Genomic DNA, 288358 nt, shown 5'->3' on the forward strand with positions numbered 1-288358 from the left:
CTCGGATCCTTTCCCAGCTTAGGCAAGACTACAATTAGAGCCTCTGACATAGATTGTGGGAGAGCAGTGCCCTCATATAACTGATTAAACAGGTCAAGGAGGCGTGGGTGCTTGTAGAAAGATTTTAATTCAGACACTCGTCTAATCAGGGTACCCCTTAAGAAGGATTTAAAGGTATCCCAAATGACCATAATGGTGGTGAGCAATGATTATTAGTGAAAAATTCACCCCAGGTAGCTTCTAGTTCTGACCCTGCTCCCATACGAGTTAACCAGAAGGGGCTGAGCTTCCAAAAGGAATGTCCACATTGGCCAGCCAGGTCCAATCCAAGTATAAGTGGGGAATGATCTGAAATCCCTCTGGGTTCGTATATAACTGATTGAAGTTTAAGCAACAAATTGGGAGAGATCAGAGCAAGGTCAATCCTGGAGAATGAGTGATAGGTGTGTGAAAAACAAGAGTATTGTTTCTCTGTGGGATGCCTCATCCTCCAGGCATCCACCAAACCCAGCTCTGCCACAAGGGCCCCGAAACAACCACTACTGGAATACGAGGCAGCGGAAGCATTGCTCCGCCTATCAAGAATAGGGTCCATTACATTGTTAAAGTCCCCCACGCAAACTACAGGTGTATCCGGAAATTGAACCATAAATTCTGCTGCTTTTTTCATAACCTCGGCGGAATATATATAGCCAGTAAAAGAATGGGGGCAGCATTTATTCGACATTGTATGAAAATATACCTTCCGCAGGGGTCACTTTGCAGGGAAACAAGCTGAAAACCAAGTGATCTACGTATAAGGATCGAGACATCCCTGGATGATGAAGTATGTGAGGTATGATAGGCCCAGCCAACCCACGACTTTTTCAGCAACATTAATCCACCCCCCAATAAATGTGTTTCAGTGAGGCATGCAATGTCAGAGCCATATTGCCGAAGCTGCCAGAGGACTAAGGATCTTTTCATTTTATTGTTAAGCCCTCGAACATTCCATGACACAATTTTTCATGGAACAGCCATCATCACAGACTAAAAAAAAACCAAAACAAAACACGGATATCTGTAACACTAAACACCAGAGAGTCCGCAGGGGGGCGTTAGAATGTGCGAGGCAGCCAGATAAACAAAATAAAATACCATTGTATATGTATAAGAAAAAGAAGTGTCGCTAAGCAAAAATAAAAAATAAACATGACATCACTATAGAAAAAAACCATTAAAAAAATATAGGAAAGAAAATTCCTGTGCCTCATGAGGAGGTGCAACTGAAGGCGGCAATTGTTCGGGCGGCGGTGTATAAGACACAGAATTCCGAACAAAGCGCTCCAATTTAGCAGCAGCAGTTGCATGGTGTGTTTTCCCCATAGCTGGAGGGCAGCACCAGCTAATAATATATAAGGAGAGTTACTGCAGTTAGGGAGATGAGGGGTTAACTTTTTTTTTAAATTAGATAAAATGGCCACCACCAGATAATCAGGATGCAATTCCACAGCCCCAGAGACAGTGCAGATCAGTATGCAGCCTCACAGACCCTGATATTCAGAGAAATGAGCGCTAAGCAGGGTACAGATACACAGCCCCAAAGTTACCAGTGCCAACCAGCATGCAGCTTCCCAGCCCCAGTGAGGTCAGCGCCGAACAGCAGGGGTAAGGGCAGACCAGCAGTGTGATCTGGAGGTCCGGAGGCAGCAAGGAGGGTGTCAGACACTCGATTTCAATTGCTGTGGGTCCCACAGCTAACTCCGGCGCCTGCGGGCTCCCTCAGCGGCATGCGACACGCACCAGCCACAGGTTCACTCCCTACAGCAGCCGGGCAGGAGATTGCAGCAGGAGACAGAGCCACGTGGAGGGACAGGAAGCGGGAGAGGACGGAGCCGCATGGGTGGAGAGGAGGAAGCGGGAAACGACTGACTGCTTCCACAGTGGCTGTACACTTTCCCACAGCAGCCAGGTATAGTGGGCACCGCAGGGCAGAAAGCAGGATGGTGTAATCGGATAGCTCAGCAAGGTACCAGCTACTCCATGTCTGCCATGGCCATGCCCCCCGCTTTTAAATTAATTTATTATCAATTTTACAGCTAGGGGATGCACCAATGAATTTCTTTTTATTAATTAATCAGCCAGGGGCTGCACCCAATGAATTGTTTTTTACTTTTTAAATTATTATTAATTATTCAGCCCGGGGCTGCACCAATTACTTGTTTTTTAATTAATTTATTATCAATTTGACAGCCAGGGGCTGCACCAACTATCAATCATCAATTCTACAATCCTCAAGGGTATCCCAACCATCATCTTTACACAGTCCTCAACTCTATTAATAATTATATCAATCAGTTTTGAGCCTGCAAGCTAGATGCAACCTTTTGGCCCTTTAACTAGATGAAAAAAATCAATATTGTGAGCTGTGAGGTGGTCAAAATTGACTGGAAACAAGTGGAAATAAATGTTATTGAGGTTATTAATACTGTAGGAACAAAAAAAGGCCATTTTATGTGATTTTAGCTGTTTTTTTTATTTTTTAAGAAAAAATCCATATCCAAAACCAAAACCCGAAAAACAAAACACGGAGGTGAGATTTTGGCAAAACCAATCCAGATTTAAGACCAGGGGAGATCCAGATTAAAAACCAAAACCAAAACACAGGGGTCGGCGCACATCCCTAGTTTTCATAGACACAACATGCAAAAAAAATATTATTTACTGTATATAGGTGTGTGTCTTGAGGAAGGAGAAACATCTGAAACGTCACAAATAAACATCTTGCAGCCTCTGGAGTGCCACCTTCTACCACTTACATATATATATATATGTATATATATATATATATGTATATATATATATATATATATATATGTGTATATATATATATATATGTATATATATATATACAAAGTGAAGTGTAAGTTAAGCGCCTAAACGTGCCCAATAAATGTGATAAAATAACTCAGATAAAGGAATCGACACTACTCATCTGGTGGTATATACTTCGGTCACATGACCACCATTGGAATTATGGCATATGAAAAAAAGGAAGATAAATGCAACATAGTGTGTACCGTTTTCAATAATTAATATGTATGGCTATAATCAGCCTTATTAGGAACACATCAGTCCCAGAATAAACCCTAGGTGTACGCTCATCCACCCAAGGCGTGCGTATATCAGAGAGCGACCGCACAACCAAGAGTGGTTAATATACCTTATCATATAGCCCCTGTGGTGACTAAATAGTTCTACGTGGAGATGATGTAGAGAGAAACTTACATAATGGGCAGGATGTACTATGGGCAAAAATGCGGTTTGACTGCATTTCTCATATGCACCAAGCTCCGGAATGGCTTGAACCTGTGGGTAACACCATCCAATAGGATCCTATGGGCTTCCTATCGGGTTTATTCTGAAAAGGGATCCAATCGTATACCTTCCAGTGTCCACTGTCCTATCGAAAAGGACAGCTCCTATCGGGTGAGCTGTGCTTTGCGATTATAATCGCATTTCTAAGTACATACCGACGTAATTAATGCTGGTATGTACCCGATAAGAGTCGGGATGTTTCGCATCACTGATGCGATGCTTAGTACATCCTGCCCAATAGGAGGTAAAAATAGTTAAAAATAGGCTGTTTATTCATTAAAATAATTAAAATTAAACATTTAACTAGATAACAGTGTAAGTGAATAAAACAGCTGAACATCCAGAATGGGCTGTTTAAACAGTTGAACATTAATGAGTACTGTCACTTTTAGTGGGAGGTAGTTCAGTCATGTGGTCACAATATTCGGTTGTTGGGAAATAATGCATGGTCATATGATAAAGGGCCATATTCATTATGTTATTATCGGGGTCCGGGTGGACCCCGATAATTAACATTCTAACTTGCACCGAGTGCCGGAGCAATTCATCATTGTTACGGCGCGCAGACAGCTAATCCGAAAATTATATCTCTCTCCCCAAATGTCTTCACTGCTAGTTTTGTATTTTCGGAGTTTGATGAATTTAGGTCTCCATATTAGTGTATGGGGACAGCGGGCCACATCGGGAATGAAAGGTAAGCAGAAGATACCCACCCGCGCACGCAGGTGGGGGTTTCTACGTACTCAGAAACCCCCCCTAACGATCCAATTTTTTTTTTTCAGAGACAGAGACAGCGCTCCGTCTCCGACCTCTGCTGTACAATGCAGCTCCCTGCACTGTGAACACTGGCCACTGAAGCAATGGCTTCAGAGGCCAGCGTTCCCAGTGATGCACTGCGCGGGTGACGTCATGACGTCACCCGCGTTGTGAGGAGCCTGCTGGATCTAGACAGATCCAGTTAGAGGCAGTGGCGCAGCGGGAGCCAGCCGAAGTAGGAGCCAGCGCGGTGAGGTAAGTACTTGGCGTGCATTGCGGCACAGCATAACGGGTGCTACTTTAGGGGGCCTTGCATATGGGGCACTGCATAATGGGCTCTACTTTAGGGGGCCTTGCATATAGGTGACTGCATTATGGGAACTACTTTAGGGGGCCCTGCATATGGGTGACTGCATTATGGGAACTACTTTAGGGGGCCCTGCATATGGGGACTGCATAAGGGGCACTACTTTAGGGGGCCCTGCATATGGGGACTGCATAAGGGTGCACTAGTTTAGGGGGCACTGCATAAGGGGCACTACTTTAGAGGGACCTGCATATGGGGAATGCATAAGGGGCACTACTTTAGGGGCCCCTGGATATGGGGACTGCATAAGGGGCACTACTACTTTAAGGGGCCCTGCATATGGGAACTGCATAAGGGGCACTACTTTAGGGGGACCTGCATATGGGGCAAAACTACAGGGGGCACTGCATAAGGGACACTACTTTAGGGGGCCCTGCATATGGGGCAAAACTACAGGGGGCATGGCATAAGGTGCACTGCATGTGGGGCAAAACTACTGGGGGAACTGCATATGGGCACAAATGCAGGGGGCACTGCATAAGGGTCACAATACAGATACATATAACTAGGGGTGAGCGGGTTCGGATTTCTGAAATCCGAACCCCCCCGAGCCCCCCCGATCCGAGTCCGATCCGAGTCAGGCTCGACTTTTCCCGCCTGACTCGGATCTGAAATCGAGGCAAAACGTCATCATCCCGCCTTCCGAGTCTCGCGGGTTTTGGATCCTATATAAGGTACCCGCGTCGGCGCCATTTTCTCACTCGGCTGTGGACAGTGAAGAGGGAGGGTGGGAGTTAGGGCTGTGTAGTGTAGTGTAGTGTAGTGTAGTGTAGTGCTGCTGTTGTCCACTACTTCAAAGTCCATAGGGGCTGGCTGTGTTGTGCTGTGCTGCTGTTGTTAATAGGGGCTGTGTCCACTACTTCAAAGTCCATAGGGGCTGGCTGGACTGTGTTGTGCAGTCAGTTCTCCATAGGGGCTGTGTCCACTCCAAAGTCCTGTGCAGTGTCCCAGTCCTAAAGGGGTGCTGTAGTGTTGTCCAGGGGGTGCACTGTCCATCAGGGGTGCTCCCCCCAAGTGCTAAAAAAATAATATATTTTCTGTGTTTGTGAATTGTGTGCGCAGTAGCCGCACGTGCATCAACCAAGTAGTGCCAAGCGTGCGCCTGTGTCATAAGTAAAGGGCCGGCTGGCTTGACCGTTAAAGGGTGCTGTAACCCCCGAAAGTACACTCCAGTCCAAACCAAAAAAAAATAATTTTCTGTGTTTGTGAATTGTGTGCGCAGTAGCCGCACGTGCATCAACAAAGTAGTGCCAAGCGTGCGCCTGTGTCATAAGTAAAGGGCCGGCTGGCTTGACCGTTAAGGGTGCTGTAACCCCCGAAAGTACACTCCAGTCCAAACCAAAAAAAAAATTATTTTCTGTGTTTGTGAATTGTGTGCGCAGTAGCCGCACGTGCATCAACAAAGTAGTGCCAAGCGTGCGCCTGTGTCATAAGTAAAGGGCCAGCTGGCTTGACCGTTAAGGGTGCTGTAACCCCCGAAAGTACACTCCAGTCCAAACCAAAAAAAAAATTATTTTCTGTGTTTGTGAATTGTGTGCGCAGTAGCCGCACGTGCATCAACAAAGTAGTGCCAAGCGTGCACCTGTGTCATAAGTAAAGGGCCGGCTGGCTTGACCGTTAAGGGTGCTGTAACCCCCGAAAGTACACTCCAGTCCAAACCAAAAAAAAAATAATTTTCTGTGTTTGTGAATTGTGTGCGCAGTAGCCGCACGTGCATCAACAAAGTAGTGCCAAGCGTGCGCCTGTGTCATAAGTAAAGGGCCGGCTGGCTTGACCGTTAAAGGGTGCTGTAACCCCCAAAGTACACTCCAGTCCAAACCAAAAAAAAAATTATTTTCTGTGTTTGTGAATTGTGTGCGCAGTAGCCGCACGTGCATCAACAAAGTAGTGCCAAGCGTGCGCCTGTGTCATAAGTAAAGGGCCGGCTGGCTTAACCGTTAAAGGGTGCTGTAACCCCCGAAAGTACACTCCAGTCCAAACCAAAAAAAAATTATTTTCTGTTTGTGAATTGTGTGCGCAGTAGCCGCACGTGCATCAACAAAGTAGTGCCAAGCGTGCGCCTGTGTCATAAGTAAAGGGCCGGCTGGCTTGACCGTTAAGGGTGCTGTAACCCCCGAGAGTACACTCCAGTCCAAACCCAAAAAAAAATTATTTTCTGTGTTTGTGAATTGTGTGCGCAGTAGCCGCACGTGCATCAACAAAGTAGTGCCAAGCGTGCGCCTGTGTCATAAGTAAAGGGCCGGCTGGCTTGACCGTTAAGGGTGCTGTAACCCCCGAAAGTACACTCCAGTCCAAACCAAAAAAAAAATTATTTTCTGTGTTTGTGAATTGTGTGCGCAGTAGCCGCACGTGCATCAACAAAGTAGTGCCAAGCGTGCGCCTGTGTCATAAGTAAAGGGCCGGCTGGCTTGACCGTTAAGGGTGCTGTAACCCCCGAAAGTACACTCCAGTCCAAACCAAAAAAAAAATTATTTTCTGTGTTTGTGAATTGTGTGCGCAGTAGCCGCACGTGCATCAACAAAGTAGTGCCAAGCGTGCGCCTGTGTCATAAGTAAAGGGCCGGCTGGCTTGACCGTTAAAGGGTGCTGTAACCCCCAAAGTACACTCCAGTCCAAACCAAAAAAAAAATTATTTTCTGTGTTTGTGAATTGTGTGCGCAGTAGCCGCACGTGCATCAACAAAGTAGTGCCAAGCGTGCGCCTGTGTCATAAGTAAAGGGCCGGCTGGCTTGACCGTTAAAGGGTGCTGTAACCCCCGAAAGTACACTCCAGTCCAAACCAAAAAAAAATTATTTTCTGTGTTTGTGAATTGTGTGCGCAGTAGCCGCACGTGCATCAACAAAGTAGTGCCAAGCGTGCGCCTGTGTCATAAGTAAAGGGCCGGCTGGCTTGACCGTTAAGGGTGCTGTAACCCCCGAGAGTACACTCCAGTCCAAACCAAAAAAAAAATTATTTTCTGTGTTTGTGAATTGTGTGCGCAGTAGCCGCACGTGCATCAACAAAGTAGTGCCAAGCGTGCGCCTGTGTCATAAGTAAAGGGCCGGCTGGCTTGACCGTTAAGGGTGCTGTAACCCCCGAAAGTACACTCCAGTCCAAACCAAAAAAAAAATTATTTTCTGTGTTTGTGAATTGTGTGCGCAGTAGCCGCACGTGCATCAACAAAGTAGTGCCAAGCGTGCGCCTGTGTCATAAGTAAAGGGCCGGCTGGCTTGACCGTTAAGGGTGCTGTAACCCCCGAAAGTACACTCCAGTCCAAACCAAAAAAAAAATTATTTTCTGTGTTTGTGAATTGTGTGCGCAGTAGCCGCACGTGCATCAACAAAGTAGTGCCAAGCGTGCGCCTGTGTCATAAGTAAAGGGCCGGCTGGCTTGACCGTTAAGGGTGCTGTAACCCCCGAAAGTACACTCCAGTCCAAACCAAAAAAAAAATTATTTTCTGTGTTTGTGAATTGTGTGCGCAGTAGCCGCACGTGCATCAACAAAGTAGTGCCAAGCGTGCGCCTGTGTCATAAGTAAAGGGCCGGCTGGCTTGACAATTAAAGGGTGCTGTAACCCCCAAAGTACACTCCAGTCCAAACCAAAAAAAAAATTATTTTCTGTGTTTAGCCGCACGTATATATCAAATCGATATAACATAAATGGAGGACCAAACTTTCTCCGATAAAAATAAAATAGAGAAAGATCAAGAACCACTTCCTCCTAGTGCTGAAGCTGCTGCCACTAGTCATGACATAGACGATAACATGCCATCAACGTCGTCTGCCAAGGCCGATGCCCAATGTCATAGTAGAGGGCACATACAATCCCAAATGGCAAAGTTCAGGAAAATGACCTTGAAAAAGACATTTAAATCAGCTGAAGAGAAACGTAAACTTGCCAATATGCCATTTACGACACGGAGTGGCAAGGAACGGCTAAGGTCGATCCCTAGTATGTTCATGACTAGTGGTTCAGCTTCACATGACGATGGAAGCCCTCCTCCCACTAAAAAAATCAAAAGAGTTAAGCTGGCAAAAGCACAGCGAAGAACTGTGCTTTCTAAGAAGATATCACAAATCCCCAAGGAGAGTCCAAGTGTGGTGGTGGTTGCGATGCCTGACCTTCCCAGCACTGGACGGGAAGAGGTGGCTCTTTCCACCATTTGCACGCCCCCTGCAAGTGCTGAAAGGAGCACCCACAGTCCACTTGCTGATATGCAAATTGAAGATGTCACTGTTGAAGTACAACAGGATGAGGATACTGGTGTAGCTGGCGCTGAGGAGGAAGTTGGCGAGGAGGATTCTGATGGTGATGTGGTTTGTTTCAATCAGGCTCCGGGGGAGACAGTTGTTGTCCGTGGGATGAAAAAGCCCATCACGGTCATGCCTGGGCAGAAGACCAAACATTCCACCTCTTTGGTCTGGCAATATTTCTATCCAAATCCGGACAACAACTGTCTTGCCATATGTACCATATGTAAAGGTGAAATAAGTAGGGGTAGGGACGTCAACCACCTAGGAACATCCTCCCTTATACGGCACCTGCAGCGCGTTCATAAAAAGTTACTGTCAAGTTCAGAAACTTTGGCTAAGACCGTAAGCAGTCCAGGGACACCTAAATCCCGTTGTCCTGTTGTATCCAAGCGCCTGCAAACCACACCGTCAACTCCCTCCTCGTCAATTTCCTCCTTAGTCAGGATCGGAAGTAGTCCTGCAGGCCATGTCACTGGCATGACTGACACTCCTATCCGGGATTCCTCTGGAGGATCCTGCATTGCTACGCCTACTGCTGCCGCTGCTGCTGTTGCTGCTGCTGGGAGTCGTTCATCATCCCAGAGAGGAAGTAGGAACACCACTACTTTTACTAAACAATTGACCCTCCAACAGTCCTTAGCGAGGAGGATGAAGTACGACAGCAGTCATCCTGAAGCAAAACGTATAACTGAGGCCTTGACTGCTATGTTGGTGTTAGACGTGCGTCCGGTATCCGCCATTAGTGCAGTGGGATTTAGACAATTGATGGAGGTAGTGTGTCCCCGGTTCCAAATCCCATCTAGATTCCACTTCACTAGGCAGGCGATACCGAGACTGTACAGAAACGTCAGAAAAAGTGTCCTCAGTGTCCTGAAAAATGCCGTTGTACACAATGTCCACTTAACCACGGACATGTGGACAAGTGGAACAGGGCAGACTAAGGACTATATGACTGTGACAGCCCACTGGGTAGATGTATCACCTTACGCAGCAACAGCAGCAGCGTCACCAGTAGCAGCATCTCAGAAATGCCAGCTCGTTACAAGGCAGGCTACGCTGTGTATCACCGGTTTCAGTAAGAGGCACACCGCCGACAACCTCTTAGAGAAACTGAGGGAAATCATCGCCCAGTGGCTTACCCCACTTAGACTCTCCTGGGGATTTGTGATATCTGACAACGCCACCAATATTGTGCGGGCATTACATCTGGGCAAATTCCAGCACGTCCCATGTTTTGCTCACACAATAAACTTGGTGGTGCAGAATTTTCTGAAAAGCGACAGGGGCGTGCAGGAGACGCTTTGGGTGGCCCGAAAAATTTCTGGCCACTTTCGCCATTCAGCGACTGCGTGCCGAAGACTGGAGCGCCAGCAAACACTCTTGAACCTGCCCCGCCATCACCTGAAGCAAGAGGTTGTGACGCGGTGGAACTCAACCCTCTATATGCTTCAGAGGATGGAGGAGCAGCAAAAGGCCATACAAGCCTATACATCCACCTATGACATAGGCAAAGGAGGGGGTATGCACCTGACTCAAGCGCAGTGGAGAATGATTTCCGTGTTGTGCAAGGTTCTCCAGCCCTTCGAACTTGCCACACGTGAAGTCAGTTCAGACACAGCCAGCTTGAGTCAGGTCATTCCCCTCATCAGGCTTTTGCAGAAGCAGCTGGAGAAAGTGAAGGAGGAGCTAAGACGGAGCGATTCCGCTCGGCATGTGGGACTTGTGGATGAAGCCCTTCATTCGCTTTGCCAGGATTCCAGGGTGGTCAATCTGTTGAAATCAGACCACTACATTTTGGCCACCGTGCTTGATCCTAGGTTTAAAGCCTATGTGGTGTCTCTCTTTCCGGCCGACACAAGCCTGCAGAGGTGCAAAGACCTGCTGGTGAACACACTGTCAGCTGAAGCGGAACGTGACACGTCAACGGCTCCTTCTTCATTTTCTCCCGCAACTGGGGCTGCCAGGAAAAAACTTAGGTATCCTAAGCAACCCGCTGGCGGTGATGCAGGGCAGGCAGGACCAAGTTTGGACATCTGGTCCGGACTGAAGGACCTGGCAACAATTTCTGACATGTCTACTGTCACTGCATATGATACTGTCACCATTGACAGAATGGTGGAGGATTACATCGGTGACAGCATCCAAGTAGGCATGTCAGACAGTCCATACCTGTACTGGCAGGAAAAAGAGGCAATTTGGAGGCCCCTGTACAAGCTGGCTCTATTTTACCTGAGTTGCCCCCCCTCCAGTGTGTACTCCGAAAGAGTGTTTAGTGCAGCCGGGAACCTTGTCAGCGAAAGGCGTAGGAGGTTGCTTCCACAGAATGTGGAGAAGATGATGTTCATCAAAATGAATTATCAGCTCTTCCAGGGAGACCAGCCTCCAGAAGGTACAGAGGGACCTGTGGTGGTGGATTCAAGTGGGGACGAGTTAATACTTTGTGAGGATGAGGATGTACACACTGAAGAGGGTGAGGAATCGGTGGATGAGGAGGATGAGGATGACATCTTGCCTCCGTAGAGCCAGTTTGTGCAGGGACACATTAATTGCCAGCTTGTTTTGTGGGGGCCCAAACGAACCAATCATTTCAGCCACAGTTGTGTGGCAGACCCTGGCGCTGAAATGATTGATTTGTTAAAGTGTGCATGTCCTGTTTATACAACATAAGGGTGGGTGGGAGGGCCCAAGGACAATTCCATCTTGCATTTCTTTTTTTTCTTTGCATTATGTACAGTTTGGGGCCTAGTTTTTCTAACTGCCATCCTGTCTGCCACTGCAGTGTCACTCCTAGATGGGTCACGTGTTTGTGCCGCCCACTCGTGTCGCTTAGCATAGTCATCCAGCTACCTCGGTGCAACCTTTTGGACATGAAAACACTATTGTGAGGTGTGAGGTGTTCAGAATAGACTGGAAATGAGTGGAAATTAAGGTTATTGAGGTTAATAATAGCATAGGAGCAGAGAAACCAACAAACTCTGTGATTTTAGCTGTTTTTATGCTTTTTAAAAAAAAAATACAGATCCAAAACACAAAACCCAGAACCCAAAACATGGAAGGGTGGTTTTGGCAAAACCAATCCAGATCCAAAACACGAAGAAAGATCCAGATCCAAAACCAAAACACAAAACACGAAAAGTGGCCGGTGCACACCCCTACATATAACTAAAATTGGGGGTGCATATCACATATACATATACGTATATATGTATTATCGATTCCTGCCTGTCTATACCTTCTAAAATTTTCGCTATTTAGCGTTATGAGTCGCACAAGAAATAAGAGACTATGGATACCCCTTATCGATTCCTACCTGCCTATACACTCTAAAAATTGTTGCTATGTAGTGTTATGAGTCGCACAAGAAATAATTGCTTTCAGACTTTGAGTGTGGTTCCAAAGCACGAAAAGTTATTATTCAATATAAAAACAGATAGTTACACGCTGTGATCTAAATACAATTAGCGCAAATAAATTATACAGACCCAAGGTACAGTTTTATTTTCACCTGCTTTTGTAGAAATTAAGGCCCTCATTCAGAGCCGTACGCTCTGAGCAGAGCGCACGCTCTGAATGAGGGCCGTCCTCCATAACTATGGAGCGTCCTCCTGGACGCTCGTATAGCTGTGGGTCACCACCCACAGCCTATACGAGCGTGCAGTTTGATGGCCGCGATGGTCACGACCATCGAAACTGCGTACAAAAGCCTGTGGTTGAGTTTTTCAACCACAAGGCTCGGAGTGATTTTGGCTCTATCAGAGCCAAAATCACTCCCACTGACATCACTAGTTCCCGTGGGAACGCCCCCGTCAGGGAGGCACGCCCCCGGCACGCCCACCAAAGGGGGCGTGCTGTCAGTCAACATCGACAGCACGCCCCCTTTGAAGAGACACTACGAGCGAAGGGAAATCCTTCGCTCGTCGCGTCTGGCGCATGCGCACGACGGAGCTCCCTCTGTCGTGCGCATGCTCAGTGCAGAACATCAACCCACTTGCGAGCGGACAGCCGCTCGTGAGTGGGTCTGAATCAGGCCCTAAGTGATGATAAATATACCCCTTAGTGTTTCTGATCATGTTAGTGGGATTTCCAAAATGCCGGGGATATAACTCGCAGGGACAGCGGTTACCGCAACCTCTGTCATTGCGAGTCCCTTGGTACATAGGGAGATATTTTAATTAAAAATTAAAATATCTACAGCTATACAAAGCCTTAATAATCACAGCAATTCCCTGTGAAATAAAAGAAAAGTTGCAGAAAATAAGTGCTTTTAAATCTCCCAACTTTTAATGAATGCTTAATCACTATAGGGGGTAAATTTACTAAAGTAAGAGTTTTTAGAAGTGTTAGAAAGATGTAGCAACCAATCAGATTCTACTTAACATTTAACTAGTACCTTCTAGAAGATAATAGCTAGAATCTGATTAGTTGCTATGGGCAACGTCTAAATCTTGATGCCTATCTTTAGCACAACGCCGATATCCCGACTGATGGCTTCCCGAATGAAGGTAAGTCGGCTACTGTTAGCCGCGTGGGGGGGTGGGGGGGTTAGGTTTAGGCACCTCCGGGGAGGATTAGGCTGTGGAGAGGGGGGGTTAGGGTTAGGTATCACTGGGGGGAGGTTATGGTTAGGCGCCCCCCCGGGATGGTTAGGTTTAGGGTGCGGGAAGGGAAGGTTAGGATTAGGCACCCCGGGGGAATTTAGGGTTAGGCACCACAAAGGGAGTTTTACAGTTAGGCACCACAAAGGGAGGGTTAGGGTTGGGGGTGGGGGGAGAAGGGTAGGTTAGCATACTTACCTTAGCCATTGGGATTCTTCATGTTCAGGCTTCCTGCGTCGGTAATTCACCCGGCGGCTATTCAGCCGCTGGGATTTCATACCCAACCCCTAACAGTGTGTAGTTTGTATATTCTCCTTTTGCTTGCGTGGGTTTCCTCCGGATGCTCCAGTTTCCTCCCATACTGGTAGGTTAATTGGCTCCCAGCAAAGCTGAACCCTATTGAATATACAGTGCCTTGGCTTTACCTTTTTGTTACATTACAACCTGTAATTTTTTTTTTTATCTGAATTTTATGTGATGGATCTGCACAAAATAGTCTAATTTGGTGAATTGAAATGAGAAAAAAATATATAAAAAAGAATCTTTATAAATAAAGTTCTGAAAACTGGCATGTGCATATGTAGTCACCCCCTTTGCTATGAAGCCCCTCAAAAGTTCTGGCGCAACCAATTACCTTCAGAAGTCACATAATTAGTGAAATTAAGTCCACCTGTGTGAAATCTAAGTGTCACATGATCTGTCAGTATAAACACACCTTTTCTGAAAGGCCCCAGAGGCTGCAACACCACTAAGCAAGAGGCATCACACCAAGGAGCTCTCCAAACAAGTCGGGGACAAAGATGTTGAGAAGTACAATTCTGGGTTGGGTTATAAAAAAATATCTAAATCTTTGATGATCCCCGGAAACACCATCAAATCCATCATCATCAAATGGAAAGAACATGGTACCACAACAAACCTGCCAAGAGAGGGCCGCCCACCAAAACTCACAGACCGGGCAAGTAGGGCATTAATCAGAGAGTCAGCACAGAGACCAAAGGTAACCCTGAAGGAGCTGCAGAGTTCCACAGCAAAGACTGGTGTATCTGTGCATGTGACCACAATAAGCCGTACACTCAATAGAGTGGCCAGAAAAAAGTCATTACTTAGTGATAAAAATAAGAAGACACGATTTGAGTTTGCCAAAAAGCATGTGGGCGACTCCCCAAATGTATGGAGGAAGGTGCTCTGGTCAGATGAGACTAAAATTTAACTTTTCAGCCGCCAATGAAAACACTATGTCTGGTGCAAACCCAACACATCCCATCACCCCAAGAACACCATCCCCACAGTGAAACATGGTGGTGGCAGCATCATGCTGTGGGGATGTTTTTCAGCAGCAGGGACTGGGAAACTGATTCGAGGCGAGGGAAAGATGGATGGTGCTAAATACAGGGATATTCTTGAGCAAATCCTGTTTCAGTCTGTATGTGATTTGAGACTGGGACGGAGGTTCACCTTCCAGCAGGACAATGACCTGAAGCATACTGCTAAAGCAACACTCGAGTGGTTTAAGGGGAAACAATTAAATGTGTTGGAATGGCTTAGTCAAAGCCCAGATCTCAATCACCCACTAAGTCACCCACAGCTGTGGGAGCGGCCTGGAGGCCAGTCACAAAAAAAATAGGGACGCCCTGATTCAGAGCGAGAGCGCGCAAATAGCGTGCGCCTCTGAATCAGGCCCATAGCACTAACTTTAGGGGGGTGAATAGTTATGCACGCTGACGTGTTCTGTTATGTTGTCCTAAATGTTGTTTGATTCACAATATAAAAAAAAACACAACTTCACAGTTGTAGGCATGTTCTGTGAATGAAATGATGCACACCTTCAAACAATCCATTTTAATTCCAGATTGTGAGGCAACAAAACATGAAAAATGCAAAGGGGGGAGAATACTTTTGCAAGGCATTGTATGTGTGTGCGTGTAAATGTGGTAGGGGATATAGATTGTAAGCTCCACTGGGGCAGGGACTGATGTGAATGGCCAAATATTCTCTGTAAAGGTGTGTCTCTCAAAACCACGCCCCCTAATTGTGTGACCACGTCCCTTATTTGGGGAACATGCGCCATAGGCATGCGCAAAACTTCCCTTTTCTCTAACATGCACCCTGCCCCCTGAAATTGTAGATTATATATACATAATACACTGTGAGCACCTCAGTCTCACGCAAATCCAGGGAGGGGGCGTAATCAGTGTGATAGCTCCCCCCCACAGACAGAGGAGACTGCTGCTGCTCTGCCTCCCCTCCCTTTTACCTGTCAGCAGTCCAGCACACACTGCTGTGAGAGGCGGACCCAGGACCCCAACAGAACCCTCCAACAAGCCCAGGAAATTAGTACCCGCTTTCCCCCTCCCTGCGCCCCTGGGTATAACTAGAACGTTGTGGGCCATATAGCAAGATCTTAAAAGCCCCCCCAGAGGTAAAAAAACACATACATTTGCCCCCACACAGAGCCAATTCATGTTATGCCAAACAGTTTCCATTCAGATTATCCACACAAAGCCCATCCAAGTTATGCCACACAGTAGTACCCCTTATACACATTATGCCATGCAATGGTAGTGCCCCTTCTACATTATGCCACACAGTAATGCGCCTTACACATTATACCACACAAATTACTCCAATGGAAGGGAGAGAGACCCAAGCACTGGCATTAACACTGAAATAAGTTGGGAATGATATATATAGGATATTTCCACTATAACATAAATAAATAGCCCACAGGACTGAAATACAATTCTGACTATGGAGGTGCTCCCCTGAGAGTAAAAATAATACTAGAAAAAATAATGCTGTTACATACCACACAGTAATGCCCTTTACAGAGATTATGCCACATACAGGTAGTAGTAGTGCTCCATATAAAACCTTATTCCACACAATAGTAGTGCCGCTTACACATTATGCCCCAGGGCTGGCTCCAGGGGTAGCCGCGCCCTGTGCCAGAGGGAAGTCAATTGCTCTCTAGTCATGGGGTCTAATTACCATAGTCCACTCCCCCATGTCATGCGAGCCCAGCACTTTGTCACTAGCTGGGCTACCCCCAGCCCTCTCCCGGCACTGAATGGATGCTGCGCGCATGCGCCCCTGTTCGACTGCACTAGTCAAACACCCCAAAAGCCGACCCTGTTATGCCCCCCCAGCAACTCTCATCCCCGTGTCCCTCCAGCAGTCTCTCGCCTCCCAGCAGCCAGCAGGTGTGGATTGCTGGCCGGGCTACCAGCTAATTACAGCTGGCGCACCGATGGTCAGACAGCATCGGTGCAATTTGAATCTGGCGACGGTTGTGAGCCAATCGGGGCTCGTGGACCAGCAGCCAATCAGGAGCCGCCACTGCTGGTAATCCACAAGCTGATTGCCTCGCGAGCTGCGGCGCTGTCTCTCCATGACTTCCTGCCAGTGCGCTAGCTGTAATCAGCTGGCGGGCCGCACCAAATCAACATTGCTGACACCAATCTACGGCCCTGACTGGACTGGAGCACCTTGTGTGCATGACTGGCTGCAGGGGGAGCGGTGGGCCACAGAGGCAGCTCTGGCACCATAGCAGCCGCAACCCTTGCACCTGCGGTAGTCACGCCACTGTTTGCAAGCATGTTAGTAAACAGTGGGGTCCTTTTCAGGATCAGTGGAATGGGGTATTAGGTGAGGACAATGTAAACAAATAAAGCATACTTGCCTACTTTTAATTTTTCCTTCTCGGGAGAAGCTTGGGGAGAAGAAGCAGGTGGGCGGTGATGGGGGATGGGGCCTGACATTTTGCGTCATTAAGCCCCGCCCCCTCATGATAAATTGTCCTGAATAGCGCATATTTAAGTAAAAGGCTAGGCCAAATGACACAATTCTTGTAGAATTGCAACATTAAGCACAGGGAAACCCGATCTCCATGAAAATTCTCCCTATTCTGCCCAGGATGTGGGCGGGAGAAGTGCCTACTCTACCGATGGTGCAGGAGGTTACCCAAAAAATCGGGAGCCTCCTGCAACATCTGGGAGAGTAGGCATGTATGAAATATAGGCTGCAGGTGTACTTCAGTCTTTAACCCAGGCAACGCCGGGTACCCCAGCTAGTATACAACAAATGAGCCAAGTTACACACTGGGGAGACTGGGTCTAGTATATGCTATGTGTGATTTGTGTCCAGCATCAGAGGATGCCTGGAAACCATGCTCAGCCCCATACGTAGATAAGTAGGCCAGGCTGCAGCAGCCACTACAGGACCCGAGGGGAGATTGGCAAGCAATTACAGGAGAGGACTGTAATAAGTAAAGGTTGTGCAATTTAGCATGTATACAAAGCAATGTACCAACATGCCCATGACACAGTTGCGCTGTAGCAACTGCACCATATGGTAATGCTTGCTGCAGATGCTACAACTAGGGATGGCCATCGGCCATCGATGATTCATAGTCTTCAAAGGTTTGTGGCTGATGTCGAATGCTTTTGCTATTGATGGGGGAGAACCAGATGGTTTCCCTGATGTGTTAGAGGCCCATTTATCATTGAATATTTGATGTATAATCCCCAAAATTATACCTGAAATATCTCCGATACCTGCAACGATCCCTCCATTCCCGCTGGAAGCGCATCCCCCTTTCGTAGCCTGTCTTCCTGCATGTCCTGGATTATACATCCAGCTGCAATGCGATCATGGGTGGTACTGACGGAATCGGTATGATTTACCGCCGGACCCATGCCCGGCGGTTCAAATCCCGACAGCGGCAGCCCGACAAGGATGAAAATCCCGATTGTCCCCAGGTAAGTATTCACTAACCTATTCTACCCCCTAACCCTCCCTTAGGGGTGCCTAACCCTAATCTCACCCCTAAGTGCCTAACCCTAATCCCCCCTCTAAGTGCCTAATCCTAACCCCCACTTCCCCGCCGCCTAAACCTAAGTCCCTCGGGGGGTGCCTAACCCTAACCTCCCCCCGGGGGTGCCTAACCCTAACCCCCCTTCCCCTAGCCTAAACCTAACCTCCCAGGGGGGTGCCTAACCCTAAGTACGCCCCAGGAACCCTAAACCTAACCCTCCCCCCCGCAGCTATCCGCGCTCGGCGCCCGGCGTCCCTTCGATCGGGATACCGGGCTCCGGTCTGCCGGCGTTGGTAAAATGACAGGCGTCTACATTTAGACGCCTGTCATTTAACCCTCGCCGTGATTAAGCAGTCGGGATGCCGGCTGTTGGGATAAGGTCCGCCGGCTTCCCGACTGCATACCGTACTGATATTCCCTGATTGCATTGCAAACGCGATCATTAATAAATGGGGGCCTAAAGGTGCATACACACTGGAGCGACATCAGCTGCGACGGGAGGTGCTGGCATCGGTAAGTGCATACACACTTGCCGATGCTGGCAACGACGAACTAAGGTGGGGGGGGGGATTTGGGGGTGGGGTGGGGCAGCATGGCATTGCTAAAGGTATCCCCGGATTGAGCTGCATGTTCACGCGACTGGGGATATCGTTAACGTCCGGTGATAGCGCGCATCGTCCGTCGTTTACTGCATACACACTGAACTATATGAACGATATTCAACGATATCCTTATCATATTCTGGCCCGTACACATGGGACGATCAGACAACGATCAGATATCGTTTTCTGCTCGTCCTGCATGTGCTGGATGTTCGATATCGAACATCCAGCACATGCACCAACCACCCAATTACTAGAACGAGCGGGTCCCTATAGTAAACAGGCTAACCTGGTTGATATAGATATCGTCCATCCGTGCCTGAGCATCGATGGTCATTTGGTCTTTGGAGGGAGCTAAAAAAAAGGACGATATAAACTATCAACGATATCGTTATCGTTTTATTGTCCTTTTTATCTGACCGTGTGTATGCACCAATATCGTCCACAATTGTCATGCAGTGTGTATGTGGCTGAAGCATAACCAAATGTTTGTTTTGTTTTTTGTTTTACAAAGTGCTGGGACTCAGAGCACAACCCTGCCCCTGGTTTTGATTGGACCACGGGCCAGTCAGTCACAAAACAGGGATGACCATTGGTTGGTGAAACCATCGATGGTCATCCATTGAATGGATTGTAGCCATAGATGGCTACTTGCTATTTTGCCATCAATGATAACAATCGATGGTAACACCACCGATGGCCATCCCTACTTGTATTAGCGATGCAGATAGACACGGCTCTGTGAGGGCGGGCCTACAGCCCACCACAATATAAAGAGAGCGATCTAGGGCCACACCCATAAGAAGGAAGCGCCGGAGCCGTGCTGCTTAGTGTTACAGTAGTAGCCATATAAACGCCAGGGTGGGGCACCAACTACGAAGTATAAGCTATAGAAGCGGTGGACCGTGGCCGCGCTGACGCAGCTGTTTAATGATGTGTGACAGCCCCGGAGAAAGCAGTGCGGAGGTAGGAGCAGGATAATAGTATATGACAGGATAGGTTTGGGGCGGTGGCAGTATCATGGTCACGCTGCCTTGGTATTCAGCCCGGTGACACTGCTGCAGACCAGCCATAAGTAGATCACCGGCGCTCAGTCAGTAAGTGACGCTGTGTGTGAGAGGGATACTGTGCATTCCCCCGGGAGCAAATAATAGAGACATTATTTTTTTTATATACATCTATAAAATGACATATTTGCACAAGTCATTGTCGAGTACAAGCATCCCCCATGCCTGCAGTGTGCTGGTCTGTGGTATATACATTTCCGACAGCTTTTCAGACCGCTGTGTAAATTATCTTATCATGGGTTGGTTTTTAAAATAGTTCCTCACAGTTAAAGAGGGTAATATGGGCCTGATTCAGCAAGAATTGCAAAGCTGCATGCAGCAGCTTTGCATTGCGATCCTTGCAATTATGGTAATGCAGTAGGAGGCATCACGCCTCCTGCTGCATTACGTATCCGAGCTGCAGCATCGGATACTCTGGATCCCGCAGCCGGCCGCCGCAAATTAGAGTAAGAGGCCAGGAAATCTCCGTCAGCCGACGGAGATCCAGGTCTCAACCCTCCACCCCAACGGCAGTGACACGCCTCAGTTTCAGGAAACAGAGGCCATCGTCGCCCACTCCCCACCCACAAACGCCAGCAGACTGTCATTCACTGGCAGTCTGCGTGCGGGATCGCAGCCCCGTTCTGCACATGCGCAGGACGGGTCATGTGCCTGCGCAGATTCCCGATCATCGGGAATCTGCGTTCAGCGGTATACTTGCGTGCACTGCTGAATTAGGCTCTATGTCTACTGAACCAATATTTCCTTCATCAATCTACGAGGAACTAGTACAATTGCTAACAAAGGCTTCATAAGGGACCACACAAATGGGTGATTAAAAAAATAAAGCTAATTACTAGCGCAGCCAAAATTTGTACTTTACCTTCGCTGGTATATTTACTAAAGTGAGAGTTTTGAGAAGTGTAGATGTTGCCCATTGCAACCAATCAGATTTTACTTACCATTTAACTAGCAACTTCTAGAAGATAACAGCTAGAATCTGATTGGTTGCTATGGGCAACACAGGGCCGTAAGGAGGCCGATGCCTCAGCACAGGGCGGAATCCGCCAAGTTCACTGGCCGCAAACTGCCCAACTCCGGAGGTATGCATAAAGAGTCGGTGACTTGGACTGCTGCTGCTCGCAGGGCAACTCCGATGAAGATCCCCGCCCTTCACCTACCCCCTGGCGGTAATGGTATGCGCTCAGGGGGAGGGGGAGAGGCGGCAGTGCAGCACAGGGCGCACTGCCGTCCTTATACGGCACTGAGGCAACATCTCCACTTTGAAAAATTCTCACTTTAGTAAATATACTATGATTATTAATGTGTCTCCAAGCTTCCCACCAGCTTATTGTTATATGTACTGTATAATGATTGTTTCCATAGAAATTATTGTTTTTTTTCCCCACCAAATGCTAATACTGAATACTAAATGCTGCAGACATCTAACTGACACAAAGTGCCACTTGTACAAAAATGTATGCGTATAGGTCCATCCATTTACACTATCACTATCAGTGCTAAAATTCAGGTAAAGGCTTTATCAATGCGCGTCAGATGCTTTAAATGAATGGCATGTACATGAGGTCTAATGCTACGTGAGATTACCTCTGGAAAAGGGCAGGTATTAGGAAGGGGGTAAATCTAAAGGACATTTGTAATGTAGTTTAGAAAAATATGACCTTTCTAATGAATAATTACACTTATTTAAGCTACAGGAAATCCTTGGATGCGAAGATGCAGTCATACACAAATTTAGGTATAAAGAACATACAGTGAGATCTATCAAGCCTCTTATTGGGTGGAAAAGTGGAGATGTTGCCTATGGCAACGAATGAGCTATATGGCATTTATAAAGTACATGGTATTAAATGATAGGTAGAAGCTGATTGGTTACTATTGGAAACTTCTCTTCTTGTCGTCTACTTTTGGTACATCTCTCTAATATATATGTACGGAACCATATGCCAAGCTGTGTTTTTGCGACCGCTTCAGACACATCTGCTGGTGGCTGCTGAAAGCTAATCTTCCAGCAGCCAGGCCACCTGGTTTGGCCCATGGCTGGCGTGGGAATATCCACTCAGTTTCCTTTTGCCGGCTGGGCTACAGGAAGACAGGCTTCCTGTAGCACAAGCTCAGAGAGCTCAGGGCAGCCACGAACGCTCTCCAGATCCACCTAGACTGTGATTCTCGATCCTACGCTCAGTCTTCTGCAGCGATTTCTCCCCAGGCAGTGCCGCAGCAGCAGAGATGGGCGATTCTAAATATCAGCCATAACATTGGAACCACTGTCAGATGAAGTGAATAATATCTTCTTACAGTGGCACCTGTCAAGGGGTGGCATATATTAGGATAATATGCCCTGCCAAACTGCAAAAATTGTTCGGGAATGGTTTGAGGAACATAACAAAGAGTTCAAGGTGTTGACTTTGCCACCAATTCCCCAGATCTCAATCTGATCGAGCATCTGTGGGATGTGCTGGAAAAAGTCTGATCCATGGAGGTCCCACCTGCCAAGTGGCTTTAATGTTATGGCTGATTGGTGTGTGTGTGTATATATAAATGGGCAAAAGTATTCAGAGCTTTGCGCACATTATCTGAGCTACGGACAACACCTCCGGGTGTCCGCAGTTGAACAGGAGCTTTCTGCCTGTGGATGGGCATTGGAAAGCTGCATCCGATGGCTGTCAACCATTGCATACCCGCAGTTCCATGGGAAAAGTACTTCCATCGAATTGGAAACATCAATAGTTGATAGCCATCAGCCTCCAATGTCCTTCCCTAGCCCATAATACTTGATTATTTTTTCCTTTTAATTCAAATGGTAGTTTAAACTAAATTTAGTATCATTTTATTAACATATCTGCATATTTGTAAGAGAGGGCTTACTGCATACGTAGGGCATGGCATTTGTGCTCCATCCACGTTTTAAGTGGTTCTCATATAATTTACAAGTACCCATATTTGTACTGCCTTGCATGCATATATTATGTCCAGTAATGTGGTTTAAAATAATTATAATCAAACTTATTTTTACATTTAGACAAAGTGAAACTGAATTTTATGATTTTGTTTTGTTATGCTGTTCATACTTATATCTGTGTTGATAGTATTTTGTATATTTGCAGATGTCACTGTTGTTTTTAATGTTAATAAAGGTTCTCAGTTAATACATCACAGTAATTGTAGCAGTTGATCGCAATCCACAAGAATGTACCACATGCTTACATATTGTGCCCCAGTTTTAATCACAAGGAATAGCTGACAGTGTTGGCTAACCTTGACACTCCAGCTGTTGTGGAACTATATATCCCAGCATGCCCTCCCACAGTTTTAGCATGCCCTAATAGCAAAACTGTAGCAGTGCATGCTAGGTTATGTAGTTCCATAACAGCTGGAGTGTCAAGGTTAGCCAACACTGGAATAGCATATACATGATACCTGTACAAGAAAAAATGATTATATGGTATTAGATTAGTTGTAGTGAAATCTTGTATTCATGATTAGACCACTTAAGACATGATCAGGGACATGTAAGAGTGCGATTGTGGTGGCGAGTTCAAACTAATTAACATGGCACACCTAACATTAACATTTGTTAAATACTACTCTATCTGCGTAATGAAAATGGAAAATGTTGAATTTTATAGATTTTTATATTGATCCTAATAATAAATTCATTAAATAACTGTTCCTCTTAAATATATTAATTGTGTGGGCCCCATATTTAGGTGTTAATTAGTGACAATTAAACAGGTATGCTTAATGTACCTCTTTATTATGTTCTGTCCAGATCAGTAGCTGGCAGTCTCGCCTGTCAGAGGTACCATGATTGTTGGGCAGTTTTTATGTTTTTTCGCTGGTGATTTGTGAACACGCATCTTATAACCTCTGACCATTTGTATTCATTACACTGAAAAAAAACGGGGTGGCAAGTCGTGTCTCAAAATCAATGTTTTCTGACGATTTTCAGGTTATCTAGCTATTAATATACCTCCCAGCTAGGAAATGAACTCAAAATATTGGTGATTTGAGCAAATTTCACTCTATTACACTCCACCTTGTGTGTTCTACAAGTACAGTCCTGTACAAAGATTCTATGACAGTGAATTGTAACGTTTATTTTAGGTAAATCAAGAAAGCGAGAAAATGGAGAAACCAGTTTATGTGGATCCCGCTAACCCTGCTGTGTCACCACAGAACCGTGAATGTTATAGCCCATTGGGATTATTTGAGAAGTTCGTGGTGGAAACTCCATTTAACACCTTGTCTGATTCTAATCCTGATGTACAGTTTATCTCCGTGCTGAAATCTCCTCATGTGAAATGGCAGACAGAGCATTCTCTGGATAACCATATTTCTAAAAACGTGAATGCGCTTACTCTGAACAACACTTCAGTGATGGAGAAGATACGCTGGATGATGAATAGAGTCTCTGCTGTTAAAACTGTGAGTCCTACTTCTATTCCATGAGATTTATTTGTATTCTTTGCTCATTTTCATTAAGTTTACATGAAATGCAGATAATTGTTTTCAGTAAAAAGATTATACATAAGCTTTATTTGTCAAAAAATATTAAAAAAGGTCCAGGTCAGCAAAATAATAACTATGGGCCTGATTTAGAGATGGCAATGTTTATGTAGTTGAGTGATTATCGGTAACCTGTGCATGCGTTGGAGCCTCACTCCCCAGGATTTATGTGCAAAGTGATTGACAGGCAGGGACAGTTTGTTGGAGGCAAGACTCCAGCGTCTCAGATCTCGTGGCCATTCAGCGGGACCATAGAGTTACTCATAAGGTTAATAACTGACTGATCTGCGTCCTTGTATGCAATCACTTGGATTTGCAAAGCCACCGCTGGGTGCCTCCATTCAAATACCAGCGGCTGCAACATTTGCATATTTTCAGAAAGCCGCTGCGTGCAAATTTGCATGCGGTGGGATTAGCATACATCTCTGAATTAGGAACTGTGGGGGTCATTCAGACCCGCTCGCGAGCAGCAGTACGCTCGCAAGTGGGTCGATGTTCCCCACTGCGCATGCGCACGACGGAGGGAGCTCCGTCGTGCGCATGCGCGAGACCCGGGGAGCGAAGGGCTTTCCATCGCTCCGGGTCTCGCACCAAAGGGGGCGTGCTGTCGATGTTGTTTGACAGCACGCCCCCTTTGGTGGGCGTGCCGGGGGCGTGCCTGCCAGACGGAGGCGTTCCCATGGGAACGCCTACCGTTTGAAGCCGGCCCCACTGACATCTCTAGTGATGTCAGTGGGAGTGATTTTGGCTCTGATAGAGCCAAAATCACTCCAGGGCTTGTGGCAGGGAGACCCTACCGCAGGGTCTCCGTCGCAAGTCCAATGGTCGCGATGGTCAAGACCATCGCGACCATCTTTTTGGCCGCTCGCATATGCTGTGGGTGGTCACCCACAGCTATACGAGCGGCCAGGAGGCCGCTCCATTTTCATGGAGGAGGGCCCTGATTCAGAGCGAGCGCTCTTGTCAGAGCGTCCGGCTCTGAATCAGGCCCTCTGTTTGTCTTACAGGTACAAATTGAACTTTACTACTTAGGGGGGAATTCAATTAGCCCCGATAATTTATTGGGGGTGAAAAAAGGTGGTAGCCAAGGGCTTTAACGCCCGGGGATATTCAGTCACAGCCCTTTTTTCTCGCCCGATAAATTATCTGTTATCAGGTGTTAACACATAGGTTCGGGAACTTTCTTCAGATTCTATGTGTTAACCCGCTGTTTACGCCCGATAACAGGTTAATTATCGTGTATAAGTAAAGTGCAGTGCTGCGCGCTGACTATGGGGCTAATTGCATAGTCCTGGGGGGGATCAATTAGCCCGTGGTAAATTACTGCGACTATTTAATTTCCCCCCATAACCTCTTCATGCACTGAGGTTATTTATACCTTTACCAGCAATAACTTTTTTCTTCTAAAGATAGTTTTATGTTTTTTTATTTCAATAGAGATTCATAGTGTAGTCACTTAAGATTCCATCAGGTCTCCTATTTATAGCACAAATAAAATGAAATGCAAATTGTATCTTTTAGTAATTATAACAGCAAGTACTATTAAATAAATTTTCATGACGCTATTACCAGGGCTATACGTATTAGGGAGATATGAGTCAACAGGGTCTTTCTATCATGAAAAGGAATCCTTCTTAAATCACGTGATTTCCTGTTATAAATATGGATGCGTTTAGGGGGGAGAAGCGGAGACGTGCCGGGGCAACGTACCAGGATGTGCCACAGTTTTCCGGGGTTGCCAAGGCCAGGGTCCACGCGGGCTGATGCAGATTTCCTGGCCTTGCAGGCTGCCAGCCTGAGTAAGCTGAACTTTACTTAGAATGGCAGGTGCTGACACTATCACAACCCATGGTCGCAAAGGTGAACAGGCAGTGTCTACTGATGGTGCACGTGGATTGTTATTGCTGTCAGGAGGCGTCTGCTTCCTATAGACTCCTCGTGCTGTATTTGATATAAGATGGACGGTTTTGCACAACCGCTTCCTTGCAGCTGTACAATACCGCCCAGACCTGTATCAGGCACATTGTCAGTACTTTATATGTGAAAGATTATTAAAGGATCAGCAGTTTTGTGCACAAAATCTTCAAGCTACCTGCAGGTATATTATATATTAGACTTCATTCATGAGCAATTCAAGTGCTATTCTAGAATTAATCTACAGTAGATATAAAAAGTGTACTCTCCCTTTTTGAAATTTCAGGTTACTGTAAAATAAAGCCTGAAATCAAGATAAATCACGAGTTACTGTTGAGATTATTGTTAGGGACAGAATTACAGGAAATAGAGTATATTGACATTCAACTATTAGTGTTCACTGTAGCTCCGGCGGCAGGCAGGGCGCCGGAGCTAGAGAGGGCAACCTTGTGCGCGCGAGCCCGAAAAGGGGGCGTGGTCATGAAAAGGGGGCGTGTCTATAAGACGTGTCCCCTTTTCGTCATCCTTGGGGGCGTGCCCGGCACTTACGGACACGCCGGGCGGCCCCCAAGCGCTGCAGATAGGGAGAATAGATGCCGGGCGCATGAGCCTGGCGTCTATTCTCCGGCGGTGACCGGGTCACCGCACATTTCTTCACCCGCGGGACACTGCGTCCCGTTGGTGAGGACGGCACCCGTAGGCTGTGAGGGCAGGGTGCTTTTTGCCCTCCAGAAGGAGGGCAGGGCGCCACGCCCCGCTAAAACAGCCTAGCGGGAACGCTAACTATGTCGACATTAATATAACTGTCAACATGCTTAATGTTTACATTATGAGCATATCGACATGTTCAATATTAGGGTTCACTTTAGCTCCGGCGGAAAGGGGGCGCGGCCACTGAAAAGGGAGCATGTCGATAAGAGGCGTCACCCTTTTCGTCACTTTGGGGCGTGCCCGGCACTTACGGACAAGCGCTGCTGACAGGGAGAATAGATGCCGGGCGCATGCACCGGCGTCTATTTACCGGTGGTGACCGGGTCCCCGCACATTTCCCCACCCGTGGGACACTGCGAACTGCCGGTGGAGACGGCACCCGCAGGCTGTGAGGACAGGGCACTTTTAGCCCTCCTGAAGGAGGGCAGGGCGCTGCACCCCGCTAAAACAGCATAGCGGGAATGCTACAATATCGACAATCATGTCGACATTGTGACGATCAAACATATATACCACACCGCATAGATGATCACAGGTCATGGGCAAAACTTATCAGGGAACCGAACAAGATGCCTACGGCAACATTAAATGACAGAAATCTCCTGTATTCTGCATGCCTGGGCTATATGATTTGGGTGGTAAATCGGAAACCATTTCTCACAAAAATAAGCTATGACCTTGTAAATTTTGGAAACAAAAGCTTTCAACTATAACCAAACTATTTGGAGAAATGTCTTACCCTTTTTCTAAACAAATATGTTTGGTACGTAGACAACAAAGCCTGTCACCCAATATCATGCTTTGGGGCTACTTCTCTTCAGCTAGGACCCAAGCTCTTGTCAGGATAGAGGGCAAATTGAGTAAATATTTTGGCACAAAATCTGTTGGCCTCTGATTCCAACATTACAATCCAAAGGTACACATCTAAAGTCAGCCAGGCAATGACTTCTGAAAATAAATAATAATATTAAATATTTAAAGAAATACAATTCTGGCACAACACAATATATATAATCTTTAAATAATCAAATAAACTGCTCCTAAGAGAGTCAAACCCAATTAGCCGGCGATAAAGTACCACAAATAATTGAATTCCCCCCCATAGTGTTAATATAAGGTATTATTTATCACCATAAAACACATTAATCCAAAAGGAGTGCTATTCAAGCATGTAAAATGTAATAATTGCAAAGACCTACAATACACATTAAATCATGAATTAGCACACAACATACACAGTTAATTTGCTGAAATTAATACCCACATTAAAGCATAGCCTCAGGATTACCGCTGCAGTAGATATCCTTAATGTACATACCTTCTTATATGTAAAGGTAATATGTCCAGAAATGGAGTTTCACTTATAGAGCGTGATACTTAGTGGCTCTCAAAAGAAGAAATGGTTTGTTTTTCCTGTTTGTTGTCATTAAGTCTCCATATCATAATAGTTTTCATCTGGGGAGCAAGTTGTTCTAATAATCATTGATATAGAGAACTCGCAATTAGAAAGTAGCTAGAACCGAATAGTGGAGATACTGTAGATGGACTCCATATAATAAGCACAGTTATGCGCTGGGACTTCTTATATTAATGAACTACGATGTATAATGCAGTCTGGCAGGTGGCTGAATTATGACAGATCCAGCTCGTTTGGTTTTGGCTTTTAAAATAAAACATCCAGCTGCTGATAGAGCTTTGTAGCAGCCTCACATGTAACAATGTCCCGTACAACTGACAGACTCTCAGGCTTTGAGAAGGAACCAATAACCGATAGACTTGTAATAGACTTGCGCGGCAGCTATGTTCCACTCCAGTTGACAGTTACACACGGAGCCAGACATACAGTGGCTTACCACCGGTGAATCTGCTCAGTTTCCAGTGTTATTTTGTGACAAAAAGATCCCAGTAAATTATCGGTCAGCATAACCTCCAGGTGTCTAACCAAGTAGCAGCTTGACCGCGCTGACAGTCCTTATGCTTTTCTCCGCTCAGGTAAGTGGTGGTTTTGTCAGGAAAATCTGAAAAGGAAAATCAATTCTTAGAATAGCCCAGTCAGAGCCCAGACCACAATACCATTGAAAACCTGTAGCATGCCCTAAAGAGGGCTGTGCACTTAACATCATCTCTCAATTTGAACTTTGATAAACTTTTTTGGGCAGTGAAGCACGAGATAGAATTGCAGTCCAGATGTGCAAAGTTTATAGAGATTTATTGAAAAAGACACATCAATAATAGTGAAAGGTGGGTGAATAGTCTCCTATCTGTCTTGGGTGGCTGGAATATACAGAAACCGATAATTATGCAAATATGGGAATTAATGACTTTGGGCCTGATTCAGACCCACTCGCGAGCGGCTGTCCGCTCGCAAGTGGGTCGATGTTATGCACTGAGCATGCGCACGACGGAGGGAGCTCCGTCGTGCGCATGCGCCAGACGCGACGAGCAAAGGAAAGTCCTTCGCTCGTTGTGTCCGATCAAAGGGGGCGTGCTGTCAATGTTGATTGACAGCACGCCCCCTTTGGTGGGCGTGCCGGGGGCGTGCCTCCCTGACGGGGGCGTTCCCACGGGAACGCCTCCCGTCAGAAGCCGGCCCACTGACATCACTAGTGATGTCAGTGGGAGTGATTTTGGCTCTCAACCGCAGGCTCCGGCTCGCAATTTCGATGGTCGCGATGGTCTCGACCATCGCGGCCATCAAAAAGCACGCTCGTATAGCCTGTGGGTGGTGACCCACAGCTATACGAGCGTCCAGGAGGACGCTCCATGAAAATGGAGCCCGGCCCTCATTCAGAGCGTACGCTCTGCTCAGAGCGTACGGCTCTGAATGAGGGCCTTTGTTTTCCTTATAGCTTATTTTAGATCACTGGTACACCATTATATCTTTCTACTCCCCTTTGGATGCCATCTCTAATAATCAGATCTAGGCAGGTTGTAGTTACACTAGTTCCCACACTCTACCTGTTTTCTCTATTTTCCTTTCATACACTGTCCCTCTCCCCATTTTCTGTTGGTTTTGTTCAGTTTTTAGCACTTCCTCACATATACAGAGGGAATAAGTTAATTCATTGAGTGCCCTCCATTTACATGCTTAAACACAGATATATATACTTGTGTAAACGATACAATTTATTTTAATATTTCTGCACTCATATACTTTTTACCTTCCCAGTATGTACAGTTATACTTCCATTTTCAAAGTAAATAATAGATTGCAAAAAAAAATAAAAAATCCCCAAATGTTCCACAACTTTAGGGTTGTGCACAGTCAGGGTATTGTAGTTTTTTTTTTATAATTTATTTAACATTTCAGTAAGGGGGTGTAGCCTTCTTGTATGCACTATAACAAATTGGAGAAAAGCAACATATAACCAGTAAATAAAATATGTGTATATTATAACCAAATTAGATATATAATTATATTTCTCTATTTTCCTTTTGTATCTGGCCAATGTCCCACTCTGAGCCCAGCATACTCAAAAAAAATCTGTAATCCAAGCTGTATTGAAATGGCCCACTCTTTCACTACTTATGTGAGGCTTTGATATTACTATTCTACATTTCTTCAATTTAGTGGAGTGATATTCTTAACAACAAATTACATAGCTTCAGTGTGCAATCTCTAGAAACTGCCATTTATTCAATCTCTGGATTCTTGTTACTTGATACAAAGCTTCTTTGTGCATGAAATTGTGGCAGCACAACTTGCAAAAGAAAATGTTGATTTTTCAAGGTAATTGGTCAACTAAAATAGATTTAATCATCCTGTTTTAGCTTCTCTAAACAGCTTTTTATTCATTGCACTGGATACCAGGTAATTTACTGTAATCTACTTTCTTATCAGTCTGATTAAGCATATTGTCCTCGGTCTACAAGCCTTTGCACAATGCTGGGCAAATAATCATGTGGAATGTGTTGAGATAGAGATGTACTCTACAATGCACAAGATGGATAAGAAGGAGTTCTAGTTAAAATGACAAGTTACCTGCATGATCTTTTAGGGATCATTCAGATGGACATGTTGGAGCCTTTTCTAAAGCTGGGTACACACTAGATGATTTTTTAAACGATTTGTCAATTTCCGACGGATCGGAACGACATATCATTCAAATCGTCCAGCGTGTACATACTATGCTCGCTCCCGCGGGGGTCGTCCGTCGCTCATTCTGAAGTTCTGACTGACAACCCCATGCCTTTGGATGCGGTGGGAGAACATCATATCATATGAGCGTTCACCAGATCGTATGGTGTGTATGGACCGCACGATATGTCTCTCTCCCCCATCTGCCGTCTGCTGGGTACACAGGTCATCTAGTGTGTACCCAGCTTAACTTTTGCTAATGTTGTATTCTGACAGATGCGCTGACATGAGGGAAATGTTTGCACATTTTTGCAGACACTGGGATCATTTATACCTATGCCAAAATAAGAATACTGTTATGATGAATAGTAAAGCTAAAAGTGGGTGATAAATGCAAGAGAATTGATTGGCTCCTTCTATCACCCAAGGCTGCAAAGACACGATGCTTGAAACCCGTCCCTGTACTAAAGATAGGCGTCTAAATTCCGACGCCTATCTTTAGCCAACGCCCGGCATCCAAATGAAGGTAAGCGGGGACCGTTAGCTGTTAGCCACGTTAGGGGGGGAGGTTAGTTTAGGCACCCCCGGGGGGATTTGGGTTTAGGCACCCCCCTGGTGAGGGTTAGGTACAGGGCTGGGGGAAGGGGGAGTTAGGGTTAGGCACCACTGGGGGGATTTTAGGGTTAGGCACCCCCCTGGGAGGTTTAGGGTACGAGGAGGGCAGGTTACGGTTAGGCACCACCGGGTGAGTTTAGGGTTTAGCACCACTAAGGGAGGGTTAGGGTTGAGGGTGGGGGAGGGAAGGGTTAGGGTACTTACCAGCCTTAGTCGGGATCCTGATGGTTCTGGCTTCCAGGGTCGGTATTTAGTCTGCCTGCAATACATCCGGCGGCATTGCATACCAATTCTCAGCTAAGTACCAATGTTAATGCATCCTGACCACATAATCAAAGTTACATTTGCTGGTCATATAAATTATCCTAAACTAAAAATTTTGGGGCTAAGGGTCCCATTTATCACTAAATATTTGTGGCTTATTTCCCAAATTTTTCGAAGGGTAACCACAAATATTTAGTATCACCCACATGTATGAAGAAACGACAGCAGCAGATATCTCTGATACCAGCTGCGATCCCTCCATTCCCGCCAGCAGTCGCAGCCCCCATAGGTTTCTAACTTTGAGGAATTGCTGATGACATTCTAGGATTTATTTGTAGGGTTGCAAAAACTGAGTGAAAATAAAAATAAACATTATTATTATGTTATTTAAAATTGTTACCAAAGCAACGAGAACCATTGGAACACAAAACAAAGTTGGATATACTGATATATACAATGTACCCGGAAATAGGATTACATCTGGAAGTAATCTGGGCTTTGTAGCTCACCTGCTGAAATTGGGAGGCGGTCGAGGCGGGGCCTATGACTTTCTAGCTGCATCAAGGGTTCTGGGGGGTAGGGGGGGGCAGTTGTGCAGAAGAGATGAGAAAGGGGTGGGCCTCCCCTCTTCTCTAGTGTACAGCCAGACTGACAATATAAGTATTGTATTATATTTGTATTTATTTTTACTGAAAGCGGAACTGGAAGCGTTGGTTCTTGCATGGACATTTGCACCCAGACTGGTGAAGTGACAAATTTAGCCTTACCGTTGCAGCTATATCTGATTTTATACAACATGCAACACAAAATAAAGTTTTTGAAGGGCGCTAATAACTTACTACCATCAATTAGACAATTAAAACAAAGAGGGTCAACTGAAACATTTTCTAGGAAACCAAAATGCAGCTTCTCAATTTAAGGCCTTGGCACCTCACTAAACCAGTAGTCAAATGAAAGATCAAACATATAAGAAGGACAGGATGTATCCCCAATAAGTGTATTTGTGCAATAAACAAAATTACTTAGATCTCCAAAATTGTTAGTCCGACATAGAGACACCTATATACATTTCAAAATATCAATTTAATAATAAATTAAAAAAACACAGGTATATATTCAATAACATATAATAATTAGAGTTATAATCCAGAGCATACTATGTGTATAATAAAACACTATTAGAAATTCAGCATTAATGCAGAGAGAGATCGTAGCAATTCTTAATAATATCTGTTCAATCTGAATTACTGTAGCCGTAGTTGTTTAACTTGTATCCGTATTAAGGTTATATTATAACATATCTATAATACTTCTCAGGCATGGATGGCAAGATGGAGAAATCCTAGATCGATTTAATGTTACGTGGAAGTCGCATTAAATCTTTTGTAAAATCTCCCATTAGATGAATGTAATGTCCTGGTAATTGTATGGTAAGCACACGGTAATAATATTTACTCCTGGTTCTCAGAGCAGCACATAGCAGCCATAACAAGGCCTCTTAAAAGCCACCGCTTATTTTTGTGCTGCCAACATAGATGTATGAAGTACCGATAAATCATATATATGTTAGTGTCTATCTAAAACATGGGGCCTGATTCAGACCCACTCGCGAGCGGCTGTCCGCTCGCAAGTGGGTCGATGTTATGGACTGAGCATGCGCACGACGGAGGGAGCTCCGTCGTGCGCATGCGCCAGACGCGACGAGCAAAGGAAAGTCCTTCGCTCGTTGTGTCCGATCAAAGGGGGCGTGCTGTAAATGTTGATTGACAGCACGCCCCCTTTGGTGGGCGTGCCGGGGGCGTGCCTCCCTGACGGGGGCGTTCCCACGGGAACGCCTCCCGTCAGAAGCCGGCCCACTGACATCACTAGTGATGTCAGTGGGAGTGATTTTGGCTCTGATAGAGCCAAAATCACTCCGGAGCTTGCGGTTGAAAACCTCAACCGCAGGCTCCGGCTCGCAATTTCGATGGTCGCGATGGTCTCGACCATCGCGGCCATCACAAAGCACGCTCGTATAGCCTGTGGGTGGTGATCCACAGCTATACGAGCGTCCAGGAGGGCGCTCCATGAAAATGGAGCCCGGCCCTCATTCAGAGCGTGCGCTCTGCTCAGAGCGTACGGCTCTGAATGAGGGCCATAGTACAGAGAGATCCAAAGTTTCTGTTATTGACATGTAAGGTACAATGGGAAACTCAATATTAGCGCACAAATCATCTCTCTCGCAACGAAACAAGCAGCCTAACGTTTCTTCACTGTGTATAATAATTTAACCAGAGGTATAACTGATTTTTATCACAGGTGTAGAAAATCTTCATAAATAGACAGCACATCTTCAGAAATCTGCCCCAAAAGTAGGATAAAGTAGTATTGCTGCAACAGGTTAGTTAATTTTCAGCCAAATTAGTGACTTTGGATGTGGGAAGGTCTTTTCACAGATATATGGCAGTGCTCATTAAGCAGCTTAATGCTTTTTATATTAAACAGAATTTTTGTGATATTCAAGGGAACGTAAATTTTAGGTGAAAATCAGCTTTAAGTATGTAGAAAATAGATGGGAGTTTACTGTATGTAGGGATTGCACACATTACGTACTACAATGGCCTGCCTAGTACACATCAAGGTGCATGCCTACTCTCACTATAGAGAAACCAATGCATATCAGAACTGCATGTTGGAGTGCAGAAAGGTGGTCAAGTAAGAGTCTAACCTCCTCCCCCTTTAATACAATACATTTCGTTACTGAAATCTGTTATATTTTTACTCCTTAAATGTTGCTCAATTTTTGCCTTATCTATAGTTTATATTAATTGGAGACACACAGATGCAGTGGAAGTCATCACCCCTTGCTCAGCACTGGATCTGATTTCACAAGGCTGGTACTATTTAAGGTAAAAATAAAATAATAAAAAATGAGCAGTATGCCCTCTTCCAAATCGTCAACAGCCTGGGCTGATATCTGCTATATCAGGGAGGCCATGGGTAAATTTGCTAAAGTGACGGTTTTTCGAAGTGGGGATGTTGCCCATAGCAACCAATCAGATTCTAGCTATTATCTTCTAGAAGGTGCTAGATAAATGTTAAGTAGAATCTGATTTGTTGCTATGGGCAACATCTCCACTTTTAAAAACCCGCAGTTTAGTATGGTGTATGGTCCCTCTCCTTCAATGAAAGCAGCCCAGACTGTTCACTGCAGCGCTGATGCCTCCTCAGGGAAGATTGGGGGGTTGATAAAGAGTGTGGCACTGCTGGCTGCTTCTGATTAGCTTGTCGAGGGAAGGGCGACTTGATCATCTAGTACTGTTGTTACTAATTTCTAGGAGTAAATTTTTAAATAGGGATTTTTCATATCTGTATTTAAATTGTCCTACGCATGAGCAAGAAAGAAGAAAAGACGATACTGTTTTATCCATAATAAACAAACCTCTGCCCACTGTCACTGTCTCAGTCTTGTTCATCACCTCTGCCCTCACAGCCGGAGTCAAGATTTGGGAAGAACCCCACTGCTTTTCAGCTGGTAGCATTTGGGAGGGGTTGTGTGTTATTTTTGTGCTATAGGGGGACCTCCTGTTCTTAGTCTCCCTGTTATAGTGTTAAACAGCTCAGTGAACTGCTATGAATGTTGAAGTGTGAATTGGTTTTTTTTGCCTGTTAATTACTATTATTTTTTTAACTTTAAATGTTGCAGTGTGCAAATATAATTTCTTTCTATATTAAAGGTTGTATAACTGTCTGACTGTAATGTATCTTGTGAAGAAATTAAACGTCACGACCAGTCCAGAATGCATCTTGTATCTCTGCATTGTACTGTGTTATATCCTGCCAGGGAGTGACCTTGGGACGTTTGTCATATTAAAATATACATGTTCTGTTTGTGATTCAGGAGGAAGACTTTGTCCAGCCAAATGGTGTCAAAGTTGTATTTTATGTATGTATTTTATTTACATTTTTGTCTTACTTTACTTTTCTGCTCATCACAGAACAATATCAAGGTCATTTTGGCAATTGCAGTTATAGACAAAGATTTGCTATTCTTTGACCCACATCTATATCTGTGAACCAACAGTTTGACATTGATGTTTAACAGCATATTATGGAAACATTAATTCAATCTCTGTAATGTAGAATTTCAGTAATAACCTTTACTATATTATGATGCACAATTTGCTTTTCACAATTTATTTACTTATATATGCCATGAGTAAATAGTAGAACATTGATTACTGAAAATCTATGCTAGTTATTTAGCAATTAATATTGCTGTCTGTCCATATTGGCTCTTGTGTTTATAACACTTGAATGCCACTTACAAGGACGCTTTACTGTTGAGCATTTACATCGGTTCATCAAATGCTCTGAGGGGGTCATTCAGACCCGCTCGCGAGCGCAGGACGCTCGCAAGTGGGTCGATGTTCCCCCACTGCGCATGCGCACGACGGAGGGAGCTCCGTCGTGCACATGCGCGAGACCCGGCGAGCGACGGGCTCTCCATCGCTCCGGGTCTCGCACCAAAGGGGGCGTGCTGTCGATGTTGATTGACAGCACGCCCCCTTTGGTGGGCGTGCCTGCCAGAGGGAGGCGTTCCCATGGGAACGCCTACCGTCTGAAGCCGGCCACACTGACATCACTAGTGATGTCAGAGGGAGTGATTTTGGCTCTGATAGAGCCAAAATCACTCCAGGGCTTGCGGCAGCAAGACCCTACCGCAGGGTCTTCGTCGCAAGCCCGATGGTCGCGATGGTCTTGACCATCGCGACCATCATCATGGACGCTCGCATATGCTGTGGGTGGTCACCCAGAGCTATGCGAGCGGCCAGGAGGCCGCTCCATTTTCATGGAGGAGGGCCCTGATTCAGAGCGAGCGCTCTGGTCAGAGCGTTCGGCTCTGAATCAGGCCCTAAGTCGTCAGACATGTTCAATGGCCATGATCAAAATACACTTATATTGTATTTCTTATTTTTGTGTTCAATAAATGTTGACCAAAGGGGCGTATCCACTAGACTATTAAAATAAGCGATTGAACGATCACAACATCGTTATCGTTCAATTGTTCATTAATCGTTTTTAAATCGTGCATTAAAATGTTGAAAACGACGAGCAATGCGTGCTCCCGCTGGTCGTTTTTTACATCAATCATCGCCTGAACATGCAGGTCAACCTGCCGATAACCAGAAAGAATTTTATTTTAAAACGTTTCCCTTGAATATGAGCGCTTCCTATTGTGACCATGAACTGTTGAATAGCTGCTGCCAAAAACAGAAGACTGTGCAAGCACTTCAAAAGCTAAAAAATAAAATGAAAATTTGGCTGCGCTAACACAACACCAATGTCAATTCTTAAGCTGCATACACACACAACGATTTAGTAAATGAACGATTTTAGTAAAGGATTTTCGTTCATTTTTTCAAGGGAAAAATGAACGAAAATAGTTTACTAAAATCGTTCATTTACTAAATGTAATGAACGATTTTTTTGAACTACAACTCAACGATTTTCAGTAAGGGAATATGCAAAAATCGTTTGGTCAGTCTGACTACAAACCTAAACGCGCATGAACGATAATCGTTTTAACTCAGAAAGTGAACTATTTTTTCAACGATATTGTTATCGATAATCGTTCAAAAAATTGTTGTGTGTGTATGCACCTTTAGAGTTTAAAGAAAAAAGTTCATTTATTTCAAATAAGCATCATGTACATGTATAAATATATATGCGCAATGCATATCAGAACAATCACAATAAATTAGAAGAATAAAATTTTAATATAAATATGAAAAATTAAAAAATGAATACAACAAGACGAAGGTGTGGGAACACACGGAAACGCGTTGAAAAAAATTCACAAACTTTCAGAGTCAATTGACTAGAACACGCTGTGTATGTTGCTGAGTTGCAGGACTCCAGGAGAGCCGACCAAGGCATTCACACTTCTGAAACCTGACCGGCTGCCTATTCATATACTACAGGTTGAGTCTCCCATATGCAAATATTCTGAAATTATGGAATATTCCGAAATACAGATTTTTTTTGGCATGACTGAGATAATGAAACCTTTGATTTTTGATGGTTCAAAGTACACAAATTTTGTCTAAGGCACAAATTATTAAAAATATTGTATAAAATTACTTTCACGATGTGTGTATAAGGTGTATACGAAACATAAATGAATTTAATTTCTGTACACAAACTTTGAACCACAATATTATTGAATATATTGTATAAAATAATAATTACCTGCAGGCGGTGTGTATAAGGTGTATATAACACATATATGCATACTGTGTGTATATTTGGGTCCTATTCCCAAGATATTTCATTATGGTATGCAATTTTTCCAAAATACGGAATATTCCGTTATCCAAAAAACCCCTGGTCCCAAGCATTTTGGATATGAGAGACTCAACCGGTACACCATCAGAGGTCCCATGGTGAGATCACGGCGTTCTGGGACGCGACAGCTGGGCAGACTGTTTAACCATCGTACCTACAAAGGAACAACTAATACACAGTTCCTATTTACAAACGGACTTGTCTGCAGCCTTTTTGCCTGGAATCCAACTGAAAGGAGGGACACTCCGCTGATGCCACACTGTTTTTACGAAGCTCCCCCTTTTTTCGTATACATAAACAGGGTTCGCAAAATACGCGCTATAGCCAGCGGGTCCCGCAGGACGCGCTGGCTGAGTTTGCTGCCTGTAGCGCTGCAGCAGCCAATCACCTCAGGCGGCCTCAGCAGCCAATCACCTCAGGCGGCCTCAGCAGCCAATCACCTCAGGCGGCCTCAGCAGCCAGTCACCGCCGGCGGCCTCAGCAGCCAGTCACCCCAGGCGGCCGCAGCAGCCAATCACCCCAGGCGGCCTTAGCAGCCAGTCACCGCCGGTGGCCGCAGCAGCCAGCCACCGGCGGCGGCCGCTGCAGCAGCCAGTCACCACCGGCGGCATCTCCTGCACCATTCACCGCCAGTGGATTATCCTGAACCCATAGCTGCCGGCAGCATCTCCTCAACCAATGACTGCCGGCAGCATCTGATTTAATTGCTGCCTGACACCATGCTCTGTGCCCACACGTTTTTCAGAAAAAAGCTTTTCTAAAAAAGCATATGATTATATTCTAAAGTTTTATTTGCATTTCGTCTCTTTTTATATCTTAATTTTCCAAGTTTTATTTTTTGTATTCATTTTTTCATTTTTCATTTTTCATATTTATATAGAAATTGTCTTTTTCTAATTTATTGTGATTGTTCTGATGTGCATTGCGCATATATATTTATACATGCACATCATGCTTATTTGAAATAGATTAACTTTTATTTAAACTCTGGAATTGACAGTGGTGTTGTATTAGCGCAGCCAAATTTTCATTTTACTTTTCAACCTGCCGATAACGACAGGTTGTGCATGTTCGGGGTTGAGGGAGGGTGCCTGCACTGAATGACATATCGTTCAGTGTAGGCACATTATCCACTGCACAGGATGGAGAACGATTGCACGATTACAATGTTTTAATCGTACAGTCATTCCACTTTCGTGTAGTGGATATGCCCCTTTACAAGCCGATTTTAAATAAATTATCTGTGTTCTAAGAATAAATACAAAAAATTCTCCTTCATCCACGAGGGGACACTGGAGCATAGACAGTGGGGTAGAGAAGGTGGTAGAGTAGAGCCTGGCACTTTAAATTATTTAGAAGTCTGACTGGCTCCTCCCCTCTATGCCCCATCAGCCCCAGTTAAGAAAATGTGCCCGAGAGAGCCGGTAGCACATTAGGCTGTCTCCTGCCTATTCATATTTTTTATCTTTTTTATAAACAAGCTTTGCAGTTAGGCAGACTGCTTGCTGTGGCAAGTGTCCGGTAACCCTAAGGAGGGGGCACACAGATGGTGTCATCGGACCCTGCGAGGATCCACCACAGCTGACACCGGCTTGTGTCCGGGTTTCCTCGCCGCCCCCTCAGCCCAGCATCCCGGCCGCAGCAGCCTGTAAATATATATATATTATATAAAATATCTATTGTGCTCACTTTGGCAGCACATATACTAAATTGTATACCTTATATATGCAAATGTGCATGTGATATATATATTATCTTATGTGCTCGTGTTGCAGCACATACAGTGCCTTGCAAAAATATTCACCCCCTTTGTATTATTCATGTTTTGTTGCCTCACAACCTGGAATTAAAATGGATTGTTTGAAGGTGTGCATGATTTCATTCACAGAACATGCCTACACTGTGAAGTTGTGTTTTTTTTAATATTGTGAATCAAACAACATTTAGGACAACATAACAGAAAACTTCAGTGTGTATAACTATTCACCCCCCTAAAGTCAGTACTTTGTCGACCACCTTTTGCGGCAATTACAGCTGCAAGTCACTTTGGATAAGTCTCTATGAGCTTGCCACATCTTGCCCCTGGGATTTTTGCCCATTCCTCAAGGAAAAACTGCTGCAGCTCCTTCATGTTGGATGGTTTCCGCTTGTGAACAGCAACCTTCAAGTCTGACCACAGATTCTCAATTGGATTGTGATCTGGGCTTTGACTAGGCCATTCGAACACGTTTAAATGTTTCCCCTTAAACCACTCGAGTTTTGCTTTAGCAGTATGCTTCGGGTCATTGTCCTGCTGGAAGGTGAACCAGTCTCAAATCACAGGCAGACTGAAACAGGTTTTACTCAAGAATATCCCTGTATATAGCACCATCCATCTTTCCCTCGACTAGAAATAGTTTCCCAGTCCCTGCTGCTTGTGTTCTTGGGGTGATGGGATGTGTTGGGTTTGCGCCAGACATAGCGTTTTTCTTGGTGGCCGAAAAGTTCGATTTTAGTCTCATCTGACTAGAGCACCTTCCTCCATACATTTGAGGAGTCGCCCACATGCCTTTTGGCAAACTCAAATCGTGTCTTCTTATTTTTATCACATGGCTTTTTTCTGGCCACTCTTCCATAAAGCCCAGCTCTATGGAGTGTACGACTTATTGTGGTCACATGCACAGATACACCAGTCTCTGGTGTGGAACTCTGCAGCTCCTTCAGGGTTTCCTTTGGTCTCTGTGCTGCCTCTCTGATTAATGCCCTCCTTGCCCGGTCTGTGAGTTTCTCGGCAGGTTTGTTGTGGTACCATGTTCTTTCCATTTGATGATGATGGATTTGATGGTGCTCCGGGGGATCATCAAAGATTTGGATATTTTTTGTTATAACCCAACCCAGAATTGTACTTCTCAACAACTTTGTCCCTGACTTGTTTGGAGAGCTCCTTGGTCTTCATGGTGTGATGCCTCTTGCTTAGTGGTGTTGCAGCCTCTGGGGCCTTTCAGAAAAGGTGTGTTTATACTGACAGATCATGTGACACTTAGATTTCACACAGGTGGACTTCATTTCACTAATTATGTGACTTCTGCAGCTGAATGGTTGCACCAGAACTTTTGAGGAGCTTCATAGCAAAGGGGGTGATATATATACTTTTCTCATTTCACTTCACCAAATTAGACTATTTTGTGCAGATCCATCACATAAAATTCAGATTTAAAAAATACACTACAACCTGTAATTTATTTAACAAAAAAGGTAAAAAGCCAAGGGGGGTAAATACTTTTGCAAGGCACTGTGTGTGTATGTATGTATATGTGTATATATATATATATATATATATATATATATATATATACACAGGTCCATAAATATTGGGACATTGACAGAATTTTCAGATTTTGGCCTCTATTCACCACCTCAATGGTTTTTAAATGAAACAAACAAGATGTGTTTTAACTGCAGACTTTCAGATTTAGTTTGAGGGTAATTACATCCAAATCGGGTGAACGGTGTAGGAATTACAACGGTTTCAATATGTGCCTCCCACTTTTTAAGGGGCCAAAAGTTATGGGACTATCAACTCAAAAGCTATTTCATGGGCAGGTATGGGCTATTCCCTCGTTATTTCATTATCAATTAAGCAGGTAAAAGGTCTGGAGTTGATTCTAGGTGTGACATTTGCATTTGGAAACAGTTGCTGTCGACTCTCAATATGAGATCCAAAGAGCTGTCACTATCAGTGAAGCAAGCCATCATTAGGCTGAAAAACCAAAACAAACCCATCCGAGAGATAGCAAAAACATTAGGTGTGGCCAAATCAACTGTTTGGAACATTCTTAAAAAGAAAGAACGCATCGGAGAGCTCAGCAACACCAAAAGACCCGGAAGACCACGGAAAACAGATGTGGTGGATGACAGAAGAATTATTTCCCTGGTGAAGAAAAACCCCTTCACAACAGTTGGCCAAATCAAGAACACTCTCCAGGAGGTAGATGTATATGTGTCAAAGTCAACAATCAACAGAAGACTTCACAAGAGTGAATATAGAGGGTTCACCACAAGATGTAAATCATTGGTGAGCCTCAAAAACAGGAAGACCAGATTAGAGTTTGCCAAACAACATCTAAAAAAGCCATTACAGTTCTGGATCAACACCTATGGACAGATGAGACAAAGATCAACTTGTGATCAGAGTGATGGGAAGAGAAGAGTACGGAGAAGGAAAGGAACTGCTCATGATCCAAAACATACCACCTCATCAGTGAAGCATGGTGGTGGTAGTGTCATGGCGTGGGCATGTATGGCTGCCAATGGAACTGGTTCCCTTGTATTTATTGATGATGTGACTGCTGACAAAAGCAGCAGAATTCTGAAGTGTTTCGGGCAATATTATATACTCATATTCAGTAAAATGCTTCAGAACTCATTGGACGCGCTTCACAGTGCAGATGGACAATGACCCGAAGCATACTGCAAAAGCAACCAATGAGTTTTTTAAGGCTAAAAAGTGGAATGTTATGCAATGGCCAAGTCAATCCCCTGACCTGAATCCGATTGAGTATGCATTTCACTTGATGAAGACAAAACTGAAGGGAAAACACCCCAAGAACAAGCAGGAACTGAAGACATTTGCAGTAGAGGCCTGGCAGAGCAGCATCTGGTGATGTCTATGCGTTCCAGACTTCAGGCTGTAATTGCCTGCAAAGGATTTGCAACAAAGTATTAAAAAGTGGAAGTTAGATTTAGGATTGTTTAGTTTGTCCCATTACTTTTGGCCCCTTAAAAAGAGGGAGGCACATATAGAAACCGTTGTAATTCCTACACCGTTCACCTGATTTGGATGTAATTACCCTCAAATTAAATCTGAAAGTCTGCAGTTAAAGCACATCTTGTTTGTTTCATTTCAAAGCCATTGTGGTGGTGAATAGAGGCCAAAATATGAAAATTCTGTCAGTGTCCCAATATTTATGGACCTGACTGTATACATATACACACACGCACACACACATATATATATATGTATGTGTGTGTGTGTGTATATATATATATATATATATATATATATATATATATATACACACACACACACATACATATATATATGTGTGTGTGTATATATATATATATATAATTTCCAAACAATAGGGGTGCACTCACCAGCCTTCATAAGTATTTCATGAAAGTATTATTTATTTATTTTTTTAAATCATCATAGTAGTAAAAGTACAACCATCGACGTTTCGGTCCAGTCCAAAGACCTTTGTCAATTACTTATGAAGTCTGGTGAAATTGTTTGTAGCAAGGTGGCACCTTGCTTGGGTCAGCTACCCATATATATATACATATATATATATATATCTATATATATATATATATATATATGCGTCTGTATGTGCATATATGTATATATATTTACATCCCTAAGGGAACACTCTTGGGCTTGTGTTAATTACTTTTCCTGATTAATTTCTTACGCTGGACTAGAGGATAGCGATGCTATTATGCTAGAATCTGTTGAGGTCCTACTTCAGTCTGGATGACACGCAGGAGGGCTTGTTATGGTTTACTGTTCGGTGCTGTTTTTCATGACAACGATGCCACCCCTTGGTTCCCTCTTAGGACAGGCACCGTTATTCACCATTTTATCTTAGGGTATCCCAGCTAGTGTGCTCATATCAGTCCACGGCCGTCTAGAACCGGACTTCCGTTTTATCTGAGGCACCTTCATAAAAGCCCTCTTATGTTCTAGCATCTCTGGTTGGGTGCTTCCCTTTTATTGGGAATGGCCCGTGTCTCTTGCCGCTAGTTCTTCTGAAGAGATCCTTTGTGTTTTTGAACTCTCAATGGCTGTTGCTTACGTGATTTTCAGGAGCTAGGTTTTCCCGGTAGTTTTTCCTACTAGGTTTCGTACCAGGAAGCTGTTTCTGACTGCACACTTCCATCACTTTTGGAAGTTGTCTGTCATTTGGCTGATACCGGGGGGTTTGGTTGTTTCTTCCAGGCGAGGAGAACGCTGTTTTCTCTTGGGCTCGCTGAGGGTTCAGGTTGCCGTTTTATCTGCTTTAAGAATGGGTTATCCTGCTAGCTGAGCCTCTGCAAGCTGTTGTAGTCTCCGATCCCACTTGGGCAGCCTCCCCTTCTGCCCTGTGGAATCTCAACTTGTTGGGGGACTTACCCTTCCGCTGGTTGGAACCCCCTCCTTATATGGACAGTATGATTGATGGCCGACTGTTTTGTAGTTGGCTCTGACTTTTATGTATACTCTGTTGCTAGAGTATTTTGTGGACCGGTACAACTCTGAATATACTGTGTGTATGTGTGTGTGTGTATATGTGTATATGTATATATATATATATATATATATATATATTAGTGTTAACGCTAGCTCCGGCGGCAGGCAGGGCGCCAAAGCTAGAGAGGGCAACCTTATATGCGCGCCCGAAAAGGGGCGTGTTCATGAAAAGGGGGCGTGTCTATAAGACGCTTCCCCTTTTCGTCATACTTTGGGGCTTGCCCGGCGCTTACGGACATGCCGGGCAGCCCCCAAGCGCTGCAGAAAGGGAGCATAGATGCCGGGCGCATGCGCCCGGCGTCTATTCTCCGGCGGTGACCGGAACGTCACCGCGACACCGCATGTTTCTCCACCCGCGGGACACTGCGTCCCGCGGGTGAGAACGGCACCCGCAGGCTGCGAGGGCAGGGCGCTTTTTGCCCTCCTCCTGGAGGGCAGGGTGCTTTTTGCCAGAAGGAGGGCAGGGCGCCGCACCCCGCTAAAACAGCCTAGCGGGAACGATATATATATATATATATATATAGTCCAATATGGACCGGCACTCGCTGATCCTCCATGTAACAATAAGACCTGGGTGCTCGCTTGAGGCAGTAGTATACAGGTACACAGTGGAAGTCACAGATTGTGTCCAAACACACAGCGTCACTCCAGGATTTTCACAAATAGCAGCTTTAATGTGGTTTCAACGTTTCAAGGCCCCCTGGCCCCGTCGTCAGGAAAACAATTCACAAACAGACACAAACATACACTTACCTATATACCCCACCGAGTGCACAGAAAGATTGAAGCAGCCGCTAACCCGCGATCACGTGACCGGAGGGCGCGAGTCGCCTTCAATGTGACGTCACTCGTCTCACCTCCGGAGGTTGCTAAGACAACCCAACACGCTACTGCAGTTGTTGGCTGAAAGGAAGAAACATAGTAATAAAAAACACTTAGTGAAAAATACTGTGCTTAAGAATAATGTTTACATTCACAGTAAGAGTAAAATACAGTTATTAGTTGTAATATGTAAAAGGAACACTAACTACCAAAAGGCTATCAATGCTGAAAAAAATATGCAAAACAAGAAGTCATAAGAATTAAAGAAAAAAGTTCCAGGCAATACGCTCATTCAGCCCATACGGCTGTACTGTATTCAATCTTAGGATCCACTTCGCTTCAAGTATACTGAGCGCTGCCACTCTGTCACCACCTCTGGGAAGTTCCGGTATGTGATCAATGATTCTGTAGCGTAAAGTAGACAGCTGATGTCCCAGTCGTTTGAAATGCTTGGCAACCGGCTGTTCTATATCCCTTCCTGTGAGAGCTAGTCTAATTGAAGACCTATGTAAGGCCATACGTTCCTTAAAGGAGCGTGATGTCATGCCCACATAACACAAGGAACATGGGCATGTGATTAAGTACACCACAAATTTGGTGTTACATGACAGCACATGCCTGATTTTATATTTTTTGCCTGTGTGTGGATGATGGAAAGTATTGCCTGTTTGTAAAAAGCCGCATGTTACACAAGACGGACATTTGTAACAACCTGGCTTTTTATACAATGTCATAAGTTCCATAGGTTTATAGTCCGTAATGTCAGCATGAACAAGAAGATCCTTCAAGTTTTTCCCACGTCTATAGCAAACCATAGGCTGGGTCTTATTGAAAACGGGAAGATCCTTATCACTGGAGACAATTGGCCATAATGCTTTAGAGGCACGGGGTGGCACTGCGCTAGATGAAGAGAAAGTAGTGACCCAAGGGAAACGATCTTGTTCGTTGTTTTTAGGTTTAGACAATAAAAGGTCATCACGGTTAAGGGTCAACACTCGTTGTTTGATAGCTGTTAGTTGTTTCATTGGGTATCCCCTTGATCGAAATTTGTATATAACTTCATCTAAGCGGTCCGATAATTCATTCCTATTGCTGGTAATTCGTGCTATTCTAATCATCTGTGAAAACGGAAGGCCTTTTTTAAGTGATGGAGGATGATGACTTCCTTTGACCAATAAGGTGTTCCTGTCTGTATCCTTGTGGAATACCGATGTACTGATAACTCCATCATGGATGCTGATCTCTACATCCAAAAAGTCTATTTTCGCCTTATCCCATCTATAGGTGAACTTAATAGGGCCATTAGATTGATTTATGTTCATCATCAAAGCTTCAAACAAATCGCTGCCTCCAGACCATAACATAAAAAGGTCATCTATATATCGCGTGAACAATTTGATATAGGAAATGTTGTTAGAAGACCCAAAAAATAATTGTTGTTCCTGCTGCAACATATAAACGTTGGCGTACGATGGGGCCACATTGGACCCCATCACACAGCCAGATTGTTGGAGGTAGTACTCCCCGTCAAATAAAAAGTAATTGCGTGTGATGGTTAATTCCAAGAGGGTCATAAAGAGATCTTTATCAATCCCTAATGGGGATGATAGATTATCCAAGAATATTCTTATGGCTGTCAGTCCTGCTACATGAGGTATTGAAGTGTACAGGCTCTGTACATCCATCACACACATAATTAAATCATTCTCAATTGTCGAAAAGTTCTTTAATAAATTCAAAAAGGACGTAGTGTCCTTCAGACATGTCGGTTGTTGAGTGACATGGGGTTGTATCAACGAATCCAATAGCAGAGAGACCGGTTGGTACATGGAACCTCTGGCAGAAATGATGGGACGTCCTGGCGGAGGAAACATTTTTTTGTGGATCTTTGGAACAGTGTAAATGACAGGAGTGATCGGATCCTTTTGTTGTATTGCTTCATAGGTTTTTTGATTGATCATCTTATCATCCAAGGCCTTTTTTAGGATAGTGTTGAGTTCTCTGTGGAATTCTTTAGTGGGATTAGTTGGTAACTTGACATGTATGCTGATCCGCTAGTTGCCTCATGATTTCATCCTTATAGGGTTGTAGGTCTTGTATTACGATGCCCCCACCTTTGTCGGCAGGGCGTATAACAATTGAGCGATCTTGACTCAGACTACGTAAAGAGTCCTGTTCAGCCCTGGTGAGATTAGAATGCTTCTTTATAGGAACTTGGGAGTATCTTTGTACAGCATCATTCATCAGACGTGAATAGGTCTTAATGGAAGGATTGGTGGAAGGTGGATCAAACTTAGACCGGGATCGGGCTGATAGAAATGGAGTAAGAGGAGTTGCAGTATCTAAAAGAGGCTGGTGTTGAAAATATTCCTTACGGCGAAGATATATGAATCTATGTCATTTTTACTGCCCGGCAGTGTTGGGATTCTGATGCCAGAGTAGGTTTTCTTAAGCTTCTTTTCGAGTTGTCTGTTTTCTGTTAAAATACGGTATTTTGAGGAAACTCATCCTCAGATGGCCCCTAGGGACGCCATTTCTTCTCTTCCTACAGCTTCTGCTGGAAGTTTGTGGAATTAACTGCAGTTGTCCTGCTCGGAGTTCTGATTCTCTATTGCGCTCCACGGCACTTGCTCCTCAGCTCTTGTTTTTCAAATACCTACAGTCAGTGTGTGGCGGTACCTGTTTCGCTTGGCCACTATGGGCCATATTCAATATGGGGCGAAAAGTTCAAGGTCAGACTTTCGTCCTCATCGCCGTTTTTTACTGGGATAAAGTATTGGGCGCGTACCCGCTTATCCCAGTATTCAATTAGGATCCGGCGAAAACGGTACTCGCTGGAAAGGTAAGTATCGAAAAGTCCTGGGAATTTTAAGAAAATCATCCTGGTCCCCCCTAAAGATGGTCTGACATGGGGTATCACTATGGGTACCCACGATTTTGCCTGCTGAAGGTAGTCAGGGCTTTTAAATAGCCGTGGCAGGTGCATAAATGCGGCTTTGCTAAAGTGTTGAAGAATACCACTTTAGTCCCATCAAATTTGGGGTACATGAAAATGGGTGCAAGCATATTTTTAAGTCCCTAAAGTGATTTTTGAAAAATCTTCAAAAATGCACCTGCCGCATTCTAGAAAACATCTGCCGCATACTTGGGAAGCCCCCCTGGATCGATTTTGCTAGTTTAGAAGCTAGTCCCCCAAATATTTTTTTTTTTCCCCAAAATTAAAGTACATTTTTTGGGGTGTCAATAACTTTTGACACATTACTTTAAGGGGACATTACAAAGGCTGCAGGCTATTTTTTTTTAAGCCTGCACCCCTCAACCCCATTTCTGCACTTTTTTTCGCCATGTATTAAATGGTGAAAACTTATCCCCGTTTTTTAGCAAAGACTTTTCGCACCTGTTATTGAATATGGGGATAAGTCAAACAGGTATCGCTGTGATAAATTATCGCTGATAACCCGTTTTCGCAGGCTAATTGAATATGGCCCTAAGTTGGCAAGTTTCTCAGCGCTTCCCACCCGGGAGGTTAGCTTTGGGACGGGACGTCCCATAGACATTGTCTATGCTCCAGTGTCCCCTAGTGGATGAAGGAGAAAATAGAATATTGGTACTTACCGATAAATCCTTTTCTCCGATTCCACAGGGGACACTGGACGCCCACCAGCGCTGCTTACCTGCCTTCTTGTTTTTGGTTTGTTATTTTCTAGTTGGATGCGGTTCCTCTGCATTCTATTGTTGTGTGATTACGTGTTCCCTGCAGTGGGTCACTCTGTTCTCCTTCAGTCTGTCTTTTTCCGTTCTGTGGACTTCATCTTCTTCTCGTCTTCCTATTGTCCTTCATCTGCTCTTGGGCTCAGTTTCTTAACTAGGGCTGATGGGGCATAGAGGGGGAGGAGCCAGTCACACTTCTAAATTATTTAAAGTGCCAGGCTCTACACTACCACCATTGTCTATGCTCCAGTGTCCCCTGTGGAATCGGAGAAAAGGTTTTATCGGTAAGTACCAAAATCCTATTTTTCTTTTGCTTGCTCATTTTATTTGACCTTTTTTTTTTTTTTGTTAGCATAAATGCTTTGGCATTTATAGTTGTATAAATACACAATATAAACCATTTTCCTGACACATGGCAGGTGTGACTTTTCTCTGTGCTTCCTGCCCATAACAGTTTTGTCTTTTAGGGCTCTATTCATAAAGCCGTCAAAAAAAACTTTATTACTACTCCCCTTTGCTAACAGGGCTTTTCACTGCCTTCTTTAATTCACAGAAGTGGTCACCATGACAAAATATCAGATTTCTCCAGCAGTGCCCTAATTAGTGCACTTTCCATTTCTCCTCTCCAGAATCGATCGACATTTCAGGATGCATAATGAGCATTGCTAGGGGAGACTAGCCTCCAATGGACAAATATTCTCTATAACGTGCTGCGGAATATGTGTGCGCTATATTTATAACTGGTAATAAAATAAATAATAGCCCAATAGCAGAGCTCCAATTTCTCACCCCTTCCCCTCATTTACCATCTCCTGGTACTTACTGGACTAATCATCACTGATCAGAGTGCCTGCAGTGGCAGGGCTGGCTCCTCAAAGGGGAGGCCAGTGATAAGCAGACAGGATTTGCCAAACCACAATGTGAGCACTTCTGCCTTCTGTCCCAGCCACTTAACCCTAGAGCTACAAGCCCATGGTACGTCCGCAAGTATTTGAATTTGGACCATAGTATCAGATGGAAGGGCCAGGTAGTGTGGCTCACCTACTGTAATAGGTTTTGAATAGAATGGAAGACTGATACATGCAGGATGCACAGAGCAGTGTGAGGAGTGAATATGCTGTGCAGAAGGAAAATGGTAAATATTTTTTTCATTCATGAGGGACACTGGGACTATGGGTGTAGGGTGAGAAGCAGGAGCCTGGGCACCAAGGAGTAAACTTCTTTTGCCACAGCAGCACAGGCTCCTCCTCCCATACACCCTGCCTGAAGCCAGTTTTTCTTAGTGCCTTCAGGAAGAGGGCACGGATAACGTCTTATTTTTCACTTCTCTGGGCTGTCAGTGGTGAACGTTACACACACTGCCACTGACTGCTCCATCACCCCCTCTGGCGGCCGGCACGCTGGGGTTGGTCAGCAGGGGGTGGATCCTTCCCCTATTCTCTCCACCCCTCATCCTTTGGCGCATTCTTGCTTGTTGGCTCACTGCCAAGGACTCCTCTCTCCTCCCACTCCACATTGAGCAGCCATCTTGCAGCACAGAGCAGCCTGCCTGCCCAAAGAGAGGAACTCCTGCCCCCCTATACCTCACTCTTTTGTGGTGTCAGGTTTTTTCCTTATCCCATTCCTTACCTATTGGTGTTGGTGGCTGGGACTATTGTGCCTGTTTTATCTATCTATGAGCACTTGAACTGTATGTTTGTGTGGCTGTTAGTTCAGCTACTTATTTTACTATCTGCATGGTTAATTTCAAATTGTAAAGCGCAACGGAATATGCTGCACTATTTAAGAAACTGTTAATAAATAAATAATAAATAAATAGTTAGGCTACATTACCACTGATAGTTTAGGTGTGATTATTATTTTCTTTATTAGATTGCTATAAATACAAAACTTTTATAATCTGTATTTACCTAGTTGCACATTGTGATAATATTCTGTCTACATCAGGTTACTGTTAACCTAGAGTGCACATTACAGTCTGCCTTGTTAATCAGTTTAGCTGTTTGTTATTATTCTCACTGTGCCTACTTATTGGTCTATTTGCAGTCACTATACTGTACTTGAGGATTACAGTAGCTTCCTTCCACTAGACCACTTATTCCTATATTCGTTGTCTCTCAGTTCAGTGCTATTGCCCTCTCCTGCGCGCGCACACACACACACACACACACACACACACCATTTGGAAGTATACTGTGTTTCTTACAGAGACTATCGGCTCGATTCAATTGAACGCAAATTAAATACCTATTCAGTTCAGCTCGCTGTTAGGTCGGAAAATGCTTGTTCTCGCGCCTTAAACAGGGTGTTTAGTCGTGAGAACGGGCATTCTCTGACTAAACATTCTCTGACTATCCCTCCGGCGATATTTAATTTGCGTTCAATTGAATCGAGCCCTCTGTCTTCCAAGGAAATCTCCGCAAAGGTTTCCCGGGAGAGGGGTGCTCCTGTGCTGTGCAGCTATACCTGCAAAGCCTGCAAAGAGAGTTATTCATGCTCGGCTCAGGATCACACTGGCATTTGTGACGGGTGTTCTGCGGAGGCACAGGACGAGCCTGTCTCGGAGGTGGTTTCCCCACAAGAACCTGAATGGTCAGCCTCCTTGTCACTTGCCATGAGGGAGCTATCGACATGGCTAGGATTTTCCCAGCTTCTCCGCCTTCAACTGCCTCTTCCGGTGGACCCCTGCTACCATCGTCTCACCCTGACATTGGGGACCAGCAACCGACCCTTTCGGATCCAGCGTGAGCTCAAGGTGTGTCCCAATCGGTCCAGGGTTTGGTGCAGGTCTGCAGCACATGCTGGAGCCTTCTGCTAAACATAAGTTACCCCAAAGAGAGAGTTTTATGCCTCTCATTTCAGGTTATGATTCCCAGTCTGACAACTCTTTGGAAAAGGGTGAGTTATCCCAGACGTCGGAGGTGAATTCTGCTTCAGCTCACGACGAGCACATAGCTCAACATGTCGTTGATGCTTTGGTTAAGGCGGTAAGTTTGCCTTACTTATTAAGGATTCAGATGCTTCTCCGACTTTGGAAGTGCCCCTCTTCAAACGAAGAAAGAGCCGACTGTTTTTGCCCCCTCTGCTCTCTCTCTCCTCTTAGAGGGAAGGACAGCAAGTCCAAAAAGGCTCTAGTGCTCTCCCCTTCTCCGGTGAGGTTATCCAAGACGCTTGTCTTCTCTCCGCTGCTCCGAGGTCCATAAGATTCTCTTTCTACTTCAGGGTCCATAGGGTATCCACAGGATACCTTGGGGTATAGGCGATGGCGGCAGACATCCAGGCACCACAGAGTTACATTTTCAGCCTCCCAGGATGCACTGGGGTCCCTCTCCTATACCCCGCCCCCGAGCCTCAGGCCACCCAGTTTTCGTAGGTGCCTGGCCGGACCAGTCGCACCGTACAGAGGGGGGTCTTTTTAAGGCCCCTGAATATTTCTTCGCAGCTGTGGCTGCACAACTAGAGTGCTCCAGCATAGGACAGTCAGTATTGACGTCCATGCTGTCACTCCTACACCCCGCCGGTACCAGAACGCCGGTACCGATCCGGGGATGCTGGTAGGTAGCTGGGGTCACAGCTAGCGGTGATCCCCGGCTACCTGGACTGTGGCCGGATGCACGGGGAACAAGGTAAGCGGCGGAGTCCCGCGGTGGGCACCCGCCGGTAACACAGTCCTGTTTGGTCCCCAGGCAGGGGGCTCCCTGGGGACCGGCTGCGCGTGGGGCCAGGTACTGATCCTGCGCCTTCCACTAGACCACCAGGGACAGCGGGCCGTAGCATGTGCGGTACAGCGCGGCGTCCCAGGGGTTGATAGCACGCCAGGGGAGAACGCCTTCCCTGTCTCACAGCCGGCGTCTCCCCCGCTGCACAGTGCCATTCCACAGCGGTCTGAGCGGGCTGTGTCAGCGCTCCTCCCCCGGGCCCTGCCTTCTCTCTGCATCTCGGTGGCCATTTTCTCAGTACATGTGCTGGGGATGGCAAACGCTGCTGGAAGCTGATACAGATGCCATTGCGGTCCGGGTCCCCCGCATACCTCTCCTTCAATTAAGGTCAGTGTATGCAGCACTGTTTCCTACCAGGCTCTGGTCTGTGTAGTTGATTTCAGTGCCTGTAATGCAGGATGTTATCTGTGCATTGTATGTGACTTAAATGCTAGCGCTGTTTGCCTGTACTTTCATTTCTGACTGTCAGCTTTTTCCTATCCCTGTTCTTCTGCTACAGCCCTTGCGGTGCGGTGTCGCAGGGTGTTTATTACCTCACAGTAAACGTGGTTTTTCTGTGTGGGAGGTCACATACGCTCCGTTCACACTCCTCATGTCGGAAAGTGAACGAGGATATCCTCTTCCAGCTATAATGTACTGATATCATGTGCAATTAGCGGAGGGATATGTAGACACTGAGGGTTTATGGAGGGCATGTTGTATTATATATCACGCCCCATTTCTGTCACTGTGCCTGCACAAAAAAGGGGACTGCCCTCGGCTGGCTAAGATGCTTACAGCCTTTGTGGGCACCACATGCAGGGGTCCCTGGACAGTTGATGGTACCCCAGTGTATCCTGTTTTTCGCCCCCCCAGGTCTCGCAGGAGCCTGTGTGGGTGAATTTATTGTCCAAATGGTATAGCACCTGAATGACGTTTTACAGGGGGAGTCACCATTTCGGCCTTCTAAACGGCCTTTCGGGTCTCAGATGGACATGACGTCTGATGACGGTGACATTATTGACTTTTTCAGACACGAGCCCCTTAGTGCAAAGGAGGCGTAGTCTGGGTCTAAAGTCTATATACCTGGCCGCCTACGGGCAGTCCGTGCGGCTTTGGTTATTACATATCCCCCGTGGCTAAATCCAAATATGCCTTCTTTAAGGATAAGGGTGTGGCCACTGTAATTCCTCTATCTGGTCAGGTGGATCATTTTAGAGGAGGCGTGGAAAATCCGGGTAAGCGGTTCCAGCCTCAAAAACGGTTGACCTTTTGCATACCCCTTTTGCGGATAATTACATTTCCGAATGGGAGTTACCTTACGGGTAGATTCTCATGTTACACGCCTAGTGAGGAGTGCTACGTTGCCCATGCCCTCCAGGTCCTCTTTGAAGGAGGTTCCAGATTGCAAGGTGCAAATATATCTAAAATCCAATATTCCCTTGCTGGAGGGGCTTCCAGGCCGGCTATGGCCATGTGCTGGGGGGCCAGAGCCATGGAACACTGAGTAGGTAACTGGATCTCTGCACACTGACTCTCCAGCAGAGCAGGTGGATAGTGGCAAATTCTCAGAGACTTTGCCACGTTCATAATGAGACGGTCTTACATATAGCCTACTCCTTTCCAGAATCTCCTCGGCAGCAGTAGCGGCTTGCCGCTTCCTGTGGTTGCGCTCTTGGAAAGCGGACGCAGATTCCATTTGGAATGCTTTGTCTTTGACGGGACAAGTCCTGTTTGGCCCTCGTCTGGACGCAATTGTGGCTACGTCTGCGTGTCTGCCATCGGCTACAGTCCCATCAGGGTCTGGGACTTTGTCTTTTCGGCCCTGTGAGGCCAGGGTAAGTCTAAAATACAGCTTTCCAAGACAGTCAGTAGCCAGGAAATCTGCTCAGCCATAAGAACAGGCTTGGAGTACAAGACGTCCTACTCCCAAGTTGGACTATAAGCCTTCAGCCTCACGGGACGGGCCTCCTCTCGGGAGCCCCCAGAGTTGGAGTCCGGCTTCTCCAGTTCGCCCAGTGCTGGTGTCTGACCACCACGGACACTGGGGTAAGGGAAGTATTTTCTTGAAGGTATGTCTTTTCCTCCCGGTAAAAGCCTCCCAGAAGGTTTTTCGTTACAGGTCTTCTGTCAATTCAGGACTAGGCCCTGTAATTTTTGAGGGTGTTACACTCTATGCTCCAGGCAGGAGTTATAGTACCTATTCCGTTGCCCCAAAGGGGAACAAGGTATTACTCCATCCTCTTTCTGGTACAGACACCCAATGGGTCTTACCAGGACATTCTCAACCTCGAATCCTTCAACAAATTCTTAAGGGTTCCTCGGTTCGGGAGGGGGACCCTGCATTCCTTCATTCAATGGAGCCTGGGAATTTTGTGTTGTCGTTGGATATATTCAGGGTGACTACCTGAATATCCCTCTTTTCTTAGCACACCAGTGTTTTCCTCAGGTTTGCAGTGGTCGATAAGCATTTCCAGTTTCTGGCATTGCCCCTTGGTCTGGCCTCCGCGCCTCACGGTTTACCAGGGTCATGGTAGTTATGGCAGCCCACCTGCGGAGACAGGGGGTCCGCTTGTTACCCTATCCAAGTGACCTCCTGTTGTTACACGGTCTCCAGAGATACTTCAGTGCCATATGCAACGGACAATATCTGTGTTGCTACGTTAGGGCTGACTGATAAACTGGAAATGGTCCTCTCTGATTCTTCACAGAGGATGCTCCATATCCCAACATCTGAGGATCTTTGTGATTGAGGAAAAGATCTCTGCATTACAGGCAAAGGTACGCAGTTGCCTGAGAGTCGCCGAGTGTCTATTCACTTGGCAATGTGGTTCCTGGGTTCCAGGATGTCGCTGTTCGACATGGTGGAGAGTACCCAGCTTCACTCTAAAGAACTTGATCCTCTCCGGATGGGATGGGTTGCCCCATAGGATAAAGTCAATAGGCTTTCCCCGGAGGTTTGTCTCTCTCTGGCCTGGTGGCTGCAGAAAGCTCACCTAAACAAGGGGCACCCCCTTTGGGATTGCGGACAGGGTCCTTCTGACGACGGACGCCAGTATCCGTGGCTGGGAAGCATGACGGGTCCACACTTGTTCCAGGGCAGGTGGACACCAGTAGTTTTTGCGCTTCCCATAAACATCTGAGAACTCTGAGCAGTATTCAGGGTTCTCCAGCATGCAGGACAGGTCCTCCACGGAAATACCGTGCAGGTACAGCCTGACAACGCCATCATGATGGCTTATGTAAACCACCTAGGAGGTTCCCGAAGTCAGGCGACACTAACAGTGGTGTCCCGAATTCTGGCTTGGGTGGAAGGCTATATCCCTGCCGTCATCGGCAGTGTTCATTCAGGAATCCTCAGATGGAAAGCAGGCTTTCTCAGCCGTCAAGACGTGCATTCAGGGAAACGTCCTCTTTATCAGGAGGTGTTCAATCTTCTGGTGAACAAGTGGAGCCTTTCAGAGATGAGACTCTTCTGATAGACGTAGGCAGGTCCAGTGGACCTTCCAAGTTGTGTACCTCGTCCCTCCGTTATCCCTTCTTCCTCCAGTAATAGCAAGAAGGAGGCACGCTCCTGCTGATAGCTCCAGCGTAGGCCAGATGGCACTATTACTCAGATCTTCGGAGCCTCTCAGTTAACACTCCGAAGCTGTTGCCTCTACGCCCGGAACCTGTTGTCTCAGGATCCTGGCTGATCCCCAGACCTGGTTTGTCTGTGGTGGAGACTGCCCTCTTAAGGTCTAGGAGTTTTTCCAGCTCTATAGTTAACAGGGGCTCTGTCCATGCTAAGAGCTCGGAAGTTTTTATCTGCAAGAATTTACCATTAGTATGGTATACTTTCTTTCAGGTGTCGCCCTAGAGGCTAGGCTCCTCGGGTATTCCGGATATCCAGAGGTTGGCTTTCCTACAGGTGGGCTTAGATAACGGTCTTCGCCTTGCTTACCTCAAGGTGCAGGTTTCTGCCCTGTTAGTATGGTTTCAGTGTAGGATTGCTACTCTTCCTGATGTCCGCACCTTTGTGCAGGGTGTACTTTATATTCAGCATCCCTTTGTTCCACCTGTGGCTACTTGGGATTTGGCTGTGGTCCTTAGGGCTCTCTGAGGACTGCCATTTGATCCACTGGGCTCAGTGGATTTCAAATGGCTTACGGCTAGGACTGTATTCCTTCTGGCTCTTAATTTGGCCAGTAGGATCTCAGAATGGGAGGCTGTCATGTAGACCTCCCTTTTTCTCATCTTTCCTAGAAACAGGGCAGTGCTTGCCTTTACTTCCCCAGTCCTGTCTGCTGGTGAGGCCTATTTGGCTGTGGTACGGACGCTAAGAATTTAAGTTGACCGTACCAGTCCATTTAGGAAATCATACTCTCGGTTTTGTCCTTTCTGGTTTCCATAAAAAGGGTTGGCCTGCCACTACGCTAACTTTGGCAGGATGGATTCACAGGTCTTCCTGTTCCATCCTCTATTAAAGCTCTTCCACTAGGTCTGTGGGTCCTTCGTGGACAGCTCGACGTGGCGCTTCAGCGGTGATTGGCAGCCACGTGGTCATCTGTCCATATTTTTGGTAAGGTATTATGCTTTTGATACCTTCGCCTCTCAGGATGCTTCCTTTCGGCAGCCGATTCTCCTTACAGCACAGGAGCGTCCCCACCCTTAAAGGATACTGCTTTGGGACATCCCCAAGGTATCCTGTGGATACCCTATGGACCCTGAAGTAGAAAATATGAGATATGGTAAGAACTTACCCTTGTTATCTCTATTTCTACGAAGTCCATAGGGTTCCACAGGACTCCCGCCCTGTCGCACCTGTACTGCAGATGGGCTTTGATCTGGTCACCGGTTTCTCCGTCTCCTTCTGGTGAGAATGTGATTCTTGTGTGTTCCAGACTGTCTTCTCTCTCTTTTTTGCTCCTGCTCCGGCCTATGGCTTGTTACGAAACTGAGTGGCCTGAGGCTCGGGGGCGGGGTATAGGAGAGGGACCCCAGTGCATCCTGGGAGGCTGAAAATGTAACTCTGTGGTGCCTGGATGTCTGCCGCCATCGCCTATACCCCAAGGTATCCTGTGGAACCCTATGGACTTCGTAGAAATAGAGATAACAAGGGTAAGTTCTTACCATATCTCATATTTTTCGCCCACAGGGAAAGGTGAGAGGTCATCTTTTTTCTAGAGTTCATGGAACTTCCTCCAAAAGCCTCAAATCCAGATGCCATTAGGCCTGGTCAGGCTGCCGACAAGCAACTAAACCAGCTGATATGCCTGCAGCATGACTGGGTGAGTGCCCACCTGGGATTTCCCAGTGTCTCATATATTTCACAGACGCCTGGCTAGAAACAACCTCGGACACCTGGGTAAGGGGCATCATGTCTCAAGGTTATTCTTTGACCCTTCAGGAATGCCCTCCAGTTCAGTTCATTTCCACTGGGTTACCAGTCGACTTCGGCAAGGTGACCGCCCTTCGGACTTCCATCAGGACTTTGACTTGACTTGACCTCCAATGTGATAGGTCCATTTTCTATTAGAATCTGTTGCTTGTTCCAAAGCCAGACTGTTCCTTCAGGTCCATCCTCAAACTGAAAACACTCACTCACCGTATTTCCCAAAGTTGCCAGGTTCAGAATGGAGTCGCTTCGCTCTATCATGCAGGCCATGGAGCCGGGCGATTACATGGCCTCCTTTGGCATTCAGGACACATACTCACATGTACCCATCCATAAGGATCATCAGAGCTTTCTATGGTTCACCATTCTGAGGGACCACTTCCAATTTCAGGCTTTGCATTTAGCCTATCAACGGCGCCTTGCTGGGCATTCTTCAGGAGCACCTGCTGCTCACCCTGGACTTGTTACAGTTACACAGCTGGCTGATCAATTGGCTGAAGTCCAGCCTGATTTAGTCTCAGAAAATGGTCCATCTGGGCGCTCTTCTGGATTCCAGAGTTCAGAGAGTTTTCCTGCCCAGGGACAAACTTACATCCTTTCAGTCCCTAATCAGACTTTTCCTTCTTTAGCGCAGAGTCTCAATACATTTCTGCATGCAGTTTCTGGGAAAACTGGTCTCCACTTTCGACTTGGTGGAGTATGTACAATTCCATTCCCGGCCGCTTCAACTGGAACTTCTAGAGCGGTGGAACTGATCCCACTAGCATTTCAAATCCCAGACACTCATTCTGTCCAGAGAGGTCAGTCATTATCTCCGGTGGTGGCTCTAGTCGTCACATCTCGACAAGGGTCGCCCATTTCTGATCCAGGATTGGGTCCTTCTAAGCAAAGATGCCAGCCTTCGTGGCTGGGGAGCTGGTAGTCATACTTTCAGGGCAGGTGGACGGTTCAGGAGACCAGCCTACCAATACATATCCTGGAGCTTCGAGCGGTATACCGCGTCAAGCGAAATCCTTCCTTCAATAGAAAGTAGTGAAGGTGAAGTCAGACAACGCAATGCCAGTCACCTACATAAACCATCTAGGCGGTACCAAGAGTCGCGGTGCCATGAAAGAAGTCAGTTACATCCTCCGTTAGGCGGAACACTTCCTTTCAGCCCTCTCGGTGGTCTACTTTCTGGGAGTCCAAAATTGTGAAGCGGACTTCTTCAGCAGACAGGATGTTCACTCCGGCAAGTGGTCTCTGCATCCAGCCGTTTTCTAGACCGGAAAAGTTTTTCGGCAAGGATCTATTCTCGTGTATGGCAGACATACTTTGATTGATGTTCTGCCCTTGGTCGGGATCCTCTGATTTTTCGTCTTTCTAGACTTTTGTCTTTCTTGCAGACCGGTTTGGATCTGTCCCTTTGCCTTGCTTCCTTGAAGGTACAGGTTTCAGCTCTTTCAGTATTATTTCAGAGCAGGATAGCTCATTTGCCTGCTATTTAGACTTTCCTGCAAGGGGTCCTCCACATTCAGTCACTATTCGTTCCCCCGGTAAATCCATGGGACCTGTCCTTGGTGTTGAGAGTTCCCCCTTTGAACCATTGGATTCCATTGATTTGCGTTGGCTGACATGGAAAACAATATTCCTTCTGGCTATTGCTTCAGCAAGCAGAGTTTCAGACCTGGGTGCATTGTCTCATCGGGCACCTTTTCTTGTGTTCCATCCTGACCGTGCTGTTCTCCGCACATGATTAGGCTATCTCCCAAAGGTAGTATCATGCTTCAATATCTTCCAGGAGATCGTAGTTCCTTCCCTTTCAACCTCGGATTCTTCTGACTCGATGCTGGACGCTGTCTGGGTTCTTCACGCTTTATGTTGATCGAACCAATGATAATCGAAACTTGGACTCTCTGTTCACTCTTTATGACTTCAACAAGCTTGCCAGCCCAAAGCAAACTTTGTTTGTCACACCTATCTTTGGGCATAAAAGCTGGTCCCGCTTTCGGTGAAGGCTCATTCCACTAGATCTGTGGGGGCCTCTTGGGCGTCTCTTTGCGGTGCCTTTGCCGAGCAGCTTTGTACGGCGTCCATGTGGTCCTTCACCTTGGCCTCTGCTGAAGAGCTTTTGAACGTACTGTTTCCTCCCTTGAAGGGACAGCTTTGGGACATTCCCAGTGTCCCCTATTGGATGAATGAAAAAAAGGGATTTTTGTTTTTACCTTTAAAATCCTGTTCCCTGGGCTTGTTAAGAATAAGTAGCTTTAGGCAGGGTGTAGAGAAGGAGGTGCCTGTGCTGCTGCTGCTGTTGCAAAAGAAGTTTGCTCTTAGGTGCCTAGGCTCCTGCATCTCGCCCTACAATCAGTCTCAATGTTCCCCATGGACTTAGAAAAAAGGATTTTACAGGTAAGACTAAAAATCCCCTTTTACATTTAATGAAAAAACTGGACAACTGCTTTACGTTTCTCTGTAGACTAATTGCCAATATATGTTACTGCGCATTAAAAAATAAAGTGAAAGTAAGCACTACTCATTCAGTTTTCTTATGTTGTCTAACATGTGTTAGCAGTTACCATCTCATGCAAGTCATCCTATTTCCAATATCACTGTACGAAGACCATACTAACAATATAAGCAGTTTAGTAATAATAGTCACTATGCATGAAGTTGGATCAGTTTGTAAATGGGTGTCCGGATAGAAGATCAACAGTGGAAAGGTCGACAGTCAATAGGTTGACACCAGATGGTTAACATGCAATATGTCGACAGGGACAAAAGGTCGACATGTTCAAATATTTGATGCACAAATGGTTGACACTATATATATATATATATATATATATATATATATATACACACCCTGCAACAGGCGGCACTCGGAGACTTAAAGATTAATGAAAAAGACTGTGCTTCAATCTACGTTTCGGGGAACGTATCCCCGTCCTCAGGATACTCGGAGACTTAAAGATTAATGAAAAAGACTGTGCTTTAATCTACGTTTCGGGGAATGTATGCCCGAAACGTAGATTAAAGCACAGTCTTTTTCATTAATCTTTAAGTCTCCGAGTGCCGCCTGTTGCAGGGTGTATATTGTTGGAGGTGCTGTCCTCCTGGGGAGGCACTGGAGCAAGGTACCCCGAGGCGGGCTGTGAGTGCCGGGTCATAGAGTGGCATATATATATATATATATATATATATGTTTCAACATTGTTAGGGTTAGGCACTTGGGGGAGAGTTAGGCTGCTGAAGGGGACTGTTAGGTACTAGGGGTATGGTTAGGGTTCGGCTAGGATTAAGTTTAGGTACTAGGAAGAGGGTTAGAGTTAGGCACCAGGAGCAGGGTAAGGGTTAGGCACTAGAGGGGGGTTAGGATTAGAGTTAAATTACAAAAGAAAAACAAATGTTGACCATTTTTGTGTCAACTTTTTAACCCTGTCAACCTTCTGCACTGTCGACCATTTGTACTTGACAACCTTTGTCCCTGTCGATATATAGCATGTCAACCATCTTGTGTTGACCTATTGCCTGTTGATCCATATACCACCCATGTAAACGTGTAAACTTTTGTGCGGCTGTTACACAATAATAAAGTCTATTGTGTATTGTTCTTTTAATACTGTTTTATCAATAGACTTCCTTCATGAAATAAAGATTTGTCCGTTAAAGGAAAATTTATTAGAGAGCCAAATCACTGATTTAGGATACTTGTAGTACTTGGTTGCCATTTCAATAGCATTACATAATTTCTATAGAACTGGATGGTCCCTGGATGCTGTAGGAATTAAATCTGGGGTTTGAAAGCAGTGGCCTCTGGAGGTCCTCCGCTAAAGGTTACCTAACACAAGGCTATACCTAAAAAGTGAGACTTACGAATGATCTGTAAGTATCAGAAATTAATCTGTGGAGATCTTTCTTGTAAGGAAGCTGTTGCAGTGACTTAAAAATAATTGAACCTTTAAAGCAGTTAGTTATGAACCTAATGGTGATAATCCAGCATATATTTATTTTGTGAGTAACTAAATTGTACAGTTGATGAAGACCAAATATGTATTTATGCATTGCAGTTATCATGTCTATTTATAGTTAATCACCTTATTTAACAGTTCCTTTAAAAAACCTATGTTATGAGGGGGGACACAATAATGTGTGGCAAGGTAGTGGAAAGTTGATGCAGAACAACGTGTTTTCTGATGGCTTGAAAGTAAGCAATTATTTGGAGAAGGCATCAGAATACTGCATTACAGGTTAAGCGAGTACAGGATTTGTGTAGACCACTGGTAAGTATTTACCTTGAGCTCTGTGGGCCTGATTCAGACCCGCTCGCTGCCGGAGGCAGCTCGCAGGTCTGATTTTTTTTTTAAAATTTACTCCAGTCCGCTCGCAAAGCTGTGTTTGTGCAGCAACCTGCGTTTGTGCAGCCACCCCCCCTCCCCGCCTACAAAACGGGGCGAGCTGTCAATCACCATCAACAGCCGCCCTGTCTTGTAGCGAGACCCGTAGCGACAGAGCTGCCGTTACTGGACGGGTCTCACGCATGCGCACCCCGGAGGCGGCGCATGCGCAGTGGGGGACTATCGACCTGCTTGCGAGCGCTGTGCGCTTGTGAGCAGGTCTAAATCAGGCCCTGTGTTCAGTTATGCAAAGAGATTAGTATGATTAGTGCATTTTAGAAAAAAACATCATGATGTCTGAACATATGAAATATATTACCAGTATAAGAGCAGCCAGCTCATTTAATCTGGAATGGTCGTTGTAATTTTGTAACAATGTGTGAGCTAAACAAAGTAGATTTTGGTGATAAGATTTTTAATAGAACATCTGACTAATGTGAGATTTCCATGTTTCTGTGTGTAGTCATTTATGAATTAGAGGAGCAGTGCAGGTATCCCATAATTGCCATTGTGATATCACAAAGTCTATCTGCGCCTACAAAATTGTGCATATATGTGCACAGAGTAATGTGGAGCAAGTAAATTTTGCATTTGACAAGATATAGAACTAGGTGAATTGTTGATGTTTCTCACTGCTGAAGGACAGATGCAGTAACACATACTCTAAATATAATTCAACATAACAAGATTTTGCTTAGTGGATATTCAATGGAGTTGCCAAGATTGGTGGTTGTCAGAAAACTTCTCAAGGCTCCCCAACAGTTCAGGTTTTAGAGATATCCATGGTTGAGCACAGGTGACTTAATTAGTAGGTAAGTCAATTTGATTTAACCACCTCTGCTCAACCATGGATATCTCTAAAACCTGAACTATTGGGGAGCCTTGAGAACCACGTTTGGGAACCTCTGCTCTAGCTCATAGGTTCTCAAACTCGATCTTCAGGATCCAAACAGTTTATGTTTTCAGGTCTCCTCACAGTATCACAAGTGAAATAACTAACATCACCTGTGTTCTTTTAAAATGTGTCAGTGAGTAATGAATACATCTGTGCACCTGCTGGGTGGCCTGAAAAACGTGACCTGTATGGGGTCCTGAGGACCCAGTTTGAGAACCACTGCTATAGCTGAAATAACCTTGCATTTGGAGTTCTCCTTAAATCCTACTTGATTACTGTTATGAATTCCAGTGACCTAGTAAGCCATCTAGAACTCAGGCTACGAGGTCTTCTGCCACTAACAACTGCCCGTTGTGCCCTTAGAGCTAAATTGCTCACCGGTACTTAGGCGGCCGCCTGGACTTACTGCTCGGAGTAGTAGCAACTTACAGGGGTGTCGGCTGGAATCCTGTGATGTGGGAAAGAGTTTACAAAAGGTGTCGTTTCAGAGAGGTGCAGCATGTGTGCCGATGATGCAGCAAATGTGGTATTGGTGGGGCTTATGCGCCGATGATGCGGCTATAGCCGATGATAGACAGTTAATAGAAGATGCGGCTTTGGTAGCTGATAGTGCGGTTTGTGTGCCGATGGTACAGCAAATGTGCCGATGGTGCGGCAAATGTGCCGATGGTGCGGTTTTGGTGCGGCTAAGGTGTCAAAGGTGCTGCAAAAGCTGAAGCTAGAGAGTAGGAAGTTGGTGCTGCGGCTTGGAGAGCCGGTGGCAGCACGGTTGTAATAGGTGCGGCTAGGAAGCCGTAGGGAGGCTGGAGAGCCGGGGACAGCACGGGAGCTGCTGGTGTGGCTAAGGTGCCACTGGTACGGCGAAAATCGACGATAAAGAGTAGGAAGTAAGAGCTGCGGCTTTGAGAGCCGATGGCAGCACGGTGGTATAGGTGCGGCTAGGAAGCCGTAGAGAAGCTGGAGAGCCGGAGACAGCACGGAAGTCACCACAAGAAAACCATAATCTTCACCATGAGGAGGAACAGAATGCTGACCATGCAGCCGAGCCGAGGGAATCCACAGATGCGCTATAGTCGGCGAGGCGGCAAAAGTCCAGTGTGTACAAATAGGAGGAACCACCAATCACGCTGCACTGAGGATGAAATGACACTTCCTGAGGCGTACGATTGCCTAGCAACAGGAGAAATTGGAGTAACCCCGTCCTGACTGGGTAAACTGCTCGAGGGAGACAAGTCATTACTGTGACTTGTAACACTTACAAGGATCTAATTTCCTTAGTAATAAATGTTGAACTATCAACGCATTTGTTTCAAAAACAAGCATCAAAGGACAATCAATGTTTTTTAGAAAATGTCAGTCTCTTAAGGTGCCCACACACATAGCGACATTTTACACGATTTGGCCGATTTCGATGAATTGTGACGACGAATTGGTTAAAAAGAGTACAAATCATGAGTTTATACTCACGAGCACGATGCCGATGCGCATCCCCGCTCGTCGTATATCGAATCTTCTGATCTGCCGTGCTGTAGGGCAGATTAGCCAACCATGAACAAGATGGAAGCCGATCGTGAGGTTTTTTTTCCTCACAATGAATCGTACGATTCATCACACAATGCGGAATTTGACTGACAGAAGCCTGGACACGCCTCATCGCCATCTTGTGCAGCATTGTGTATGGAGCAAGACAGTCGCACTTTGGGAGCCTGCACACTGAAGTCTTGTTTTGTTGTATATTTGGTGAGTATTTGTACAGTTTGCAACCACACTGACCACCAATGTGTGCTCCCTGGTAATAAATGCATGACCCAGCCACCGCCCGCCGTATTGAGGCGGGCGGTGGCTGGGTCATGCATTAAGCTCCCCCACTGCCCACCAATGTGTGCCCCCAGGTAATAATGCATGACCCAGCCACCGCCCGCCGTATTGAGGCGGGCGGTAGCTGGGTCATGCATTTAAGCTCCCACTGCCCACCAATGTGTGCTCCCAGGTAATAAATGCATGACCCAGCCACCGCCCGCCGTATTGAGGTGGGCGGTGGCTGGGTCATGCATTAAGCTCCCCCACTGCCCACCAATGTGTGCCCCCAGGTAATAAATGCATGATCCAGCCACCGCCCGCCGTATTGAGGCGGGCGGTGGCTGGGCCATGCATTTAAGCTCCCACTGCCCACCAATGTGTGCTCCCAGGTAATAAATGCATGACCCAGCCACCGCCCGCCGTATTGAGGCGGGCGGTGGCTGGGTCATGCATTAAGCTCCCCCACTGTCCACCAATGTGTGCCCCCAGGTAATAAATGCATGACCCAGCCACCGCCCGCCGTATAGAGGCGGGCTGTGGCTGGGTCATGCATTAAGCTCCCCCACTGCCCACCAATGTGTGCTCCCAGGTAATAAATGCATGACCCAGCCACTGCCCGCCGTATTGAGGCGGGCGGTGGCTAGGTCATGCATTTAAGCTCCCACTGCTCACCAATGTGTGCTCCCAGGTAATAAATGCATGACCCAGCCACCGCCCACCGTATTGAGGCGGGCGGTGGCTGGGTCATGCATTAAGCTCCCCCACTGCCCACCAATGTGTGCCCCCAGGTAATAAATGCATGACCCAGCCACCGGCCACCGTATTGAGGCGGGCGGTAGCTGGGTCATGCATTAAGCTCCCACTGCCCACCAATGTGTGTCATACATCAAAAAAATAAATAAACACGTATTTTACAAAAAAATCACCATACATTACATTTAAAAACACACATTATTTAAAGCTGGGGGTCTTCTACCTTTCGGTCTCCAGCTGTTGTGGAACTACAGATCCCAGGATGACCTGCCACCCACCTTTGAAACTGTTTTTAGGGCATCCTGGGATCTGTAGTTCTACCACAACGACAGGCCCAAAGGTGGAAAACCCATACTGTCAAACAAAGAAAAACATTATATTACCAAGCAATAAACACATAACATTCCTGTAAAAGAAAACATGATTAGAATACCATAACAAACCTTTAAAAACCTGTAAAAAAGAAAATATTAAAACATTAAAAATGTGAACTATAACAACATTACATTTAACAAAACTATGGGCCTGATTCAGAGCCGGTCGCTATTTGCGCTCGCTCGTCCAGAAAATAGGGGTGGCTATTCAAATGAACCGTTCGCTGTTTGCGGTTTGTTCACGCCTCTAGGTCTGAACGAGCGAACAAAACTTGCGGTCGTTTTTTGGGAAACTACGCCCCCTGGCCGCTCGCATCCTGCGTCATGTCCGCTATTTATTAGATTAATCGAGTACATCGAACAGGGTATGAACTGCTCGCTATTCTTGTGGTTGGTTTTTGCTACCACAATTTTGCGAGCAGTTCTGAGTTAAAAAAAACCTAGTGACGTGGTCAATGACGCTGCTGTATTAATTATGCACTCCCTTAAAACGCCCGTTTTGACCTTTAAGCACGCCTGCGATCGGATCTCCACTCCCCGTTTTCAAGCACCTTCCCCTGTTACCACCCACATACGCCTCATCCTGTCACTCAAATTAGCAGGCATTCGCTATTTTGCGAGCACATGAATTTCTGCCGCACTGACTGGTTCGCGCATGCGTATAACGATCCGTACGCATGCGCAGTTGGGCAAACATCGCTCGGAGCGAACGAGCTGCCACTTACGAGTGGCTCTGAATCAGGCCCTATATACACAAATATTTAAATGTCCTTTTTTTTCTTATTCATAGATAATGTTCATGGATTCAGAACGTGAATTCGTTACAGGATTCATTGAAATCCTGCACTCGAAAGACTGTCTGTGGAAGATCAGTTCTCGGAAGTACCACAATAAGTCACACAAGTTGGCCGCACTCGAGGAACTGTTGGTGTATACGAAAAAATACATATCTGATGCAGACCTGAAAACTGTACGGCAAAAGATTCAAAATCTCAGGACAGTGTACATCAAAGAAAAAAAGAAGGTGGATGACTCCAAAAAATCAGGAGCGGCTACAGATGAAATATATACTCCTGCGCTGTGGTACTACCAAATGATGTCATTCATCAGTGAACAAGAGCCTCAAAGGGATTCAATCATCTTGATGTCTGAGCGTGAGGGAGATGAGGAGGTTGCAGAAGTCTTGGTAAGTAGTGACACAGTTTAAACCAAAATCCTTAATGTTTTTGTTGTTAAATACCAAATGTCCAATTTAGTCAGTAGTTCACAGACAGTCCTCCTGCCATGGTACAGCACCTGGTCCATTGAAATAGGTCATGTACTCCTCCCTCACTTCTTTGGCACGTGCGGTGGATGTTGTTGTAGTTGGTGGTGCAGACACAGATGTCAAATGTTCAATGTCCTCCAGGGGTCCTACATCTTCTGGTCTAGCTGGGACTGTTCCTTGTTGAGTAGATTTTCTTCGCAGAAAGTTGTGCAGCACGCCATCACGACCCAGTCTATCTTCTCCACATGTAGATTGATGGTGGTGTGGAAAATGCGGAAGCGGTTGCTCATTATTCCAAACGCATTTCCCCAATGCGCCGTGCCCGGGATAGACGGTAGTTGTAGATCCTTTTCTCTCTGGTCAGGCCCCTGTGTGCAAATGGCTTCATCACATGTTCATGTAATGCAAAAGCCTCGTCTGCAGCGCAAAACCTAATTTAGGCCGTGCTTTGTCTGGTCCAGTGAGGGCAAGTTGAAGGTTTTGTTGGCGAGTCTCTGGTACAAAGCCGTCTTTTTGAAGGACCCACCATCCGAAGCACGGCCATTCTTGCCGACATCCACAAACAGAAATTCGTAGTTGGCATTCACCACTGCCATGAGAACGATGCTGAAGGATCCTTTGTAGTTGTAGTAATATGATCCGGTGTTGGCAGGTGGGTTGATGCGGATGTGTTTCCCATCGATGGCTCCTCCGCAGTTAGGGAAATTCCAACGTTGTTCAAAATCTTCTGCGATGCTGGTCCACTCCTCCACGGTGTTAGGAAACTGTAAAAATAGTAAAAAAGATGTTAAAACTTGACTATAATATTTTTTATATCTTTTTTCCTATATAGACTCCCACCCAAGACCCTGATTTAACATCCACACCGGACCTCAGTCTGCTCGGTGGCGACAGTGATCCGGAGAATAGCACACAAGTGGAAACTGAAGTTCTACCTGGACCCTCATCTTCTCAACAACCCCAAAAAAAGAAAAAAAAAGGCAGAAAGGAGAATTTTACAGAACGAGAGGACCATTTTTTACAAAACGCAGAACGGCTGCTGCAGAAACCCCCAGATGCAATAGATGATTTCACAGCTCATGTGAACAGCACATTGAGAAATCTGGATGCAGATATCCAAAGAAATATTTTAAGGTTAAACTACGACCTCTTGAGTCGCTGTATGAGCAAAAATATCTCAAATTCTACATACATTGCAGATCAATGCTATTTTCCCCTGCCCCAAATAGGTATGTCCGCGCCCCCCCTGCCCAGTTAGATATTACTCCCGCACCAAGCACCAGCACCACCTTGTATAATGCTCTGCGGATGCAGCAGATGAGTCGCCCCAATATACAGAGATGTAAATTTTTTCTTGATTTTAATATCACCAAATGTTATGAATTCTAATAGGTGCTTGCTGCATGGGATAGGGTGGTGATGACGCCATTTGGACAAGGTCACTACGCACATGGCACAAGTACACATTGCTGGAAGCCGGGGCCACAATGTGTACTTGTGCCATGTGTGTATTGGCCTGTTCAAACTGGCGTCTGACCCACCCTATCACATACAGCCGGCTACCTATTGGGATTCATAAAATTTGGTGATAATGTTCTTTTGTAAAATTGTTATAAAAAAAGGATATTGCACAGTTTAGTGCACAATTTCAGTTGCCTGCAGGTCAGTGCACATTGTACTAAAAGAAGGCAATTTTTTGCTTTATGTTGAATAAAAAGTAAAAATAAAATTTTTTCTTTGCACAAGCAACCAATGTGTGGTGTTTTTTTTAACTTACCTTGCAATAGTGGTACTGTAGCACTTTTACGATGGCTTTGCAGGTCTCCGGAATGATGACGCCCAAGGACTGAGGTGAGATGAGTGTCCCAAACTTCAGGTCTTCCAGTGACCTTCCTGTAGCCAGGTACCTCAGGATAGCAACCAGTCTCTCTTCAGCAGGGATTGCCCTCCGCCACCTTGTGTCCTGTCTCTTGATGTGGGGGGTCACCAGATGCAGCAATTCTTGGAAGCTGGCGTCATCCATGCGCAGGTAGTTCCGATAGTCGTCCGGGTTGTTCTCCTTGATCTCCATCAGCAGGGACATGTGAGAGCGGGTATCCCTTTGTAGCAGCCACTCCTTGGTCCAGCATGCTCTCGTCCTTCTTCGCTGGGCCCTCTTCCCAATCTCCCGGACCCCAGCTTCAGCGACCAACACTCTATACTGATAGGGACGCATCAGTACAGAATTCAGGAACAGGATAGAATGCAGGTGGGTAGCACACACTTGCAGGTAAACTTTGTATAAGGCAAGCCAAATACAAAGAGCACAGTAGCAATGTACAGGATTCAGCGGGAATACACCTAGCCTCATCTAGTAGTAGAGCTGAATGTACACAGAGTTTAAAGGACGCCTGCTATTTATACTCCCTAGCTAGCCCCTCCCATTGTTATGGCTATTTAAATTTCCCACCAATAGTCAAGAGCCTGTTTTATTTTTTTTTTCAACTCACGATTTGTTATGGCCAATCTCACGATACATACGATCCGATAGATCGTGAGATCGTAAGACAGATTGGGTGTCTTTTTTCCAAAATCGTGATCACGACGGCAAGGGAGCTCCCATGAAAGTTCATGAGGAAATTGGCCATAAAATCGTATCGTGAGCACATCGGTATATGTGTGGGCACCTTTAGTTAGGTCTGCCCTGTTAATCAAGAAGGTAGAGATTGTACATATATAAGCAAAGCTAATTTTTTTATGGCTGCTAATATGCACCCATCAGCCATAACATTAAACCCACCTGCCTAATATTTTGTAGGTCCCACTCATGCCACCAATACAGCTCTAACCCGTATAGGCATGGACTTCTCAGGACATCTGATGGTGTCCTGTAGTATCTGGCACCAAGACACTAGCTGCAGATCCTTTAAGTCCTGTAAGTTGCAAGGTGGGGCCTCCACGGCTTGGACGTTTTTACAGCACATCCCACAGATGATCGATCGGATTGAGACTTGGGGAATTTGGAGTCCAAGTCAACACTTTGAACTCTTTGTCATGTTCCTTAAACCATTCCTGAACAGTGTTTGCAGTGTGGCATGGTGCTGAAAGAGGCAACTGCCATCAAGGAACACCGTTGCCATGTAGGGATGTACTTGGTCTGCAACAATGTTTAGGTAGGGGGTACATGTCAAAGGTTTCAGAAGGTAGCAGAACATTGCCCAGAGCCTTACACTGCCTCCACCTTACCCTGCCTCCACATTACCCTGCATTCTTCCCTTAGTTCGTCCTGGTGCCATCTCTTCCCCAGGTAAACAATGCACACTCACCCAGCTCTCCACGTGATGTTCATATCCATTGCTCCATGGTCCAGTTCTTATGTTCAATAGTCCATTGTAGGTTCTTTTGGAGGTGGACAGGTGTCAGCATGGGCACTCTGACTAGTCTGCAGCTATAAAGCACCATATGCAGCAAGCTTCAATGCCTTTTGTGTTCTAAAACATTTCTATCATAGCCAGCATTAACTTTTTCAGCAAATTGTGCTACAGAAGCTCACCTGTGGGATAGGACCAGACGGGCTAGCCTTCACTCCCCACATGCATCAATGAGCCAGTTTACCGATTGTCCTTCCTTAAACAACTTTTGGTAGGCACTAACCACTGCATTCAGGGAACACCCCACAAGAACTGCCATTTTGGAGGCACTTGTCAAAGTCGCTCAGATACTTATACCCCTTTCCCACTGCCAGCATTAACCAGGGTTTTTGCACGTGAGCGCACAGCAACCAGGCTTACTTTGCTGTGTGAAAGGGCAGAGTTGAAATAAGCCAGGTTCAGTGACCCGGGATTTCGGCTTGTGAAGCAGTGTGAATGGGTAATCCTGTTCCCTGCATAGGAAGAGCCGGCGCTTGGAGATGAGATCATCTCCAATCGCCGGCTCATCACGTGATGCCGATGGCGTCATAAACCTGGCATTAGTGCTGGTTCGGGCCGCCTATCTGACGGGTCTCAGCCAGGTCGCTCCCGGGATGGGCGCGTGAACATCATCCTGGGTGCGACTCGGCAAACTAGTGGAAAACGGGTATTACTTTTGCCCATTTTTCGTGCTTCGTACACATCAACTTCAAGAACTGACTGCTCACTTACTGCTTAATATATCTCACCCCTTGCCAGGTGCCATTGTAACAAGATAATCAATGTTATTCACTTCACCTGTTAGTGGTTAATGTTATGCCTGATGGGTGTATATAAAAAATTACCTGGAAGGTTGTGGATTGTTGGCTGACATTCTTTGGGCCATGCTGGAAAAAGTAAGCCAGAAGATACAAGTATATTATAGATGTGTGAATGTAAATCAATGCAATATTTATTTTCAAGGGCAATTCAAATATGTATCAGCCAAGGCAGCCAAGATGTTCCCTTACATATAGTAAGTTTTATGAACCACTAGCTGAAGTACCCAGCGTTGACTGGGTTTAAATCATCAAGTTATTAAGTTTTATTATGTGATTTTGTCCAGAGCCATCCAGTGGAAGGCTCAGAACAAGCTCCCTGGGTCAAAGTTGTGCCCGGCGCACTCTGCCGTGAGGTCCGACCAGGACCCCAACCACTCCTTTATGCATCCCAGACCAATTGCCACCCCTCTGTGAAGTGTTCATGCAAATCCATGCAGTGGAAGGCCCAGAACAGGCTCCCCGGGTCAAAGTTCTGCCCAACGTCCCCAGATCAAAGTTCTGCCCACGGGGGGTCTGACTGGGACCTCAACCCTCTAGTATGTCTTCTGGGATCCAATGTTACCACACTGTGAAGTTTTTGTCCAAATCCATCCAGTGGAAGGCTCAGAACAGGCTCCCCGGGTCAAAGTTCTGCCCAGCGTACACCAAGGGTAGGTCCGACCGGGACCCTAACTACCCTAAAATCTGTCCAGTATCCAACTGGCCCACCTCGCGTTGGTTTTATCCCAATAGGTGCAGGGGTGTCTGAATGCATAACCAGACAGACAAACAAACAGACCAATTAATTTTATATATAAGATAAATGAAGGCCAAGTAGTTATTACTTGCAACGAATATTGTATAGTGCAAATTATTTAGGGAGGCTCAAAAATTAAAGTAAATCATGCACATGGGGGACTTACTCACACATCAGGTATAAAGATACCATGCTCAAAATGAAACATATGCTAGCTCTGACCAGTATAAGTAGGCACAGTTATCCATATATACTGTAGATGAACTTCACCATGTACAGCTTGCTCTTTATAAATGGCCCTATTTGCTATTGCTTGTTTTTCATTCTCATTGTGTGTCTACCTGTGTATCTCTTAGGGTGGGTAAACACTAGAGTGATATTGGCACCAGTGTTCCCCCCAGAAAATTTTTCCAGCCGGGTGGCATCAAGAAGTACCCGGGTGGGGGCCTTCGCAATAATAAAATGTTTTAAACCTTGACCTTATAATGATTTGAAATAACATTTTATATATTAATTCTCCTCTTCTTATTAGAGGCCCAGTCATCTGATTATGAAAAAACTGCAAAGTCTGTAGGATTTGGTCCTTTTTATACAGCTCCCAGATACTGTCTAAACTCGCAGGCTTCCAAAGTGCCGGGTGGTAGGCTGTTTCTTGCCGGGTAGTGCATCGGCAAAAAAAAAGCCTGGGGAGAATACTGGGCACGTTATGTAATTTCCAGGCAATTTGGAACAACATGTTGTGTGGATCGCACAGTGTGTACGCCTAATTGCATGATCACACGGGTCGTACATGACATCTTATCTACCGTGCTGCACGAAAGATCAGAAAATTTTGTGTACGAGGTGGTACAGTTTAATGAAGGATGGAACGAGACATCGTTCCGCCATTCATTAAATTGCAGAGTGTGTATGGCCAATCATGGATGGTCTGGGACAAAGGTAATTTGTCCCGACCATTGTTCCGATTTCCCAGCATTCTGAGGTGTACCCACCATAAATACTTAAAACAAGACTGGGTGTCCAATGACTTTTGTTATATGAATCTTTAGAGGGTGCTATTATACTAGGTTCATTGCAAGCATGTTTCTAGAGTACTGATTGCCGAATTTGTAATAAATTGTAATAATAAAATTAGTCTCTCAGCACTCAAGTGAGTGTGGCATCTTAAGGTGCATACACACGTAAAGATTTTCTGTCCAACCATCCAACTAGTTGATTGGTTGGAATGAAAATCTGGTAAGTTATGAAAGCAAATGCCAATCAGCAATTTGCTCCCAAATGCTGGAAAATGGGCAAAAACTGTTGTTTGAACAAATTGTTTGGATCAAACATTTAACAAACTTGTCTGACGACCATTTTCATCTGTTTTCTGGCATTTAGGAGCAAATTGCTGATCATCAGTTACTCCCATACATTACCGGATTTTCATTCCAACAAATCCACTAGTTGGATGGTTGGACAGAAAATCTTTAGGTGCGTACCCAGCCTTTGACTTCAAAATTTACAGTTTATTGGATAAGACTACTGGCCTGTCTTTTTTTTGTCTGAAACAGTGATACAGAAGGAGAATATCAGGTCATTTTACTATACCTGCAGGTGGATGGTCAGTTATAGTTTACACACTATAACAGGTTTACTGTTATTAAAAGATTCAAATTCACCTTTTTGTAATGACAAAGAAGGAGGACTTAAATTTGTCATGTGGAGATGTTGTGACTCAGAAGCCATGCCTCTTGTCTAGTCCTACAAAACCTGCAAGTTTTGACTATGATGCCAAGCTCACCTCAGTGTTAATCCTCACCTATTCCTGTGACTTGTAACTAAATTTCATCACACCCATGCTTGCTAATTAAGGATTATGTGAGTTCTGCATCTCGTTTTAAGACTATGCTGGTAAATGCATTTTTTTTTATGTTCTTGCAATCAACACCTTTGATTCTCTTAAATGAGTATAGACCTACAACTTTCTACATTTTTCTTTTCCGGTCCATTCTAAAGAAGAGAGAAAACCAAACTTGCCAGCTGCTAGGATACTGGAATGCAGATTCCAAAGAAGTACAGATACTGGACGAGCTGGAGAATTGTTCTGACCAGATAGGTCGGGAAGAGCACATTCTCATCCAGGTAAATGTAGTCCAAGCTAAGGATATTTCCATCCAATTCCAGATTGTAATAAACCTACTTCAAAACTGATAAATATCTTGCTTTCTCTGTTTTGCTGCCACTTTTTTGAATCCACAGGTGGCCATGCCATCATAGTGTTGGTAATGATCGCTGATTAAATGGTCACCATACAACTTGCACTTTCATAATCCTCATAATTTTGTGCATACTCACTATTACTATAAAATAGTGAGGACTGAGGAGCTTGAGTCCACTTTTGCCTCTGAGATATCCTAATTTAAATAAGCTTTGCAATGAAGTGTTATAGGCATAGATAAGTGACAGGTCAACTTTAGGTTTTGAATGATTAAAATCTCCTTGAAAAACTACATCTTCAAAGCACACTTTTTCTTCAGGGTCCATAGGCTCCACAGGGAGACCTTGGGGTGTAGGTGATAGAACTGAATCCGGGCACCACGTAGTTAAAAACTTTCAGCTCCCAGGTTGCACTGGTCCACTTATCCCTATACCCTGAGCCAGAGGCACCCCAGTTTCGTTGGTGCCGGCCGAGTGTTGGGTCACCATTACTGCTTAGGCAGCCTTTAAGCTTGTTATTTTTATGATTTATTTAGTTAGTTTGACTTCTACTAGAGGACGCAGCAGCAGACTGTCCGTGGGACATCTGCGCTGCCGCTCCGTCACCGCTCCGGAGCCGCGACTCCAAAACTAATCTGGGGATCTCGGGCATTCCGGGGGTCAGCGCTAGCCAAGGCCCCCGCGGAGGACCCAGACTGCAGCCGGACATAAGGGGACAGGTGAGACGGTGACCCACGCGTTAAGGTAAGTTGATACTTCCGGTCTCGGGATAGATCGGAGGTTGCTGGGTGTGGACGCAGACTCTAGCCACCGCGATCAACTAGACCACCAAGGACATTAGGTGCGGGAACCAGCGTCCCGGAGGTTAGCAACCAGCCAGGGGAGACAGCTTCCCCATTTTAGCGGCTCCTCCCCTCAGCTCAGGGCCCCTTTCCTCTGAGGTCTGGCTTCTCTGAGCTGCTTTCCTCTGACCACGCCCCATCTGAGGTCCATTTTCTTCAGTGGTGCATACCTCTCCCTTGGGTTAGTAGTATGTGTAGTTGCAGTGTGAATTCTGCATTGTATGTGAATTATGCTAGCGCTGCCTGTCTGTGTCTTTTTTCCTAACTGTCAGCATATACCTAACCTTTCCTCTAATTCTGCCCTAATACAGGTGTTCTTAGGGTGGTCCTTTTACCTCACATATATAAAAGGTAATATTTGTGAGGTCGGTCACATACTGTTGTGCGCTACACTGTGTCATATTTAGGCACAGGCTCCTGTAGCTCACCCAAGCGTCAGACAGGACCGTGGTGTCGCATACTTAGGCAGTGGGCCCCTGCAGCTTATCAAAGCATCAGTCAGGACCGGTGATGTGCATATATATGTATATATATATATATATTAGGGGTGAGCGGATTCGGTTCTACTCGGTTCCGTTCGGTTTTAAAAACCGAATCTTATTGGCTATCCTAAACTCGTGACAGCTGATACCCAATAAGATTCGATTTTTAAATCCGAACGGAACCGAGTAGAACCGAATCCGCTCACCCCTTATATATATACATATACAGTCATATATATATATATATATATATATATATATATATATATATATAGTGTGTGTCAGACATGTCTGATAAGGGTAACGAGCACAATGCGCCCATTCTGCTATCTTTCAGGTTATGTGCTGCAAGTTTAAGTGAGGAGGATTTGGTTTGGGATGGGTTATGTGTGAGGTGTTATAATCCTTCCTGCACCTCAACCCCTCCTACAACGGTACAGGAACCCCCTTGGGCTGCCTTTTCTCAGATCCTGGCATCCATTGCGGGCTGCATGGCGGTACCAGCTGTTTCTTCTTCAGGGTCCATAGGGATCCACAGGGATACCATGCGGTGTAGGTGGTGGATAAGGATCTGACACCAAACAGTTAAGCTTTCAACTGCCAGGATACAATGGTCCCTCCCCCCTAAACCCCGCCCCTGAGCCTGAGGCAAATCAGTTTGCTTGGTGTCCGGCAAGAGCTCGGTTCACCTTTATAACAGTGGCTGCCTTATGCAGCCCAAAGCTTTATTTTTATGATTTCTAATTTTATTTACCTTTTTATCTTCGGACCTGATTCAGACCCGCTCGCTAGGATGCTTTTGTTCGTAGCTAGATGATTTTCGCATTCTGTGCGAACCACTGCGAGAGATCGTAAAGCGTTCGCTCTCTGCGCATAGACAGCCCAGCAGAGTGACTGACAGGAGAAGCCGTTTGTGGGTGGTGACAAGGCTATCAACAACGGGGGAGTGGAGGTGCGAACGCAGGCATGCCTGAGCGTCTTAACGACATTTCAGAGGCGTGCATAATTAACAGGCAGCATCATTGTACACGTCACCTGGTTGTATTTCACACTGAAGTGATCGCAGTCCTTGCGGCAGGGTATATTCAACGTCAAGCGCTGCGATTGTACCCGATGTACCGATGGTTTCATACACTTCCTGGAGATGACGTGCGCAAGTGGGCATCTTAAGATAGGCTGTTGGGTGTCTGCATACACAATGTGATCGCACGCCAAGGCATAGTGGGCGTGCTTATGCCTTGCCGTGCGATCGCCCGCCTTCCTGGGTGAGTGCCGGATTTGCATACGCATCTAGCGAGTGGGTCTGAATGAGCTCCTGAGTGCGTAGCATCAGACTGTCCTTAGGACGTCTGTGCTGCTACTCCATCAACCCTCCGGGCGCCGCAACTCCATAGCATCGCTTGGTACTTTCGGCGAGGCTCCCTGAAGAAGAAAATGAGAGTTATGGCAAAATTTACCTTTGTTAACTCCATAGGGTACATAGGTCGCCCGCCCTGACGCCCTTGGCTTCTCTTGGTTGGGTTTCCTGGTCACCAGCTTCCGGTCTCTTTGATGAGAGAGTGTGAGTGTACCAGTGAGTGTTCTCTCCTCTCCTCCTCCTGCCGTGGGCTTGTTAACAAACTGATTTGCCTCAGGCTCAGGGGCGGGGTTTAGGGGGGCGGGGGGGACCATTGTATCATGGCATTTGAAAGCTTAACTGTTCGGTGTCCGGTCCTTATCCACCACCTACACCCCATTGTAACCCTATGGACTTCGAAGAGAGTTAACAAAGGTAAGTTACACCATAACTCTCATTTTTTCCCCATATGAGGTTACCTCAGCAAACCATCATTCCCTCTCAAGGTATACCACAGATAATGCAGACTCCTCCTGTATCTCAGCAGACTGTCATTCCCTCACAGGGACTACCACAGTTGTCATCCCAGTCCACACAACATTCGGAGTCAAAGATGTCATCTGACGACGGGGAGATTGTGGATGCATCTAACCCTGATTCCCCTCTGCAAGAGGCGGAGACTAGGTCAAATATTTATATTCCTTTTGCATGCGGCCAGATCCATATTGGCAATAGAGGATGACGAGCCTGCACCTCAATCCAAACACCCTCAGTTTAAACGGGTAAAGGTGACTTCGGCAGTAATCCTTCTATCAGACAGCTGGTAGAACACATGGCTGCTGCCTGGCAATCGCCTGGTAATAGGTATCAGCCTCAGAAGCGTTTGGCCTCATGTTATCCATTTCCTGAGGCTCATTGTAAAAAATGGGAATCACCTCCTGCGATGGATACTCATGTTACACGTTTAATAAAAAGTGCTTCACTACCTATGCCTTCCATTTCTTCCTTAAAGGATCCTACAGATAGGAAGGTGGAAACTTGTCTGAAATCGATATACTCCCTTTTTAGGAGCTATTGCCCGCCCGTCCATGGTTATCTTATGGGTAGCTAAAGCTATAGAGAGCTGGGCTGATGCACTTGAGGACTCCCCAGGGAAGCTCCTGAGAATCAGGTGTCATTGGTTGGCCACATTAGGGATGCGGCTGCATATATTGGTGAGGCTGCTCTGGATGCCAGTCTACTGACCTCCAGAGTCTTGGCCGCGGCCGTGTCTGCTCGCCGTTCCTTGTAGCTGCGCTCTTGGAGGGTGGATGCTTATTCTAAGAAAGGCCTGGAAGCCTTACCATACAATGGGGAGATCTTGTTTGGTCCAGACCTGGACAAGATTGTTCACACATAGGCAGCATCTAAATCTGCATTTTTGCCTTCAGCATCTGCCCCTTCAAAGGCTCAAACTTCTTCCTTTCGGTCCTTTCGTCCTCAAGGAAAACCCAAAGGGCAGTCCTTTCCTAGACAGCCGCAAAGAGGACTGCCAAGCCTAAGAAACAGGCCTGGAGCACAAGACGCCCTGCTTCCAAACAAGAGGATAAACCCTCAGCCTGACGGGGCGGGACTTCCTCTGGGGGATCCCAGAGTGGGAGGCCGACTTCTTTAGTTCGCACAGTGCTGGTGTCAAACCATCAAGGACGTTTGGGTAAGAGAAGTGGTCTCTCACGGGTACGCCCTCCAATTTCTTCAAAGACTTCCTCACCAGTTTTTCTGCACAGGCCCTTCTTCGGACAAGAACAAGGCCTTACAGATCCAGAAAGCCATACAGTCCTTGCTGCAAGCAGGGGTAATTGCGCCAGTCCCACTGTCCCAGCGAGGGACTGGTTATTATTCTACTCTCTTTCTGGTGCAGAAGCCGAATGGGTCTCATCGGCCTATCCTCAACCTCAAATCCCTGAACAAATTTCTCAGGGTGCCCAGGTTCAGGATGGAAACCCTACGCTCCATCATACTAGCTATGGAACCTGGGGTTTTTATGGTATCGCTGGATATTCAGGACGCATACCTACATGTCTCTATAACGTCTTCTCACCAGCGTTATCTCTGTTTTGCTATACTACAGCAACACTTCCAGTTCCGGGTGCTACCCTTTGGCCTGTCCACAGCCCCAAGGGTGTTTACCAAAGTTATGGCTATCATGGCGGCACATCTGCGGAGTCAGGGGATCCAGCTGCTTCCATACCTGGACGACCTCCTCCTGTTGGCGGGTTCTCCAGAAGTGCTTCGCCACCACCTGCAACTGACAATTGTCTTTCTACAGGCGTACGGGTGGTTAATCAATTGGAAAAAGTCCTCACTGAATCCCTCGCAGAGGATGATTCATCTGTGGTCCCTACTGGATTCTCAACTACAGAGAATCTTTCTGACTTCAGACAAGATCTCCACATTACAACTACGAGTATGCAGATGCCTCCACAGTCGCCGGGTGTCAATACACTCAGCGATGCAGGTTCTGAAATCCATGGTTTCCACATTCGACAAGGTGGAATATGCCCAATTTCATTCCAGGCCTCTGCCTGGGCTGATCCTCTCCACATGGAACGGATTGCCCCACCAGATCAAAGCTCAGACAATAGTGCTCTCTCCGGATGAGCGTCTGTCTCTGTCTTGGTGGCAACTGACATCTCATCTAACTAAGGGTCGCCCCTTTTGGATCCCGGACTGGGTATTTCTAACAACGGACGCCAGTCTCTGGGGATGAGGCGCAGTGACCAGTCCGCACTCTTTTCAGGGTCGTTGGACACAGTTGAAGCAACCCTTCCAATCAACATATTGGAACTTTGAGCTGTGTACAGGGCCCTCAAGCTGGCCAAACACATACTTCACAGAAAACCCGTGCAGGTTCAGTCCAACAACACCACCACGGTGGCTTACATCAACCATCAAGGAGGCACGTGAAATTGGGCAGCAATGACAGAAGTGTCACGCATTCTGACATGGGCAGAGTGTCACCTCCCGGCCATTTCGGCAGTGTTCATTCCAGGAGTTCTCAATTGGGAAGCGGACTTCCTCAGCCGTCACGACGTGCATCCAGGTGAATGGTCCCTTCACCAAGAGGTGTTTCAACTTCTTGTTGACAAATGGGGCCTCCCAGAGGTGGACCTCATGGCCTCCCGACACAATCACAAATTACCAGTGTACGGGTCCAGAACAAGAGATGCCGAGGCAACCTTGGTGGATGCTCTGTCAGTGAAGTGGACCATCTAGTTTGCGTACCTGTTTCCTCCATTCTCCCTTCTTCCTCGAGTTCTTCAGAAGTTCAAACAAGACGGAGGTGGCCTGCTGGTGGCTCCAGCTTGGCCCAGACGTCATTGGTACTCAGATCTTCGGAGTCTCTCCATCGACACTCCGTTCCTGCTGCCTCAACATCTGGACCTGTTGTCTCTGGGTCCTTGCCTTTACACGGACCTGGATCGTCTGTCTTTGACGGCGTGGCTCTTGAGACATCCCTCCTAAGGTCCAAAGGATTCTCTAGCTCTGTCATCAACATGATGCTTAGAGCGCGCAAGCCAGCTTCTGCTAGAATCTACAACAGAATGTGGCATACACTTTTCCAGTGGTGTGGTCCCCGGATTTACGACCCCCAAGTGTTTCGGATCTCCAGAGTCCTGGCCTTCATTCAAGCTGGATAGGACCTCGGACTCCACCTGGCCTCGCTGACAGTGCATGTCTCTGCACTGTCAGTACGGTTCCAACATAGAATTGCTCCTCTTCCAGATATCCACACCTTCTTCCAGTGCGTCCTCCGGATTCAACCTCCCTTTGTCACCCCAAGTGGCTCCCTGGGATTTGGCAGTAGTTCTTCAGGCCCTCCAGGGTCCTCCATTTGAACCACTAGATTCGAAAGAAGTTAAGTGGTTAATAGCTAAGACTCTCTTTCTTCTGGCGATTGCATTTGTCTGGAGAGTGTCAGAATTGGGGGCGCTCTCCTGTTGCTCCCCCTTCCTAATATTTCACCAGGATAGGGCTGTGCTTTGCACTCGCCCTGAGTTCTTTCATAAAGTTGTTTCTAGTTTCCACATTAATGCGGAATTATAGTTCCGACCTTTCAATCACCAGACTTCTCGGCAAATGAGGCCTCTGGTCCGCGCCCTCAAAATTTATGTGGACCGTACCAGTTCCCTCCGGAAATTGGACTCCTTATTTGTGCTCTATGGCTTCCACAAGAAAGGATGGCCAGCCAATAAACAAACATTGGCTAGATGGCTTCGTATGACTATTTCAGGCTGGCCTGCCTGTTCCGGCTTCTGTTAAAGGTCATTCTACTCGGTCTGTGGGTCACTCGTGGGCAGCTCGCTGTGGCGCCTCGGCTGTTCAGCTGATAAGGTGGCCACGTGGTCTTCTGTCCAGACCTTTCTAAGGTTCTATGCTTTTGATACCTTCGACTCTCAGGATGCTTCCTTTGGGTGCCGGATTCTTCTCTCAGCGCAGGAGCATCCCCACCCTTAAAAGGACTGCCCTGGGACTTCCAAAAGGTCTCCCTGTGGAGTCTATGGACCCTGAAGAAGAAAATGAGTTATGCTAAGAACTTACTTTTATCTCTCTTTCTTTGTAGTCCTTAGGGTCCACAGGGCACCCGCTCTGACGCACCTGGCTTCAGATGGGCTATCTTGCTGGTCACCTGTTTCCCGTCTTCTACTCTATGAGAGTGTGATTCTTGAGTGTACCAGTCTTCCTTCTGCAATAACTCCCTCACTACCTTCTGCCCGTGCCCTTTAGTTATAAGCTCATTTGGGTCAATCACCACTACCTATTATTTTAAAGCAAGTTACACGTAGTGTGTTTATAACAGTGCTGTAGCATGTCTTTTATGTGTAGGGACTTTCACAAGCTGACCTACCGGATGTGCACCAGCCAGTAGGATCTGGCTATCTCTCCCCTATGCAATCACTGTCAGCACGACGCACAGCTCATCTAATCATAGGAGGAGCAGACTGAAATCTCTGGTGCCCTGACTTCTGGTGCAGCTTATTGAATCTTTGGAGAAAGAGACTCAAGCCCCAGTTGCACTTCTGTTCCAGTTCAGTGATTACATTACCTCCGCCCTGGCTGTCTTTATATAGCCAGTCACCATGTTATGATGTGATTGGCTGAATGGTTCACCGGTCAGTACACTATCGATATGCGAGTGGAATAGAGGGTGTGGTATAACTGAGAGTTCCGCCCCATCCAAGCTCTTCTTTGGGTCGCAACTGACGCACTATTCAGTACACTTTTTCAGTGCTCAGGACGGGCAGACACGGTGGCCTGGTGGGGAGGAGGTTAATGCTGTGGGGATTCCCAGCTCCCCTCCACAGCAAGACCCCACCTATGGGGAGTTCTCCTCCACCTCACTTAGCACACTTGATAATGGAAATTATTGTATGAAGAGTCAGGGAGAAAATAATTGAAGTAGGAAATATTAAAGATAAAATATACAAAATAATAAGCAGAGTGTCAGACATCAGCACTCTGTCAATTCATTAATGGGGCAATGCAGGAAATTACAGGATACATTCAAAAGCAAACAAAAACCCCTTTAAGAGAAATTTTTCAATGGATTATGCCCAAAAGTGTTGTCCGTGAGACTGGAACGAGAACTGCAGTGAACAGCGTGAAATCATAATTGCAGGCAGACTGGAGGAGGGGGAAGAGGATTGAAACTACCCCCCCCCCCCCCCAGTGACAACAGGCTGCTGTGGGAGGGGACTTGCTGTTAGATGGGAGCTGGCTGTCCATGCTGCTGTGGCCAGGACATATCAAGCCGCAGACACAGGTAAACCAGCACCAGCTGGGCATTTCATGGGCATGTCAGAAGGATTTTAAGGGGTATGTGGGGAGGTCTGAGGCTCATTTTATAGGATGCAGGGAGGACTGCAGGGCATCTAACAGGCATTGGGCATTGTCGGAGGTCTGAGGAGCAAGAGGCCTATGGGAGATCTGATAGTGATGTGCGGGAGGCCTGATGGGCGTTTAGGAGGCATGGGGGAAACAATGAGGTAGGACCTATTTTATTTTAAATGATGGGTCCCACTATTCATGAACTTGGTGCAATCACTGCTAGAGCATGATCACCGTATAGAGAAACACTGCATAATATGTTGCTGCTTTAGAAACTAGGGATAATAACAACCACTAAAAACTCAAGTTATAACAGAATCAGCAGATAGGAGAGTTTAATGGTTCATGTGGAGTTTAACCACAGGCTCTCTTTCTGCTTATTCTTAATCACTAAAGCGGAGCGGGTACACACTGGTGCAATGTTGGGCTGATTTGCGGTTTTGTAACAACAAATTGCATACATCACTCATTGTATATGCTCAATATGCAAGTGCTCACAGTCGCTTGCGACATCATCAGGTTTGACGTGCTGCATATCAAACCTGACAATTTCTGCTTCAGGGTCCATAGAGGGTCCACAGGGTTGACCTTGGGGTATAGCTGGATCTGGATCCACGGGCACCATGCATTTAAAGCTTTGCTGCTCCCAGGATGCACTTGGGTCCATCCTCTTCTATACACCGAGCCCAGGCACCTCAGTTTTAGTTGGTGCCCGGCCGGAGTCGGGTCACCCTGGGCAGCCCCTAAGCTTTATTTTTATTTTTAAAAAGAAAAAGAAGACTTTATTTATTTTTACTTCAGAGCGGCAGCATCAGACTGTCCATCTGGATTTCCACGCTGCCGCTCCAACAACCCCGCTGGCGCTGCAACGCCAGTACTGATCTGGGGATCGCAGCGGGACCCCGGAGTCAGTACTAGCGTGGCTCTGGGACCTCCCACTGACTGCTGCCGGACGTACGGGGCCAGGTAAGCCGCATGCAGCGCTTCGCGCTGCACGCGGGGGATAACAAATGCAGTCTTCAGCCACCGGCCTCTGGGGACAGACCGGCGGCGCTGGTAGCGGCGGCGGGCTCCCCATGCAATGGAATACCCCCGTCTGACCGCTGGACCACCAGGGTGTAATTGCTGGAGGGGAACCAGCGTCCATGGGGTTAATTGCTAGCCAGGGAGGCAGCCTTCCCTGGCTTAACGGCTCCTCCCCTCAGCCCAGCGCGCCTTCTCTCATGCGTGCTGGCGTCGCTGGGCTGTTCCTCTTGCGGCCACTCCTCAGAGCTCTCCGGCGGCCATCTTCTCAGTGGCAGCGCAGATCTCCCAGGCGGTGCGTGGACCGGTCCCACTGCGTACCTCTCCCCTGCAAAAGGACTGTGTTCACAGCGCTATAGCGCTCCCAGACACTGAATCTGGGAGGTTGATTATAGCGAAAGGTGCAGTGAGTATTACTTCCTGCATTGTATGTGACTTTTTGCTAGTGCTGCTGTCTGTGCTGATTTTCTGCTGACTGTCATCTTATACCTATTCCTTTCCTTCTCCTACAGGAAAACAGGTGTGTGGGGGAGGGGTGTTTTTCTGTGTACCACACTTACATAAATCTACGTATTTGTGAGGTCCGTCACATACAGTGGTGTGCTACGCAGTACCATATTGTGGGCTGTTTGGTGTTGCATACATGGTAGTGCGCAGGTGTTATTGTGTCATGTCTGATGAGGAGAATGAGCGCTCCGTGGCCCCTGTGTTGTTTTCCTGCCGGCGCTGTTCGCAAGGGGTTGATGGGGTGGATTTGTCTTAGGACGGTCTGTGCCAGTTGGTACCTGGTCCCTCTAAACCCCCGGTGGCGTAGGATCCTCCTTGGGCTATGTTTTCACAAGTGCTTGCGTCGATCGCGGACCGGTTTGCGGTCCCGACTGCGGTCCCTTCTAGGGCGTTGCCCCAGCCTCCCATCCCCGTTCCCCTGTTACGCATTTGGTGCAGTGTCCTCCCGGGTCTCAGACTGTGGGTCCTTATGAGGGATTGCCTGTGTACGTGCAGTCTCCCACTGTGACGCAGCAGTCAATGGTACCCTTCCAGGGTATCCTCAGGCGGTACCCCCTCCCTGGGTGGATGTCCTCTCCAGCTCTGTTCAGAGCCTGGTGGCCTCATCATCGGCTTTTCAGTCGATGTTACACAGTGATTTGCCCCCAAAGGCGTCCAAGCGACCCGTTCCGGCTTCACTGGCGGCGCAGTTCTTCGGATGACGGAGAGATCCATGAGGACTCTGACTCGGATGCCGGGGCCCAGGAGGTGGAGACTAAGTCCTCCATTAATGTGCCGGCATTGGTTAGGGCGGTGCGGGCCATCCTTCATATAGAGGAGGATGCGCCGGCTCCCAGGTCGAAGTATCCTAATTTTAAAAAGGCCATCCAACTATCCTTTTCCTGAGGCTCATTGCAGGAAATGGGAAACTCCGCCTTCCCATGTCACCCGCTTAATTAAAAGCGCTACTTTGCCTTTACCGTCTATCTCCTCCCTGAAGGATCCCACAGACAGGAAAGTGGAGCCTTGTTTAAAGTCTATCTACTCTCTCTCTGGGGCAGTGGCCCGTCCGTCCATGGCCATCTCTTGGGTGGCTAAGGCCATCGAGAGCTGGGCCAACGCTTTGGAGGATACCTTTCCGGATGATGCTCCGGATATCCAGAGAGCGTTGATAGGACAAATGAGAGATGCGGCTTCCTATATTGGGGAAGCATCGTTGGATGCAAGCCTGCTGACCTCTAGGGTGTCGGCTGCAGCTGTGTCGGCGCGTCGGTCTTTGTGGCTGCGGTCTTGGACGCAGACTCCAAAAAGGGCCTGGAGGCTTTACCCTTTAATGGAGAGTTGCTATTTGGTCCAGACTTGGACAAAATAGTGGATACTCTGGCTAAGTCTAAATCAGCCTTCCTCCCTTCGGCTTCAGCACCTACCAAGGTGCGGAGCTCCGCCTTTCGGTCCTTTCGGGTTCAGGGCAAGGCCAAAGGTCAGTCCTTCCCGAGGCAGTCGGCGACAAAGACCGCCTCTAAGCCCAAGAAGCAGGCCTAGAGTGCCAGGCGCCCTTCTTCCAAGCAGGAGGATAAACCTTCTGCCTGATGGGACGGGCCTCCCTCTGGGGGACCCCAGAGTGGGAGGCCGACTTCTTCAATTTGCCCAGTGCTGGCACAATACCACCACGGATGCCTGGGTTCGAGAAGTGGTCTCCCAGGGGTACGCCCTGTCTTTTCAGCACAGACCGCCCCACCAGCTTTTCTGCACGAGTCCTTCTCAGGACAAAACCAAGGCTTTGCAGAATCAGGAGGCTATAGAGTCCTTGCTGAAAGCAGGGGTCATTGTTCCTGTTCCTCAATCCGAGGGACGGGGTCCTACTCCACTCTGATTCTGGTGCAGAAACCCAATGGTTCTCAGAAGTCTCTGAACAAATTCCTCAGAGTTCCCAAATTCAGGATGGAAACGTTACGTTCCATCATTCTGGCGATGGAACCTGGGGATTACATGGTCTCCCTGGATATCCAGGATGCCTACCTCCATGTTCCAATATCACCTTCGCACCAGCGGTATCTGAGGTTCGCTATACTTCAGCATCATTATCAGTTCCGGGCGCTACCCTTTGGCCTCTCCACGGCACCGAGGGTATTCACCAAAGTAATGGCAGTCATGGCCGCACATCTTCGGAGCCAGAATGTACGGCTGCTGCCGTATCTGGACGACCTCCTTTTGCTGGCGAGCACCCCGGAGGTACTGCTTCAACATCTCCACCTGACGATCGCTTGCCTGCAAGCGCACGGGTGGTTGATAAATTGGACAAAGTCCTCCCTGATTCCATCACAGCGGATGGTTCATTTGGGAGCCCTGCTGGATTCTCGTCAGCAAAGGATCTTCCTGACTCCGGAGAAGGTCTCCTCCCTACAGCTGCGGATTCACAGTTGCCTGAGCAGTTGCCGCCTGTCGGTCCATTTGGCTATGAGAGTTCTGGGGTCCATGGTGTCGGCATTCGACATGGTGGAATTTGTCCAGTTCCATTCACGGCCCCTGCAGGGGCTGATTCTATCGGAATGGAACGGGTTACCTCACCAGATCCGCTGGTGTTGTCCCCGGAGGATCGGCAGTCTTTGGCTTGGTGGCTTCAGACAGCTCATCTGGTCGAGGGGCGCCCCTTTTGGATCCCGGACTGGGTCCTGATCACAACGGATGCCAGTCTCCAGGGTTGGGGGGCGGTGACCGGCTCGTTGTCACTTCAGGGTCGTTGGTCTTCGGAGGAAGCACTTCTTCCCATCAACACCCTGGAACTGTGGGCGGTATACAGGGCCCTGCAGTCGTCGGCCCCGCTCTTCACGGAAGGGCGGTTCAGGTGCAGTCCGACAACGCCACCATGGTGGCTTATATCAACCACCAGGGAGGAACTCGCAGTCGGGCTGCGATGTCGGAGGTGTCTCGCATCCCTGCTTGGGTGGAGTGCCACATTCCAGCGATCTCGGCGGTCTTCATCCCCGGAGTCCTCAAATGGGAGGCGGACTTCCTCAGCCGTCATGACGTGCATCCCGTTGAATGGTCGCTTCACCCAGAGGTGTTTCAGCTACTCGTGGACAGATGGGGGCTGCCGGAGCTGCACTTGATGGCCCCCGTCACAATCACAAGTTGCCCGTTTACGGGTCAAGGACAAGAGACGCAGGCGCATGTCTGGTGGACGCGCTGTCGGTGAAATGGACGTTTCACCTGGCGTATCTGTTTCCTCCGATATCCATGCTACCTCGGGTCCTGCGGAAATTCAAGCAGGACGGCGGCACGCTCGTGCTGGTGGCTCCGGCGTGGCCCAGACGTCCTTGGTACTCCGATCTGAGGAGCTTATCCATCGATGCTCCGTACCTTCTTCCTCAGCGTCAGGACCTATTGTCTCAAGGGCCCTGCCTTTACCCAGATCTGGGTCGGCTGTCTTTGACGGCGTGGCTCTTGAGACAGCCGTCTTAAGGTCTTGGGGCTTCTCGGGTTCGGTTATTAGTACCATGCTCAGGGCACGCAAGCCTGCTTCCGCACGGATTTACCACAGGGTGTGGCGCACTTACTTTCTGTGTGGTGTGAGTCCAGAAACTATGATCCTCAGGTGTTCCAAGTTTCTAGGATCTTGGAATTTCTTCAATCAGGTTTGGACCTCGGCTTACGCCTTGCCTCTCTGAAGGTTCATGTGTCCGCATTGTCCATGTGGTTCCAACGTCGGATTGCTCACGGCCAGATGTTCACACCTTTTTCCAAGGTGTTCTCCGAATCCAGCCTCCCTTCGTGCCTCCTGTGGCTCCTTGGGACTTGGCGGTGGTTCTTCGGGTCCTGCAGGGTCCTCTTTTTGAGCCTCTTGAGTCGGTGCAGCTCAAGTGGTTGACGTTTAAGACCGTTTTTCTCCTGGCAATTGCTTCTGCCAGGAGGGTGTCAGAGTTGGGGGTGCTTTCCTGTCGCCCCCCTTTTCTGATTTTTCACCAGGACAGAGCGGTGCTCCGCACTCGTCCTGAGTTTTTACCTAAAGTGGTTTTGAAGTTCCACATCAATCAGGAACTTGTGCCAGCATTTCAGCCTCCTGATCTTTCAGCTGGTGAGGCTTCCTTAGATGTAGTCCGTGCACTTAGAATCGATGTGGACCGGACTGCTTCTGTTAGGGAGTCTGATTCGTTGTTTGTCCTCTTTGGTTTTCACAGGAGGGGTTAGCCTGCCAACAAACCAACGTTAGCCCGTTGGCTTTGTTCCGTTATTTGTGAGGCTTATGCACAGGAGGGTTTACCTGTGCCAGCCTCGGTTAAGGCTCATTCCACTCGTTCTGTGGGTCCCTCTTGGGCTGCTAGACGTGGCGCCTCTGCTGTTCAGCTATGTAAGGCGGCCACCTGGTCTTCCATTCAGACATTTTTGAGGTTCTATGCGTTTGACACCTTCGTCTCTCAGGATGCATCGTTCGGGGCGCCGTGTTCTCCTTTTCCGCCCTTAGTTGAACTGCTTTGGGACATCCCCAAGGTCAATCCTGTGGACCCCCTATGGACCCTGAAGTAGAAAACAAGAGATATGGTAAGAACTTACCTTTGTTATCTGTTTCTACGAAGTCCATAGGGTCCACAGGGCACCCGCCCTGACGCACCTGGCTTCATATGGGCTGTGTGGCTGGTCACCGGTTTTCCGTCTCCCATTTCTGAGAGTATGGTTTCTTGTGTGTTCCAGTCTTCTTTCTCTCTGTTTAGTCTCCTCCTCCGGCCTTGGCTGCTTACCAACTGAGGTGCCTGTGGCTCAGGGGCGGGGTATAGAGGAGAATGGACCCAAGAGCATCCTGGGAGCAGCAAAGATTTAACTGCGTGGTGCCCGTGGATCCAGATCCAGCTATACCCCTAGGTCAACCCTGTGGACCCTATGGACTTCGTAGAAACAGAGATAACAAAGGTAAGTTCTTACCATATCTCTTGTTATTGTATGCAACCTAATGTATGTTAATGAAGGACGGAGCTATATATCGTTCCATCCTTCTAGTGTGTATGCTCAATCCCTGCTCAAGGGAAATTGATGGGAAAATCGTGAACGATTGTCGGTTGCTTCAGTGTGTTGATTGCTTTTTGGCTGTGTGGTTGTTACAGTTGAATATAGGGCCAAAAATGTGTAAGCTTATTGTAAAAATATGTAATGAATTGTATTTTCTCTTATCAGGATGATGATGATGATAGTGACATAATACGTGAAGAGGTTGGAGAACAATCTCAGACACACTTAACCACTATGCTTGATACAAAAAGGACAAGAGACCTGTTGGCGAGTCCAGCATGTGAGTTACTTTATCTCAGACTTGTTTTTGACAAACTAGGCAATTCAATCTATATTTACAGTACCGTATGTGTTTCTTTCATATTTCGGTACAATGTATATATGTTCATAACAAGCACCATAGACTTATCTTTACCAAATAAATGTAAAAATGGAATACTTAATAAGCATAAGCTTTTAAGTTGTGGAACGTATTTGTATTTTCTCTCTTTCTCACTATGGGGCCCATTTATCATTGTATATTTGAAGTATAATCCTCAAATATACAAGTTTACCCCGATACCTGCTGTGTTCCCTCCATTCCCGCAGGCAGCTGCAACCCCCATAGGTTTTTATGGGGGATACGATGCTGCCAAATTTACCAACATGACCCCTGCTGCTAACGACATTAGAAGATGGCGTTAGCCACTGTAACCTATTATTATTACCAGTTATTATTACCTATGTAGCCTAACATTTGTATAAAAATGATAATTATAATTAATTATGTAAATAATAAAAAATACACCTAGTGTTTGTCGAGAACCTCCCTGGAGGAGTGTCTGGCAGACTCCTTTAGCATTTTCCCCACCCCTGTAGCATTATCTCATCAACCTTTATAGTTTGATCCTTGTTTGCAGCAGATAGCAATGACGTACGGACAGGCCATACAATGTAATGAGTGGCGTACTGTTTGTAGAGAGACCATCTGAATCGGTCCCTGATTCAGATCATCCGTAATTTGATGCCTGTCTGTGGGACTTAACAAGTCTGCCAACTCTCCGTTACGCTCCAGCATCCAGTAGCCGTTTATGACCACAGGCCTTGCACTCAGACCCAGTTTTTTGTCTGATGGTCCACTCTGTGTACACTTTAATAACTGCAATTAATCAAGGCAACCGTTTTGCTAATTCTTGCAACAATCATTCCACGTTCAAAGTCTATCAGATCACGTTGTTCCTCTGGTGGTCATAACAATTTCACCACTCTAGTGATTCCGTATAGATAAACAATAATAATCACCTGGTCCTTTATAATTCTCACTCTAACAATGGGCTGGGCTGCCCGTTCCTAAAAGTCTCAAGGCACATTGTACTAGGTCTGTGAGTACCTCCTGGGCAGCGCGACACAGCTCAGTTAAAAAGCTGTTTAGGGCCATCTCCTGGTCGTCTGTTTATAAACTCAAAACATTCCGCAGCTTTCACGTGTTTGCATCCAGAGATGCCTGTTTTGGAACCAGCACACTGCTTTCACTGAGTTTCCCCACACTTAAGCTGTATACACACTAGGATGACCTATCAGCCTTCCAGAAGATCTGCCATACTATCGGCCTTCCGGACGATCTGCTGTCCTATCTAACAATTGGTAAGTGCATACACACTTACCAATTGTCGTGCCGATGTGTCGTGACTGAAGTCACAACTGGGCGGGCATTTACATGGTCCCGTCCAGTTGAGCCGTCAGTCATCGGCTGACTGCCCATATACACAGCACAATGCGATATATTGGGCATCGGGTGTGCTGCACAGCCGACGCGATATGTCAGTGAATTACTTCACCTCTACACACTGGCTGACGCACATGATATATCGGCCATTCAATTGAACGGCCGATATATCGGTCAGTGTGTACCCAACATTAGAGGCAGCTTTGGGATGTCATAACTGACATGCTCTCGGTAAGCATGTTGTATTTATGGGTAGTGTTCTCATTTTTAAATTGACTGTAATTCTCCTGCACCCAGTGTAGCCAAGTGTGTTCTCGGTGTCATCCAAAGGACTTAAAGAAAATTATTTAACATCTCCCAATGAACCATAAATGAATTGTGGCTCCTCATGTTCTGATTGGTCAGATAGCGTTAGTAGCATGCTTTTCTTCTTCAGGGTCCATAGGGCTCCACAGGGAGACATTGGAGTGTAGGTGGGTCATGGGGGACCGGACACCAACAGCAAAGCTTTTCAATCCCCATATACCCCGCCCACAGCCTGAGGGCACTCCAGTTTCGTTTGTGTCCAGCAAAGAGCTGGACCACTGTTATAACAGAGCTCTGCTTTATGCAGCTCAAGCTTTTATTTTCATTTATTTCATTTTTATTTCTACCAGAAGGGTGACCACCAGACTGTCCTCCGGACGTCTGTGCTGCCACCCCATCACTCCACGGCACCATGACTCCAAGCCTGTGCTAGGTACTCACGGTGGGGCTCCGAGGGGGACTAGCTAGCAAAGTCCACGGACCCCCAGATTGCAGCCCGGAATCCAGGGGACAGGTAAGGTGGAACCTCGTTTGCGGGGACCCGCATAATAGTGCAGTCTTGCTTCCGGTCTCCGTAGACAGACTGGAGGCGCTGATGTGGACACTGGGGAGGCAGCCCACCACTCCACTAGACCACCGGAGCTTTAATATACTGGCGCAGAGGCATAATTAAGGCCAGGGGACCCGGTGGTTAACGTCAGCCAGGGGAAAAAGGTCCTCTCCTTGCAGCCCCTCCACCAGTTCAGGGCACGGTTCCACTGCGGTCCTCGTGTTCCCTGGGCTGCTCCTCCTCCACCATCCGCTCCCTCAGAGACACTTGTAAGCCATTTTAGGCAAGCAGATCTCTGGTAATCGCCGGGTCTAGTCTCCCTGTATACCACTCCCAAGGGCCAGGTCATACAGCGCTATTTCCTACTAGTCACTATGGTCTGTGTAGTTGATATTAGTGCCCATTGCAGAAAATGTGATTTTTCTTTCTGATTTGTATATGACTTGAGCTAGTGCTAACTTCTCCTTTTCTATACTGTCAGTTATAACTATACCTTTCTTCTACTGTACCCTGTCATACATTTGTGAGGACTATCACATACTTGACACCGCGTTGCACACTACATGGTGCCATATCTAAGGCAGTTGCACGATCCCTGGTATCAGATGTAGCGCTTTTGCAACTAACTTGTGCCTTATAAAGTGCTGTCACTCCAGGGGGGCTACCAGCAGTGCAGTTGCACACTATATTGTGCTACCTTTATATACATATATTGCGCTGTTGCACATTACCTTGTGCCATATATAGCGTTGTTGCATATTACATGCTGTAATTTTTAACGCTGCTGCATACTACATCGTGCCATATGTAGCTGTGTTTCATATGATGGGGGTAGGGGGGGTAAGGTGCGCTCTTCCTGCTAGTAGTGGTGATGGTGATGACTTGTGGGTGTTTGTGAGTGGTGTTAATTAGAATGTTTCTTCTGGTGGTGGTGGTGTTTTGGGAGTGAGGAGGGTGTGATTGGGTATGGAGTGTAGTTTGGAGTAATGTGGAAAGGGGAATGGAATAGGATCAAAATGAGGCCGGCGAGACACAGTAATTTGGGGCAAAATCTTTTATTGAGTAGTCACAATACTGCTCTGTTAAAATCCTGGGCAGGTGGGTGGGGCTCAGTGATGGGTTGTGATGAGCTTGGGGAGGTAGGTGGACCCTTTTAGGGGGCTCCTTCCCGTGCGGTTCAGCATCAAACACCATCTCAATCATGACGACCCACTGGAATCAGAACAGATCACATTCATCCTCCAGGGCATTGAATACATTCTCACACACAATTACTTTTGGTTCAATGGGGACTTCCACCTGCAGAGGACTGGCACCGCTATGGGGACCAAGTTCGCGCCCAGTTATGCTAACCTGTTCATGAGCAGTTGGGAGGACTCCCACATATGGACGGGTCATGACTGGGATGCGAATTTGGTCCTATGGACCAGATACATAGACGACGTCCTCTGCATCTGGAAGGGTCCCCTACACACACTCCTTGACTTCATTCAATACATCAACAACAATGACAGGAACCTCCAATTCACGACCAACTACAGCCAATCCTCCGTCAACTTCTTAGACCTAGAAATATACATTGATAATCACCAGATACAGACGAAGACTTTTCAAAAACCCGTAGACGTCAACAGTTACATCCTCTCCAGTAGTGGTCATCACCCCTCCTGGCTCAGCAATATCCCCACAGAACAGTTCAAGCGGATCAGACGCAACTGCACAAAACTCACAGACTATCACGAACAAGCCACAACACTTAAACAACAATTCACGGACAAAGCATACAAACCGGACACATTAGAAGCCACACTCACCCGAATAGGACTAGAAGATAGGAAACCACTTCTGGAATACAAACAACAACCACAAAACACAGACAACCACGTTCCCTTCATCACACAATTCAACACCCAGGCGACACAAATAAAAAGAATCATCAACAAACACTGGCACTTACTTAAGGAAGATGCACAACTCACAAGTATCCTACCCAACAGACCCAAAGTCATCTACCGCAAGGCCCCCAACATCCATAACAAACTTGTATCCAACCACATTCCTCCCCCCATCCGAACACAAAGCACTCTAGACAACTCCAAACTCACAGGGGTTTTTTTCCACTGCGGCTCATGTACCAGCTGCGTCACACTAAAATATAGAAGCACCACACCCACTACAACATTCTCATCCACACAGAGAAACACCACGTATAAAATTAAAGAACACATTTCATGCAACACTAACAATGTAATCTACCTCATACAATGCCCATGCAATCAACAATATATAGGCAGGACCACCAGACCACTAAAGACCAGAATTGCCGAACATCTGAGAAACATCACCAAACAGAGAACCATAACATACCCGTACACTACAAAGAATACCACCATAGCTGCACACAAGGCACCACTTTCATAGGAATCAAACACATGCAAAAAAACTGGAGAGGCGGAGACCATAACAAAATCCTCAACAAGGAGGAACTTAGATGGGTATTCACGCTCTCAGCCCACCCACCTGCTGGTCCGCACCGCTCACACCTCCAGTGACCGGCTCCACCCTGGACCAGCCTCTCTCCCCCCCTGCTCCCAGGCGTGCTCAGCAACTCACTCCTGGCCAGGGGTGTCTCCACCGTCGATCCCCATTTCCGCGAGGGACTGTCAGTGATAAGAGCATCCCGCACATCCGGCCGCAAGTCCGCCCAGCCAACATCGCCAGTGACCAGCTCCATCCCGGTCACACTTTCCACATCCCCCTCCTCACTGGCTTTTTTTGAATCAGTATCCCGGGCAGACCACCCCCAGGGGTGGTCCCAGCACACACGCTGCAACCCAGCCTCCCAGCGGCTCACCCATCCACACCTCTGGCTCCGCACCACCAGCGGCACGACCAAGAGCCAACTTCAGCTGCATACTCCGGTCGCTGACCTCCGCAGACCAATCAGAACAGCCGCGCACCTGCAGCACACCAGCAACACGCTGATCCAGCTCACCAACAAACCTGCAGCTTCCAACCTATCTGCAACGGCCGCAACGTTCATCTACATCACCATAACAAAAAACCTACCGGTAGGTAAGTGCTGCCAAGACTCACACCAACACGCGGGACGCCGCACAGGTGTTCCAGCCCACTCTGCATATCCCCCCACCCCCCGAGACTTCCTAGACTGTCGACCATAAGTCCAGCAGGGGTGACGTGCAAGGTCACTGAACCGCACGGGAAGGAGCCCCCTAAAAGGGTCCACCTACCTCCCCAGTCTCATCACCACCCATCACTGAACCCCACCCACCTGCCCGGGATTTTAACAGAGCTGCATTGTGACTACTCAATAAAAGATTTTGCCCCAAATTACTGTGTCTCGCTGGCCTCATTTTGATCCTATTCCATTCCCCTTTTCACATTACTCCAAACTACACTCCATACCCAATCACACCCTCCTCACTCCCAAAACACCACCACCACCAGAAGAAACATTCTAATTAACACCACTCACAAACACACACAAGTAATCACCATCACCACTACTAGCAGGAAGAGCGCACCTTACCCCCCTTACCCCCATACATTTTCAGTGCGGGAAAGGTACTCCCACACAAAGGTGCAGCACCCCGAAACCACAACACACCACCCCCTGGTCAACGAGAGCGCAGTTCTACCGCCCATCTTCATGTGTTTCATATGATATTGGGTCATATATAGTGCGTTTGCACACTACATTGTGCCATATTCCACATACTGCAACGTGTTTACTGCATTTTGTCATTACTATAGGCAGAGGAAAGAGTAATAAATAGCCTCAGGATCCTGCCCCTATTCTGTTGTCCTATAAAGTCTGTTCAGCGTATTTGGACCCAGGGGACTTTATGCAGGATGGGCTTTGCACTAATTGCTACACAGCCCCTGGTCCCTCAGCCCCGGTGTCTCTCCCTCAGGACACTCCCCGGGCTGCCTTTTCACAAAGGCTGGTAAAAATTTTGGAACAGAGAGCGGTCCCCGTAGTAGCTCCCCCTGTGGTATGGCCACAGCAGGTACTCCCTGCAAATCCTTTGCCTCCCCATGGGTAGACATGCTGTCTACCTCAGTACAGCATTTGGCTACTACTTCTACAGCCTTGCAGCAACTGCTACACAAGGAAAAGCCTTTAACTACCAAACCCTCTAAACAGGCTCTGATTTCCTCCCAGTCCACTCAGTTATCTGATTCTGACATATCATCTGGGGAGGCAGAAGATGCAGACCTCTCTTACTCGACTCCGTCTCCGGAGAAGAGGAGCCACCCCCTAAGCTAGATATACCTACTCTTGTTAGAGCTGTAAAAACCATTGTACAAATTGAAGCGGATGAACTCGCTCCTAAGAAAAAGAATGCGCTTTTTAAGCGACAAAAGGTAGTTTTAACGGAGTTCCCTCAATCAGACCAGTTATCCGATCACATGAGTGAAGCATGGATCAATCCTGGTAAAAGGTTTCAAATTCCAAAACGATTCAGTTCCTTTTACCCTCTTCCAGCTATTGGTTCCACTAAATGGGAAGTTCCCCCAGCAGTGTATTCTTGTCACGACTAGAGTTGTTGTACCTGGCGGGTCGCGGCCTTTGCGGTTGCTTTGGCGCGGTCCTACCGGTGGGGGTGCTGGTGAGGTGCTGGTGAGGTGCGCGCGGATGTCCGAAGGGTACAGGCCATGTGGTTACAGGTGAGACTGGCAGCGCTGGGGATTGCTGGGCACCCCCATCTTGGTTTTGGGCATGTGACCTGAATGGGCCAATAAGGTTGGAGCATCCTGTATTTACTCTCAGCAGCCTATCATGCACCTGCCCATGGTACTTAAGGGTGTTTAGCACGCCCTCTAGTTGCCAGTGCAACATTTCCACAGCTCCTTAGCTCGGTGGGATAATTGCAGTCCCAGCAGTGCTCCATTACCTGCTCTGTCTCCATCACAGGCTGTTCCCGGATACCCGCATCTACCCTGCTATACTGCATTACTCACCCCACGGTTTGTGAACCCTCCAGCTATCCGGACTCAGAAACCACTCCAGTACTTTAGACCTCTGTTCCTCAGTCACACCTCCATTGGACTTTGTTTTCTCTGCCTGACCCCTGTTCCCAGCCTCATTGATTGGACTTTGTTTTCCTGCCAGACATTTGTTTTCAGCCACACATCACTTAGACTTGTGTCTTTCTGCCAGTTTATATATCTATCACTACTTCATGAATTATAATACTCCTATTAAACCTGCTGCATTTCAATACTGCAAACCCGTTCCAGTTTCTTCTCCTGCTTCCACCCCGGGTTAAAAAAATAATCCAATCCTGACAATTCTCATGTAACGTGAATTGGTTAAAAATGCCATGTTACCCATTCTCACTGCTACCTCCTTGAAGGAAACTACAGAGAGATATATAGAAGCTTGTCATTAATCTATTTACTTTATTACAGGAGCTATTACTCATCCTGCTAGGGCTACGGCCAGGGTGGCGAAAGTCATTGAGAGTTGGGCAAAAGCCCTAGAAGAAACACTACCATCTGATACTTCACGGGAACAACTCTCCTATGTATCTCACAAATTAGGGATGCAGCCTCCTACTTAGGTGAGGCAGCTATGGATACGGCTCTCCTGGCCTCCAGGATATCTGCCACTTCGGTAGTGGGCCGTCGTATCATTTGGCTCCGTTCCTGGAAAGCAGATTCAGATTCAAAACGGGCTCTGGAGTCTATTCCCTATTCGAGGGACATCCTATTTGGTCCAGAGCTAGAGAAAATTGTGACTACCTCGGCAGCTAATAAGACGGCGTTCCAGCTTTCTACATATAATACAAAGCCTCGGACGTCATCCTTTCTGGCCTTTTGCCCTCAAGGAAAATCCAATAATCAGTCTTTTCCATGGCACCACATGTCAGCCAAGGCCTCCAAGTCTAGGGCCAAACAGGCCTGGGCTACTAGACGTCCACCTGCCAAGTCTATGGAAGAGCCTGCATCCTCACGAGGCGGGCCTTTCCCTGGGGGCTTCCAGGGTGGGAGGCCGACTTCTTCAATTCGCCCAGGTTTGGCATCAGACAACGTCAGATGCCTGGGTAAGAGAAGTGATCTCACTTGCGCAGGACCTCAATCGTACTGAACCAAAGCCCTGCTGCTCCACAAAGCCATTCAGTCCTTACTGAATTCAGGAGTTATAATTCGGGTCCCCTCCTCACAATGGGGCAAGGGCTATTATTCTACCCTTTTCTTAGTTCAGAAGCCCAATGGGTCTCATCGATCTATTCTGAATCTCAGATCTCTGAACAAGTTTATCAGGGTGCCCAAATTTCGTATGGAAATTCTTCGTTCTATTATCCTAGCTATGGAGCCTGGAGATTTTATGGTTTCCCTGGACATTCAGGATGCTTACCTACGTGTGCCTAACAATATCTCCGGTTTCCTATACTACAGCAACATTACCAATTTCGGGCTCTACCATTTGGCCTCTCAATGGCCCCTCTGATTTTTACCAAGATCATGGCAGTCATGGCTGCCTCACTTTGTCGTCAAGGGATCAGACTGCTTCCATACTTGGACGATCTTTTTCTGTTGGCACTCTCCCCAGAGACTCTTCACAGCTATCTGCAGGTACCCATTGCCTTTCTACAAATGCACGGTTGGCTGATCAACTGAAAGAAGTCTTCCCTGACACCCTTTCAAAGGATGGTACATTTGGGAGCCCTTCTGGACTCTCGAGTTCAGAGAATCTTCCTGACGGCAAACAAGATTTCAGTGATACAGTACAGACTATGCAGACTGCTTCACAGACGCAGAATGTCGATTCACTCTGCAATGCAGGCTTTGGCATCAATGGTATCCACCTTCGACATGGTGGAGTTTGCCCAGTTTACTCCAGGCCTACCTCATCTGCTCAGATCCCAGACGATGAGCCTTCCCCCCAAGGTTTGCCTGTCCCTAGCCTGATGGCTACAGACTCTCCATTTGAACCAGGGTCGTGCCTTTAGGATCCCGGATTGGGCTCTCCTCACCACGGACACAAGCCTCCGAGGGTGGGGCGCAGTAACTGGCCAACACTCCTTCCAGGGCCGATGGTCCTCAATCGAGACAATGCTGTCTATCAACATCCTGGTACTTCGAGCCATATACAGAGCTCTAACTCTGGCTCGGAATATTCTGAAATACAGGCCAGTACAAGTACAATTCGACAACGCCATGGCTGTGGCCTACCTCTATCATTAAGGGGGCACTTGAAGTCAATAAGCAATGACAAAGGTGTCCCACATTCTCACATGGGCCGAACGCAATCTCCCAGCCATCTCCGCAGCGTTCATCCATTCTTAATTGGGAAGCAGATTTCCTCAGCCGTCACTACGTGCATGCAGGAGAATAGTCTCTACATCCAGAAGTCTTTCAGCTTCTGGTGGACAAATGGGGTCTTCCAGAAATGGATCTCATGGCCTCAAGGCACAACAACAAACTTCCAGTTTACGGAGCAAGAACAAAGGACCCCGACGCGGTCTTCATAGATGTCTTGTCGGTGACATGGACTTTCCAGTTGGCATATCTCTTCCCTCCAATATCCCTACTTCCTCGAGTGCTTCGGAAATTCAGACAGGAAGGAGGCACAGTCCTTTTAATAGCTCCGGCTTGACCCAGACGTCATTGGTACTCAGATCTTCTAAGACCCTACATAGACGTTCCTCTTCAACTTCCTCTACTATTGGACTTGTCTCAGGGTAATCACAAAATAACCTTGGCGCCTGATGGGGACCTGTGGTGAATAAACTCAGAAGGTACAGCTGCCAATTTGCAGAATTGTAGATTGCCTGTCTCCAATACAAAAAGAGAGCTAAACAGGGCAATACGGCAAAGGCGCTTATACCATCATAAAAAACACCAAATTAGTGCAAAATGTATAAAATTTAATGTAATATTAATACATACAAAAGAAAACAAAACTAGTTGCTCCCGGGAGTAAATAAATAATAACACATAATCAATAATAAAAGCAGTCGTATGAGAGTTTGATAAATGGTAATAGCTAATAGCAAAAAACTTGTATTGAACCCTCAGTAATGCTGATGGTAAAACTAGATGGTAAATGATAGTCTCAAATAGAAACAAAGTGGGTCATTCAGACCCGCTCGTGAGCATCAGGACGCTCGCAAGCGGGTCGATGTTCCCCACTGCTCCGTCGTGCGCATGCGTGAGACCCGTGGAGCGACGGGCTTTCCATTGCTCCAGGTCTCGCACCAAAGGGGGCGTGCTGTCGATGTTGATTGACAGCACGCCCCCTTTGGTGGGCGTGCCTGCCAGACGGAGGCGTTCCCATGGGAATGTCTACCGTCTGAAGCCGGCCCCACTGACATCACTAGTGATGTCAGTGGGAGTGATTTTGGCTCTGATAGAGCCAAAATCACTCCAGGACTTGTGGCAGGGAGACCCTACCGCAGGGTCTCCGTCGCAAGTCCGATGGTCGAGATGGTCAACACCATCGCGACCATCTTTTTGGCCGCTCGCATATGCTGTGGGTGGTCACCCACAGCTATACGAGCGGCCAGGAGGCCGCTCCATTTTCATGGAGGAGGGCCCTGATTCAGAGCGAGCGCTCTGGTCAGAGCGTTCAGCTCTGAATCAGGCCCAAAGTCTCCAGTGTTAATGGTAACAGAAGAGATATACTATGAGTTCCACAGCTGTTTAAATAGAATGCAAATGCACTGAGATGGTAATCCTTTTTGGGATTAAAATTGATGTAATGATGTATAGGAGAAATACTCACTCCAGTATAGTCCTCTTTAACAGACTCCAGTCTGAGGGGTCTAGTTGCTAAGCAGTGTTTGGAGACAGAGTGAAAAGTGATAAGTAAGTGATAAGGTGTCAGCCAACTGCCATCTCACAGGCTGTGTTTGATAAATGACAGTTGGGAGCTGATTGGCTGGCACCTTATCACTGTCTTATCACTTTTCACTCTGTCTCCTAACACTGCTTAGTAAATAGACCCCTTAGTGTTTAAATGTGGTGGTTCCAACGGCTAAAGGATTCAATGTAACTGCCAAGCCATAAGTGGAGGGTCCTGGAAGTCAGCGCCAGACGGTCATGGTCAGCTGACCGCCAATCTCCCAATTGAGTCCTGGGCCACGCTGGGCCTCTATAAGCAGGGTCTCTGTTCGGCTGTTTCTGCTTGCTCCGGCAAGCCAGTGAAACAAAGCGCTCTGGTGTGGAACAAGTGGTAGATGAGTGCTCCAAATGAAATGGCACCTGTGACTTCAACGTGCGTTTCCCCGTGGTACACGGCTTTTTCAAGAAGCATGTGTCTGAGTGAACAGTAGTAAAGGTGATGCTTTATAAGTTGTTTTTTTTAATTGGCTCAGGTGTCTGGTTCTAATTAGTACTCCCATTTTTACAAGCTCTTACTCATTAGGACACATTGCTTAAATGCTATATACTGAAAATCCTTAGACATTCCAATCTGCAAAATGGATAAAACCAATTGCATTTGCATAAACAGATATGTATATAATAATAAAGCATATAGAATATACACATATATATATATAGATTATTACCAAAAAATAACATATATAATTATAATAAAATTAATAATACAAATAAATGAAATAAAGAATTTCATTAATTCTATCCAAAGGATCCGACATGCTTCAGAATTAATAATAAATACACACTTTAATTAATTAAAAAAATAAACATACATATATACATACATACATATAGATATATATGTGTGCATGCATGCAGTGCGCACGCATATATACATACACACAAGGCATGCATAGACGCATGCACACACATACACACAAAAACACATACATACATGTGCACAACATCACACATAAATGCAATTATAGGACTGTGGATGCTTCCAGGACCCTCCACATACGGCGTGGCAGTTACATCGCATCCTTTAGCCGTTGGAACCACCACATTTAAGCACTCAGACTGGAGTCTGTTAAAGAGGACTATACTGGAGTGAGTATTTCTCCTATGCATCATTACATCAATTTTACTCCCCAAAAGGATTACCATCTCAGTGATTTGCACTCTATTTAGACAGCTGTGGAACTCATAGTATATCTCTTCTGTTACCATTACCATCTAGTTTTGCCATCAGCATTACTGAGGTTTCAATACAAGTTGTTTTGCTATTAGCTATTACCATTTATCAAACTCTCATACAACTGCTTTTATTATTGATTGTTATATGTTATTATTTATTTACTCACGGGAGCAACTAGTTTTGTTTTTGTTTATATGTATTAATATTACATAAAATTTTATACATTTTGCACTAATTTGGTGTTTTTTATGATGGTATAAGTGCCTTTGCAGTATTCCCCTGTATAGCTCTCTTGTTGTCTCAGGGTCCCTGTCTACATCCGGACCTAGCCCGTCTGTCTTGAACGGCTTGGCTATTGAGACTTTCCACTTACCGGCTAAGGGATTTTCTAGCTCTGTGGTCCAGACCATGCTTAGAGCATATATGGTCGGAGTTGAGTTCTGCACAGGACACAGCTAAACGATGGGAGGGCAATTATTGTGTAAGTTATAAATTTACACTGCCCTGACAGGTTCAAATTATTAATAAAATTATTTAATAAGGAATATAATTAAAGAACCAACTAATTAGATTATAAAGCCGTAATCTGGATACTGACGTTTATAGTTGGTGGTGCTCCCCAGAGTCAGAGTAACAGGAAAAGTGGAGAAAGAGAAAAAAGAAGACTCTTTGTTGGAGGCACTCAACGTATAAATGAAAAAATTGAAAAATGCTAAACATAAAATTTAACTTTTAATATTTGTATTTCTAAAATATTGGTTTGACATACAACATATAATATTGAACACACAACATATATATGTAATCTGTGATAATTAACAGATGTATAATATAAGGAGAAACTTATTAGATATTTGTACTCATAAATGTGAGATTGAAAATTCCGGATGATGGCGAATATTAAGTAGAAATCAACCTGTCCATGGAAAGGTGCTTTAAATAAGCATAGATAAATATAATCATATATTGATTTAGATCAAACAAATATTTCAAAGCAGCGGTTGATAAGTATAACAAGTACTGATGTAGAATGCCCTCCTGCACGGAGGATCCCTAGATGCACCCCCTTACAGTGTAATATATATAAATGACCACATCATATCTCCATGCCTGTTGGAAAAAATAATAATTGTGTAATACAATAACATGCATATATACACAATTTGAACAACCTCCAAATAAGGGTGTTAGAGATAGATCAGACCCATTTATCCGGGTGAAATAGTAGCAATAAACTCCTTACCAAAAGGACATGAATATAGATTTTATCACGGCGATGTCAGGCTTAAATATTGGAAATATCCACACCCTCTAGTACTGGGGTATGTGTGGATAACCACATTCATTGATATTCAGGTTAAACACTATTCATGCTTAGAGCATGTAAACCGGCCTCAGCTAGGATTTACCACAGAATTTGGCATTCATTTTTCCAATGGTGTGCTACTCGAAACTATGACCCTCAGGTCTTTCGAGTTTCTCAAATTCTTGTCTTTCTTCAGGCTTGACTGGATCTAGGCCTACGCCTAGCATCTTTCAAAGTGCAATTGTCTGCTGTGTCTATCTGGTTTCAACGCACGATTGCCTCTATGCCGGATGTCCACATCTTCATGCAAGGTGTTCTATGGATACAACCTCCATTTGTCCCTCCTGTGTCTACATGGTATTTGTCAGTGGTGCTCAAAGCACTTCAGAAACCTCCATTTGAACCTCTGGAATCGGTGGATATCAAATGGCTCACTACAAAGACTCTGTTTCTTCTGGCTATAGCATCTGCCCGTAGGGTATCAGATTTAGGGGCGCTTTCATGCCGCTCCCCTTTTTTGCTATTTTATCATGATAGGGCTGTTCTTCGGACTCTCCCAGGCTTCCTTCCTATGGTAGTCTCTCATTTCCACATGAATACAGAAATTGTGGGTTTCGGCCTTTAATTCACCAGACCTCTCGGCAGGTGAGACCTATTTGGATGTGGTCCGTGCTCTAAAGATCTACGTGGACCGTACTACTTCCATCAAGAAATCAGACTCTCTCTTTGTCCTATATAGATTCCACAAGAAGGGATGACCAGCTAACATACATACTCTGGCCAGATGGATTTGCATGACTAGCTCACAGGCTTACACGCAAATGGGCCTTCCTGTGCCGGCTACAGTATCTGCTCATTCTACTCGCTCTGTGGGTCCCTCGTGGGCAGCCCGACGTGAACAGCTATGCAAGGCGGCCACCTGGTCTTCTGTCCACACCTTTCTTAGGTTTTATGCCTTTGATTAATTTGCCTCTCAGGATGCTTCCTTCGGGCGTAGGGTTCGCTTATCAGCGCAGTAGCGTTCCCGTCCTTGAACAACTGCTTTGGGACATCCCCAATGTCTCCCTGTGGGGCCCTTCAGTGCTCAGGCTATTCCTACAGGTACAAGGTTTTTGGTATTCAGTTGGGCACAAATTTTCTTTTTTTGTCTGTGGCGCAAGTTTTTTTTCTGCAACTTCAGAGTAGGTGCAGAGTTTTTAAAAAATCCCTATTTTCAGTTAAAAATTGACTATCTACAGAACTGAGATGTAGTCAGCATCCTGGAGGTCGAGATGCCGGCGGTCAGAATACCTGCATTGGAATCTTGACAGCAGTCTGAATCCTGGCTAAAGTATCCCGACCGCTGGCATCCTGACGGTAAGTATTAGGGTTAAGATTAGAGTTAGGTTTACGGTTAGGGGGTAAGGTTAGGCACTAGGGGGAGGGTTAGGCTGCAGGGGTGGGCTTGTTTTGGGTTAGGATGTGGTTGGGGAAGGTTAGAGTTTAGGCTGCGGGAAAGGTGGGTTAGGATACTTACCTAATCCTGTTGGGATTCTGACTGTTGGGATGCCGTTATTGGTATTCTGACCGCCGGCATCCCAACCACCGGGATGCCATACCCAACCCTCAGAACCCCTTTGACAACCTCATTAATGACAAATTAGGCAAATTAGCTTAATTAGTACAATAATTACATATTGAAAATCAGAAAAAAAATTTGCTTAGGTGCTAAAGCTGATAGAAACATGCATAAGAAACCAAATGGTGGATCTGAGGGTTTAATTTGATGGAGTGATGTTCCAAGTTAAAAGTTTTATTTCTTACCCAGATAAAAAATATCCCAAATAATTCCACATAGATTAGGGTAGATAAGATATCCTTTTCATCTCCCAAACAGATGTAGCTTTTCAGAAGGTCAACATCTTTTAATGGAGCAATTCTAAAACACGCAAACAAAAAGAAAAGACCATAGAGCAGAAACCTTCAAGTAATATGAAAAGGTTTAATTATGCCATTGCGCTCACATTTAATACAAATATAAAAGCATATCACCACATAATGGATTCCCTGGCAATTGGATGGGTAAGCTGGAGCATCCTTTGCTCCTCTGGTGGTAAAGACGAGTTGTCACAGGTACAATATGTTTCTGGTTACCAGATGTCCTATAACATGTCCCCTGCCACCTGGCACGTGCACTCACCCAGCTGACCCTCACCAAAGCGTCCATGCTGCCAGAGGTCAGCTATTGCCGGCGCACACTGTATGGACGCCGGATGGAGGGGATGGAAGATGGCACTGTGATGTTGACGTAACTCGACTTTCAGCCGCATCAGAGTGCAGTGCAAAATTTATTTGTTTCCATGAAAAGCACCTCTGGTGACATAAGATGCTATTCCTCTCTTACGGTGCCTACACACTAGGTGATATTTTACACAATTTGCCCGATTGTGACGCATCGGAATGACAAATCGTGATTGTCCACTCATGATGCTGATGCGTGTACCCGCTGGTTGTACATCACATCTTCAGATCTTGCCTGCTGCAGGCAAGCTCTGCCAATCTCGGACACAATGCACTGGAAAAAGTTAAGGATGCACGATAGATCGTTTGTCACATTGGACACTTTTGAACACCAAATCGTGTCCATGACTGCCTGGGAGCTGCAGGGGTGAGTTGAAAGGAAATCGTACACGAGATGACATCGTGACAACATCGCATAGTGTGTAGGCACCTTTAGGAAACACACACCACTAATTCACTTAAGTTCTTAGAAACAAAATAACCACCGCTGCCTTCAATATGTCATGGACCCAGTTCCAAGATTCTCCAAACTCTAACTGCTGACCCTAAGTTTGTCAAGGCAAAGGGTGGTCACACCAGGGGCTTATTTATAATGAGTGCAAGGTGTCCAGTGCAGTTGGGCCCAAGGGGGGGCCTGCACCGCACACCTTGCACCCATATTATACTTATATTTATATTATACTTACCTCTCTGGAGTCCCACGTCGACGCTGGTGTCAGCGCTGTAAAAAAGGCCTGGAATATGGCCACGGCGGCCATTTTCCTGTAATTTGCAAATGCGAAGTACAGGAAATATGCCCGACGTGACCTGCGCATGCGCCATAGACTCTGGGCACACTCTAGCACCCAGTGCAGCGCAGCGCTCAGTGCGCTCCCAGCCGCCGGACTGAGAGGAGGGGGCCCGTGACTGAGACGGCAACCGGACCCCTCCTCTCATGAAACGCCCCTGGGTAACACCAAATATTGATTTGATTTAGATTTCTCCTTTGTTCATTCACTTTGCATTTTGTTAATTAATAATAATAAACTGTTAACACGTCATACTCACACCAGCCTAAAACTTTTTTCACAGTATTGTATATTTAAAAACAGTTAATAAGAATGACATACAAAGACAGCCTTAATTAAGTAATGTTTTTATAAACAAAAAGGAAAAATTAACACAACAGTAACTTATGTACATCTGTTTGTGGGGAGACACAGAAGACGGAGCAATTCTCAATGTCAGATTGGCTACCAATAATTGTACAAAGTTTCAGAGTTTTACATGAGATTTTATGCCTGCCTGGGCTGTCACACAGCCCCCTTCTCCTGGCTCACTGGCTTGTGTAGTTGCTACTTAGGTTTTATGGCCCTTAGTCCAGAGCATGCTGTCACTCAGGTATGGAGTGGTGACACTCCCAAGGCCAACCTCATGTTGGTGAGAAGGGCAAGCACGGAATGTGTAAGACCCCATCATTTTACAATTATTTGTCTGTTGGATCATTTGCTGGCAGTCCTAACGGGTTATAAATCTGCCAGGCTCCCCTGCACATGGCATCTTCTGGACATTACACATCAAGGGTTATTTGCAGGTCTTCATCACTAATTCATTGGTGACAGTGTATTTCTTTTAATTACGTACGTAATTTAAAGAAATACACTAATTAAGCATAAATGGTTACTTGTTGCCTAATATCTCATGATCCATAACATAATCACGATGTGTGTGTTTGTAATACAATAAGTCACCTAAGAGTCATATCTCCCATTTCTGTAAATGTTTTTATAGTTGCCAATGGGACATTTTGTATTATACAATACTTGCTAACCTCTCCTCTTTGTCCTTAAGAAAACTTACATAAATTTTGGAGTCTGAATCTCATAACATTTCTTTCTTTTATCATTTCATTTCTTGTTATGAAGAATGTAAACAAGTATAGCGCTGATAAATCTAAAGACACTATGAGCAATAAATCTAGGAACAATAAAATAAAAAACAGAACTGTAGAGATAACATCAAATAACATATTGACCCATTCCACTGCTGAAGGTCCAATAATAGGATTATAAACAGGAATCATCTTTTTATGAAAAATACCTTCGCCAAGCAAAGTACTGTATTTCATTTTTTGAAAGAGTTGGTGATCACTTGTACAGTGGATGCAATGTTTTGATTTTGTAACTTGCAAAGCATTACTGTAAAAATAAGAAGTATAACTAAATGTTTTTGCAAGAGTTCATTTATGAGAAACATTTCTATATTCAGTGACACTTAGATAAACATACAAAATGTCAATAGTATTTTCTGTTGCTTCAGAGATGCTCTGAATTTACTGTCATCTTTTTTATTATTTATGTTCTTTTTTTATATGTTTGGTGTTTTATTTATAGTGCAGCCTTAAAATTTTTGTTTTTGTTGTACCTCCACATGCTTTTTTCTTTATAGAGAGAAGACTTTTTAAATTTATGGCAGTTTAGTCAAATGAAGTAAGAGGTGATCGCTATGCTATTATTGTCATCTGTAAGAAATTGATAAATTGAAAGCAGCTTTGCTAATATTTTACATCCCTCTTTGCATTGCTTCCTGTTGCTTTACAGAAAGGTGTAGCTATTGGCAAAGATGCTTTATTTAAAAAAAAAGTAGCTGAAACTGCTTTGCTATTCTATTGGAAATCTGTTATATTTTAGCTGGTCTCTATAGTAGTTAACACTGATTTTATTTTGTAAGTAGGTAAAAACTAGGGAAAAATCTTTATATTAGAGAGAAAATATCAACACTTAGGGCCTTATTCAGCAGTGCACGTATATGCACTGCTGAACGCAGATTCCTGATGGTCAGGAATCTGCGGAGGAGCAGGACCCGTACTGCTCGTGTGCAGTACTGGTCTTTCGTGTTTGCACGCAGAGCAGCAGCAGACTGTCAGTGTTTGACACACTTCTGCAATTTGTGGGCGGGAGGGGGCTCCGATTCCTGAAATGGAGGTGTGTCGCCACCGTTGGGGGGTGAGGGAATAGGCCAGGATCTCCGTTGGTTGACTGCGATTTCCTGGCCTCTTTCTTGTACCTGTGGCGGCCGGCTAAGTGACCCCACGGGTCACTTAGCTGGCCGATGTTACCACAGATTATCAGATGCTGCGTCCTTGGATGCAGCTCGGATTAGTAATGCATGCAGGAGGCATGACGCCTCCTTCTGCATTGCCATAATTGCTTACGTGCAGCTTTGCAATTCCACCCTGTGCTGAATCAGGCCCTTAGTGCAGAACCTTTGGTACACCCCTTCCAATAAATAATCATGCATTTGGAGGCATTTAAATTGGCCACTAATAACGTAATTTTTCAGGTGATTTTCTTTAAAACATATTTTTTTACTATAATTTTTCTACTGCTAATAACATAGGTAAAAAAACGCCATTTGATGCCTTTTAAGAACCCTAAATATTATTTTATAACCAGTTATTTATATAGCTCACACATTTTCCGCAGCACTTTACCGGGAATTTTTTAAACCCATATGCATTACTGTTCTTTTTTTTTTGGGGGGGGGGGAAGCAGCCAATTAACATACCAGTATATTTTTGGATTGTGGGAGGAAACCTGAGCACCCGGAGGATACTATGCAAGACCTCAGTTCTGTGAGACAGTAATGCTAACTGTTAGACCAAATCCTTTGATTATGGCAACTAGTGGCTATCTATACTGTTATCAAATGTTAGTTGCCACTTTTCTGGAGTTCAGGGTGATTTCTCCAGTTTTTCATATACTTCCCCATGCACATTAGAATTACCAAGCAGGTGCTCCAAAGAGCATTTTCTAATTGAATAGCAAGGGTCACGGGAAAGCATATGCTAAAAATAGCCCTCTATGGCCCTCATTCAGAGCCGTACGCTCTGAGCAGAGCGCACGCTCTGAATGAGGGCCGGGCTCCATTTTCATGGAGCATCCTCCTGGACGCTCGTATAGCTGTGGGTCACCACCCACAGGCTATACGAGCGTGCATTGTGATGGTCGCGATGGTCGAGATGGTCGAGATGCTCCCTCCGTCGTGCGCATGCTCAGTCCATAACATCGACCCACTTGCGAGCGGACAGCCGCTCGCGAGTGGGTCTGAATCAGGCCCTATATGTGCATTAAGTTGAGCAGTGGTAAATTCTTCATATAAGGCGATTAATTGAATGCAGTTTGCCAGTGACAAAGCCAAATAATAACATAGGACATTATTTACTAATAATTGCAGTTGTACATCAGCCAACCAGCAGTGAGCTGTGATCAATCTAAAAAATGTGTAGTTTGTATCGTTAATGGCACTGGCCCAATCTTTCTGATCTGGCCCAATCCTGGTGCATCACAAACATTGTGTTTGAACTGTTTAGTGGATAATGCTTCTTGTGTCAATGTGATCTTTTTCTGTAAGGCTGTATATATGTAGTTATTAGGGAAAATATACCTTAGGGTGCTGGTGAAGTCTAGTGGCTTGTTGACTGTTCGTTTGTTTGCTAAATGTTGTAAATTCATTGGTTTCAGTTTATGTGGAAAGGTTTAGCAATAGATCTAATTCTCACTGAAGCTTTTACCCTGTCATCTTTTCTTTTTATATTTAAAAATGCTTTATAATGTACCCAGGCTTCTGTACAAGAAAGCCTTAGAAAAAGCAAATCATTTTGTACGAATACCGGTATCAGTCCTTTTATTGTTAGCTTGTAATTCAATGCATTTAGGCCCACCAAAGAGGGTTGCATTATAGAGGAGCATTCACTTTTCCTTTCCCATTTCCTATGTTTTACTTAAATGTGTTTTGTTTTGCACTTGTTGTACTGTACAGTAACTGCTGGAGGTAAAGAGAGTGTTTATCACTTCCTGGGATGACAAGCAACAGCACAGACTAGATGAGAAAATAGTTTTAAAGTATATTTGGGTACACTTTTTGAAATATCAGGTTATAATAACGTGGCCATTTATTTTTAGCTAATCATCATTTTGCCCAGCAACAGGAGCAGAGGTAAGCTACTGTAGTAAGGAATATATATAGAAATATACATGTGGATTTCTATTTTAACTTGATGCAGAAATACACAAGAGGTTGCTTTAACACTAGAACCACGGATCATCTGACATTCCTAGAACAGCAGGAAGGGGTCATTTTGACCCCCATAAGAAATGCAACAATTACAATTTTAACTTAAATTTAAGAACTTTATTTTAGTTTACATAATTTTCTTGAATATATACATTATATTCAAAGATTTGACTTGATAGTATAATACTTTTATATTGCCGATTTAAATACAAAAATTATGCCTCTCAGTGTAGCACTGTGGTGCTTTTTTTTCAGAACTTATTTTCATGTTATCTGAACCTTTTAAACACATTTTGTTCACGTGATTTATACTTTTTGCGCGCATATTCTGCACACGACTTTGGGGCACTTCTCTGAGAAATCAATGCCTTTGCAACAAGATTTTACACTTCCACCTTTGACACTTCTTCCGTCTTTTAGATGACCTTGGTCCTGCAATCTCTTCTTCTTGCTGCTGTTCGTCTTGTTCTTTAGTTCGTTCACAAGTTAAAGAATGAAGTCCATCTTTGTGTTCGTTGTTTGACTGTAGATGACCCAGGCATAGATTTCCTGCATGTCCAAGATATTGTAGTAGACATGCATCGGCCATCTCCTACATGCAGCCTTAGTGGTGTAATTACGAATCATTTAGTCAATCACGTCCACCCCATACTTCATGTCGTTATACAAGGTTACAGTTTCTAGTTTCTTCATTTCTTTGCTGAAGCTTACGTCAGTATGCAGTGTACTGAGGAAAACTAGCTTCTTATTTTTCTTTCCTTGATACACAGTCATGGTGCAGTCTATGTTGCCAGTCTGTTGCTAGATGTTAGTGGAGAGTATTTCTGCATTGGGCTTCTTCACCTCATCAGGGATTTCACAATAAATTAGTTTTTTGTTCCCACCAACAACTTTTTCTTTTCTTGGAGTTTCTTGGGAAGTTGAAATGTGAAGAAGTTGTCGTCACGTTTTTTCCTTGGTTTAGAAATGACTCCATGAGGTGGACAACAACTTAGACTCCTAGTAGCTGCTTGTCTGGACAGGTGTCCTCTTTACCATGGTACAGGAAGGCATTGCAGACATACATTGTTGCAGTGATCCAGAATTTGGGTCCATATTTGTTGGCCTTTATTTGCATACATTGGGTAAACCTGCACCATGTTTTGCTTGGAAGTAATTGCTCATCATTAGTTATATTCTCACCTGGGTGGTAACCACTAAGATAGTTTCCCACAAACTTCTGTCAAATTTCAGAGACAATAGCAAACTTGTCATTGGAAGGCATTCAGTTTGGGTTGATTTCTTATTGAAACTGAGGAATCTAAGAAGCTCCTGAAATATGTCCCTTGGGATTGTGTCTTTGATAAATTTTGACCACCAAGAAAGTTACCAAAGATTATCCACAGAGATACCTTTTCGTACAAACACCCAGGGTGTACATGATGGCGGTAATAGTCTCCAGCTCCTCGAGTGGCACAGTCCAACCGTTGTTCTTTAGTTCCCTCTGAGCATTTGATTCTGTGTGCCTATTCATAAGACGAAGCATTGATTCATCAAAAAGCAGATGGAAAGCTCTGATGATGGAGTCTTGCACTCGGTAGGAGGCATACATTGTAGGACCTCCTTGCTCCTTCAGGACGTTCATAGCAGCCCTACTTCCAGACGATGAAGAGTTGGCGACCCCCACTCTGTTCCGTCACTGACTAACATTTTCGCTGTTGAGGCATTTGACTGAGTCTGCTAAGACAGTTGAGGACTGAAGTAGATCAGCACTTGCATTTTCTACTGCTGACAACTCGCTCGTATTACGATCTTCATCCTCACTTGTCTCTGGCACAACATCACTATCTGAGTCAGATAGGTTACTTTCTGATGCAACATCCGAAATCTCTAGAATATGGAAGATGACGACACTGCTGGGCAGCTGGTGCCATCTTTATTGTGTATAGTGGTACACTACTTTGTGGATACACAGTACTTAGCTCCTGAGGTGAGACGCTTAAATGTCATTGTTAAGTCCTGCAATACCACTATTCTACTTAACGCTGATACTTCTGTTAGCTGTTACCTTGTTGATATCAATAAACCCAGCGTCCTGGTTAAGGACTGTCTGCGTGGCCTAACAGTCGCTTTCACATTCCATCTGACCTATTGTGACCTCCACCCAAATAGGCTATCAATAGGTTATGGGCCCAGCTACCCCAAGTGTGAAGTAAACAGAAAGTGAAGAATAGGCAAGATCTCGTCATTAAAAGGGCCAAACTGACACAACATGATTGAAGATGACCGTCATGGGCAAAGAACAAATGATGAGGTGATTACAATGAGAGCAGACTCAGACAAGTTTGAACCTGTACATGACACCACCCAACATGCACTGCTTTTTGTTTTCAAATCTGCAATCTAAAAGCATCACACAATTAAGTCAAATCTTTGAATATAGTATATTATTTCCAGAAAATAATGTAACCTAAGATAAAGTTCTTATCTAAGTTGAATTGGAAAGTTTTTAATGCATTTCTTCTGGGGGAAGGATGTCAAAATGATGAATGAAATGTCCATGACATTTGGAGGAAAAAAGTAAAAAACTGTATAAATTATTGAAGAAACAATGAAGGTAGGGGTCATTTTGACCCCTTCCGCCATTCTAGTGTTAAATAAGGCTCAATGATGTGCAAATATTAAATCTGACAGCATTCATTTTAGTTTGTGTTTATAATTAACCATATTTCTAGTATTTCATTTTAAAAAATGATTTGATATGAGGCTTATCTGATCTTATTGGCTTCTGCAATTATTCCTGTCTGCATTTTAGTAACTGTGGTGCTAACTATCAAACCACCACTAAATTTCTACCTTCCGCACTGCTTATCGTTCTGCAGAACGGCGTGCACTGCTCCAGGAAGTTGTACATATTTACTGCTTTGCTCATGCCAGACAACGTTGGCTGCAGGTAGTAAGAGCAGTGTTTGCCAGATCAGCACAGTGCGCAGGTTGGATGGCAGCATGGATTCTGTGCAAGTACAGATCGGGCAAACACTTTTAACAGAAGGGCCCATACTTAACTCACACAAATCTTAATTTGACCTGCTTACTTAGAATTTTTATGTTCAATACCCAAACGACTATGTCTTCTCCATACCCCAAATTTAGGACTCAAATCCACATGCCTCTCTTTTCTTTCTCATTGCCCCTATTTTTGATCCTTCACATACTGTCTTTAAATTGCCTATGTGGATCCTAACTTCTATTAAAATATTGTAGTATTCACCAAATAAAGAAGTTCTAGACATTCTGGTTCTCTACTATATGTAGTATAAACTATACACCTACAATTTGTAAATGTCAAATATGTTAAAGAGCAGTGTGCTCCAACACTGTCTCCTCTGTTTACTAAACATGCTGAGTACTAGGACCTAGAGTCAGAGTGCGGCACAACCTCCAACCTGATGACATCACCGCTGGACAGCTGGCGCTATTTTTACTGCACATGCATAGTGTTACAGTAACACGGATGCATATTACTTAATTCCTGATGTGAGACACCCAAATACCGTTATTAACCCCTGCAATACCGCTATTCTGTTTATCTTTGATACAGCTGTTGCTTAGTTGATATCTATAAGCCTAGTATCCTAGTTAAGGACTCTCTGTGTTGCCTAACAGTGACTTTCACATTGCGCTAGATACATGTTAAGTAGAATCTGATTGGTTGCTATGGGCAAAATCTCCACTTCTAAAAAACCCGCACTTTTGTAAATATACCCCCAAGTGTCAGTATTATCAAATGTAAAATAAATTATATGTTGAAGGGCTTCTACATTTTTGGGGAACCTCTTTCTAATTTGCCATGCCCCTGTGTATAATTTATATGGGACAACAAGCACACTATAAGCAAGCTATCCATAGCAATCTCTTTTGAAGTGTTATGAACAGACGGAATCGGTATGTAATGCTTCCGAATGTAATGCCGGCAGACTAAATACCGACGCTGGAAGCTCGAACCGTCAGGATCCTGAATGGGGCTGGTAAGTACCCTAACCCTCCCTTAGTGGTGCCTAACTCTAACCTTCCCCCGGTGGTTCCTAACCCTAACCTCCACCCCGGTGATGCCTAAATCTCCCCCTCCCCACACCCTAAACCTAACCTTCCCAGGGTGTTGCCTAACCCTAAGTCCCCCCGGGGGTTCCCTAACCTAACCTTACCCCCGCCGCGGCTAAGCGCTAACCCTGCCCAGCTTACCTTCGTTCAGGAAACCACCTGTCTAGAGTCCAGCGTCGGGATCTAGACGGGCGTCGGGATTTCAACACCTGTCTTTAGACCCGCGTCGGGATTTAGACGCCGGGATTTAGTCAGATAGATTCCAGGCCGCCATTTTGACCGCATTCCGAACAGACAATGGGGGAGATGCATCAAGCCTCCTAAAGACAAGAGAAGCTGAGAAGTTGCCAATAGCAACCAATCAGCTTTAAGGTAGCATTTATCCAGTTAATTCTATAAAATGATAGGTTGAAGCTGATTGGTTGCTATGGGCAACTGGTCCACTTCTCCACTATTTAGAAATCTTAAAACATCTTCCCCTAAGTCCTGCAGCTCTTCGAGCCATGATGAGAGCCTTTATGTTCAGGTATTTTTGTTATAAGTGGAAGGCAATATTTATAATGTATGGTTTGTCCAAAGTGCACAAATCATTAAAATATCAAGTACGGTAATAAAAATATCAATAGCAAGAGACACATATGATTACAGAAATGCAGGCCCATATTTACATTAACTATTGTGGTTCTGTACCTGGAGTTACTTAATTTGAAATGTGGACTTTTCTCTGCAGAAGTTGTTTATCAACTCTTTTATTATCAGGCAAGAAAAATATACTCAGGCACTGAGAAAAATCAATTGACTTGTTAAGCTGATGTGTGGGAGTGGATGAAACGTGCAATACATTCTGTTCTTGACAGGACCACAAGTACTACATGTAAAGTAGTAGCTATTGGATGGAGTTCAGGTAGCCAAAATTTCTTGTGTCTAGTGGTTTCAATAAGATGAATCTGTCCTTCAAAGCAGACTAAAGGCCCCCACACACGGTGCAATTTTTTACATGATTTGGCCGTTTTCGGTCGATTGGAATGACCAATCATGTAAAAAGTGCTGTGTGTTGGGATAATTATGACGCCGATGTCGCTGATCTTGGTCGCTGATCATTTGAACCTGCAGGAAGAAATCGACATGTCTTTCACGATTTGGCATCTTTTCGTGTGTGTGCACGATGGACGATATGCCATCAATGATCCTGGCCACTCCACTCCTTCATTTTGTGCCAGACGACGAGGACGACGGAGAGAGCTGCAGCGCGGATCATCTGGGGAGATCTGCTTCTTGTTTCTAGTGAGTACAGTATGCATAGCGTCTATGTATTCCACTGTACCACCAATGTATAACACTGGACCACCAATGCGATTCACCCCCTGCCCCACCAATGTTATTAACCCCTGTGCAACCAATGTTTATTAACCCCTGCACCACCAATGTTTATTAACCCCTGTACCACTAAAGTACCCCCTGCACCACCAATGTACCCCCTGCACCACCAATGGTTATTGACCCCCTGCACCCACCAATGTTATTAATCCAGTGTTTTATCATTGTGATTATTACGCCCCCGGGAGTCCAATGTTATGACATTGTCCCACCAATGGTATGTCAGTTTATCTCCTTTATTTTTTTTTATATTTTTATCGGCACAAATTTTTATGTTCAATATAGTATTACAATCCAAAGGAAAATTTTCAACACAGTGAAATTATTTTAAAAATTAACCAATAAACGGACAAACATTTTCAAAAATATAAACAGTAAAAACATTAAAAATGTAAAAACATTACAACAGTATAACATTAAAAACATTGGTTATAAAATTTGGTATATATATAATATGTTTTTATTTCCTTCTTTACACAGACAAGACTAGTGCCAGAGAAAAGAAATTTGTGATTGGCTTCCTTGAATTATATTGCTTCCTTGAATTATATCAAAGCCATGGGTGCAGGGGCGGATTGGGCCGCCGGGAGACCGGGACAGTTCCCGCTGGGCCGGCACATGGCTCCCCTCAGTGGATTACACAGTCGTCACCCACCCCCCCCTTCTGAGCTGGTCCACGCCGCACACGACACAGGCAGCCCGCCCCTCTCCCTCTTCCGCGCCGCGCACTACGCAGCCTCCCCCCGACCGTGCTGAGCATTCCCCTCATGGACTTACACAGTCAGCCAGCAAGCCAGCCGGCCCCTACACCTTCCGGGCTGGTAACAGCCGCGCACTACACAGACAACCTTCCCCCGACCGGGCTGTGCACTTAGCTCAGTGTGGCTACAGACAGCCTCGATCAGAGCTCAGCTAAGCTCCGATCAGGCAGCATTGACCATGTCTGCGCATGTGCAGAAGCTTTGTGTACTCTGTAGGGGCACAGAGAGTACTGGGATAGAGACAAGGAGCCTGTGTGAGAAGAGAACGGCGTGGGCTGCACGGACAGAAGTTCCAAGTGCAGTTACAGTAATGTGCAGAGGTAAGGAGCTGGGGGACTGGCTGCAGTGTTACGAGGGTTGAGCATTAAACTCACAGAGCAATACTGTATACAGCTCAGTATCAAACCTTTGTCAGCTATTCCTGAGCAAAAAGTATTATCCCCTAAATACTTAAAATGTTCCTGCATTACCCAAATTGGCACTGTCCCTCCCTCCATAACCCTGAGACAGAACTAACTTGTCAGCTTTAGCAGTGTGTGCCAGTCATGGTTCGGTCCCAGGACTCGACAGATGCTCTGCGGGGAAGTGGCCTTCTAGGGATGATGGGGAAAAAAGTGGTGAGGGGTCTAGCTGCACAGATGGAGGGCAGTAGCTCTGGACTAAAAGGGAAATACAATCCCCCTAGATACCCCCAAGTGAGAAGCTACTCAAACTGTGTGTCACGATTTGTGTAATGGTTAGATTTACTGCCTAACAGCACTGAAGTCATGGGTGTAATTCCTGCCACAGCCATATCTGTGTGGAGTTTGTATATTCTTCCTCTATGTGCTTGGTTGTCCTTCACACACTCTAGTATAATCCCACTATCCAAACATATACTGGTAGGTGAACTGGCTCCTGACAAAATTAACCCTAGTGTGTATGTGGTTGGGAACATAGGGCCTCATTCAGACCCGCTCGATGTTAAGGTACTGTGCACGCACCAAGCACAAGCCCCGTAGCGAGTGAGAACTTCACTCGCTCCGGGGCTCGCTACAAACGGCGCGGCTGTCGATGTTGATCAACAGCTCGCCCCGTTTTGAAGGCGGGGGGGGGGGGTGGCTGGGCAAACGGAGGCGTTCCTGAAGGAATGCCTGCCGTTTGTGGGCGGCCCTACTGACAGTGTGATGTCAATAGTGAGCTTCCTGCTCTATTAGAGCTGGAAGCTCACTGGGGCTAGCGGCAGACGAGACCCTACCGCAAGGGTCTCGTCGCAAGCCCGATGATTGCGACCATCACCTGGCCACTCGCTAAATCTGTGGGTGGTAACCCACAGCTTAGCGAGCGGCCAGTAGGCCGGCTTTTAAAAAAAAGTTTTCATGTAGTTGTGATGTGATAATATCATCCCCAAAATTGCAAAGCAAAAATTAATATTTTTCAATATTTAGGTGCAAGGACAGAGCTTGCGAGAACTCTTATCCCGGAAAAGAGTTAAAAGTAAATTATTAAGGTGATATAGTACGAATATTAATGTAATGTGTAAGTGAAGGGGGATAATATATAATACAGGGCTAGTTGGAGTAAGGTGGAAAATGTTTAAATCAAGTTGCAGAATAATGTTGGGGCTAGTCAGGAGAGAAAGTCGTAAAGTGTTAATCTTTGTAGATTTTAGACCCCCCCCTCCATAGACTCCTCCCCCCTCCTTGGCTTCCCCACCACCCATTTAGGGCTGCTTCCAAAAATTTCCCGGGCTGGTTTTCCATCCCAATCCGCCCCTGCATGGGTGTCTATGGAAAATAAAACTCAAAGATTACAGCAAAATGAAACAAAAAGCTGCAGCCATCACTGAGCTTGTGACATACAGCAAGCCCTATGACAGTGAGGCCTGTTCAAAATAGGTGAATGCCAAAATTCAAAACCTTTTGCACAGTGTACTTCAAAGAGTACAAGAAACAACAGGAGTCACGGGCTTCAAGAGCAGGAGCTAGTGATGTCCACAAGAGCAGTTTATGGTACTTTGACCTGCTCTGGTTCATTCACGACCAAGAACCACAAAGAGCTTCTCAGTGTCTAATGGTTGAGAATGTGCCAGGAGAGCCAGAAGAGGACACAGAGGAAGCGGGAGGAGCGTTTTCTCTAGATGTGTTAAGTACAGACACAGTGTATATGCACCATGCAAAATATTTGTTAGTAAAGTCTATTTCACAGTCCCAAATTGTCCACCTTTGTTCATTGGAGACCGTCCTCCTGCCATGGCCCTGCCCCCACTCCATTCAAATAGGCCAGGTATTGATCCCTGACCTCTTTAGCCCGCACAGTCCCCTTTGTCTCCAGATAGGCAGGTTGTACCACAAAGGACATTTTTACTGTCTCCTCTGGCTGGTCCGGGTCATCTGGCATAGCTGAGCCTGATGTCCTCTGTTGGCTGTTTTTTTTTTTTATTTCTCAGAAAATTGTGTAGAACACAGCATGCCTAAACAACCAGATCAATTTTGTCCACACGCTGATTTATTGCCGTATGGAATATTCTCTATACAAACACAAAGTTAAGGCTGTGCTTCGTTTCCGCTGTAGATGGTAAATTCAGGCGTTTGGAGGCAACTCTAAAAGACCCTCCATCCGAAGCACAGCCATTTTTCCCTACATCAACAAATATAAACTCATAGTTGGCGTTCACCACCGCCATGAGTACTATACTGAACAACCCCTTCTAATTGTAATAATACGATCCACTGTGGGCAGTTGGGGTAATGCGGATATGTTTTCCATCAATCGCTCCGCCACAGTTGGGAAAGTTCCACCTCCGATCGAATTCCTCAGCAATGGATTGCCACTCCTCCACCGTTGAGGAAACTAAAATAAAATTAGAAAAAAAACATTATAGCATGTTATTTATGCACATTTTTTCTCCCCTCCAATAGTCTGGTACACCTGACCTGGACATGAGCCCTACCCCCCAAATGGCTACCATCACTGAGAGCGAGGGATAATTCAGTCAGCCTCCTACTAAACGATAAAATAAGCGCAAGGCCCTAACCTGTCAGTCTTCATCTGGAATAATGAAGCAAATGGAGGAGGCCCTCCAAAAACCGCCCGATCTGTTTGATAATATGGGCACCCATATCGCCAGTTCGATTCGTACTATGGATCCGGAAAAGCAGATCCACACATCATATATGAAACAGTGATTAAGGGTAAAACAAAACAATTGGCCGGTACGATAAGGCTTACTGATGAGCCTCTGCCCCAGCCAACTGTACAACCAGTTCAGAGGATTGGGCCTTCCACATTACTTTCAAACCGGCCACCACCTACCAGCCCGCTACACTCATGGGTCCAACCATATTCCAGCCTACTCCCCAACCCACTTACCCCTCCACATCTTCAGAGGCTTTGTACAGAGCCATGCTGGAAGTGGAAGAGGAGCCACCTCAATTTTTGCATTTTTGAAATGTTTATTTCAAAAATGCAAAAATTATATTTGTGCTTAAAAATTTCAACAAGTTGTATCTCTCCCAATAGCTACTCTGGTATATGGTGGTGACGACGCAGATAAGGACAGATTGTTGGAAGCCGAGGGCCACAATCTGTATTTGCGCCGTGTGTTTCTTGGCCTATTCAAGACCCACCGTATACCATAGAGCAGCATAGCTATTGGGACAGATAAAACTTGTTGATAATGCAGTTTTATTTGTGTTTATTAGCACATTTTATTCCTGGAAAGGATAATTTATTGAAATAAAGTTTTATTGATGTTGTTGCATGCAGTATCAACTAGATTTATTTTCCCAATAGCTACTCTATGGTATACGGTGGTGACGATGCAGATTGAACGCGGTCACTAAACACTTGGCGTAAGGACAGATTGTTTGAAGCCGGGGCCACAATCTGCACTTGCGCTGTAGGTTTCTTGGCCTATTCAATCTGTCGTCCGACCCACCGTATACCATAGAGCAGCATAGCTATTGGGACAGATAAAACTTGTTGATAATGCAGTTTTTATATTAACAATTTAAGCTATGTTGGTTAACACTTTAGGAAAATGCAGCCATGTTGGTAGTCAAATTTCAAATATGCAGCCATAAAGGTTGCTATGTTGCAAATATACAGCCATGGCCCGTATTCAATTAGCCGTGAAAAGTCTTAAATCTGCGAAAAAGTATAGCTGATTTGCGACTTTTCACTAGGGGGAAACTTATCGCCGTATCCAATTGAAAACAATTTTCGTGTACGCGAAAACGCAATGCAGTGCTATGAATAGGTGGAGAAAAAAGGGCAAAATCGCTATTTTGGTGTGAAAAGGTGGGGAAACCACTCAGCACCCTTGGGACAGTCCCCCAAAGGATAACTGCGTCAAAAAAAAACCTAAAAAAATTGAGGAACACCCCAAAAAAGCACTTTGAAACTGGGGGCGAAAAAGTGCAAAGTGGGGGTACAAACTTTAAAACTAGCGAAATAGACTTTTGGGGAGTCTGCAAGTATGGGTGAGGTGTTTTTTTGATTGCAGGTGTTTGCTTAAGGTGCGTTTTTTACGTTTCTTATAACTTCACCATAGCGACTTTTAAATATGCTTACACCCATTTTCAAGTACCCCAAATTTGACAGGACTACTTATTTTCTCCAAAAAATACTGCTTAATGCTATTCTTCACCACTTGTGTAAAGACGCTAATTAGAAGATATTGACACACCTTAAGTACCCCAAATAGCTTTACTAGGGCTATTCGGGAGCATGTACGTTGATCCCCAATGTTAGTGCATCTTTTAAGGGGTGTCAGGCTGATTTCCCCAATTCTGTCAGCACTTTTCGCCTTGTTTGCATTAGCCGGGTTGCATTTTCATGTCTTTTGGAATTGAATAGGGCGAAACGCGGGTACGCGCACGCCACCGCTAAAATACACGATTTAGGCGAAAAGTGCGGCAGGCGAAACAGTATCACGGGTGCGAAGCAAATTGAATACAGGCCCATGTTGGTTGTTTTTTTCTACATTTTGTAAGATAATAAAAAAAACATTTTATTTCACAAGAAAAACATGTAGTGTTTTTACTCACCTTAAAGTAGTGGTACTTCAGGACATTCACAATGGCTTTGTAGGTGTCCGGAATGATGACGCCCAAAGCCTGGGGGGAAATGAGGGTCCCAAACTTCAGATCTTCAAAGGACCTTCCTGTAGCCAGGTACCTCAGGGTAGCAATGAGCCTCTCCTCAGCAGGAATGGCCCTCCGCATATTAGTGTTCTGCCTCTGGATATTTTATTTTTATTTATTTATTAAAAGTTTCTTATATAGCGCAGCATATTCCGTTGTGCTTTACAATTGTAAGCATTAATAGAACAAAACTGGGTAATAACAGACAGATATATAGGTAGGAAGGCCCTGCTCGCAAGCTTACAATCTATAGGATATAGGGGGTTACCAGATGCAGCAACTCCTGGAAGGTGGCGTCATCCATGCGCTAGTAGTTGTGGTAGTGGTCCGTATTGTTCTCCCTAATTTCCATCAGCAGTGGCATGTGGGAGCGAGTGTCCCTCCTCATAAGCCACTCCTTCGTCCAGCAGGACCTCATCCCCTCCTTTCTTCAGCTCCATCACCTTTCAGCTTCATATAGCCATAGGCTAGCAGAAGCTTATAGTGATAGGAATCCATCACCACAGAATTGAATGCAGGAAAAACACACTTTGTTTAAGGCAAGCCAAAAACAAAGCAGAGCACAAATAGCAATGTACATCATTCAGCAGGTATACACCAAGCATCACTAGTCACAGAGCAGAAGTGCGCAGACCTAAAATGGCGCATGCTTTATATACCCTCTAGTTAAACCCACCCTTTACTTAAATTCCAACAGATGCATCGTGAGGTTGTTTGCTGCAAACGATATATCGTTAACAATTTGCAATCGTTAACGAGCCATGTGTAGGCACAATATCGTTTGTTCAGGATTTCAAGGGAAATCGCAAACGACATTGGATTGTTTGCAAATCGCACCATGTGTGGGGGCCTTAAAATGCATCTCTTCAATTAGCATTTGGAGAATAAGGGCCCCATTTTTCAGTGGATATTCGTACATTTAAAAACCAAACAAATAAAAATATATTTACGTGCATCTTAAAGTAGCATTTGATACAGTATATGGCTTCTTCTTCTACTCTGGTGGCCTCCACACTATGGGCTCTAGCCAATTAGGAGCGAGTTCCTTGCGGTGTGAGCAAGTGCAGCTGTATGCAGCACTTACGGCTACAAGCTAAAATGTGCGAGTAATGGGGGAGATTGGGCTCAATTGTATGCTGATACAACAGCAACTGGCCCCCTTCGCTCTTAATTGGATCAGCAATACAGAAAAGATTATGGATCAGTAACAGGAGAGTGGGGGTAGATAGAGGAAGGAGTATAAATAAGGGAAGTTAATGTTAGTATTAGTTAGGTAATCTGGCTGCGCCAACCAGGATCTGATAATAGCAATGGCATTTCTAAAACTACATAATTCTCAGTTTCAGTTTTAACTATAAAAAAATAATGTATTGTTACATATAGGACCTTATTCAGAGGCGGCCGTACGGTCTACGGCCGCCTCGATGTTTGGCCAGTGCGCATGCGTGAGACCTGCTACAATCGACAGCGCCGGTCGTAGCGGGTCTCTTTCCAAAGGGGGCGAGCTGTCGATGTTGAGTGACAGCTCGCCCCGTTTGGAAGGCGGGCCGGGGGGGTGGCAGCCCAAACGGAGGCATTCCCATGGGAACGCCTACCGTTTGGGGGAGGCCCCACTGACATCACAAGTGATGTCAGTGGAGAGCTTCCGGCTCTGACAGAGCCAGAAGCTCTCCGGGGCTTACGACAAGTGAGACCCTACCCTAGGGTCTCGTCGAAAGCCCCGATGGTCGCGATGGTCTCTGACCATCGTGACCGTCACCCAAGCGGTCGTTAGAGCTGTGGGTGTAAACCCACAGCCTAACGACCGAAACAGAGGCGGGCGTTCAGGATGCAAGCGGCCGCTTGCATCCTCCGACCGCCTCTGAATGAGGGCCATAGTCCCAAATGAGTGTTATTTTTATTTGTTTTGCCAATTCTACATGTATCTGTATTTTAATAAGGTAAGCACCAAAAACATGAACATAGTCACAGATTGCTACAGTAACCTTCAGTGGTATAGACAAAAAATGTATCAAATAAAATACAATAATTAATACTGCATATTGACATACACACAGAATATATCTGCCAATAGCTGTATACAGATGTGTCCTCATGCATCTAGCCTCCTTGTGTGTTAAATAGCCCTTCTAGTCGCGGCGTGCCGTGGTGTGACTTGGTAGCGCTGAGCGTCTTTTCGTGCAACGTTTATTCCTTCAAATGCGTCTTATTTGCACAGCAATGCGAATTGGTAGCACAATCAGCTGATTAAAATGATATGCGGCATGCCTATATTCTGTGAGCGACTGCACCTGCATGCAAAATGCTACGTTACAGTATCAGCAGCTGTAACACTGTAGCGTAGCGTTTCGCATGCAGATACACCTGTTGTGTTGGATTGTGATGGTATGTATGAATGTATTTCAACCATACCTGCTTTTATGTTGGTACTACCTACAATTGATTTGGAGCCGCCTATATAAGGCCACTGTCATGTCTTTTTCCAAGATGACTTTAAATTCTCAATCTGCCCTTGAATATAGTGCTTTGTTGTGTTTTTAATTATGTATAACTTGCTGCTTATCATTTTATTAGTATCTAGAATATGGCCCAGTTTTGGGCTTTTGCCTATAACCAGTCTAAGATAAGTTTTCTGGAATGTTATGTGTTTGTGCTTAAAAAAAAAAAAAAAAAAGAATTTATATTTCACTGCAAGCAGCTGTAATTTGTCGATGTTTACATTCCCTCCATTTGAAAGTCTTATATTTTCTTTCAATTTTGTAGCCCTAAACGTATCACAGCCCATAGGAAAGTCAAAAAAGAAAACATGTAAAAGAATAAAGACTCTCTCCTCCATTATGCTGGCTTCAGGCAAGTCATCTAAAGAGATTCGGTCCACCACAGTACAAACGCTATACGAAGTTCTGCTGAAGAGGTAACTTCACTTACATTATCATTTCCTACAGTTATGTACACAGAAATATATAATCTTAACCCCATCTAAAATATAATATTTAAAGGTATATCATATTTTTATGTATTATAATTTAAAGATCATGCGATGAGATTGTATTGAGTGGAAGACTGATGTGCATAGAACCATTATTATTTCACCATCTTTTTGTGAAATGTATTCAGGTCCATTGAGCTCCATTAGTTCATTTTGCTTTTTTATACATAGCTAATTTTATTCCATGTGTCGATTTTCTCTTAGTTGGGAGAATTTAATTTGAATGTGATGTTGAATAGTGCGTGGGAATGAGGTCCCGGAGATATATAATTGGACCTGCCGTAAATCCCTGATTAGAGGTTTTCTGCTCGCATCCTCCTGAGGTGCAAGCAGAAACCCGACTGAAATAGTGGCACAATGCTAGGTGCAGGCTTACCGTGATCGCGTTGCGCCCGGCACTTAAGTCGGAAAATGCAGTTTACTGTTTTTTAATTTGTGCTTATTGCCTAAACAGCTATTAGCACCCTTTGCATTAGGTGTGGTAAACTGCATCTCCCGACTTAAGTGCCGGGCTCAATGCGGACATTGCATTTAATTGAATTCCCCCTAGTGTTTTTTAACACAAAATATCACTTCAGCTTAATCTATGCTTCAAAAAGTTATAACATTAATAATTTAACTGTTTAGGTGCTCATCTTGACATGCTCCATTGATTTATATTGTTTTCAACTGAACAGCTTTTTCTCACTCTGGTCAAATAGTATACTCAGCTACAAAATCACCTATAAACCATTTTTTCTATGGTACAGTACTTGGTGTAGTTTAAATCCCAGCAGTCGGGATACTGGCGCTCAGAATGCTGGCGCCGGAATTGCAGACACCAGTCAGAATCCTGGTGCCAGCATACCGACGGTAAGTAGTGGGGTTAGGGGGACGGTTATGGGTTAGGCACTATGGGGAGGGTTAGGGTTAGGCTTTGGGGGGGGGGGTTTAGGTTTAGGCACTAGGGCCGGAGGTAAGGTTCAGGATGCGAGGGGGTGTTAGGTTTAGGGGTAGGGTTAGGATACTTACCGACAAATGTTGGTATTCTTACCCTGTCAGGTTGCCAGCATTGGGATTCTGACCACCAGGATCCCGAGCGACGGCATCCTATACCCAACAAAAGTTCTCCAGGTTGGCATATGCTCCAGAAAATACATATTACATTGCACAATGCTGCTGGGCGCCTGCGTCGTACTCTACGCATTCAACTCATTATGCAGATTGGACTCCTTCACTTCTAGAGATACTAGTATTGGTGACAGGTCCCCTTCACAGCACAGCAACTTTCCCTGCCTTAAGGGGGCAGCTTTTGGACGTCCCAAAGTCTCCGGTTTCCCCCATGGCCTTGAAAGAGAAACGGGATTTTTGTTCTTGCCTGTAAAATCCTTTTCTCTGAATCCATGGGGGACACTGGACGTCCACCTTTACGCTCCTGGCTGGCTAGTGGTTGGTTTCTGGCACACATTTCGGTCACAGAGTTCTACCCCTTTTTGTGACTGGTTCTGTGCTCCTGGTCCTTTCCTACTCCCTGTCCTTGGGCTTTGTTAGTATTAACACGTTGCATGAGGCAGGGGGTGGGGTATAGGGGAGGAGGAGGAGCCTGTGCTGCAGGTGCCCAGGCTCCTCCAGATCCACCTATACCAAGGTCTCCAGGTAAGAACAAAAATCCAGTTTTTGACTTCTGGAGAGAGCCATCTTAGTTTAACTTGCATGCCTATTGCTTGGATAGACATGATGGTGTTCTGTAGTATTTTGCTCCAATGTTTGCAGTGCAGTGCATTAGATCTCTATCCGCAATCATTGAATGAATTTTCAGAGTGACAAAATACACAGTAGTGACAGAAACAAATAGCAAAATGCATTTAAGCTCACGAACAGTTTCATTTTTGTGTTTCATACTTGATTCTGTACTGCACGTGTGTAACAAAAATATGTATGTATACAGCCCTAACTAGATTTCTGTGCATAATACACTTTTGATTCCTTATCCTTGAAGAGAAGGACCATTGGAAGGAAAGGGTCATAAACGGGTAGGTCAAGTACAGTAAAGATGAGTGTTCATTTAATTGTGACTCGCGTAGGTGGGGATGTAAAACATGCTGTAAGGTTTTGGAGGGCTCGTTCAAAGATACGTAATGATGATGATTAGCAGCACTAACTATCCACTCGCTTCTGATTACAGATGTGTCCACATACAGCTATCCTCAAATAGCCTCTTTTGGCGTGCCAAGGACTTTGCGACTTAGCAGTGCCAAGTGCATTTTTCTTAAAATGTGCGTCTTAATCTGCCACTTTATACCAATTCCTTTGCTACAAAAAGTACTAACCCTAAATACGTAGAACACTATGGGGTACATTTACTAGAATGTGGGTTTTAAGAAAGTGGAGATGTTGCCCATAGCAACCAATCAGATTCTACTTAACAATTATCTAGCACCTTCTAGAAGATAATAGCTAGAATCTGATTGGTTGCTATGGGCAACATCTCCACTCCTAAAAACCTGCATTATAGTGAATATATCCCTATGGGCGGAATTCAATTGTTTTCGCGGCCCGCATCTCCCGTCTAAAGTGACAGGAGATCGCGGGCCGCTATGCAATTATCCAAGATTTTCGTGCTAATCGCGCCCATAGAGGTCAGTTTTAGCCGCGTAAAGCAGCTAAAACTGACCAAAGTGCTGGGAAAAGTGATGTTTGGGCGCCCAAACATGTCACTTTTCGCACATTTCAGCTCTCATCCCCCAGGGGCTGCGAGCTGAAATGTAGCGCTGGCAGCTCATCGTGCCCGACAGGAGCAAGAATTGAATAGCTCCGTCGGGCGCGATAGGGGCTGGAAAGAATTGAATTCCGCCCAATGAGTGAATTGAGATGCAAAATTTCAGGAAAAGGTACATTAAGCTGGGTAAAAAGGCAAAAGACAGAGGTTCTTTCTATACAAGTGACCTGCTCCATGCATCATTATGCTTCATGCGCTTCTTTATACCAATTCCTTTGTGGAAAAAAAAAAACACTAATCCTAAATACGATACTTAAGGCCTGATTCACTATTTTGCTAATGCGCACGCCACGCAGTTGCTAATATCAGCGGTGATATGCAAACAATTGCATTTGCATTGTGATCGCAGCCTAACATAAGGACACCCACTTTCCCTTACACACATCCGTATCAATCGAGTACCATGCAATCGAGTACCATCGCAGCCACATGCACACTTGCACAAACCCTGACCTTACTCAGAAATTGCTAACAGCCACGCACGCTATGAGTCCTCACACTGCGTATGGCTACGCAGTGGATAATTTGTGCTTATTGCCTAAACAGCTATTAGCACTTAAATCAATAGCATTACTGCTACAGTATATTATATGAAGTCATGGGCATCTATTTGCATTACTTAACATATCTCCTTTTTGACCACTGCAGGACAAAATAATCCCAATGAGAAAAATTACATTCATTTTTATTTAGTTTGTCTTTCTATTTTCTATTTGTGGGTGTATTTATTTAAAAAAAAAAAAATCCCCAGTATTTTTATTGAAACACTGCTACATATGTTCCAAACATCACATGACGTGCAAATTAAAAAAAAAAAAACATATGGGGGAATTCAGTTAGCCACAATAATTCTCGTGCAAATTCCACTTATCGCGTCTATGCGTGCACCCTTTTTCACGCAAATTCAATCCCAAAAGTCGCAAAGTGACATTCATGCGAAAATTCTTCCTAAAGAAGAGTGTAGGCGATAAGTATAGGTGAAAATGGGGAAATCTGCCTGTACCTCCCCCTAAAAAAGGCAAATTGATTTAGAATAACAATATAGTAGTGTATTAGCGGCCTTAATAAAAGTATATGGGGTTCTTAATTTGTGCCAAATGGCTGTTTTATGCATATTTCTAAATGAGCCAAATAATTATAGAAAGCAAGTGTTTTTTTGGCAAAATAAATGTTCTACCTATATAGGGGGTGTATAAAAATGGCTAGAAGTATATATTTGTGTCATTTAAAGACACTTTTTATAAAATCTATAAAAATATACACTTCTAACACTCACCTGCAATCTTAAAAACACCAGTCCCATGCACCCCCATATACCTGTCCACATCAATTAACCAATTTTCCCTTTATTTTGCATTTTTTCTACCAAAAACTTGCATGTCATTATTGGCACAATTAAGCTAATTAAAAATATTTTTTGCCTAATTAGTAATTTAGGAGGGTGTCTTAGTGGTTCTGCACCAAGTCCCTAGTCAAAAATAGGGGTTTTCACAACTTTTCACCTTCTCAGGAGGTGGTGAAAACATTTCTTGGCAAACGATATGGAAAATTTGCACCCGTGAAAAGTCTTGGCTAATAGGACAGCATGAAAAGTACAAATTTGCGCGATAAGTCGTTTTTCAAGGCTTATTGCGGCTAATTGAATTCCAACCATAGAGTCATTCAAATGCAAAAATAAAGCCAGTAATCGTACACAGAACTGTGCACGGTATGAAGTTCAAAGCAGGTAGACACAAAAACTATACATAGACAGCTGTAGTGAGGGACCCATAAGGGGAGCAGAACCAATAGAATGACAAAGCATATTAAGAGTAAGAGCCACAATGTGGTACCATATGTCCGAGGACCTGAAGGAGAGCTAATAAGATTATCTATGGATCCAGATGAATCAGGATTAATGGAGAATTGGCGGAGGCCATTCCACTGTTATGTTTGAGAGAGTCATTTATCCTCTGTTTAAAGTCTGGGAGCAGTGTAGTCAATTAACTCTGCCAGGTATCGAAAAACTTTGAGGTGCGAGTCTCTTTATACTTATTATAATTTTTATTGATAATGCAACTTTCACATTTATTAGTAATGGGAAGACAATATTCTCTCTTTTGTATGTGACACTTCATTGCATTATTATATCGTATACAAAAAGGGTTATACGACTAAAGCATTTACTACTAATACTGTGTCAAGCCAGTAAGTATACACATTTGTAAATAAGTGCATATGCTATAGCTCTTCATCTAGATGCATATTTACTTGTGAGCCTATATACATTATTGTACTATTTCTTGTGTGTGTCTTTCCTGTACAGTGCTTCCGGAAAGTATTCACAGCGCTTCACTTTTTCCACATTTTGTTATGTTACAGCCTTATTAAAAAATGGAATAAATTCATGTTTGTCCTCAAAATTCTACACATAATTCCCCATAATGACAACGTGTAAAAAGTTTTTTTAGATTTTTGCAAATGTAATAAAAAAAAAATAAAAACTAAGAAATCACATGTATATAAGTATTCACAGCCTTTGCCATGAAGCTCAAAATTGAGCTCGGGTTCGTCCTGTTTCCACTGATCATCCTTGAGATGTTCCTACAGCTTAATTGGAGTCCACCTGTGGTAAATTTAAGTTGATTGGACATGATTTTGAAAGGCATACACCTGTCTATATAAGGTTCCACACTTGACAGTGCATGTCAGAGCACAAACCAAGCATGAAGTCCAAAGAATTGTCTGTAGACCTCCGAGATAGGATTGTCTCGAGGCACAAATCTGGGGAAGGGTACAGAAAAATATCTGCTGCTTTGAAGGTCCCAATGAGCACAGTGGCCTCCAACATCCATAAAGGAAGAAGTTCGGAACCACCAAGACTCTTCCTAGCATTGGCCGGCAGTCTAAACAGAGCGATCGGGGGAGAAGGGCCCTAGTCAGGAAGGTGACCAAGAACCCAATGGTCACTCTGTCAGAGCTACAGCATTCCTCTGTGGACAGAGGAGAGCCTTCCAGAAGGACAACCATCTCTGCAGCAATACACCAATCAGCCCTGTATGGTAGAGTGACCAGACGGAAGTCACTCCTTAGTAAAAAGCACATGGCAGCCCGCCTGGAGTTTGCCAAAATGCACCTTAAGGACTCAGCCCATGAGAAATAAAATTCTCTGGTCTGATGAGACAAAGATTGAACTCTTTGGCTTGAATGCCAGGCGTTGTGTTTGGAGGAAACCAAGCACCGCTTATCACCAGTCTATTACCATCCCTACAGTGAAGCATGGTGGTGGCAGCATCATGCTGTGGGGATGTTTTTCAGCGGCAGGAACTGGGAGACTAGTCAGGATAGAGGGAAAGATGAATGCAGCAATGTACAGAGACATCCTAGATGAAAACCTGCTCCAGAGCACTCTTGACCTCAGACTGGGGCGACAGTTTATCTTTCAGCAGAACAACGACCCTAAGCACACAGCCAAGATATCAAAGGAGTGGCTTCAGGACAACTCTGTGAATGTCCTTGGGTTGCCCTGCCAGAACCCAGACTTGAATCCGATTGAACATCTCTGGAAAGATCTGAAAACGGCTGTGTGTGAGGTTCTGGTTTTGTTGTGGACCCGCGGTGGTGATAGGAGCAGACACAGAAGCAGATTTTAATGAAAATTTGGAACTTTTCATGAGTGGTTTAGTAGACATGAATATGGCAAAAGTAACTGTAGTGAAGCAAATGGGAGAATGTCCAGATAGTGACAGGCAGGAAACAGTCCAGTATGCAGGTATGGTGAGCTGAAATGATATGCAGGCAGAGGAGATATAATCCAGCAGAGTGTAAGTGGAGGCAAGCTGCAGGGTGAGAGCAGACTAGGGTACTCAGGCAGGAGGAAGGTAAATGGAGGGTGCAGGGAAGTCCAGCGGTTGGAGCAGGCAAGGTAAACGGGCTAGGTAGCGTTTCCAAGGAGGCAGGTAATGAACACAGGAACTCTCTCTCAGCTGTCGCTGAGAAACACGTTGCACTGGCAATGAAGGGAGGCTCTGGACCTCCCTAAATACCAAGTGCCACACCGTGACTGGCTGGAGAGACCACGTGACCCACCAGGATTGGACAACTGAATCACATGGCCGGAGGCAAGATGGCGGCACCCATGCCGGGCGGAACGGAGGCACCGCCAGGCCTCACCAGCCCAGATTGACAACATGCCCGCACAGAAGCACGCACAGCCAATGCCCCACGCCAAACACCAGCGCCGCGCCAAACACCCCCCGCCACAGCGACCTCACAGGTATTACCCGTCGATCACCATGCCGAGAAACCCTGCTCGTAACAGTACCCCCCCCCTTATGGGTGGCCTCAGGACACTCATCAGGCTTCTCAGGATGGGCAGCATGGAACTTCTTGATGAGTGCGGGAACATGGATGTCTTGGGCATTGGTCCAACAGTGTTTCTCCGGGCTGTAACCCCTCCAGTCCAACAGGTATTGCAATCGCCCTCTGCGTACATGAGAATACAGGACCTGGGAGACCTCAAACTCCACGCCTCTTTCAGTCTGGATACGAGGGGGAACAGGGAGAACTGTGCAGAATTTGTTCAGAACCAGGGGTTTAAGTAGGGAAATATGAAAAGAATTGGGGGCTTTCAGATAAGAGGCTAATTGAAGGCGATAAGCCACAGGGTTGATTATTTCTATGATGGAGATGGGTCCTTTGAAACGTGGAGCAAACTTCATCGATGGTACTCTGAGCCGTAAGTTCCGGGTGGACAACCAGACTTGGTCTCCAACTTCCATGCGTGGCACCTTCCTACGCTTTTTATCTGACTGAAGTTTGTAGCGAGAGGACGCCTTCTCCAAGTCAGTACGTACTTGAGTCGAAATAGATGCAAATCTCCGTACAGTATCCTCCACGGCTGGTACATCAAAGACAGGCAGGCTATGAAATTCAGGAACCCGAGGATGAAGGCCGTAGAAAAATTTGGAACGGAGTTTGGTTTGTAGAAGAATGATAGGAGGCATTATGTGCAAATTCAGCCCATGGTAGCAATACAGGCCAATTGTCTTGAGAAGATGACATAAAAATCCTCAGGAAGTTCTCAAGGTCTTGATTAACCCTCTCTGGGGATCCATTGCTTTGAGGATGATAAGCCGTGGAGAACTTTAGTTTTACTTGTAGAATAGAACAGAACGAGAGATAGTCGTGGGGTCCAAGAGTATAGGTAAGACTTCTGTTTTATCCTAATTTATTTAAAAATTTGACAGCCGACCGTAGGATTGGATTTCTTCAAAGACCGCAGGGAGAGAAGAGATGGGGTGGGTCAAGGTGAGAAGGACATCGTCTGCGTAGAGAGCCACTTTATGGTGAGACTGATCAACTGAAATGCCCGTGATTGTCGGATTGTTGCGAATGCTTGCTTCTAGGGGCTCCTTGATCAGGGCAAAGAGGAGCGGCGACAGAGGACAACCCTGACGGGTGCCATTTAAAATACTGAAAGGAGAAGAAGCAAAACCGTTGGCCAGGACCAAAGCTGAAGGGTTAAAATATAGAGAGGCGACACCATTTATAAAATTCCCTCTGAAACCAAAAGCATGAAGAGGGGATTTCAAGAAGGTCCAATCAACCCTGTCAAAGGCCTTCTCAGCATCCAAGGCCACCACCAGGGCAGAGAGTGACCTCGTGTTAGCAAAATGAATTAGGTCAATGACCTTCCGGGTGTTGTCAAAGGCAGGAATAACACGGGCGAGGCGAGAAACCAGGAGCTTAGCAAAGATTTTCAGATCAACATTAAGAAGGGATATTGGTCTGTAGCTAGCGCACGAGTCGGGGTCTCTACCTTCCTTATGAATACCACTATCTCAGCCCTGGTGGTGGCCTCATCAAACTTCTGACCCGACAGAACAGAGTTATAAACTTTCAACAGCAGAGGAGGGAAGGAATCTCTTGTACAAAGCCGCAGTAAACCCATCGGGCCACGGGCAGAGGAGGTCTTCATGGACCTCACTACCAGCTCCAGTTCTTCATATGTGAAGTCTTCATTGAGGGCAGATACCTGTAACGCAGATAAGCGAGGCAATCTACATGATGTAAGATATGTAGAAGTGGCTGCAGAAAGAGAAGAGGGGGAGAGCTCACGATTTTGAAGAGAATAAAGCGAAGAGTAAAAGTTCCTAAAGATATTAGCAATGGATTTGGGATCATATTGAGGGGAACCAGTAGGGTCTAGAATTTTTAGGATACTTTTTTGGTGCGCTTAGTTTGGAGCTTACGCGCTAAGATTGTATCCGTCTTATCTCCACGCTCATAGAATCTTTGTTGTAGCCATTTGAGAGTACGGGACGCCTTTGATGAGAGAAGTTGGTTCAGTTGGGCTCTACTTGAGCGAAGTTGGCGAAAGAATTTATCTTTAGGAAACCTCTGGCACTTCTCAGTTAAGATTTTAGCTTCTAGTTTGTAGATTTCCTTTCTCTCTATTTTTCTACGGGTGGAAGAGATTTGAAGGAAATGGCCCCGGAGCGCAGCTTTTAGAGCTTCCCAATTAATCGCATGTGAAGTATGGTCATGGTCATTATGTTGATTAAAATCAGTGATTGCCTGAAGGATTTGAGTACGAACATCTGGGCGTAAGAGAAGGAAGTCGTCCAATCTCCACTTAAACCTATGGGGGCAAATGGAAGGGAACTCTAGGTCCAACAACACTGCTGAGTGATCAGACCAGGAAACCGGGGAGATCTCTGAACTATGTAGAATGGGAGTTGTGGTATGATCCACCAGAAAGAGATCTATTCGCGAGAAAACCTTATGCGAGTGGGAGTAATGCGAATATTCGCGAGCTGACGGATACAGGACCCTCCAAGAGTCATACAGGTTGTATAATTTAAGGAGCGAGGTTAATTTATTGGATTCCCTAAGTTGAGTAGAAGAGGAGCCAGAGGGACCTGTTCGATCCATATTTGAGGAGAGGATCACGTTAAAATCTCCACCAATTATTACTCTGCCTCTCGCTATTTTAAAGAGCCTAGAGAAGACCATGGAGAGAAAGGCACCCTGGGAGGCATTGGGAGCATAAATATTTGCAATCGTCACTGGGACGCTACCAATAGAACCAACAAGGAAAAGATAACGACCCTGAGGGTCTATGTGTGAGGTTTCAACAATGAACGGGGAGGACTGATGAATGAGGATGGCAACCCCTTTAGATTTATGGTCAGTAGACGCATAATAGGCATGCGGAAAAGTTTTATTTGTTAACTGTGGATGGGTTTTCAAAAAATGAGTCTCTTGAAGCAATGCTATGTGAATGCGTTGACACTTCAGGTACTGAAGGGCCATAGTGCGCTAATGGGGAGAATTTAGGCCGTTAACATTAAGGGAAATTAGTTTCAGGGACATCGGGATAATATCAGATGAGGCTCATAACACATGATAGCAAACATGGGAGACATCCAAAGCCAACTGGGGGGTAACAGCAGAGTGAAAAGGGTAGAGGGGAGGTTGTTAGTAACGGATAGAGGGTAGAGAAGGAACTGCGTCTGATCAACAGGCCGCAGAAGGTGCACAATAGAAACAGCACATCCTGTGCACTTGGGGCTCGGGGGGTAGCCCAGAGAGCATGGACAGACATAAAACAACAATGCAAACAAAACTTATCAGTACAATATTTCAAATATGATATAGAAATGAGGAGACAAAATGAGTAAGTAGAAAAGAAAGAAAGAAGTTGAGGAGAACCAATATAAACAAATATATTAGATGTCATGAAAGGAAAAGTCTCCCTTGCGACCATTCACACCAGTGAGAAAAGAAAACGGAGGAATAGCAGAGAAAAAACAAACAACAACAACAAAAAAAAGAGGTAAAAAATAGACAATGAGGAAGGAAAACATGGACCAGATGACAATGCATTAGTAGAAAAGAACATTTAAATAAAAATATAATAGTAACTTGACTACCCTAGATCAGATAAAAAAAACAAGAATTGGCTCTTGGAGAGAGCGAGGGCGGTCCCATCATAAGCGTAAACATCAGAGAATCCTATCTAAGGAACGTGACATGGACCCACTACCCGGAAACCCCAGGGATAAGTCTCACAATTTAAAGAACAAAATTTCAGTGTAAAAAAAAACAAAAAACAAAAGGTAGACATTGGTAAAATAAAACAGAATCAGTCAATAAAATAATAAAACAGGATCAGTAATAACATTAATAGAGGTAGAATAACACCTGGAGTCCACAAGAAATACCAGTTTCAGGCGGTGGACCATTCCAGAGTCGGAGCAGAGCGTAGAGGGGATTCATTATCAGACGGCTGCGCAGACGGAGAGAGGGCATTGCCCAGCTTAGGAAGCAGAGCAAAACCCTCTTCTGGGGTCTTGATTCTGTATGAGCGACCCTCATGAGACACGTTGAGATGGAATGGAAATCCCCATCTATATTTAATTTTGTGATTACGAAGAGCTTTTGTAACATTTATGAGGTCTCTGCGTTTCCTCAAAGTCAAAGGAGCCAAGTCCTGATCAACTAGGAGATTATGTCCTCGGAATGAAACAGTAGGGGAAAAACGAACTGAAGAAAGGAACTGTTCTTTGGTTTTGTAATAATGAAACCGGACCACTACATCACGGGGGGGTTGATCAGACGATGGCTTGGCATGAAGCGCTCTATGAGCTCTATCAAGTTGCAAGGACTCTGGAGAAGCATCTGGTAGGCACTGGTGAAATAGGGCCACTAGGTATTCAGACAGGGCTTCTGAGTCAATAGATTCAGGAATGTTTCTAAAACGGATGTTGTTCCATCTGGATGTATTCTCGGCATCCTCCATCTGCTCCTTGAGAAGATCAATCTCCGAGTGCATATCGGTGAGTTCTTGGTTTGTGATGTCTTGATATAGGCAAATCTCATCCACTGCACACTCGAGGGTATCTGTTCTCGTACCAAGGGAGTCGAGCTCTGTTTTGAGGGAGGAAATAAGAGAGCGAAGCTCCGTTTGAATCGTAGTCTGAATAATTTTTGTGATTTCAGAGGAGAGAGAAATCGCAAGGGAACCTTCCGTGAGGTTCGAGGTCACCTCCGTAGATGGCGTGGAGGGAACAGGTGTAGCGTTTGGTCTGGTTTTGTCCTTGGGTTTAAAGAAGTCAGCCGACTCTCCCGTCGCTGATTTTTTATGTCTTTGAGACATAGCGGATTTCTCAGAGCAAAATAGTAAAAACGTAGAAAAATAAAGAAGTTGGAGGAAAAAGACACTGGTGGTGGACACAAGTATAAATAGAGAGAATGGATCAAATTATCTCATTAGGCAAAGGTTCTCCTCCTAAGTGACAGACTAAGTATAAATCAGCATCTTAATAGAGCAGAGGAACCATAGAGATCTTCAGCTATAGGAAGTACTGCTTTCTTTAGGGATATGACAGGTAATATTAGAGTCAAGTACTGCACTGTGAGAAGTAAGTCTGACTGTCCAAGTAAAGGAGGCAGAGAGTCCTTTTGTTTGACTTCAGTTGCTCCAGTCAGCTGGATAAGACAGCTAGGATGCAGCGCTGACAGTCCCAACTTCTTACAACAGCATGGGTTAACAGCGTTTTTGTGTTTGTTTAAATAATTATTTAATTAGGTCTTCCCCTTAAGGGACTTCGCCTAGTACAGGTGCCGCTGCACCAGCCGGCAGGTGAGTCAGCAGAGGGAGAGGAGCCACGCCGCAGCAGCGCTCACACCGGCAAGAGCCACTGATCCCCGGCAGATAGCTGTGAGTACCAGAGGGCACACAGGCTATCCTTGGGGCCGAGGGGCTAGCGGGGGTTGTGGGGCTAATCAAAGGGCTTACCCCAGGGCTCCGCGATGCTGCGCTGGTCCCGGCGGGTAGCGGCTGTAAATCCAGGCCGCGGCTTCTGGTGCGAAGTAGGCCTCAGAGCTCCGGACGCCAGGAACAGGTTTCTAATGGCTCAAAGCCCCCGCAAATGGGTCTGTGGGGTCCAGTAAGCAGCAACCTGCGGGCCAAGATGTTTCAGAGCCCCTCTCACGTGGTGAAAGGGGTAGTTTGAAGGGCTGTTTAGCTGGAGCTCTCCCAGATCACTACCATTCTGCTCTGCAGACAGGCTACACCCCCCACACACTGGATATTCTTGAGATAGAGGAGGTTCCTATTGTCAGTGAAGGGAAATTTAGCCCCTTCCAGCAGGTATCTCCACTCTTTTAATGCCAACTTCACTGCCAAGAGTTCACCTATAGCATAATTTCTTTCGGCAGGAGAACATTTTTTGGTGAAAAATCCACAGGGATGAACTCGATTGTCTTCATAACGCTGGGATAGGACTGCTCCCACAGTTTCTGATGACGCATCCACTTCCAATAAAAAAGGCCTATCCAGATCTGGTTGTTGTAGAACTGGAGCAGAAATAAAGGCTTGTTTTAAAAGCTGGAAGGCTGTTTCTGCCTCATGTGACCATAGGGCAGGATTAGCGCCTTTACGGGTCAGGGCTGTAATGGGAGCCATCAATGATGAAAATCCCTTGATAAAACGTCTATAGTAGTTGGCGAACCCATGCAGTTTCTGGATGGCTTTCAAGGTTTGAGGTCGGAACCAATCCAAAATCGCCTGCACCTTCTTGGTATCCATTTCTAGACTGGAGCCAGAGATGACATAACCAAGGGATGGCACACTGGGTACACTAAAGACACATTTCTCCAATTTGCAATAGAGGTGGTTCTTCCTCAGACAAGATAATACTTCCTTTACATGTTTATGATGTTCCACTAAAGAAGACGAAAAAATCAGTATATTGTCCAGGTAGACAACAACTGAGACATATAACAAGTCCCGGAAAATGTCATTAACAAACCCCTGAAAGACAGCAGGGGCATTGCACAACTCAAAGGGCATCACAAGGTATTCAAAATGTCCATCTCTGGTATTAAAGGCGGTCTTCCATTCATCACCTGCGTGAATACGGATGAGATTATAGGCCCCTCTCAGATCTAACTTTGAGAATATGATAGACCCCTTAACCCTGTCGAACAACTCTGTGATCAATGGAAGCGGATATCGATTCTTGACCGTTATATCGTTAAGGCCCCGGTAGTCTATACAAGGTCTTAAGGCACCGTCCTTCTTGCCGACGAAAAAGAACCCAGCTTCGGCAGGAGAGGTAGAGGGACAAATAAATCCTTTTGCTAGGTTCTCCTGGATGTATTCGGACATAGCTTTGGCCTCAGGCAAGTATAGAGGATAGGTGCGACCACGAGGTGGCATCTTGTCAGGCAACAGATCGATTGGACAATCCCATTCTCTGTGAGGAGGTAAGACATTCGCCTGTTGTTCGGAAAAAACATCAGTGAACATTTGGTACTCCTTAGGAATTGCTGGAGATATTAATGAAACTTTCCCTTACAGGTCTTATCTTGGGAAGACAGGATTTCTGACAGTCAGCCCCCCATGAAAGAATTTGCATTGAACACCAGTCTATCCTGGGATTATGCTGGCGTAACCAGGGTAGTCCTAAAATGAATTCTTGGGAAGCCTCAGGTATCACAAAGAACTTAAAGGACTCAGAGTGGAATGCTCCAATACGGACTAGTATTGGTTGAGTTTCTTTGGTGACCACTCCATTAGCTAGAGGCCGTCCATCTACAGCGGTCAGGGAAATCGCATGATTGAGAGATGTACAAGGAATCTGTAGTTTGTCAACTAAGCTGGAAGTCATGAAGTTTCCGGCTGCTCCAAAATCTAGTAGAGCAGTAACGAAGACAGGTTTAGGCTTCTGATCTATAGCTAAGATAATTATGAAATCTTTAGTATTTGGGGACGGGCTCATAACTCCTAACTTGATGTCCCCAGGGTCAGTTAGGAATGGGCATTTCCCGATTTACGAGAGCAGGAGGCCACCAGGTGACCCGAATCTCCACAGTATAGGCAGAGGTTTTTTAATATCCTTCTCTGACGTTCCTCTTTGGAGAGATGGGTATGGTTCACCTGCATAGGCTCTTCATCCATAGGAGAAGGGGATGAACGGGTAGGCAAGGGAGGAGTAGATGACCTTTGCCAGTCAGTTGTATGCTTTTCAGCCTGACGTTCTCTGAAGCATAGGTCAATCTTTTTACAGAGTGAAATCATGTCGTTTAAGTTAGTGGGAAGCTCACGGGTGACCAGATCATCCTTTAGTCGGTCCGAAAGTCCATGCCAAAAGGCTGAGATCAGGGCTTCCTCATTCCACTTGAGTTCTGATGCCAAAATTTTAAACTGTACGGCATATTGACTGATAGGACGGATTCCTTGTCTCAGGGTCATGATACTGGACGATGCTGATACGGTGCGTCCAGGTTCGTCGAAAATCCTTCTGAATGATGATACAAAGTCTGCATAGTTATCCAGCAACGAAGCTGAACGCTCCCAGAGTGAGGAAGCCTAATCCAGGGCCAGGCCAGACAACAGAGACACGATGCATGCCACTTTAGTTCTTGCAGTGGGAAAGTTATCAGGCTGTAAGGTGAAGTGTATATCACGCTGATTCAGGAACCCACGACAGAGCTTCGGGTTGCCGTCATATTTGCTTGGCATAGGAAGGTGTAAACCGGGGGATACCCTGTTCCCTGTATTTCCAGGCACAGAAACAGGTGTAGTTGCTGATACCCCAGGAGTGGATAACGAGGTTTGCAGATTATCTTGTCGTTTAGACATCTCTTGTAGAAACTGAGCCATTTGGTGCTGCATAGCTTCCAGGTTTTCCAAACGGCCTGCAATACACCGGAATAAATCCACTCCAGACTCCTGTTCCGTGGCCAGATACATGGGGCCAGTGTAAACTGTGAGGTTCTGATTTTGTTGTGGACCCGGGGTGGTGATAGGAGCAGACACAGAAGCAAATTTAAATGAAAATGTGGAACTTTTAATGAGTGGTTTAGTAGACATGAATATGGTGAAAGTAAAAGTCCAGGCAAAGCACTGAAGTGCACTTGGGAACTGTAGTGAAGCAAATGGGAGAATGTCCAGATAGTGACAGGCAGGAAACAGTCCAGTATGCAGGTATGGTGAGCTGAAATATGCAGGCAGAGGAGATATAATCCAGCAGAGTGTAAGTGGAGGCAAGGTGCAGGGTGACAGCAGACTCAGGTACTCAGGCAGGAGGAAGGTAAATGGAGGGTGCACGGAAGTCCAGCGGTTGGAGCAGGCAAGGTAAACGGGCTAGGTAGCGTTTCCAAGGAGACAGGTAATGAGCACAGGAACTCTCAGCTGTCGCTGAGAAACACGTTGCACTGGCAATGAAGGAAGGCTCTGGACCTCCCTAAATACCAAGTGCTGCACCGTGACTGGCTGGAGAGAGCACTTGACCCAACAGGATTGGACAACTGAATCACATGGCCGGAGACAAGATGGCGGTGCCCATGCCGGGCGGAACGGAGGTACCGCCAGGCTCAACCAGCCCAGAGTGACAGTGTTCCTACACAGAACCACGCACAGCCAATGCCCCACGCCAAACACCACCGCCAGACGCCCCCCGCCACAGCGACCTCACAGGTATTACCCGTCGATCACCATGCCGAGAAACCCTGGTCGTGACACTGTGCACCGATGCTTCCCATTAAACCTGATGGAGCTTGAGAGGTGCTGCAAAGAGGAATGGGCAAAACTGCCCAAAGATAGGTGTGCCAAGCTTGTGGCATCATATGCAAAAAGACTTGAGGCTGTAATTGCTGCCAAAGGTGCATCAACAAAGTATTGAGCAAAGGCTGTGAATACTTATGTACATGTGATTTCTTAGTGTTTTTTGTTAATTAAATTTGCAATAATCTCAAAAAACTTTTTACACGTTGTCATTATGGGGTATTGTGTGTAGAATTTTGAGGACAAAAATGAATTTATTCCATTTTGGAATAAGGCTGTAACATAACAAAATGTGGAAAAAGTGAAGCGCTGTAAATACTTTCCGGATGCACTGTATATGTTCTAGGTGCAAATGTGTCATACTTTAAGTAAGCTCTGTTATTAGTTGGGATTTTTAAAGTGTCAACATTTGTAGTTTAACATTTTTTTTACAGTGGTAACCTATTTTTCTTATTTATATTTCAGAGTTCAGGAGACACAAAATCTTGATGTGCATCTGGAAATATTGGAAAAATTGTCAAAGAATATAGAGAATGAAATTTACAACTTGTATAAAAATACTGGAGTGAGGTACAAAAATAAGTACAGAAGTCTCCTCTTCAATCTGAAAGACCCCAAAAATAAGGTACATTATGATATGTAAGTTAGCGTTCCCGCTAGGCTAAAACAACATGCTGGGTGCCGTCCCCACCCGCGGGCCACAGTGTCTCGCGGGCGGGAAAAATAGCGGTGCAGCGATCACCGACGTTGAATAGATGCCGTGCGCATGTACACGGCATCTATTCGGCTAGAGTGCCCTATCTATTGTCCGGGCCATGCTCCGCGCTAGAAATAGAATGAAGACTATAAGTGCAGTCTGATTTGTTTTAGCTGTAAGGCGTCCCACATCTGCTGTGCATATATAAAGAAATTGAAGTACGATGCCATTGTAAAATTGATAGCAGTGATAGTGTATATATATATATATATATATATATATATATACACACACACACATGTTTATCTTAATCACTTTATCCGTTATTCACCAAGAAACTTTATAGTTTCCTGTCCACCCACCCTGTATTAAGAGCATATACATTTTCAGTGACACTTGAGCTGCCATTTGTAAATGCAGTCTAAACATGGGACAGATATGGGACTTCTCTTTTCCTAGTGTTAGTGTTGCTGTGAAAGATGTGTGACATCATTTTGAACTCACTGTGATTTCCTCCAGCCATGAGGGGCCATGTCAAAGCAGGGATTAGCTTATTCATCTCTTACCTGCATCTTATACTTAATAGATCCATTGAAATAGATCTACGTATTGATGGCATATAAGTGAATCATTCCTGCATAGAGACATGGATCGTGCCTCCCCTGGGCAATTTGTTTAAAAAAAAAAAAAAGAATTCCATTAAGAACGAATATCAAATTGTTTCACTTTCTCTATACCAACTTCCAGACCTATAGCTACTGACACACACTAAGGATCTGTGTACATGGATGCTTTGCAGTCACGTTGTACATTCAAATTAAATCTTCTAAAGCTAAAGTCGGTACTTTTGTTACTTCTTAACTGCATCAGACATTGTAAATAGGGAACTTATATTCGTTTACCCAAACATTTTCTCAAACATTTCTTTTATAATGCCCATTAAATAAACATATTTATTCCAATTTGCTACCAAAAGATAGCCCTATCTTGTCCTGAGCAAAATAATAGAAAATGCGCTTGGTTAGCCTAAAAAGATGTAAATAATTATGATTTAACAAACACATCTCCTAAACAAAAAGTTGGTCTGGTAATGTAGGTACAAAAACCCTGCAGTCATTAGGTATTTATTTGAAAGTCTCCATAAAGCAGAAGTCTCCACTGCCTAGTTTGCTTAAACTGGAGGGTGTTTGCAGGGACTGTTTGTATTGTGTGATGCTGTAATTGGTGGGCTGCTTGGTCTTCCTATTAACAGGACTAGTAAATGGGAATAGCGAGCCCAATCTGCAGTACATTGGAGCGATTATTATTTCAAGACTTCTTTGTGTCACCTGGGAGTATAGATACTGTTATACTTTTTTAATTGTATTGCCAACAGTAAAGAGAACAGTGATGATAGACATAGATGGGGAAATTTATTTAACTGATATTTTTCTAAACCAACGATTTTCTTGATTTTTGCAGTACGATTTAAAGCAATGCTTTTTTTAAGCATACACCAGTCTGGTGTCTGTTTTTTCCTTTAAAAAAAGTATAGCTTTAAATTCCATGGCAAAAATAGAAGAAATTCTTTGATTTAGAGTACATATCTCCGACCATGTATGTCAGGGATGCTCAACAGCTATTGTGGAACTACACATCCTTGCATGCCCTGCCACAGTTTCAGCATTCCCTAATAGCAAAACTGTGGCAGGGCATGCTGGGATGTGGAGTTCCCCAACTGCTGGTGGGCGGCATGTTGAGCACCCCTGATGTATGTCATCACTGATTTACATGGCCAAAAGTTTTGAGAATGACACAAGTATTGGTTTTCACAAGGTTTGCAGCTTCAGTGTTTTTAGACCTTTTTGTCAGATGTTACTATGGTATACTGAAGTACAATTACAAGCATTTCATAAGTGTCAAAGGCTTTTATTGACAATTACATTAATTTTATGCAAAGAGTCGATATTTACAGTGTTGACCCTTCTTTTTCAAGACCTCTGCAATTCGCCCTGGCATGCTGTCAATCAACTTCTGAGCCACATACTAACTGATGGCCACCCATTATTGCCTAATCAATGCTTGGAGTTTGTCAGAATTTGTGGGTTTTTGTTTGCCCACCCGCCTCTTGAGGATTGACCACAAGTTCTCAATGGGATTAAGGTCCATAGATTCCAAATTTCGATGTTTTGTTCCCCGAGCCACTCAGTTATCACTTTTGCCTTATGGCAAGGTGCTCCATCATGCTAGAAAAGGCATTGTTCATCACCAAACTGTTCTTGGATGGTTAGGAGAAGTTGCTCTTGGAGGATGATTGCTACCATTCTTTATTCATGGCTGTGTGTCACGACCCTGTCTAGTTGTCACCTTTTTGCCTTGGGACTTACCCCTGTCAGCTCCCCCATGGATCTGTGTGTGTAATTTGCCTGGAGGATTTGCTCTGATTATTGCACCTGGCCTCTCCTCTGTCTGTGAGCACTGCTAGCCCTGATTGGAATCACAGGTGTGGTTCTGATTCTCAGAGCTGCAGAGATGAGTACTCCCTCTGCATGTTGTGCCTTCCACCACTCAGAATGCTACTACCAGACCACCTGTCCGTATCCACCAATTGCTGCCAGACCCATGGTATATATATTCTCTCCTGATACCATTCTGGGCTTGAACATCTCGTCTTCCCGTGGTGTATGGTTCATGCTGTTTCTGTGTTCTAGTATATCCCTGAAACCTGCTACAGCAATCCCTGGCGCTATCCAGAAAACCTGTTTCAGCTGTACCTGGCAATCCAGTAAATCTGCTGGCAGCAACCCCCGGTGCTTCCAGAAAACCTGTTACAGCCAAACCTGGCAATCCAGTAAGCCTGCTGATAGCAACCCCTGGTGCATCCTGAAAACCTGCTACAGTAATACCTGGCATCCAGACGTCCTGTTACAGCAATACCTGGCCTATGCTCTGCTGCTAGTCCTACTCCTGGTTGGTCCCTGGCACTCTGTAAACCTGCATCGTGTCACCCTGCCTTGCTTCCTGCTGTGGATCAACTCCTTCCCCTTTTACCTACCTACTCCCTCCCTGAACCTAAAATTCCCAAACCTACCCATTCCTTCCTGAAACCTGTTATTCCCAATTATCCTATCCAGCCTGCACCTGAATTCCAACCTTGTCACAGCATTTCCAGATTACCCTGTTTAGCCCTCATCTCAGCATTACCTGACTTCCCTTCAGCCATTGTCACATTCCAGTCCAGAGTCAAGTTCCAAGCTCATCAGTTCAGTCCACGTTGTTCCAGTCCAGAGTCAAGTTCCAAGCTCATCAGTTCAGTCCACGTTGTTCCAGTCCAGAGTCAAGTTCTTAGTTCATCAGTTCAATTCAACAAGTCTTCCTGCCGGTCCCAGTCCGGTCCCTCCAGTTCCTGTCATTTATCATCAAAGGCAGTTTTCACTGATACACAAGTCTTATAAATAGAGCTATCTACATTATCTGTGATTCCAGTCATGCCGGCCTCCGTTGAAACCCGATCACCACCTGAGACAGGTAGCTCGCAGACACCAATCATGACACTGTGTTCTTAGACAAAATTGTGAGTGATTTCCACTCCCTTGGCTGAGAAGCAACCCCACACATGAATGGGGTCTAAAAACACTGAAGCCGCAAGCTTTGTGAAAACCAATACTTGTGTCATTCTCAGAACTTTTGGCCATGGCTGTACAAAGCTCCTGCTCATGTGTTTACTTTGTATCCACAAAATAATAAATTGTTCCTATATAGAATCAGAAAGCCTTTCTCTTTTCTCTATCAGATTTTCTTTCACCGTGTGGTACTTGGGGAGATCACCCCACAATGTCTTGTTCAGTTGAGCCCAACAGAAATGGCTGGACTGGAGCTGACAAATTGGAGAAACCAAGAGAGACAGCATGTGAGTGTCATTACTAAAGTGACTAGTGGATTTAAAACCGCAACATAAATGCTAAACCAACCTGGTTTAGCATTTATTTCTGTTGCCGCTTTAAAACTATTAGTTAAAGTCGCTAATGATTGGCGGCTTTGACCAACCACTTATTAGTACAGTAAATATACACCTAATGGTCATTTTTGAATTGCAATATCTGCACACCATGGTTACTTTATTATGTGTACAGTAGCATGTATTTTCTCGCTGATCTTAGAGTGAGAACTATAAAAATGTCACATGAAATTCTAGACTACTACAACTTTTGGATCACCCTCCTTTTTCACTTTTACTTTTCTCCTAAAATAATGCTCTATTTAACCTAGTTTATTGCTTAAGTGACAATGGTGAGGTGTCATTTGGGATGGTTTATGACATACATATTTTTAACTATGAAAATATTTATTACATGAATCTTCTCTCCCACAGAAGCACAAATATATAGGTATTAAAATCCAGTCTTGTGCACATTCTGATTGATGCGTACTCTGCTGCAATCCTGTAAAATTGAATAGAAGAAAAAGGAGAATACTCGGTCTTGGTATCTGAGGTGGCAAAAAATTCAAGGCGAGGAGAGATAGGCTGCCAGCTGTGTATGTGCGCCCTCATTAATTAATCCCATCCCAGAAAATGAAATCTTGTTTTTGCACTTCCATAGGACATGACAGAGTGACTTTCCTTTCATTAATGGAACACACTACAGTGTGTTCCAACTCAGGAGTATGGCATTTCAAAATTTTAGAGAAGGCGTGAGTTGCCAGTGTGTGCTTGTGGAAGCTACACATCTTAGATGGTGGAGAACATAAAATAGTAAATAGCAATGCTGGGATTAGAACAACTGCGCAACCACAGTACTATTTGGTCTTATGTCTACAACAGTCCCAAGACTCTTCAATCCAGCTTCCCTTTCATAAGGGATTGGGCCATGAAAGTACTAACACTTCCTCCATCTCAAGGATATGTTTTGTCTTTCTACTCTTGCTTTCTGGCTAACCTCGCTTTTGAGAGTTTGGAATCTGATATCCTACCCTGCAACTGATTCTGTTGTCAGTCTTGTTAGGGTGGTAGATTTGGCCTTGACCATTCTGAACTCACAACACCCAGGTGAACCCCTGCACTACCTTTTTAGAAAACTATTCTAGTTCTCCCCCAAAGATCTTCATTTAGAACATGGGGTTAGATGTTAGAAGAGGTGGTAAGTGCCAAATGCGATATAACCAGTGCTTTTGACACTTACTTTGAACCTCAGTTTGAGTGAAAGCAGATAACTTAGAGAAAAATCACTTTTCTCTATGTTATCTGCAAAAATCAAACAATTTAATCATCGCCATACTTTTGTATGGCGACAGAAAATCATTCACATTGCATTAAAAAACGTTAAGTGCACTTTTGTGGCTTATAATTTTTCACATATCGGCAGAATTACCTGCCGATATGTGTACTAACCTGTGATGGCCAGGCAGCTTCTGTGTGGGTCTCAGGCTGCGCACAAGATCTCACGAAATTTGCGAGATCTCGTGCATATGCCGTGGGGCCGGCCAGGAGATAAGACACATTGCATCAGCATAGTGAGTCTTGCACGGATTGCCGGAGGGGGGTGTTTTTACTCCCTCAACCCAGCGGACAAAATGTTAATACATCTCAGTGTTATCGCTTCCTGCTTCTTCCTGATAAGAGGTAAGCAGAAAGAGTTGGGTACGGGATGCCGGTGCTCGGGAACCCGGCAATCAGAATCCCAACGCTGGCATATGGACAGGGTTAGGATACTGACACCTGTCAGTAAATATTCTAATCCTAACCCTCCCTCCCTGCACCATAAACCTAACCTCCCCTCGTAGTGTCTAACCTAACCCTCCCCCCTAGTGCCTAGCCATAACCAACCCCCCATAGTGCCTAACCTTATGCCTAGTGCCTAACCCTCCCCCTAACCCCACTACTTACAATCGGGATGCCGGCGCCGGAATTCTGACTGGTGTCGGGATTCCGGCGCTGGCAATCTGAGCTCTAGCATCTCATCCACTGGGATTTAACTACATCCCAGCAGGAAGTGCTATAGAGGCACAGTAATGCCGCTATAGTGCATGTCTTTGATGGTTTCTATGGCACCACTTAAGTATCATGAGTGGGTCATGATTGTTACATACCTATAGAAATTAAATAAGCAGGCCAATATTGTCACTTACCAATAAACCTCCATGGTCTCAGTAGGCCTTTGTTTGTACATTAAAAAATGTTTTCCCTCCGGATTAGATTTGCTTTCTCTAGAAGTTAATATCCAACTCCTGACCAACCTGCCCTGCTCCCTACAGTCTGATACAGTAGTAATGTGTTGGGAGCTATGATCTTGACGCAGGAAGCTATGCCATATGTAAATTTCCCATGCATTTTGAAATGCACTTTTGTGCTCATGGACCCATCTGTCTCTTAAGAGGGTAATTGCCTCACTGACGTAATGCGTGACATATAGCCATGAAAGGTTTAGTAGCACAAAAGTATCTAGTCTGTCTAAAAGCTAATCCCCCTCAGTGGAAGATATGTGCTGGTATGCAAATCTTGTTTACAGCCATTTTATTGTATTGTCCAAAAACAGCAATGGAGCCAAGCCTATTTTGGAACTTTTTGGGCTGTCACATTAAGACATCAATATCTGTAACTAGCTTAGGTCAACTCCAGCCATGTTAAGTGTCTATCCCTGTGCTTTATGTATTGTCATGCCAAAGCAGACTCTTACCAGGGATTGGACTCGTTTGGAATTAAAGAATAGTTTTTCACATAAATGAAATAGGAAAGGTAAAAAATGGCAAAAACTGAAATTTTGTATAAGTAAACTGGGCTTACATGAATTATTCTGGAAAAAACAGATAATACGTATCAATCTGTACATGGTATAAAATAAAGTCCATCATTGTGATATACAGTATCTTTAACTGTTTAGGCAGCATAAGCAAAGAAAGCGCTCGAGAATAGCCCAAACAAACAGACCCCTTCCAGGGACTTTTTTTTTTACACTATGTATGCAGTACCCACACAAATTAATTCTTATTTTGTTTGTTTGTTTTAAGACCTTCAATTCCCAGGAAATAGCATTGTTTTCTTATTTCTCCTCACATGGCAAAGAAAGTCTACCCAAAGTGGTCAAAAATATGAAATGAAAGTAAATATGTGTGTTGTTTATTTATTTATTAATTTTACCACAAAAAAATACTATGTGGATCTTGATTCAGCAAAAATATGGATTTTGCATGTAGGCTTTGAAATTAAAATCTGCACTATAAAATTACAGTATAATCCTTTTTTTTCCAAGTTTGAATGAAACAAGTAAAATGTGTTGAATATATATAGCTCAACAAGGCATATCATTTTTAAAAGTAAATAGCTTACTACATCAAATGATTCTTTCCCATCCCTGCACTTCATGATGACTCCTGCAGTGCACTAAAGAAAAACTTCCCAGATGGTCTGTCCCCTTTTTCAAATGATGGTACTCCTGAGTCTGTGCGTGCAGAAAACTTTTAATGGTCTTTTTAATGAAATGCTTAGGATAGTTCCTACCTTGCGCCGTTGGTCTGTCTTTGTATGGTGCACTAGAGTCCTTTCTGGAACTGAATGATGAATGAAATGCCACGCTGGACAGGAAATAATAAGAGTTATGGTAAAACTTACCTTTGTCAACTCTCTTTCTTCGAAGTCCATAGGGTCCACAGGGAGACATTGGGGTGTAGGTGGGACCTGGAGGACCGGACACCAACTGCAAAGCTTTTCAATCCCAGGATGCTCTGGTCCTTCCCCCTATACACTTCAGTTTTGTTAACAAGCTCAAGGCAGGAGCAGGACAGGAGAGAAGGAAGATTGGTACACAGAAGAATCACACTCTCACACAGAGAAGAAAACAAGTGATCAATAGAAGAAACCCATAGAAGCCAGGTGCGTCAGGGCAAGTGCCCTGTGGACCCTATAGACTTCGAAAAAAGAGAGTTAACAAAGGTAAGTTTTACCATAACTCTCATTTTCTTCTTCAGGGTCCATAGGGCCCACAAGGAGACATTGGGAATGTCCCAAAGCAGTTGTTCAAGGGCGGGAACGCTCCTGCGCCCAAAAGAAGCATCCTGAGAGGCAAATGAATCAAAGGCATAAAAAAAAGGTGTAGACAGAAGACCAGATGGCCGCCTTGCATGGCTGTTCAGCTGAGGCGCCACATCGGGCTGCCCTCGAGGGACCCAAAGAGCGAGTAGAATGAACAGAGACTGTAGTCTGTACAGGAAGGCCTGTCTTCGTGTAAGCCTGTGAGATAGTCATGCGAATCCATCTGGCCAGAGTCTGTTTGTTAGCTGGCCATCCCTTCTTGTGAAATCCATATAGGACAAAGAGTGAGTCCAATTTCCTGATGAAAGTAGTATGGTCCACGTACTGTAGATCTTTAGAGCACGGACCACATCCAAAGAGGCTTCACCTGCCGAGGTCTGATGAATTAAAGGCTGGAACCACAATTTCTGTATTCAGGTGGAAGTGAGAAACTACCTTAGGTAGGAAGCCTGGGCGAGTTCGAAAAGCAGCCCTATCCCGATGAAATATCAAAAAGGGGGAGCGGCATGAAAACGCCACTAAATCTGATAACCTACGGGCAGATGCTATAGCCAGAAGAAACAGAGTCTTCATAGTGAGCCATTTGATATCCACCGATTCCAGAGGTTCAATTGGAGGTTCCTGAAGTGCTTTGAGCACCACTGACAAATCCCATGGAGCCATAGGAGGTACCAAGGGAGGGTGTATGCGTAGAACACCTTGCATGAAGGTGTGGACATCTAGCATAAAGGCAATCTTGCGTTGAAACCAGATAGACACAGCAGAAACTTGCAATTTAAGAGATGCTAGGTGGAGGCCTAAATCCACTCCAGCCTAAAGAAAGGCAAGAATTCAAGAAACTTGAAAGACCTAAGGATCATAGTTTCGAGTAGCACACCATTGAAAAAATAAATGCCAAATTCTGTGGTAAATCCTAGCTGAGGCCGGTTTACGTGCTCTAAGCATGGTCAGGACCACAGAGCTAGAAAAGCCGTTAGGAGGGAAGTCTCAAGAGCCAAGCCGTTCAAGACAGACGCCCTAGGTCCGGATGTAGACAGGAACCCTGAAACAACAGGTCTACTCATAGAGGAAGTTGAAGAGGAATGTCTATGGAGAGTCTTAGAATATCCGAGTACCAATGACGTCAGGGCCAAGCCGGAGCTATGAACATGACTGATCCTCCTTCCTGTCTGACTTTCCGAAGCACTCGAGGAAGTAGGGAAGAGATATGCCAACTGGAAAGTCCATGTCACCGACAAGGCATCTATGAAAACCGCGTCAGGGTCCTTTGTTCTTGCTCCATAAACTGGAAGTTTGTTGTTGTGTCTTGAGGCCATGAGATCCACTTCTGGAAGACCCAATTTGTGCACCAGAAGCTGAAAGACTTCTGGGTGTAGAGACCATTCTCCTGCATGCATGTCGTGACGGCTGAGGACATCTGCTTCCCGATTGAGAATCCCCGGGATGCACACTGCGGAGATGGCTGGGAGATTGCAGTTGGCCCATGTGAGAATACGGGACACCTCCATAATTGCTGATTGACTATGAGTGTCCCCTTGATGATTGAGGGAGACCACACTCGTGGCGTTGTCGGACTGTACTTGTACTGGCTTGTTTTTCAGAATATTCTCCAGAGTGAGAGCTATGTATATGGCTCGAAGTTCCAGGATGTTGATTGCCAACATTGCCTCAATTGGGGTCCATCGGCCCTGGAAGGAGAGTTGGCCGTTTACTGCGCCCTACTTTCGGAGGCTTGCGTACGTGGTGAGGAGAGCCCAATCCGGGATCCAAAAAGGACGACTGTGGTTCAAATGGCGAGTCTGTAGCCACCAGGCTAGGGACAAGCGAACCTCTGGGGGGAGGCTCATCGTATGGGATCTGGGCAGATGAGGTAGTCTGTTCCACCTGGAGAGTATCAGGTGTTGCTGGGGCCTGGAGTAAAACTGGGCGAATGCCACCATGTCGAAGGTGGATACCATTGATCCCAAGGCCTGCATTGCAGAGTGAATCGACACTTTGCGACTGTGAAGCAGTCTGCGTAGTCTGTACTGTATCACTGAAATCTTGTCTGCTGTCAGGAAGATTCTCTGAACTCAAGAATCCAGGAGGGTTCTCACATGTAACATCCTTTGAGAGGGTGTCAGGGAAGACTTCTTCCAGTTGATCAGCCAACCGTGAATGTTTAGAAAGGTAATGTTTACCTGCAGATGGCGTTAAAAAGTCTCTGGGGAGCTTGCCAATGGCAAAGTATCATCCAAGTATTGGAGCAGTGTGATCCCTTGACGATGAAGTGAGGACATCATGACTGCCATGATCTTGGTAAAACCCTGAGGGGCCGTTGAGAGGCCAAACGGTAGAGCCTGATATTGGTACTGTTGCTGTAGTATAGCAGACCGGAGATATTGTTGATGAGAAGGCGCTATAGGTACATGTAGGTAAGCGTCCTGAATGTCCAGGCAAACCATAAAATCTCCAGGCTCCATAGCTAGGATAATAGAACGGAGAGTTTCTATACGAAACTTGGGCACCCTGATAAACTTGTTCAGAGATCTGAGATTGAGGATAGGCCGATGAGACCCATTGGGCTTCTGAACTAAGAAAAGATTAGAATAATAGCCCTTACCCTGTTGTGAGGAGAGGACCCAAATTATTACTCCTGAATTCAGTAAGGACTGAATGGCTTTGTGGAGCAGCAGGGCCTTGGTTGAGTCCGATGGAGGTTCTGTGCAAAAGAACTGTTGGGTGGGTTGCCTCAGGAAGGAGAGGGCGTATCTGTGGGAGCCCCCCGGGGAGAGGCCCGCCCCGTCAGGCTGCAGGCTTGTCCGTAGATTTGGCAGGTGGACGTCTAGTAGCCCAGGCCTGTTTGGCCCTAGGCTTGGAGGCCTTGGCTGACGTCTGGTGCCATGAAAAAGACTGACCTTTGGTTATTCCTTGAGGGCAAAAGGACCGAAAGGATGACGTCCGAGGCTTTGTATTATATGCAAAGGGCAGCAACGCCGTCTTGTTAGCTGCCAAGGTAGTTACAATTTTATCTAGCTCTGGACCAAATAGGATGTCCCCCAAATAGGGTAGAGACTCCAGAGCCCGTTTGAATCTGCTTTTCAGGAATGGAGCCAAACGATACTACTGGCCACTACCGAAGTGGCAGATATCCTGAAGGCCAGAAGAGCCGTATCCATAACTGCTTCACCTAAGTAGGAGACTGCATGCCTAATGTGAGATACATAGGAGAGTTGTTCCCATGAAGCATCAGAGGAAAGTGTTTCTTCTAGAGCTTCTGCCCAACTCTCAATGGCTTTTGCCAACAAGGCCATAGTCCTAGCAGGACGATTAATAGCTCCTGTAAGAGAGTAAATAAATTTATGACAAGCCTCTATACATCTATATGTAGTCTCCTTCAAGGAGGTAGTAGTGTGAATGGGTAACATGGCATTTTTATTTTAACCAAACGAGTTACATGAGAATCCACCGCTGGGGGAACTTCCCATTTAGCGCAATCAATAGCTGGAAGAGGGTAAAAGGAACTAAATCGTTTTGGGATTTGAAACCTTTTACCAGGCATGATCCATGCTTCACTCATGTGATCATTTAGCTGGTCTGATTGAGAGAACTCTGGTAAAACTACCTTTTGTCGTTTAAAAAGTGCATTCTTTTTCTTAGGAGCAGGTTCATCCTCTTCAATTTGTAAAATGTTTTTTACAGCTCTATCAAAAGCAGGTATATCTAGCTTAGAGGATGGCCCCTCTTCTCTTGAGATGGAGTCAGTGTGAGAGAGGTCTGCATCTTCTGCCTCCCCAGATGATGGGCCAAATGTAATAGGTAGTCTGTTTTGGTAAATGGCGAGTTTGGTGCTAAACTCGCAATTTTTCACAACTCTCCAATGTAATAGGGTGTCTGTTCACTAAAACTCGCATTTTTCAGAGTTACTAAAACTCTCCATTCTCAAACTCGCATCCAGATGTTTTCACATTGAAAACAATCAACTCGCCCAATGTAATAGAGTGTCTGTTTCAGACTCGCAAAAAAAAGATTACCAAAAGTCCCCAAATAATAGACCTGCTTCAGGCTAGCGAGTACATCCTGAGCAGGTCAGATTAACACAGAAACATGCACATATCCATGAGATATGTACATGTTTCTGTGTGTACTTATGTAAAATGTGTTTAAATAAAAAAAAAATGACGTGCACCCCCTCCCCAAAAGCATAACCAGCCCCGGGCTTTATAAAGCCTGTTCTGGTTCTAAAAATACAGGGGCCAAAATGCGTAGGGGGCCCCTGTATATTAAGAACCAGCACAGGGCTTTGTTGAGCTGGTCCTGGTTCTGGAAAATCAGGGGACAAAACGAGTAGGGGTCCCCTGAAAATTTCTGAACCAGCAATAATAATAATGCCACAGCCAGGGAAAACCTTTCACCGGTTTCCCCGGCCAAAGCATTATCCCTGACCGCTAGTCAGTCCAGGCCGGGGATCCCTGGGGAGTTGGGTACCCCCCCAATAAAGGGGTACCCCTCTCCAGGGCACCCCAGGCCTAGACTGATAGCCCGGGGCTATCCCCGGCACCCTAGGGCGGTGGGTGCCGGGTTGATAGTGTAAAGTGAAAGTGTAAAATAAAATTTACCATATTGTCTTTATTTGTAGAACCACAAGTACCAGCAAGCCTCCCCTGCATGCTGGTATTTGGAGAACCACAAATACCAGCATGCGGGGCATTACGGGCCCGCTGGCACTTGTAGTTCCACAACTAAAGAAATACGTAAATAAACAAACTTACACCGTGAAAGTATAATTTTAAAAGTATAATGCAGGGGAGGCTTGCTGGTACTTGTGGTTCTACAAATAAAGACAATATGGTAAATTTTATTTTACACTTTCACTTTACACTATCAACCCGGCACCCACCTCCCTAGGGTGCCGGGGATAGCCCCGGGCTATCAGTCTAGGCCTGGGGTGCCCTGGAGTGCCCCAGCCTGGACTGACTAGCGGTCAGGGATAATGCTTTGGCCGGGGAAACCGGTGAAAGGTTTTCCCTGGCTGTGGCATTATCCCCCTGCTAGAAAGAGTTCGGTGCTGGTTCAGGAATTTTCAGGGGACCCCTACTCGTTTTGTCCCCTGATTTTCCAGAACCAGGACCAGCTCAACAAAGCCCTGTGCTGGTTCTTAATATACAGGGGCCCCCTACGCATTTTGGCCCCTGCATTTTTAGAACCAGAACAGGCTTTATAAAGCCCGGGGCTGGTTATGCTTTTGGGGAGGGGGTGCACATTTTTTTTTTTTTAACACACACAGAAGCCATCACGGATCTCACTGATCTGTGATGGCTTCTCTAAAAGCCTTGGGAGTAGAAGAAAGGGATAGTTATAACTGACAGTATAGAAAAGGATAAGTTAGCGCTAGCACAAGTCACATACAAATCAGAAAGAAAAATCTAATTTTCTGCAATGGACACTAATATCAACTACACAGACCACAGTGACTGTTAGGAAATAGCGCTGTATGACCTGGCCCTTGGGAGAGGTATACGGGGAGACTGGACCCGGCGATTCCTGGAGACCTGCTTACCTTAAATGGCTGCCGGCAGAGGGTGAAGGAGCAGCCAAGGGAACACGAGGACCGCAGTGGAACGGCGCCCAGAGCTGGGGGAGGGGCTGCAGGGATAGCGCCTTTTTCCCCTGGCTGACGTTAACCACCAGGTCCCCTGGCCTTAATTATGCCTCTGCGCCAGTATGTAAATGTCCCGGTGGTCTAGTGGAGTGGTGGGCTGCCTCTCCAAAGTCCACATCAGCGACTCCGGTCTGTCTCCAGAGACCGGAGGCAAGATTGCACTATTATGCGGCTCCCCGTGAACGTGGTTCCGCCTTACTTGTCCCCTGGATTCCGGGCGCCACGGAGGGGTGATGGGGTGGCATAACAGACATCCGGAGGACAGTCTGGTGCTGCTCACTTTTGGTAGAAATAAAAATTAAATAAATGAAAATAAATGCTTGGTATGCATAAGGCAGCTCCTTGTTATAATGGTGGTCCAGCTCCTTGCCGGACACCAACGAAACTGAAGTGCCCTCAGGCTGTGGGCGGGGTATAGGGGGAAGTACCGGGGCATCCTGTGATTGAAAAGCTTTACTGTTGGTGTCTGGACCTCCAGGTCTCACCTACACCCCAATGTCTCCCTGTGGAGCCCTATGGACCCTGAAGAAGAACTAGGGGTTTTGCTGTTATATGTGCCCCCACCATGGAAACTTTATAAAGTAGCTACAGATATGAACAGTCCATATCACTGTTGAAGAGAATACAGATTTGTCCTCATACCCTATTTCTGCAGTTGCGCCAAACAGCCCCAAACGACTCTACAGGAAACAATTTGAATATTAATTGTGACAAAGGTGGTGAGCACAGATTACCGGCTCTTTTGCAATGCAAGTATCACACAATTGTATCTCTGCCTAATATCCTGTGCTAGCCAATTGTTCACTTGGTACCTGGGGTAGTGAAACATTGGAAATGTTCATCTGCCTTTACTTTTGATGTGGAGTACAGTATGACATTTGCTGGGCTAGCTACCCACAGCTGCCTGTTGACATTGCATCCACATCCAAAGCTGGCAAAAACTAGAGCATTTTGTAGGCATACAGGGCACTTATTCTACGGTAACATCTGCTGTTATAGTTTAACAGTTTGGTGATAATGGTGCATGTTGATTACAAGAGAACATCCGGATGAGATCACTTCCCAGATTTTGAGCCAGACAGAATTACAGGAAAGACAACTACACATCCCTACCCCACAGATCCCTCCGGGATTCCCACAAGGTGTAGATGCTGCACCTGAACCAATTTTGCGGTTATTCAGATGTTACACTTTAGCAATCTCGTACTATATCACCTTAAAATATGCGCTCAAACTGGGTTCTATGATTTTAGAGCTCTGTTTCCTTTTTCTGTATGTCCTGGTAGTCTTCTCTCAATGTTTACAAAAAGCCGCCAGGACGTTCTTCTCAGCACTGATCCCCAAATCCTCTGCAGGCTTGTTGCAGTTTAAGACTCAGCTGAGGAGCCTTTAGTTGGAATGTCACTTTGAGGTGGAACTGTTTAAACATGTCAGAAAAACTAGTCCGATGCTAGGTACACACTAGACAATGTGTGTAACCAGCAACTGCAGATTCGACGGCACAATATATCTGGTGTATGACCACCCAATATGTAGCTCCCCCACGCATCCAGTATGGTGTCAGCTGTCAGATCTTCTGATCTGCCGTGCATGCAAGCAGATCAGAAGATGCGACCAACGATGCTCGTAAACGCACGATAGTGTGTACACACTGAGCAATGTTGCAGATACATCGCTCTGGTTTGCGCCAGAACGATATATTGGCATGTATATTGCTTAGTGTGTTCTCAACTTTAGTGTTGAGTTTTCTGGCTCCCATCCCAGATTGACAGAAATTTAAAATGCAGCAAAGTAGTTAAAGAGTAGCTGTGTCACCATGTTTCCTAAAAGGATGGTGTCAGTGGGTGCTCCCCTCAAATGTGTCTACTCAGCAATCAAACCACCACCAATCCTCTGTTTCGTTTTGTTTATTTGGCGTGGCACTATATGCACATTCTTAGCTATCTATATGCACATTCTTAGCTATCTTTTTTTTTTATCTAGACTCTGGAGATCATTGAGAGAGCAGAAAAAGATTTCCACCACAAGCGGCAGATGACTAAACTCACACACAAAGGTTTAATAGAAATAGATACAACACCAGATCAGATGTTTACCCTGGAGGATCTGTCTGTGAGTAAACATTTGAAATATAAATCTTGCAAGATGCACTCAGTATTTTGGCAGTAAGTGCAATGTGAAACTTAAAAATGCACAGTTTATAATACTATATATATATATATATATATATATATATATATAAGGGGTGAGCGGGTTTGGTTCTACTCGGTTCTGTTCAGATTTACAAACCGAATCTTATTGGCTATCAGCTGTCACGAGTTTTGGATAGCCAATAAGATTCGGTTTTTAAAACCGAACGGAACCGAGTAGAACCGAACCCGCTCACCCCTAATATATATATATATATATATAATCAGTAATGCCAACTTTACATTGTGTGTACAGCTAAAGTTAAAAATGACATTTTCAACAGCTTGGAAACTTGCATGTGTTATAGGAGAGCTCTAGTTACAGAATGAACCATGCTACTCAGTAACACTGCAGAGAGCCATTTGTAACCCTTTATGGAAAGATACAGAAAGTTGTTTATGATCTGAAATACCGCTTAGAGGCAGAGGAAACCCCTCCTGGTTATGCTTTGGGTGGGATGAGGGCCTTAGTATCCAGGTAGTGAGGATCGTACTAGTACTGTTTTATGAAGTAGCTCATAAATGAGACTCTTAAAATAAAATTAAGGGATGGAGAGGGCACATTTTTAGAGACATACATTGTTCTGCAAAAGACACAGAGCCATTTTAACTCCATAAACATACTTAATGTTTGTATGTGATTTGAGCTGGTGGACATCGGTTCTAGGGGCACTCCAGCCAATATAATGAAAAGTTTAAAAACATTCAAATTGATATATGTAATGAGGACAAGTCCGATGTCCCCAGCCTTTTATGATTGTCTTAAGCCCAGCAGTATATTTGGAGAAAGGCTAAAAAGTTTAATTTAATGAAAGGAATGGCTCTAAAGCAGGGGTGGGCAATAAGCGGCCCCCCAGCTGTTGTAGAACTACACCTTCCAGCATGCCGTGCCACAGTTTTGCTATTTGGCCATGATAAAACTCTTGCAGGGCCTGCTTTGCTTAGATGTGTAGTTCATCAGTAGCTGGAGGGATGCTTATTTGCCCGCCCGTTCTCTAAAGTGACTGGAGGATGAAGCATACACACTTTTGGACAGTCATTGAGCTGTATTTTTCACACACAAATTACCAACGAATAGGTGTATTTTTACCAATGAATAGGTGTATTCTGTGCTTTTAGATGGTTGTGAATAAAGTATAAATGAATCCCCTGAATGTCTTCTTAGGATTCATCATGGTGCCCCCAAGATTGTGTAAATTCTGCCAAAAGAGAGACTGACACCACGGCTAAACATAAGAGTCACCTTCTGGATGTGAATTGTCTCATTTGCATGGGTAAGATGTGAATTTTAGGGTTGCATCAATTTCTACACATATTTAGGGCCTGATTCTGAGTCGGAAGTACGGAACTCAGTTGGATCTGTCTTTCTGTGAAATTGGCGTTTCGGGACAGCAACATTACGAGCACATAGGACCACCCTGTCTTGTAGGAATGTTGTGGGCCTGTGTCTAAATCTCAGTGCATACAGGGAAGGGAAGCTTATTTCTGATGGTTCTCTACATGAGACTCAGATTCAGACCCTTAGATGAAGGTTGGATTTGGTTCTAAACCAAAACCGACAATAACTGACGGACATCGCCGTCAATTTGCTGTAAAAAAAAATACGACTATCAAGTTTCAGCTTCAATTGAAACCCGACGTCAATGTAGTTGTGTTTTGCAGCTCTAAATACTGTCAGTTTTGATGTTTCAGTTCAAAACTGATGGCAAATAGAAGTTAAAAAGCAGACGCACTGGTCTGTGCAGGCTTTGTTAGGTTGCAAAGATTAGAAAAAAATAGGGGGGGGAACAGCATGGCGTTTTCTATATTTTCGAATAACCAGCCGGGGAGATTATGCCATAGCAGGGAGCTACACAGCGTGGGGTCTTCTTGCCATAACAATAACCAGCCCCAAACTGGTCAGCCCAAGGCTGGAATTCCTTTGAAAGTCGGGACCCCACAGGGTTAATGTGTAAAGAATAATAATATATAATTATTATATAATATTATTATTATTTATAATAATATTGCTCTCTACAGGCAGACTACAGGTTCTAGCAAACCTGCCACGACATGCCGGCACTTGTGGAACATCAAGTTCCAGTGTGCCCGGGCATTAAGGGCCCGCTGACACCTGTAGTCTGCCTATAAAGAAAATATTAGAATAAACACAGTACTTGCATACTGTATGTTGTAGTATTTTATTTAAAAAAAAAAAAAACGTGCATGCCAAATCCATTAATTTGGTAGATGCCAAATCGATGGATGGCCTCCTCTTCGTACCAAGTTGGAATCCAGTGATCTTCCAAAATAACTAACCGAAAACACAAGCCCCACAGACTCACACTGTACAGTATACATTGCAAAAGCTAACTAACAAGTCACTAGCGGACATAGGAACAAATGGAGAAGCACTGATTGACTGAAAGTGGTGCTCTCACTCTCTTGCCAATCAGCGCTTTCCCATTTAAAGCTATAACAGTGCCTCCGAGTTTAATTTAACTATTAAAGCTTTATTGGATGTGTTTTCCGTTGGTGCATGGTTTGGTTTTGGTCAGTTTTAAAACCGACCATTAGTAAATCTGCGGGGTCTATAGTGACCTATGTAAAAACATCAACTATTGATGTTTTAAAGTGAGATTTTTGGTCATTTTGTCGTTGGTCTTGCCTTTAGTAAATAGTCGGTTTGCCACAGAGGCAGTCTCATTACTTTTCAACCAGCCTTCGTAATTTATGAACGATTCTGCGTCTCAGTTCGCATTCATTGTCAGTGACATGTCCATAAGATGGACCATCTCTGTAAGTCTTAGCGACCTCCCTGTCACCGCCCAGGAATGCTCAATACATTTTCAAAACATTTCTGAGGTCATGCGTCTTCCATGTTTCCGAATGACTACTCTGACTTCTGTCCGTACGGAATCTGGACACAGGCACAGGAGGGCGACTTACACATACTGCAGAAGAAAGAAAAATAATCAGTCCACTGCATCTGAAATCTCTACTGTGTCAGAATCAGGCCCCATGAATTTTCTAGTAAATGAAAAGTGGCAGGCAACTGGATAGTTCAGTTGAGCTTATGCCAAGCTTATGTTAAATCTGATTATAATGTATGGGCTCAGCTGAACAGGGTGGCATCTGTATTAATAACAAGTACTAAAAATGTCTCCCCCACCTGTTACCCAGGAGTTGGGCTACATAGCAGCAGACCCGATAGCATAAACAGATTGTATGAACACAGCTATCATAAATCAAGGAGGCTGATATACAAACATATATATATATAACTCTGCTTGTAGTCTGTGTCTCTGCAGTACCAGTAAGATTAACAAAAGATAGGACAAAGGGCCTGATTCAGCATGGATCACAATTGCAATAACAGCTGCGTAATCGCATGCAATGCTGCTGCGAAAATATGCTAATGCCTGCCACCACTCAGCCAGCATAGAGACACCCACTGCTGCTTTCTCACATCCGTAATACCTCGCAGTCCTACTTATACATCGGTAACATCGAAGCATGTCGTCTCATCACGCACAATTACAGCAGCTCTGACCCATTGCTGAAATTGAAAGTTTCGTTGCACACAGTGAGTACTCAAGCTGTGTAGACAATCGCAGTGGTTAATTTATAAACACCTATGCAACGGCGTTCAAACAGACAGGCACGCCATAATTAAGGTTGATAAAATCCAAATTTTACAACATGTCATTCACTTTGTGCAAGAGGAGATTCTAATATGTTCTTAACACTCTGTTACTCTGTTTCATAGGGAAAGCCCAACCCTCAGATGAGAAGGATCTCAGCCAGTGGACAACATTGAAACCACCATTAAAAACCACAATGGAAGACTACAGTGTGGAGAATCTTTCTTCACAGTCAGACGTGACCTCCGAGAACATGAAAAAGTATGGTATACATGTAAATTAGGTCTTTTTTATGTTTGATTGCTAAGATATGTAGACCTATGTAAGCATTACACTAACATTTATGGGCCTCATTTTGAGTTACATCCATATCTAGATTTGTGTGCATCAGACACTTGTGTTGCTTTAAGTCTGGAGAGGCGAAACAGAAGGGAGAAATTATAAGTTGAGCGCTTAACCCCTTATCTGGCTGATGCGACCACGCCAAGCTAGGATTTCCCTGACACAGTCGCATCTGATGTGTCCGTGTCAGAAACACCCACCAGCTGCCGCTGGAAGGTGATCTTCTAGAAGCTTTTCGGCTCAGGAGGCAGTGCCGCCCCCTCGGCTCCCTCCGAATCTCCAGCACTCCCCTCCTCCATCCCCAAGCACAATGAATGGCGATCCAGCCGCGGCTGCAGGAAGTTAGTCTTCCCACAGTCCAACGTCCCAGGACAGCAGCAGCCCTGTGATCAGTCTCTGAATTTTTAAATAAATGTTACATTATGTAAATAATATCTTCATAACTTTGATTTAGTATAATTTTATTGCAAAATCTGCATATTCGTTAAAAAAAATTATACTGAATCAGGTCAGCTCTTATTTACATAAGTTGATGATAAAAAATATTGTCAATTTTGGATACTAATTTTATTAGTCAGTTAAGGGGTTAAAGGGCTTGCGTAGTGATAATGATGAGCAACATCACTAGCCACTGATTGGTTGATTGCATATTGATATCTGTAGTTAACAGTACTTCATTCACTAGCATTCAAACTGTCTTATACAGATGGACCCAGCTAGTTTGTTGCTCATAGCGCGCCATTCAGGCCTCTGTGTCGCGCCATGGAACGTTACGTGATGGTTGGACTTTGGCGTACTGTGGTATTCTTCAACGAAAGATACGTTACGGCATGTAATACACTGTTTAACCACTGGGTGGCGAGTGCTACACTGATGTAATTTGTACTGAATACCATGCTGTTAAATTGGATGGATATCACATTCACGCAGTGTATTTGTATATTGCATGTTCGCACAACCAATCTTTTTAATATCACATAAGCTCTTAGAACGGGACGCAAATCAGTACACATACTGTACATAAGTGTACAGTAGTGTAATTGCCGTGTTCTTATGACGGTATAACCGACACTCTACATTAATGAAACGCACGCAATTAATTATTCTCTAATGGTGGGGTACTGTGTATATATGTACTAGTATAATATTTTGAAAGTAAGACACATTTTTTTATTATTAAAAACAGCAACGGGTGGGTGGACTGCACACGGATGAGCCCGCTAATGACATTGCACACATTGCCTGCTGTAATTTGCAAACGTCACATTACATACACGACAGGTGCGGCTCTTAATATGGCTGGCGTGTCGGCTAGAGGTTAGGTGATCGCCATGCTACAGTGCTTGTCCCGGGTTCAAGACCTGGAAAAGAAATGTATTTTTTTTTTTTTTTTTTTTTAAATCTTCACTACAGGATTAAAAAGGAATCTCTGGCGCATGCCCAGTGGAGCCGCTCTATACGCCGGTTGTGGTGTGCTGTGGCTTAGTAGAGGTTCATAGTACTGCGCATGCCCAGTGGGTTGGGAGTCACACACAGTGCATCCCAGATTTAGACACTATAGTGATTTCATGACTTTAGAAACTAGTAGATGGCTGTTTGAAAGAGGGGTCTCTGTATTACAAACTGTGCGTTTTAATCCGCACATTAGCGGCACTGTCGGCACGTCGGTGCTACTAGTTCCTAAAGTCATGACAATCCCGTGTGCAGCTTCAAATGCACAGTCAGTGTGTAATACAGAGCTGTACGTGCATGTTAAATATTTTTATAATAAAGTACATTACACACTTAATGTAATGATTTAAAACATTATTAGACATTCTTCTACAGCTCTGATTCCATGAGGAAAACGCTGTACTATAGTGTACTGAATCACTGCTTCTGTCGGTCAATCAGGCGGTGATACAGAAAATGCATTGGAATGTGACGCATGCGCTGTGTAGTTTAGGAAAAGTGACACCTAGTAGACAAAAAGTTGTATTACACTTTATGGGCGGAATTCAATTGATTTCGCGGCCCGCATCTCCCGTCTAAAGTGACAGGAGATCGCGGGCCGCTATGCAATTGTGCCAGCGTTTCACGCTGATCGCACCCAAAGTGGTCGGGTTTAGCCGCGTAAAACGGCTAACTCCGACCAAAGTGCTGGGCGCGATCGCGAAAAGTGCCGTTTGGGCGCCCAAACAGGACACTTTTCGCCGATTTCAGCCCGCACCCCTCTGGGGCTGCGAGCTGAAATTGAGCGCTAGCAGCTGATCGCACCCGACAGGAGCAACAATAGAATAGCTCCGTCGGGTACGAAGGGGGGAATAATCAATTGAATTCCGCCCTATGACTCTCTTCCAGTGCTACGCTACATTCCGTTGCGAAACATTCTGTGAGGCGTGACTCAAGGCGTAATGTGTGGCATCTCGCGCCACACATGGCAACAAACTAGCTGGGCACATCTGTATAAAGTTGTATCATTTTGACTTCAGGAAGATGCCTAACAAATATAATTTACACAGCACTATTGCAGCTAGACTAGACATAATTTGCTAGTAAGTCACATAAAAAAAATACATCTGTATATAAAATAAAGTCCCTGGTTTGGGGGCCTGGCTGCTCGTTTGTGCTAATTGAAGCACTGGACAGATTTGGTGGCTTTTTCACTTTTCTATACAGTATTGGTCAAAGAAGGTTTATGTGTATGAACCATTCATCTATGACAAAAGGAGGCCGAACAGTGACAATTTTAGTGAAGCAAGGTCACAGAAAAAATCTTGCTAAGTGACGGCATGGCAGGCGATCGCACGGCAAGGCATAAGCACGCCCATTATGTCCTGGCGTGCGATCGCTTTGTGTATGTAGACGCCCACCAGCCTGTCTAAAGACGCCCACTTGCGCACGTCATCTCCAGGAAGTGTATGCAGCCATTGGTATATCAGGTACCATCGGATGTGCTCGCAGTGCTTGAGGTTGACTATTCCCTACCTCAAGCACTACGAGCACTTTAGTGTGCAAAACAAAAACAGTTGACGTGTAGTATGACGCTGCCTGGTAATTATGCATGCCTCTAAAACGGCAGTAAGACGCTCAGGCACGCCTGCATTCACACCTCCACTCCCCCGTTTCTAGTGGCCAGCCCATGTTATCACCCACAAACGGCTTCTCCTGTCACTCACTCTGCTGGGCAGTCTATGCGCACTGGTTCGTGCACTTCAATGCATGCGCAAAATGCTAAAATCGGCCAGCTACGAGCAAACTCTACTTAGCGACCGGGTCTGAATCAGCTCCAGTGAGAGCCAATCAGAGATAGCAATGTGCCCTGTTGCTTAGCAGCAGCCTATAGAGGGGAGGGAGTCTTGGAGTGAGCACGGTCATGTCTGAGGAGTAGGAGACGAGACATTCTCCTACAAACCCATGAAGATACCCTGATGCAGACACAGTAGCCAGGAAGAAGCCAGAATAGCTATCAGAAATGAAAAGAAAAGAAAGTCATCAACTATTGGAACACCATTGAATGATTTCCATTTGATGGTGACAAACATCGGACTGCCACCGTCAAATGGTAAAAACACTACAATCGGAACAAAAAGATTGATGGTTAGTAACCATCGGATTCTGATGTCCATCCCTACAAAGAACCTGCAGACAGACTTCGCCCACCACTCATCCACCGTAACGTGCTTCCGCTATAGTGTGATATTCCCGCTCATCCAGGAGGCACCTCCCATGGAAGTCAGCGCTGTTCTCGGACATAGGTACCATGGCGAGGAACCTCAACAGGAAGCCCAGGATATATAGGGTACATTGTTCAATGAGGACATTGCTCATCACCATGTTTAGCAGCTGGGAATGGGTGCGCATGGAGGCTGCGGAAGTATGCACCGGTGCCCCAGCCCTGTGGTCATGCTGCTGATAATGCTCACAGTAGCTGCAGTACAAATCTCTCATCCATGATCCTCCTGCAGAGGGCAGGAGTTAGAAGCAGGGGGTTGTGGTGAGATGCAGGGGACTGTGGTGAAATGGCATAGGTTGTTATAAGATGCAGGGGGCTTTGGCGAGATGAAATTGCTCTCGTGCGAATCACATATAAGATATTATAGTATTGTGGTATATGTTAAATTAGAAACCAGCAACGTGTGTTATATTGCTAGTGTCTTAAGTAGTAGGAAGATAGTCTGTATTATTGCTTGTGCCATACAATACTCAGCATCTTTTCCTCCTTTATTTCTAAAAAATGTATGTGGAGCTGTTTGTATTTCACACACTTCATATGGAAAATGTGTCTTATTAATAACTGTCAAGTTGCTTTTTTCTCTATGTATATGACACTTGATTAATACTGTGATTTTCTACAATAATGTTCAAGCCAAATATTGTTAGATGTCCTGTTAAAGTGGGTAGACACTAGGACGATGGATTGCCTAGCGGACAATTGGTGTGCATAAACACTTACCATTCGTCGGCCCCATGTGTCATGCCTGACATCACAACTGGACATGCATTTACATGTGCCCACCCAGTTGTCATGTCAGTCACCCTCAGCCTCTGCAGCAAGCATACGGGTGATCAGCTATCTGCAAATATATTGTCCATCGGTCGTGCTGCACAGCCGACACGATATGTCTATGAACTACGTCGTTCACAGACATATCATCTGTACAAACTGGTCGACGCACACACGATATATATCGGCCGTTCAGTTGAACAGCCAATATGTCGGACAGTGCGTACCCAACTTAAGTATACACACTTTTATGCTTGAAGTATACCTGCCATAATTACTACTGATTTTGAGCTGGACGTACACACGTAAGTAATTACATATATGTGTAAAGCTCCCATCACACTGTTTGCTTTTTTCTTCCAGAGATGCTCTAGGTGCTGAACTTCAAAGGATTCCTCCATCATGTTCTGCAGTGTGGAAAGGATTCATTCACATGTTTTCTATAAAGCAGTTCAAAGTTACAGCCTTCAAAGTGTCTGGCTATAACACCCACCTTTGCCAGGTCAGTAGTGTCACTTTTAGCAAAGAATCAACACAAAAGCTGGAATATTTTAGTATGTATGTACATTATATTATGGGATGACATAAAATAATTTTGAGCTCAACACATATTTCTCTATCATCCTGTTGGGGATACTAAATGGCTTCATGCACAGTTGAATGTATGGCTGTTTGCAGACCTTAACTTGCTTGTTTTTGCACTGAGCTAACACAAATACAGGCATTTCAGTGTTATTAGCATTTCAATCGCATCTCCACATACGTCTGAAGAGGTGTAACGAGGCGTTCTCATGTAGCTAAAGTTCAGTAAGTATACAGCCATGGCCAAAAGTTTTGAGACTGGCATAAGTATTGGTCTTCACAAAGTAAAGCATCCTGAGACCATTCATGTGTGGGGTTGCTTCTCAGCCAAGGGAGTGGGCTCCCTCACAATTTTGCCTAAGAACACAGCCATGAATAAAGAATGGTACCAAACATCCTCCAAGAGCAACTTCTCCCAACCGTCCAAGCACAGTTTGGTGACAAACAATGCCTTTTCCAGCATGATTGAGCACCTTGCCATAAAGCAAAAGTGATAACTAAGGCCCTCATTCAGAGCCGTACACTCTGAGCAGAGCGCACGCTCTGAATGAGGGCCGTCCTCCATAATTATGGAGCGTCCTCCTGGACGCTCGTATAGCTGTGGGTCACCACCCACAGCCTATACGAGCGTGCAGTTTGATGGCCGCGATGGTCTTGACCATCGCGACCATCGCCACTGCATGCCAGAGCCTGCGGTTGAGTTTTTCAACCGCAAGGCCCGGAGTGATTTTGGCTCTATCAGAGCCAAAATCACTCCCACTGACATCACTAGTGATGTTAGTGGGCCGGCTTCTGACGGTAGGCGTTCCCTTGGGAATGCTCCCGTCTGGGAGGCACGCCCACCAAAGGGGGCGTGCTGTCAATCAACATCGACAGCACACCCCCTTTGATCAGACACAACGAGCGAAGGAAAGTCCTTCGCTCGTCGCGTCTGGCGCATGCGCACGACGGAGCTCCAGCCGTCGTGCGCATGCGCAGTGCACAACATCGACCCACTTGCGAGCGGACAGCCGCTTGCGAGTGGGTCTGAATCAGGGCCTAAGTGGCTCGGGGAACAAAACATCGAAATTTTGGGTCCATGGCCAGGAAACTGCCCAGACGTTAATCCCATTGAGAACTTGTGTCTATCCTCAAAAAGCGTGTGGACAAACAAAAACCCACAAATTCTGACAAACTCCAAGCATTAGGCAACAATGGGCGGCCATCAGTCGGTATGTGGCCCAGCATTTGATTGACAGCATGCCAGGGCGAATTGCAGAGGTCTTGAAAAAGAAGGGTCAACACTGCAAATATTGACTCTTTGCATAAACGTAATGTAATTGCCAATAAAAGCCTTTGACACTTATGAAATGCTTGTAATTTTACTTCAGTATACCACAGTAACATCTGACAAAAAGGTCTAAAAACACTGAAGCAGCAAAGCCAATACTTGTGTTATTCTCAAAACTTTTGGCCATGGCTGTATATCACATGCAAGTACAACTCCTATTTGCAGTCCACTTAGTTAAATGGCAATAAGTAAGCAACCTTATACTTGTATCTGTATTTTTAAATGTTGCCCACCTGTCTTCCATACCTGGATCACCATGGATAGTAGTAATAGTCCAGGCTTAGTAGATCACTTAGCAGAGATAAGTTAATAGCAAGCATGATCTAGAAAAACAGAAACTTAAATGTTGTGAAGTACATAAATAACAAGCAGGGGTCAGACAGAAGTGTTATCCAGTATCCAATTGCAGTATTCGGTATACAGCGTTAGCACTGAGGTAGACAAAAACGGCTAAGCTGACCAGGGTAAGAAAACAAGCCAGGTCGGTACATGGTAATCACATGGAGGGAGCAGGCAGAATAGTCAAAGTTATTGCTAAGGTCAGAAGTGCATGAAAAAGTGGGCAAACCATCCCGGGTCCCAAAAAAGTGACAACTGAGGGTCTGATTCAGCAAGGAACGAAGTTGCGTTTGCGCACACAATAGGTCGATTAACTGTGTATGCATTGCAGTGCGCTTGTGCAAGCCAGACGATGCAGTCCGAACTGCGTATGCAGAAGCTACGCAGACCCATGGCAGAATGATTGACAGGAGACAGGAAGTGCTGTTTGTAGGTGGTGACGGGGGGAGGGGGGGTGTCAGTGCAAACGCAGGCGTGCCAGTGCATCTCAATGCCATTGCATTCTCGTGCATAAATTATCCACTGCGACGCCAGACTCCTCCTGAGTACACATAGTGTGCGCAGAAGTTAGCAATTTCTGAGTGAGCTCTGGACTTCCTTAACTGTGCGTATGGGTCCAATGTTACTCGATGTTACCTATTAATTTGCCATGTTGCCCTAGTATACGGATGTGAGTAAGGGGAAGTGGGCTTCGTTATATCAGGTGCGTGCATATAAGCAGAATTTTGTTCCTTGCTGAATCAGGCCCTGATATAGCAGGACTGTATAGAAGGCTGTTAGTGGCCATAAGGTAAGTACTGGAAAGATGTAAAATGCGTGATTATTTAGATTTGTATTAACGGTGAAAAAATTATAGCAAGCGATTTTCAGCAAATTAGTAAAAATGGACATTGGAAACCCTTCGTTGAATGATGGGACGGACTTCTGCCATCAAATGCTGCGATGCGATGGTAGCTAGCAATCGCATCAAAATCCATCGCAATCGTTAGCGCATACGCAGATTCCCAAATTCACACATTTGCAGTATTCCGCAGCACGGCTGGTCTGCGTGAACGGAGTCGGACTGTCTGTCACTGGAAGAGGCGGTGCAAGACAGTACAATGCCGCCAGTGCTCCTCCATGACTGCTGGCTTGTGGTCACTCACATATCACTGTGTGTGCAGCCACGTTACCTACACAAATGGAGCACTGACAGAGGCCGCTCATCATACCCTTCAGACACTGCGCCGTCACCACCAGGGTCAGGTGCAGGAGATCTCTATGCTGCTGCCTGTGCATTGTGTTACTATTATTGTACTAGTTCTCCTGTGCTGTATGCTGTGGGGAGTTCCGCGCTCCTGGGAGTTGTAGTCCTAAAGGTATACATGTACATGTGTAAGCCACTCTGAGGGAATATGCTTGCCAGCATGCCCCTGGCCGCATGTGCATGTGATGTCTTTCCCTGCCTCTAATTGGCTATGGGAGGACGGCCTCTGGCTATGTTTATACACAATGGCTTCCGCACTCTTTTACCTGTTATGGTGGGGAGCAACGTTTGTGGCTGGGTAGCACATGATTGCCCATGTTTCCAAGGGCTACACACACAGGTAACCAATGGAACACCATCAAATCATGACCATTCAATGGCAGCGAATGGTAAAAGTACTGCCATCGGAACAAAAACATTGATGGTCTGTAACGATCGACCATAGATCCATTCCTATACCAGAGGTTCTGCACTTAGGGCCTGATTCAGACCCGGTCGCTAGGATACATTCGCATGCAGCCGTCAGCAGCCAAAGTGTGCAATTCCCGTGATCGCATTAGCACGCCCACTATGTCTTGCCGTGCAATCATGATATGTATTTAGATGCCCACCAGCCTGTGACAAGACGCCCACTTTCTACTTCAGGGTCCATAGGGGGTCCACAGGGTTGACCTTGGGGTATAGCTGGATCTGGATCCATGGGCACCACGCAGTTAAAGCTTTAGCTGCTCCCAGGATGCACTTGGGTCCGTCCTCCTCTATACCCCGCCCCCGGCCACAGCACCTCAGTTTGAGTTGGTGCCCGGCCGGAGTCGGGTCACCTGCGCAGGGGGGCTGCAGGAGCAGCCCCCAAAAGCTTTCTATTTTTATTTAAAAAAAAAAAAAAAAAGAGCCTGTTAGATTTTTATTTTAAAACAGAGGCTCTAGTGTGGCAGCGACGGGCTGTCTATGCAGACGCCCACGCTGCCGCTCTCCTTCCCCGCTGGCACCGCGACGCCAGTACTGCACTGGGGATCGCGGCGGGAGGCCAGAGTCCGTACTAGCCGGACTCTGGGTCCCTCCCTGGACTGCTGCCGGAGTCGCCGGGGACAAGGTAAGCCGCGAGTCGCCGATTAGCGGCGGCTCGCGGGTTTTGCCTGCAGATGCAGTCCTTTGCCCCCGGTCCTAGGGGACAGACCGGGGGCCGCTAGCGGTGGTGGCGGGCTCCCCCTCTGAGGAGGAATAACCCGTGGGACCACTAGACCACCAGGGATATATGGCAAGCGGGATGCCGGCAAGCCCTGGGGTTAATATGCTAGCCAGGGGAGGAAGCCTTCCCTGTCAGCGGCTCCTCCCCTCAGCTCAGCGCGCCTTTCAACACGGAGTCTGGCGTCGCTGAGCTGCAGATTCCTCGGCCACTCCTCCTCTGAGGTCTCCAGCGGCCATTTTCTCACAGTGGCAGCGCAGATCTTCAGGGAGCACGCGGACCGGTCCCCCTGTGTACCTCTCCCCTGATTAAGGACAGCGTACACAGCACTATAGCCCTCCCAGACACTGAATCTGGGCAGGTTGATTGTAGTGGAAAGGTGCAGTGAGTATATCTTCCTGCATGGTATGTGACTTTTGCTAGTGCTGCCTGTCTGTGCTTATTTTCTACTTACTGTCAGCTTATACCTATCCCTTTACTTCTCCTACAAGCCCTACAGGTGTGTGGGGGAGGGGCGTTTCTACTGACCTCACTTATATAGATCACGTATTTGTGAGGTCCGTCACATACAGTTGTGTGCTACTCAGTGCCATATTGTGGGCTGTTGTTCAGCACACCGGTGAGTGCGTTTTACTTCTACCCTGGTGCCAGATATATAATATATTCTGTCATGTCAGACGAGGAGGTTGAGCGCTCAGTGGCTCCGGTGTTGGCCTCCTGCGGACGCTGTTCTGCAGGAGTAGATAGGGAGGATTTGTCACAGGATGGCCTGTGTAGTCGATGCCAGGTGGCTCCTGGCCCATCCAGACCTTCTCTGGCGCAGGAACCACCGTGGGCGATGTTTTCTCAAGTGCTGGTGTCTATTGCGGACCGTCTGTCGGTCCCGACTGCTCTCCCTACTAGGGCGTTGCCCCAGCCGACCATCCCCCATTCCCCGGGTGTCCCGCAGTTATTGCGGAGTCCTCCTGGGTCTCAGTCGGTGGGTCCCTATGCGGGGTTGCCTATGTATATACAGGCTTCCCCTGTGCCGCAGCAGCCTGTGGTACCTTTTCAGGCCCCTATGGTGACTCCTCCACCCTGGGTGGATGTGCTCTCCAACTCCGTGCAAAATTTGGCGGCCGCTTCCTCGGCTTTTCAGTCAATGTTGCAGACTGACATGCCTTCTAGGATTTCAAAACGCCCACTCATGACACGGGCTGCTCAGGTATCGGACTCAGAGGGTTCCTCAGATGATGGGGAGGTTCCTGATGACACTGACTCGGACGCCTCGGTCCAGGAAATGGATACCAAGTCGTCCATTAATGTGCGAGCACTAGTTAGGGCGGTGCGACCTATTCTTCTTATAGAGGATGAGGCACCGGTTCCTAAGTCGAAGTTTCCTAGTTTCAAAAAAACTAAGGTGGCTTCTGCGGTGTTTCCCCTGTCGGATCAGTTGACGGATCATATGGCGGTAGCTTTGCAGGCGCCCAGTAAGAGATTCCTTCCTCAGAAGCGGTTGGCTTCTAATTACCCCTTCCCTGAGGCACATTGTAAAAAATGGGAAACTCCACCGGCGGTGGATTCCCATGTCACCCGTTTAACTCGGGGCGCCACCTTACCATTACCGTCGATATCCTCGCTGAAGGATCCCACGGACAGGAAAGTTGAGACTTGCTTAAAGTCTATTTACTCCCTCTCCGGGGCGGTGGCCCGACTGTCCATGGCCATCTCCTGGGTGGCCAAGGCCATTGAGGGGTTTGCCAATGCATTGGAAGATACCTTCCCGGACGACGCTCCGGATGTCCAGCGGGCGTTGTTGGGACAAATGAGGGACGCTGCTTCTTACATTGGAGAAGCTTCTTTAGATGCTAGTCTGCTGACCTCGCGGGTATCGGCTGCAGCGGTGTCTGCCCGCCGATCCTTATGGTTGCGGTCCTGGAGAGCGGACTCTGATTCAAAGAAAGGTCTGGAGCCCTTACCTTTCAATGGGGAATTACTATTTGGTCCGGACTTGGACAAAATAGTGGACACCCTGGCTAAATCCAAGTCGGCCTTCCTCCCTTCGGCGGCACTGCCTGCTAAGGTTCGGAGTTCGGCTTTTTGTTCCTTTCGGGTTCAGGGTAAGGCGAAAGGTCAGTCCTTCCCGAGACAGTCTGCGAGTAAGACGGCCTCTAAACCCAAGAAGCAAGCCTGGAGTGCTCGGCGCCCTTCTTCCAAGCAGGAAGATAAACCTGCGGCCTGATGGGACGGGCCTCCCTCTGGGGGACCTCAGAGTGGGAGGCCGACTTCTTCTATTTGCCCAGTGCTGGCACAATACCACCACGGATGCCTGGGTTCGAGAAGTGGTCTCCCAGGGGTACGCCCTGTCTTTTCGGCACAGACCACCCCACCAGTTTTTCTGCACAAGTCCTTCTCAGGACAAGACCAAGGCGTTACAGGTTCAGGAGGCTATAGAGTCCTTGCTGAAAGCAGGGGTCATTGTTCCCGTTCCTCTATCACAACGAGGGACGGGGTATTATTCGTCTCTGTTTCTGGTGCAGAAACCCAATGGTTCTCATCGCCCTATCCTCAACTTGAAGTCTCTGAACAAATTCCTCAGAGTTCCCAAGTTCAGGATGGAAACGTTACGTTCCATCATTCTGGCGATGGAACCGGGGGATTACATGGTGTCCCTGGACATCCAGGACGCCTACCTCCATGTTCCGATAGCATCTTCACACCAGCGGTATCTGAGGTTCGCTATCCTTCAACACCACTATCAGTTCCGGGCGCTACCCTTTGGTCTCTCCACGGCACCGAGGGTGTTCACGAAGATTATGGCGGTCATGGCCGCACATCTTCGGAACCAGAATGTACGGCTGCTGCCGTACCTGGACGACCTCCTGTTGCTGGCGAGCTCCCCGGAGGTACTGCTTCAACATCTCCACCTGACGATCGCTTGCCTGCAAGCACACGGGTGGTTGATAAATTGGAAAAAGTCCTCCCTGATTCCATCACAGCGGATGGTTCATTTGGGAGCCCTGCTGGATTCGCGTCAGCAAAGGATCTTCCTGACTCCGGAGAAGGTCGCCTCCCTACAGCTGCGGATACGCAGTTGCCTGAGCCGTTGCCGCCTGTCGGTCCATTCGGCTATGAGAGTTCTGGGCTCCATGGTGTCGACATTCGACATGGTGGAATTTGCCCAGTTCCATTCCCGGCCCCTGCAGGGGCTGATTCTATCAGAATGGAACGGGTTACCTCACCGGATCCGCTCTCAGGTGCTGGTGTTGTCTCCGGACGTTCGGCTATCTTTGGCTTGGTGGCTTCAGACAGCTCATCTGGTCGAGGGGCGCCCATTTTGGATCCCGGACTGGGTCCTGCTCACGACGGATGCCAGTCTCCGGGGTTGGGGGGCAGTGACCGGCTCTTTGTCGCTTCAGGGTCGTTGGTCAGCGGAAGAAGCACTTCTCCCCATCAACATCCTGGAACTGCGGGCAGTATACAGGGCCCTGCAGTCGTCCGGCCCCGCTCTTCACGGAAGGGCGGTACAGGTGCAGTCCGACAACGCCACCACGGTGGCGTATATCAATCACCAAGGCGGAACTCGCAGTCAGGCAGCGATGTTGGAGGTGTCTCGTATCCTGACTTGGGCGGAGGGTCACATTCCAGCGATCTCGGCGGTCTTCATCCCCGGAGTCCTCAATTGGGAGGCGGACTTCCTCAGCCGTCACGACGTGCATCCCGGGGAATGGTCGCTTCACCCAGAGGTGTTTCAGCTACTCGTGGACAGGTGGGGACTGCCGGAACTGGACTTGATGGCCTCCCGTCACAATCACAAGTTGCCCGTTTACGGGTCAAGGACAAGAGACGCAGGTGCAAGTCTGGTGGACGCGCTGTCGGTGAAATGGACGTTTCACCTGGCGTATCTGTTTCCTCCGATATCCCTGCTTCCTCGGGTTCTGCGGAAATTCAAGCAGGACGGCGGCATGCTCGTGCTGGTAGCTCCGGCGTGGCCCAGACGTCCTTGGTACTCCGATCTCAGGAGCCTCTCCATCGACGCTCCGTACCTTCTTCCTCAGCGTCGGGACCTGTTGTCTCAGGGGCCCTGCCTTTACCCGGATCTGGGTCGGCTGTCTTTGACGGCGTGGCTCTTGAGACAGCCGTCTTGAGGTCTCGGGGCTTCTCCAGTTCGGTTATTGGTACCATGCTCAGGGCACGCAAGCCTGCTTCAGCACGGATTTATCACAGAGTGTGGCACACTTACTTTCAGTGGTGTGAGTCCAGACATTATGATCCTCAGGTGTTCCGAGTTTCTAGGATCTTGGAATTTCTTCAGTCAGGATTGGATCTCGGCTTACGCCTTGCATCTCTGAAGGTTCATGTGTCCGCCTTGTCTGTGTGGTTTCAACGGCGGATTGCAATACTACCAGACGTTCACACCTTTTTCCAAGGTGTTCTCAGGATCCAGCCTCCCTTTGTGCCTCCTGTGGCTCCTTGGGACTTGGCGGTGGTGCTACGGGTCCTGCAGGGTCCTCCGTTTGAGCCTCTTGAGGCGGTGGAGCTCAAGTGGCTGACATTTAAGACGGTTTTTCTCCTGGCAATTGCTTCGGCCAGGAGGGTGTCTGAATTGGGGGCGCTTTCCTGTCGCCCTCCTTTCCTGATTTTTCACCAGGACAGAGCGGTGCTCCGCACTCGTCCTGAGTTTTTGCCCAAAGTGGTCTCGAAGTTCCATATTAATCAGGAACTTGTTGTGCCAGCTTTTCAGTCCCCTGATCTTTCAGCTGGTGAGACTTCCTTAGATGTGGTCCGGGCGCTTAGAATTTATGTAGACCGGACGGCTTCGGTTAGGAAGTCTGATTCCTTGTTTATCCTCTTTGGTTTTCACAAGAGGGGTTGGCCTGCCAACAAACAAACGTTAGCCCGTTGGCTTCGTTCCGTTATTTGTGAGGCTTATGCACAGGAGGGCTTACCTGTGCCAGCCTCTGTTAAGGCTCATTCCACTCGTTCTGTGGGTCCCTCTTGGGCTGCTAGACGTGGCGCTTCTGCTGTTCAGCTGTGTAAGGCGGCCACTTGGTCTTCAATTCAAACGTTTTTGAGGTTCTATGCGTTTGACACCTTTGCCTCTCAGGATGCATCCTTTGGGCGCCGGGTACTCCTTTCGGCACAGGAGCGTCCCCGCCCTTAGTTGTACTGCTTTGGGACATCCCCAAGGTCAACCCTGTGGACCCCCTATGGACCCTGAAGTAGAAAACAAGAGATATGGTAAGAACTTACCTTTGTTATCTCTGTTTCTACGAAGTCCATAGGGTCCACAGGGCGCCCGCCCTGACGCACCTGGCTTCAAATGGGCTGTGTGGCTGGTCACCGGTTTTCCGTCTCCCATTTCTGTGAGTATGGTTTCTTGTGTGTTCCAGTCTTCCTTCTCTCTGTTTAGTCTCCTCCACCGGCCTTGGCTGCTTACCAACTGAGGTGCTGTGGCCGGGGGCGGGGTATAGAGGAGGACGGACCCAAGTGCATCCTGGGAGCAGCTAAAGCTTTAACTGCGTGGTGCCCATGGATCCAGATCCAGCTATACCCCAAGGTCAACCCTGTGGACCCTATGGACTTCGTAGAAACAGAGATAACAAAGGTAAGTTCTTACCATATCTCTTGTTTTCCCTTAGTAACACACGTCATCTCCAGGAAGTGTATTAAACAATCGGTAACATCGGACCCATACGCAGCACATGTGGCTGACCATACTCTACCGCAAGCACTGCGAGTGCTGCAGTGTGTAATTCACTCATGTGACTTGTATGCTGACGGTACGTCTTAATTATTCATGCCCCTGAATCGTCCGGCTATGTGCGAACGCAGCCTGGCGAACGGGTCTGAATCAGGACCAGTGTCCCAACACTTTTTCTTTAAAATAAAGATTTTCCCTACATTTTCATCTGCTCTGGGCAGCTGCAAACAAAAAAAGTGAGTTTCCACTGAAAAGATAATGAAAGTTTGAAATTGGATATCCAATGAAATTTTCAGTGCGTGTTTGCTGTGAGAATGGCTCGCAGGACACACTTTGAACCCTGTGAGTGGTGATTTGCTGCATCTGCAATTTTAAAATAGAAGGAAATCGATCAGCATTGATGTTGTGTTTCTGGGGCTAAATCACACATGTACTAACAGAATTTTTCTTTTTTTAAGTATTAGTAAACGTGTGATTTAGCTCCAGAAATACAATATCGATGTTGATCGATTTCCATCGATTTTAAATCTATTAAAATTTATCTAAATCGACCTTTAGTAAATATACCCCTAGTTGTATAAGGACACATCTGTAAATGGCAACACCTGTGCAGCTGGTTTAACACTGCCGGGTGGTAAGTGTACATCTCAACCTGCGTTCAATGTTCCAGAAACTCTTGAGATGTGTATCACTGAGATACTGTAACTTGTTAAAGTGAGAGGCTGAACGTGACAGGACACGTCAACAGAACTGCGGCTATGCAGAGTTAGATGTAAGCGCAAATATGCCTTTCTACTTCAGGGTCCATAGGGTATCCACAGGATACCTTGGGGTATAGGCGATGGCAGCAGACATCCAGGCACCACAGAGTTAAATTTTCAGCCTCCCAGGATGCACTGGGGTCCCTCTCCTATACCCCGCCCCCGAGCCTCAGGCCACCCAGTTTTCGTAGGTGCCTGGCCGGACCAGTCGCACCGTACAGAGGGGGGTCTTTTTAAGGCCCCTGAATATTTCTTCGCAGCTGTGGCTGCACAACTAGAGTGCTCCAGCATAGGACAGTCAGTATTGACGTCCATGCTGTCACTCCTACACCCCGCCGGTACCAGAACGCCGGTACCGATCCGGGGATGCTGGTAGGTAGTTGGGGTCACAGCTAGCGGTGATCCCCGGCTACCTGGACTGTGGCCGGATGCACGGGGAACAAGGTAAGCGGCGGGGTCCCGCGGTGGGCACCCGCCGGTAACACAGTCCTGTTTGGTCCGCAGGCAGGGGGCTCCCTGGGGACCGGCTGCGCGTGGGGCCAGGTACTGATCCTGCGCCTTCCACTAGACCACCAGGGACAGCGGGCCGCAGCATGTGCGGTACAGCGCGGCGTCCCAGGGGTTGATAGCACGCCAGGGGAGAACGCCTTCCCTGTCTCACAGCCGGCGTCTCCCCCGCTGCACAGTGCCATTCCACAGCGGTCTGAGCGGGCTGTGTCAGCGCTCCTCCCCCGGGCCCTGCCTTCTCTCTGCTCCTCGGTGGCCATTTTCTCACTACATGTGCTGGGGATGGCAAACGCTGATACAGATGCCATTGCGGTCCGGGTCCCCCGCATACCTCTCCTTCAATTAAGGTCAGTGTATGCAGCACTGTTTCCTACCAGGCTCTGGTCTGTGTAGTTGATCGCAGTGCCTGTAATGCAGGATGTTATCTGTGCATTGTATGTGACTTAAATGCTAGCGCTGTTTGCCTGTACTTTCATTTCTGACTGTCAGCCTTTTCCTATCCCTGTTCTTCTGCTACAGCCCTTGCGGTTCGGTGTCGTGGTTTTTCTGTGTGGGAGGTCACATACGCTCCGTTCACACTCCTCATGTCGGAAAGTGAACGAGGATATCCTCTTCCAGCTATAATGTACTGATATCATGTGCAGTTAGCGGAGGGATATGTAGACGCTGAGGGTTTATGGAGGGCATGTTGTATTATGTATCACGCCCCATTTCTGTCACTGTGCCTGCACAAAAAAGGGGACCGCCCTCGGCTGGCTAAAATGCTTACAGCCTTTGTGGGCAACGCCCCCTGCGTTTCCCCAAGGGTTTATCGCAGCCTGTGGTGGTCTCATCACATGCAGGGGTCCCTGGACAGTTGATGGTACCCCAGTGTATCCTGTTTTTTGCCCCCCCAGGTCTCGCAGGAGCCTGTGTGGGTGAATTTATTGTCCAAATGGTATAGCACCTGATGGACGTTTTACAGGGGGAGTCACCATTTCGGCCTTCTAAACGGCCTTTCGGGTCTCAGACGGGTAAAGACATGACGTCTGATGACGGTGACATTATTGACTTTTTCAGACACGAGCCCCTTAGTGCAAAGAAGGCGTAGTCTGGGTCTAAAGTCTATATACCTGGCCTTCTACGGGCAGTCCGTGCGGCTTTGGTTATTACATATCCCCCGTGGCTAAATCCAAATATGCCTTCTTTAAGGATAAGGGTGTTGCACTGTAATTCCTCTATTTGGTCAGGTGGATCATTTAGAGGAGGCGTGGAAAATCCGGGTAAGCGGTTCCAGCCTCAAAAACGGTTGACCTTTTGCATACCCCTTTTGCAGATAAATACATTTCCGAATGGGAGTTACCTTTACGGGTAGATTCTCATGTTACACGCCTAGTGAGGAGTGCTACGTTGCCCATGCCCTCCAGGTCCTCTTTGAAGGAGGTTCCAGATTGCAAGGTGCAAATATATCTAAAATCCAATATTCCCTTGCTGGAGGGGCTTCCAGGCCGGCTATGGCCGTGTGCTGGGGGGCCAGAGCCATGGAACACTGAGTAGGTAACTGGATCTCTGCACACTGACTCTCCAGCAGAGCAGATGGATAGTGGCAAATTCTCAGAGACTTTGCCACGTTCATAATGAGACGGTCTTACATATAGCCTACTCCTTTCCAGAATCTCCTCGGCAGCAGTAGCGGCTTGCCGCTCCCTGTGGTTGCGCTCTTGGAAAGCGGACGCAGATTCCATTTGGAATGCTTTGCCTTTTACGGGACAAGTCCTGTTTGGCCCTCGTCTGGACGCAATTGTGGCCCTGCAGGCAGCAGCTACGTCTGCGTGTCTGCCATCTGCTACAGTCCCATCAGGGTCTGGGACTTTGTCTTTTCGGCCCTGTGAGGCCAGGGTAAGTCTAAAATACAGCTTTCCAAGACAGTCAGTAGCCAGGAAATCTGCTCAGCCATAAGAACAGGCTTGGAGTACAAGACGTCCTACTCCCAAGTTGGACTATAAGCCTTCAGCCTCACGGGACGGGCCTCCTCTCGGGAGCCCCCAGAGTTGGAGGCCGGCTTCTCCAGTTCGCCCAGTGCTGGTGTCTGACCACCACGGACACTGGGGTAAGAGAAGTATTTTCTTGAAGGTATGTCCTTTCCTCCCGGTAAAAGCCTCCCAGAAGGTTTTTCGTTACAGGTCTTCTGTCAATTCAGGACAAGGCCCTGTAATTTTTGAGGGTGTTACACTCTATGCTCCAGGCAGGAGTTATAGTACCTATTCCGTTGCCCCAAAGGGGAACGAGGTATTACTCCATCCTCTTTCTGGTACAGACACCCAATGGGTCTTGCCAGGACATTCTCAACCTCGAATCCTTCAACAAATTCTTAAGGGTTCCTCGGTTCGAGAGAGGGACCCTGCATTCCATCATTCAATGCAGCCTGGGAATTTTGTGGTGTCGTTGGATATATTCACGGTGACTACCTGAATATCCCTCTTTTCTTGGCACACCAGTGTTTTCCTCAGGTTTGCAGTGGTCGATAAGCATTTCCAGTTTCTGGCATTGCCCCTTGGTCTGGCCTCCGCGCCTCACGGTTTACCAGGGTCATGGTAGTTATGGCAGCCCACCTGCGGATGCAGGGGGTCCGCTTGTTACCCTATCCGAGTGACCTCCTGTTGTTACCACGGTCTCCAGAGATACTTCAGTGCCATATGCAACGGACAATATCTGTGTTGCTACGTTAGGGCTGACTGATAAACTGGAAATGGTCCTCTGATTCTTCACAGAGGATGCTCCATATCCCAACATCTGAGGATCTTTGTGATTGAGGAAAAGATCTCTGCATTACAGGCAAAGGTACGCAGTTGCCTGCAGAGTCGCCGAGTGTCTATTCACTTGGCAATGTGGTTTCTGGGTTCCAGGATGTCGCTGTTCGACATGGTGGAGAGTACCCAGCTTCACTCTAAAGAACTTGATCCTCTCCGGATGGGATGGGTTGCCCCATAGGATAAAGTCAATAGGCTTTCCCCGGAGGTTTGTCTCTCTCTGGCCTGGTGGCTGCAGAAAGCTCACCTAAACAAGGGGCACCCCCTTTGGGATTGCGGACAGGGTCCTTCTGACGTCGGACGCCAGTATCCGTGGCTGGGAAGCATGACGGGTCCACACTTGTTCCAGGGCAGGTGGACACCAGTAGTTTTTGCGCTTCCCATAAACATCTGAGAACTCTGAGCAGTATTCAGGGTTCTCCAGCATGCAGGACAGGTCCTCCACGGAAATACTGTGCAGGTACAGTCTGACAACGCCATCATGATGGCTTATGTAAACCACCTAGGAGGTTCCCGAAGTCAGGCGACACTAACAGTGGTGTCCCGAATTCTGGCTTGGGTGGAAGGCTATATCCCTGCCGTCATCGGCAGTGTTCATTCAGGAATCCTCAGATGGAAAGCAGGCTCTCTCAGCCGTCAAGACGTGCATTCAGGGAAATGTCCTCTTTATCAGGAGGTGTTTAATCTTCTGGTGAACAAGTGGAGCCTTTCAGAGATGAGACTCTTCTTATAGACGTAGGTAGGTCCAGTGGACCTTCCAAGTTGTGTACCTCGTCCCTCCGTTATCCCTTCTTCCTCCAGTAATAGCAAGAAGGAGGCACGCTCCTGCTGATAGCTCCAGCGTAGGCCAGATGGCACTATTACTCAGATCTTCGGAGCCTCTCAGTTAACACTCCGAAGCTGTTGCCTCTACGCCCGGACCTGTTGTCTCAGGATCCTGGCTGATACCCAGACCTGGGTTGTCTGTGGTGGAGACTGCCCTCTTAAGGTCTAGGAATTTTTTCCAGCTCTATAGTTAACAGGTGCTGTGTCCATGCTAAGAGCTCGGAAGTTTTCATCTGCAAGAATTTACCATTAGGTATGGTATACTTTCTTTCAGGTGTCGCCCTAGAGGCTAGGCTCCTCGGGTATTCCGGATATCCAGAGGTTGGCTTTCCTACAGGTGGGCTTAGATAACGGTCTTCGCCTTGCTTACCTCAAGGTGCAGGTTTCTGCCCTGTTAGTATGGTTCCAGTGTAGGATTGCTACTCTTCCTGATGTCCGCACCTTTGTGCAGGGTGTACGTTATATTCAGCATCCCTTTGTTCCACCTGTGGCTCCTTGGGATTTGGCTGTGGTCCTTAGGGCTCTCTGAGGACCGCCATTTGATCCACTGGGCTAGGACTGTATTCCTTCTGGCTCTTAATTTGGCCAGTAGGATCTCAGAATGGGAGGCTCTGTCATGTAGACCTCCCTTTTTCTCATCTTTCCTAGGAACAGGGCAGTGCTTGCCTTCACTTCCCCAGTCCTGTCTGCTGGTGAGGCCTATTTGGCTGTGGTACGGGCGCTAAGAATTTAAGTTGACCGTACCAGTCCATTTAGGAAATCAGACTCTCGGTTTTGTCCTTTCTGGTTTCCATAAAAAGGGTTGGCCTGCCACTACGCTAACTTTGGCAGGATGGATTCACAGGTCTTCCTGTTCCATCCTCTATTAAAGCTCTTCCACTAGGTCTGTGGGTCCTTCGTGGACAGCTCGACGTGGCGCTTCAGCGGTGATTGGCAGCCACGTGGTCATCTGTCCATTTTTTGGTAAGGTATTATGCTTTTGATACCTTCGCCTCTCAGGATGCTTCCTTTCGGCGGCGGATTCTCCTTACAGCACAGGAGCGTCCCCACCCTTAAAGGATACTGCTTTGGGACATCCCCAAGGTATCCTGTGGATACCCTATGGACCCTGAAGTAGAAAATATGAGATATGGTAAGAACTTACCCTTGTTATCTCTATTTCTACGAAGTCCATAGGGTTCCACAGGACTCCCGCCCTGTCGCACCTGTACTGCAGATGGGCTTTGATCTGGTCACCGGTTTCTCCGTCTCCTTCTGGTGAGAATGTGATTCTTGTGTGTTCCAGACTGTCTTCTCTCTCTTTTTTGCTCCTGCTCCGGCCTATGGCTTGTTACGAAACTGAGTGGCCTGAGGCTCGGGGGCGGGGTATAGGAGAGGGACCCCAGTGCATCCTGGGAGGCTGAAAATTTAACTCTGTGGTGCCTGGTTGTCTGCCGCCATCGCCTATACCCCAAGGTATCCTGTGGAACCCTATGGACTTCGTAGAAATAGAGATAACAAGGGTAAGTTCTTACCATATCTCATATTATTTCCATGTTCATCATGTGCATCAAGTAAATACTGGTGTAATTGCACACTGATGATAGCGATGACGGGAAAGAGAACGCCAACTGATGCAGCCTAATGTACTTTTTCTGAATGACTGGAAAAGTACATTTTTATTTTACTTTAATAATTTAACAAATAGCTGCAGATGACAAGATAGACTCAGGTAGTGCAGGTTGGACAGGGGAATCTTCACCTCGCTTCCCATAAAGGATGTACCTGGAAGACCCCCTTCACCATTAACTTGAACTGTAAATGCATAAAAACGAGAATAGAAAAAATAAAGTTTTTAAAGTTGTGTAAAGTGTCATGCTAAATTGCTGAGCATTCTTCGCACACAAAAAAGAGGGGAAAGGGAAAACCACACAGAAATAGGATGATCATTTTAGAAATAAGTATATGTAGGTCTCTATTTTAACTGACAATAAATATTGGGTATCCAATCCTAATAATTTAGGCCACCAATACTACCAAAAAAGGATTATCGTTCACAAGTGTAGCCCCGTGGCCAGTCAGTTGTGCTCCCCAGAGTCAAATATACATACTGTAGCATGCAAACTAAGAAAAGAAAAAGGTACTCTGTGGGGGATAGACAGTAATAAATGAAAAAGTTGTATTACATTTAAAAATTAACTTTTATTAATATCTGTGAAAAATATGGAGCAAATAGGTAATAAAACACTTATTGGTAATTATATTGAAATTTCTCCAAAAAGTCTTGTACTATAATTTGTCAAGCTAAAAAAATTATATACTTCACAAAAAAGTGCTTCATAAATAGATTTATAGTCATGAAATAGTTAACTGATAGTGTGTTGCAGGACTTATGCAGGCTAAATTATGCTTGTAAATATATTATAGTATCTAATTGACTAAAGTTATGCAGTAAAGTATAGGTACGACTGTTGTTACTCAAAAAGAGTATGTTCACACATATCCTAGATTTCATGAAACGCATAAAAATGGACACCATACATACATATACCTTATACTCTGAGATGAGCGGGTATAGGCAATTAATAATGCAGGAGAAATACTACTAAAATCATCACATGCACACTCTGTGCATAAAATGGATATCTAGTATTGTAATGATCATGGTCACATAGAAAGATTCACAGTGTCAATAGATCAAAACATACGTATGAAGTACAGGTTGAGTCTCCCATATCCAAATATTCCTATATACGGAATATTCCGAAATGCAGATTTTTTTTGGCTTGACTGAGATAATGAAACCTTTCATTTTTGATGGTTCAATGTACACAAACTTTGTCTAAGGCACAAATTATTAAAAATAAGGCACAAATTATTAAAAATATTGTATAAAATTTCCTTCTGGCTGTGTGTATAAGGTGTATATGAAGCATAACTGAATTTCTACTTCAGGGTCCATAGGGGGTCCACAGGGTTGACCTTGGGGTATAGCTGGATCTGGATCCACGGGCACCACGCAGTTAAAGCTTTGCTGCTCCCAGGATGCACTTGGGTCAGTCCTCCTCTATACCCCGCCCCCGAGCCACAGGCACCTCAGTTTTAGTTGGTGCCCGGCTGGAGTCGGGTCACCCTGTGTAGTGGGGCTACATAAGCAGCCCCTAAGCTTCCTTTTAATTTTTTTTTAAAAGAATTTTATTTCTTTATTTGTACTATCTTCAGAGCGGCAGCATCAGACTGTCCTTCTGGACGTCCACGCTGCCGCTCCAACAGCCCCACTGGCGCTGCAACGCCGGTACTGATCCGGGGATCGCAGCGGGACCCCGGAGTCAGTGCTAGCGTGGCTCCGGGAGCTCCCACTGACTGCTGCCAGATTCTACGGGGCCAGGTAAGCCGCGTGCAGCGCTTCGCGCTGCGCGCGGGGGAAATGCAGTCTTGTAGCCGCCGGTCTCTGGGGACAGACCGGCGGCGCTAGTAGCGGCGGCGGGCTCCCCCCTTATGTGGCATACCCCGCGTGTCTGCTGACCTCCAGGGTGTAAGACCGGCGGGGAACCGGCTTCCCTGGGGGTTTAATACTAGCAGGGGAGGCAGCCTTCCCTGCTTTAGCGCTCCTCCCCTGAGCCCAGCGCGCCTTCTCTCATGTATGCTGGCGTCGCTGGGCTGTTATCTCCTGGCCACTCCTCCTCAGTGCTCTCCGGCGGCCATCTTCAGGCAGCATCGCAGAGCTCCCAGGCAGGCTTCCAGTGGACCAGTCCCCCTGCGTACCTCTCCCCTGATCAGGACAGTGTTCGCTGCGCTATAGCCCTCCCAGACACTGAATCTGGGAGGTTGATTGTAGCTGAAGGTGCAGTGAGTATATCTTCCTGCATGGTATGTGACTTTTGCTAGTGCTGCTGTCTGTGCTTTGCTACTTACTGTCAGCTTTTTACTAGGGGTGAGCGGGTTCGGTTTTACTCGGATTTACTCGGATCTTTAAACGGCATTTTATTGGCTATCGCCTATCATGTGTTTTGGATAGCCAATATAATAAATCAGAATTTGCGGTAAAGTGGCGATAAGAACCGAGTAAATTCGAGTAAAACCGAGCCTGCACATCCCTACTTTTTACCTATCCCTTTCCTTCTCCTACGGCCCGCAGGTGCGTGGGGGAGGGGTGTTCTTTCTGTGTAACCTCACTTATATAAATCTACGTATTTGTGAGGTCCGTCACATACTGCGGTGTGCTACTCAGTACCAGTTTGTGGGCTGTTTGTGTTGCATGCTTGGGAGTGCGTAGGTGTTATACGCCTTACCTCGTTTCGGTGATACACTTTTATTGCGAAAAGTTTGTGTCATGTCTGATGAGGAGAATGAGCGCTCTGTGGCTCCTATGTTGTTTTCCTGACGACGCTGTTCGGCAGGGGTTGACGGGGTGGATTTGTCTCAGGACGGTCTGTGCGGGCGGTGCCAGTTGGTACCTGGACCTTCTAAACCCCCGGTGGCGCAGGATCCTCCGTGGGCGATGTTTACGCAAGTGCTGGCGTCGATCGCGGACCGACTTGCGGTCCCGACTGCGGACCCTTCTAGGGCGTTGCCCCAGCCTACCATCCCTCGTTCCCCGGGTGTGACGCGTCTGGTGCAGTCTCCTCCCGGGTCTCAGACTGTGGGTCCTTATGCGGGTTTGCCTGTATTTGTGCAATCCCCCACGGTGCCGCAGCAGTCGATGGTACCTTTTCAGGGCTATCCTCAGGCGGTCCCCCCTCCCTGGTTGGACGTCCTTTCCAGCTCTGTTCAGAGCCTGGCGGCTTCGTCATCGGCCTTTCAACCTATGTTGCACAGTGATTTGTCCCCACGGGCGTCCAAGCGACCCGTTCCGGATTCACTGACGGCTCAGTTCACGGACGTGTCTTCGGATGACGGGGAGATCCATGAGGACTCTGACTTGGATGCCGGGGCCCAGTAGGTTGAGGCTAAGTCTTCCATTAATGTGCCGGCATTGGTTAGGGCGGTGCGGGCCATCCTTCACATTGAGGAGGATGTGCCGGCCCCCAGGTCAAAGTACCCAAATTTTAAGAAGGCAAAAGTAGCTTTGACGGTTTTTCCCCTGTCCGACCAGTTAACGGATCATATGGCAGGGGCCTGGCAGTTGCCCAGCAAGAGGTTCCAACCTCAGAAGCGGTTGGCTTCGAACTATCCGTTTCCGGAGGCTCATTGCAGGAAGTGGGAAACTCCGCCCGCGGTGGATTCCCACATTACCCGCTTAATTAAAAGCGCTACGCTGCCTTTGCCGTCGATCTCCTCCCTGAAAGATCCCAAGGACAGGAAAGTGGAGACTTGTTTAAAGTCTATCTACTCTCTCGGGGGCGGTGGCCCGTCCGTCCATGGCCATCTCTTGGGTGGCTAAGGCCATCGAGAGCTGGGCCAACGCTTTGGAGGATACCTTTCTGGAGGATGCTCCGGAGATCCAGAGAGCGTTGATAGGACAAATGAGGGATGCGGCTTCCTACATTGGGGAAGCATCGTTAGATGCAAGCCTGCTGACCTCTCGGGTGTCGGCTGCAGCGGTGTCGGCGCGTCGGTCCTTGCGGCTGAGGTCTTGGAGAGCTGACGCTGACTCCAAAAAGGGACTGGAGGCCTTACCTTTTAATGGGGAGTTGCTTTTTGGTCCAGACTTGGACAAAATTGTGGACACTCTGGCTAAATCTAAATCAGCCTTCCTCCCTTCGGCTTCGGCACCTACCAAGGTACGGAGCTCTGCCTTTCGGTCCTTTCTGGTTCAGGGCAAGGCCAAAGGTCAGTCCTTCCCGAGGCAGTCGGCAACCAAGGCCGCTTCTAAGCCCAAGAAGCAGGCCTGGAGTGCCAGGCGCCCTTCTTCCAAGCAGGAAGATAAACCTTCTGCCTGATGGGACGGGCCTCCCTCTGGGGGACCCCAGAGTGGGAGGCCGACTTCTTCTATTTTCACAGTGCTGGCACAATACCACCACGGATGCCTGGGTTCGAGAAGTGGTCTCCCAGGGGTACGCCCTGTCTTTTCGGCACAGACCGCCCCACCAGTTTTTCTGCACGAGTCCTTCTCAGGATACGACCAAGACTTTACAGATTCAGGAAGCTATAGAGTCCTTGCTGAAAGCAGGGGTCATTGTTCCCGTTCCTCAATTACAACGAGGGACGGGGTACTATTCTTCTCTGTTTCTGGTGCAGAAACCCAATGGTTCTCATTGCCCTATCCTAAACTTGAAGTCTCTGAACAAATTCCTCAGAGTTCCCAAGTTCAGGATGGAAACGTTACGTTCCATCATTCTGGCGATGGAACCGGGGGATTACATGGTGTCCCTGGATATCCAGGACGCCTACCTCCATGTTCCGATAGCACCTTCGCACCAGCGGTATCTGAGGTTCGCTATCCTTCAACACCACTATCAGTTCCGGGTGCTACCCTTTGGTCTCTCCACGGCACCGAGGGTGTTCACGAAGATTATGGCGGTCATGGCCGCACATCTTCGGAGCCAGAATGTACGGCTGCTGCCGTACCTGGACGACCTCCTGTTGCTGGCGAGCTCCCCGGAGGTACTGCTTCAACATCTCCACCTGACTATCGCTTGCCTGCAAGCGCACGGGTGGCTGATAAATTGGAAAAAGTCCTCCCTGATTCCATCTCAGCGGATGGTTCATTTGGGAGCCCTGCTGGATTCTCGTCAGCAAAGGATCTTCCTGACTCCGGAGAAGGTCTCCTCCCTGCAGCTGCGGAAACACAGTTGCCTGAACAGTAGCCGCCTGTCTGTCCATTCGGCTATGAGAGTTCTGGGCTCCATGGTGTCAACATTCGACATGGTGGAATTTGCCCAGTTCCATTCCCGGCCCCTGCAGGGGCTGATTCTATCGGAATGGAACGGGTTACCTCACCGGATCCGCGCTCAGTTGCTGGTGTTGTCCCCGGAGGTTCGGCAGTCTTTGGCTTGGTGGCTTCAGACAGCTCATCTGGTCGAGGGGCGCCCCTTTTGGATCCCGGACTGGGTCTTGCTCACGACGGATGCCAGTCTTCGGGGTTGGGGGGCAGTGACCGGCTCGTTGTCACTTCAGGGTCGTTGGTCTGCGGAAGAAGCTCTTCTTCCAATCAACATTCTGGAACTGCGGGCAGTATACAGGCCCCTGCAGTCGTCCGGTCCCGCTCTTCACGGAAGGGCGGTTCAGGTGCAGTCCGACAACGCCACGACGGTGGCATATATCAAACACCAAGGAGGAACTCGCAGTCGGGCAGCGATGTCGGAGGTATCTCACATCCTTGCTTGGGCGGAGTGTCACATTCCAGCGATCTCGGCAGTCTTCATTCCCGGAGTCCTCAATTGGGAGGCGGACTTCCTCAGCCGTCACGACGTGCATCCTGGGGAATGGTCGCTTCACCCAGAGTTGTTTCAGCTACTCGTGGACAGGTGGGGGCTGCCGGAACTGGACTTGATGGCCTCCCGTCACAATCACAAGTTGCCCGTTTACGGGTCAAGGACCAGGGACGCAGGCGCCAGTCTGGTAGATGCGCTGTCGGTGAAATGGACGTTTCACCTGGCATATCTGTTTCCTCCGATATCCCTGCTTCCTCGGGTTCTGCAGAAATTCAAGCAGGACGGCGGCACGCTCGTGCTGGTGGCTCCGGCGTGGCCCAGACGTCCTTGGTACTCCGATCTGAGGTGCCTCTCCATCGACGCTCCGTACCTTCTCCCTCAGCGTCGGGACCTGTTGTCTCAAGGGCCCTGCCTGAACCCGGATCTGGGTCGGCTGTCTTTGACGGCGTGGCTCTTGAGACAGTCGTCTTGAGGTCAAGGGGTTTCTCCAGTTCGGTCATTGGTACCATGCTTAGGGCACGCAAGCCTGCTTCCGCACGGATTTACCACAGGGTGTGGCGCACTTATTTTCAGTGGTGTGAATCCAGAAACTATGATCCTCAGGTGTACCGGGTTTCCAGAATCTTGGAGCTCCTTCAATCAGGTTTGGACCTAGGCTTACGCCTGGCCTCTCTGAAGGTTCATGTGTCTGCTTTGTCCGTGTGGTTTCAGTGACGGATTGCTACACTACCGGATGTTCACACCTTTTTCCAGGGTGTTCTCAGGATCCAGCCTCCCTTCGTGCCTCCTGTGGCTCCTTGGGACTTGGCGGTAGTGCTACGGGTCTTGCAGGGTCCTCCTTTTGAGCCTCTTGAGTCGGTGGAGCTCAAGTGGCTGACGTTTAAGACCGTTTTTCTTCTGGCAATTGCTTCTGCCAGGAGGGTGTCGGAATTGGGGGCGCTTTCCTGTCGCCCTCCTTTCCTGATTTTTCACCAGGACAGAGCGGTGCTCCGCACTCGTCCTGAGTTTTGCCCAAAGTGGTCTCGAAGTTCCACATTAATCAGGAACTTGTTGTGCCAGCTTTTCAGTCACCTGACCTTTCAGCTGGTGAGGCTTCCTTAGATGTAGTCCGGGCACTTAGAATCTATGTGGACCGGACTGCTTCGGTTAGGAAGTCGGATTCATTGTTTGTCCTCTTCGGTTTTCACAAGAGGAGTTGGCCTGCCAACAAGCAAACGTTAACCCGTTGACTTCGTTCAGTTATTTGTGAGGCTTATGCGCAGGAGGGTTTACCTGTGCCAGCCTCTGTTAAGGCTCATTCCACTCGTTCTGTGGGTCCCTCTTGGGCTGCTAGACGTGGCGCCTCTGCTGTTCAGCTGTGTAAGGCGGCCACTTGGTCTTCAATTCAAACGTTTTTGAGGTTCTATGCGTTTGACACCTTCGCCTCTCGGGATGCATCCTTCGGGCGCCGGGTGCTCCTTTCAGCACAGGAGCGTCCCCGCCCTTAGTTGAACTGCTTTGGGACATCCCCAAGGTCAACCCTGTGGACCCCCTATGGACTCTGAAGTAGAAAACAAGAGATATGGTAAGAACTTACCTTTGTTATCTCTGTTTCTACGAAGTCCATAGGGTCCACAGGGCGCCCGCCCTGACGCACCTGGCTTCAAATGGGCTGTGTGGCTGGTCACCGGTTTTCCGTCTCCCATTTCTGTGAGTATGGTTTCTTGTGTGTTCCAGTCTTCCTTCTCTCTGTTTAGTCTCCTCCTCCGGCCTTGGCTGCTTACCAACTGAGGTGCCTGTGGCTCGGGGGCGGGGTATAGAGGAGGACGGACCCAAGTGCATCCTGGGAGCAGCAAAGCTTTAACTGCGTGGTGCCCGTGGATCCAGATCCAGCTATACCCCAAGGTCAACCCTGTGGACCCTATGGACTTCGTAGAAACAGAGATAACAAAGGTAAGTTCTTACCATATCTCTTGTTTTTATGTATGTACACAAACTTTCTTTGAGCCACAAAATTATTGAAAATATTGTATAAAATTACCCGCAGGTTGTGTGTATAAGGTGTACATAACACATAAATGCATTCTGTGTGTATATTTGGGTCCCATTCCCGAGATATTTGATTATGATATGCAAATATTCCAAAATACGGAATATTCCGTTATCTAAAATACCCCTAGTCCCAAGCATTTTGGATATCGGAGACTCAACCTGTAGTAATATCATAAAACCTCTGAGTCTAGGTTGGTATTGGGAAACTGGGGGGAAAAACTCAAGTGGAGTTCCCACTATTTTCCAATAGCAAGCACCAGGTTGAACCAGCCGGGGTTCTGACAATGTAGCAGGGGGACACATATGGATGTGCTTATTGATCAGAGTGTGGGAACTGCTGCACTCTGACCATCAGCGCGTCCCCTTTAATTTATATGGGGAGAAAACGACTGGTTGTCCTTAAGGATCGGTGACCCCTTTTTTTGGGAGGGGGGAGCTGGGGTCCTCACTTCTGTAGGGCTTCTAGCCCTAAGATGAACAGTTTGGGGCTGGTTCCCCTTATGGCAGGAGAACCCTGTGCTGAGTGTCCTCCTGGTAAAGTGTCAGCCTCCAGGCTGATTCAGCCATGTGCTGATTATTGGAAAATAGGGGGAACCTCATGCCAAATTTATCACCGCCAATTTTCCAATACCAGCTGAGGCTCAGAGGTGGTTATGCATTTGGGGGGGGGGGCACACATATATTTGTAGCCATTTATTAAAATCTTTAGCTAAAACATTTTAGCCATTTATTAAAACATTTGTAGCCATTTATTAAAATGTTTAGCTACACAATCATAGTGATCAGTGTAGGGCTTCTACTCTGCAGCAGGTTGACAGCGGCTTTGTCGTTGGATCTGCTGTGGAATAGGGGTAAGAAATATGATGGGTAATGACGTTGGATTTTAAATGACAGTCAAATCCGATGCATAGTAAATGCTGTTTTTTTTAGACTGCAATCCGACGTCCATATAGATCCAGAACCGACACTTTGTAATTTTACCCCTAAATCTTCAGCGAATCACTCCATGGGGTCGATTCAATTCATTTATTGGGTGCCCAACAGAGCAATTCAATTATTGCTCCGTTCGGGCACCCGTGTCGCATGTGCATGCCAGACAGCACCGGGTTTAACTGCACAAATCGGCTAGACCCGTCTAAAGTACTGCTTTGGGTGCCCAAACTCCCGTTTGGGTGCCCAAAGTGCCGACTTCTCGCACATTTCTGCTCGCTACCTCAGTAGGCTGCTATGCCTGAGCGGAGCAACAAGTGAAATGCTCTGTCGGGGAGGCCATTAGTTAAGGCGTTCGATAAAAGAATTGAATCGCCCCCTCAGGTGTCCCATTTGTTCATCAATGGTTAGCAGGTTCTTTAATGATCCCGCAAAAGGTGTCGGTTTGGGTGCAATACTTGGCTTATTTGGTAGGAAGTAAGGTCAAAGGTACTTCTTCTTTAAAGAGGATTCCAGAGTCACTGATATGTCAGGGATTTGCCTTAGTACAGTCTTTGAAAGGGTCTGATTCTGAGTGTTGCTCCCAATGAGATGGCAAGTTAGTGGGAAAATCAGACGCTGTGGAATCCTTGTTTTTATAAGGATTCTGCAAGACGGCATGTCATTACTAATGCTACAGCTTGTAAGAATGGCAAATAGCAAATTTGAGACCATTATGTCCATATACAGTATGTAGCAGCTGGTATCTTGTTGAGACACATTTTAGTCTCATCTTGGGCCTGCGGACTGTGGAAAGTTCATACGGCATCTCTTAGAATGCTTTCAGTCACTGGGATGTTGAAAGAACACATCTGACAATATCAGGTTTCAGGCAGCAGTTCTCTGCTCCTTATGAAGGACAGCAGAGATGTAAATACTGTAGGCCTGGTCCCCGAACAAGCCGTTGGCCATTCCCTCAGATAAACAGGAGTGTCATGCCATGTGCCTAGCATTTCATACATCACACACTACAGGGATAATTATCCCAGTGACATTAGAATGCAGTTCTAGTTTTTGGCACAAGAACCAAATGTAATCAAGGGTATGAAACATGTCACGTATATGGCATCCATGGATATCAAGGCTGCTTATACCTTCTAAGGTTTGCTATTCAGCCCCACCATTTTCAGTTTATATTTATGTCCTTTAATCTGACAACACCTCAACATAGCAGTAGCGTCTCTCCTGAGGTCCAGAGGTTGGATGATTATCCCTTGTCTTGACCAAGGCAGAGTCTCCATTTTGATTCAGGTGCATTGCCAAAAGACGACACAGATATAGTTGGATTATCACCTACCACAAAAACAAATTGGTCACTAGTCAGCCTGGTCTTTGAGTTTGATGCTCAACACTAGACAGCAGCAAAGGAAACGATAGCCTTGTTAAAAAATTTTGTACAAGTGTGTATTAGCTCTCATACGGACATCAGTATATTTCTGCATTTGACGTGCAGTTTGCAGGTTTCTTTTAATGGACGTTTTAAAAAGGACTCCACTCAAAGAGGGACAAGTCAAAACTTCACTTGTTCAGACAACTGATTGGTCTGTCGCCAAGAATGACCCCTCTACATTCAAGCATGCCCTTGTCTCCCCCATTCTTAATAAACCCACCCTTGACCTCAACACTTTCTCTAATTACCGCCCTGTCTTTCTCCTCCCCATTGCCTCCAAATTCCTTTAGCGGTTTGTCTTCAACCGCCTTACCACATTTATTTTCTCCCACTCCCTGCTTGACCCATTTCAGTCTGGTTTTCATCCTCTCCACTCCAAAGAAACTACCCTCACTAAAGTCAGCAATGACAACCTTGCTGCCAAATCCAAATGCCACTACTCTCTGCTCATTCTCCTTGACCTCTCTGCTGCTTTTGACACTGTGGACCACCCACCCCTCCTGCAATTCATTCACTCCCTAGGTCAGTGTAATACTGCCTTCTCCTGGCTGTCCTCCTACAGTACCTCTCTGAACATTCTTTCTCCATCTCCTCTCATGACTCCTCTTCTCCCCCTCTTCCTCTACCAGTAGGTTTCCTGAAAGGTTCTGTTCTTGGAACTCTCCATTTCTCCCTATATACATCTTCTGTAGGCAAGCAAATCAGCTCATTTGAACTCCAATATCATCTCTATGCTGATGACACTCAGATCTACATCTCCTCCCCAGACCTTTCCCCCTCTCTCCTTAATTGTATCTTCAACTGTCTCTATGCCATTTCCTCCTGGATGTCCCTGCGCTTTCTTAAACTTAATATTTCTAAGACTGAGCTTCTGCTCTGCTCATCTTCCTCTTCAAACGTACTACATCTACTTCCCCTCTCCTTCTGAAGGGGGCTTCCCTTCCCCTTCAGAACCCAATTCAATCTTCTCACAAACAAAGCTCTCACTCAATCCTCTCCCACTTGCATCTCTAACCTTATCTCCCTTTACACTCCTGTGCACCCACTTCGCTCCACAAATGATTACCGCCTCTCCTTCCAACTGATTACTCCCCCCCTCTTCCGTCTCCAAGACTTTGGGCCTGATTCAGACCCACTCGCGAGCGGCTGTCCGCTCGCAAGTGGGTCGATGTTCTGGACTGAGCATGCGCACGACGGAGGGAGCTCCGTCGTGCGCATGCGCCAGACGCGACGAGCGAAGGAAAGTCCTTCGCTCGTTGTGTCCGATCAAAGGGGGCGTGCTGTCAATGTTGATTGACAGCACGCCCCCTTTGGTAGGCGTGCCGGGGGCGTGCCTCCCTGACGGGGGCGTTCCCACGGGAACGCCTCCCGTCAAAAGCCGGCCCACTGACATCACTAGTGATGTCAGTGGGAGTGATTTTGGCTCTGATAGAGCCAAAATCACTCCGGAGCTTGCGGTTGAAAACCTCAACCGCAGGCTCCGGCTCGCAATTTCGATGGTCACGATGGTCTCGACCATCGCGGCCATCAAAATGCACGCTCGTATAGCCTGTGGGTGGTGACCCACAGCTATACGAGCGTCCAGAAGGACGCTCCATTTTCATGGAGGCCGGCCCTCATTCAGAGCGTGCGCTCTGCTCAGAGCGTACGGCTCTGAATGAGGTCCTTTGTCCGTACTGCTCCCTACCATTGGAACTTTCTATTTACCTCTCTATAAATCTTAAAACGGACTCTCAAGGCCAACTTCTTTATGAAAGCTTTCCAGCTCTCATCCTAACCCACTGCTCCATGCTCTTTGCTCACCTCTGTCTGTCTGTCCCTCCCCCTTAGACTGTAAACTTTCACAAGCAGAACCCTATTCCCTGTGCTTTTTCTCCCCTCACATTACTCAACATCTCTTCCCCACTGCTTACAACAGCACCTATCTCTTGGGCTATGCCGCCCTGCTGCTTATTTGGGTATTATGACCACTGAAGCAGAAATGTTTACAAACCTTGTCCATGTCTTGCAATGTTCTGTACTGTAAGTAATTTTTTTTTTATTTTGTTCATACTATTTCTGCTTCTGTACCTCATATGGAGCTGCGGACCCCCTTATGGTCCCATATAAATAGCGGATAATATATGCTAATACAGTGGTTCCCAAACTGTGTGCCATGGCACCCTTGGGTTCCTTGGCACACTTGCAGGGGTGCCTCAGGTTGGTGGTCCAGAACTAAATCAAATTATTTATGGTCAATATAATGTAAATATGTGAACAAACTGAAGTGCAAACCTGTCCACCACCAGATAACTGAACCTAAGGATGACAGGCAAGCACGATTTACTTCACTGTACTATTTTCCTAGATTTTTTCTGTATTTCACAATAACAAACTATAACTTAGGGTGCCGTGAAAACAATGCTTATACTCTAGGGCCGTGATTCAAAAAAGTTTGGAAACCACTGTGCTAATATAATAAGAACGTTGTGTCTGTCTGTTTGTTCCAAGTTGGCGCAAAAACGACTGAACCGATTTTCAGGAAAACTGCATCATTTTGTAGTGGAAACTCCTGGAAATAACCTCCACTTTGTTTCATCTCGATTAGTCCAGTTAAAGCTGAGCAATAACAAAAACAATATTTATTGACATCATCAATGTAAGAGATAGGTGTGGCACCATGCACTCGGCCGGTAAGAGTTGGGGGGGAGAGGTGCTTTGGGCCCGCGTTCACTTGAATAGGATAGGCTACATAGCAGTCTGTGCACAGGGCATACAGTGACATTGGTGTGAGTGGTGGGTGAATAGGATAGGCTACATAGCAGTCTGTGCACAGGGCATACAGTGACATTGGTGTGAGTGGTGGGTGAATAGGATAGGCTACATAGCCGTCTGTGCGCAGTGCACACAGTGACATTGCTGTGAGTGGTGGGTGGATAGGCTACATAGCCGTCTGTGCACAGTGACATTGGTGTGAGTGGTGGGTGAATAGGATAGGCTACATAGCAGTCTGTGCACAGTGACATTGGTGTGAGCGGTGGGTGAATAGGATAGGCTGCATAGCAGTCTGTGCACAGGGCACACAGTGACATTGCTGTGAGCGATGGGTGAATAGGATAGGCTACATAGCCGTCTGTTTCACAGGGCACACAGTGACATTGGTGTGAGCGGTGGGTGAATAGGATAGGCTACATAGCAGTCTGTGCACAGGGCACACAGTGACATTGGTGTGAGTGGTGGGTGAATAGGATAGACTACATAGCAGTCTGTGCACAGGGTACACAGTGACATTGCTGTGAGTGGTAGGTGAATAGGATAGGCTACATAGCAGTCTGTGCACAGGGCATACAGTGACATTGGTGTGAGCGGTGGGTGAAGGAGCTGCTACCACCAGTCTGTATAGCACTGCTGGTCACGTTGGACACTCCCGCCACAGAGCCCCTATGCAAATCACTACAACTAAAACACCACAAATAAAAAAATGTTGGCAGAAGCGATATCATCGGTGACACAGTGGGCAACAGCTTGTAATAATAATAATGTATTTAGAGAAAAGGTTTTTATGTATTATATAGAAATCTCATTTTTATTATGTATTGGAATACTTCCAGTAAGTTTTAATTTGTAAAGTAATATTTTATACTTTCCATCTGTGCTCTTTGTCTTATGACCTTCTGCAGACTGTTATTTACACTTAAACGACTGTACCTTTACAATACAATAAATATCTGCTAAAGATTATAAATTGTGGTAGGTTATAAAGTTGTACATATCGTACAATAATAAACAGCATATAAAGTGTACATTAATCTCATTAGACAGACCATCTATTTCTTGCTCTAGAGTAGAGACACATATGTATAGTACTGTGTAAACATTTTAGGCAGGTGTAGAAAAAATGCTGCAAAGTAAGAATGCTTTCAAAAATAGAACTGTTTATAGTTTATTTTTATCAATCAACAAAATGCAAAGTGAATAAACAGAATAGAAATCTAAATTGATTTGATTTCGATTCCTCTTCTGCTTATTCACTTTGCATTTTGTTAATTGATAATAATAAACTATTAACACTTCTATTTTTGGAAGCATTCTTACTTTGCAGCATTTTTTCCACACCTGCCTAAAACTTTTGCACAGTAATGTATACTGGTATACCACTACTATACAGCTTACCACACATTCTGTTTGCAGCAGTGACGGTAAAGAAGGTTAAGGTGGGTACATACCTAGCAGATATATATGCAGATCGAGCGATCTGCAGATATATCTGTAGATGATGATCGTTCATCTTCCAGGCAGCCGCGGGTTCCACTGGCCATGGGGCTGATCCGCCCCCCCGGGTGCCGTTGCATGCCGACCGCCCATACACACTTGCCGATGAACAGATATGTCTGCAGATACAGTCAGGTGCATAAATATTGTGACATTAACAGAATTTTCATATTTTGGCCTCTATTCACCACCACAATGGCTTTGAAATGAAACAAACAAGATGTGCTTTAACTGCAGACTTTCAGATTTAATTTGAGGGTAATTACATCCAAATCTGGTGAACGGTGTAGGAATTACAACGGTTTCTATATGTGCCTCCAATTTTTAAGGGCCAAAAGTAATGGGACTATCAACTCAAAAGCTATTTCATGGACAGGTGTGGGCGATTCCCTCGTTATTTCATTATCAATTAAGCAGGTAAAAGGTCTGGAGTTGATTCTAGGTGTGACATTTGCATTTGGAATCAGTTGCTGTCGACTCTCGATATGAGATCCAAAGAGCTGTCACTATCAGTGAAGCAAGCCATCATTAGGCTGAAAAATCAAAACAAACCCATCAGAGAGATAGCAAAAACATTAGGTGTGGCCAAATCAACTTTTTGGAACATTCTTAAAAAGAAAGAACGCACCGGAGAGCTCAGCAACACCAAAAGACCCGGAAGACAACTGTGGTGGATGACAGAAGTATTATTTCCCTGGTGAAGAAAAACCCCTTCACAACAGTTGGCCAAATCAAGAACACTCTCCAGGAGGTAGGTGTATATGTGTCAAAGTCAACAATCAAGAGAAGACTTCACAAGAGTGCATATAGAGGGTTCACTACAAGATGTAAACCATTGGTGAGCCTCAAAAACAGGAAGACCAGATTAGAGTTTGCCAAACAACATCTAAAAAAGCTCTGGAACAACATCCTATGGACAGATGAGACAAAGATCAACTTGTACCAGAGTGATGGGAAGAGTATGGAGAAGGAAAGGAACTGCTCATGATCCAAAACATACCACCTCATCAGTGAAGCATGCTGGTGGTAGTGTCACGGCGTGGGCATGTATGGCTGCCAATGGAACTGGTTCCCTTGTATTTATTGATGATGTGACTGCTTACAAAAGCAGCAGAATGAATTCTGAAGTGTTTCGGGCACTATTATATGCTCATATTCAGTCAAATGCTTCAGAACTCATAGGACGGCGCTTCACAGTGCAGATGGACAATGACCCGAAGCATACTGCAAAAGCAACCAAAGAGGTTTTTAAGGCTAAAAAGTGGAATGTTATGCATTGGCCAAGTCAATCCCCTGACCTGAATCCGATTGAGCATGCATTTCACTTGATGAAGACAAAACTGAAGGGAAAATGCCCCGAGAACAAGCAGGAACTGAAGACATTTGCAGTAGAGGCCTGGCAGAGCATCACCAGGGATGAAACCCAGCGTCTGGTGATGTCTATGCGTTCCAGACTTCAGGCTGTAATTGCCTGCAAAGGATTTGCAACAAAGTATTAAAAAGTGGAAGTTAGATTTAGGATTGTTTAGTTTGTCCCATTACTTTTGGCCCCTTAAAAAGTGGGAGGCACATATAGAAACCGTTGTAATTCCTACACCGTTCACCAGATTTGGATGTAATTACCCTCAAATTAAATCTGAAAGTCTGCAGTTAAAGCACATCTTGTTTGTTTCATTTTAAAGCCATTGTGGTGGTGAATAGAGGCCAAAATATGAAAATTCTGTCAATGTCCCAATATTTATGCACCTGACTGTATATCTGTCCATCAGCTGTGCAGCACAGCCGAAACGATATGTCTATGAACGACGTCGTTCACAGACATATCGCTGGTACACATTGGCTGACGGGCACCAGATACATTGGCCGATCAATTGATCGGCCAATATATCTGCCAGTGTGTACCCAGCTTTAGTTAACCAGTCTTGCTTTCTTTTTTGGCTTAGAATAATTTTATTGCTGCAGATACAAACTCCTCCCTCCTTTGCCAGGTTGAACGCTATTGTTTGTTATCTTTGCAGATATACCTCTACATAATTTTATCTTTCATTATTTAATTTAAAGCAGTATCTTTTACTGAGGGATGAGATGTGGAGGAAAGACAGAGGGCCTGATTCAGAGCCGCTCGTAAGCGGCCGCTCGTTCGGTCGGAGCGATGTTTTCCCAACTGCGCATGCGTACAGATCGTTATACGCATGCGCGAACCAGTCAGTGCGGCCGAAATTCATGTGCTCGCAAAATAGCGAATGTCTGATAATTTGAGTGACAGAAAGAGGCGTTTGTGGGTGGTAACAGGGGAAGGTGCTTGAAAATGGGGAGTGGAGATCAGAACGCAGGCGTGCTTAAAGGTCAAAACGAGCGTTTTATGGGTGTGCATAATTAAAACAGCAGCGTCATTGACCACGTCACTGGGTTATTTTATAGCCAGAACTGCTCGCAAAATTGTGGTAGCAAAAACCAACCACAAGAATAGCGAGCAGCTCATACCCTGGTCAATGTACTCGATTAATCTAATAAATAGCGGACATGACGTAGGATGCGAGCGGCCAGGGGGAGTAGTTTCCCAAAAAACGACCGCAAGTTTTGTTTGCTCGTTCAGACCTAGAGGCGTGAACAGACCGCAAAGAGCGAACGGTTCATTTGAATAGCCACCCCTTTTTTTTGAACGAACGACCGCAAATAGCGACCGGCTCTGAATCAGGCCCAGAGCCCGAGAGTGAAAGGAGGCAAAAGTAGGGCTGCCATATTAGTGTGATTTATTGGTATTTATTTTTATTTAAGCAACCCTTAATTGTCACTGAGCAGTCCAAATGTCCATTTAAGCTCGGAGTATACATTTTGGTAGCTAGTAAAAGCAAAAATCAATGATGTGCAAAAAATCCGGTATGTGTACAATTTTCTATGTTTTCCAGAGCTTCCACTAACACTTGCTTTTTAAGCTATTGCCTAAGAGATGCATAAATACACACTAAGGGGTCAATTCAATTAGGAACAAGGGGGGCGAGTGCCATTTCAACGGCGTAAAAAGGCGGGCAGCGGAAATCGCCCTAGACCGGCGGTTCAGTAAGTGCGGCTTAGTGGCACTTACTCACGGGCACAACACGGTAACGCCTAATTGAATTGAGCCCTAACTGAAATGCTTTTGTTTTCATTGTATTTTTGAAGTCCTAATGGTTCCTTGACTCCTCCCAAAATTTCATTACAATTTTACTGTTAGATACTACCCTGCTGACACATAAATCAAATAGTTAGCAAATATCTTTTTAAGGATATAATATGGTGTTCTATATTGACTACTGTGAGATGAATTGGAGATCAAAGTTTAAGGTGGAAGGAACTTTAATTAAATGTAGAAATGGAAATTTCTTCTTCAGTGTCCATAGTGCTTTACAGGGAGACATTGGGGTGTAGGTGGGACCTGGAGGACCAGACACCAACAGTAAAACTTTTCAATCCCAGGATGCCCCGGTCCTTCCCCTCGCCCACAGACTTTTGTTGGTGTCTGGCAGGAGCTGGACCACCATTATAACAGGAGGCTGCATTAAGCAGCCCAAGCTTTTGTTTTATGATTTAATTTATTTCTATTTTTTTTTACTATAACGGACGAGCAGCACCAGACTGTCCTCCAGACGTCTGTGCTGCCGCCCCATCACTCCTCCGAGGCGCCGTGACTCCCAAGCCTGTGCTAGGTACTCCCGGCAGGCTCAGAGCGGGACTAGCTAGCAGGCCCCCCGGAATTCAGGGGACAGGTAAGGTGGAACCCCGTTCGCGGGGACCCGCATTGTTATGGAGTCTTGCCTCCGGTCTCAGGAGACAGACCGGATGCGCTGATGTGAACACTGATGCAACCATGACTCCACTAGACCACGGGGCATATAACATACTGGCGCAGGGCAAATGTAAGGAGGCCAGGGGACGCAGTGGTTAATGTCAGCAAGGGGAGAAGGCACTCTCACTGCAGCCCCCCCCCCAGTCCAGGGCGCCATTCCACTGCGGTCTTGGTGTTCCCTGGGCTGCTCCTCCATCACCCTCCGCCCCCACAGAGATGTACGGCAGCCATTTTCTGCAAGCAGGTCTCCGGGAACGCTGATTCCAGTCTCCCTGTATACCTCTCCCACGGGCCATGTCATACAGCACTATATCCTACCAGTCACTGTGGTCTGTGTAGTTGATTTTAGAACCCATTGTAGACATGTATTATTATTCTTGTGGCAATGGCTGGCAGAGGAAAGAATAACAAGCCGCTTGATGCTGCGCCTCCTACTCCGGTGTCTTAGGCTTAGCCACAGAGGACCTCATTCAGGATGGTCTTTGTATTAATTGTTACACAGCCCCAGGCCCATCAGCCCCAGTGTCTCTCCCTCAGGACCCACCCTGGGCTGCCTTTTCACAAATGCTGGCAAAACTTGCAGACCAAGTAGCAGTCCCCATGGTAGCTCCCCCCCTATGGCAGGGATGGAGAACCTCCGGCACGCGGGCCTTATAAGGCCCACAAGGCGATGTCATCCAGCCCGCCGGCTGTGGCTCTGTCCCCCTCAGCGACAGCAGCAGAGTCAGCGAGGCGGCGAGCAGGGCTCTTAACCTATCAGCTGCGGCAGGCAGCACAACGGGGGTGTGTGTATTTCAGGGCTGACATCGGACTGGTTAGTGCAGGGCTCTCAGCGGTGGCAGGTAGTGCAGGGGCGTGTGCAGGACTCTCACCCAATCAGCGCGAGCAGGCAGCGGCGGCGCACCAGCGGGGGTGTACATTCAGTGCTGTTATCAGGCTGGTTAGGACTGAGAGGACCCCAGGGCTGCCTTATCAATCTGCCTGTCGCACATCCATAGGGACTGTCCCTCCAGACTCTGCCTGGCAACATACAGACAGCCTCCCCCTCCTTTCTTGGCCTCTGGAATCCACAAAGAAGTACTGTAAGTGTGATGGTGGCCCATACCAGCTAACATCACACGCCTCACCAAAGAGAAGCAGTTCCAGCCATCGCATTGAGGGCCATATTCAATTGCCGACGAAAGCCGTTATCGCTGATGACGTAATTTTCGCCAATCTGTACTTCTCCCCGTATTAAATTCTTCCGACTTTTCGCCGGTGCGGAAAGTCAATGGATAGAACCCTGCAAAAAAGTATCATCTATGAATAGATGTCGAAAAAAAGTGCAGAATTGGGGTTTTGGAGTACATACTTCCAGAAACCACCCAGCACCCCTTGGACTGTCTCCCAAAGGTAAACTGTGTCAATTCTTTTTTTTTTTAAAGTTACCCAGGACACCCCAAAAAAGTACTTTCGTTTTGGGGGTGAAAAAAAACAAAGTTGGGGGATAAACTTCTAAACTAACGAAATAGACTTGGGGGTTCCCCAAGTATGCCACAGGTGTTTTTTTTATTGCAGATGGTTGCGGCAGGTGCATTTTTTGCGATTTTTATAAGTTCACAATAGCCACTTTAAAATATGCTTGCACTCATTTTCATGTACCCCATGGGACTACTCATTTAAAAAAAAAAAAAAAAAAACTTGCTAAATGCTATTCTTCATCACTTTTTCAAAGACGCTAAACAGCACCTATTGAGACCATTTAAAGACCCAGCTAGGCTATTTGGGGGTACCCATAGTGAACCCCCATGTCACAGCATCTTTAGGGGGGTGTCAGGCTGATTTCCCCAAAAATGACAGCATGTTCGCTCATTTCGTTTTCGCCGGGTGCCATTTTCGCCGATTTGGAATTGAATACGGGGATATGCGGGGACAAGCGAGATACATTTTCACTCTGAAAAGCGGCGATGATGGCGAAAAGTCCGGCAACGGACTTTTCGCTCCTAATTGAATATGGCCCTAAGGGTGAGTTAATAAAAATTTTAACCAAATATAGTAGTCTAATTTTTAAGTTAATAATTTTGTATGGCCCCCGAATGATTTTCTAAAAATCCAAATGGCCCTTGGCAGAAAAAAGGTTCCCCACCCCTGCCCTATGGGATGGCCACAGCAGGTACACCCTGCAAATCCTTTGCCTCCCCCATGGGTAGAAGTACTGTCTACCTCAGTACAGAGTTTGGCTAATACATCTACTGTTTTTCAGCAAATGCTGCAAAAAGAAAAGCCTTTACCTACTAAGCCTACTAAACGTACTATGATATCTTCCCAATCCACACAGTTATCTGATTAATCTGGGGAGGCAGAAGATGCATATCTCTTTCACCGTGACTCCGTCTCAGGAGAAGAGGAGCCACCCTTTATACTAAATATACCTGCTCTTGTGAGAGCTGTTAAAACTATTCTACAAATAGAAGAGGATGAACCCACTCGTTTTACCAGAGTTTCCTCACTCTGACCAGCTATCTGATCACATGAGTGAAGCTTGGAATATGCCCGGTAAAAGAGTTCAAATTCCATAATGGTGTGATTTTTTTCTTGATTTTTTTTCTTTTTTTAAACTTATAAATCTTAAGGAAAAAGTGAAAATCATGTATTCTGACTGCAAGATAATCATGATCATTTACTTCTCGCCACTCACTAACTGATGCACTGCCCGCCATGTGGTTTCTACTAAGTCTCAGGAATATGGTTTTGCACCAGTGCGTCTACTGGTCCGCTCTGCTATCATCATGATCGACGCCTCCACCAACTGAAAGTGGCCTCAGAGATATGGTTTGTGCAAATAAAGCATAACCCTAACAAATCCTCCTAAAAAAAAGAATAATATTTTATTTGCCATTTGGGCTACAACAAAGGAAAAATTTTTTATTTTTTTGTGGCAAACAAGTATTTTGAGTAGTCTGCTTTTACATTATTATGTTTTATTTTCCAGGTTGTGTTTGCTTTCTTTATATTTATTAGATTTTTTTTTATTTTTAGCGGTCATGCTGTTTTTTAACCCTTTTCCCCCTTAAAAGCACCAGCACTGCGCTGACTATCCTGTTTGTGGTTTTCACTATATCAGGAAAGCACCAAGCTCCTGTTGTAGTGGTAATTGGCCCAGACTGTGCAGCAGTGGAGCTTATCATAGGAGAGGGAACCTGCCTGTTTTTACAATTAACCATTTATTCTTTTATAATGTACAATACACTGGATATTAGAAGTGTTTTGTCTCAGAAAAGAATGGTACGAGACTGAGCTGGTGCACAGTGGGAATGTCTGTGCATGGCGAGGAACACCCCCCAGAAAGCAAGTACAGACGGCGTAATGGTTAGCATTACTGAGGTGGTGGGTTCAATTCCCACTATGACCCTAGCTGTGTGGAGTTTGTATATTCTCCCTGTGCTTGCGTGGGTTTCCTCCGTGTACTCCGGTTTCCTCCCACACTCCAAAACTATACTTGTAGGTTAATTGGCTCCCCCAAAAAATAACCTTAGTATCTATGTATCTGAGCAAGTTGTAGGGAATATAGATTGTAAGCTCCACGGGGGCTGGGACTGATATGAATGGCCAATTGTTTTCTGGAAAGTGTTGCAGAATATGTGTGTGCTATATAAATAACTGGTAATAGATAAATAAGTACACCAGCATCCTGTACTCAGGGAAGGGAATTAGTATGTTTGACCGCTGGACGCGGTTCAAATCCTGACACCGGCAGCCCGAAGGAGGAGATGCCGACAGCGGAGGTAAGTTTACTATTCCTAACCCTCCCCCACCTTTAGGGGTGCTTAACCCCAATTTTCCCCGCTATAGTGCCTAACCCTACCCCCCGCGCCCCCCCCCCCCCCGTTAGTGCCTAAACCTAACCCCCGTCATTGCAACCTAAACCTACCCCACCCGGGGGGTGCCCAACCCAGCCCCCATAGTGCCTAAACCTAACCCCCCTTTTCCCCTAGCCTAACCCTCCCGGGGGGGGGTGCCTAACCCTAAATCTCCCCGGGGGGGTCCCTAAACCTAAACTCCCCCATCCCCGGCTACGTGGATACATGCCCCCGGCGTTGGACGATTGGTCCAGCATCCTGTCGGAGTTCCGGCGACGGGATTAACATAGGCTTCAGTATTTAGACGCCTATGTTAATTCCTTTGCCAGGATTACACTGTCGGTATTGAGACTGGCAGCCATGCGTCCGCCGGTCTCATAACTACATATCCTGTTAAGGGAAGATGATGAATTTGACTCTTACAGTGTTCAATAAGCTACTAATCCATGCACTAGCTAAAGTCTGTTTGGTTTGTTCATGGATGGCTTCTGCTGGCCCAGAAGGAAGAAATATAGGGAGAGCGCTGGACAGAAGTGTAATATTTAATATCACTTACAAAAATCACGTATAGTACAATAAATGAATACAATAAAATTATATCACAATAATGGGTAATTGATAAAAGAGAATTAAATGCTCAAATCCAGGATCAACTGAACCATATATATGCTAAAATTATCAATAATAGTTCAGAGCTCATATGGTCAAAAGATGGTCTGTTAGTGCAATGCAGATCATAAAACGGAAATAGCAGCAATTGTTAGTACAAGCAAAGGTATATGCAGAAAAGCATCTCATGTACTTTAAGGATTCAGATTCAGCCAGAAAGCGTGTATGTATAGCATAAGCACAATTTGCAAGAGTCCCGCACATGTACCTAAACCCAGCAGGTAAATAAATAGTAATGGCTCGTATGGTCAGTCAGGGAACTATGTATGGGAACTGGGTCAGATGATAATATCAACCTGTAATGTCCCTGTGTTAGGGTCCACACAACACCTGTGTGTTGTTGCACTGTTTGCCGGTGTCCCGGTCAAACCAGTGATGCAACAGGTACCTGCTTTCCTGAAGTCTCTGGCAGCGTGACTGCTCTCTGCAACCTGGAAGGGAGATCCGGCAATGTGGAGCCTTGGCTGCTGAAGGGACAAACCGCACTACCGTGTACAGGTCCCGGCTGCTGGGGGAACAGGACAGCGTCCCCGTCTCATGGGTTCTAGCTGCGGTGCGGTAGGGCAAGACTTCTGTGCCAGATGATATGACCAATCAGGTGCTCTCTTGCTCAGGATCCTGGGAGTGTCAACTGACGCGTTTCTTGGCCAATTGGGAGGGCCGTTTCATCAGAGGTGGCTAGCATATCCAGGTACTTCACATTTAAGCATGTGAGTGATTAATAATCAATAACATATGAGATAGTGCAATCAGAAAACATATAGATTTCTCCCAATATGTGTTCGAGTTATAAATACATACATATTAAAATAAAATTAGTATAAAAATTCATAATCAGAATACTAAATTAATATATTAATAAAAAAGAGAAAGAAACAAAAGGAATTGGACACTTGTACAAACAGGAAAGGATAAACCAATGATGATATCATTTACAATTCTAATTACTCTAATTAGATATTGAATTCAAATTCTGGGTATCTTAACAAAATGGATTAGTTTTAGATAAAGAAAACCATATGGCCTAAAACACCTAAATCATGTTGTTAATTCTAAGATACTATTCCCATACTAGATTCATATATATTTATAATTAATTGCAAAAACAATAAGGTATAGATAAAACTTAGTATAAAACAAAATATTCAAAAATAATTTAAAAAGTTGTTATTCATTATTAATACTTTTATATTTTTTATATGTTGTATTATTTTTAAAGATAAATAATATTAATATTACTAGTAATAATAATCATGTTAATAATAATAGTAACACTAGTATCGATGAGTATATCTTAATTAATTGGTTATTATATGAGACTAATAGGTCCAACACAGTAGTATATATATATATATATATATATATATACACACACACACACATTCACATATTAGTGGTAAATGGTTATCTATGTAGAAATTCCTCATGGGCTAATTCTACAGGACACTCATGAATGTATCGAGACAAGACTACCAAGACAAAACTGATATGTCATCCCTAACAAATAATGATGGAGGTGTATCTGATTTGAATGGGGTGGGGAATCATGATAACTGGATAGCTGATGTATGTAATGGAGTGGGACTAATCGGACAGGGCAGGTTAATATCCACCCCATAGAGGGAACGGACCCATGGGGACCCAAAGTGTCACTACCTATTCTAATGGGGAATATATATCAGTCATGTCAATTTTCCACAGTCTGCTTAGAGATGATTCAATTCTACCATATCATTTAGCCCGAAATGAATCAAAGTATCTAACTGGAATATCCAGAAGGCCTCTCTTCTGCATAATGTGCGAAATGGGAACGCCTCCGTCTGGGCAGCCACGCCTCCGGCACGCCCACCAAAGGGGTGTGCTGTCACTCACCATCGACAGCACGCCCCCTTTGGTGCGAGACCCATAGCGACGGCTATTCGGGTCGCGCGCATGCGCACGACGGAGCTCCCTCCGTCGTGCGCATGCGCACTAGGGCAACATCGACCCGCTTGCGAGCGCTCAGCGAATCAGGCCCTCTATCCGCTTTTAAGAGTGAGAATTTTTTGGAGATTATTCTCTTAATTGCATAGGCCGATGTATTGTACTGTGAGGTAAATGCTATTCGTTCGTCTTTCTTTTTATAATTCATAATAGGTTTTAAATGTCTTGATCTTGTTTTAAGCAACAAAGTTCTGTCTATATGGGTACCTTCCTCCAGTACTTTATCAAGCAAGGAGTGGGGGTATCCTTGCCTAATAAAGGTGTCATAATTCTAGGGCTTGTGATTGGAATGCTTCTAATGAGGAACAGTTCCTCGTAATGCGGAGGAACTGACCTTTGAGAATTGTTCTGGCCCAGACTTCTCAGCATGGGTTGCATTGATAAATGTTACAGTGGAGAATGAACGTTATATGTAACTAAATATTCATTATATAACGAGTGTTTACTTTATACTTAACAAAATCAGGCCTTTATTCCTCTGCAAATGGTTACCATGTTAGGAGGTTATCCTTTACAAGACAATACACAGACATTATCAGTGAACAATATAATTCTTCTTGGTTCATAAATAAACAAAAATTTGATCTGGGTTTTAGACATCTTTTTAGCTTTTTTTGTGTCTTGTTCAGGAATTACCAAAGATCATCACAAGCAAAGGATTAATCTGTCCAGAAACTGTCTGGGAATTCATGGATCGTATCTGGCCTGAATGCACTAAGGTAATGAACAATCCACTAAGATATTTTAAAGGATAAGTTTGGATTTAAATATATTGCATTGAGTTTACCCTTATTAAGCATAATATTTTTTTTGTTTAAGTAGGTTTATCTGTTCCCAATTATTATATGACATTAAAGAATTCTGAATTTCCCTTACTCACAATGTTAGAATCAGAGATCATTCTCACAAAAGCTTGCATATTTTGTGGAATAAATTATTGGTTACAAATATTGCAAATGTGTTTCACGTATGACAGGACACAAATCAAACGTTTGAGCTTTATTTATGATTTTTCTCCTTTCATTTCAATCTTTTTGTCCTATCACCATGACTAGTTTGTGCTTTCTTTTAGCATTTATTTTTGTGGGGTTACAATTTTATATGATCTCACTGGTTTATATATGATTCTGTAAAGCCTATTTAGAGTCAGGGAGGACACTTTGCTGCAGGCTTTTCTAGTACCTTACTCTTGTCAGGTTGGGGGTCTCTGGGAGCAAACACTCTTCTCAACACATCGAAATCTACATGATCAGACATTTATCACCCTCTTGTCTACAATCAAGTTTATTATGTTTTTTGGGAGAGGTGTTGCCCATCCTTTGCTATCCAAGACCTAATTCACCTCAAAAATTGTATACTTTAAAAAAAAAATATATAATTTAGGCCGGGTACACGACGTACAACAGACACAATGGTTGTACCAATCTCCCTTCATCCCAGAACACACGATATATACACACTATGCAATCTTCAAAACGTCATCACGATATATCATGTCGGACCACTGTATCCAATTAAACGTTTTTTCTTTACACACTAAACAATCATCGTGTAGATCACTGGCAGTTCAGGAGATGTCTTCAGAGGAAAGATTGGACCAATATATCTTATGGTCATCCGGTTGAGTGTACACACCGGCGTGCGCATGCGTGAGACTCGGCCAGCGATGGGCGCTCCGTCGCTACGGGTCTCGCACCAAAACAGGGTGGCTGTCGTTTATGATTGACAGCTCGCCCCGTTTTGGAGGGGGCAGGGGGCGTGGCTGGCCAAACGGAGGCGTTCCCGAAGGAACGCCTGCCGTTTGGGGGCGGCCTCAGTAGTGAGCTTCTATTAGAGCCGGAAGCTCACTGGGGCTTGCAATGGATGAGACCCTACCACAAGGGTCTCATCGCAAGCCCGATGGTCGCGACCATCACCTGGCAGCTCGCAAAGCTGTGGGTGGTCACCCACAGCGTAGCGAGTGGCCAGGAGGACGACACAAAAAAATAATAATGCCACCCTGATTCAGAGCGAGCGCTCTGAAAGAGCGTCCGGCTCTGAATCAGGGCCACTATGCGTTGCGCACCACATTGTTCACAACATCTTCCCATCTAACGTGCAGCACATCAGATGTGAAGATGCGATGACCGACGCACATGAATGCGCAATTGAGCGTACACACTAAGCGATGTGAAAGATATGTCATTCCAATTTGCCTCAAAACAACATATTGTCCATCCCACCCAGTGGCAATAGATTCCCCAGTGACAATAAATTTTGCGTTGCTCCTCACCGCCCAGTGGTAATTAAACCCCCAGTTATATTACCCCCAACCCCCATGTCTGCAAGACCTATTGCAGAATACCTCCTACTTCTTTACACGCATTTTAGAGCGCAATTTAGGCAGTTATGTCGGGGGCCAGTAAGAGAAGGAGGAGACGCAAAATGGATCTCCTCTAAGAATGCCGGGTGACGGAGCAGCAGACACGGTCGCGTGGGATGTGACCGTGTCAGCGAGAGCCATGTAAGTGGTTAATTGTTTTGTCACCTGCAGTTTTGTTTTTCACTTGGATAACGGGTTCAGTAAGCCTTTTTCAGCTTTGTTTCCTAAATCTAGGGTAGGTGGCATGGGCTCTAGGACTTTTCCGTTGGGGTGTCTATTCAGTGGCCCTGGGTGAGGTGTAGGAGATACAGAAAGCAATGTTGGGGGGGGGGGGGGGGGGGTTAAGCATCAACTTTGGGGCTGCCGCAGATACAAGACAAACAAAATTTGGACCATTATAATATTATACAAGAGTTAGAATGTAAATAATTACAAAGTGCTTATATTATAGATGAGTGCTAGCCAATCGAAAAAAATTAATAGGTTACAGCAAACGGTAATAAAAGTTGGGCAGCAATAGTAGCGATAATTAGTTAGATCACAACAGACCAGCTTACATTAAATTGTTGATTCCATGCTATACAGCTGTGTCCTCATACACCTCACCTCAATATTGCATGTGGCACGACGAGACGTCTGACATGAGTGAGCCGCGAGGTCCCGTGCGACATTTGTGCCAAGCGTGCTTTTGAATGAAAATCCACCTGGAGACCACACTGATTAATTTGATGTACGACATTTGTATTTCTGTGTGCGACAGAGGGCCGTATTCAATTAGCGATATTTTTGCCAAAAAACGGGCGAAACCGCATTTGGCGAAAAAAAACTGGAGAAAAGTTTTCTCCATCCCAGATTAGGCGAAAAAAAATGCAAAATCCCTATTTTTGGCTAGAAATGTGGGGATTTCTTTCATAACACTTTGGACACCCCCCAACGATACTTTATCTGTGAAAAATGCATTTTGCACGTGGATGGCGCAGGCATTTTTTTAGCTGTTATAAAAAAACGCCTGCGCCAGCCACGTGCGCAGTTTAAAACAATTGGTGCATCCTTATGGCACACTGAAATACCAGCCCCAATACGTGAAACGCATTTTTCGTGACGAAAAAAAAAATTTTGCCCGGATTTTCAGCAGTCGTTTTTTGCCAAAGTACGCAACTTACGACATTACGGGGACTGTCCAAAGGGTTCTGTGAGAAATCCCCACATTTTTACCCAAAAATAGGGATTTAGCATTTTTTTTCGCTTGTCCTAGGCTGGAGAAAACTTTTCTTCAGTTTTTAGGCGAAAAACGGCGTTTTTTTCGCCGTTCGTTGGTGAAATCGGCAGCAAAATCGGCTGATCAGACAGCCGATTTCGCCAACGACGGCGAAAATGGCCGATTTCGCCTGTAATTGAATACCCCCGAGTCTGTAAATGGAGCACAACAGAACTTTGGTGTGGAAAAACGCCACGGCCGCAACATTGTAGCACTTTGTAAACAGATTCAGAATCTGTTGCACACAGATCTACAAGTGTCGCATATCAAATTAATTAGTGCAGTCTCCTGGTGTGTCTTGGATGCATTTTCGAGCGAAAAGAATGCACTACGCAAGTAATAGTGTATGAGGACACATCTCTAAATATGCTATAAACTTCACTTAGCCATGGTGAAAGAGGCATAAATAGCAAATTTGAAACTGATAGTCTGCAATTTAAATCTGTGTTGTATTTTGGCTATAATAGACATACTGTTGGGATGGGGCGTGTTCCATTGGTGGGCAGTGATGCTTAGATAGCTATCACGATTTGGCCCATATTTATTATACAGAGTGAAATCTAGAGAGAAATAATGATGTAGAGTTAGCTCAGGAATCAGTTTGGAGCCAGAACTGTAAATAGTAGATTAGTGACTTCACAACATAGGGGCTTAATGACTGGGCAGTAGCAGAAGACAAAGTACATTTAATTTACTGCCTCCAGCAGCATGTTGTGGTGGACGGCCAAATCTTATGTGGCTTGGAAAAAGTCAAGTACAGTGTGTGTATCATGTGGTCTATATTTTGATATATGATTCATATGTTTAGAGAAGTGATATGTTAGTGAAGATGCGCTCACCATCTTTGGGCAAAATGTAGTAGCCTCAGAGTTTCTGAAAGTGACAAAGCCAATTTGATTAGATCTCGTGGCTTAATCGCTGAAACATCTGCTCTTTTGGCAACCCAGAGGCTAATAAATTTGCCCCTTTGTCCGAGAATAATATATATTTAGGTTGGCTTCCCCGTAATGCTGGATCGGAAATGTAGTCAATTGTTTAACCGATAAGATACAATTGTAACTAGCAATTAAGTTTGAAAATAACCCAAGAAGGTGATAAAGCAACTATTAAAACATTTGTCTTGGCAAGTTGCGGAGTGATTAGGGCTTACGTTCCCTTTTACACCTGTCTGTTATATTGTGGGGTGTGGTATAAGAAATAGACAGTAATTAGTTAGACAATGTCTAGATAGACACCATATGTTAGACAGTCAATAGTTAGACAGGGAAAAAAGTTTGACATGGAAAAAAGTCAGACACACTAAAGTTAGACATGTAAAAAGGTCGACAGGGTCAAAAGTTTGACACGAAACTAATCAACACAAAAATGGTCGACAATTTTTTTTTATTTTTTTTTTAGCCCTAATCTTCACCCTAATCCTAACCCTTATCCCTCCCCGTGTTGCCTAACCCTCCCTCCTGGTGCCTAAGCCTAACCGTCTGGGTAAGTGCCTCAACCTAACCCTCCAGTAAGTGCCTAACCCTAAACCTAACCCTAAAAAAGAAAAAAATATATATGTTTTGACCATTTTTGTGTCCATCATTTTCATGTCGAACGTTTGACCCTGTCGACCTTTTGTACCTGTCGAACTTTTTACATGTCTATCTTTAGTATGTCTGACTTTTTTCAGTGTTAAACTTTTATCCTTGTGTAACTATTGACTTGTCTAACATCTGGTGTCTATCTAGACGTTGTCTATCTAATTACTGTCTATCTATAGTTCGGAACCCCATTAGCTTGATCCCTATCTTGCTATAAGAGGAGTGAAAAGGTTTGCGTCTATCAGCAGGATCAATGCTAGCTAGGTTTAAGTGAATCTTTGTAAGATCATCATCTTGAACTACTGTAATTGCTATAGTGGGTGTTGCAATAAAATTAGTTTACTTTTGACCAGTTACTTGTCTAGATAATTTTTGTAGCCAGAGGCACTGAGTGTACCAAGATGTAGTATATAAGGTTGTCTATGGGCAAACAGACAGCTGGGAGTATATTTATTAAAGTGCAGATTTTTAGAAGTGGAGTTGATGCCCCTAGCAATCAGATTCTAGCTATTATCTTCTTTAAATATACCCTCTGGTGTGGAAAAAGTCAAACATTAACCTGGTATCTTCACAAATGTGTTTTTATAGCAAAAAGAGCATTGCTCAAGGTTGCTTTCATGTGTATGCTGTGCTCATTATTATCATCATCATCATCGTTTATTTGTATGGTGCCACAAAACTCTGCAGTGGAGGTCAGTCAGAATTACAACTAATACAAATTGCACTTAAAAACACAAAATGATATAGGAGTTTGATGAAGGATGTGCAGTCGTGAGTCTAAGGTAGAGATGGACCTGCTTATATTCTAGAAGGAATGGGCAATGCTGGGACAATAGGAGCTAGTCAGAAATGGAGTAGACATGGGCCTATAGTTGATAGAACATGTAAGTGTCATGAGGGGGTAGGATAGACTACAGTGAAGAGTTCAAAGGACTGCATGTGTGGAGTGAAACTGTGGGCATAACTGATGTTGACACCGTGACAGTGGGCTTGGGTAATCGGGGAGAGTGTGCTTTCAGGTAGCATTTGAACATCCAGGTGAGGTAGTTGGACATGCTGGATAAAAGTGAAGGAGAAAAGAGTAAATGCATGTGGTTTGCATAGAGGTGGCAGTGAGGGCCAACTAAGTGTGTTAGTTTACATACATAAGAAGGATACAAAGAGAAAACAGAGGGCCAAGGCAGGGGGCATCTTAAGAGAGGAGGGGGCCGATGTGCATTCCCCGTGCCGGGCCCCCTCCTCTGTCCCCAGCAGCCGATGGAGTGTGCCCAGATTCTACTGCGCATGCGCAGAACGCCGGAAAAATGGCCGCGGTAGCAGGTGAGTTATAAATAATATGGGTGCAGGGTGTGCGGTGCGGGGGCCCGTGTGCACCGCACTCCCTGCACCCATTATAGATACGCCCCTGGGCCAAGGACAGATCTTTGAGGAACTTCAACGAGGGGAGAATGGATGTGTCATTGTTTTTGCAACAGATTCAATGACTATTATGCCATTGAAAGCCATTACAAATCTGTAAAAATGCATTCCTGCAGCACATACCGTATGCACTTATTTTTTTCAAATGTGTTGTCACGCCACCGCACCTTCAAGTGCACTTACTGTGGTCTGTTGCACTGTTCTCAGAGATTCCAACAGTGCTGGGAAGCTCTCTGCTGATGCTTTCCTTGCGGGTCACCATCTTATATATGCACAAGCGCCAGCATGCCTTTGCAAACTCTCACGAACCAGTAGTCTCTCCACTCACAGGTCGGCTATTTAAACATTTATAGAGCACTACTCATTGCCAGATCTTTGTCTTGCCTGCTTGCAGACAGACTTTTTTGGCTCTCTGAAATATTTGTACTGCCAGCCTAGTTTTCAGTTGTAAAGTGCCTGATGTCTCTGACAACCTGGTTTTCCATACAGTCAGCTAGATCATCCTTTGACATGCTTGGGGAGAGAGGAGGGTGAGCATCCTGAACTACCAGCTTTTATTAGGTAATAGTACAGCTTTAAAAGTACCTTGAATTTTAAATCTACAATGTCAAACAGTTTACACATTATATACAGTAAACATAAGAATTAATGCCGAAGCTAATAGTACAGTTTTTTTGTATTTCTATTTACAAATTCACTGTACCACTTAAAAAAAAATAATACTGACGCAAATAGAGTTTGATTAGTAACATACTAAAATATACTTGTATTTCTAAATGTAATTACTTTATGTGAGACTTGCAGGGCATTGTGATATATTGATCTAATAAGCTGATTCATAACCTTGTTATTTCTCATTTTTTGTTATCTTCCTTGGTTCAAACATATCATATTTATCTTCTTTCCACCTCATCTGTAGTGTATACTTGCAGCCTTCATGTTGAATTCACAAAGCTATCTGATCTTTCAGCATTGCTTGTGTAGATTATCAACAGCTAAATGCTCAAGGCACTTGCGTGTGTGTGATCTTGAGAGGATAATTTTATCTTCCTTTGAAATTCTGAAGATATTTTTGGAGACAAGATTTTGCTATGTTTTAAGAGGAAGTCATCTCTTGCAAATTATAATTTCTCTTTAACTTAGATATATAACATGCCAAATAATGTATTCCCTGCTGTGAAATATAAAGCTCAGAGCATTCTTTTATATAGGTGATGGAAACCATTCTTATAATACAGAAGTAGTAGTTTTTGAAAACACAAAATATATAGATACAAATGTGTCCTTGCTTATTTAGCCTCAATACGCCATGTAGCGCAATATGCCTGGTGTGAGTGAGACGCCAGGCGCTGTGCAATTCTGCTAGGACACACCTAGGAGACTGTGCTTATTCATTTGATATGTGACACTTGTATATCTGTGTGCAACTGAGTCTGCAATTGGAACTTAGGGCCTGATTCAGACCCACTCGCAAGCGCTGTGCGCTCGCAAGCGGGTCGATTGTGGGGCTCTGCGCACACATTCACTCGCCCCAGGGCTCGTTACAAACGGGGCGGCTGTCGCTCACTGGGGCTTGCGGCAGATGAGACCCTACCACAAGGGTCTTGTCGCTAGCCCGATGGTCCTGACCATCGCGACCATCACCTGGCCGCCCGCTAAAGCTGTGGGTGGTCACCCACTGCTTAGCGAGCTGCCAGGAGGCCGGGTAATTAAAAAAAAGCGGCCCGTCCTGATTCAGAGCGAACGCTCGCTTTTTGCGAGCGGCTCTGAATTAGGCCCTTAGTGTGGAAAAAAGCTGTGGCTGCTGCTTCAACTCAGTCACACACAGATATACTAGTGTCACACATGAAATTAATAAGCACAGTCTTCTGCATTGTGACTTAAGCTGGGTACACACCTATACAATCGTCGGGCCGTTCTTTCGATGTCGAAAGAATTGCAGTTGGATAGTCTATTTGTGTACACTGTCCCAATGCAGGAGCGTTAGCCGATAAACGGCTTATAAAGCTCCTGCAACAGCTGGGATCGGGTGGTCAAAGCATATTTGCTGTTTAATATTTATCGGGCTGACCATCCAATCCCATAGGGGCTTGTACACACTGCTATGTCTGCACAGTGTGGCTCACAGGCAGCTAACCGAGGGTCACACTGGGAACACATTACATTAAATATATTTGTAATGGGGCTATTGTATTGAAATTTTCACCAAATTTCAGCAACAACCCATGCATTCCACACATGCAAAGAAATCAAACCATAGATGTCCATAAATTAACTTATGTGTAATAATGTGAAATGACACAGGGAAAAAGTATTGAACACATGTAGGGAGGTGCAAAAAGGCAAGGAAAGCCAAGACACCTGCTGAAATCTATCAGTAATTAGAAAGCAATCCTGCCCCTTATCAGTGCAAATTAATATAAGCTAGTTCAGTCCCAACTGATGGCCTATATAAAGGTGTCTTATTACCAAGGTGTTACACAAGAAACATCTAATTTTTGGTAAAAGCAAAGAGCTCTCTCAAGACCTTTGCAACCTTATTGTTGCAAAACATACTGATGGCATTGGTTACAGAAGGATTTCTAAACTTCTGAATGTTCCAGTGAGCACTGTTGGGGCCATAATCCGGAAGTGGAAAGAACATCATTTCATCATACGCCCATATGAAAGAAAACCTTTTATATGTCTGTTCTATCTACTCTATAGTGGTACGCAGTACCCTCTTCTGTTTGACACACTAATTGGTGAATTCTTACCTTTATAAAGATACCTTTATGGGAGTCAACACGGTGTTCTTTCTGTGAGCTGGGGTATGCCCTATACCTTATTTTTGATATCCCTACATGTGAACTCATTCTAAAGCATTATCTCGATTGTGTTACATAACAGTAACACTGTGCATGTTGTTCCTCTTTACTCAACTCCCTGGAGCGAAAGATTTGAGGGTTAAAAGGAAGAAATCAATCAAGAAGATATATTGAACACTCCTAAAGGCACGTTTTTGACATAATACTTTAAGTATACATCTGCTACAGCGACCTATTTGTGTATTTCCTGTTTCTTTTTCTTGTTATATATGTATTTGTATGGATTAGGTGTTTCCACTTTTTAGAATCAGGAGGTCCTTTTGGCTGCTATAAAAGCGCATATAATTTTAAACCCTACTTATTTTATTATTAATCATTTCATCATAAACCGGCCACAACCAGGTGCTCCTCACAAGATTTCTGACAGAGGAGTGAAAATAATTATCAGAAGAGTTGTCCAAGAGCCAAGGACCACTTGTGGAGAGCTTCAGAAAGACCTGGAATTAGCAGGTACAATTGTTTCAAAGAAAACAATAAGTAATGCAATCAACCGCAATGGCCTGTATGTATGCTCACCACGCAAGACTCCATTGCTGAATAAAAAGCATGTTGAAGCTTGTTTAAAGTTTGCTGCACAACATTTGGACAAGCCTGTGAAATACTGGGAGTATATAGTCTGATCAGATGAGACCAAAATGTAACTCTTTGGATGACATAATACACACCATGTTTGGAAAAATGTACCAAGACATTCTTGATAAAAATTTGCTGCCATCTACCAGGATGCTGAAGATGAAACAAGGGTGGAAATTTCAGCAAGACAATAATCCCAAACACACAGCCAAGGACACTCTCAATTGGTTTCAGAGAAAGAAAATAGAGCTGCTAGAATTGCCCAGCCAATCGCCTGACTTGAATCCAATTCAAAATCTATGAAAAGAACTAAAGATCAGAGTTCATAGAAGAGGCCCACGGAACTTTCAAGATTTGAAGACTGTTTGTGTGGAAGAACGGACCAAAATCACACCTGAGCAATGCATGCGACTAGTTTCTCCATACAGGAGGTGTCTTGAAGCTGTCATTACCAACAAAAGTTTTTGTACGAAGTATTAAATAAATTTCAGTAAGCATGTTCAATACTAACTCCCTGTGTCATTTCACATTATTGGACATCTATGGTTTGATTTCCTTGCATGTGTGAACTGCATGGGTTGTTGCTGACATTTGGTGAAAATTTCATTCATATAGTCCCGTTACAAATATATTTACTGAGAAAATTGTTGATGTGTTCAACACTTATTCCACCCGGTGTGTGTGTGTATATATATATATATATATGTACACACACAGTATATATATATATACATACACACACACACACACAGCGGGTGGAATAAGTGTTGAACACATCAACAATTTTCTCAGTAAATATATTTGGACCCAGCCACCGATTGTGAAAATTGTTGCAATTTAAAAGATGAGAGAGGTCTGTAATTTCCATCATAGGTACACTTTAACTGTGAGAGACAGAATCAGAACAAAAAATTCCAGAAATCACATTGTATGATTTATAAACAATTTATTTGTATATTCTTGCGGAAAATAAATATTTGAAGATGCAACGTGACTGGGTCTTCCAGCATGACAATGACCCCAAACACACCGCCCGGGCAACTAAGGAGTGGCTCCGTAAGAAGCATTTCAAGGTCCTGGATTGGCCTAGCCAGTCTCCAGACCTCAACCCAATAGAAAATCTGTGGAGGGAGTTGAAAGTCCTTGTTGCCCTGCGACAGCCCCAAAACATGACACATCTAGAGAAGATCTGCATTGAAGACTGGGCTAAAATACCTGCTGCAGTGTGTGCAAACCTGGGCAAGAACTACAGGAAACGTTTGACCTCTGTAATTGCCAATTGAGGTTACTTTACAAAGTATTGAGTTAAACTTTTTAATTGTCCAAATATTTTTTTTCAGAAAGAATATACAAATAAATTGTTTAAAAACCATACAATGTGATTTCCGGAATTTTTTGTTCTGATTTAGTCTCTCACAGTTGAAGTGTGCCTATGATGGAAATTGCAGACCTCTCTCATCTTTTAAAGTGCAACAACTTGCACAAACGGTGGCTGTCCAAATACTTTTTTGCCCCACTGTGTGTGTGTGTATATATATATATACACACACACACACCAGCTGAAGTACCCGGCATTGCCCAGGTTTGAATCTTCAAGCTATTAAGTTAGACATCCCAGAGAAATTGCCACCCCTCTGTGAAGTTTTCATCCAAATCCATCAGGCGGAAGGCCGAGAACGGGCTCCCCGGGTCAAAAACTTACCCAGTTTACACCCAGGAGGTCCGACTGAGACCTCGACCCCCCTAGTATGTCTTCTGGGATCCAATGTTACCACTCGGTGAAGTTTTTGTCTAAATTATGTGATATCGTCCAAATCCATCCAGTGGAAGACCCAGAACAGGCTCCCTGGGTTAAAGTTCTTCCAGACGCACTCCGCCATAAGGTTCGACTGGGACCCCAACCACTCCATTAGGCATCCCAGACCAATTGCCACCCCTCTGTGAAATTTGATTCCAAATCCATGAAGTGGCCCAGAATAGGCTCCTCGAGTCATTGTTCTGCTCCGCATCCCTAGGTCAAAGTTCTGCACAGCGTACACCAACGGGAGGTCCGACCAGGACCCCAACACCCTAGTATGTCTTCTGGGATCCAATGTTACAACTCTGTAAAGTTTTCATATACACTACCGTTCAAAAGTTTGGGGTCACTTAGAATTTTCCTTTTTGAAAGAAAAGCACTGTTTTTTTTCAATGAAGATAACATTAAATTAATCAGAAATACACTCTATAGATTGTTAATGTGGTAAATGACTATACTAGCTGCAAACATCTGGTTTTTAAAGGAATATCTACATAGGTGTATAGAGGCCTATTTCCAGCAACCATCACTCCAGTGTTCTAATGGTACATTGTGTTTGCTAAGCGTGTTAGAAGACTAATGGATGATTTGAAAACCCTTGTGCAATTATGTTAGCACAGCTGAAAACAGGTTTGCTCGTTAGAGAAGCTATAAAACTGGCCTTCCTTTGAGCTAGTTGACTATCTGAAGCATCACATTTGTGGGTGTGATTATACTCTCCAAATGGCCAGAAAAAGAGAACTTTCATGTGAAACTCGACAGTCTATTCTTGTTCTTAGAAATGAAGGCTATTCCATGCGAGAAATTGGCAAGAAACTGAACATTTCCTACAACGGTGCTTACTACTCCCTTCAGAGAACAGCCCAAACAGGCTCTAACTAGAGTAGAAAGAGAAGTCGGAGGCACCGATGCACAACTGTTCAAGAAGACAAGTACATTAGAGGCTCTAGTTTGAGAAATAGACGCCTCATAAGCCCTCAACTGGCAGCTTCATTAAATGGTACCCGCAAAACGCCAGTGTCAACGTCTACAGTGAAGAAGCGACTCTGTGATGCTGGCCTTCTAGGCAGAGTGGCAAAGAAAAAGCCATATCTGAGACTGACGAATAAAAGGAAAAGATTAATATGGGCAAAAGAACACGGACATTGGACAGAGGAAGATTGGAAAAAAGTGTTATGGACAGACAAATCGAAGTTTGAGGTGTTTGGATCACACAGAAGAACATGTGTGAGACGCAGAACAAATGAAAAGATGCTGGAAGAGTTCCTGACACAATCTGTCAAGCATGGTGGAGGTAATGTGATGGTCTGGGGCTGCTTTGGTGCTGTTAAAGTGGGAGATTTGTACAAGGTAAAAGGGATTTTGAATAAGGAAGGCTATCACTCCATTTTACAACATAACCTGTGGACAGTGCTTGATTGGAGCCAGTTTCCTCCTCCAACAGGACAATGATCCAAAGCACAGCTCCAAATTATGCAAGAACTATTTAGGGAAGAAGCAGGCAGCTGGTGTTCTGTCTGTAATGGAGGGGCCAGCGCAGTCACCAGATCTAAACCCCATTGGGCTGTTGTGGGAGCAGCTTGACCGTATGAAGCATGAACAAGGGAGACAAGTCCTTAGCAGACGGCAACTTGGTGAGAGGAACAAAATGCACCATCTTGCTAAAATGGTCCACAATTGTCCAGATAACAAAGCAACGAGAAGAGGGTGTGAGGTCTACGATTAAATCCATGGCAATATGGGTCCATGGCTTAGAAGGAGTAGGAAGAGGAAGCAGGAGACCAGGAGGAGCTGTACGAGGAGACTTGTTTCGAGCATAGATGTCACATGCTAACACAAACTACCGGACATCTTGACCCATAGTCTGCCACCATACCGAACGAGACAGTAACCCGGTCGTCTTAGCTATGCCTGGATGCCCAGATGGTTTTGAGGAAAGAAAATCCAGCAGAACCGCCTTCCGAAATCTCTCTGGAACAAAGAGGACTCCTTGTGGCATCCCTGCTGGAGCCTCCGATTTACAGGCGCAAATGACATCTGCAAGATTTCTGGTCACAGCGAAATGGATGTTAGAAGTGGGAACAATGGTATCATACAAGACAGTGTTGGGCTGGACAGGTTGGAAACTGCGAGACAGCGCGTCCGCTTTTAAGTTCTTGTAGCCAGGCCGTAATGAAATAACGTAATTGAAACGGGTGAAGAATAATGCCCATCAGGCCTGTCTGGCATTCTAACTCTTGGCAGACTCTATATATGACAGATTTTTATGGTCAGTGAGCACCGTGATGATGTGGTTCGCTCCTTCCAGCCAGTGCCTCCAATCCTCAAACGCCCATTTGATGGCCACAAGCTCACGATTCCCAACGTCATAGTTCTGCACGGCTGAGGCAAACTTTCGAGAGAAAAAGGCTCAGGGATGTAGTTTGCCATTCTCAGGATCTCTGTGTGATAGAATAGCGTCCATGCCAATTTCAGAGGCATCTACCTCGACAGTGAACAGGAGATCTGGATTGGGATGTCGGAGGACTGGAGCGGAGATAAAGGCAGCTTTTAAGGAGTTGAAGGCTTGAAGAACTTCAGTCGACCAGTTGGCCACATATGCTCCTTTCTTGGTAAGCTCCACAATAGGTGCGACTATGGATGAGAAAGATTTAATAAATCTTCTGTTTTAGTTGGCAAAGTCAAGGAAGCGTTGAACTGATTTTAGATTGGTTGGCTGAACCCAATTTAAGATGGCCTTGACTTTGCCTGGGTCCATCGAAAATCCTTGAGAGGAGATAATGTATCCCAAAATGATACCTCTTGGACTTCAAAGTCACATTTTTCTGGTTTCGCATATAGATTATTCTCCAGGCGTTTTAACAGCACTTGCCTCATGTGCTTACAATGTTCTTCCAGGGAGTTGGAGTAAATCAGGATGTCGTCGAGGTAGACTACTGCAAATACCTCGAGATATTCCCTCAACACATCGTTGATGAAGTCCTGGAAGACGGCTGGGGCGTTGGATAGGCCAAATGGCATCACTAGGTATTCATAGTGGCCGGAATGGTTGTTAAAGGCCGTGATATTTTTCACCGTGATATTGTTTAGACCTCTGAAGTCTATACACGGTCGGAGGGAACCATTTTATTTCTGCACAAAAAGAAGCCCGCTCCAACCAGCGATTTGGAAGGTTGAATGAAGCCTTTCTCCAAGGCCTCCTGGATATATTACTCCATCTCTTTGCTCTGAGGAAGAGACAGTGCAAAAAGTCTACCTTTGGGTCGCCTTGCTCTGGGCAGAAGGTTAATAGAGCAGTCATAGGAGCGATGAGGTGGCAGGATATCCGCCCTCTTCTTAGAAAAAGCTTCTGCCAAATCCCGATAAGGAGACGGAATCTTGGAGGCCAATTCAGGCTGGATGGCAGCAGGCAGACGGACAGGGAATGTGATTCAGGTGTCACCCCATTGAAGAATCTCTCCAGTGTGCCAATGGATGACCTAGGACCAAAGGTGCCAGCGGACACTGGAGTAACAGGAGTGTAATGTCTTCAGAGTGTAGGGCACCAATGGACAGACGAATGGGAGGAGTTTGGGATACAATGGCTATCCTAGATCGTTCTTCACCTTTAAGCCCGACCACGGAGAGAGGTGTGGAAGAAGGTGATGTCCATGAAATCTCCTGCTTCACCACTATCTAAGAAGGCTGGGACAGAAACTTGATGATCCTTCCCTTGGATAATTGTGAATATCAGGACTGAATTTGCAGGAGAGACAGATGCAAGGCCTAGATGTATCTCTCCCAAGACACCTAGACCTTGCCTTTTCCCGATTTCACAGGACAATTTGCGGCTGTATGCCCCTTCTCTCCACAATCTAGGCAGAGGCCTAGAGAGCGTCTTCTCCGATTCTCTTCGGCAGAGAGACGGTTTGCACCCAACTGCTTTGGTTCTCCTGAATCGGGTGGAGTTACCCAAACTGGTGATAGAGGAGCAAGTGTAGGAAGCTCCTTCTCCAGTCTCCTTTCTCGGAGACGGCAATCTATGCGAACTGCTAGATGCATGAAGTCATCCAGTGTCTCCGGAACAGAATGTTGTAACAGGATATCTTTAATCTGGTCCGATAGACCAAGGCAGAACTGACTCCGAAATGCTGGGTCATTCCATCCGGAGTCAATCGATTACTTGCGGAATTCCGTGCAGTAGTCCTCTGCAGCTCTCTGGCCTTGTACTAGGGACCAAAGTTTCGACTCGGCCAGTGCCGCCTTGTCTGGGTCATAAGACGGTGAAGAAGGCCTCTACTGACTGGAGAGCACTGTGTGCAGAAGGTAGACCAAAGGCCCAGGTCTGGGGGTCACCCTGAAGCAGGGAGAATATAATGTCGACTCGTTGAGTCTCAGATCCTGACTACTTGGGCCGAAGCCGAAAGTAGAGCTTGCAACTTTCACGGAAATTCAGGATGTCATTCCGATTTCCAGAGAAGCGTTCTGGCAAATTAAGTTTGGGCTCGAGAGGGCGAGCCGGAGAAGGAGTTTTCACGGGTTTCCACGAAACGGAGAGAAAGCTCCTGGACTTTTTGGGTCAAGACCTGGATCTGGGCCTCAAGAATTTGGGCTGGATTCTGACCGGGCTCCATGGTTAATCTTGCAGCTCTACGATTTCATTTTATTTTGGGCCGGTGATAATGTAACGATTCCTGGAGGGAATCGACGTCTACGGCTGTAGAGCAGAGGATTAGGTAAGGTGATAGGTTGGGGGTACCCCTTGTAGACTGGAGATGATAACATCTGAAAGTAATAGGAAAGTCAAGCTACAGCCTTGAGGTCTGGAATACTTGGCAAGTGGCGGCCATTTTGCCTTGAGGGATGGAGAGGTGTTGCAGCCTTGAGGACTTACAAGTCTGGGTGAGGAGCAGCCTTCAGGCTGAATATCAAGATGTGGCTTTGGCCGTGTAGCAGCCTTGAGGGCTGGTAAGCCTTGGCAGAGGCAGCCTCTGGGCTGAATTGGATGTTGCTTTGGCCGTGTAGCAGCCTTGAGGGCTGGTAGGCCTTGGCTGGTAGACACTGGCGTTGGTGCACTAAATTGTGCACTTAGAACGCTGGGGTGCGACCTATGTTGCCGGGTTCACACAGGCATTGATGCACAGGATTGCACACTTAGGACTGCAAGTGCACTCTGTGCCGCCGAGATGACACAAGCGGCTGGGAGCAGGAATGCACACCGTGCCGCCTAGATGACACAAGCGGCAAACAGCAGATGTGATGCGGACTGTGCCGCCTGGATGGTACAAACAGCAGACAAGAAATAAAAGCACAAAAGAAAACTGGAACTCAACTGCAACAAACAGGAGACTGGCCACAACCGGAAATATATGAAACCGGCATGGAGTGAAGGGCTGGCTGCAATTTAACAGATACAGGGTCTAATCAGAGCAAGCCCTGCAAGCCTCCCTAATGACAGACTAGCGTGCACCTGGCATGTGCACACAGACAGACAGTAATTACTGAACACATGAGATCAGCACACAGACAGACAGGAATAAATGCAGTTTCTCAGTAGCAAGTAAGACTGGGAACTGCAACCAAGATGATCTGCTAACCGCAGATCCTAACACTTATATGGTCTTAAGGAATTCTATGATGTTATTTCAAAAGGGAGTAATTTTAGAGCAGCTCCGCCATATATAAAATGGCCAGCCAACTGTGGAATTACATCTCCAGAAGAGAGGGGAGACAGATGGAGAGATCTTGTGAAGATTCTCTGGGCACCTGTACCACCCAGTTAGTATCTTATGTTAAGTCTAAACCCGAGGAAGTAAATGAAAATGTATGAGTGAATTGGTAAACTTTGGCTCACGGGGTGGAGCCGAGTGTTCCTTTCATTGGATGGATCTGTCGTCTAAAATGATCTTAAAATTGTGGACATACTGTAGACTTCAGAGGTATGGAAAGGGTGCAGAGAGACTCGAATGGAAATAGCTGCCTGCTAACCAATGTCAAAAGATGTCTGGAGGAATGAACGTAAATTCAGGTATCTCCAAAGATATTAAATATTTTTAACATAAATGATTTTGTGGTGTCTGTTTTTTGGTATCCTAGATCCTGTCTGAGGTAAATTTGATAAAGTTTAGATGGTAAAGCCTTTATTCAGAATTTTCTCTGCTACTGGGTAAGGGACTGATTCACTACGGATCGCAATACTGCGTGCGCACTCAGTTCAACTGCGAACGCAACCCAAACCACTGCGATCGCAATGCAAACTCAGCACTACATACGCACATCCATAATACTTAACAGAATAGCGAAACCATCGGTACAATCGAGTACCATCGGACCCGTACGCACACTTGCACAAGCTCTGACATTACTCAGAAATTGCTAACAGCCACGCACGCCATGAGACCTCAGGCTGTGTAGGCTGTCACAGTGGATAATTTATGCACGCCCCTGCAACGGCATTGAAACGCACCTTCACGTCTGCATTCGCCCGACCACCCCCCCTGCCCCGTCACCACCCACAAATGGCACTTCCTGTCAGTTAAGCTGCGATGGGTCTGCATAGCCTCTGCGATCACAGTCCTGATCGTAGTGGCCGTTATGCGCAGAAAAGCAACAGTCGGACGATTGCATGCGTATTAGCAACTGCGTTACTTGCTGAATCGGGCCATAAGTAATGTTATTCAGACATAGTATATGAACATTGCAAAAATGTAGTAAAGTATCTTTATCACTCTTGCATGAAGGAGATGTGCCCTAAATAGTATCAGTTATTGTTACATTTTTAGACTTTATTTTTTGATATGCCACTAGGTGTGTGAATAACAAGGAAAGAAAATTGTAGATAATTGTATTTTCTTCCAGTCACTTTTTTCACTTACATTAAAATAATAGGAAAACCATTCAAATATATTACCAAATAGGTCACCTACAGCCTTTTGGGCATATGAAAAAATATGTACATAAAATTAAAATGGAACCTAAGACATATATTGCCCCCTATATATTTGATCATTATTGTAGCTTAATAGGTTGTTATCTACATGATAACATATTGCTATTTTCTTTGATGATGTTATATAAAATACCATTTAGAAAATACAGCACTAGCGATAAACAGTAGCTAGCTAAGCACACAAATGGTAGAACACTTAACATGCTATAGACAAAGAAAATGTCTCACACAATGAAGTATCCTTTTTATTCAGCAAGACAAGCCATGCAAAGCTTTTACTGTCCTCTAAATAAGTAATAATGTCCTTTTATGCTGACAGTCCATTCATTCCAAGGTGAAGATCAGCATTGTTTTAAGGTTGAGTGTCAACTATTGACCTGTGGAATATGTGCGCTTTTTCATGTTTGCCATTGTATTAGTTATTACAATTTCATAATAAAAGGCCATTTTCAAGTTTCCCTGATTTTCCTTTAAAGACCTGATGAATTTGATAGATTGAGTCATGAGCTTTCTATCTCTGATAAAGTAAACCAGTGCCCTTCAGAGATCCATTAGCTAATGATTGCCTATTACTTCCTTCTTGACATTGTAACAAGCTTTCAGAAGCTCTGTTGGGTTTTTATTTCCCTAGTGGTTCTGTTCATGATGCATGAAAGATCTTTGCTTTGTAAGACATATTGATCCACAGCTTCTACTCGAAGAGACAAGTCTCAGATCTGTTAGCATATGAACATGATCTATAAGCAAATCATTTCTGAGAACCAAAAGGCTTCATTCCCTCCCAAAATGGAACTCTCATAATTATCTTTTATTTACAGAGCACTGACTTAATAGGCAGTGCTATACATTGAGGGCATTGCAATACAAAAAGTCAAATCAGTGTCTTGAAACAGAAGGTAAAGATGGGCCTGCAGAAAAGGAGTTTATAATCTAAGGGGTGTGGTGAACAAGTGATGCAAAATGTAATGCATAAGATATCTGATAGACTATTACAGCCAGTCTGCAGTGTAATGTGTGATAATAGTGCTGATGAGAACTTTCTTTGGTTGTATATTATATGGCCCCATGCTATATTGAAACAGTAAGTGAAAGAATATGTGTTTGTAAAGGTATTCAATATAGTAATACTACCAAACTGGGAATTGCAGTATTACTATATGATTTTGTAAATATAAGAGTGTTTTTGATTACTTGTGGACACCATTTAGACACCATGGGCCTGATTATGATTTAGATGCAAGTTGGTTTGCTGTAGAAATAGGTGACTGCGTATGCACCGGATCAGGCATACTCCCATGGACGGAGATGGCAAATGCAGACAGCTTGATCTTTCTGTCATATGTGCATGGTAACTGGGACAATCCAGATGCATGGAACTGTTCCGTTTTGTGAGTGAGTCAGGGCGTGAAGCCAACTACTGTAGTCAGTTGTTCTGCAGTTGTTGCCTGTTTTGCCTTACACTAACAACTTGTGGAGTTCCCAGGGGAGGATGTCCAATGACAGTAATATTTTTGGAACAGAGGGCCTGATTCAGAGCCGCTCGTACGCTCCGAGCGATGTTCGCACAACTGCGCATGTGTTTTAATACGCATGCGCGAACCAGTCAATGCGGTCGGAAACTGTGTGCTCGCAAAATAGCGAATACCTGCTAATTTGAGTGACAGGATGAGGCGTTTGTGGGTGGTAACAGGGGAAGGTGGAGATCCGAACGCAGGCGTGCCAAACGGTCAAAACGGGCGTTTTAAGGGTGTGCATAATTAACAAAGCAGCGTCATCGACCACGTCACTTGGTTGTCTTTTAGCCTGAACTGCTCGCATGATTGCGGTAGGAAAATCCTACCACAAGCACTGCGAGCAGTTCATATGCCTTTCGATGTACTAGATTAATCTAATAAATAGCGGAGATGACTTAGGATGCGAACGGCCAGGGGGCGTTTTTTTTTAAATAGCGAGCGCATGTTTCGTTCGCTCGTTCAGACATAGAGGCGTCAACAGACCGCAAAGAGCGAGCGCTCTATTTAAATATCCAGCCCCTTTTTCTGAACGAGCGAGCGCAAATAGCGTCCGGCTCTGAATCAGGCCCTGAGGCCATTTAGTGCAGGGCTTCTTTAAATTGGAAAAGCCCATAAAGCATAGAACATGTTTTAATGTTAGTGTGCCTTTAAATATGGTGACTAAATGCAGGGAAATAATATCTGATAGTATTTGTAAGAGAAAGCTGTAAATCTATCCGAGTTTTGGCTTTTGCCTGTTTCCAAGGATTTAAGCCAAGCAAGGCATGATAATTTGTCAAATTCTCTTTGCTCATCTGCTATGCCATACTGTTATTATAGATTCACAAAAGAATAAAGGGAAAATTAAATAAGATATGATTCCATTTAAATTGTCAGCAAAATGGGTATTTTCTTTATGACTAGATTTAGATGGTGGCTGCATTCCTTCATGTCTGTCAGTTGTTTTTATATCCTATTGTATTCCGTTATGGAATTTTTTGCACTTCATACATATTTAATTGAAATATGACTAACAAGTTAAATCATCTCCTGCTGCAAAGGAAAATCTAGATAAAGTGGTGCATTACGTGACACATTAACATACAAATAAATAGGTCACCTACATCCTTATGGGCATTTTCAGAATTTGTTTTATATCAGGGCTTCCTCTACCTTGTAGTATATGTACCATTAAGGGTACCTCAGACATATTTGAGGGGTTCATAAGTTTGCTAAATTAAACTTAACAATAAAGTTTTAATTCATTAGCAAAGAATAAAACTTAGTTTATGTTTTGTGTTTTTTCAATATTTATTGAGATACCGTTAGCATTACATACATGTGTATAAATTAGGTGGCACTTGTAACACATATTAGTGGGTAGTTGGGACAAAATACACACATTAAATGGTATTTAGTTAATATTTATAGCTATAAAGGAATGTGATAGAAACAAGTTGGGAAACTGTTTTAGTTATAACCTGCAGCTTGTTAGCAGCCTAAAGCTGGGTACACACTTGTCCCATCCACGGCAGATCAGACCGCAGAGCAGACTGTTTATACAATCCTACTGCAGACCTGCTCGCAGATTGTACATCCTCGCTACTCACTTGTCCAATTTTTCAGCAGACCTACAATCTGTGTCTGCTGAAACAGTCTGCTGAAATTCGGCTGTGCAGGAAAGACGATATCTTAATGATTAATTAAATTATAATGGTGAAGAAGGGGAGGTTGAGAATGAATAACCTAATTATTGGATGGGACAGAATTTCAGATTTAAAAAAAAACACAACGGTGTGGGGTTCCCCCTACAGAGGCATAACCAGCCCCAGGCTCTTTCAGCTGTCCCTGCTTCAAAACATACAGGAAACAAAACGTGTAGGGTTCATCCATATTTGATGAACCAGCACCAAGCTCTTGGAGTTGGCACTGGTTCTAAAAATATGAGGAACAAAACAAGTAGGCGTCCACCGTATTTTCAGAACCAGCACCGGACTCCACTAGCAGGGGTTTAATGCCACAGCCAGGGGACACACTTGACTGGGCCGGCCAAAGCATTCATCCCCCCTTACTATTCAGTCCAGACTGGGGATTCTGGAGAAGTGGGAACCCCCCCAATAAAGGGATCCCCCCTCTCCAGGGCACCCAAAGCCAGGGCTGAAGCCAAGGGATATCCCTAGCAACCCTGGGCTGTGTGTGCCGAGCTGATAGTCTATTAGTAAAAGTTTAATATTGTCTTTTACAGATGGAACTACAGGTCCCAGCAAGCCTACCTCGCATGCTGGTACTTGGAGAACCACGAGTACCAGTAGGCAGGGTATTAAGGGCCCACTGGTACCTATAGTACCCTTGTAAAATAAATACTAAAATAAAAACAAAACACTGAATGTTTTAATAATTTATTATTTTGCTGCATCTCCACCTGGGGGGGCGGCAGCCTTTAAGTTCATTTTCATGGCCGCTGCCCATCCAGGACATCTCCGGCGTCTTCTGTCTTCAGGAGCTCTTCATCGCTCCTCCACCATCAGACTGACAGCCGATGCCTTGCGCTGGCTTATATCAGCCGGCATAAAGGGGGTGGGTTGATGATGCAGTGAGCCGTGATTTACTCGCCGCATTCATCTTGAATTAAGAATGATTCCGCAACACCATTTTTGAAATGGGAAGCCGTGCCATCACCCGCTGGCGCTTCTCGCATCAGTCACGTTGCTGCCTCCCGCCACGTCCTGCAGCAGTGGCGGACCTGGATCTGGTGGGATGCCGCACCGCCGCCACGTTGGTGGTGTGTTGGGCTGCCTGTACCGGAGATCGGTCACTAGCTCCGGTCTCCGCAGCCTACACACGACAAATTGGTCGGCGGTTGGGTCTCCTAGTATTTAAGCATGATCAGAAACCATGAGATCCGACAGGTGACCAGGATCGTGTATGCGGGTTGGTCGAAGGAGGGTACACACCTATACAATGTCGGGTAGAGCAGTCGGTCGGGAGTCGGATCTCCTGAAGATTGGACAAGTGTGTACCCAGCTTAAGTGAAAATGCAGATAAATGCAGCTAATAATTTCTAGTGGAATCCATCCAGGGTCAGATTGTAAATTGTGTTCTCTGACCTACTGCTTCCATTCCAAACAGAACTGAATACATTTAAGTGAGAACATCAAGCTGTTTAACAAGTTGGAAAGCAATACAAGACACATTGACAATGTTTTCATATGCTTGTTAGTAGACCATAGTATTTTAAACTGTATGTTTCTGTATGACCACCTGTTCACATTCACATTTGCTTGTTTTCAGCACTTTGGAGCTGATTCAGAGTTGCATGCAAGTCAGGCACATTGTGTGCTCAGAAATACACCCGACTCTTCGTCTGTATTCAGAGCATACTTGTCTACTTTTGAGAAAGGATTTCAGGGAGATTTTGAAAGCCACAATTATGAGCGCGTCTTACAGTGGGTGTGTACTGATAAATCTGAGAGGCGTGTCCTAAACCTGACTTACATCCAAATGTAAACCAGCCCAAAAGCAGTTAGTAAGATCTGTTTGTTGATGAAAACACACTAATACTTTTCAGAAATTCATAGGGATCACTGTGCCTTTTAATAACCAATGCAAGGAAATGACACTAATGATCCCATTTGAATGTATATATCTCTGTTTTTTAATATAACAGCTTCATAATGGGGGTAAGGATGAAATGAGGGAGATTGCTAGACTCTTCAGGGAGACAGGGAGATTGCTACTATTTCAGGGAGTCTCCCTGACAATGAAGGAGAGTTGGCAAGTATGATTCAGAGTAGGCTGCATCTAGGTGGCCACACGGCTCCTATCCATCCGCTTGAGAAAGTAGCCTTCATCACCATTCATACACATTAGTACCAGCTCTTTTCTTGGTTCAAGAGATGCCACTGAAATCAAACTGATCTTTGCATATATTCACCTCTGAATAGCACTCAATTCCACCTTCATGCCCATGACATGCCCGCAACACTTACCCTGTGTGGAAATTTCCATTTGCCGTCCGAATTACATCTACTCTGCAGCAGGTGGTTTGGCAGCTGAGCTGTGTACAACTCTGAATCACCCAGAGTTGTGTATGCTCAGCTACAGCGCATGCACAGTGTGATAAGATTTGTCTTGCTAAATGGATTTGCATAACATTCTTAACAGCCCTTTAGGTTGTTAATTACTGTAATAGTTTATTTTATCTGTTCCAAATATATAGGTGTAAATGTATCAAACCTTAAGGCGCACATCCACTAGCAGATATTAATGGATGACATCATTATCATTCAGTCGTCCATTAATCGTGCATGAATCAGGCACTAAAATGTCAGAAACGACCAGCGATGCGCGCTCCCGCTGGCCCCTCCGACATCAATCATTGCCCGAACATCCCAGTCAATCTGCCGATAACGACAGATTGACCATGTTCGGGGATGACGGAGGGTACATACACTGAGCAACTAATCGTTCAGTGTAGGCACTGCAGAGGATGGGGAACAACTGTACGATTACGATGTCGTAATCGTACTGTCTTCCCCGGGTTGCGTAGTGGATACGCACCTTTAGAGATAAAGTTAATAAGTTAACCTTAGTGAGCAAGGAGCTTCTAAAGGTGCGTACACACGGTACGATATCTATGAACGATTACGATATCGTTCAACAATAAATTGTTCATACCGTTCATTTTTATGCAGTGAACGACCAACGAACGACCAACACTGCGCGTTCCTGCATGGACGATAACGATATCTCTGATCGTCTGTACATGCAGGCCAACTTGGACGATTTCATTACGATTTGCATGTTGAGAGATGTGGCAGGATTACATCACTGAAATATATCTATCATAGATATCATTCAGTGTGTGCACCCAATAGCGTTTGTCCTGTACTACAGAAAGTTCAAGGGAAATTGTTCATCGATAACATTGATTGTGTAGATCGTACCGTGTGTATGCACCATAACTGTTATTGTGTAGACTGTGCTAGATAAATGATAGCTGATTTGTTGCTATAGGCAACATCTCCACTTTATCTCACTTTAAGATTTATTTGATATATCTCCCCGATAGACTTTTATTTCAGCTCTTGTTGATTATAATCGGGAGGATGTTGTGGATTATGGTAATAATTTACATAAGGGTTAAAGAGTTTTTTTCATGTTTTTTTTATAAATATTTTTTCTTATTTACTTTGCTATGTCTCATGCACACTTGTGAAAGGACTTGTAGACCAGTATTCAAATAGCACTATTCCTCAGCGGCATTCAGCAGGGAGGACCCTGGATTTGTCATGAATAGCCATATCCAGCATTTCATATTCCTAAAGTTTCATAAGCCCAGCAAGGCTGGGGACGATCTCAACATTTCAAGGTCTCAACCTTGACATTTTTAGGTGGCTCCATAATAAGCTTTAGCTACATGATGTAAAACTGGAAAGTTGTGTATGCATTCTGCAGCTTGTTTTTGTTCATGATTCATATCAATTGTTTAGCTAGTTTCAGCTGGCCATCGCACCATGGAGGTGTCATCAAAGAATATTGTTTTTAAATTCCTTTAGGGTGGTTGGGAATTACTATGCCTATTTCAGCACTGACATTTCTCTGTCTCACACAGTAGAATGAGGTTTGAAAGAAAGAGCAATAAGAGCTTCTGGTTTATTTTATTATGCTGATCCCATGTACTGTAGGCTGCTGTAAGTAATTCTGTGACTCTTAAGCTATGGGTATATCATTTGTTTGTATTATGATCCCCTTAATGTACAGTGCTGCACAATGTTGAATATCATAATAATGAGTTTCCTACATTAATCTGACCTGAAAAGAGATTGGATATTCATCTAAATCCTAATAAAGAGAATCTGGGAAAGCAAATAATGTACACATTCAGTAAATCCTATATACAGACGTGAATTATGTGGTACTGCAGTGCAAATACTTACTAAAAGCGATAATCAGTATTTATAAGTGATATTTTAATAATTGCTGAAATGCACATTTTTATGATGGACTCCAACCCCAGAAATCTGCACAGAGGCACAGGTATAAGTATATTATAAATCTGATACAATAAATAAAGGTTTATGGAAATTCAAAAAACTAAGCTTACAATTGTACAAGCTAATTCTATTGGACAGAGTTATGGTATTTGTCCATGAGTGCAGTTTAATAAAATATGTATCAAGGGGACATGGCTTGGCTGCCTAAGATCGAGCATTTTACTCTGCAGAGCTCTGCCTAGCCCATATACTAGGGGTGGGCAATAAGCGTCCCTCCAGCTGTTGTAGAACTACACATCCCAGCATACCCTGCTACAGGTTTTCTATTTGACCATGCTTAAACTGTTGCAAGGCATGCTGGGATTGCCCACCCCTGCCATATACTATTCTGCTGGTATCGCAGATCTCCTCATTCATACCAGTGCAAAAACACCATTGTTGGTTTTCCTGCGACAAGGGCTAGCCACAGAGCTGCTTTTTCTTTTGTTTAGCTCGACTGGGACTACCTTACCTCATTGTAGGGCTGCGTGGATCCCAGACTGTGGGTGTGATGCCATGACTATGATGTAGGTCATCCTGCCCCACAGGCCTGTGCTGAAATGCTGCAACCATCTGCTGGGCATCCACCTTTCTGTTACCTTTTCTATGGCATGGCTCTTACAGCCAATTCCAAATCTCTGATGTACTGGCACTGCACTTACCTGGCTCTACAGTCTGGAGAGACCCATGGCTGACATCTTTCTCCTCTCAACTGAGCCACTGACACCTAGACTTCAGTGACTGGCAGACTTTCCTCTGTCTGGAAGCACCCTCCTCTCGCTCCTGCATTCTGTGAAGTTTCTCTCCACACCCACCCACCATTGGGTCTGTGCTGTTTCCTGCACCTTCTCGGCTGGTGTAATTTGTCCTACGAGCAGTCTTGTTAGTTTATTCATCTCTGGATGTCTGCTACATGGAGCTGCTGTTACTGGTGTCACCCATCTGGAATACAGTTGGAGGTACTGTCTGCACCCTGACTGGAATCATTGGTCCATGTACAAGTCTACCTGGCCCTTGTGGGCTTTAGTTTGTCAGAGTCTTCTAGGGTGCAAGCACCATCTAGTGACTTGACTGTTTGATGTAACTAGTCTTCAGGATTTCTACATAGAGCCACCAGACTGTTTACGTCTGATTTATATTTGAAATCTTCTTGTTGGTATGGGACAGCTAGGGACGAAAAAACAAAACAATGATCGGGTCCCACAGGACACGCTAGCCAATCAGCAGTGCTGTCTTCTACACTGCCAATTGGATGCTGCTGATGCTGGCCATCGCATTAGAGGAAGAGGAGGAGACTTGAGAGGGTGATCTCCTGCCCTCCCTTCTGCTTCACAGGATCCAGTGAGTGTGGGGTTGGCTCCTGTAGTATCACTCAATCCAATCATTGGGCAGAGCTCACCAGACCATCCAGGTATCAACCTTCCCCACTAATCAGTCTGTCTTTTGACCTACAGCTCCTGTGATACCAACCCCTGTAATGTGTGTGAGTCTGTCTGCTGCAATGAGATGGGGTGAGTGGTGGTTTGTATGGGACAGAAGGGCAGCTGCAGGGACTTGGGATGGGTGATGAAAAGCAGCTGCTGGGCCACTGTAACAGGGGGAGATATGTGTGACAGCATGTTTAACAAGCAGCTGTGTCTGGGAGGCATGTGTGACAGGCTGGTGTTCAGAAGGACATGTGTGACAAGATGAAAGGCATAGGTGCATGTGTGACAAATGCTGTTGTGAAGGGAGACATGCATGACAAGATAGTAGGTATGGGGACATGGGTGACTAATTCTGGTGTACAGGGAGACATGCATGACAAGTTAGTAGGTATGGGGACATGGGTGACTAATGCTGGTGTGCAGGGAGACATGCATGACAAGATAGTAGGTATGGGGACATGGGTGACTAATGCTGGCGTGCAGGGGGACGTGTTACAAATGCTGGTGTGCAGGGAGACATGCATGACAAGATAGTAGGTATGGGGACATGGGTGACTAATGCTGGTGTGCAGGGAGACATGCATGACAAGATAGTAGGTATGGGGACATGGGTGACTAATACTGGCGTGCAGGGGGATGTGTGCCAAATGCTGGTGTGCAGGGAGACATGCATGACAAGTTAGTAGGTATGGGGACATGGGTGACTAATGCTGGTGTGCAGGGAGACATGCATGACAAGATAGTAGGTATGGGGACATGGGTGACTAATGCTGGCGTGCAGGGGGACGTGTTACAAATGCTGGTGTGCAGGGAGACATGCATGACAAGATAGTAGGTATGGGGACATGGGTGACTAATGCTGGTGTGCAGGGAGACATGCATGACAAGATAGTAGGGATGGGGACATGGGTGACTAATACTGGCGTGCAGGGGGATGTGTTCCAAATGCTGGTGTGCAGGGAGACATGCATGACAAGATAGTAGGTATGGGGACATGGGTGACTAATGCTGGTGTGCAGGGAGACATGCATGACAAGATGGTGGTCATGGGGACATGTGTGACAAATGCAACAAATCAGCTATCATTTATTCTGTTGTCTGTGACCAGGTCTCCTTCGTCATCTGGTGCAGAAATTATGACTCATCCTAAATTGCTAATTTAAACACTTTCTACACATATGTAGCAAACAAAGCATGCACAGATCATAGGTCTATTGTTTAGGCGGGTTGCCCGTCATTTTATGGTCAATTTGCAAACCGACGCTTAGTAAATCTGCGGCTTGTATACTTGTCTATGTGAAATAGTCGATAGTTGGTCCGGTGTTCCAATCCAATCATTTGGTAATTCTGCCATTGGTTTTACCTTTAGTAAATGTTTGCACTGTAAAACCAACGGAAAAACAACAAAAATTCCAAAATTGACCTTTAGTACATTTACCCACAAATGTCAAACATGGAGGAGGATGTGTTATGGTCTGGGGCTCTTTTGCTGGATTCCCAAGTCGTCTACTTGAACGGAGTGACTGGCACCCTGAACAAAAAGTGTTACCTACACGTTTTACAGCGCCATGCAATATCCTCTGGTCTGTGCCTACTAGGTCAAGGGTTTATCCTACAGTAAGATAAAGAGCCAACACATAACTCCAGGATATGTTAGAAATTTCTTTGAGGAAAAGAACATGACTGTAAGCTTCAAATCATGGAATGGCCAGCACAGTTTTCAGACTTAAACCCCATCAAGCTGGTTTGGATGGACTGGACAGAAGGATGAAAGCAAAGTGACCTGCAAGTGCAGGTGGGATGTGGGATATTCTGCAATAGTGTTGGGAGAAACCTTCCGAACAATATTTGATTTCCATTGTAGAAATAAAAATCATGTCTCCAAAATGTGGCTAGATTTTGAGTCAAAAATGTTTATTAAATTATGTTAAATAAAATTATTCTATGATTTCTTTTTTTTATCTCCAATTGTTTTTGTCCTGTGCCTTAATTTCAGAGTACACTGAGACATTAAACTGCATAAATGTAAATAAAAACTGAAAAAAATGGGGGTGTTCTAAAACTTTGACCATTAGTGTAGGTGGGAAAGTTCTGTTGTCCCGATTTGAGGACACTGGCACATATTCCTTCAATGACATTTATTACCAGTTATTTATATAGTGCACACATATTCCGCAGCGCTTTACAGAGAGTTTAACATTTACATCAGTCGATGCCCCAGTGGAACTTACAATCTATATTGCCTACCACATGTACACACATATACAAAAGGTTAATTTTTTTCACGAGCCAATTAAACTACCAGTATACTTTTGGATTGTGTGTGTAAACCAGAGTGCCTGGAGAAATCCCACGCAAGCACAGGAAGAAGATACAAACTCCACACAGTTCAGGGCATGTCGGGGCAGTAATGCTAACCATTACCATCCGTGCTGCCCCTTTATTGTGGGTGTACAACATACTAAAAACTATTAGTCATATTGTGTTGGGACAAAGACATTTATACTTCATACGTTGCAGTACAGTATACAGAATGTACTATGGCAGCAAATGGAGGAAAGAAGGGTACATTTCAACAGTTTTAGGGAGTTCACATGGGATGCAAAATTCAGTTTTTGTCACAAATCTGCATTTATTTAAGAAACAATTCTGAGCTGTTCATCTCCAATAGCAGAGCACTATTCATCTCCCATTATATCACGCTGGTATCCTACATCACTTAAACACTCCTCACACTGGGCCTGATTCAGAGATGGATGCAGGTCAGACAGCTGCTTTGTCTTTGGATGGAGCTGTTGTGTGTAAATATGGTAATGCTGCAGGAGGTGTCTTGTGTAAATGGACGCATCCTGCTGTCTTCTGTGATCCGATGTTGCATCTGGGAACGCAGCCATCAGATCACTTGCGTGAACATCGTCAATCTGAGTAACCCTCAGGTAACAGGATCGCCGATGTTTTCACTCTGCCTGGTCCAGTGAAACTGTGTTGAAAGATGCAGCCACTGACCTTGACACTCTTTGAAAACGGCCCCTGTTGAATGTTTGCCATCAAAAATTATTAATAATTAAGACCTTTTTTTCCTACCATGATTATCCTACTACATGTGTAATATAACGATTTTCCTTATATGTCCCCATTATCCGAGTTTCTAAGCCTCACCTTTAGTTTAGTTAAGAAATCTTATTAGCCATGTAGGGGAGGTGCATCTGAAGTCCTTCGGGTCTGTAGAAGTTAAATATTTAGGATATGAACTCACAGTTAAGTAATTTAATGATTGACCTACCTACAACATATGAAGCAAACTTGGTGTTAAAGTAGCCTATTCTTACCTTTAATTGCTTATAGCAATGTATATATAATTTTCATTGTTCTCGGTGTATGCATCTCACACTTGCTCAATTTTAATGATGTCTTCATGACAGCTCCCAGTTAGCAAATGCTGACATTAAAGAACTGATGTAAATCAGCATCAGTGTGTCAGATGCAGCTACATATATGGCCGCAAATAGCAAGTTTTAACAAACTGCATGCACAGTAGCAAATTTATGCATTTTTGTGGCTCTCTGGGTGATTTTGAGTCAGACGGATGTTGTTGGCTGGATCGCTCCTAGCATGAAATGAGCATTTGTGGTGGCAACATTGCGGTTGCAACGAAGAGATCTGTCTTGTGAGAGTGTACCCAGAGTTCTGTGTTGTTCTGAAGTGCGCATACAGGAAAGGGAAGCCTGTTTCTGATGGATCTCTTGCATCTAGCATGAAACGTGTAAGTTCCGATATTAATGAACCTCCCGCTTGGGCCGTACAGATATCGGATTTAGCATAAGGTAGTTAATCCTGCTTCTACAGCTTCCAAGAATTACAGCCACTTTGCGTCTGTCTCAGAATCAGGCCACAAATACGTATTGCTCTTTATTTATTATTTATTAACAGTGTCTTATATAGCGCAGCAAATTCTGTTGCGCTTTACAATTTGAATCAACATTAACATTAAAAGACATACATACTTACATAAAAGAGGGCCCTGCTCGCAAGCTTACAATCTATAGATTTAAGTATATTAATAGATGCTTCACATGTTTACTTTTTTTTAAAAATATGTTATCAGTGGTTTAAATCTAACCTGTTACCAGCCATTGAGGACTGGAGTTGCAGCTATGCCTTAAAGTGTTAAAATGTCAATAAAAAGCAGTCAGCCAGGAATATTAGTGTCATGCCTTTCTTGAAACACTATTGATAGCTTTTTAAAAGCCTATAGATCCAATTAGGAGAACTTGTGATTGTAGATAAAGCTCATGCTTCAGTAGCTGGTAGCAGCTATCACAGATTGGTAATCCTCAATATGATGCATGATGTCACCTATTAAATTGTATAAAATTGGCAAGTTATTGGTTTATATTAAAAACACTGCAAAAATAACCTATTAGGCTGGTGTGCCACATGAAAGTATTAAAATCACTTGTATTAACCACTTTAGACAGTGAAGTCTCCATCAACCAATAATTTTTTAAGACATGATTATATAATTTGTCCCAAACTTCTCATGTAGAGGGCCTGATTCAGAGATGAATGCAGTGGCGATTACGAATGCAGATCAAGCGATTATTTGCCAGTGCGCATGCGTATAAGTCGCACTGCGTGTGCACAGCGATCGCATTCGGATTACAGATGCACAGAGTATCCACTCGCAAAGTGAGTGACAGGTAATCAGCGTTTGGGGGTGGTCAGAAAAACGCAATTACATGGGCGTGCATAAATTAGCCGCTGCGATCTCCTACGCAGCACGAGCGCCCTCTACGTGTAAGGAGAGTTGCCCTGTTGGCGGTAGGACAGACCTGCCGCAACGGCAAGATGTCTGCTCAATGTGCGTTGATGTTACCAATATTTACGCAGGTAAACGGCGTCGCACGCATGTAAGAAAGTAGCATTGGGCGTCCCTATACTCGGATGATCTTTGGAATAATTAGCATATATTCACAGCTGTGTTGCGTACGAAATCGCAGCTGCAATCAAATTAGTGTCCATCTCTGAATCAGGCCCAGAGTCTAAAAAGACACTATTATCTATTAATTTATACTTTTGTGGCATCAGTTAATATTTTTTCCCCCACAAAAATAGCTAACTCATAAAAACACAGAGCCTGATTCAGACCCGCTCGTGAGCGCACAGCGCTTGCAAGCGGGTCCATGGTCCCCCACTGTGCGTGCACACTCGGGAGCCGGCTCCAGCGTGCGCATGTGCGAGACCCGGCTAGCGATGGGCGTTCCGTCGCTACGGGTCTCGCACCAAAGCGGGGCAGCTGTCGATTGTGATTGACAGCTTGCCCTGTGTTGGAGGCGGGCGGGGGGGGGGGGTGGCTGGTCACCCACATCTTAGCGTGCAGCCAGGAGGCCGCCTTTAAAAAAAAACAGGGACGCCCTGATTCAGAGCAAGCGCTCTCAGAGAGTGTCCTGCTCTGAATCAGGCCCACAGTGTGATCTAGCTACTAATGTGTCCCTGCAATTTCAGAAACCCACTGTACAGTATTTCTACTCGCAATAACCTTCTCTTTACTTTGCATCTGCTAACATTTCAGATTACTTTTGCCATATTCTCTATACATTGTTTTCATACATGGGTGCTTATGGCACCATCTTAGCCAAGTCACATGTTTCTATTTTATGCAGTAGTGATTTATGCAATGTTTGTCTTTGTGTCCACACAGGATATGTGCCTGCTCTGCTTCTGTCCCCAGACCTCCAGTGATTCTGTCTTCTGTAGCCGACTTTATTCCTACCTGAACCGCAAACTGAAATACGGAATAGTTAGCACAGACACCATGGAGGCCTTTGTGATTCCGCTGCCTGCATGCCAACCAATACCTCCCAGACTACACCCATTGGGGGGTCCAGGTAGGACTGATCAAAGAAATGAACCCTACTTCCTCCTTGTGTCTCTTTACACCTGTGATTCAAATTTTGACAGCTGGAAAGTTGCTAGGACTTCTGTCATCTAAATGTCATTTGATTTTTGCACTTGTTTATTTATTTTTTAGAGTGTTGGAGAGGTGGCCCTCTTTATATACTGTTTTCATTGTAGCTTCTTGTTCACATTGGTGGTAAGGATTGGTAATCATCGGGTATATTTACTCTAGTGTGAATTTATAGATTCTAGTTATTATTTTATAGAAAGGGCTAGATAAATGATAAGTAGAACCTGATTGGTTGCTATGGGCAACACCTCCACTTCTATAAACTCTTTAGAAATATACCTCCATGAGTCCATGACCAGATTTATTGGCACTCACTATTGAGTGACAATAAATCTTTATTGATCCTGTCTATTGGCATTCATTATCAATTATATTAAGCAAACACAGAGAAAGACTACATACAGTCAGTGGCATTTCAGTCATGCATGTGCTAAGTTACTTTCACTGTGCAGTGACTGAAGCACAAACTGATCAAGCATTGATCTCTGTACAGAATGGATGGTTTTTACGTGAGTGTTAGAAAAAGTGCACCATGTAGTATGGATCAATATTTTAATTACCTTCATTTAAGATTACATTTCATTTAAGTATATCTCCCAGGCATTTATAATTTGTGCACTTAACAACTTTGCTTCATGACTGGTCCCTTTCTCCAAGCTCTAGTCATCAGCTTTGCTGTCATCATGAATCTTCCTCTTCAGGTGACAACCTCTCACCGTGAGTGTGAGATCTGCACATGCATGTGAACTGAGTGCCTGATTCAGACCCGTTCGCTAGGATGCCGTCGGCTGCCAAAGTATGCAAATCCTGCGATCGCTAGCAAGACATTAGCATGCCGAGTATGTCTTACCGTGCGATCGCGGTATGTATTTAGACACCCACCAGCCTGTCACAAGACACCCACTTTCCCTTAGTAACAAACGACATCTCCAGGAAGTGTATTAAACAATCGGTAACATCGGACCCATACGCAGCATTTGTGGCTGATCATACCCTACCGCAAGCACTGCGAGTGCTGCAGTGTGTAATTCAGCCATGTGACGTGTATGCTGACTCTGCGTCTTAATTATGCACACCCCTGAAACGGCGTTAAGATGTACAGACACGCCTGTGTTCCAACCACCACCCCCCCGTTTTCATCGTCCACCCCACATCACCACCCACAAACGGCTCGTCCTGTCACTCATTCTAGCGGTGCGTCTATTTACAGGGTGCGAACGCTTCCCAATCGCATGGACCAGTTCGCGCACGCGCAGTGCTTCTTAAACGCATGCGCAGATTGCAAACACCGGCAGGCTACGTGCGAACGCAGCCTAGCCAACAAGTCTGAATCAGGCCCTGAGCACGAAAGGTACAATAGGTCATGTCATTGATTAAACTTAATGATATTACTCATGAGAAGTTTACCATCCAGTTGCAGTAGTGCATGTTGAGGCCGTGAATGGAAAAACTGCCTAGACCCAAGTAGAGGTAACTGACTGTTATTTGTTTACTGGGAATAGTGCAACCATTTTTGTTACCTGACCAGTTTCTTTCCACAATGGGAGAAGCTGCCAAGTTACTGGACCATATGTTATGACCTGGTCACACTTTTAAAAGCTACAGTCTGACATGAGCACAGAAACACCCCTCTACTGCTCACCCCCTCCAACCTTGTCTGTATTTGAACTAACTCTTATAAGGGCTAATTGAGCTAATAAACAATTTTTATTAGATCTTGCTTAATAATGTGATGATACCTGCCTTCTGTGGTCCTGTGACCAAGAGAATAAAGCTTTATTCTACCAAACAGCTGTCCTATGCTAAGCCCAGTGTTCCTGAGTCAGCTCTCTGACAGCTATCCAGCAGTGGCAGTAAGTGTGCAAGAATGATTCAGCCAGACTAATGTCACACCAAACCGTCAGGTATACTTACCAGCATGCAGCATGTTGTTCACCATCTGGCGTGCCATGTTGTTCCTCTCACCAACCCCACCCACTCCTTCCCATTTTAATTTCCACAGTCACATTTTTTTCTTTCTCCACTAGGGGGCACAGGGATAACACTGGGTATAGCCTGGTGAGGAGAGTACGGACACCAAATAGTTAAGCATAAATTCCCAACTGCCCAGCGTCCCTCACCTCTATACCCTGCCTCCAGCCACTGGCAGCCAGTTTGAGTTTGGTGTCTGCAAGAGCGGGCACCATTTTTATAGTGGGCTGCTTTAGGCGGTCCCCCACAGTTTATTTTATTTTACTTATTATAGTACAGAGTGGACAGTGACACTGTACGCCCTCACTGTCCCTGCAGCACTGGCGACTGGGTCAATTACTTTGGCCATGGGCTCCAGACCACCCGGATCCTCCCCTCTCTCCACCTCCTCTGAGACGCTGGGCGGCCATTTTCTGCATAGCCTGCCTCAGTACAGCTTAGGGAGAGACAAGCCCTTGTATCCTCATATATAACATGTTCCTAGAAGCCTGCTTATATTCATAGCTCCATCCTGCTGTTATTAGCTGGATTGTTGATCACTATTTGCCCACATTCTTCAAAACATTGAGTGGTATGTGTCCATGTGAGGATTATTGTACTTTCTGCCTCTGTGTACAGTATGTGTCTGTGTGTCCTGCTGGTCACCTTGGGGACACGCTGGCCAGTTGCACACTTATGGTATACTTTATTAGACGCTCTTTCCATTCCCCTGAGGACACACCATTGCCTGGGCCTTAATGTGTGGGGATTTCTTGGTTCACTTATTATGTCGTCCAAGAATAAGGCTCCCAAGTAGACGGGTGCTCCAGCGCTGCACACTTGTAAAAAATGTGTCAATGTTATTTTTTCCTCAGGACCATGATAGCCTTTGTGTCCATTGCTTTAAAGCTCTACAGCAGCAGGTGCCTTCAACCACAGGATCCAGTCAGGAACCGGCTTGGGCGTCTACGTTGACATAGTTAATGTTGCAGTTAGTAAACTGGCTTGCAGCCCCAGCACTCCCTGTTACTAACATTCTCCCTTCTCCTCAGCTACTTACTGCCAAGCCACCTCGGATGCAGTCCTTTAATCAGTCTGTACAGGGTCTGGCTCAGGTGTCATCATCCTTTCAGCAAATACTGGACAAGGATAAAGCTCCCAGATGCAGGCCTGCTACACACGAGAGCCCTATGCCACAGTCAGGGGGAGGTTCTGACTGAGGGTTCCTCGGATGATGAGGCTACTGCCTCTTATCACCTCTCAGATTGAGACTTCAGTGGCCCCGGAGGAGGCTATGCCTCCAGTAGATGTGGAGGTGCTTATCAGGGCAGTTAAATCTGTTCTCCTGGTAGAGGATTCGGAAAACAGCCTCCTAAATCCAAGGCTCCAGTATTCAAGCGTCAAAAGAAGGCAGTAACTGAGTTCCATTCTTCAGCTCAACTGGGGGACCTCCTAGCAGAGGTATGGCTATTCCTGATAGACGCTTTCAAGTTTCTAAGCGTATTGCTACCTTTTACTCTCTCCCAGCGGTGGATAGGGCCAAGTGGGGGTCTCCTCTGGTGGATGCCCATATTACCCGTCTTATCAGGTCATCAGTTCTTCCTATTTGAAACACTGCTACCCTTAAGGATCCTTCGGATAGGAAGCTAGGAAATTTCCTTAGGACCATTTATATTAATGCGGGTGCTATTGCTCGTCTTGCCCTTGCATCCGCTTGGGTAGCTAAGGTAGTTGGCCCCTGGGCTGATGCTTTAGGAAATGGGCTTAGTTTGGGTACTCATAAGGGAGACTAGCTGCTCCAGGTGGGGCACTTTTAGTTAGGCAGCTTCCTACCTGTTCGAGGCGGCCATTGATACAAGTATTGTCACAGTTAGTAAACTGGCTTGCAGCTGACAAGCCGATTTACTGAGGCGTCTGCTTCAGCTGTTGCAGCTAGACGAGCTCTCTGGTTGCGCACCTGGAGGGCAGACACAGACTCAAAGCTCTAGAAGTGCTTCCTTATTCGGGGACAAACTTTTTGCTCCTGAATTGGACAAAATAATGGCTACACTGGTGGAATCTATATCGGCCTTGTCTTCAGCGGCTTTGCCCAGACCCAGGACATCTGCTTCTTGTTCTTTTGTCCGCATGGCAAAACCAGAGGTCAATCTTTTACCAGAAGCCAGGATCCTTCCTCCAAAGGCTCCAAGCAACGAGGTAAGCCAAGGACAAGCCTGCCAGGGCCACTGGAGTGGGATTCTGGCTTCTGCTCTTTTCTGCAGTTTGGATGCAGACCATAGCAGATGCCTGGATCAGAGGCATTGTGTCTCAGGGCTTCGCCCTAACATTTCCAAAGTGTCCGCCAACCCGGTTTTTATTCCACCAGCCTTCCAGCATAGCCAGGAAAATCAGAAGCTCTCGAGGAGTCTATTCGCTCCATCCTGACGACAAGGTCATCATTCCAGTACTCCCGTCTTAGAGTAGTATGGGTTTCTATGCCAATCTCTTTCTAGTCCAAAAGCCAGTTGGCTCGTTTCGGCCCATCCTCAATTTGAAGCATCTGAACAGGTTCCTCCAGATTCCAAAATTATGCATGGAATCTCTTCACTCCATAATTCTGGGTTTGGAGCCGGGCCATTTTATGGCTTCGTTGGACATCCAGCATGTCAACTTACATATTCTCATCCGAGTCAGCTACCAACGCTTCCTCGGGTTTGCAGTAAGGGACAAATACTGTCAGTTTCAGGCATTACCATTTGTTCTGTCCTCGGCCCCTCGTGTGTTCACTAAAGTCATGGCGGTGCACCTTCGCCTCAGGGGCGTCCTGATCTTGCCTTATCTGGACGACCTCCTTCTCCTGGCCCAGTCTCCAGCTGTTCTAAGGGATCACATCCACCTGACTGGAGCTTCTGCCAACACACAGATGGATAATCAATTGGCATATATCCACCTTGACTTCTTCTCATGAGATGCTCCACTTAGGAGCATTATTGGACTCCATGGGGTAAATATACTAAAGTGTGAGTTTTAGAAGAGATGTTGCCCATAGCAACCAATCAGATTCTAGCTATTTTCTAGAAGGTGCTAGTAAATGTTGCTATGCCCAACATCTCTTCTAAAACTCACTTCTACAAACTCTCACTTTAGTAAATTTACCCCCAAGACTCAGCGAGTCTTCCTTCCAGCAGACAAGATATTGGCTCTGCAATCCAGGACCCATGCCTCCCTGAGCCACCATCGGGTGTCCATACACTCCTATATATAGATCCTAGGGTCTCGTGTCTCCAACCTCGACATGGTGGAGTACGCTCATTTAAACTACTGGACTCTGCAGCTGGTCATTCTGGTGCGGTGGAACAAGTCTCAGCCAAACCCCAAGGCGCAGATGCTCATTCTTCCCCGAGAGGTTCATCTCTCTCTTCTGTGGTAGCTCCAGGGCTCACACCTAGACAGGGGACGTCCCTTTTGGATTCAGGACATGGTCCTACTAACTACTGACTTAAGTCTTCGGGGGTGTGGGGCAGTGACGTGTAATTAAACCTTCCAGGGTTGTTGGATGTTTTAGGAAAGTCAGCTGTCAATCATTGTCCTGGAGCTCCAAGCAGTGGCAGGGCTCTTTGCCAGACGCAGTCAATTTTCCAGGGACATCTGGTGAAATTACAGTCGGACAGCGCAACCACCGTCATCTACATACACCACCAGGGCGGCAGGCGCAGCGCCATGAAAGAGGTCAGCCGCATTTTTTATTGGGCAGAGCATCATCTTCTGGCTCTGTCAGTGGTCTTCATCCCCAAACTCCAGAATTTGAGGGTCGTTCACGCAGGCGAGTGGGCTCTAAATCCGGACATCTTTCAACTGCTGGTCCACCGTTGGGGCCTACCGGACATAGACATGATGATGTCTTGTCACAACAACCAGCTGTCGAGATACTGCCCCTGCACCAGGGATCCCAGCGCTCTCCTGGTGGACGCTCTATTGGTTCCATGGGAGTTTCCATTTATTTACAACTTCCCTCCATTTTCAATGATTCCTCAGCAAATCCAAGATGGAGGGAGGCACAGTGATCCAGGTAGTGCTAGATTGGCCACGGCAGATGTCGTACGCAGATCTTCTGGGCCTCTCCATAGATGTGCTACTGCTTCTCCCTCTGTGGCCAGATCTTCTGTCACAGGGTCCATTCTTCCATCCGGATCTGGTCCGTTTTGTTTTGACCGGTGGCTCTTGAGACATCCGTCTTGAGAGCAAAAGGATTTTCCAGAAGGGTCATTCAAACAATGCTTAATGCTAGAAATCCCTCTTCGGAGAGGATCTATCACCGGGTTTGTTGTACCTATTTTGCTTGGTGTGCAACTAGGGGTTTCAACCCCAGGTCTTTTTGCCGCTCCCATGTCCTTTCCTTTCTGCAGGCAGGTCTGGATTTGGGCCTCTGACTCTCTTCCTTGAAAACCACTGTTACCTGATGTGTGGACTTCTTCCAAGTTCTCCATGTTCAACCACCATTTGTGGCTCCCTGGGACCTGTCCCTGGTTCACCCGGCTCTGTAGTAGGCTCCCTTTGAGCCTTTGGAGACGAGTGAGCTGCGTTGGTTTACATTGAAGACCATTTTTCTACTTGCCATCGCATCGGCATGGAGGGTGTATGACTTGTCATGTTACTACATGTTCTTGGTTTCCACTCAGATCAGGGTGTGCTGTGGACTCATCTGAGTTATCTTCCCAAGGCTATGTTGTGATTCCACATCAACCAGGAGATCGTTGAACCATCATTTCGAGTTCCGGATTCTCATAGGTGGAGGCCTCTTTGGATGTTGTGAAAGCTCTCCACATTTATGTAAACAGGACTAGAGATATTCGCAAGTCGGATTCTCTGTTTGGGGACCACTTGTGCCCTCACCTATGCCAACCTCTACCTGGGGTGGTGGGAGAGGGATTATACTAACCATGTAATTTTGTAACCAAGATACATTGATGACCTATTAATCATCTGGGAAGGTGAGATATGTATTTTTAAAGAATTCTATAGCAAATTGAATGTTAACAACTTTATTCTGAAGTTAACCTTTGAAGCAAGCAAAACTAAGATTCATTTTCTAAATATCGCTCTGACCAGGAGGATGGACATATCTCATCGGACCTAAGGCCTGATTCAGCGTGCACTGCTGAACTCAGATTCCCGATGTTTGGGAATCTGCGCAGGAGCCAGACCCATTCTGCGCATGTGCAGAACAGGGCTGCGAGTCCACTTGCAGACTGTCAGTGATTGACAGTCTGCTGCTGTTTGGGGGCGGGGAGGGAAGAGGCCAGGATCTCCGTCGGGTGATGGAGATTTCCTGGCCTGTTCCTCTAAACTGCAGCAGCCGGCTGCGGGACCCTATGGGTCACTGCAGTTGGCCGATGGTACGCAGCTCGGTTAAGTAATGCACAGGGGGCGTGATGCCTCCTGTGCATTACCATATCTGGAAAGGATCGTAATTGTAAAGCTGCCTGAGTGCCCTTATTCCGCAAGAAAACATCTACCAACAGTACAGATGTGTGCTCATACATCTAACCTCCTTGCACGTTAAAAAACCAGTCTAATCGCGCCATGCCGTGGAGTGACTCGGTAGCGCGGGCATCTTTTGTGTGACCTTTTACCTTCAAATGCATCTTATTCACATAGTGATGCAAATAGCTAGCACAAGCAGCTTCTGCTGATTAAAATGATATGCAGCATGCCTATGTTCTCTGCGTCTGCCGGTGTATCTGCATGCGAAACGCTACGTTACAGTGTTACAGCCGTTGACAGGTCAGGTCTCGCCAACATCCGGTACTGGTGGATGAGGAAGTCATTTATCATTTATCAAAGCCCCTCATCTCCTGTTCCTCCTAAACCTGGATCTATGTCCTCTAACCTTGAGGTGAAGAAACACCTTAGCCCGATCATAACACAGGTCCACTGTTGGCCCTACCTGCTCGTACGGTGTATGGTATTTAAACTAGAGATGTGCGCCGACCCCCGTGTTTTGGATCTGGATCTTCCCTGGTTTTGGTTCTGGATCTGGTTTTGGATTTTTTTCGTTGGTGTTTTGGATCTGGATTTTTTCTTAAAATATCATAAACACAGCTAAAATTCACATTAAATGTGCCTGGTTTTGGACCTACAATATTTTTAACCTCCATAACATTTATTTCCAGTAATTTCCAATCAATTTTGACCACTTCACAATATTATTTTTTTCATCTAGTGAAGGCCAAAAGGTTGCATCCAGCTAGCTGGCTGACTAAGCTAAGCGACACAGTGGGCGGCACTAACATGTGGCAGTTCAGCTTCCAAGTTCCAACACAGATACAGTGTGTTATACAGTGTGGGTTGGATACACCAATAGTGCACTTACTGTGACAGCAGTGTCGGCAGTGCAGGGTGCTGGCGGTGTCCTCAATGCGAGAGAGCCAGTGGTGTCCCCAATGGGGAAGTGCCATCAGTGTTGGCAGTATGGCGGTGTTGGCAGAGTGGGGGCCCTGGCAGTGTCCTGAGTGCATAGTGTTGGCAGAGCGGGGGTGCCAGCGGTGTCCTCAGTGCAGGAGTGCTGACAGTGTCGGCTGTACAGGGATGCCCGCAGTGCGGGGTCGCTGACAGAGTCCTCAATACGTGGGGCAGTAGTGCGGGGGTGCTGGCAGCGTCCTTAGTGCAGGGTGCCGGTGGTGTTGGCAAAGCAGGGGTAACAGCGGTGTCCTCAGTGCATGTGTGCTGACAGTGTCGGCAGTGCAGGGCTGCCGGTGGTGTCCTCGGTGTGGTAGTATCGGCAGTGCGGGGGTTGCTGACGGTGTCCTCAGTACATGGGATGGCAGTGCTGCGGTGCTGGCAGTGTCCTCAGTGAAGGGTACCGGCGATGTCGGCAGTGCGGGGGTACCAGCAGTGTCTTTAGTGCAGATTTGCTGGCTGTGTTGGCAGTGCATGGGTTGCTGACAGTGTCCTCAGTACGTGGAATGGCAGTGCTGCGGTGCTGGCAGTGTCCTCAGTGAAGGGTACTGGTGATGTTGGCGGTGCCAGCGGTGTCTTCAGTGCAGGTTTGCTGACTGTGTCGGCAGTGCAGGGGTGTTCTCAATGCAGGGTGCCGGTGGTGTCGGCAGTGCAGGGGTGCTGGTGGTGTACTCACTGTGGGGGTCGCTGACAGGTCCTCAGTACGTGGGGCAGCAATGCAGGGGTGCCGGCAGTGTTGTCAGCGTTGGTGTCGGCAGTGGGGGATGCTGCCAGTGGGGGCGCCGATGGTGTCGGCAGCAGGGGGTGCCGGCAGCGTCAGGCAGCGGGGGATGGCGGGCGCCATCTTCTTTTGCTTCCTGTGTGCATATTAAATGGGCTTAACGCTGATTGGCTGAGAGCCGTGACAGATGGCTCTCTCAGCCAATCAGCGTTAAGCCCGCTTAATACAAAACCTCGCAACCCGACAACGGGATCGCAAGGTTTTGCCTCGGGTGAGGGATCCGGGTCAGGCGGGGAGATCCGAGCTTGACTCGGATCGCCCCGGATCCCCGAAATTCGGGTGGGTTCGGTTCTCTTGAGAACCGAACCCGCTCATCCCTAATTTAAACCTTACAGGTGCCAAATTGTTGTCTGTGTTGCTAGAACAAGCTTAGCTCTGATAAATACATTTCCCTGCTAGTGCATACTTTTATATCTCCCTGGATTCCTTGATTCTTGCATTCTGTACCCAGACTTGTACCTTGTCTCACTGTTCCAGTTCTCCTGTACTTATATGCATTACCAGTCCTCTGGCAGACATGCCTTTCTTCAGTCTCATATCTGGAACAGCTCATCTTCACACCTTCCTTCGTGGCAGCTATCACTTGCTAAAATTAGCGTGGTCCTTACAGCTAAGTACATACCTCCTTGCGTTTTCCACTAAAAATTTTATTGTATACTTTATTATTTCATTACTCACAGGTCGAGCCCTGGCTTGGAAAGCTCCTCTCTGGGAGTGTAATGTCCCATTGAGCTTGTATCCTGCGAGTTACCCTACTTTCTCTAGATCATTTCAAATCTTTATGCAATTCAGTTGATGTCTGATTTCTAGAACATTCTCAGTAGCAGGATAAGTAACTTTTAATGGTGGCAACTTTTCAGCAATCTTCATAAAGCTGGGTACACACTGAGACAATGTAATTTTGATTTGGGGGACTTGGCCAATCATGCATATCAAGCAGTGTGTATGCACGATATGCACGCTCCCGTGGTCGCATGCAATGTTGTTTAACGAGCTTCACATCAAACCTGACGATATCACTTGCAGCTCCATGCATGTTGACGGAATAGAGATTGTTCCGTTGTTCATTACATCGTTCTAATGTGTTAGCCCGTCGGCCACCATATTGTTCCGGTACACAGCATACTGTGCTTACGAGTTTCTGCAACTGGAGTGCTCTTATCTTTCTCTGATAGAATGTGTCTTCTTGTAGAGAATGACTTTCTTTGTAACTTGTGCCTCTGCTGCCCAGAATCTGGTCATCTACCTACAGCCTGCTGTAAGCTCCTGTAAACCACAAAGCCTAACTGGTTCAGGAGAGACCAAGTTAGGATTAGTTTATCAATTCTGCTTCCCCAGTTTTAGTAATAATTTCGCTATTACTGTCACCCTTTGGTGTTCATTTGTTTCCATAACTCTTTGTTTGGAGAGTTGCTCTGCAGTTTACCTTTAGAAGTGCATATGCCATTGATGACAGCGCAATTCTGATTGGCACTATCCAAATCCGAACAGCCCCTCTAACTCTACGTGTGAGAATTCTAGGAGGAATAATGTTATTTCTTCTTCAGGGTCCATAGGGCTCCACAGGGGAAACAATGGGATGTAGGTGGGACTTGAGGACAGGACACCAACAGCAAAGCTTTTCAATCCCAGGATGCTCCGGTCCTTCCCCCAATACCCCGCCCATAACCTGAGGGCAACTCAGTTTCTTTAGTGTCCGGCAGGAGCTGGATAACCGTTTTTAGTAGTCGGGCTGCTATTAAGCAGCCCAAGCTTATATTTATGATTTAATTTTATTTTCATTCATTCTACTAATGAGCAGCAGCACAAGACAGTCCTTTTGATGTCTGCAATGCTGCTCCATCACCCCTCCGTGGTGCGGTTATACCAGCCCTTGGCTAGGTACTCTCGGCGGGGCTCTGAAAGGGACCTTGCTAGCGAGGCTCCCCAGACTGCAGCCGTGACTCACGGGGAAAGGTAAGCCGTATCTCCGCTCGCGGGGACCCACATATATGCTCCGTCTTCCCTCCGGTCTTAGGAGACAGATCGGAGGAGCTGATGTGGACACTGGTTTGTCCGGGACTCCACTAGACCACCAGGGCATTACATGCACTGGCACAGGGATATGCAAGGCCAATGGACACAGTGGTAAAAGTCGGCATAGGGGAGAAGGCGCTCTCCCTGCGGCCCTTCCTAAGCTCAGGCGCATTCAACTGCGGTCTTGCTGCTCCCTGAGCTGCTTCTCCCTCACCCTCCGCCCCCTCTGAGACTACGGATAGAAAGATGTAAGCTTGTCTAAAATCTATATACACTCTTACAGGAGCTATTACTGGTCCTGCTAGGGCTACGGCCTGGGTGGTTAAGGCCATTGAGAATTGGGCAGGGGCCCTAGAAGAGACATTTCCATCTGATGCTGCGAGGGAACAGCTGTCCTACATATCTCACATTAGAGATGCAGCCTCCTATTTGGAAGAGACATTTCCCTCTGATGCTGCCAGGGAACAGCTGTCCTACATATCTCACATTAGCAATGCAGCCTCCTATTTGGATGAAGCAGCTATGGATACGGCTTTCCTAGCCGCCAAGGCGTCCTCCACTTCTGTAGTAGCCCGCCGTATTTTTAGCTCCGCTCATGAAAGGCAGAAGTGGAGACTCTGCCTTATTCAGGGGATATCCTGTTTGGCCCAGAATTGGACAAAATTGTGACTACCTTGGCAACTTCCAAGATTCGGTTCCTGCCCTCTGCATATAATGCGAAGCCTCGGACATCATCCTTTCGTCCTCAAGTAAAAGCTAAAGGTCAGTCCTTTTCAAGGCATCAGGCATCAATCCTAGGACCAAACAGACCTGGTATACTAAACATCCAGCTACCAAATCTGAGGACAAGCCTTCAGCCTGACGAGTGGGAGGCCGACTTTTTCAATTCGCCCAGTTCTGGCGTCAGACCACAACAGACGCCTGGGTAAGAGAAGAGGTTTCCCACGGATATGCCCTATCCTTTCTGAGACGACCCCTCCCCAGTAGTTCTTTTGCACAGGCCCTCCATCGGACCCAAGCAAGGCCCTTCTGCTCCAAAAGGCCATTCAGTCCCTACTTCTCTCAGGAGTAATAATTCCGGTCCCCTCCACAGCGAGGGAAGGGTTATTATTCTACCCTTTTCTTAGTTCAGAAGCCCAACGGGTCTCATCGGCCTATCCTCAACCTCAAGTCTCTGAACAAGTGTATCAGGGTGCCCAGGTTTCATATGGAACCCTCCACTATATTATACTGGCTACGGAGCCTGGGGACTTTATGGTGTCTCTGAACATTCAGGACTCTTACCTACATGTACCTATAGCGCCTTCTCATCAACAATATCTCAGTTTTGCTATACTACAGCAACATTTCCAATTTTAAGCTCTGCCTTTTGGCCTTTCAACGGCTCCTCGGGTCTTTACCAAGATCATGGCAGTTATGGCGGCCTATCTTCGTCGTCAGAGGATCCGACTACTCCCATATTTAGATGATCTCTTGCATTTGCCCAGCGCCCCAGAAATTCTTTACCGCCATCTCAAGATAACCATTGCCTTTCTACAAATGCACGGTTGGCTGATCAACTGGAAAAAGTCTTCCTTGACACTTTCTCAAAGAATGGTACAACTGGGAGCCCTCCTGGACTCTCATGTTCAGAGAATGTAACTAACGGCAGACAAAATTTCAGTATTATAGCACCGGGTGTGCAGACTACTACACAGTCACCGAGTGTCAATTCACTCTGCAATGCAGACCCTGGGATCCATGGGGTCCACCTTCGACATGGTGGAGTTTGCTCAGTTTCACTCCAGGCCTCTACAACACTTGATCCTCTCCAGGTGGAATGGGCTGCCTCATGTGCTCAGATCCCAGATGATGAACCTCTCCCCGGAGGTTTGCCTATCCCTAGCCTGGTGGCTACAGACATCCCACTTGGACAAAGGACACCTTTTTGGAAGCCGCCAATTGCAGGGGGGTCTTGTAGTTTCCTAGTCTGCAATTCTCCAGAAGAATCGCAGACTAGGAAACTACAAGACCCCCTTTCGGGGATCTCCCCGATGAGACAATTGTGCACTGGGTGACATGGACATCCATTAGAATATCTAACAAGGAAAGTTCAGGATAGTGCATACTGAGACTAAGAGGGGTATTCAATATGAAACGTAAACTTCGCTGTCGAAGTTTACGTTTCATATCGGAGTTTTTACCTGCGTTAAAGCATCAGGCGTGCCCGCTTATCCCCGTATTCAATATGAAATTAACGAAAACGGGAGACTCCGAAGTTGGATTTGCGTAAAGTTACGAATTTTTCCTTAAAAAAATTGTAGGACCCCCCTAAAGTTGTAAAAACATGGGGGATCACTATGGGTACCCCCGTTTTAGCCTGTAATTGAAAGTCGGGGATTTAAATAGCCGCAGCAGGTATTTTTTCCCGACATTGAAGAAGTGATGCAGAAGAGCACTTAAGTTTTTTTTTTCGTTTTTTCAGTGGTCCCATCAAATTTGGGGTACATGAAAATGGGTACTAGCATATTTTGATGTCCCTAAAGTTAAAAATTCTGCAATTGTGCACCTGCCGCTATAATTCTATTCTAGAAAACACCTGCCGCATACTTGTAGAATAGCCCTGAACCTATTTCCCTATTGTTAAACAATTTTTTACCATTTTTTTTTTTCACCCCAATTTTAAATTAATTTTTTGGGGTGTCCCTATTTTTTTTAAAAAAAACTTTTTTTTGACACAGTTCTTTTTTAAATGTCATTCCCAGGGGTGCAGGCTATTTTTTTTAAGCCTGCACCCCTAAACCCCAATTCTGCACTTTTTTTCGACACCTATTCAATGGTGAAAACTTATCCACGTTTTTTATCAAAGACTTTTAGAACCTGCGATAAGTCTTTGAAATTGAATACGGTGTAAAAGTCAAACCTGCGATAATGACGTCAAAAGTGCGATATTAACGCAAAAACTATGTTTTCGCTCCCATATTGAATACCCCTATTAAGGGTAAATTTACTAAGAATCGGGATTGACCCGATTTGCAAAGTTATTCATCTCGGTAGAAGTCACCAGAACTCGGGTGATTTTTTTTCCGTTTTTTTTCCCCAAAATTTACCAAAAGGCGATTTGAGGCTAAACAAGTTCGCCGATGCTGATGTAGGTCGAGATTCTCGGGTGATTTGTAAGCAAGCTTGAGTGAGTTATCTCACCCGAGAATGCAGTGATTTCTCTCTGCACAACTCTCCCTAGCAAGTAGCCTGCACATATCAGTGAGATATGTGTAAGCTGCTTGTGTTATACCTGTAAAAAACGGGTTAGGGCCGTATTAAATTTGGAGCAAAAAGCCTTTTTTGGCGAAACTTTTTCGCCGATGACGTCATTGTCAATTTCATTTATCCCGTATTCAAGTTCCCCGACTTTTTTTGCCAGTGCGAAAAGTTTGCGCATTGTAACCAGCGGAAATGTATCAGCAATGGTTGCCCGGCAGAAAAAAGTGCAGAATTGGGGTTTTGGGTTGCAAACTTGCGCGGACCACCCTATACCCTTTTTACACCCCCCTTGACACTAACTCCATCAAAAAACGCAAAAAATTACACAAAGGACACCCCAAAAAATCACTTTGAAAAAATGGGTGAAAAATAAAAAATTGGGGTACAAATTCAAAAAACTAGCGAAATAGCCTCTGGGGGTCTGGAAGTATGGGGGATGTTTTTTTTTATTGCAGGTGGTTGCTGAAGGTGCGTTTTTTGTGCACTTTAAAGCTTTATTTTAGTGACTTTGAACTATGCCTGCACCCATTTTCATGTACCCAAAATTTGATGGGAATACTTATTTTCCCCCCCAAAAATTGCAAAAATGTATTCTTCATCACTTGCTCAATGACGCAAAATAGCGCCTATTGAGACAATTTAAAAATCCCAAATACCTTTAGCAGGGCTATTCGGGGGTACCCATAGTGATCCCCCATGTCAAGACATCTTTAGGGGGGTGTTAGGATGATTTCCTGAAAATGTACAGGACTTTTCCGATACTTACCTTTCCGCCGGGTCCCGTTTTCGCCGGATCCAAATTGAATACGGGGATAAGTGGGCACGCGCCCGATACTTTATCCCAGGAAAAACCAGCAATGATGGAGAAAAGTCCGACCTCTGACTTTTCGCCTCAAATTGATTCAAAGAAAATGACGTGAGGTCCCCCTCCAAAAGACTAATCAGCCCTGGACTTTCCAGCCAGTCCTGGTTCTTAAAATTATAGGGAAAAAATGTGTAGGGTTCCACTGTAATTTAAGAACCAGCATCAGGCAGCAGGGAAAGAGATGGTTTTAAATATAGGGAGAAAAAAAAATGGCGTGAGGTTACCCCTGTATTTAAAACCAGCTCCAGACCCTTTCTAGCAGGGGACTGATGCCACAGCCATCTACCTGGGGGCCCCCAGCTGCAGCATCAGCCCTGACCGCTAGTCAGACCAGGCCAGGGGGAGTTGGGGACTCCTCCAATAAAGGGTCCTCCTCTCCAGGGCACCCCTGTCCTAGGCTGATTTCCCAGGGCTATCCCCGGCACACTTAGGCGGTGGGTGCCGGGTTGATAGTGTTAGTGTGTAGTGTAAAATAAATGGTTAAATATTGTCTTTAGTTGTGGAACTACACGTACCAGCAAGCCACCCATGCATGCTGGTATTTGGGGAACCACAAATACCAGCATGCGGGGCATTATGGGCCCGCTGGTACTTGTAGTCCCACAACCAAAGCAATACAAAAAAAACACAACATACACCGTAAAGTAAAATTTTATTATAACATACATTCACACTCACTATCACACATACTCACTTAGTATCCAAAGTAATCCATAGGGGTGATAGGCTTTGTGTGGTCAGCCTGTCTCCCCCATAGACTTCAATGTAGAGAAATCTCCATTGAAGTATGCTGGGAAACGCTACATTGTATCATTGATGTAATCACAAGGTTACTCAGTGCGGCTTGGATTCGGGAGCATCAGTTTTTCTGTTTTAACCCCATGGATGCTTACTTGGAGAAGAGGACGTGAACTACGCATAGGTGAGGTGAGTATGGATTTTTTTTTATAGGTACCCCAATGGATTACTTTGGATACTAGGTGAGTATGTGTGAATGTGCATGTATGTTATAATAAAATTTTACTTTCACGGTGTATGTTGTGTTTTTTTCCGTATTGCTTTTGTTGTGGAACTACAAGTACCAGCGGGCCCGTAATGGTGCCGCATGCTGGTATTTGTGGTTCTCCAAATATCAGCATGTGGGGAGGCTTGCTGGTACGTGTAGTTCTACAACTAAAGACAATATTTAACCATTTATTTTACACTACACACTAACACTATCTACTCGGCACCCACCGCCCTAGGGTGCCAGGGATAGCCCCGGGCTATCAGCCTAGGACAGGGGTGCCTTGGAGAGGGGGACCCCTTTATTGGAGGGGTTCCCAACTCCCCAGGGATCCCTGAGCTGACTAGCGGTCAGGGCTGATGCTGCGAATGGGGGCCCCGGTGAAAGGGCACCCTTGGCTGTGGCATCAGTCCCCCGCTAGAAAGGGTCTGGAGCTGGTTTTAAATATAGGAGTAACCTTACACCATATTTTTTCTCCCTATATTTAAAACCAGCTCTGTCCCTGCTGCCTGGTGCTGGTTCTTAAATTACAGTAGAACCCTACACATTTTTTTCCCTGTAATTTTAAGAACCAGGACTGGCTGGCAAGTGGGCTGGTTAGTCTTTTGGGGGGGGGACCTCACATTATTTTTTTTTTAGAAAATGAACCCTATTTTAACCATTTCCAAAAATAAACATACACAAATCACAATGATTTGTGTATGTTTCTGACCATCTTGCAGCTCAGGGGGTTGATAGATTGAAAAGTGATTTGGACAGAGGGATGGCTCCTATCTCACCCGAGCTTGTCATCCCGATTCTTGGTAAATTTGAGAGATGTATGTTTTAGGTAAAAAGTACTTTCGATTTGGGCCGATGGTGATTTCATTCGAGATTGCTATCTCACCTGAGTTTCACGAGTGAAATGAGAGAAATCTCACTTTCACTCACCCGACTTTTGCCTTTAGTAAATTTGCAAGCAGGAAAAAAATGAATAAATCACCCGAGATGGACATCTCGACCTATCTCGATTGTTAGTAAATTTACCCCCTAGTTCCATACAATAAACATCATGTGTCCAATCACCGGAAATCCATTCTGACACGGAATACAGTGATACCTATTAATATTCCTTTTTTCCCCTAATTATATTACTAATTTGTAGAGTAAGTCTGCCCTCGAGTCACTACATTCAAACATGTATTTTATGAATGGTTTTAATACTGTGTTTAGAAATGCATTTAATTGATTACCTGCACCAGATGCAATCTGCTGTTCAATTAAGAGGGTATATATTTATAACTACGATACATGGATAGTCACTTTTGATAAAGCTGCACAGGACTGCAGCGAAACGTGCCAGTGGCCACCCCTACACTTTCTAAGAACCCCATTTGCTCTGGAAACTGCTTGAACCAGCACTGAACCTGCTTATTTCATCTATTGCTTGGGACCACTTTCGCTATTGGAATTATCTCCATACCAGTGGATGAGGCTCTGCTACTGTGACATCGCAACATTGGTGAGAATTTACAAATTGCATTGGATACTATTCACTGTATATCCACATTTACGAGACATTATCCTCCAGCGGCGCCTCTACAGGAACTACAAACTTTGCGGACTATGGCCCTGATTCAGAGCCGGTCGCTCTGACAGAGTGCTCGCTCTGAATCAGGGCCGGTCTTTTTTTTGTTTTTAGAACGGCCTCCTGGCCACTCGCATGGCTGTGGGTGACCACCCACAGCTATAGCGAGCGGCCAGGAAGATGGTCGCGATGGTCAAGACCATCGGGCTTGCGACAAGACCCTTGTGGTAGGGTCTCGTTGCTGCAAGCCCCAGAGAGATTTCGGCTCTAACAGAGCCGAAATCTCTACCACTGACATCACTCGTGATCTCAGTGGGGCCGGCCCCAAACGGAGGCGTTCACATGGGAATGTCTCCGTTTGGGCAGCCACTCCCCCGGCCCGCCCACCAAAGGGGGCGTGCTGTCACTCAACATCGACAGCACTCCACCTTTGGTACGAGACCCGGAGCGACGGATTGCCCGACGCTATCCAGGTCTCGCGCTTGCGCACGACGGAGCCGGCTCCGTCGTGCACATGCGCTCTGGGCTACCATCGACCCGGTTGCGAACGCTCATCGCTTGCGACCAGGTCTGAATCAGGCCCAATGCCTCCACAAGTATGAGAGTCCCAGCACTAAATCACCTTTTAATAGAGCCCAGCATGGCGCCTCTGCTGAACAACTATGCAAGGTGGCTACGTGGTCTTCTGTCCACACCTTTCTTAGGTTCTATGCCTTTGATACATTTGCCTTTCAGATACTTCCTTCGGGTGCAGGGTTCTCCTCTCAGCTCATGAGCATCCCCACCCTTGAACAACTGCTTTGGGACATCCCCATTGTCTCCCCTGTGGAGCCCTACGGACCCTGAAGCAGAAAAGGAGAGTTATGGTAAACCTTACCCTTGTTAACTCTCTTTCTTTGAAGTCCACAGGTCACCTGCTCTGACGCACCTGGCTTCTATGGGTTTATTCTCTTGGTCACTTTTTCCTTCTCTGTGTTAGAGTGTGATTCTTCAGTGTACCAGTCTCCTATCCTGCTCTTGCCCTGGGCTTGTTAACAAAACTGAGTTGCACTGGGTGGGGTATAGGGGGAAGGACCGGAGCATCCTGGGATTGAAAAGCTTTGCTGTTGGTGTCTGATTCTCCCATTGTCTCCCATGTGGACCCTATGGACTTTGAAGAAAGAGAGTTAACAAGGGTAAGTTTTACCATAACTCTCCTTTCTTTGTGAATCTACACTTACACCAATCAGGACAGTTGAGTGGATCTCCTGACCTGGGCTGACTTCACTCACGATAATCACAAGCATGAAGCTCCATTTCTTCAACTATTTTTTTCTCAATTTCTTCTTCGTGTTTGGCACTCCTCCCCTCATTTTGTTTTTGCCATCATCATAATCACTTGATCTTTTTTATTTCAAGACTATATAAATATTTTAGCTAAAGTTGAGGAAAATTTCAAGGAGATAGTTTGCTATAAACCCAAAATCTTCGCCTACGTCTACCCAGCATGAAATTCCCCCCAAGATATATTGATCCATTTCAGATTCTGCATGTGATCAACCCTATGGCCTTAAAATTAGCATTGCAGTCCTCCTTATGCATTCCTAAAGTGTGGCATTTTTCTACTACTTCTAGTCCACCACCTGCCTTGAAAACCCAACATAGTGATTAGTTTGACATTAGCTAAACCTTAGATTCCAGGCTTCTCCAAGGAAAAATAAAGTTTTTGGTGGATTGGAAAGGCTATGGTCCAGAGGAACACTGTTGGGTCAAGGTGGCAGATGTTTATGCTCCAGTTTCTGAAAGAATTTGATTGAAATTTTCCTCCTAAACCTTCTTTAGGGTGTCTATAGTCCACATTTAAGAGGAGAGTATTATTATGCATTAAATTGTTCAGTGCACTTACTACTTTTGTTAGACACCTTCGGATGATTCCCTTCGTGCTTTCCCTCATATTGTAATGCATGCCCTTCCTTTTTCACTACTGACTCTATACCCTCACTCGGCGATAGTGATATTTAAACCCGAACTGTAGACCTTATAGGTGCCATATCATTGTCGGTATTGCTGGCATCGCTTGGCTCTTTAAGTATGTTGCCTGTGCTACAGCTAGTGCATTCGGTTATATCTCCCTGGATTCCTTGATTCTGGTATCTTCTACCAGTTCTCCCTGTCTTGTCTCCCTCATCCACTTCTACTGTGCTGGTGTCCATTACCACTCTTCTGCCCTTGCCTTCTATCAGTCATGGCTTCAACTTTTTCCATATGGATTTTCTTCCACACCTTCCTTCCTCGCAGCTGTCACTTGCTAATACCTGCTAGTCACGTCTGGTATCTGCACGCAGGGCCTTGACCTGCATCTAAATCCATTCCTCCTTGCAGATGTTTCTGGTTAACATCTGGTTAACTGTTGATTTCAGGGAGGTGACATTAGGACATGGTAGGGCGTGCTGGATATATACTATGGTACTAAGGGCAACTGTGCACAGCTTACTGGAATATCACTATGGATGTTATTGTTCTCCATCCATGCTACATGCCTTCTTCTCAGGCACAGCTGAAAGAGTAACATGTACATAAACTAAAATATTTTTGTTAGCTTATGATGGACAATTTTTCAAAATGTTTGTAACTTGTTTCCTGACACTTTGGGAATTTTCCTTCCATCATGATCTGACAAAGGGCCTAATTGAGAGTTGGGAATAGAGAGAGATATCTCTCTCAATTGTGAACCTAAACAAACCATATTGCAATGCAAGGGGTGTAAATAAATATTTTTTTTTACATGTGGGGTAAATACTGGCTGCTTTTGCATGTAGCCCACAAATACTGCACAGCTTTATTATTACTCTACAATTTAGATGTCAGCTTGGAAACACTCCTGAAATCTAACTCTCTCTGCACATTTTAAATCTGCCACATCTGCAGTGCAGCATGGTTTCACCAAGATGATCAGTTGAGAGAGATATCTCTCTCTGGGCCTGATTCAGAGCCGCTCATAAGCGGCCGCTCGTTCGCTCCGAGCGATGTTCGCACATCTGCGCATGCGTATGGGTCGTAATGCGCATGCGCCAACCAGTCAGTGCGGTCGGAAATCGAGCGCTCGCAAAATAGTGAGTGTCTGCTAATTTGAGTGACAGGATGAGGCGTTTGTGGGTGGTAACAGGGGAAGGTGCTTGAAAACGGGGAGTGGAGATCCGAACACAGGCGTGCCAAACGGTCAAAACGGACGTTTTAAGGGTGTGCATAATTAACAAAGCAGCGTCATCGACCACGTCACTTGGTTGTTTCTTAGCCTGAACTGTTCGCATGATTGCGGTAGGAAAATCCTACCACAAGCACTGCGAGCAGTTCAGACGCCTTTCGATGTACTCGATTAATCAAATAAATAGCGGAGATGACTTAGGATGCGAGCGGCCAGGGGGCATCTTTACAAAATAGCGAGCGCATGTTTCGTTCGCTCACTGAGACATAGAGGCGTCAACAGACCGCAAAGAGCGAGCGCTCAATTTAAATAGCCAGCCCCTTTTTCTGAACGAGCGAGCGCAAATAGCGTCCGGCTCTGAATCAGGCCCTCTATTTCCAAGTCTGAATCAGGCCCAAAGTCAATAGTGAGATGGCTGTATCTTAGAAACAGTGGTGCGCTTAAATAATAAACTGGAGGGCATATATGTACATTGTTTTGTTTTTATCCCACACAGTTTTTAGGTAACTTTGTAAACAACATATTTCATTTATTCTAAGATATAGAAAGTCGATTAGTAATTGGTGATGTTTTCTTTTTGTCAAGACTAGCTTTTGACAGGTTATATCTCTTCAGGGTTTTAACAATACTGAAATGCTATTTTTTATATATACCAATTTGAGTACCTCTAAATGAGTTTTACAGGGAAAATGTACTTCACATTATTGGGCAATCAGTTGTGTTATTATCAGTCATTTTGGTAAATAGAATCGGAATATAACAACCATCGGCTGTGTATATGTATATATATGTGTTTTCTGCTTGCACAAATATTCCTCATTAAATCCCAGACACATCCAAGCAGACAGGTCTTGTTCAATTTACGCACCTAGGTGTGGCCAAGGTAGACAGTGATCCTTTTGCCCAGGCTGAGTGGCATTATAGACACTTGTGTGGCCAACATTAGACAGGTAATAAATTGTTTGCTGTTTTTTAATACACTATAAAGCTGCTTGTCATCTAGACTTGATACAGTGGTATGTGTTTTGTATTTCAGCATTTCTTAAGTCCTAAAGAAGAAAGATCATTACTCAGAAAACTTGTCTTGAAAAATGAATTCTGAATTCCAAATAATACTTTGTATTTTACAGCTTGCCAACTGTAATTGTCCTGCATGCTTTACTAAGTAGAACATTGCACTAAAGAAATTTTTTTTAGAATTAGTGTTAATTTGTATATATATTAATCAGCTGCTAAAGGACCACTTTTGAGATCCTATTGAATTGTTGCTAATGTATGCCAACATTTGTATCGCAGGAATATATTGATACAGTAAACTAAAATTCAATATATAGAAATTGCTGTTTGACATTGCCCTTGAACCATGCCATTATTAATCTATGTATGTTATGTTTTTTAACAGGTCTTGATGATGACCACCCCCATCTGTTGCTAGGCCTTCTACTTCCAAACCATCCATCCTGGACTTCCTGTCCAAAAAGGGTGAGCAGGGGACAGAAAGAGGAACTAGATGTCCCCGATGACATTTTTACATCTATAATAGATGATGTTGAGAGAGAAGAGCTTCAGATGTTGGAGCAGGGGCTCCCACCTATATGGCTTCCGTCCAAAGAGCAGAGCTCTGTTCCTCAGGAAGTGTCTATGCCAGAACTGATAGGTAGTCTCTGTCTACTGGTAAACACCCTTCAGGAGATGGCAACCCAGAATAACGACAGTTATAATTATGTGTCCACTGATAATCAACCTGATCCCTTAACAGCAACATACCCCATATGGCCAACTCATAACATGATACCCAATCTGCAGCCTCCTCTTCCTTATGACACTAACCCAGTAGCCATGGTTGATCCATCAGCCATGTGTGGTCCACCCAATTTTTGGCCTCCTACATTATAATATCATATTAACACACTAGACTTTGCTTTTGTTTACTTTTTTGAATAGAACTGTTTTAGAATTTAGGATGTCTACAAATGTTTGTAAATATAGGCTGTAGTTTTTTAGAGAATATAACTTTATTAGCAGATTACATTTCTGCTATGTTTAAGAAAAAAAAAAAACGTGTAACTCTTAAATTAAAAGTTTTCATTGCAATGTTGTGTAACCCAGTAACTCTTAAATTAAAAGTTTTCATTGCAATGTTAATGTTTAAAAAAAAAAATGAATATTTTTTCTTGTTTTGTTTACAAAATGCAATAAAAATATTTATCAAAATTAAAAATATTCAATGAGATTAATTTAGGTGGCTGAGTTGTCATCAGAAACTGATACAAGAACTAGAACTGCATATTACAGTACTTGTAAGTTTGTGGAAAACAATAGTTGCACTACTTTGGTTTTTTATGTGAACCACTTGTGCTTCTTTTTATTTTCTTTCACATCAGAACATAAGGGCCCCATGCATCAGCTGGCCCTTTCACCGATTCCCCAATCTGACCGGAACAGACGATCTGCCGGACAGAAATGGCGAACTGCATCCATCCATGATTGACTATACATCAGGGAATCAGTTAAATATTTCATGTTAAAATTCCCTGATTTGCTGATCACGATCATATTTTGATTGTGATCGGCAAATCAGGTAAATGCAACATGGATGCCCGACTGTCTGGGGATCGGGGAGTTGGCTCAATCCATCACTGGTGTACGGGGGTCTTTAGTTACTCAGATGTATCTCACTGAATAAAAAAATCAAAATAGACTTGTTTCCTGCCACTATGACTTCATAACCTAATGCAAGAAATGCAAACTACAGTACTTGCAGTTGAATAGGGCTGTTTCACAGAGGGGAAGGGGTTTCGTAACAGAGGAACAAGGGGTGGCTCACCCCTCCCAAACATTTGAGAGGAGTGCCAGACAATGAATTGGGGGAGTGCCCAGAGGGAGCGGAGCTCCTTGCTGGGAAGAGGCAACCGACTAAATAGTCGAAGAAACACATGAGCTGGGGTGGGGCAGGCAGATAGGCAGAAGAGGGAGTGGACCAGAAGACGTACATTACGCCTTCCCTAGTAGGGGCCATGCAGCCTATTGCTACAATTTCTTATTGCTGCAAATCGAGGCAATAAGAAATTATAATTATTAATAAATATGCAGCCTCGGTTAATAGAGATTGTAATCCCCAATAATCACAGTCATACAGATATCACAAGTTACTGCCAATTGGTTTTACAGGAATCATAAGACAGACCTCATAGTGAAGGAGGATTGTTCTTGTCTAATCAAAATGTTGAGCCAGTATAGTAGACTCTAATTGTATTTCCAACTGTTACAACAGTAATATTAGATATGGGGGGGGGGAATTCAATTAGAATTGAGACCCTTTGTATCACCTGTTAAAAGTTCACGGACCTATGTGTTAACGGGGTCTTTTCACTCATTAACAGACTATTTATTGGGAAATACTTTTCGGGTCTGGTCAGACCCAAAATAAATCCCTTTTAAGTGCAGCCTGCGTGCTGCATTCAGGGATAAATGAATAGCCCCGGGGGATCACTTAGCACGAGGTAAATTACCGCAGCTAATTGAATTCCCCGCATAGTAATATATATACGTGTCAGGTTTATAATTAAGCCTATAACAAAGCAGTGTAGTGGGTAACCTCCTTTATTTCAATATAAGATGCAATTTGTTGTATCAAAAATAGCAGTGGTAGAAGAAATGTTCCCTTAATTCAATAGCTGACTTCTATATATTTCTCACTTTCACTATCAACACAGGTGCTAGGTAACTGGCAGAAAAGTATTATAGTACTAGTAGTGAGGTCAGATTCCCTCTATTACTATGTCAACCAATTTGCATCATATAAATAGTGGTCTTAAGGTCCTCACATCTGTCAAAAAAGCATACTGAAAGGACACTAATAATTGGTGGAGTTGCATAGTACAATATTCATAGGTATAGAAGATAGTATTGTGGTATACAAACCACATCTTTTTGTTCCAAGGTGACATGTTTAAAATGTCAGATGTCATTTCAATACAGAAGTGATTAAAAAATGGATTTTAGCAGTTCCACAATTCTAATTAAAATCCCCTGATAGATTACAGTATAATGTCATATACAGATGTGAAAGTAAAACATAACATTAAAAAATGTAACAATATATTAACAAAACATGTAAAAAAAGATGAGTAATAATTGGTAACTAGTTAATGGAAAAACAATATGGTAAAAAGAAAATTAGGTAAAATGTTGCATGTAAATGATATGTATATACATACAATATGCATATATAAGTCCCAAACAGCCCTACTCCCCCCTCATACAGCTCTCTCCACTCACTCAGATCTCCTCTCTGACATAGCTCTCCACTCCACTAACAGGGGTATACCCAATTAGATGCGAAAATGAAGCTTTTCACACCTATCGCCCGAATATGGCACTTATCAAAAGCTATGCGCGTTCTCATTTATCGGGCTATCCTATTGCAAAACCGGCGATAACCAATTCACACGATAATTCTTACATGGATGACAGGCGATAAGTACAGGTGAAAATGTAGATTGTAAGCTTGCGAGCAGGCCCTTCCTACCTCTATGTCTGTCTGTTATTACCCAGTTTTGTTCTATTAATGCTTCCAATTGTGAAGTGCAATGGAATATGTTGTGCTAGATAAAAAAAAAATGTTAATAAATAAATAAAATGGAGAAATCAACCTGTACACCAAAAAATGGTAAACTAATATAGGGTAACAGTATAGAAGTCTGTTAATGGCTTGGGGTTTGGGGTTCTTAAAATGTGTCAAATGGCTGTTATAGGCAGTTTTATAAAACAGTGAAAAATTTATAGAAGGCAAATTTTTTGGCAAAACGCTGTAATTAAAGTAGAGGTACACTAAAATGGGGGTAAGTATATTTTTGTGTCATTTTAGGTCACTTTTAAAAATGTTTAAAATGCACCTGTCAATGCCTCCTGCAATGTTTAAAACACCTGTCCCATCCATACAGCCACCCAAGAAACCTGCCCTGTACTTCTTTAAACCCCTTTTTCTTCACTTTTTACATTTTCACCCCAAAAATGGCATGTCAATATTGTCCAAATTAAGCTACTTAATTAATTATTTTGGGCTAATTATTCATTAAGGGTGGTGTCCTAGGGGTTCTGCACAAACTCCCGACATTTAGGTCATTCTAGGTCTGTGGCAGGGGATTAAGCACTTAACCGATAAAAAAGGTTTCTAATTCGGGCGTTTTTAAGGCAGTGGGCCCCTCGGCTGATGAGTTCAATAAATGTTATGCTAGGTTTGAGGTGGCGGACTATACTTCTGTGGTGAAAATTAGTGACCCCTCATTAGTTATTGGAACTTAACTGAGTCTGATGTTAGGTCTTGTTTGCGGAAAACTAATGCTGGGAAGGCTGCCGGTCCTGATTGTATTCCAGGGAAGGTATTACGTGAGTGTACTGATCAACTATCAGGTATCCTCACGAAGATTTTTTATTTTTCGCTTACTCAAGGTGTTGTCGCGAGATGCTTTAAGACTACTACGATTATCCCTGTTCCAAAAACCACGTCTGTTTCTGGTCTAAATGACTTTTGTCCCAATGCCCTCACATCATTGATTATGAAGTGCTTTGAGCGACTAGTCTTGGTATGCCTTAAGTGTGGCTTCCCAGGTGATTTTGATTGTTATCAATTTGCATATAGATCTTATAGACCTACTGAGGATGCCGCTCTTATGGTTTTCCATAAGGTGTTGTGTCACCTAGAGAATAGGGATTCATATGCAAGACTGTTGTTTGTGGACTACAGCTCTGCCTTTAATACTGTTGTACCGTCCTTACTTATTGCAAAGTTTCAGGCAATTGGATTTGACGTGTCTATTTGGAAATGGTTGCTGGACTTCTTGACTGACCGTTCACAGTTGGTTAAGTTAGGAGATCTACTCTCGTCCCCAATTACTGTGAATATACGAGTTTCTCATGGCTGTGCATTGAGTCCCTTCCTTTACTCCTTGTATACATGAGATTGTGTTTCTAGTTCAGAATCTAATTCTATTGTAAAATTTGCTGATGACACCACGATAGTGGGTTTGATTAGTAATGGAGATGAAGACAGTTATAGAGCGGAGGTGGATCAACTCGTCAAGTGGGCCGATGATAATAAGCTGCTGTTGAATAGTAAGAAAACTAAGGAGGTTGTGGTAGATTTTAGGACAAGGAAAAGTGCCCCCCCGACCCCTGTTTCTGAACGGTTCTGAGGTAGAGGGGGTTAGTAGATCCAAGTTTCTAGGAATTAATTTTTCTGATGATTTATCATGGTCTTCACATATCTCGTCAGTGGTGGGGAAGGCTCAGCGATGCCTTTTTCCTTAGGAAACTTTTTGCAAGTGGTTTATCAAGGCCATTACTTATAAATTTTTACTGCTGTATAACTTAGAGTCTTCTAACGTATTCTATCACTGTTTGGTATGGGAATTCCAAATATTCGGACCGTGAGTTTGTTAGCTAGGGCGGTTAAAGCTACCAAAAGAAACATCGGCCAATCCCTACCTAGATTAGATGTGATAATACATTTTGATTGATTTTTAGCAAAAAAAATAGGGGTTTTGCACAATTTATCACCAGCTCCACGGTCCCAAAACAAGAATTGCAATACAAGAATTTGCATCGCGAACACGCCGGCTAATAGGATAGCCCTCTACCCATTTTTAGAGAAAAGTTTTCACCGGTGAAAGCTTTTAGTGGAAAAACGGGTTATCGGGGGTAATAGGAATCCGACCAGAGACTTCACACACACATATCTACCCTCACATACAGTGCATCCGGAAAGTATTCACAGCGCTTCACTTTTTCCACATTTTGTTATGTTACAGCCTTATTCCAAAATTGAATAAATTCATTTTTGGCCTCAGAATTCTACACACAATACCCCATAATGACAACGTATAAAAGTTTTTTTGAGACTTTTGCAAATTTAATAATTTAAAAAAAAAAAACTAAGACATCACATGTACATAAATATTCACGGCCTTTGCCATGAAGCTCAAAATTGAGCTCGGGTGCATCCTGTTTCCACTGATCATCCTTGAGATGTTCCTACAGCCTAATTGGAGTCCACCTGTGGTAAATTCAGTTGATTGGACATGATTTTGTAAGGCATACTCCTGTCTATATAAGGTCACACACTTGACAGTACATGTCAGAGCACAAACCAAGCATGAAGTCCAAGGAATTGTCTGTAGATCTCCGAGACAGGATTGTCTCGAGGCACAAATCTGGGGAAGGGTACAGAAAAATATATGCTGCTTTAAAGGTCCCAATGAGCACAGTGACCTCCATCATCCGTAAATGTAAGAAGTTCGAAACCACCAGGACTCTTCCTAGAGTTGGCCGTCCGTCTAAACTGAGCGATTGGGGGAGAAGAGATCTAGTCAGGGAGGTGACCAAGAACCCGTTGGTCACTCCGTCAGAGCTACAGCATTCCTCTGTGGAGAGAGGAGAACCTTCCAGAAGGACAACCATCTCTGCAGCAATCCACCAATCAAGCCTGTATGATAGGAAGCCACTTCTTAGTAAAAATCACATAGCAGCCCGCCTGGAGTTTGCCAAAATGCACCTGAAGGACTCAGACCATGAGAAACATTCTCTGCTCTGATGAGACAAAGATTGAACTCTTTGGCGTAAATGCCAGGCATTATGTTTGGGGGAAACCAGGCACCACTCATCACCAGGCCAGGTGATGAGTGGTGGCAGCATCATGCAGTGGGGATGTTTTTCAGCATCAGGAACTGGGAGACTAGTCAGGATAGAGCGAAAGATGAATGCAGCAATGTACAGAGACATCCTGAATGAAAACCTGCTCCAGAGAGCTCTTGACCTCAGACTGGGGCGACGGTTCATCTTTCAGCAGGACAACGACTGTAAGCACACAGCCAAGATATCAAAGGTGTGGCTTCAGGACAATTCTGTGAATTTATTTATTTATTACCAGTTATTTATATAGCGCTTTACAGAGAATATTTGGCTATTCACATCAGTCCATGCCCCAGTGGAGCTTACAATCTATATTCCCCATCACATACACACACCTGCACACCAGGGTTAATTTTGTGTTGGGAGCCAATTAACCTACCAGTATATTTTTGGGAGTGTGGGAGGAAACCGGAGTACCCGGAGGAAACCCACGCAAGCACAGGGAGAATATACAAACTCCGCACAGGTAGGGCCGTGGTGGGAATCGAACCCATGACCTCAGTGCTGTGAGGCAGTAATGCTAACCATTATACCGTCTGTGCTGCCCAATGAATGTCCTTGAGTGGCCCAGCCAGAGCCCAGACTTGAATTCGATTGAACATCTGTGGAGTGATCTGAAAATGGCTGTGCACCGACGCTTCCCATCCAACCTGATAGAGCTTGAGAGGTGCTGCAAAAAGGAATGGGCGAAACTGCCCAAAGATAGGTGTGCCAAGTTTGTGGCATCATATTCAAAAAGACTTGAGGCTGTAATTGCTGCCAAAGGTGCATCAAAAAAGTATTGAGCAAAGGCTGTGAATACTTATGTACATGTGATTTCTTAGTTTTTTTAATTCAATTTGCAAAAATCTCAAAAAAACTTTTTACACGTCATTATGGGGTATTGTTTGTGGAATTTTGTGGACAAAAATGAATTCATTCCATTTTGGAATAAGGCTGTAACATAACAAAATGTGGAAAAAGTGAAGCGCTGTGAATACTTTCCGGATGCACTGTAGCTCTTCTCCCTCCTCATACTGAACCCCCCACAGCTCTCCCCACTCACTCACATCTTCCTGCTGACTCAGATTGTTCTCCCCTCCCCACAAAGACCACACACACAAATCACTTCACATAGCTCTCACATGGACCTCACACACACAGATCCCTCCCTCTCTTAGCTCTCCCTTCTTCAAACAGATCCCCCTCTCACATAGCCCTCCCCTTCTCAAACAGACCCCCCTACGCAGTTCTCCCCACTCAAATCCCCTCAAGCAGCTCTCTCCCCTTTTACTCACCCCCCCTTATATAGCTCCACTCCCCTCAAACACACTCTCCCACACACCCTCACACAGACCCTCCTCAGACAGGTCTCTCCCCTCCTCACACAGATCCCTCCTCACACAGATCCCCCCTCACACACAGCTCTCCACACTCACTTTGAGCCCCACACACAGTTCTCTCCTCTCTCACTCAGCTTCCCTCTCCTCAAACAGACACATCACTCCACCATCATACAGCTCCCCCCTCATCACACAGATCACCTCTTCACCAATCTCCCATCCTCACTGCCGCAGATCTCAGCTCGCTGTAGGAAGGATCAACTGCTGAGCCTTAAGCACAGAGTGTTCGGGGGTAACGGGAGCCGCGAGCACCGCTCCGCACACACCCTGTCTGGAGAAACTGATCTCTCAATGTGCTTAAGGCTTAGCAGATAATCCTTCTCCCATGCCCTCCCACTGGACAGCATTATGGCAGAATGGGATACCAGGGTTAGGTTATGTGATGACAACTTGTCAGTACATACCTCAGGTAGAGATGGCCATCAAGCTGAGAGGTGGAACTTGCGGATAATCCAGCCCTGACACTGGAGCAATGGAGGAGGTGCTCCTTCAGGGCTGGCGCCCGAGGGTTAGCGCCTCCATTGTCTATGGTAGTCCCTCCCCTGTGTGTACCCTATTTTCAATTGGGTGGGAAAAGAACAACCTCTAGTTAATCAGATCATCAGAATGTTCAATGTAGCATAGAGTATATCAAGAGATAAGTTAGGATTTTGTTTATATATTATTGTGGGAAGGGCTTCATGTAATGGGGCAGTTTCTCAGGAGAAAGAAGTCCTGTAGCAGGTCCTCCATCAGCACAGAGAGTCTCCTGTCAAACTAATACACTAAAATCAGGGTGTGAAATGCACCACTCTGTGAAACCAAGTTCATACATCCCATTTGTTTGAAATGTTGACTGCAAGTTTGACACAAAAGAAAATTTTCAAAAGATAAGCAATTCAACACCATTATGTACTGAGCGTTTCCAATTTAAAAACACAGATGGATATTTATAAAAACATTCCATTGTTACTGTATATTTGTAGGAAATGTGTTTTTTTCTGTAGCAACAAATAAGATGTTCTATTTCACACTGTTAGAAAATGACAGTAGCCAGACATTTTCAACCTCATTCAACATACAGTACACCGAATAAGATGCTAAAATTGTCAAGGCACGTCATTCTTTTTTTTTTTTTTTTTTAACTATTTTTATTAGTATTGTAAGAACAAATAAAACAGAAGTTAATTATGCACAGAACATACAAAAATAATACAGTCAATCTCAATTTTGAAAATACAAAACAGAGAATACAATAAAATATATTCAAAGATTATGATAAAACCGTAACAAACAGTACAATTTTTTGAAAATATAGATCCAATACCATCTTTTTAATTATATATATATCAACAAAATAAAATAGAGAAAAAGAAAAAGGGGGAAAACAAAATAAAGTTGCTCTTTGATTGGTATAATGCAGTACTCTTTCACAAGTGTAAAAAAAAAAAAACAGCTTGAATATCATAATACAATACACTTATCTATGTAAGATTTCGCATCAATGACCACGAAGTGTTTTCAAATATTTTCATTATATATAAATCGCATTTTCTGGAGGGAGATAGTCCAAATATAACTCCCATTTCTTATGAAAAGATGCAATCCCTTTTTCTATATCAATTAAAGCCCTCCTCTCAAAATATAGGATAGAAAGTAGTTCAGTTCTCACCATACTAATCGATGGTGGGTTCGGAGATAACCAGTTTTGCAATATAGCCTTTCTAGCTATTGTAATCTGTAGAGACAAAAAATGGATATATTCTTTAGGTAAGGATGTCTGAATCCAGAATGTAAAGTCTACTAGTAAAAATGGAGCCCAAGAAAAAGGTAAATTAAGTTTAGTCACATCCACAATAAAATTATGAAGCTTACGCCAAAACTTTTTGATCTTAGAGCATTGCCACACATTATGTATAAATGTTGCAGAAGAGGCATGACATTTTGGGCAATTGCCAGAGACGTCATGTGAAATAGAGTGTCTCTGTGCCTGTGATATATAAGCACTGTTCATAAATTTAAAATGGACCTCTTGTAATTTAGAAGAAACGAGAACTCATAATGCGCGGCATTGTGGACAGTATAACATCAGAGGGGTCAAAGTCGGGGAAATCCGTCGACCAAGCTTTCCATACTCCGGTCCATAAACTGGTAGAAGTAAATAATAAATCATTATATATGAAACGTAGTTTGAATTTAATGGATGAACAGAGTGTAAATAGAGCGCGTAATGTACAATCTGACATAGGTAAAGATTTGGCACCAGAAGGTAATCTACTAAAAACAAAATGTCTGACCTGTAGATAAAGAAAAAATTGCGAATGTGGAAAATTGTATTTTTCTTGAAGCTCTAAAAATGAATAAAATCGCCCCCCCCGGATCGAATACATCTCTAATTTTCGCTATACCGTTCTGTTTCCATGTGGTATAATGGGAAATAGTTAGCGAGGGTGGGAAGACAGGCTTGCCCCATATTGTGAGGTAGTAAATGTAGGGTCAGATTTCAATTTCTTCTGAATAGCTATCCATGCTTTGTAAGTATCTGTAAATAAAAAATTATGCAAAATGCCAGCTGGTATTTTAGAGCGTGGCATATGTAGAGTCGCTACTATAGAGTAAGGATAAAATAAAGCGTTTTCTATTTGTGGGTTTGTGAAATGAGCAAGTCCCAAACACCAATCTGATATATAACGAAACGATGCTGCCTGGCAAAAAGTCTTTATATCTTTACAACCCCAATCCTCCCTTAGCTTTTGGTAAAATTAATCTAGCTCTGGCAATTCTAGGTTTTTTGTTTTTCCAAAGAAAAGACTTAAATATGTTTGTACGGATCTTGGTATCAGATGGGGAAAGGAAAATGGGAAGCATTTGGAGTGGGTATGTTAATTTCGGGAAAAGTACGCTTTTTATTAACGCTATACGTCCCAAATGAGACAGAGGTAGTGACATCCATTGTTTAACTAGTCTAGTGATTTTAGCTATAGCAGTCGGAAAATTGGCTGATTAAATATTTTTGAAAGAATGTGTAATATATATACCAAGATATTGAATATTATCTTAAGCAATATGAAAGGAAGAGGAGAGTATCGGATGTTGGTGCAGCAGGTCAGAACGTGTAAAAGGCAACATTTCTGATTTCTGAAAATTCTGTATCCGGCAAATGAACTGAAGCGCTGTATCTCCTCTAAAATAGCTGGTATTGAAGTAGCAGGTTTTGATATGAATAAAAGCATATAATCTGCAAACAAGGACAGCTTCAGCTGTATATCTCCAATATATATACCAGTGTATAGGGAATTGTTACGTAGAGAGATCGCCAAAGGTTCTAATGTTAGGGCAAACAATAGAGGAGAAAGTGGACAGCCTTGATGTGTACCCCTTTGAATGGAAATTTGGGAAGACATAAATCTATTCGCAATCACTCTGGAGGATGCAGAAGAATTTAATGCACAAATCAAATTAATAATTTGCAATGGGAAACCAAACCGTCTGAGTACCTCATAAAGATGATCCCAAACCACCAAATCAAATGCCTTTTCGGCATCTAAGGATAATAATAGGTTGAGACCATCCTCATGAAAGTCATCAATTTGTTGCAATACCGCCAGTACCTTTCGGATATTTGAAACAGCTTCGTCCCTGAATAAACCCTGTCTGATCTTCATGGACCAAAAAGGGAACAACCTGTTTAAATCTATTAGCGATAATTTTGGTGAAAATGTTATAGTCGACGTTTAATAACGATATAGGGCGATATGAAGCTGGTATAGTAGGATCTTTACCAGGCTTAGGTAGCACTGTAATAAAGGCTTCATTAAAACCCGGTGGAAGAGTACAAGTAGTGAGAATGGAATTAAATAAACTAGTTAAAGGAGTAATAACTGATGGTTGAAGAAGCTTATAAAATTCACCAGTGAAGCCATCCGGCCCTGGCGATTTGCAGTTGGGAAGATTTTTAATAGTTGCAGCAACCTCTTCCTCGGTAATCAGGTGACATAAAAGTGCAGTTTGATCTGTCGAGAGCTGTGGAAGGGTAAGTTTTTGCCAGAATGATTCCCTGGCAGTAGTATCAATTGGGTCTTGGGAATATAAAGCAGAGTAAAAATCATGGAGTACTTCAATGATATTCTGACCAGTATATTGAGGAGAGCCAGCACCATCAGTAAGGGATAAAATAGAGGTACGAGTGCCTTGTAGGAGATTGGACAGGAGCTTACCTGATTTATCTCCATGCATATGAAAAGTTGATTTGTTGATATTAACTTGACGATCTGCAACCTGCTGCACCAAACAATCAAAACCAAGTCTAGCTTCGTCAAATTTAGTTCTGGTAAGGGGTGAGGGAGATTTACTAAAATTTTGGTAAGCTAATGTTAGAGTAGATTGGGCATCCTGCAATTTCTGAGAGTGATGTTTGCGGTGATGTGCAGCGAAGGACATAATTTGCCCTCGAATTACAGCTTTTGCAGCCTGCCAATATAAAAAGGGAGTATCTAAATGTTGGGGACATTGGAAAGCATATAAGAGTTCCAAGATAATTGTATTGTATCTTTAAATTTATGAGATGAAGTCAAATATGAAGGGAAACGCCAATTATAAACATTACCAATAGGTATTGAGGGAGAGAATTCTATCCAAACTAAAGCATGATCTGTGAGACCTAGAGGTTCTATATAGGAGGCCAAAGCAGCTGTAACCAGAGTAGAAGACAGTAATATATAATCAATTCGTGAGTGCATTTTATGTGGTGCTGAGTAAAATGTGTATTCTTTATCGGGTGATGAAACCGCCAAAGATCTGTAAGATGTAATTGTTCTAATAAGAATGACGTACCAAATTTACGCTGTCTCCCTGAATAGTGAGATGAGGATTGACGATCCATAAAAAAGGAGGACACCATATTAAAATCACTGCCTAACACCAAATTTGTATCCAGAAATTGATATAACAAATTAATTAGTGACCGAAAAAAGGAAAGATCATAAACCGTAGGGGCATATATATTACATAGAGTATAAAGAGTGCTAAAGAGCGTAATTTGGAGGATAATGAAACGACCATTTGGATCAGAGATCTGTTTTTCTATAGTAAATGGGAGGCTTTTTCGTATCAAGATAGCTACTCCACGAGATTTAGAATTATAAGAATATGCTACTATCTGTTGTCTTAACATGGATAATTTGGCATGTTCTAAATCTGTAAAATGTGTCTCCTGAAGAAAGGAGATATCTATCCTTTTTAATATTTAAATAGATAATCTTGCGACGCTTTGCTGGGGAATTAATACCTTTTACATTCCACGAACATAATTTAACAGTGGTCATAGAAAAAATGGTATAAAGATATTAATACCAAAATCCTACACAGAAAATCTTGCAAATATATACTGCAAAAAAACATAGAAAATATGTTGTAAAGCATAACAACCTTGCGTAAAAATTGGGAAAAGGAAAAAAAAAAAAGAGATAAAAAAACTGTTTAAATAAAAGAGGAAATAAGAGAAAGAAAAAAACACTAAAACATGTGAACCATAACAAGGAGATCTTCATAACGTCACAAGAGAACGGGAGAAAAGGTCATAGTGTTCGATACATTCCAAAAAGAGAAGAACAAATATAATATTTAACATTCAACAAACACCTGTAATGACAGGAAAATTCACTAGAATATAGAAACCATTCCTAATATCACTGCTAAGTTATAGAAAAATCAGATACGCAAGAAAGGAATATAATTACATATCCTATATATCGCTATTATAATAACATATCTATAGTATAAAACTTCAGATAATAACTTAGCATATATAAGGTAGAGAAAAAAAAAAGAATAAATGTTAATATTTGAGAAAGTAGAAAGATTATACTCAACAAGCAATGGGCAGAGAATGTCAATCAACGGAAGCGTTTCGTTCTTCGTCCTCTTCCTCCAAAAACGCTTGTGCATCAGCAGCATTGGTCAATTCTTTAAAGTCTTTTCCTTGGAAAACTCTCAGCTTTGCTGGGTAGAGAAGGGCAAATTTTCTCTTGGCTTGAAAAAGTTTGGAGCAGATGGGACTCATTTCCTTGCGGGCTTTGGTAACTTCCACCGAATAGTCCTGAAAAATAAGCAGGCGGCGATCCATCCACATTATCCGGTCTAATTTGCGAGCAGCTGACCAAAGAGTCACTTTGTGTGCAAAGTTGAGACATCTGAATATCACAGTGCGCGGGCGGGAAGAATCAGTAAAAGGTCCCAGATGATGAGCCCTTTCAATTGCGAAATCAGGAATAGAATCAGCCACTCCTAAAAGTTGCGGCAGCTCAGATTGAAGAAACATAAGCAAATCAGGACCTCTCACTGTCTCAGGAAGCCCAACCACACGCAAATTATTCCTGCGTGAGCGGTTCTCTAGGTCATCAACCTTGCTGAGTAGTTGGTAGTTTGATTTTTGTAAAGACGCGACTTGCTGTTTTAAGCTGAAGATATCCTGCTCATGTTCACCGATCTTGTGCTCGTTAGTCACCACCTGAAGGTCTGTAGAATCCAGTTGAGCTTTGACTTCTTTGAGAGCATCCGCAAATTTTGTTGCCTGCATCTGCATGATAGGAGCCATGGTGTCTTTTATAGCTCTAACCATGTCTTCATACATCAGAGGGAATGCTGGTGGTACATCTGTTGGCAGCGTGGTGAGAGATGGGGAGTGTGCTCCTGTCGAGGAGTCGTCTGCAGATAAGGTGGAGATTTTGCTCACCTGTGAAGAGTCCGCCATAGTATTAGTATCTGTACATCTGCCAGTCTTGATGTGCTGATTTTTGCCTGGAGTAGGGGCCAGTAAAAATTTCTTCATACCCCAGACAAACAAATATCAAAGCAATATGGTAGACAGGATCTGAAGCAATTACGGATGTAGAAAAATAAGAAAAGAAAAAAAAAATGTGTGAAGCTCCAAAAATAGTATTCAGGAATGAGAACAGAAGTGTGAGTTCTTCTAAAATGATTAAACAGTGAGCAGGGAGTGTCCCATCCTCTCTCCTCAGATCCTCACATGAGCCATAATATCAATCCTGCTGCAGAAAAAGTCCCAACAAAAACATAAAATATTCTCATCAGGATATAGGGATCTATAAATCAAAACAGGAGGATGGAGAAATTAAAAAAAAAAAAAATAGAGAAAACCTGCTAACTAGGAGAGGCAGGTATATGCAGCAGTTATGAGCGCTGGTGATTTCAAAGATGGCCGCCGGTAGAGTCCTGGTACTTGAGAGAAACCAGAGGAGCCGTCTGCTACCTGTGGCCTGCTGTATTTATTTATTCATGCGGTTATTCGCCGCAGGCGCGGCAATACAGAGCGGGCAGCAGGAGGTTTTAACCCAGCGCCTTCCAGCAGCGCAGTGTCGCGCTCCCGCCTCCTCACTCTGGGCAGCAGACAGGAACAGGCAGCGTCAGCAGGAGCGGCTGGTGACGGAGGCCCAATGTTGGGAGCCGGCTCCGGAGCGGTAAGTGGCGCACCCAGGGTCACACAGCGTCTTGGGGGAGGTAATAGATGGTACAATTGGGCAGGTGCAGATGTTGTTACAGCCCTCCAAATACGGAGCACAAGGGAGTGTGCTACCTCTCCCCTCCACGTCCAAGCCACGCCCCCACGTCATTCTTTTTTTAGGAGAGATATCAAAAACATGAGATTGTACTCCTAATTCATATTATGCCACACATTGTTGTCTCTAGTTCACATTATGCCCCCAGAGCCCTAGTTGAAAATAAGTGAACTTTATTTACATATTCCAAACTTTTCCACAAATTATAAGTCATAAAACAAAAAAATATTACAGGTATTCATACTTTTAAAATGTAATCTAACTGCAATCTAATTTACAAATCATTGGGTTCAGCAGGAAACAAAGTACTTCCACTGATTTTATGTTATATTAAAGGATAAAACATCATCTGTACTGTACATAATGGGTTTGTATAATTTATAGTCAGGTTGAAAAATCCCAGTGGAAAGTTAGAGATTATTACAGATATGCTGTTTGTATCACTATCAGGTGCTTCTTACGCAATATCAATCCATCTCCTTACAGAGTGTATCTTATTACTATCTATTATATTGTAATATCAGATTTGTATAGATCAGTACATCACCTCATACATTTCTGAAAAGGTGCACAATTTTGTTTAAAAATTTATTACAAGTAATATAAAATACAAATAATAACAATGCCTGGTGATATTTACTTATAAAATCATATAAAATGTTAAATCCACTGCAGACTCTTGACCTATAGAACACAATCAGTAAATGCTATAAAGCTTAATTCGCACTGGACAAATTTATACTATATTATTGTGCTGTTTCTGAAACTTCTCTGCAGCGTGAATTAAGTTTATATTGTAGCTATTCCCGTTTGTTTTTTTATTATGGGGTCTATGCTTGGACACAATTTCCATCAAAAATGTAGCTGTAAATTGCATAAAAAAATAAGCAATTTGCATGGAATGTAGATTTGCATATGTATTTTTGTTAATTTGGGACAATTACGAAAGCTATCCTAATAGCTTAATACACTGAGCTACAGTGGGGATTTCCCATGGTCTGAACCAATAATGTGAACAAGCAGTAATCTACTGTACTATAGGTCAGTGGGGCTAGGGGAGGGTCTATTGCTCCCAGCTCTCTGCACCTTTTAGGGCATCGGGGCGATTCAATTGTTGCGTGGGCGGCGATAATTAATGAATGGCCAGTTTTGCAATTCAGTTCTGGGCACTCATTAACATGGCTAAAACCGTCTAAAGTTCTTAGGTGCCCTAACCATAGGTTTCTCACACATTTTTGCTTGCACCATCCTGAGTGTGAGCAGAAATGCCAGCACCTGCGGCTATCGCGCCCGTCGGAGCAACAATTGAATTGCTCCGTCGGGCGCCTTAAAAAAAATGGCTTCCGACTGAACAATTAAATCACCCTCTCAGATTCTACTAATGACGTGCCAATACTGTCGGTGTGCAGAGGTATGGAAGGAGCCCTCATGACTATAAATAATCAAACAGCTCATATGGGTGGAACGAGCTTTAATACTTGTAAATCTGACATACTACCATTATTTCAGGTGCAAAATTGATTCTGAGAGCAGGTGCATGCTGGAGCTTGGGGAATAAAATTACTCTGATTTGCAAAGTATAGTATACCTATCCATACTCCCCAAGAGATACAAGCTATTGATTTTAGCTAGAGATGAGCGGGTTCGGTTTACAGAGATCCGAACCAGGGGCGTATCTACCCATTGGCTAGGAGGGCACTCGCCAGGGGCACCAACCAAGGGGGGGCGCCATCCGGGAGTGCCACCCATGGCCAGGGGGTAGAATGAAAACAGGGCTGCCAAGACTGCAGTCCCGGGTACGCCCCTGTGGCTCCTCAGTGCAGCAGCAGCAGCACCGATGAGACGCACATGACGTTATGACGTCAAGCGCGCCTTATTAAAAAAAATAACTTTATTTATTCTATTGAACCAGGCAGCCGCTGGCAAGCAATGGCGGCTGCCCGGACCTTGACATCTAGGAAGTTCCTAGATGTCAAGGTTCGGGCTGCCGCCATCGCTTTCCGGCGGCTGCCTGGTACAGTCAGGGGTACAGGGAGGGCAAGCTCCAGTTGCGGTAAATGATAAAAGGCGTACCGGAGCCCAACTCCGCTTCAGCTATACTACCTGGCCTTAGACAGGTCACAGCTGTCAGCCTGAGCCACGTCAGCTTCCCCCCTCTGCGCTCCCAACGCGCACATGACTTCAGATGGGCGGAGACTGCAGTGCAGTGTACAGAATATTGGACTGGAGAGGGGAGGTTCCTGGGACACACCTGCCCACTGTGGAGGGCGCCATCAGGACCAAGTAATCCATTAGATGGACATTGGACACTGCTGCACTACTGGAGCAGGTAAGCTGCATTCAACAGGCAGCTGGGAATTTAGCAAGGGGGAGGGGGTACAGATAGAGGCAGAGAGGAATAAGGGGTACAGATAGAAGCAGAAGGGTGCACATATAATGACACTGAGGAATACGGGGTACAGACAGGCTGAAGAGGGTACAGTTAAAGGCACAGAAAGAATAAGGGGTACAGGCAGACAAGGTACAGAAAGAGACACAGAGAGGCAGAATGGAGCACAGACAGAGGCACAGAGATGAATTGAGGGTACATAAAGAGACACAGAGAGGCAGAAGGAGGAAAAGATAGAAGCACGGACAGACACAAGGAAGTACAGATAGAATTCAGAAAATATGGGGAGGAGGGGGCGCCAGTCCATTACTTTGCCAGGGGCGCTCGGACCCCTAGATACACCCCTGATCCGAACCCACCCGAATTTAGCATAACCGAGTCGAATCCAAGCTGGCTTGGATGTTTCCGCCTTACCAGGATCTCTCAAATCGAGGCAAAACCATAGAGACGAAATCTCGCGGTTCGCAAGTTTTCTTCTCTATGATCAATGTAGTATATAAGTATATAAGGGACCACACGACGGACGCCATTTCACTCCGGCTGTGGAGACTGAACAGGGAGGGTGGGTAGTATAGGGCTGGGAGAGGTGCTGGTGCTATCTGCTGTTTCCTGGGCTGGTGACTGCTGATCCACTCTGGTCACTGTGCTGTCTGCTGATCCATCTGTGCTGTCTGCTGTGTCCTGGGCTGGTGCTGCTGATCCATTCTGGTCACTGTGCTGTCTGCTGATCCATCTGTGCTGTGTCCTGGGCTGGCGCTGCTGATCCATTCTGGGCTGGTGTTTTTCATGTCTGCTGTGTCCATCTGGGCTGGTGCAGAACTGCAGATACATCTGGGCTTTTGCTGTGTCCATCTGGACCCAAGTTCTGGACTCCAAAAAAAATATATATATATATAGTCAAAAAAAAAAATCAAAGTGTCTTTGATATTTTTCTGTGTGTGCGCATGCGTGTTAGGCTTAACCGCAGTACCGCACAAGATCCAGCCCAACTCCAGTCGTGCTAAAAAAAAATCTAAGGGTCTTTTATATTTTTCTGTGTGTGTGTGCACATGCGTGTTAGGCTTAACCGCAGTACCGCACAAGATCCAGCCCAACTCCAGTTGTGCTAAAAACAAAAAAGATCTAAGGGTCTTTTATATTTTTCTGTGTGTGTGTGCGTGCGTGTTAGGCTTAACCGCAGTACCGCACAAGTTCCAGCCAGCATCGCAAGTTGCAAGCTAGTGCTGCCCGACTCCAGTCGTTATCAATCTGTGCTCTGGACCCGAAAAATCCCCCCCAAAAAATAGTGTCTTTTGTCTATTTATTTTCCTATGTGTGTGTGCGTGTTAGGCTTTGCCACGCAAGATACAGCAATGCAACCTAGTGCTGCCCGACTCCAGTCGTCACCAATCTGTGCTCTGGGCCCAAGTTCTGGACCCGAAAAAAAACCCAGTGTGTTTTGTATATTTTTTTCTGTGTGCGCACGACTGCACGTGTGTGAATTTTGTAACCGCACCTTGGCTACACTATTGGTGCTTGTGACACTGCTTCAAGACCACAGAAAATATGGAGGGCTGTCACATGACAGGAGAGCAAGGCCAAGAACCACATGTTGTAGCTGCCGCCAGCAGTCATCATGATAATGCAAGGCCGTCAACTTCCTTGTCCTCTATGAAGGCCAATGCCTTCAATCCTCAAGGGTATCCCAACCATCATCTTTGCACAGTCCTCAACTCTATTAATAATTATATCAATCAGTTTTGAGCCAGCAAGCTGGATACAACCTTTTGGCCCTTTAACTAGATGAAAAAAATCAATATTGTGAGCTGTTAGGTAACCAAAATTGATTGGAAACGAGTGGAAATAAATGTTATTGAGGTTATTAATATTGTAGGAACAAAAAAAGGCACATTTTATGTGATTTTAGCTGTTTTTTTATTTTTTTTAAGAAAAAAATCCAGATCCAAAACCAAAACACGAAAACAAAACACCAAGGAAAAAAATCCAAAACCAGGGGAGATCCAAAACCAAAACGCAAGGGTCGGCGCACATCTCTAATTTTAGCCACAGCATGGTGTTAGTGTGTACTGATTTTGCACCATATAGAACCCATTTCCATTCTTTATACTGAATCGGTTAACAACTAACTGCTCTCTTGGCATCACTTGCAATATTAATATACAAATGTCTGTATAATAAACTACACAGCTGTAATATTGAATATAAGTGGAAATAGTAATCTCATCAAGCCACTATAAGAATGCTACATGGTACAGTGAAAACATTTTGTAGTTCCTGGGAAATTGATGGATCAACAGCGTGTGCCCAGACCTAGTGCCTGACCAATCAGAAGACTGGCCTGAGACCTGCCTGCCCAGTTATAAGAGGCATTTCCCTTATTGGGTTGTAGATGCAGTGGGACATGTGACAAGTTCCTTGAGAAAGGCATAAGCCGAAACGCGTTGGTAGAAAGGAGTTTATAATACTTTTGACTTTTATTGTCTATTGGACTTTCAAGGAGTAGCGGTTCATCCCAAGTCACTCCCCCTGATGCCTCATGAGTAGGACTTGAAATGGAGTAGCCTGACGCTGCTGAGACAGCCAGTCAGTGACTAACATTATTGCCGGGCGAACCATCTAGCTAAAAGGGGAGATGCAGTAATCGGAGTCAGGTGCAGACATACCGCCAGAACAGATCTGAGTATCCTGTACAAGCAGAAACTACACAGAGGGGGCGATTCAAATGTTCTGCCGGCTGCTTTTTTTTTTTTTAAGACGCCCAACAGAGCAATTCAGTTGTTGCTGTCAGGGCGCGATAGCCGCCAGTGCCGACATTTCTGCACGCACTCAGGAGTGCGCGAGCAGAAATGTGTCTGAAACACCCTGGTTAGGGCGCGCTAACCGCAGATAGCGCGCCCTAACCAGAATTAAGATGGGTTTAGCTGTTTTAGATGGCTAAACCTCGTCTTTTAGGTGGTGAAGAGGGCGATAATTAATGAGCGCCCAGAACAAATGAATATCAAACTGGGCGCTCATTAATTTGCATGACCAAAAAAACATTTGCTTCGCCCCCAGAGAGTGTCACACTGCGGCAACTAAAATCCTGCCAGCACTGATTGAGGGTACCATCTGAATTATACACCTCAGGGTACCTGTGGTGCCAGCACCTTTCACCTGCGGGACACCGTTTGGTGCACCAGAACACCTCAGATAGAGGAGCAAGCCAAAGCCACTGACTGGCCAAGCAGGAGACGTACATCAAGGCCAGCTGAACCAGGTATGTACGTGAGGTGCTCCCTGAAGGAGTGACCTACACCCTTAAACACCCAATTACTGAACCCCAATATCTGTTTATATCTAGAGCACTGTGTCTCCTATACAGAATAAACAGTTTAATAATAAAGACATAAGCCTCTTTAATATTTTACGCACATATAGAATCATATTAGCGCACAACACCATATAGACTAACCATTTGGATGTAGAGCTTTAATCAACCCCTAATCAAATATATGTTTAAGAAAAGGAGGACGGGCACCTCCAGCATTAGAGCAGCTCCTGTGAACAGGTGGCTAACACCTCAGATCGCAGGATTAAACAAACTTTCCTGTAAAGTCCATGCTCTACTCAAGATACTGTACTGTGCGGTATCATGTTAAATTTGGGACTGACAGACTCTCCCCTGGCATCAGCTTTTTTTATTGCTGTCGCATGGCGCGCAGATATGTTCAGCTCTGCCTGGCAGTGACACACAGCACAGGACATCTAGCGCAGAGGAAGTAATGCATTTATCCCCCCATTACATGACCCAGACCATGGTTTGTTGCTGAACTGTTCTTTCTGAATTGATCTGCTAGTAATGGACTTGGAGCAGTCTTTCTACAACGCATGTATTCTATTTTCAAGACTTTTGAAGAATCACAAAGTAAAGGACATATGCCTTTGAGCAATCGTGGGAGAGAGACGTTTTATTTCTTTATCGTTGTTTAGCATTTATGCCGTTTTGATTATGAGGACCTTATTGAAGAATTTACAGTTTTGACAGCAAAAAGGAAGCCCCTATAAACTGTCATAGTTAGTAATATGCTGATAATTAAAAATAAAAGAAAATGTTAAAGCCCATGGCTTGTTTTATTATTATATTATACTGGTAATAAATAAACTAGAGCTTATACACTAATAATGAAAATAATAAAATGGTGGTGGGGGCAGCCATTAATGATGTGCCTAGTAGTGGCCTGGCCCCTAAATTTGTCCCAAAAGTGCTCTCTGTACTTTGTGGCAGTCACTGTGATGCTCTATGTATTGTATAGTGGTCTCTGAGATGCTCTCTGTATTATATATTAGTCACTGTGATGCCCTCTGTATTGTTTGACAATACCAGGCTCCTAGTGTGTCAGGTGGTGATTTGCACTGATAGCTATAATCAGATTGCAACAAAAGCTACTGTGGTCACATTTTGCTGAATTGGATAGTAAACATTAGAGAAGGAGGAGGGTTGCTACGAGTGTATTAACCTAGGGTGGCCGGAACCCTTAATCAGCCCCGAAGAAAACTCCATTGTATAAATGTCAGTGCACTTGTATCTGAATTGCGGGCTTCCTATCTTGCCAAGCATTGGATGCCTACAGGGACTGAAAAGGGCTCTTGAACCACTATACTTAATGAAACAATAAAATAGAGAAAGAGGGTTGTGTAGAAAAGTGTGTTTTTGTAATATTATTATTCAATGTGTGCTTTTTTTTAATCACTTCTTGAATCCTCTAGTCTAGTGCCAGCAAACCCTGGCAGTCCTGAGTATGCAGAAGCGTGTAACATACCTACCAACTGTCCCAATTTCAGCAGGACAGTCTAGCTTTTCGGGCACTGTCCTGCTGGCCCACCTGCAGGCCGCAGTATCCCACAGGTGGTTGAGAGGTTGGGTGGTACTCTGTCACCAGTGCTCTGCTGCAGAGCAGCAGTTAATGGGAAGAGGCTGGGGGCAGCCCAGCAGCTCCCAGAGTGCTGGGCTCACTTCCAGCATGACGAAAAACTGGGGCGTGACACATGGTCATGCCCTTAAAACGGCAAACTGAAGGGGTGTAACCTAGCTGGCATGAAGCCATGCCCCCTTTTCGCACACGTGCATGAAGTCCTAATCTTATTTTAAGAATGTTGGGAGGTTTGTTGTGGTACTACATGTGCAAGCCTGCCCTGCCCTCTAAAGACATCCTAGATATTCCAGAGACCTGTAGTTCAAAAGGGCAAAATTATATTTTAATCTATTTTTTTACCATTAACAAAGCACTCACTGCCCAGGGGTGTTGGGAATGACCACACACTTTTTGTCCTTCCGATTTTGTCGCTAAAAGCCATCGCCGTAACAGGGCAGCAGTGCACTCTGTGCAGCTAAACCTGTGACACCATGATGTCACGTCTGGGGGATGGGCTGCTGGCTTAGGGAAGTAGAGCACTGTACGAAGCGTCCTAAAGATGCTCCAGGCAGCTCTACAGGCTGTAGAGTGGACGCTCTGGATGGCTCTGCAGTAGCGCTACTGGCTACAGGGTGCCATTCCAGGCACCCTGCAAGCCACATGCACCCTGTGCGACAGCACAGGTTGCACACCCCTATTTACGGCCCTGCTAATAGCATTAGGCTATTTCAGCTGGAGCTGGTGGCACTATGCAGATGAACTCGCATTTTAAAAATGTATTTATTTCACAGGTAATGCAAGATTATCAGCACAGGTCTTAGGCAGCTCCTAAGATGCAGCTGGAGATGGTCTACTGGGTTGTGCAGTCAACCACGCTTAGAGGCCAGAGAAGCACTGGAACAATCCTTCTTTTCTTTGCTCCTAAGATGCGTACAGTGGGCCTAATTCAGACCCGCTCGCGAGCGCTGAGCGCTCGCAAGCGGGTCGATGTTGGCCAAGTGCGTATGCGCACGACGGAGGCGGCTCCATCGTGCGCATGTGCGAGACCCGAATAACGACGGCCAAGCCGTCGTTATGGGTCTCGCACCAAAGGGGGCGTGCTGTTGATGGTGAGTGACAGCACGCCCCCTTTGGTGGGCGTGCCGGGGGCGTGGCTGTCCAGACGGAGGCGTTCCCAGGGGAACGCCTACCGTCTGGGGCCGACCCCACTGACATCACTAGTGATGTCAGTGGGAGTGCTTTTGGCTCTGATAGAGCAAAAAGCACTCCAGGGCTTGCGGCAACGAGACCCTACCGCAAGGGTCTCGTCGCAAGCCCGATGGTCTTGACCATCGCGACCATCATTTTGGCCGCTCGCTATAGCTGTGGGTGGTCACCCACAGCTATGCGAGCGGCCAGGAGACCGCTCTTAAATTCAGAGGGACGGCCCTGATTCAGAGCGAGCGCTCTGTCAGAGCGTCCGGCTCTGAATCAGGGCCAGTGTCAGCAGCCTCTTTAATTCTGCCTTGATTGTAATGTACTATTACACACCCTTACAGTAATTACTCAGGCTACATCAGTCCACCTCTGC

General features: G+C 45.2%; 1 protein-coding gene across 1 annotated transcript; it reads left to right on the plus strand.

Annotated features, from left to right (window-relative positions):
- The first annotated feature begins 23913 nt into the window (after positions 1-23913).
- SPOCD1 (SPOC domain containing 1) lies at positions 23914-242573 on the plus strand. The gene is made up of 15 exons (XM_088451244.1): positions 23914-24210; positions 35763-35807; positions 74495-74620; positions 89899-90013; positions 125094-125244; positions 142101-142260; positions 146105-146221; positions 157962-158090; positions 159333-159441; positions 161916-162051; positions 166982-167120; positions 208749-208838; positions 241561-241747; positions 242280-242336; positions 242485-242573. Exons 1-15 carry the CDS (start codon positions 23920-23922, stop codon positions 242571-242573), a joined length of 1941 nt encoding a protein of 646 aa, XP_088307370.1. The 5' UTR covers positions 23914-23919.
- The last annotated feature ends 45785 nt before the right edge of the window (positions 242574-288358 follow it).

Source organism: Taudactylus pleione, unplaced genomic scaffold (assembly GCF_031769625.1).
Source record: "Taudactylus pleione unplaced genomic scaffold, aTauple2 ptg000541l, whole genome shotgun sequence".
Classification (NCBI taxonomy): Eukaryota; Metazoa; Chordata; class Amphibia; order Anura; family Myobatrachidae; genus Taudactylus; species Taudactylus pleione.

Bases quoted from the DNA above. Each gene is read 5' to 3' on its own strand.
- SPOCD1 (XM_088451244.1), top strand. From the start codon at position 23,920: ATGGAGAAACCAGTTTATGTGGATCCCGCTAACCCTGCTGTGTCACCA. The intron at 24,211-35,762 runs GTTAAAACTGTG...TTTGTGATTCAG, and splicing joins TGATGAATAGAGTCTCTGCT to GAGGAAGACTTTGTCCAGCC. The intron at 158,091-159,332 runs GTGAGTAAACAT...ATGTCTTCTTAG, and splicing joins TTACCCTGGAGGATCTGTCT to GATTCATCATGGTGCCCCCA.